Source organism: Lepus europaeus, chromosome 11 (assembly GCF_033115175.1).
Source record: "Lepus europaeus isolate LE1 chromosome 11, mLepTim1.pri, whole genome shotgun sequence".
Lineage (NCBI taxonomy): Eukaryota > Metazoa > Chordata > Mammalia > Lagomorpha > Leporidae > Lepus > Lepus europaeus.
In genome coordinates this window covers 59,553,585-59,841,942 of record NC_084837.1, presented here as the reverse complement: position 1 = coordinate 59,841,942, position 288,358 = coordinate 59,553,585, and the positions used below count along the sequence as shown (strand labels likewise).

The following is a 288,358-nucleotide window of genomic DNA, read 5'->3' as shown; positions in this document are numbered from 1 at the left end:
TTTGTTCTTCAGAGAGTATTATTATTTAGTTTGTATCATCTTTTCTTCTGTATTTATCACTATTAAATGCTTCTTAAAAATGTTTATTAATTTTCTTTTCTTTTCTTTTTTCTTTTGACAGGCAGAGTGGATAGTGAGAGAGAGAGAGACAGAGAGAAAGGTCTTCCTTTGCCGTTGGTTCTCTCTCCAATGGCCGCTGCGGCTGGCGCATCTCGCTGATCTGAAGCCAGGAGCCAGGTGCTTCTCCTGGTCTCCCACGTGGGTGCAGGGCCCAAGGACTTGCGCCATCCTCCACTGCCTTCCTAGGCCATAGCAGAGAGCTGGCCTGGAAGAGGGGCAACCAGGATAGAATCTGGCGCCCCAACCGGGACTAGAACCTGGTGTGCCGGCGCCGCAAGGCGGAGGATTAGCTTGTTAAGCCACGGCGCCGGCCTATTAATTTTATTTTCTATAAAACTTTCTCTTTTCCATGTTCTGTTTCTCTTAAAGTATATTCTGTTGTATTATTTGATTTGGCATTTCTCCTTAAGTTTGGAGATAGCTATTTTTTCATTTATTTTTAATTTTTTTTTCCTGAAATTTTTACCTGTCTTTTAAAGTCATTCTTTTCTTTAATCATCTCACTTCCAAGTCTTCAAGTTCTGATACTTGTTGTTATTTATAGAGTCTATAATTTTCTGAATTATTTTTAGCTCATTTTGGAACATTAGGTCCTTCATCTGCTTTGTGGGCATGTTTTCCTGGTCTATTTTCATTATCTAAATGACTTATTTCACTCTTTCATCTCTTTTCACTAATTTTATGTGGAATCCTTTTGTGATCCTTCGCTTCTGTTCATTGTTAAGTGAAATGACTTTTCTTACACTTTTAGCAGACAGAATTAGCCAGAATAGCTACCTCTTTTGTTGCTTCTGTAAAGGAAAAATGGCTTTAAACTTAGATTTTGCTCCCCTACTGCTTTTCTCACCTTTACCCTGACCTTGTCTTGTCTTTCTTCCTCTACTCCTTGCCCTGCTCTTTGTGATTTTATAGTTCCAGCAGTTTCTCCTCGGTACCAGACTTTTTTATGTGAAAGTTGTTTTATTTGTTAGTTTTCTTTTTTAAAAAAGGTTTATTTCTGTACCAGTACCATGCTGTTTTGATTACAACTGCCCTGTAGTATGTCCTGAAATCTGGTATTGTGATGCCTCCGATTTTGTTTTTGTTGTACAAGATTGCTTTAGCTATTCGAGGTCTCTTGTGTCTCCATATGAATTTCAGCATCATTTTTTTCCAGATCTGAGAAGAATGTCTTTGGTATTTTAATTGGCATGGCATTGAATCTATAAATTGCTTTTGGGAGAATGGACATTTTGATGATATTGATTCTTCCAATCCATGAGCATGGAAAATTTTTCCATTTTTTTGTACAGCCATAAAAAACAATGAAATCCGGTCATTTGCAACAAAATGGAGGAATCTGGAAAACATCATGCTGAGTGCAATAAGCCAGTTCCAGAGGGACAAATATCATATGTTCTCCCTGATCAGTGACAACTGACCAAGCACCAAAAAGAAAACATGTTGAAGTGAAATGGACGCTATGAGAAACAGTGACTTGATCAGCCCTTATCCTAAATGTGATGAACAACTTAATACTTTATCTCTTTTAGTATTTTTTTCTGTTTGTTCTACTTAATACTATTGGTTGAATTCTGTAATTAACACACAATTATTCTTAGGTGTTTAACTGAAAAGTGATCTCTGTTAAATAAAAGAGTGGGAATAAAAGAGGGAGGAGATGTACAATTTGGGACATGCTCAATTGGACTTGCCCCAAATGGTAGAGTTAGAAATGTGCTAGGGGATTCTAATTCAATCCCATCAAAGTGGCATGTACCAATGCCATCTCACTAGTCCAAGTGATCAGTTTCAGTTCACAATTGATCACACTGATAGGACTAAGAGTCAAAGAGATCACATAAACAAGACTAGTGTCTGCTAGTACTAACTGATAGAATGAAAAAGGGAGAGAATGATCCAACATGGAAAGTGGGATACACTTCAGACTCATAGAATGGCTGATGTCCTAAACAGCACTCTGGCCTTAGAATCAGCCCTTAAGGCATTCGGATCTGGCTGAAGAGCCCATGAGAGTATTTTAGGCATGGAAAGCCAAGACACTATGGAAAAAAAAAAAAAAAAATCTAAATGAAAGATCTCTGCGAGTGAGATCCCAGTGGAAAGAATGGGCCATCAAAGAAGGAGGTACCATTCTCTGAAGGGAGGAGAGAACTTCCACTTTGACTATGACCTTGTCTAAATAAGATCGGAGTCTGCAAACTCAAAAGGCTTCCATAGCCTTGGCAACTCATGACAAGAGCCTCGGGTGATTACTGACGCCATAAACAAGAGTGTCAATTTGTTAAGTCAACAACAGGAGTCACTATGTACTTACTCCTCATGTAGGATCTCTGTCCTTAACGTGTTGTCCAATGTGAATTAATGCTATAACTAGTACTCAAACAGTACTTTACACTTTGTGTTTTGGTGTGGGTGCAAACTGTTGAAATCTTTACTTAATATATACTAAATTGATCTTCTGTATATAAAGATAATTGAAAATGAATCTTGATGTGAATGAAATGGGAGAGGGAGAGGGAGGGGGAGGGTTGCAGGTAGGAGGGAAGTTATGGGTGGGGGGAAGCCACTGTAATCCATAAGCTGTAGTTTGGAAATTTATATTTGTTAAATAAAAGTTTAAAAAAATTATTTATTTAATTGAAAAGCAGAGTATACAGAGAGAGAGAATGGCTGCAGTGGCCAGGGCTGGGCCAGGCCACCAGGAGCCAGTGCTTCATCCAGGTCTTCCACTTGGATGGCAGGGGCCTAACTACCTGGGTCTTCTTCATTGCTTCCCAGGGTCCACCAGCAGGAAACTCAAAGTGGAGTCTCCAGGACTGGAACCAGTGGCCACAAGGGATGTTGGCATTGCAGGCAGTTACTTAACCAGCTAAGCCACAACACTGGCCCCCATTTGTCAGTTTTCAAAATGTCGATGCTCCCGACTCCAAAACTCTCTAGGCTTATTACACCTTACTGTGGACTATTTAACTTATGCTCAGCTTGGGACTTTGAAAATCCTTTGCTATTTTCACCTGCTGGTCTCAGAAAGGGCCCCTGTGCCTTCCAGTGAGGACCTGAGTGTGAACTGAGTGCTTCCAGCTCTCCGGTCTTTCACTGGTTCCTTTGCCTTTCATCTGATTTCCCCCACACAGTTTTGATACCAAATGTATCTTGTGGCTTTTGCTGATTTCGCCCCTACCAGTAATATTTTGGAGCTTTGTGAGTGTAGTTGTGATCTAGTGCTATTGTGATGTATTCAATAGGATCTTGGTTTTCCTACTGTAATTTCTCTATCTTAGTGGTAGGATTCAGAGAGCTGCCAGATCTGTCAGAATACTTCTTGAGCTGAGTATTGGCAAATTGATGGGGTCTATAGGAAGCGGGGCTGGGAAAGAGAGAGTAGAAGAGAAGGCTGGTGTCTTCTAGGTAAAAATAGCATGAGAAGGCATGAAGGAGTAAAGCACCCTGATTCTCGTTCTGTCTGTGTCCGGGAAGAAGGTGATGGGAGCTAACAGAAGGAATGAACTACCAAGACAGATGAGTTTGGTCACAATGAGCAGTGTGTGCTGGACCGGGAAATCTGAACTTTAATGGCACAGGGAGCTGTTAAAGGATGTAAAGCAAAGCAAGGACACTAAATGAATAATTTGAAAGTGTTGTCTGGTGGTAGTGTCAGGAATAGTGCTGAAGTAGTCCAGAGAGTGGACCGGAACCTTCCCTCACTCCATATCAGGCAATTATAGTAAAATAAGAAATGGCCAAGCGGTGGCAAATGGAACAGAGATCCTGTGTGTTATGTCAAGTTTAAGCGTGTGCTAAATGGTTTGCTATGAAGAGATGGGTTTGGATGAGAGAGGAAAACCTAAGACCTACACTGATCTTAGGTTTCTGGGCAATATCTTGATTCCTAAGCAAATAAACATTTTGCTTTTTGTGGCTCTTGTACTTGCTGGTTGCTCTGAGAATTCTCAAGATGGTGATTTTGGAAATGCCTGTTAGTCTGATTGTTTCCTGTGTACTTGATGATATATAGGCTTTGGCTATAAGATTTATTTTAAAACTTTTATAAAAACAGCCTATAATCTATAATATGATGCAAAGAAGGCACACAATTTTTTTTAACATGTCCCTGAATTGGTTATTTCCCACCCAGAATTTGACTTGAAGTTCCTATTTATGTTTGAATTTTGGCTTTCTTCTTTGAGTTGGGGAAGAGTAAGCTAGGAATGGCAAGTGGCAGGTGGTAGAGATGCATGTTGTGGACTTGATTTTGACTTCATAGAAAGAAGGTGTAGGAAAAAAGCGAAGAGAAACAACTGGAGCTTTATACCTCATCAAACTCCATCTCAAGCAGAGACCACACACCTGCTTCTTAGTGTGGTCTCTGGCAGTAGCACAGGCATCACCTGGGAACTTTGTGGAACAAAGAATCCCAGTTTACATCTTAGGGATTTTTAAAAAGATTCCAGGATAACTCATCTGAATGCTAAAATTTGAGAACCAGTGTCCTCGACCTCTAAGGAAGTAAACTTTTTATTATTCTATCTCCTCTGTTACAGTAGCAGGAATACCTGTGATAACAAAGCATTCATTTTGTGACTACTCTGTACAAACTTGAAGACTTCATGTGGGAGGAAGTATAACTTAGTAATTTAGAATTTGTGCTCCATCAGTTTACTTGGATTCAACATTTGGCTTCAGAACTATTTCAATGACTTTAGGAAAGATCTTTTGGTATCTGCATCTGTAAAAGTGTATTCAGATCATGTCAAGAGCCTCGGGTGGTCACTGACATCATGCATAAGAGTGCCAATTGTTAAGTTAACAACAGGAGTCGCTGTGCACTAACTTCCCTGGCAGGACCTCGGTCATCAAAGAGTTGTGTTATGTGAGTTAATAGTAAAATTGTTCTCAAAGATTGATTTCATTTTAGTATATTAAGTGGAGGATATTCTTATGTCCCATAAGTTTTAGTTATGTCTAAGTGTTCAACTCCATTGCTTGTATTCTTAGATGCTTCCTTAATTAATGATAAAACTTGTTCTCAAAGACTTATTTTCTTTTACTGTATTAAATGCAGGTATATGTCTCAAAAAAAAAGTGTACTCCAATTGTTTGGGGAATCAATGACATGATGCCTGTAATGTGATTAGCACAGTTCCCAGTACACAGGAAGGGCAGCATATTAACTGTATTTATTAAAGCTTAATAGCTTAACAATATCACATGCAATGTATTTCATACATTACTAGAAGTAACAATTCAGTAGGCAGGGTCCTTATTCTCTTCAGATGTACAACTTTTTATTGAATATGCTACTGTACAAGCATCTGAACATATTTCTCAGAGAAAGGTAAATCTTCATTGTGGTGTGTATGTTGTGTTTGTGTTAGATGATTTTCTGGCAAAGTGAAATTCCAACATTAGAGCCTAAAATATTTTATTCAAGTATTTATTTGTATATCCTGATACAGCCTGTCAAGGTGAACTAAACAGAAAGATCTCTTCTCTTTTAAACAGTCCTGATTTTCAGAAAGCTCAAGTCATTCTTCATATTTCTGTCCACTCTATTTTATGTTTATTGTTGCCTATGTCCTGATAAAATTCTGTTGGAGTTTTATGTCTGATGGTGAGTGACCCAGCCGCTGTCTGTATGTGTTGAGACATTCTGTGCCAGTCAATTCAGAAAATAACAACGACCCTACCAAAATGTTGTGTGTAACCATAAACAAACAAAATCAAAACACAAGATGCAAAGCCCTAGGTTTCATAAGCCTCAGGAATCTGATTTTTTTCCAATACCACCCACAAATTTTAAAAGCCATATTATTACTCCCTAGCAAGCGTTTTCAACTAGAGGTGCCCATACTACAGAGGGTAGAATGAGGTTGGAGACATAAACCCCAGATTGTATTTATTTCTTATTACAGAGCTCAGCATTTTTATGTTCCCTCATCAACAAAAAGACTCCCCCTACACACCCGTGGTGCTTTCTATTTATGTTCACCTGCTACTCAATTAACACCCCATCAAACCCTACACATGCAGGGGGTTTATTGTCGGACCACTGCCCTGCAGCCTTTAACCCTCTATCTCACCTACATTACACATGGAGTTTAGAACAGTCCCTTGACTGTGCTTACAACACACGTCTTGTCATTTGGTATTTGTGTAAGGTTTTCCTTGGGCATGTTACCCCGGGTGTTCATAAAGTCATAACTGTATCTACATCTGTCTGGCATTTATTACCTTCATAGGATTGTAAAACACACTTTTCTCTTTTAACTGCATCTGCTGACACATTGCATAAAATAAACTTTAAATATTACCTATAAATTAATTAGTATTTTCCTTCGATGAGGACAGGCAGATGAAAGGCTAACAGCACTGCTTTTGTATATTTAGAAGTTTTAGTTGGATTCTATGCAAAAGATAATAAAATTATTTTTAATCTGATTTTATTTTTATTTAGTTATGTTTATGTGTATGTATTAGCCAAGTAATAGACATCTGTCGAAAGATAAGGGAATGCAGTCAAGTTTTAGGAAAAAAGTTAACACCTCGTTCTTCAAAATTACTTCAGTGATTTCATAATTTCAATAGTTTTTCTAGATACATAAATAAATTTCATTTTGCTATCCATTTATAACTTATATTTTATAAAAATTATTGTATGTGTATAGTGCCATATGTAAATACATTTTTCATAGAAAATTTGGCATGGGGCTTAATTTTATATGCTATTATTTCTCCTTCCTTCATTACTTAATATTATATAAATATCATGTTATATGTGATTACATACTCTTCTTAATTTTGAATTCTAATGCTTTATAGTCATTCATCTTATGAAGGTACCCTAATTTTTGCACCATTTAGATGAACTCAACATTTTTCCTATAGGCAAACGACATTGAGGTAAACATCCTTGTATATAAAATTATATCTGCATTTCTCCTTATTTTGTCAAGAGAAATTCCTTTAAGCGTAAACACTATTTCAATGTCTGTTTAATCTCTGCCAGAATGCCCTCCCGAAAGACTTTGTATGTCCGCACAACTTGATGGTTGACCATTGCTGTTCCAGTACCTATTTACTTAGTTAGGTTGAAAATTAAATACACTGTGATAATGTGTTATGATTGTGATGATTATGGTCCTTATAGAACATATTGATAAAGCTCTTGAACTCTAAAAATAGATGAATTTTAGTTCAAATGCAGACTTCATTGCTGAGGGAAACTAAACTATAGTGCCAAGCTCCGCTTTCTCAAACACAAAGTATGATAATATGAGCAGATATTTTATAGAGTTAATGTGAAGATTTAAAAAAATCCTTAAGGTACATAGGTTGGTGCCTGTCATGGTAAGTGCTCAATACATGTTAAGTGTTGTATTCTTATGTGAATTGACTGCTCATTACTTGTCTTCATTTTGTTTTTTGAACTGATAGGTATTGTAAATAAACTCTGCAAAACAAATGAAAAAATATTAAATCTATTAGTCCTTTTCTATCATTTGACACTAAATTATTTTATTTACAGCTATTTATAGCACCCATAATAATAGACCTATATATAGAAAATGAAGGGAAAAATTGATAAATGGTGTGAATAGCTAAGGGAATACAATTAACATTCCTAGTTGGAAAATAGGGATCACTAGCCGGCGCCGTGGCTCAACCGGCTAATCCTCCGCCTTGTGACGCCGGCACACCGGGTTCTAGTCCTGGTTGGGGCGCCGGATTCTGTCCTGGTTGCCCCTCTTCCAGTCCAGCTCTCTGCTATGGCCCGGGAGTGCAGTAGAGGATGGCCCAAGTGCTTGGGCTCTGCACCCCATGGGAGACCAGTAGAAGCACCTGGCTCCTGCCTTCGGATCAGCGCGGTGCGCCGGCCGCAGCGCGCCAGCCGCGGTGGCCATTGGAAGGTGAACCAACGGCAAAGGAAGACCTTTCTCTCTGTCTCTCTCACTGTCCATGCTGCTTGTCAAAAAAAAAAAAAAAAAATAGGGATCACTTAATACATATTTTTGAAGGATGTACTGTTTTTTCAAAAATTTCTTAGCTTCTTTTCATTTTCTTCTATATAGACCTTAAAATCAGTTTAATCACCTAAAACATCCTATTAGGGTTTTAATTTTGGAAGCTTCTATATCATGATATAATTCATTTTATATAATGCTAGATTTGACTTACTGTTATACTGTTTAGAATTTTTATATTTTTGTAATGTGAATTTGGATGAAGTTGTCCTTTTCTTGTGATATCTTTTTCTGGTATCCTTGTTGTCCATATACACTGATTTTGTTGTTAAAGACCAATCTAGTGACTTATATAAACATTATTTTCTTTTACCTAAGTAGAATCTTCTGACATCGGTTCTGCTGTTTGATGGCATGTGTTATCTATGGAATACAGATGCTAGCTTAGCCTTGCCTACTATAAAAATGCTCAAAACATACAGTATGGCAAAATCATCTGGCATAAACCTTTTTTATTTGTTTATTTAAGATTTATTTTATTTGAAACACAGAGATACAGAGAGAGGGAGAGAGGGTGACAAAGGGAGAGAGAGAAAGAGAGAGAATGAGAGAGCACTCGTGAGAGATTGTCTATCTTCAGGTTAACTCCCCCAAAGGCTGCAATGGCTGGGGCTGGGGCCAAAGTCAGGAGCCTGGAACTCTATCAGGGTCACCTGTTTGAGTGCAGGGGCCCAGGGACTTGGACTGTCTTTTGCTGCTTTCCCAGGCACATTAGCAGGGGGCTGAATGAGAATGGCGCAGCCATGACTTGAACTAGCACCCACATGGGATGGCTGCGTTGCAAGTTGTGGCTTAATTCACTGCACCACAACATAGGCCCCAAAGCCCATTTTATGATAAAGTTTTGAACACATCATATTATTTGTTGAATACCTGTACCCCCCTTCCTTAGGGAGAAAGGAGCTGTGTTGCTGGCAACACTGTACACTGTAGAGCATCTGCTGTATCCTCTCATGCTCACTTGAGGACTGCTGCTTCCTGGAGTTGCCCAGCATCTCTAGGGAGTTCCAGGCTTGTATATTGCTAGCTTTGGAAAAGACCAATAGCCAAGATTCAAAATACGATTTTGCTAAATATATATTGCCCTTGTTCCATTTTAAACTCAAAAAATAAGCTGGGATCATCTGTTATTTTCACTTTCTCTTTTTATTAAATAATGACTTCAAGATACTGCATCTGCGGGTATATGGCAGTGTTAAAGTCTGATTCAAAGAGGGGATCTGGATATGAAAATTCTGTAAATTCTGTATTCACCCTTCCTGTCATTTAACTTTTGTTTATTTGTTTATATTTTCTATTAGTAGCTGTTATTGTTAATGATTTAAAGTATCACTTTGACTGCCCCCTCCCCCCCTCAACCTACTGCTACCTGAATTACTGTTGATGGTTTGCACCTGTAACTTTTCTTTGGCAAACTTTTCTTGAGGCTGCTTTGATCAGAGAATGACCAATAGTCAATGACTAATATATTTAGAGATTAAAAAGCCCAATGCTTTTGTCTCAAGGTGACACTAGCTGTCTATCATAATTTTGCAAGCTGTCTTTCATAGGGCTCTAGACATCCTGTGGATTTACATTCCTACTTGATCTTTTTGATTTCTTCCTCCCTTACAGGTTTTTGCTGAGATCACTTCCTTAGTACACTGCATTCATGTGAACCCTTTTATCAAGTTCTATTTCTGTAGAATATCAAGTATTTTTCTCACTTTGCTCTTCATTCCTGGAGTATTACTTCCATCTCTCAAGTCAATAGATTCTATCTTTGACTGTGTCTATTTGGAAATTTGGCATATCTGTGGATCTTTTTGTGCATCCCATTCTGTTTTCTTTTATCTCAGTTTCTTATTTCATCCTGGCTTTCTTTTCCATGTAATATACTATTTTTAAAAAGATTTATTTATGTATTTGAAAGTCAGAGTTACACAGATCGAAGAGAGGCAGAAAGAGAGAGAGAGAGAGAAAGGTCTTCCGTCCGCTGGTTCACTCCCCAATTGGCTGCAACGGCCGGAGGTGCATCAATCTGAAGCCAGGAGCTTCTTCCAGGTTTTCCTACGTGGGTGCAGGGGCCCAAGGACTTGGGCCATCTCTTGCTATCCCAGGCCATAGCAGAGAGCTGGATGGGAAGTGGAGCAGCCGGGTTTTGAACTGGCGCCCATATGAGATGCCAATGTTTCAGGCCAGGGCAGTTACCTGTTGCACCACAGCATTGGTCCCCATGTCATATACTTTTACATGCTATGGAAGATGCTGTGTGCCTTTCTCTCAGGTTTGTCTTGATGCCTATCCTAGATTATTTTCACAAGAGAGCTTAACTCTGAGTTAAGATGGTTCTTTTCAGAGCTGGGGTTGAAGAGCAGGTTGATTCTACAGCTCAGAGCACGATTCCCAGTATCCAGTGTTTCTGTGTTTTTTCTCTGGAGTGGTTTTGGGAACCAGTGCTGAAAAATACATGCTGGTGTCCATTTCTCTAAGACTCACTGTTCCATGGCCTCTCCTCTCCTGGCCTCTAGGGCTAACACTGTCTTGGTTGGGGATAAATCTCACAGAAACATTGTGCCAAGGCCAGTCTTCTATTGCTTCTGAGTTTCTATTTGTGAATTAACATAGAAAGCTTAATTCATTCAGTTAATCAACAATTATTAGCTCATTTCCCCATGCTTTCCTGGGGACTGGGTTGATGTTTACCATAAAAGCAACACAGATCCATCAAAGAAAGAAGTCCAGTGATTCTGGATGTCACAACGATCTGAGCCAGAAGGCAGTGGTGTGGCAAGTCTTCTTACACGTTCCTCCCCTGCCCCCCATTTTTTAGACTTTCCTTATTTTGTCTGTGGTATATTTGGGGTAAATTTCCTCCATATTCGAACAACAGTTTCACTGTTAGAGTCTGCTTTGCATCTTGGTAAGAGGGATTTGTTTTGGACATTGGTAGAAGGCATTTTGCTTTCACAGATGATCTGATGGGAAGGTGTTTGCCTGTCTGCCTCACGGACTACTAGCAGCTGAAGGAGTACAGTTTAATTTTGGGTTTCTGTTAAACATTGATTTTTCTTAATGACAAAGTCCATATCTTAAGTAGATTTTTGGCCATACCAGATTTTAAGCGCATTTGACTTACTAAGTTTATAGCTGACAGAAGAAAATCATTTCAAACATCTTCATTGCTAGACAAGCTTTGGATGAACACTGTAATTCAACACGTCATGTTGTCCAGTAGAATGTACCAGGAATTCCTCTCCCAGATTCCATCATTATCCTTGATTTTTCTTTGACAAAATTCACTTGACAAAGTAGACAATTGTGGTGACATCAATGAGGTGATGTTGCCTCTGGTTTTTACTAGACTGGTTTTTACAGAAATACCACTGTTCTTTTCATATTTATATCTTGCACCTACAGTGTTGTTCATACCCTAAGTTGTCTATAGGAGTCTCTTCATGAAATATGATCAATGCCCATAATTCTGAAATAAGTATATTAAAGAATGAAGAAACAAATAACAGCATTTAAATGATGGGGAGTCATCAACATGCTTTAAGTAGCATTTTGTGCTTTGAGTATGACTTGGTTTTCCTTTAACTACCAAATATTTGAGAAGCTGAATTTTATAAAGGGAATTTCTTGTTTTGCAGCATTTTAACTTTTCATGAGTGTTTTGAAATGTTCAAATGAGATTCTGTGTTATTATGTTAGATACAGCACGGACATAATTTTCTTTTTAGATTCATGCAGAGTTATTGTCACGATTTTTCAAATAACTCAGAAATGTGCTTTTTCAAAAGCATATCTAGCATATGTGTACACTGAAACTGTTGAAAGTTTACTTTAATTCTGATTGTCATCAGTTGGTTACTTTTTTGTCATACTAGTGGAAGTGTGATGATGGAGTCTCTGTTACGATATTCATTCCTGGCTACTATGTGTAGTGAGTATGTCTCAGGATGATCTTAATTTTACTATTAATTGCCAGGGTTGGTCTGGCTGCTTTGTTCCATGCTCAGCCTTATGCCCTGTGCAGAAGGGATGATAAATATTGTTTATTATTGTCCCTTGTGACCTGGGAGCATTGGCTAATTAAAACCTGAATTTCTATAAACACATGCTGACCTCTCTGAATTTCAGGCCTAGTGTGCTCTCAGGAATCTTTAGCCACAGTTCCTTATACTCATCGAATGCTCCTTGGCACAACTCATGGATCCAGAGCAGGAATATACACAAGGTCTCCATGAAAAGGTAATGCTCAGTGGAGCAGAGCTAGAGTATAGATCTTCAGGCCACTAAACTTTTCCTTCCTTCACCTTTGGAGGAACTGAATTTTTTGAGGAAATCCCATATTATATTGTATCTAAATTTTGGGGGGACTGAATCTAGATTATGTAACCGTGTAAGATTTTGACCCAGGAGTGTTTTGGCTTTTTCCTTTTGGTAATATAATATCTATTTAAAATAGTATCTATATTTTTCTGATTATTAACGTAATAAATGTGTATTATAAGAAAAAAGTATTAAAGCAAGACAGAAAAATAAACTTCTTATAGAAAATTAGTATTAGCTATGGATAAAATATCTTTCAAGTCTTTTTATGAATTAATTTTTGAATATTTATTTATTGCCTGAATATATTACTCTGCATGAAAGTAAATTACTAAAGGTAAGCTTAAAATCTATCATAGTTACCTTAAGTTCAGTCCCCACCAAATTATTAATTTTCTGTGTGTTTATTCAAACAGCTTTCTGTGTAACACACAGACACATACACAGGTGCAAGGGTGTGCATGCACACACACACGCGCACACACAAGAATAAATGCCCCATTACTCCTTGATATGTCAGCATGTACTTCAAGCATGGACACTATCCTATATAACATATTAGAGCCATGGATATCAGAAAACCAGTATGAATACAATGTAACCATTCAAATTTTATAGATTCTCCCAGCAATGCCCACCGTAGCTACTTTTCCCAGGCCAGAGTCCAATCACGTATCATGTAATATGTTTAGTCATCATTTCTCTATAGTCTCTCTCAATTGAAGCAGCTCCTTAATCTTGTCAATAATGACATTTGACTTGTTTCTTCATGGTTAGAGTTAGGCCATATTTTGCTTATAGTGATACTCTGGGCTTAGTACATCATGAAAGAGACCAATAATGATGATATATGTTATATGATCTTTATCAAGATGATATCTGCTAGGTTTCTCTACTAAAATTTTAAAAATATTTTGGTTAATTAGTAATCGGTAAATATTTTTCAGAGAGTTACTTTATGACTATCCTGTACTTCATCAAAGTCTCATCCATAATTTTAGCATCCACTGCAGATATTTGCTTGAAATAAAGTAGTATGTTTTCTCGAGGATATTTTTTGATTCCATCTTTCCTTCCAGATTTATTACTTGGCATTCTGTGATATGACAAAGCTTTCTAGTTTTCCCATTTATTTTTCATGTTTAAAATATTAGTGCAGAGTCACAGACTCCTATTTATTCAAGAGTTATGATTCATTATTATCATTATTTGTCTTGGTAGCTCTATTATCTAACATTTGGCCTTGCAAGATCATTTTTGCATTTTTTTTTCTAATAATATGCTCCCTTCATTCTTTGAACAGTTGCTTATTTTCTGTCACAGCCACTTCTCCAAGGCTACGTGACTCTTTACTAGAGGGGAAGGAGGGAGGATGTGCAAACCAAGGTTTCGGTACTCAGTGTGCTCATTATTACTGAGGTGTCACTGATTCCAGGACAGAGCTTAAAAATAAGCATGCCCATGTGTACTTCTATATTTATTATGTATTAAAAAACATGCATTTACACTAATACCCCAACCAATACCAACACAACACCACAAAGTCTGCTCTAGCATTTTCTCCATCCATACTTGTAACTTGTTTCTCTAACGAAGAGAAAGCTTGCTCCAACTAACTTCAGTACATTTATCCATTTGCTCAGTCTCTGTGTCAACCTCCCGAACTTGTAGGTTGCCTCTTTTGCCCCAGCCATACTGAATACACCAACACAGCTGGGAAAGAAAAGAAGAGGGTCTTTAAGATTGTTATGAAACATAATTGAGCCTATATTTTTCCATCATAATCTAGTCTTTATCGTCATTCCCCTTTTGCATAAGTCAGGGACTGTGACATACTTTTGCTTCTTTTTATCCCTCAAATCCCTACTTCCCATATAGATATCATCTAAAATCTTACTTGCTGATGAACATACTTTTAAAACTTAGTTATATTTATTACTGATTTTAAATAGGTTTTTATTATTTCTTATTGTTATTTCCTCCTGAATCCATTCTTCCTCTTGCTAAACTATATCCTTTAATAATACTTCAGGCCAACATAGAAAGGCAAATACTATATATTCTCATCCATATGTGGAGGGTGAAGAGAGTAGAATAGTGATGACTAGAGGCTGGGCATGGGAAAGGGGGTGGAAGGAGAAATAGAAAAAGCTCAGGCAACAGAAAACAAAACATGGTTAAGTAAGAACAAATAGTACCAGTGTTTTATAGTGTGATAGGGTGTCTAACGTTTATAATTTATTATACATATTGTAAATAACTAGAAGAGGAGTTCAAAGGTTTCTAACACAAAGAGATGACAAATGTTTAAGGAGATGAAAATGCTGTTTACCTTGATTTGAACATTATACACTGTATATATTACAATATTATCACATCATATGCCATAAATATGTATCATAAAAATTTTAAAACTATAAACATTTTACTAGCTATTGGAAGACTTTGTACGAGGGCAAGCCATAATACTTGATGACAATTAAACTACTAATACAGCAAAAAATACGTCAGCGTATTTGTCAGTCTGTAACTGGTAAATGTCTTTTTTTCATTCCCATATTCTAATATTATTTGTCTGGTTGTAGGTTCTGAATTATGCCTTTCTGAGTTCTTTAAAGTTTTTTCCCCATTGCTTTTTAATTTAGCTGATATTGCTGATGTAAGACTGGTCCCACGTATAAGATTTATATATAACAATCATTAATTAAAGTCAGTAGTAACAAGCAACCAGAAAATTTAGCAAAACATAATATTCCATTCAAGACAGCAACCAAAATTACAAAGGATTTTGTATTTAAACAAAGTAGTCTTAAGATGTCTGTGGAGAATAATAAAATATTCAGGGGTTTCATTTTTCTTAGCTTTTTGGTTCCTTGAAATATGGATCAAAGATATGTTATAGATATAGCAGTGTTATATATATAGTAGTATTTAAGATATTAAAAACATTTTCAAATTATTAAAGTAAAAGTGATGTAATTTTTAATGATTCCACAGAAATTTAATATAGCTGCATTTCTGTCAGTTGCTTCTCTCCCCCTTGTTAAAATTTCAGGTCCATCATAACACAATTCTGAATTTCAAAATCCAGGTTAGTATTCACTTTTGGAGTTTATATTTTCTCTTTTAGTATTTATTATGATGCACTAAATTTGATGGATGTATTTATAAGAATTATTGAAGCAAAAGTGTGCATGTAATTTTTTATGATTATTAATGTTTCTTTATAAGGGCTCACGTTTCTAAGTTTGTCAGATTCATGTCTCCATCAGCTGGAAAGTGACCTTGAATAATTTCTAAGGAATACAATACAGATGGTACGTTTTCTGAGCCCTGCATACTTGGCAATGTGTTCCTATCTTTCTTACAAAGTAGTAGCAATGCGTTTGCATTGCTCTTTAAATTAGCAACAAGCTTCCTGTTCAAACTGCAATAAATGTGGCTGCTTTTTGTCTTGGATGGTTAATGTTCAGAACAGAAAAAAGTCAAGGACAGCCTGATTTTTCTTTTGCTTTAGAGATAATATGTATCTAAAATTTGTTTCCCTACTGAGTATATGTATGCTTTCACCCATCATTAAAATTCCAAGAATGTATCAAAACATATGGATCATTTAAATATATTGTGGCCAATATGTTTATGGGTTGATGGAATAATTCCAACTCCTTTGCCTCTTGGTCCAGTCGACTCTGCCTCATTTCTCCTTTCCCTCCGCCTTGTTTCTCTTTTCTCTCTGCTTTGTGGTTCCTTCCCCTATATCTTGTGGTTCCTCTTGTTCTGCCTCATGGTTCCTTCCACTGGGTCTTGCGCTTTCATCCCCTTTGCCCTGAGTTTGCTTCCTCACTGCCTCTTGGTTCCAGCCCTTCTAACATGTGGTTCTCTCCCATTGCCTCAGGGCTCCTTCTTTAAGGGTTGTTTGGTGACACTCAGGGTCTCCTTGAAGGCTCATCTCCCCATTCTCCAGACAGGTCATTAGCTAACTCCATGAGTTAGGAGATTGTCCCTCTGAACTTTTCCTCTCTTGTTTTTCAGCACCAACTGCAGGCACAGAAGATGTGTCTCTATGGCCCCCTCAACCCTGGACTTAGCTGCCCAGGGCTGTGTGGGAGTCGTGCCTGAGTGGACATCACTTGTCTGATTCATTTTAAACTACCAGGGATAATCTTGTGGTCCACGGCTTAAGTCAGGTTTTTAAATCAATCTTTTAAGCACACTGATCGCTTTGTTTCTTATTACCAGATTATTCTTTGTGATTAGAAAATTAACAAGGAAAGAAGGAGAAAGGGTTCCTCACAAAACCCTGATATTTGGTCCATTCCTTCCTTCAGCTCAGAGCTTCATATCAACAATATTTTTTCTTTTTCCTCTTTGTCCTTCTTTTCCCTTTCCTCCTCCTCTTTTCTTCTTCCTTTCTTAGTTTTTTTCTGCTGAATTCCTCTTTAAATTTAGAAATTCCTATCATTCCTTTGGTTTCTCTGTGTGTTTTATTTTCTTGATCTGCCTTCACTTTGCCTTCCCCAGCAGAAAGTCATGAGAAAAGTAGCCAGCCAAAGAAAAATGGAGGGCAACGCTCCTGCAAATGCTGGGATGTTTTTAGTACAATAGTTTCCCTACTATGATCATCCTCAACCTGGATAACAGAATTTCTGAGATGATAAAGTAAAACCATCACCAACTATGAACTTCCTCCTCATTCTCTCAGCTGGACATAGGATGGAGTCAAATGTAGAATCACACTTTGTTATACCAAATCCATCCAGTATTCCAATACTAACAAACATATACCACTCCTCAGCAAGCACAAGACAGAAACCAAAAACACATAAAACACACACAATATATGGCACTCTGAAAAGTGGATCTGTGTGAGTGAATAGAATATGTGTATCCCAGCAGAGCAATTGCAAAACAATGGGAAGTGTCAGAGAATTTGCAGATTGGGTCTTACATTCACTATAGCTGTACTCAGTAGGAGGTAGACATGGAGGTATCCTCATTCTTGGTTGAGTGCAGTAGGAGAACAACTCTGTCGTGTGATCTCTGGTCATTCACAGTGATCTGGAGTCTACAAACAGAGGTAAGGGCAGTCCTCACCTAATCAAATTAGAAGATGTCAGGGATATCTGCTGGGATTCTGTCCGCTCACTTTGCTGGTTCCCTACAGTGGAAATGGACTGAGCTGGCCCTCCATCCTTTCTGTGTGATAGGCACATGGACAATGTCCAGGGGTGATGCACTTCTCTCTACTTCTATACATAGGCAGTCATTTCAGTGACCGCTTGGAGAGCAGATCAGAATTAACCATGTTCAAGTTGTTCGTTTTGCTTCATGTCTTTTTACTCTTAAGTAGTTTACGTGGGTCTCTTACTCTCTTTCCCTATTTTAAGGTGGAGGTAAACTTAATTACTTCCTAGAGGCATGAATATAAGTGTAGTTCATTAATATAGAAAAGATTTAGCAGTTGTATAAATTAGAAATTATGATTGGGCTTTTGAGTAGTCACAAATATTGCAGCAAAAACAGTTGTGAGTTAAGGACTGAAATTTTCAACATTCTCTGTGAATAAAGTACTTTTTGTGTATATTTAAAATAGCCACTGGATATCATAATTTTGTTTAGTGGTGTGCTGTGAGGTAACCAGAACAAGAAGTAGTGACATTCTCATAGGAGACCATGTGGGCAATCAGAATAGGAACAAATAAAGTGTGCAGTTTCTTTTTATTGTGCATCTGTTCTTTCATCTCTATTTTCTTTGAAAGAATTGTTCCTCCAATAAAACAACCTTATGATGAGTTTACTATGTTTCCATAATATTATGATGCAAATATTTCTTTACAGCCAGAGTTTGAGAAAGCAGAGGTAACAGGCAGTGTTTCGGTTACCATTTGGATTTCCTTTCTTGTTAAATACATGCAGAAGTTGCTCAGAATCTACAAGACTCAAGACTGTGTTTTGTGTCTTACATTTTATTGTTTTGCCACTCATTCTTAAAACTCAAATAATGTTTCACTTTAAAGAAATTCCTTTTCTCTTCCTTCTAATACCTGGCATATGGTAGTATGTAGGTCATTATTGCAGACTTTGGGCCATTTGTCTGAGTCTGAATTCTATACCATTGTTAATTAGCCATGTTAAGCCTCGATTTCCTAAGTAAGTTGAAGATCATATACCTTTACCAAGTTGATGATGGCATATATCCATGTGAAAATTAGTACTTTTCAATGAGTTTAGCAATCAAAGGTGATAAATAATAGCTTACTTTGTAGTCATTCCTTTGTTCTAGCATAATATGGAGATAGAATCTGTTTGAATTGCAGAGAAGTGAGTAGCTCCTCTTTTATGGCTAATGTTTTCTTTATTCTCTGTGGTATACCTCTTCATGTCAGAAAGTTATAAGCAGGGAGAACATCTATTGGACAAATTAAACAATAAGTGATACTCTTCCTCACCTGCTTTTTAAAAATTGCATTATATGAGGTGTGATGCAGTGGGGAAAAATGTCAACTTAGTGAGTGCACTAAGGAGTTAAAGCATTGCTGTTAAGGCCGGAGCTAACAATCTCATTATAAAGCATGTGATTAACACGGAATTCTCAATTAAATTGGAACTTGTAATTCTTAATAGATAATGGGGAATGAGATCCCCTAAATTTAATTTTAATATTGAACAAGCATTTGCTCCTACATCTGATGTTGATTGCTCTTAATACACAATTTAGTCCATGAAAATAGTGAACAACTTTGATAATAAGTGGTAATTCAACTGAAATCCACAAGACATTTTGATTATTCTTCCAGAGACAGGCCCTAGTGAGTGTTATCAAAGCCACTGTGGAACACCAGACCATGGTTTACTTTATTTTGTTGTTCTCTCTGGAGTCCACCTCTTCTCCATCAATTTCCCTCACCTATCTTGGCCTCAGTGTAATCATTTTTCAGCTTTTAGCTCCTGTATTTCTACCTCCAGAAAGCATCAGTGGCTCCTTCGATTAAGGTATGTCCTTCATTAAGTGCTTCCTTCCCAACCTGTATGAAGATACTCATTGCATCATGCTGATGTTACTTGGTTCTCTTCTCCTCCTGGCTCACTTCCAAAACCAGCTAGGAAAATAAAGGCAGAAACGATGGTTCCCTACATCCTAATTGTTCTCTTCCATATCTTTCACCACTAATGTAGGCTTGGCCCATTTTAGATCTTCAAATTCTCATTGAACAAATAAGTAAATGAGTGACTAAATGGTTAAGTAAGTTGCCAAGTATGACATTTTCTTCACTTAAATTTATAACTTAAAGCTGAAATTGGCAGTTCATCATAAAACCCACAGGTTTGGGTTAAGAGTCTATGAATTAGCAAATACAATTTAATAAGGCTGTCTAAGTGGCTTTGTTACAGTGAAAAATATATGTACAAGTATGTTTACGTTTTTAATTCTCAATTCAGTACTACTAAAGGTCATGAATAGAGTTAGTTTCTAAATGAAAATTTTGGTTTACTACGATAAAATCATTGATCCTAAGTTAGCAAAGTATGTCACACAAGTATATGATCAACCCCTTCCCTTTAGACAGGTTCATTATAAATTTGCAGGTTTTATTTTTGCTCTTGACGTTTGAAAAATGTTGTGGACTCTTATTTGATTACTCTAATGAGTTTCATGATACCATGTTTTGCAAGCATTATTAACAAAGTTGAGGACCACAATTTAACCCCAGATATGTAAAATTTCTTCTTAAAGTGGTTTTATTCCTTTTGGTCACTTATTTGTATTAAATCTCAAGACATACTGAGCTGAATTTTTAATCTCAGTTACAGTGAGGATGTCTTCTCTGCTACCTATGAGACAGTGTGATGAAGTAGGAAGAACCTGGATCTTGACTTAGATTAATTTCTGTTTAGATTCCACCCTACTTTGTATTGAAAACTTCATACATTTCTTATTTCCATGAGTCTCAGACTCCTTTTGTGTATAATCATCTAATGATACTGAAGCCATGAGAACATTGTTTGAACTTCTATTACACAAATGCACCTAGAGAACACAAATAGTATTTTCCTTTCTTGCTTTCTCTGCTTCTTTAATTAACCAGAAAGGATAGGGGAGGAATTCCCACTTTCTGGGTCACTAACATGAGCAAGTTTGTGGTATTCAGTTGTAGCAACTGAAAATGGATTAAGGCAGTCCTAATGTAGTATATGTTAATGTTTTAGGTTTATCTCCTAAACCAGATTAAGAATTTTGATTCCATCATGAATGAATTTTGTCACTCCTGATGGGGATAATTCAAAAAATGGCAGTACTTTGGGAAGAATTCAGAGATGAAGGTTGCAGAATGGTTGCTGTGGGGGCAAATTTGAGAAATACCCATTCATGAATATTGAATGGATTGCATAAAATTGCCCTCAGTACCACAGAATATTATGGCTTCATTTTTTTGTTTCGTTGTTTTTCTGAAACAGCTTTTTATTAACTAGAAAAGCAGAATTGCAACACAAAATTTAAATGTTTGTCAATTCAGGCACAAAAGAGATGCAAAAATGTTTGCCATGTGACTATTACATATTCATAGAGCTAATGTCATTCAGCAAATCTTACACTAATACTTAAGATTATTCCATGACTAAAGTACCCCAGATCTAACAATCATAAGCTGTGTTAGCTCATCTCTCTATAACATTTTAAAATTACTTCCAAAATTGATTATTTCCTCATCAAATAGAATCTGCAAACTAAATTAAAAAATATATTAAAAGATGATGAAAACACTGCAAACCAAGTAACTGAGTTTACAGAAAATTCTGGGAGTGCAAGTAAGATAAAATATTGAGCAAGATCATCAACTAGCACAGATGTAAAATTGTTCCAATTTATTCATGATTCTGATACTAATATACTCAAGGGATTTTTGTAGAAGTTGATCTGGGTACTATAAATAAACCTTGACACCATACTTCTTGTCTTCTCTCCCAGTGATGGTTGGTGTAAGGTGAAGCAATCCGCTTTCTCATATATTCCCCAAAATAACTATTCTGTACCAGAGAAAACACAATTGTGGAATGAAAACATTGGAATTTTTTAAAATTGTAGTTTACTAAGTACTTTTCCACCCTATCTTATTTTTCCCAAGATTTTCTATATTTAAACATATATTTCAAACTCCTGTCTTTACAGATACCAAGTGAATTATCGTATACAAAAGGAAGTTTTTAACAACAGTTCTGACAATTCACTTTTAAGGAAAAATCATTTTTTAGCCTCCATCTGTTTTCAATTGATTAAAGAGAAAACAGCAATCCTATGTTATTATTAAATATCACAAATGAAAAGTCCTAGCTTAGAAAGTATCTTATTTTGGTCACATTTCAACAATCAAGAGTTCAGGTTAATGGGAAGGAAGAGGCAAATGTAGAAGAGGCACAACATGTAGGCCAGGTATATAAAACCATGCATTCAGGACACAATTTTGGTCAATTGATTACAATATTTTTTCTTGTATATCTTACAAAGCCTATAATAAAAGTGCTGAGTCTATAAATCAAAGAAAATTCAATAGAGCATTCAGCTTCAAATGTCATAAATATATGAAATTCTAATTATGAAGTCTCTACAATATATTTGCATGTTTTCATATACCAATAAAATACACAAACTTGGAAATCTGGTTAAGCAGTTAATTTTCCCTGCATCTGACATTATCTTGATAAATAGTCAATAAAGCCACAAATAAAGGTATGGTAACTTTTGGAATCTATCAGAATTTTAAACCTAAAAAGGTCGGCAGCAATTCCATGAAATAGAGGGGTATTAATCCCCTATTTTGTTTTGCTTTTTGTGTCACTTGTTTGAAAAGCACTAGAATTGGCATTGGCACTATGGCACAGCAGGTTAAAGATATGGGCTGCAGCACTGGCATCCCATATGGACACTGGTTCCAATCTCAGCTGTTCCATTTTTTATCCCGCTCCCTGCAAATGCACCTGGGAAAGCAGCAGAAGATGGCCCAAGTGCCTAGGCACCTGTACCCACAAGGAGACCAGCTCTGACCATTGTGGTAATTTCAGGAGTCAACCAGTGGATAGAATACCTCTTTCTCTTTCTAACTTTGCCTTTCAAATAAATAAAATAATCTTTTATAAAAATGAAAAACCCTAGAAGCTGACATGAGGTTTTCTATACATAGTCCAATAACTTGGTTTTCTGATTTTAACTTCAGATTTTTGAACTGCATCTACTCTTGCAGAGAGATTTTTGAATGTGTGTTGGAGTCACAATACCTGATTAATAAGTTCTGTATTTTTCTCCACTTCCACCTGATTTTCAGCATCAACTGTATCTATGTCAGAATTCATTGTCTAGGGGAAGAAACTCTGGATGCAAAATCCTTGATGAATGTTCTTCCATTGGAGGCACTGGGAAGGGGAGGTAAAGGGAGAACACCTCAGGCCTGGAGACATGGACCAACTGACCAGGACCATGGTGTTAGATGCAGGAAATAGGACTCACATATGCCCCAGATATTAGAACCAGCAAAGTATGGAGCAACCGAACTATTAGGATGAATGCCAATGAAACAAGGGCCTAGCTTGAGATGGTGGCCATGGGAATAGAAAAGAGAAGCCATATTTAAGAAATGTTAGGATTTTCTAATTGAGGTAAGAGTTTGAATGAATCTGAGACAAATAAGCAAGAGTTGAGAATGACTCCCAGATGTTTCCCTTAGGAGGGGAGGAGGGTGCAAACTACCAAGATGAGAAACATGAGGAGGAAGAACTATTGAGGTGGAGACAGTGAGTTAATTTTGTACATGCTATATGTAAGATAATTACAGAACATTTATTTATTTAGAAATTGTAACCCATCAGGTGCTGGGTGAAGGTCTGAAAAAATTTTGGAGAGATACAAAATATTGATTACTGCATATTTTAAAGAAACGTATGTTCTATTAAGGAACAAAAGACATGACAGCAACTAACTGAATGTTTAGTAGACTACTCTAATAAAATGCAAGAGAGTGGCAATACCAAAGAAAATACCCTTTTTAATCTGAAAAATTATTAGGTCTCATTTGATATTTTGTATTAAGATAATTATCAATGAGAAAAATTTGATAAATCTGAGAGCCTTCATAAATGTTGACCACCTTAGCATATAGTAAACAAAGTTCAATTTCTAATTCATATTAGATAGCAGTGTATACTTTTGTGTGAATATAAGTAGAAAGAAATACTTTTCTTGGAAGAGAATCTCTGCTTTATGAACATAAACTTTCTCTTTGCATGTATTATTAATTGAATCTTACCCTATTTACTGAAGCCACAGTAGTAAAAAAGATATATTTTAGCAATTTAAAGTTGGATATTACCATATAAACTTACTAATAAAATTTTATCTTTTTTAGCCATTTAATATAATATTTTTATGAATTAAAAAATTTCCAAAATACTTCTGAAGAATGAAAATCATTTATACATAAAATCTTAAATCTTCTACCCTGATTTTTACTTTGACTAGCCCAATAATTTAAATTATTTCTATTAGTTCAAATACATTTAGCAGTATAGTAAATTGTATTTCTTGATTACTACATTAAAAAGAAAAATTCATATTTTATATCATTAATCCACTTTTATGGATATATAATTTCTATGGGCTTTATTAGTAAAATCAGACTTTCTCTATAACCCATTTAAAAATATTTGTATAGCTTAGGGTTGAAGGCTTCTTAAATTTATTTTTATATTTCAAGCTTTCTATATAAATGTATGTACTACTAATTTTGAAAGAAGAACAAAGCTCCTGTGAGTTATATTGTAGATGTTAATGACATTGTTAAATGATGACAGATTGCTTTAATGGCAGAGATGCACTTAATTGGAGGAAGTCTAACAAAATGCGCTATTTCATATTCCTTAAAAGAGTCAGTCAAGAGCCATCACCCACTTATAATTGTCTTAACCCAAATCATAAAACATGTGTACTATTAAAACTGATAGAAATTGCAAGAAGCATGTATTCATGCACTGTACATTCATCTAGACAACCCATTAAATAGTGTTTGTTAACCTTTAATTCAGATGTCTGCAATAAGATAATATAATGTAAAACACAAGTCAATAGAGGGTCGTAAAACTGTTTCTGTTACAGTTTTTATTAGCTTGCTATTTGATGGTGAATGCTGTTACACCCTGAAGCAAGTCTTGTATGCAAGTATGGTATCAATATATTTTGCTACAAATTGAACCTATTAAATACATGAAAAGTATTATGTTTATTTCTAGGATCTGTGAAAATGTAGACATAGTTGTTGATAAATGTCACCATATAGTGTTCAGTTTCATGGACTTGCCCTTGCAATTCAAAGTACCCATGGGGGCCCTTGGTTGCACCCTCCAACTTACACTGCCATAAAACCCAAAGTGGCTTAGCTACCCACAAGGTTTTTAGTTTAATTTTTATGTTATGTATTGGATTTTTAAATGGTAAATATATAAACATACATATATATTTTGCATAGATAAAAGGGAAGAATATTCTAGTAAAATGGGTGGAGGATTAATAATATTTTCATTGGGTCATTTTATTTCATTTTCTAGCTTTTCTATAATGAGTGTATGAAAAGTTTTAAATTAACTTTGTTACTGTTGAATAGAAAAAAATGATGATGCAGCCAGAGCTAATTTGCTAATGTTAACAAAACTATCTCCTTGCAACAGGAGAATTAGCCAGAGGAAGAACTTTAATTGAGGTTTCACATCCATTTGATTAGCCAGAGCGGGCTTGCCTATAATGTGCTCAGTGTCGATGCAATTTATTTGCTCAAGTTCAGTGATGACTGACTCATTTGTAGTAGCCATCAAGACAGTCATGTTGCCCCTCAACACCATGATGGATCACACCAGTGTTCAAACTCTGGTCAGGAAGTGGACTTTACCTGCTGTCTGTTAGGCTCTTCTCTTGCTAAGAGTTAATAAGCGATTGACCTTTGAAATTTGAACATTTTGGAAACAAGGTAGAAAGGAGACTTCACAAAATAACTTTCATATTAATTGACATGTTTAGAGAAAACTGCTAATCTACTTTTCTTTGTACTGGCAAGAATGTGGGTTAACCTAGATCCTAAACCCATTTAGGTAAGGGGGAAAATCTTGGTGCATTTCTTTGTAAGTCATTTCTTTCTTCCATGCATATGTGTACAGACATGCACTCAAAGAAACATAGGTGCACACACACACATATACAATAACATTCAGATTTAAATTTGCTGGTCATCAGGAACCAAATCTGTTTGTATGAGTCCTCTGAAGTCACTAATAGGTTCTTTTTTTAATAGAAAGCTTTATTTAATAAATATAAATTTCATAGGTATAACTTTTGGATTATAGTGGGTCTTCCACCCATATCCACCCTCCCACCCCCCAAACCATCCCGCCTCCTATTGCCAACTCCCATCCCATTCATCATTAATATTCATTTTTAATTATCTTTATATATAGAAGATCAACTCTATACTAAGTAAAGATTTCAACAGTTTGCTCCCATACAGACACACAAAGTATAAAGTACTGTTTGAAGACAAGTTTTACCATTAATTCCCATAGTACAGCACATTAAGGACAGAGGTCCTACATGGGGAGCAAGTGCACAGTGACTCCTGTTGTTAATTTAACAATTGATACTCTTATTTATGACATCAATGATCACCTGAGGTTCTTATCATGAGCTGCCAAGGCTGTGGAAGCCTTCTGAGTCCACAAACTGTCAGTATTTAGACAGGGCTATAAACAAAGTGAAAGTTTTCTCCTCCCTTCAGAGAAAAGTACATCCTTCTTTGATGGCTCCTTCTTTCCACGGGGTTCTCACTCAGAGATTCTTCATGTAGATCATTTTTGCCATAGTGTGTTGGCTTCCCATGCCTAAAATGCTCTCATGGGCATTTTAGCCAGATCCAAATGCCTTAATGGCTGATTCTGAGGTCAGAGTGCTATTTAGGGTATTTGTCATTCTATGAGCCTGCTGTGTGGCCTGCTTCCCATGTAGAATCATTCTCTCCTTTTTAATTCTATCCATTGTTATTACCAGACATTTATGTGATCCTTTCACACTTAATTCTATCTATATGATCTGTTACACATTTAATATGATCACTTTAACATGTTAAGATGGCCCTAGTACCTGCCAACCTAATGGAATTTGAAGTTCCATGGCAAATTTTTGGCTTTACCCTTAAGGGTAAGTCTGTGGGAACATGTGCCAAACTGTACATTGCCTCCATCTCTTATTTCCTCTCTTATTTTTTTTTTAACAGGGATCAATTTTCAATTGGATTTAAACACCTAAGAATAATTCTCTGTTAATTAAAGAGTTCAACCAATGGTATTAAATAGAAAAAGAAAATACTCAAAAGAGGCCAGTGCTGCAGCTCACTAGGCTAATCCTCTGCCTGTGGCGCTGGCACCCCGGTTCTAGTCCCAGTTGGGGCGCTGGATTCTGTCCCGGTTGCTCCTCTTCCAGTCCAGCTCTCTGTGGCCTGGGAGTGCAGTGGAGGATGGCCCAGGTCCTTGGACCGTGCACCCACATGGGAGACCAGGAGGAAGCACCTGGCTCCTGGCTTAGGATCAGTGCAGCACGCTGGCCACAATGCGCCAGCCGTAGCAGCCGCTTAGGGGGTGAACCAACGAAAAAAGGAAGACCTTTCTCTCTGTCTCTCTCTCTCTCACTGTCTAACTCTGCCTGTAAAAAAAAAAAAAAAAAAGAAAAAAAGAAAAAAGAAAAAAAAGAAAGTACTCAAAAGAATAAAATACTGGCCGGCGCCGCGGCTCACTAGGCTAATCCTCCGCCTTGAGGCGCCGGCACACCGGGTTCTAGTCCCGGTCGGGGCACCGATCCTGTCCCGGTTGCCCCTCTTCCAGGCCAGCTCTCTGCTGTGGCCAGGGAGTGCAGTGGAGGATGGCCCAAGTCCTTGGGTCCTGCACCCCATGGGAGACCAGGAGAAGCACCTGGCTCCTGCCATCGGATCAGCGCGGTGCACCGGCCGCAGCGCGCCAGCCACGGCGGCCATTGGAGGGTGAACCAACGGCAAAAGGAAGGCCTTTCTCTCTGTCTCTCTCTCACTGTCCACTCTGCCTGTCAAAAAAAAAAAAAAAAAAAGAAAGAAAAAAAAGAATAAAATAGTAAGCTATTCCTGATAGAATGGTGTCTCCCATTGAGACTGCTGAAAGTCCCAGCCATACCATGATTCCTCCCACACACCCTCAGTTTTAATCACAGTCCTGGTTCAGAAGCTTCATGCAGTCACATCCCCCTAGCCCCTTGTTAATTCTCCTTACCAGAGTTAGGAGTTTCCACTCAGCTGATTGCTGGGGGCAGATAACAGCTGGCACAGTTGTTACATACGTGCAAAATGGAGCCCATTCTATCAGTATCAGCTTGTCACAGTACACTTTTATAAAGTGATTGGAGAGAGAAAAATGTGTCCATCTGGTCCTTTTTTTTTCCCCCTCTAGTTGGCTGGTACACTTTCACCCAGGGGGCTTCAAGCCTCCTTGCCTCTAGGCTCTTTCTGCTGCTTTTTCACCAGTGGCTTGGGCTATTGCAGTCTGGTCTCACCTTGCTTTCCAGCACTGGTGTGTAGGCTCTAGGTTATTGGAGTCCTATGCCATGGGCACTCACACCCTACATGTAGGTCTACCATGTCTCTCTAATTTTGGTAGAATTTCCTCTTCTGTTTTTCTCCATAATTCTTCCCTAAGACTACACTATCTCCACTTTTTTAAACTAGCTTCTCCTGGGCTAGAGCAATTAGCTCCCTCCCTACTCCAGCATCTTGGGAACCTCCACTAACAGGTTCTTGATTCCAAAGTAGAAAAGTTTTGAGGTTCATTGGTATCATTGATCCTTTTCCAATTTTTTGACAATTTTCTAGCCACTTTTTTCCCTTCATTCATCATAGTTATGAGTCTGGTTTATTTATTCAAGGATGATGATAAATTTAAAATACTGCACCCTCCTTTGCTGTTTCATGATTGTAAGATATTAAACCATTAATTCTCTAATCTTTATCATGGACCTCCATCTAAAAATTTTGTGCCTGTGTGTATATTTCACTTAATTCATTTATATATTACAAGGATACAGGTTCCAAGTATGGTCATTATTGAAACTCTCAAGCTCACTTTTTTCTTTCCTGAAGCTCGCAACTTCTTAATACCCAAATATTAAGTGTTATGTCCTATTTGGAATGCAGAAATGTTTGGGACTACCTCTGGAATAAGTCATATGTTAAAATAGCTTCTTGCCGGCGCCGCGGCTCACTAGGCTAATCCTCTGCCTTGCGGCGCCGGCACACCGGGTTCTAGTCCCGGTCGGGGCACCGATCCTGTCCCGGTTGCCCCTCTTCCAGGCCAGCTCTCTACTGTGGCCAGGGAGTGCAGTGGAGGATGGCCCATGTTCTTGGGCCCTGCACACCATGGGAGACCAGGATAAGCACCTGACTTCTGCCATCGGAACAGCGCGGTGCGCCGGCCGCAGCGCGCCTACCGCGGCGGCCATTGGAGGGTGAACCAACGGCAAAAGGAAGACCTTTCTCTCTGTTTCTCTCTCTCACTATCCACTCTGCCTGTCAAAAAAAAAATAGCTTCTCAAGCACAATAATTTACATTTAAGACCATTATTAACCCTCCTAAGGATTTCTTACCACTTATAATTATTGTACAAGGTTATTTACATTAGGTGTGCTGGTAAACAGAGTCATTTCTTCCAGGAAAATTGAGTGTTTCACAATGCTTCAACTGCTTTACCAGGATAGTGGTCAGGTTGCTTTGTCATTAACAACCATTACAATTTGGGCTGGTTTAGTTACTGGCAAAGGTGAATAGTTTGCTAATGGAATTAGAAGTTTTCTCTTCATGTTGAAAATATTCTCTTGCCTCCAAACTGAATTCTGATAATGATACCTAATGTTTGAAACTTTTGAGCTGGTTGAATGACTTGCTTGCTCAAACTGTTTTATTCTGGCCACATTCTTCTCTGATTCTCAAACTATTGGGCAATGTCTCCTCCTGAGCCACCATGAAAACAGCCTGTTGGGAGACCAGACAAAGTTTGATTTTGCATTTATATTCTACTGTGGTATAATTACCACAGAGTTTGCAGCTTGAAAAAACCACACATTCTCTCACAGTTGCTGTGGGTCAGAAGCCTCACATGGCTGCAGGTAGAGGGGTCTTTGTTGCTGGACTTCTTTGTAGAGCTTTAGGCCTTGTGACTCTTGGCAGTGCTTTGCTCTTGGTGGTTGAGGTGCTAAGGTCCACTTTTTCTTGCTGGTTGCAGCCAAAGGCTATCTTCAGGTCTCAAAGCTCACCACACAACACCCCTCTGTTCCCTCCCATGTGACCCTCCCACACACCTCTTCCAACATGGAAGCTTCCTCTCCAATGCTAGCAAAAGAATCTCTGATCTCAGAAAAGGTAAAAAATATTTATCTCAAAAACTAAAGGAATACGAGAACAATAAAGGGAGAGAGGAAAGAAGGAATCGAGGAAGGAAGAAAAGGAGGGAGAGAGAGAAGAGTAGAGAAAAGGGTGGGTGGGAGAGAGGGAAGAGGGATATCATGTTTTTATAATTGTATATATAAATTATATTAAATATATTAAAAACTAAAAATATGAAAAGAAATATAATAAAACATTTTTAAAGTATGTAATTCCTGTGTTAAAGTGTTTCAAACAAATGAAAGGGGACCCTTCCAGGATTATCTCCATTTGATTAATTTAAGCCACCTGCTGCGGGCCTCTTGTTGTACCTTCAAGGGAAGTGAATCATGCGTGCAACACCAGGGAAGGTCACAGGGCCACTGTAAGATTCTGTTTTAGGACAATGAAGATTTAGAGATGCAGGTTAAACACATCAGAATTGCTGGGCATTTCTTGTTCTCATACCCAAATTATGTTCTGCTCAATCTACTTTGTTTTTTCATGACATACACAAAAGGACTGACTTTAGGGATTCTTTTTATTTTTTTTTTAATGTGAATTGCACTTGAAATGGTTCTGATGCTTACATTCATGGAATCTAAGGGTTTATCTTTGCAAGAAAGTCGTAATATTTATAATTAAATGTAATAGCTACAATATAGGGAACATTTACTATATTTTAGCCCCCAAACACTTCTTGATCCTAAAAGGACTCTACAAAAGTAGGTAGTTACTACCCTTTATGGATAAAGAAACCAAAGATCAAGAGGTTCACATTATTTTCTTATTGTCACAGCATTGCAGGGCTAGAGGACATATATGAATTAGGTCTTTCTAATTCTAAAGTCTGTGCTTTTTTTTCTCTTTAGTTCACTGTATTGGAAAATCACAGGGATTATATAAAGTTGATAAACCCTATCTGAAAAGTTCACAGAAACCCAAATGACTGATGTATAGTCAAATCTCACTTATAACAGTTTCCCCTAAAGCCTTGTTATTTGTTATTCAAAGGATTTAAATCTACACCCAGAAAGGAAGCTTGGACAGAGTAGATGTGTATATCTCATTGCACCGGTGACATCAAACATTGAAATGGTAATGGATTATACCACTTTCACAGATGTAATGGAAGACAGATGGGAAAAGGGTTAAAATACCTGTATACTTTATTGCAGTTTAATGTGATTTTTCTCCATTGCTCCATGTGAACAAAATAAGCTCTAAATCGTTCTAGAGTATTCCCTAGAGTCAGTTACTTTGCTAATGCACAGGAAAGTTGGAGGATGTATTCTTTCTAAAGAAAGCTAAGTTTACGGGGACCTGTGTTAGAGCACCACCCCCACCCTCTTTTCCTCTCTCTAATACTAATATTTTAAGAGCTATAGTTATGTTTCTTAGACATTGCTCACTTTACAGGAAAAAAAAATTTCCTAGTGAGAATCACTACATATAAAGATCAGCCCTCCCAGCCAATTTTAGCATCCTTTTTGTTAAGAGTTATTGAATAGCTCCCATGCAAGACTGCATGGAGGACTCATGGGCAGCACATCCATAGGTGCCTTTGTAGTTCTTTTGTGATAGTTCACTGATTCCAGAAAGTCAACAAGGACTTTGGACAATTGTCTCTAAGGTGTTGTGATGAATCCAATATTCAAAGTATCCTTAGATTTTCAACATATGAATTTAAAGGGCTAGGAATTTATAAACAACTGCTAAAAAATACTGATATGTAAAATTTTGTGAAGCACTGAACTTAGCTGTCAAATACTAGTTAAAATTGCAGCACTAATTGATTCCTTCATGAAGTATCTCTTTCCTAAGTTATCTACACCCTCTGGTAAAAACTATTACTTAAAGTGGTTGTGCAATAAAGCCTTTTGGGGCTGGTGCTGTGGCGCAGTGGGTTAACACCCTGGCCTGAATAACCGGCATCCCATATGGATGCCAGTTCGAGACCCAGCTGCTCCACTTCAGATCCAGCTCTTGCTGTGGCCTGGGAAAGCAGTAGAAGATGGCCAAAGTCCTTGGGCCCATGCACCCACGTGGGAGACCCGAAAGAAGCTCCAAGCTCTTGGCTTCAGATTGGTGCTGCTCTGGCCATTGGGGCCAACTGGGGAGTGAACCATCAGATGGAAGACCTCTCTCTCTCTCTGCCTCTCCTCTCTCTGTGTAACTCTGACTTTCAAATAAATAAATACATCTTTAAAAAAATAAAGCCTTTTAAAAAGGCACTGCATAAGCCATATATGCAATATTTGCTAAAAAGCTAATTTATCATGATTCGTTGTGGTATGATCCCATAGAAAATGTCATTCATTGTTTATACCAGATGGGTGTTTTGGCATTGCTATATTCTAGAAAGAAAATGTTGCCTCTGGCTTTTAGAATGAGTTCTTGAAAACTCAGCCACTGTTAATATTGCTAAATGACAAGGCAATAAATGTAGCACTTTATTGGGGCAGTTAGTAACAATCTCAAGTTAGAAGTCATAACTAATTTTTGGAATGATATACTTTTTTAAAAAAGATTTATTTATTTATTTAAAAGTCAGAGTTACACAGAGAGAGAAGTAGAGGCAGAGGGAGAGAGAGGTCTTTCATTCACTGGTTCACTCCCCAGTTGGCTGCAATGGCTGGCACTGTGCTTACCTGAAGCCAGGGACCAGGAGTTTCCTCTAAGTTTCCCACGTGGGTGCAGGGGCCCAAGGACTTGGGCCGTCTTCTACTGCTTTCCAAGGCCATAGGAGAGAGTTAGATTGGAAGCGGAGCAGCCAGGACTTGAACTGGCACCCATGTGGAATGCCGGCACTACAGGTGGCGGCTTTACCCTTTACACCACAGCACCACCTCCTCCCACCCCCAACAATGTACTTTTAATAACATTCTTACCTTTAAAGATGATGTCACTATTTAGCTAACTTTAGTGTGAGGTAGAGAACTGTGTGTCAGGTGCAAGGCCACACAGTCTACATACTTGCCTCACTTATTCCTCATAACCTCATGGGAAAAAATTATTTTCTTCATGCTGACAAATGTGAAAATGAAGCCTTTTCACAAATCTAGAGGCTTCTGTAGGACATGAGTAATGGATTGTTAATCATGTACTTTATTTTCTTAGGGAAGGGCTAGTGCATATAGATGTTCAATAAATATTATACAACATGTTGTATAATATGTATTTTCACACCTAGAGGGTCAGAGCTAGGATCCCAATCCAGCTCCATCTAATCCCAAATGATATATAAATCAATTAAGCCATATAGATAAGTATAAAGTTATAGAACTTTGAGCCGGTGCCGCGGCTCAATAGGCTAATCCTCCACCTTGTGGTGCCGGCACACCGGGTTCTAGTCCTGGTCAGGGCACTGGATTCTGTCCCGGTTGCCCCTCTTCCAGGCCAGCTTTCTGCTGTGGCCAGGGAGTGCAGTGGAGGATGGCCCAAGTGCTTGGGCCCTGCACCCGCATGGGAGACCAGGAGAAGCACCTGGCTCCTGCCATCGGATCAGCGCTGTGCGCCAGCCGTGGCAGCCATTGGAGGGTGAACCAACGGCAAAGGAAGACCTTTCTCTCTGTCTCTCTCTCACTGTCCACTCTGCCTGTCAAAAAAAGAAAAGTTATAGAACTTTGGTGAAATCCAGACTGATAGGTAATGTGATTATCCACTAAAATAACTGAATAACAGGACAAATTTAAGGATGTGTTCATTAATTATATACTCTGCTTGGCTTTGGTTGGTTGGAAGTGTGGGACACGTATTTTGTGGGTACTGTCATCATTGCTATCCCCTCCCCCACATGTGTGTGCATATTTTACATATGTATGTAATTTTTACCTCAGACATTTCTTCTAATCTTTCCAAACCCTGTGTTGGCTCATTTAATTGGTTTTTGAAAACTTTTATTAAATAAAAAAGATATCATGTATTTCATAGGTACAATTATAAGAAGATAACCACAGTTGTCTTCCTCCCCTTCTTCCTCCCTCAATTGCCCTCCTTGCTTCCTTTTTTTTTCTTTAGTTTTTGCCAGAGAATAATTTCAATCCATCCTATAATCATAGACTTAATGTACTACTAGCTATAATATTCAACAAGTAAAAAGTGGAAAGATCACAGTTCCTTATAGGCATAAACTAAACAAGGTCTAAAAATAATAATCAAATCACAAGATGTCTATTTCATACACTTTTTGTATTCTATATTAACTAACACATATTAGAGAAAATGCATATTTGTCTCTTAAAGATTGGCTTATTTCACTAATAACAATAATGGTTTCTAGTTCCATCCATTTTTTGCAAAAGACAAGATTTCAATCATTTTATGGCTGAGTAGTTTTCCATAGCATATATACACCATATTTTCTTTCTTTTTTTAAATTTTATTATTTTTTTAACTTTTATTTAATGAATATAAATTTCCAAAGTACAGCTTATGGATTACAATGGCTTCCCCCCCCCCAATAACTTCCCTCCCACCCGCAACCCTCCCCTTTCTCGCTCCCTCTACCCTTCCATTCACATTAAGATTCATTTTCAATTCTCTTTATATACAGAAGATCAGTTTAGTATATATTAAGTAAAGATTTCAACAGTTTGCCCCCACATAGCAACACAAAGTGAAAAAATGCTGTTGGAGTACTAGTTATAGCATTAAATAACAGTGTACAGCACATTAAAGACAGAGATCCTACATATTTTTTTAAAATTAATTAATTTTCTATGCAATTTCCAATTTAACACCAGGTTTTTTTTTTTTTTCATTTTCAATTATCTCTATATACAGAAGACTTATTCAGTATATACTAAGTAAAGATTTCATCAGTTTGCTCCCACACAGAAACACAAAGTGTAAAAATACTGTTTTAGTACTAGTTATAGCATCACTTCACATTAGACAACACATTAAGGACAGATCCCACATGAGATGTAAGTACACAGTGACTCCTGTTGCTGACTTAACAATTTTACACTCTTGTTTATGGTGTCAGTAATCTCCCTAGGCTCTAGTCACAAGTTGCCAAGGCTATGGAAGCCTTTAGAGTTCGCTGACTTTGATCTTATTCCGATAGGGTCATAGTCAAAGTGCAAGTTCTCTCCTCCCTTCAGAGAAAGGTACCTCCTTCATTGATGGCCCCATTCTTTCCACTGGGATCTCACTCTCAGAGATCTTTCATTTAGGTCTTCTTCTTTTTTTTTTTTTTTTTTCCCCAGGGTGTCTTGGCTTTCCATGCCTACAATACTCTCACAGGCTCTTCAGCCAGATCCGAATGCCTTAAGATTGCATTAGCTATTTAGGGTCTCTTGTGTTTCCATATGAATTTTAGCATTCTTTTTTCCTAGATCTGAGTATAATGTCCTTGGTATTTTGATTGGGATTGCATTGAATCTGTAAATTACTTTGGGTAGTATGGAGATTTTGATGATATTAATTCTTCAAATCTATGAATAAGGAAAATCCTTCCATTCTTTGTGTCTTCTATTTCTTTCTTTAATGTTGTAATTTTCATTGTTGAGACATTTCACCTCTTTAGTTAAATTTATTCCCAGGCATTTAAAAAATTTGTAGCTATTATGAGTGGAAATGATTATACAAGTTCTTTCTCAGCCATGGCATTATTTATGTATACAAAGGCTGTTAATTTTATTTATTGATTTTATATCTTGCAACTTCACCAAACTCTTATGAGTTCCAATAGTTTTTAGTGGAGTCTTTTGGTTCCCCTATTTATAGGATCATGTCTTCTGCACACAGGGACAATTCGACTTCTTCCTTTCCAATTTGTATCCTTTTAATTTCTTTTTCTTGCCTAGTACTATGGAAAAAACTTCCAGAACTATATTAAGTAGCAATGGTGAAAATAGGCATCCTTTTCTGGCTCAGGATTTTAGTGTAAATGCTTCCAACTTTTCCCCATTCTATATGATGCTGGATGTGGGTTTGTCATATATTGTCTTGATTGTGTAGAAGAATTCCTCTTCTATACCTAGTTTGCTTTATGTTTTTATCATGAAGGATGTTGTATTTTATCAAATGCTTTCTTTGCATCTATTGAGATAATCATACTGTTTTCATTCTTCAGTTTGTTACTGAGATGTGTCACACTTATTGATTTGCTTATGTTGTACCATCCATGCATACCAGGGATAAATCCTACTTGGTGCAGGTGAGTGATCTTTCTAATGTGTGGGCAGAGTGGACAGTGAGAGAGAGAGAGACAGAGAGAAAGGTCTTCCTTTTTGCCGTTTGTTCACCCTCTAATGGCCGCTGTGGCCGATGCGCTGTGGCCGGCGCATTGTGCTGATCCAAAGCTAGGAGCCAGGTACTTCTCCTGGTCTCCCATGCAGGTGCAGGGCCCAAGCACTTGGGTCATCCTCCACTGCACTCCTGGGCCATAGCAGAGAGTTGGCCTGGAAGAGGGGCAACCAGGACAGAATCTGGTGCCCCGAGCAGGACTAGAACCCGGGGTGCCAGCGCCACAGGCAGAGGATTGGCCTATTGAGCCATGGTGCTGGCTGGATTTTTTTGATCATATCTGTTTAGGAATCTTAAAAGTATTTCTAACTCACAAAGGAAATAAACAACAAAAGAGCAAGGAAACTGGGTCCCTTGCTCATGACTGTTTCCTTTGGGGCATATATAATATGACATACATGAAACAGGTTTGTAAGAAATTTCTTGAATGAATGAACCAACAGACTCAGAATCTTCCCCATTCATTGCTAGTACTGTTCAAATCTCCTTTTCCAGTTGTATTTCTTACAAAGTAAATGACACCATCTTCTTCCTGGTAACTCAAGTCTAAAATCTGGGAGTTATCTTCCATATTCTATTCCATTTAGCCTTTTGACACTCAAATGCAATTGATAATTACATAGTATCCCTTCCATGTGCTAAAATACTCTTACACTCTTCCCCTCTTCTGTTCCCAACTAATATTGCTGTAGTTCTAGTCAATATCTTCCTTTTCTGGGCAATTATACTACTTCCTAAATGGTGCCTATGTATCCAATTTTGAAACCCTCCAACTCATTTTCTATATTTTTCTGTTACCTTCTGAAATAAAATTCTATTTTAACTATGATTTTGGAATCATTCAGTAATAAAATTATGGCTAATACCTTGAATATGACAAGTAACATCAACAAAATGCCTCCAGTAGGTCCATGATTATTTATATTTATTTGGATTCTGTTTTAGTCAGAATGCTTTATTGCTTTTTTTCTTCTCTTTATTGTATATTTGACCTCTTCCACTTGACTGGAACCAGCTTATGTACATTTAGATATGTAAAAATAATTTACATAGGTAGACATTTGGCACAGAATGTAAGACTCAGTTTGGGGTGCCTACATTCCATATTGGATTGCTGAGTTCAGGTTCCAGGTCAGCCCTGTACACCACTTCCTCCAAATGATAGCTCAAGTAGTTGGATCCCTGCCAATCTCATAGGAGACCCACACTGAGTTCCTAGCACCTGACTTTGGCCTGGTCCTGCCTCGGCTGTTGCAGGCATTTAGGGGAGTAAATTTGCAGATGGGAGATTTCTATTTGTATCTGTCTCTCTATCACTCTGCTTTTCATATAGAATAAATAAAAGAAATAAAATCACATGTTAAAAATAATGTATATCTTCTTTATTTGCCTTGTTATAAGGAGTTGTCCACCTCCTGCTCATTTCTTATTATACACATCCCTGACTTTTGCTGCTACTACTCTACTGAAACTCTTCTCACCAAGGACATCACTGACCTCTCTATTACCAGTTCACAGGTTCAGAACTCATCATTTTTCACCTTGTAGCAATATCTGATAAATGTGCACATTTTTTCCTTTTTTTTTCTTTGAAAGATTCTCTTCTTTCATGGTGGTTTTCTTTCCCTTGCTCTGGTTGTTTTCTAGGTTCTGTTGTAGCCTCTTTTCCTTCTACCAGGCTAATAAATGGTAGTTTCTTAGATAGAGCACTGCCACAGATTATCTATTTACCTGGCAACTCCATTTGGTATATGAAATTGACTTCAAATATATATTTATTGAGTGCTTACCATGTATTATAGACAGTGCTCAGAAATATTAATAAAGCAGCCCCTAACATCTAGGAATAGATGTGACACTTAGCCCAAGGCCTTGTTATTTTCCTGTTGAAAAATAACATTGGGCAAACTCATGCTGGGACCACGATGTAAAACAAGAATACCTTGTAACTTTGATTAAGCACAAAATAGCATGTTTGCTAGGCAAAATACAAAATACTCCCCTCTCTTGGCTAATGTGAAAGGCTGCTCACTTTATAAGTTATAGCTTTAGTCTTGCAGTGATCTGCATTCACTAAGGGTAAGATTTACCAAGCTAATCACAAAATTTCCATCTTTTTCAAAACCACTCCTATCAAGTGAAACCTTACTTTCCTGGATTTTCCTCCAAAATCCCCAACCGCAGCCCAAATCCCATAATATATCCCATATAACCCTTACTGAGATGCCCACAGATCCCCATTTGTAAGTTCTATTTCACTATAATAAGTAATAGAGCCAACTTGTTCAACTACAAATGTTTCCCAGTGGTCCTTGGCTGCAGATCACTGACAATGTGAAGACTTTTCCATGGATTATTTTATTAAATCCTTGCAAAAACTCTGTAAATTGTGAATTATAATTGTCATTCTCTTTCCTGGTTACATGTAAGCAAAGTTTGTTAAAACGATGTTAAAATTTTTTATCTATATGGAAAAATGCTTTTCTGTTTACCTAACATGGAAAAACACTTCCCTGTTAGAATGCAAAGACCTATGTAAGCCATCTAATAAATTATGCCCCATCAAAAAAAATTTTTTTTTACTTAAGATCACATGGTAACTCAGTAGTAGAAGATTTGAGCCCAAGTTGTTTGAAATCTAAAACTAGAGCTCTTAATATGTACACTAAGCTTCTTCTGTAAATATTACTCCAATACATTCAATAAATGAATTACCACTTCTAAATCACCGTCCCCTGTGTTTCAATATATAGAATTACTTGTTCTTTTATGCCTATTTATGGTGTGCTTCACCCAGTATATCCAAAATATTATTTCAACATGTAATTGGTATCAAAGCTGTTAACGAGAGGTCTGTCATTCATAATTCAAACTAAATATTTAAGATCTGGTGTGTACTTTGCACTAGCAGCATCTCTCGATTTGGACTAGCCATGTTTCAGGGGCTTAAAAGATACATGTAGTTAGATAGCAGCTTTAGTATATTGAATTATTTCCAGCTTTGAGACATTTAGTCATGGCTTTTTAATTCTAGCAAAACTTGTTTCTCACCCAAACTATACTAAGTCAACAGTAACAATAAATCTTCTCTTATTTCACATTGTGCTAGGTAGTATGATTAAATTTCTTCTTTTTCATTTTTTATGACAAAAATATTTACCTTCTTGATAACAGATTAGCAATACTATGATAGATTCAGTTATCATAATTTAATCGGGGTATATCTGCAATGTATTGACTTGGCTTAAAGGACTATATCTTGCTGTCAAATTTCAATATCATAGTCTCATAGTAACTACAAATTTATCAAGAAAAGCTTTTGCTTATCAAAAGTTTCATATTTTTCAAGAATAGAATAATGTAATTCCAAAATACATTGACAGAGATTTGCAACTGAAAATATTGGAGACATTTCATTATTTTCTACTTCAGGGTGCACTAGCTCAGCATCATGTCATCTTAAAAAGAGTAATAGACAAATTGGATCCAGGGGATCCCAGATGAACTTTCTGATAACCAGAAAAATCTGTATGTTCAGCTCTCAAATATTTAAAAGACCACTGAGGTCTCTTGGAAACTGATGATACCCTGATTGCAATTAGGAAGACAATAGAAATAATAAAGTACTCTTTAAAGAAAACTCACCCCATAATGATAGAACTATAAAAAGAACATGTAAGCCTATTACATTCATGATTACACATTTATTAAAGACAAAATTCCAATTTATTGAAAGTGATGAGTATATCTCAGATGAATCTGAATTTTTAAAACTTTGATTAATAGCTAGAGATGACAAGTTCCTGGTAGACAGAAGAGAGAAGTTAAAACATTTCTGATAAAATTTGATTATTTCTCATAACTATCTTATGAAAAATACTCGTAGTCTCCACATCTAAGGTGTAAGAATAAGGACAGATATAGACAGGAGAGTCACAGGCCTTTGTTTGCTGCTATTGTCATATAAAATTCACATATGCTCCTAGAATATGTTTGTACAAGCAATGTTGATAGTTTATTCTTGTAAGATTTCATCTTTTGGTTTTTCCCTTTTTCTTACTATCATTCATTCTTTTTGATTAACTAAAGCTCTTCCAGAATACAATAGAGAAAAGACTATTCATGGAGACCCAGTGGGAGATAGTGACACTGCTGAAAGCCATAGGAAATGTGGATACGTTTCCAGTCACTCATGAATATAACATGCCCAACACCAGGTGTACCATATAAAATTCATCGACATAATGATGACTTTTGCTATGATCCTTTTATGGGGCTGACATTCTGCTATATGATCACGATTATTTTTTCTTGTGAGTCTCCCTGCATTTCCCCAAGACAGCTGCCTCCAAATACACAGTGGCACAGGCATTCAAGACCATGAGAGGAGACCTTACGTGGAGGACCTGGGAAAGGGATCCCCTGCCAAATACGATCATGAGGAGAGTCCCCAGTATTGCCTCCCTCTGGTTTTCACTTGGCATTTTACCTCAGTAACTTGGAACTGTATAAGAGGGCAAGAAGCTAAAACTTTAAAAGAATCCAATATTTCTCATCAGAGGAGCTGGGGAAAGGGACCTTGAGTAGTGGAGAACAGGGCAGGGAAATCTGGCAGAAGAGAGCTAGGGAAGCCATCCCTACTCTCCTGTTTCAGCTGACACAGATATTGAGGTCACTTTTAAACAGTACATGATTGGAACATAACCAAAGAAGCGAAGAAAGACTCAGAAAATTTAGACTGTTTTAATAATGACTATATATTTATAATTTTAAATTAAAAGTATAATGGAAAAGCAGGCTGATATAATTGTAATAAACTCAAGTAAGTAGATTTTAAGGAAAAAGATATTTTAAGATAAACCAAAGATATGAGTAATGTGCTATGATGAATGAAAGTTGCAAATTTATATGTACCTAATAAGATGATATAAAAATATATAAATAAAAAATTGGCATAATTTTAAGAAAAAATAAATCCACAAATATAGTAGATTTAAAAAACTTTTTTGTAATTGTTAGAACAATTACACATTTTTATACATTCTAGATGTGTCTCTTATTTTATATATATATTTTAAGTTTTTATTTATTTATCTGAGACGTAGACTTACAGACAGTGAGAGAGAGAGAGACAAAGAGAAAGGTCTTCCATCCACTGGTTTACTCCCCAAATGGCCGTAACTGTTGGAGCTGAGCTGATCCAAAGTCAAGAGCCAGGAGCTCCTGCGTGCACACAAGGGCCCAAGGACTTGGGCCATCTTCTACTGCTTTCCCAGGCCACAGCAGAGAGCTGGATCAGAAGAGGAGCAGCTGGGATTAGAATTGGTACCTGTATGGGATGCCAGTGCTGCAGGTAGGGGATTAACCTACTACACCACAGCAATGGCCCCTGGATTTTTATATTTAATTCAGCCTGGCAAACTGTGCCTCTACCCACCGTCTTTAGTATTTTTACATTTGACATACATATTGATATATTTATATTTATTATCTTATTTTTTTCTATTTGCTGGACCTTCACTTGAGTTCTTTTTGGTTTGGAGTTTTTAAAGAGCATATTACATTTCCCTTCTTATTAGCTTCAAATTTATACAAATTTAATATTTTATAAGGGTTGTTTAAGATATGACAGCAAGGATTATTTACTTATATAAATCTAATATTGACACTTTTATCTTCTTAAAATAAGGACGTTAGAATTTTGTGATATCTTAACTATATTTCTTCCTACTTACTTGTATGTCATTATTATCTTAAATATATATTATGTATTTATACAATTACAGATAAAATATGTACTTCATATATAATTACTATTGTTATGAAGTGCCAATATTAATTTATATTTACTCATACACTTAAGCTTTTACAGTTTTCCTTGTATTTCCCACCTCACATCTGGTATAATTATCTATGACCTGAAGAATATGGTATAATCTGCTTCATATGTATTATTTTCTGTATTTTCTATTTTATCTCTTATTTAACTTGTTTACTTTTTCTGAATTGTTCTCCAGTTGGCCAGCTATTTCTTCAGCTATATCTTATGTAATCTTAACCCATCTGTTGGATCCTTATTTTGGTTGTCATTTTTTATATTTTTTAGTTCTAGAAATTCTGTTTCATACATTGTATGTTTTGAGGTTGCTGATGGAATTCTCAATCTTTATAACATTAAACATAGTAAATATAGCTGTTATACATTTTACATAAGATAACTAGAATCGTGTATTTTATTTGGATAATTTTTGTTGTCTGCTTTTTTTCTGGATTTATTCATGTTTACTTATTTATTTGTATATCTGCTTGTTTAATGTGATGGAACTTATGTTTACAAAATTGTTTGTATGAATAATGTGGTACTTAGGATGATACCACTTTTTTATAAAGAGTTTTTTCTGCTTCTGTTGTGTGCCTGGTAGCCCCACCAATATGGAATCAGCACTGTTCAAGGTTAGCAATGAAGTTATTTCAAAGCTGAGCTGCAGTCCCAAGTCATCTTACAGCTTGCTGTCTTTGCTTCCAGGTCACAAGTACTTCCTACCTGGTGAGACCTGAACATCAATCTTTTTCTTACCAGTCTATCAAAAGAAGAATGTAGCCATTCTCTGGAGTCAGTAAAGATCCCCAGGATGATTCCAAACACTTCAAAATGTCCAGAGAATCCCACTTCTCTGAACTTTTGTTTCCTCCAGAGTCTAGCCTGGTAATTTCTCAGCATCTCTGACACTTTCAAGCAGATTCAGTTTTTTTTTTTTTTCATATTTTGTCATCTTTTAGAATTGTCATCATAGGAAAGGTTAGACTGATTACTTTGCCCTCCAAATCAATATGTTGATGATGAATTCTTTTCATTAAGCTGAGTGGTGAGTGATGGATGGATGTTGGGGAAACCATTTGGGCTGCTGCTTTCCAAGTTTTGCAATGATGGTCACACTTTACTTTATGATATGGAATATTAAATTGTGATTGTTCTGGCCTCTGGGACTCTCCTAAAACTGTAAGATAACAGGACTAGTCTCATTTTATATCCTTTGTTCCAAATGTCTCATAATTAAAATTACATGGTATTTTGTAAGGCTTCTTATTTCTGAGAAATTTAATTGAGTTTAGAGAATTTATCTTATTATGTATAATGTGTTAATAGTTTTATTTTATTTTTGAGATAACATGTTTTAAATTTACATTACAGTAAAAAGGCTTAATACTTCACCGAATAAGAACTTTAACAAGTAAAAAGCAAAAAACCCTAGTTTAATGGGAATATAGACAATAGCTGTAAATAAGAATTGAATAGAATGACCATTTCATGTATATAGAGTCAATTCTAAAGTAATCACAAATCATTAAAACTATAGTAGTAACATTCTTAACTAGAGAATATCATTATGTTCTTAGAATTATATCTACAGATCGTAAAATGCATCTGCTAAAAACTAAAATTTTAAGAAAAAAGTTTTATTTTATGTTTTATGTGTGTTTATTTCTTGAACTATTTTTCTGAAATATTTTGTTAAATTTTAACAACGTAGGAAGTAAAGGATAAAATAAAGATTATTTGACAAAAAGGAGATTATATATTTTATATCAAAATAGTTGTATATTCTCTTAAGCTGTTTATGCTGGTGGCAGTCTATTCAGAAACTACAATTTATATTTTTAAAATAATTAATTTTTCTTTAATATTAAAGTCATTTGGTTTTTTATTTCTGATTTCTTATCTGGGAATATTTAGTTTATTGAGTTCAGCATGTTGGGGCTCTATACTAATTAGGTTTTAGCTTTTTTTTTTTTTTACTAGTGTTTAATGTTGGTAATGTGACTTTGGAATACTCTTTTTAAGCAATTTACATTGCATCTTGAAGAAGTATGTGAAAGAGGTTAGTAGAGAACTCAAACTTATGAACCAGATTTAAGGATTGATTCCAGAAAATCTGGAGGTAGCAGCTAAATTAGTTTATTCAGCCATTTTTTGAGAACCTATTTTGTTCTGTAATCTGGTGATACACTGATGACACAGTTGATAATGTCTTCATAAAACTTAAGTTCTCCTTAGTATTACAAATAAAATAAACCAATAAATGAATATGAGAAAGAATGGCTTGTCAAAAATCCTATTTAGGGAAATAATGTACTGTGATATTACGAACTTAGTTGACCATTTTAGAAAGCTTAAACTACTCCATGACCAAATAAGTGGATCTAACAGAATTATAGAATGTTTTATCCAACAGCTGCAAATTACACATTTTTTCCCATTGTCACCTGGAACATTCTCTAGAATAGACTATATATTCAGCCATAGAACTAGAATGTCCACATGTTGAAGAAATCAACAACAAAAGAAACTTTAGAAAGTATAGAAATACACGAAGGTTGAATAAAACGCTCCTAAGTGCATAATGAGCTATTGAAACCAAAAGAAAAATTGAACTATTTCTTGAAGAAAAGGGAAACATACTATACCAGAACTTCTGTGATACAGAGAAATCCGTTCTAGAAGGAATGTTTGTAACAATAAATGCCCACATAAAAACAGAAATATTTTACATAAACAACAGTCCTTCAACACAAAGAGATAGAAAAGCAAGAACAAACCAAACCCATACTTAGTAGGAGGAAAATCAAAGCAGAGCAGAAGTAAATGGAATGGAAACTAAGAAGAAAAATACAAATGTCAAAAAAAAAAATGAAGTCTCTTTTAAAAGAAGATAAAATAGACAAACCATTAGCTAAGTTAACCAAGAAAAATAGAGGAGAAAGACCAAATCAAGGATTTTAAAGGAGACATCACTAGAAATACAAGGGAGCATTAGGGGCTAATACTAACTTTATGAGTAATTGGGGAACCTAGGAGAAATGAACAAATTTCTGGACATATATAACCTACCAAAATTGAATCATAAAGACAGAAAATGTGAACTCACCAATGATGATTAATGAAATTGAACCATAATCAAAAGTAAATAAAAGAAAGGATTGTGTCACTTCACTACTGAACTTCAGTAACCTTTTAAAGAACTAACAGCACTTCTTCTAAAACTGTTCCAAAAAATTAAAAGGGAAGTAACTCTCCCAAACTTGTTCAATGAGACCAGAATTACCTTCTAAATGAAACCAGACAAGGATGAAACAAAAGAAGAAAACTGTAGACAAATAGCCCAGATGAACGCAGATATAAAAATTCTTTTCCAATACTAGCAAATAGAGTTGAGTATCACATAAAAAATATCATTCACTGTAGTTAAGAAAGATTTATTTCAGGGATGCAAGGATAAGTAAAAGCTTGCAAATAAATAGATATAAAACATCATAGCAACAGAATGAAGAATAAAATCATATGGACATCATAAAATTTTTTAAAAATTGATGAAATTTAGCACAACTTCCTGATAAAAATCTTGAATAAACGAGGAAAGAAGCTATGCAATTCAAGAGAATAAAAGTTGTGTATTAGACATACTCACAGCCAACATCAAACTGGAAGAGGAAAAAGCTGATAGCATTTCCTCCTATGATCTGAAACAAGACAAAAGTGCCCATTCTCATTGCTATTATTTAATATTATTGGAAGTTTTATCCAGAGCAACTAGACAAAAGAAAGATATAAAAAACATACAAATAGGAAGGGAAGAAGCCGAATTACAACCATTTGCAGTTGATATGATTATGTTTTAGAGCTGATTTTTTTAATTCAGTAAATTTGAAGTACATAAAATCAGCATACAAAAATCAGTAACATATTTATATACTAATAACAAACTTGTTGAAATAAAACATGAAAACAATGCCTCTCATAATAGAACAAAAAGAAAAGAAATAAAATACTTATGAACAAATTTAACAAAGTAAAAGAATTCTGTAATGAAAATTGTGAAACACCTGTGAAATTGATGGGTTGAGATAATACTAATATCCATATTACACAGAACAGTCCACAGATTCACTGTAATCTCTGTCAAAGTTCCAATGATGTTCTTCACAGAACTAGAAAACATTATCCCAAAATTCATTTGGAAGCACAAAAGATTGCTCAAACAATCTTGAATAAAAAGAACATAACTGGAGTAATCAAAATGCTCGATTTCAGATCATACTACTGAGTTATGGTAACCAAAACAGGCTTGTACTGGCATAAAAGCATATACATATATCAATGATACCGAAAAAAGGTCTTGGAAATAAACCCAGGCATCCATAGCCAAATGACCCTCAGCAAAAACACCATAAACTTTCTTTGGAGAAGTGACAGTCTCCTCAATAAACAATGCTGGGAAAACTGGATACCCACATGCTGAAGACTGAAGCTTAATGTCTTTCCCCATATCAAACAAATCAATCCAAAATAGATTAAAGAAACTTTGAAATAGGGGAAACACTTCAGTATATCCATGTAAGTAGTGGTCTTCTGTGGCAATTCTGCTACTGGGTAAATATCCAAAGGAAATTAAATCAATCTTTTGAAAAGATATCGTTTCCTACACTTACTGCATCACTCTTCACAATAGCCAAGAGACAGAATCATCCTGAGTACCTGTGAGTGCACTAATGAGTAAAGGAAATGTGGTATATTCTCACAATGGAATACCTTCAGTCATAAAAATAAATGATATGCTAACACTTGCACCAAAATGAATGCAACTGAAAGACATATAATAGGAAAAATGACAGACACAAAAAGACATGTACCACAATTTCTCTCTCTTATGTAAAAACTTCTCACGTCATGTACAAAAATAAACTCAAAATGGAATGCAGACCTAAATATAAGACCTGAAACTTTGAAATGTCCACGAGAAAACTTAAGGGAAATGTTTCAAAACATTGGAATTGGCAGAGATTTTTTTTTATCATATCCCAAACGTTTAAGAAACAAAAGCAAAAGTAGACAAGTGGGATTTTTATCAAATTGAAGAGTTCTGAGTAGCTAATGAAACAACCAACAGAATGAAGAGACAGCCTAGATGATGGGAGAAAATATTTGTAAACTGTACATCTGACAAGGAATTAATATGCAGGGTATATAGGGAACTCAAACAGCTTAATAAAATAATAATAATAATCCAATTTAAAATGGACATTAGATCTACACGTATTTTTCAAAGGAAGACATAGAAATGGCCAACAAGCACAAAAAAAAAATTATCAACATCACTAATCACCTGGAAAATGCAAATCAACACTGTAATGAGATATCACCTCTTTCCAATTATATTGGCTATCATCAAAAAGATGAAAGATAGCAAACGTTGGTGATGATGTGGAGAAAAGGAAACCCTTGCACAATTGTAATAGGCATGTAAATTAGTACAGCCATTGTGCAAAACACTATGAAGATTGCTCAAAAAACTAAAAATAGAACCATCAAATGACCCAGCAACCACACTACCAAATCCATGAGAAATGAGACATCTAAACTCCTATGTTTATTGTACCACTGTTCACATTACCCAAGAAATGTAAACAGCTAAATGTTTACCCGCTGATGAAATGATAAAAGAAAATGAAATATGCCTACATAATTCAATACTATGTGGCCATAGAAATGAAATCTTGTCATTCACAAAAACATGGATAGAAATAGAGTTCATTATGTTAAGTGAAATAAGCCAGGTATAGAAAGACAAGTATCACAAAATCTCATTTATATTGGAGTCTATGGAAGAAAAAAAAAAAAAAGATGATCTCATAGACCTTGAAAGAATAATGGTGGCTATCAGAGCAGAAAGGGATATTGCAAGTAGGGGTAAAGGTTGATTAACAGGTTGTAACTAGCTAAAAGTAACAAGTTCTGTTCTGTTGCATAGTAGGGTGACAACTGATCGTGCTAATGCATTGAATATTTCCTTACTGAAGATAGGACTTTGAATGTTTTCACCATAAAGAAATGTTAAATGTTTGAAGAAAAAGATAGCTCTATCTTAAGTAGATGTTACACAATGTAAACACAAATCAAAACATATTATGTTAATATGGACAGTTTAAAAAATTTTTTTAAAGATTTTATTTATTTAGTTTGAAAGTCAGAGTTACACAGAGAGGAGAGGCAGAGAGAGAGGTCTTCCATCCGATGGTTCGCTTCCCAATTGGCCACAACAGCCAGAGCTGCGCTGATCTGAAGCCAGGAGCCTGGAGCTTCTTCCGGGTCTCCCACACGGATGCAGGGGCCCAAAGGCTTGGGTCATCTGCTACTGCTTTCTCAGTCTATAGCAGAGAGCTGGATCAAAGTGGAACAGCCAGGACTAGAACTAGTGCCCATATGGGATACTGGCACTTCAGGCCAGGGCGTTAACCTGCTGCACCACAGCGCTAGCCCAGTTTTTGTAATTTTTTAAAACAAAGTCTTGTTTTGCAATTTTGTTTATATGACCTCAAGTATGATGTGTTTTCTCTTGCTATTTAAAATCAGCATTGTTGGGTTGACGCTGTGGCGAAGTGGGTAAAGCTGCCGCCTCTAGTGCCAGCATCCTATATGGGCACCGGTTCGAGTCCCAGCTGCTACACTTGCAATCCAGTTCCCTTTTAATGCTCCTGGAAGAGTAGTGAAAGGTGGCCCAAGTCCTTGAGCCCCTGTACCCATGTGAGAGACCCAGAAGAATCTCCTGGCTCTTGGCTTCAGATCTGCCCAGCTCTGGACATTGCAGCCATTTAGGGAGTGAACTAGTGGATGGAAGATCTCTCTCGGTGTATCTGCCTCTCTCTCTCTGTAACTCTCTTTCAAATAAATAAATAAATCTTAAAAAAAATTAAAGTTAGCATTGTTAAAAGTATTTTTCATGTACTTACATAATCCTCATGGCAACCCTTTTAAACAGCTACATATTATTTCATAATAGTGTGATGCACCAGGTCAATCATGATTAAGTAGACAATTTGATTTATTTTTCTATGTTAAATATTGCTACAATGAAGTTTTCACTATTTGGAATTTTTTTTTTTTGACAGGTGGAGTTAGACAGTGAGAGAGAGAGAGACAGAGAGAAAGGTCTTCCTTCCATTGGTTCACCCCCAAAATGGCCGCTATGGCCGGTGCATCGCACCAATCCAAACCCAGGAGCCAGGTGCTTCCTCCTGGTCTCCCATGCAGGTGCAGGGCCCAAACACTTGGGCCATCCTCCCCTGCCTTCCCGGGCCACAGCAGAGAGTTGGACTGGAAGAGGAGCAACCGGGACAGAATCCGGCACCATAACCGGGACTAGAACCTGGGGTACCGGCGCCACAGGCAGAGGATTAGCCTACTGAGCTGTGGTGCCGACCACTATTTGGAAATTTTAATAACATTTCTAAAATTAGGATTATTTGAACAAAATATTAAAATACATAATAGAACATGATTCATTTTTGAGAATATTATGTCATTATTGTTTAAATTTGCATTTATGTCATTGCAAGTAAGTGTTAATATTTCTATCTTTTTTTGGTAATTGTAATTTTTTGGGGAGGGCAATTATCTGATCAAATTCTTTGTCCGTTAAATTATGGGCTCTTAATAATTGTCTTGTACATTTATTTGGATAGTTGATGTAGTAAATTCTTTTGTTATATTCTCTATACACATCTGCATTAACCTATATAATGCCTTTTACCCTTATTCCTTTTTGTACCAAAGGAAATATAAACATACATTCAGTAATATAAAATTTGTCGTTCTTTTATAATTTCTTCCATTATTTCTAAGCTTTAAAAGAAACGTTTATAGCACTTTTATAAACATTTTATTGTATTTTTATTTTCTTACAGTTTGATTATTGGTATGTTTAAGTCTATGTATGAGTGAATTTTATGGTATTTAAAGTAGGATACCTAAATTGATTCTTCCCTTGAAAATTCCTAGTCAGTTGTCCTAATGTTTATTTTAAACATTCCCTATACCACTGGTCTTTTTCCTCTTAATTATTTTTTGTTTTAGGGTTTAAATCTGGGTTATTTTTTGCATTAATATGCATATATATAGCTCATGGCATACTGTCTGTTACTGCTGTTTACTGTGAAGTGGTTTTTTTTTTTTTTCTTCTTTTTTTTTTTGACAGGCAGAGTGGACAGTGAGAGAGAGAGAGAGACAGAGAGAAAGGTCTTCCTTTGCTGTTGGTTCACCCTCCAATGGCCGCTGCGGCCGGCGCATGGCGCTGATCCAAAGGCAGAAGCCAGGTGCTTCTCCTGGTCTCCCATGGGGTGCAGGGCCCAAGCACTTGGGCCATCCTCCACTGCACTCCTGGGTCATAGCAGAGAGCTGGCCTGGAAGAGGGGCAACTGGGACAGAATCCGGTGCCCCAACCGGAACTAGAACCCGGTGTGCCGGCGCCGCAAGGCAGAGAATTAGCCTATTGAGCCACTGCGCCGGCCCTACTGTGAAGTATTTTAACATTTGGTAGGGCTATTAGCATCACATTGCCATTTGTCATAATTCTTTCATACTCATACCTCTTTGTTTTCTTGGATAACAATCAGATCAATTTTTTCTTTTCTTTTTTTAATGTTTAATCCTAGCAAAATCAGATCAATTTTTAAGTTTCAAAGCTTCATTACTTTTTTGCTGATAATATGGTAAACTTCTAAGTTAATATGGGAAGAATTTGATGTTTAGAATAACTTGGCATTTACCCTCCCCATTAGAGAGTCTGATGGTTCTTGTCAAGTTTTCCTATATTTTAAAAATATGAGGAATGTATAAAATTTTCTGTATATAAGTCTCATCCTAAATTATACTTGGCAGAGCAATGGCGTCAGAGAGACCTTGTTTAGAGTCTCTTCTGTGGCTTATTATATAATTACTTTTTCCACCACATGACCAGAGTAATGGATTCTTTTCTTCAGTTCATTCCTGTGGACTTTCTGATTATATAATAGAGTTATGCAAGTAGTTTTTCTCTTCACTGTCAAGATTTGTAATCTTCATGCCTACGAGCGGTGTCTAGTTTGGTTGGGATAACCCTACTTCAAGTGAGTGATTAGACATTCCCAGTTTGATTCCCAGTTTCATAAGAGTACCTCTAGTATTTTACCACGGATTAAAATATTTATTGGGCCGGCGCTGCGGCTCAATAGGCTAATCCTCTGCGTGTGGCACCAGCACACCGGGTTCTAGTCCCGGTCGGGGTGCCGGATTCTGTCCTGATTGTCCCTCTTCAAGGCCAGCTCTCTGCTATGACCCAGGAGTGCAGTGGAGGATGGCCCAAGTGCTTGGGCCCTGCACCCGCGTGGGAGACCAGGAGAAGCACCTGGCTTCTGCCTTCGGATCAGCGCGGTGTGTTGGCCGCAGCGGCCATTGGAAGGTGAACCAACGGCAAAGGAAGACCTTTCTCTCTGTCTCTCTCTCTCTCACTGTCCACTCTGCCTGTCAAAAAAAAAATATTTATCATTATTTTAGGTTGGGGCCTTCTATGCTTACTTGTATTTTGGGGGTAATACGCAATCCTAAAATCTGTTTTAATTTGTTTTTCTTTATCAGTGTGTATACATTCTATACTATGTAGCTTAATTGTGAGATCTGACATCAGAGAGTCTTGCTTTTCTCTTGGAAGTTCAGTTGCCAAATAAGTTAGGGTTGATCAAGAGAGCAGGGGCATATGGCATGAGAGATTTACCATAGGGTTAGACAACTGTGGGACACAGTCAAGAAGCCTCTGCATTGCAGAGAGGTCCTGCAGTTGTCATAGGTCAACAAAGCAGGTGGTTGAAAGGAAAGCTCAATGTGAAGAGAGGGAAAATCAGGAGAAACAGCACTGGCCCACACAAATGGGACCTAGGTCTCTTTCTCCTAGCTTCCAACTTTGATGACATGGGTGACCTGCAGAGGCATCAGTGCCCTTCTGCCTCAGGGTCACAGCAAGCAGTCAGGATTCTGAGAAGTCAGGGGAGATGGCAGTCAGCAGGATCAGCCACGCCCCAGGTGAGTGGCAGTGAGATCTGGTACTCTGTGCCAACTTCCTGAGCCACGTGGCTGCTGCTCCATTTTGGTCTTTCAAATATCACGTAAACTTGTTCTGTGGCCAGAACAAAACCAGGACCAGAAAGGGAAGAGTGTTCCGATAAATGTATTTCTAGCTTAACTAAGTTAGAATAGCACAAAATCACTGTAGCTATGGACATCGGGGATAATACTATGGTATCACGAATATTAGAGATAAATGTAATATATATACATGTGTATGTATTATGTATATATAATATGCACATGTAGTATGTATGTATGTGTGTGTATATATATATATATATATATATATATATGCTCAGTTCATGATGACCATCGCTATTATGGAGTATATCAATACCATCATATATATATATCTATACAATGCCAGCATACATATGCTGGTATTGAGTGTATGTACCTTGCTGCTGTATTTACTTTCTCTAGAGAATCATATTTATGTTGCCTTTGAAATTTGCTTTACTGAGTGTCAACACATACCAGCTGAATTTTTTTTCTGGTAACTTTTCCAGAATAACATATAATGTCTCCACAGTTTATTTCAATTTTGAATGTTGGCAATCTTTTAATGACAACAGAAGATATCCAAAGTTACCCTTGTGAAATTTGTCAGCAGTATTATTTCATGCCTACTGTGTGAGGAGCACTGAAATAATGATAGAGAACAACTATTCAGGTCTTTCTTTTCAAAATTTCATGCTAAGAGCAACATAACTCCTGACTCATAAGGGCACTTTGGAAAGGGTAAATGAAGTGGTAGCACAAGATTTACTTTAACAACTGAAAAAATGTGTCATATGTATTAATGTCAACAACTGGAATTTTACCTCATTAGGCAATTTCTGGATCTAAGACTCTGATTATTATTCTAAGCAGAAAAAATATGCTAATTATTCACTCTGAATGTAGAAGGAAAAAGGTGTAAAATCTTCCGTTAGCCGTGTGACCATGTACTAATTGCATGTCATGTGTCAAAATAATGCAGCTCACTGTGCCTAAAGCAATTAGACACACAGAACTCCATTAATGAAGCACTGTCACTAAAAGTGTTTTCTGTGCTATAGTTGAAGATTAAAATATTAACTTCTCAAATATTTATGATAGTTACTGACAGCATTTCAAAATGTTGCTTTTAACAAAGCTTTCTGTTAAGAATTAGTTTTTAATTTGGATTTTATATTCAAAGAACATATTACCATATGGAGTAAGGTGGCATTCCTTAGGTATCTGATGAGAGTTTATTATAAAAGGTGGATAACTCTTAGAAAACTTTACCATGTCTTTGCCTCTTATTTTTTTCCTCAAAAAGGGAGATTTCTAAGAGTATTACCAAAGCGTTTCTTTTTCCATCCTTAAATATATGTTTGACAATTATACATGTGTAGATTGACTTACATTATTTCTGTATTTTATTCAAATTAATCAGTTCTGAACTCATTAAACAAGTCAGATCCTACAAAAGAAATATACATTCCAGATATTATCTCTGATTTGAGAAGACATGCCCATATCCTTAAAGATCAATTCTATATCATTCATTAGCAATAACAATGTTACTTACATGCCTAATCCACTTACTGAGTGATTGCTATGTATCAGTTTCCATGTTTAGCATGCAGCATTTAATTTGATTCCATCCCATCTCCCATTCCCTCTCCCATTCCATTCACATCAAAATTCATTTTCAATTATCTTTATATACAGAAGATCATTTAGTATATACTAAGTAAAGATTTCAACAGTTTGCACCCACACAGAAACACAATACTGTTTGAGTACTCATTATACTGTTAATACACATAGTACAACACATTAAGGACAGAGATCCTACATGGGGAGTAAGTGCACAGTGATTCCTGTCGTTGATTTAACAATTGACACTCTTGTTTATGGCATCAGTAATCACCCGAGGCTCTTGTCATGAGTTGCCAAGGCTATGGAAATCTCTTGAGTTCCCCAACTCCGTTCTAAAGGAATTGATGAATGTTTTATATTCTTTCCCATCTCCTTGATTTTAGTTTTACTGATACATGTTTTGTACATACTAAAGGTTCATATTCTATGTAAATGTTATTAATAAAGCATAGCACAGCAGTAAGCAGCCACACATTCAATATTTAATCCAAGAGATAGGACATTAACTTTGTATCTATAACTTTGTATCTATCCATATGCTCCTTCTCTGTCTCCTCACTGTGACTCATTCCTCAGTAGCTTCTAAACTTTGTGTTTGTCATTTCATTGCTTTTTAAAAAAATATGTCTCTGTCATAAATACTTGAAGCTTCAGAATGTATTATTTAATTTTCCTGTTTGGGAATTTATGTAGAAATGGCATTATACCATATTTTACCATCTTGGACTTGCCTTTTTAACACAACGTATGCTTTCACGGTCGATCGCCATTGTGGGGTACAGCTGTTTCTTTCCTTTACTGCCATGTAACTGTCCGCTATGGAACTCTACTGTCTTGCCAGACATGTTTATTTTTCCAATTTTTTACTCTTGAATAATGCTGCTTTCATCACTTTTGGATCTCTCCTGTTGCGTAAGACCTTACCACAGGCATGTACCTAGAAATGAGATTCCTGCTTGTAGGGTATTTAAGAACTCACCTATGAGAGAAGACATGAAATTATTTTCCAAGACAGCATCTTCTCTTCCAGAGAGGAGTATATGAGAATTTCCACTATTCCACATCTTTTCCCAACAAAGCTATAAAATCATATCTCTTGGTTCTTGTCAATTATCTGTTTTTGTTATTTATTATTTCAAAATGGAGAGTCCCACAAACCTCCTTCACCCAGCCAGAGATTTTTCAAATAGTCTGGCTTTTCAGACTTCATTGAATCTGCCCTGAAAGGGTCTCCTGGTACTCTAATTCAGCCATTTTGCCAGAATCCGAATGTCTTTTTTTTCTTGTTATTATTAAAAAATTGCTAGATATAAGTTCCATAGAACTAGTGCCGCAGCTCACTAGGCTAATCCTCCGCCTGCAGTGCTGGCACCCTGGGTTCTAGTCCCGGTCAGGGCACTGGATTCTGTCCCAGTTGTTCCTCTTCCAGTCCAGCTCCCTGCTGTGGCCCGGGAAGGCAGGGGAGGATGGCCCAAGTGCTTGGGCCCTGCACCTGCAAGGGAGACCAGGAGAAGCACCTGGCTCTTGGCTTTGGAGCGGCGCAGTGCTCCAGTAGTAGCGGCCATTTGGGGAGTGAACCAATGGAAGGAAGACCTTTCTCTCTCTGTCTCTCTTTCTCTCACACTGTCTTACTCTGCCTGTAAAAAAAAAAAAAAAAAAGATGTAAGTTCCATATACAAAAGTCTTTTATAATTTTATATAAAAGCAGCAACAATTACAAAATTCATTTAAAAATGACGTTGATTTGTGGTAACTAATAGACTATTTAAAAGGTAATCTATAGAAATGAAATTGACACTTTGAGATGTGATGATCTTGAGCAGCCCTTGTTTTGACTGATGAGGAACAGTGGTTTTGTTTGTTTTTTCTTAATACTATTTGTTGAACTCTTTAATTAGTGTAGGGTTACTCTTGTGAATATAAAGTTAACTGAAAAGAGATCTTTGTAAACAATAAGAATGGGAATGAGAGAGGGAGGAGTAAAAAGGGTGGGAGTGCAGGTGGGTGGGAGTGAATTGGAAGGAATCAAAGTGTTCCTAAATTTGTGTATATGAAATGCATGAATTTTTTATAATTTAAATAAAAGGTTTCTAGGTAAAAAGAAAGAAATGACATTGATAGCAATACTGATACACACAGGCATTTCTTTTTCTTTTTTTTCATTTTTGTTTTTGTGTTTTTACCTTCTTCGTTTTAAATTTTAGAGAACATTGGTATTAGTCGTTTTGTGTCCAACTATTTTACTCAACATGATATCTGCCAGTTGCATCCATTTTAATGCAAATTGTAGAATTTCATTCTTTAATAACTGAATGATAGTCCATTGTATATGTGTATACCACATTTCCTTTATCTGTTCACCTAATAATGGACACCTTTTGACAAACTTTTTTATCTTTGTCAAACCAATGCTTAAGAGTGTTATACTACTATAGTTTTAATGATCTACAATTATTTAAAAATTTATGTATATGGGAGAAATAGTTGCCTTTTCATTTGATTATTGTTTATGGTTCTTATATTCCCATTGAACTAGGGTTTTTTATTTGTTGAACTCTTTAGTGGAGCATTAAACCCTCCACTGTAAGGTGGATTGACATTATGTTATTTCAAAAACTGAAAAAGTTTGGGGGGAGGAGGGAAGAATTGAATATCATTATATTCTTAGAATTGTATCTATAAACTACATTGAATCTGTTCTCTTTGTATTAATATCACATTAACATGAAAAAGTGAAGTATGATGAAAACAAAACTGACATTTAAATTCTAACTAACAATAGATATTATTTGTTATACATTTAAAAAAAGATGTGGTAAATCTGTTAGGGAACAAACTGAAACATTTAATTGATGAATGAATAAAAATTGAGATATACTATGTTCATTGATAGAAGACTCAATATTCACAGAAGTTGTAGTTCTTCCATCTATTCACAGCAATCTCATTTCAAAATAATAAAATTATTCACAGATCTACATAAATTAATTATAAAATTTATGTGATGAAATCAAAGGCTAAGAATTATCAAGACTTTTCTAAAGAAAACCATCAAGCAGGAAGACTGGTCCTCTTATATATCAAGACTTATAAAGACCAGCAAGCATTAGATACAGTGGTTAAGCTACCACCTGGGATGCCTATATCCCATATTGGAATGCCTAGATTTGAATTCAGACTCTACACCCAATCCCAGGTTCTTGCTAATGTACTACAGGAAGGCAGTAGGCTATAATTCAAGTAGTTGGGTCCCTGCCACACACCTGAGATGGAATGGAGTTCCTGGCTCTTGATTTTGGCCTGGCCTAGCCCCAGCTATCATGGGCATTTGGGAAATGAACAACCAGGTGGAAAATATTTCTGTCTCTCTTCCCTTCTCACTCCATCCCACTCCCAACTTCTCAAATAAATAAATAAATAATTTCATAGTAGTTCCTTGAGAAAAAAAGCTTATAAAGGATCAATAAAATAAATGAGAGAAGTAAGAACCCTAAAAATCAATTAAAACATACACATAGATGGATATAGTTTTAACTGAGATCAACAAAGACAGGAAAATCTACCTAGTAAATATATTTGGGATAAATGCTTTCTATAATGTTTTCTATATTAAACTTATTTCACACCATGCACAAAAATTAATCCCAGACAAATCTTAATGTTAAAGGAAATATTTTTAAATCTTAGAAGATAAGGAAACATATTTACTTCAGGGTACAATGATACATTATATAGGAGATAAAAGTAAAAACTATATTGGCAAAATTAATAAATTTAACAACATTACAGGTAAGGTCCTTAGATATATACTAGAGAAAAACTCACGTATATAAAGATAATTACATGAATGTTGAAAACCACACTGATTCTAATAAGAAAAAAATACAGCCAAATGCCTACCAAAAGTAGAATAGCATATCAAATGTGGAACACTGTATAACAGTTTCAGTGAATTAGCTAGAAGTGTATGTATCATCACCAGTAGCCACAAAAATACATTAGTAAGTAAAAACAAAGTAATAATAAGAAGGATGCTTTAATCTTCCTCTTTCATTAGAAAATGTGATTTAAAGATACAAACATGTAGTGAAAGTGTAAAGCTTACATGGTCATGTTAATCAAATTTAATGTACTAATTAAGAGGAAAAGGGAGAGAGAACAGGCTGCATGGGATCACACTTGGACATATAATCCTAAAAATAGTGTTTCATTTCTTAATCCTTGGTATATCAGTGTCCATTATCATTTACTATGCCTTTTGGATATCTGATACATTTAACAAAACTTACATTCAGTTCCTTTTTACTTTGAACTTTCTCACTGATTAGAATATGTACAGTTGGGCATCATTGTCTACAAGTTCTGGTTTATATTAGCCCACTTCATTTCTAAATCATTCCAAACAGCAAAATTGAAGGCAAGCATTTGACACAATTGTTAAGACTCTGCATTCCATGTAGTTGTGCCTGGGTTTGACGCCTGACTCCTCTCCCGGTTCCAGCTTCCTGTTAATGCACAGCCTGGTTGGCAGCAGGTGACGACTCAAGTAGCTGGGTCTCTGCCACCCGTTTGGGAGATCCAGATTGAGTTCTTGGCCATCAGCTCCCTCCAGGCCCAGACCCAGCCATTGCAGCCAATCGAGGAGTGAATCTGTTGTCTGTCCTTCTGCCTTTCGAATAAACTAAACTAAAATTGCAAAAAAAATTGGATAACAATTGTCTTGTTACCCTAAAGTCTTTAAAAATGTTTAGCTACCCAACAGCCACCACATATAGACTCTATGTGAGGTGCTGTGCCACCTATTGGAAAAGCAGAAAACAGAGAAAACATCTCTGCTCTTGAAACTCCTGTAGTTCAGTAAAGATTATCATGTAAGTACTTATAGTATAAAATACAAAGGGGACACATTAAAGGAACTAAAGAACAGGACAGTAAAGTATGAATAGCAGTGTCAGGTGTTCAAGATAAAGGAAACAAGAAATTTAAAGGTGAAATTATAGACTGTCGGACCCCCGCCAGCGAGGGTCCAACGCAGTCACGAAACGGTCACTGTTCATCGGTTCTCAAGGAACTTTCACCCTTTCTCGGTTCTCAAGGAACTTTTACTTGTGGGAGCAAAAGGAAAGTGGGAGAGGAGAAAAGAAGAGGAGGGCCCACGGCGGCGACCGCTGGCAGCAGCGGCCGTGCAGGCCCGCCCAGATCCCAATGTCCCTTTATGCTGATATCGTCCAATCAGATGAAAGGGCGCGTATAGCCTCAGGTCGAAAGTTCGTCTATTTCACCTGGTTCTTCCTAGTTGTTTATGCAGAGTCTGTTCTGTTTCATCTGTTTCACCTGGCTGTTTTCGTAGGACTTGTGGTCGACCGATTGCTGCAAACTATGTAGATGAGGAGGTTCTCACAGGTGGCCAGCCTGCGGTTCCCCACAATAGACAAAGCGTTAATTGTGAAATTTTGGATTTTCTCAAGATAATTCAGAAATTGACTCCATTTATCCTGAGAAAGTAGTGTTGTTTGTCTCAGTTCTAACTAGCTATTGTTATAATTTGGTCTATTATTTCAATATTGAATTTCCACAAGTTGTCCTTGGGACACTTTTGTCACCCGTTATTCCAATTACTTTAATTATGAAATTTAGGTTCATTCTTAATTTTCTGCAGAAACAGTAATTCACTACTCTAAGAATAAAAATTTTAACTGGTTTATAAATTAGCCTATTCTAAATAATACTTTTCTGTACATCTTATTCATCTAGTTTATAGTTCTGACTTTTGGGAAATAATAAAGCTATTATTTTCAAAGTAGAAAATGAAGTTGGTAATGAGGGAGGGAGGAAAAAACGGAGAGAGAGAGAGAGAGAGAGAGAATGAGGGAGGAATTTAATTGCTTTTAGTGTTGGATTGAACAGGACAACATGTGGCTAAGTGTGATTGATTCTCTAACAGAAACTCAGTTGGGTTGGAGGGTACAACCTGATACCATCAAAACACTAGAGGATAACATTGGAGAAACCCTGCAAGACATTGGCATAGAGAAAGACTTCTTGGAAAAGAAGCCAGAAGCACAGGCAATCAGAGCCAAAATTGACACATGGTTTTACATCCAACGGAGAAGCTTCTGCACTGCAGAACACTCACAGCAAGGTGAAGAGGCAGCTGACAGAGTGGGAGAAGATATTTGTAAACTGTGCAACTGGTAAAGGATTAATACCTAGGATCAACAAAGAACTCAAGAAACTCAACAACAACAAAACAATCCTGTTAAAAGAGGATTTGAACAGGCATTTTTTAAAAGAAGAAAATCAAATGGCCAACATTACATGAAAAAAATGCTCAGGATCACTACCCATCAGAAAATACAAATTAAAGCCACAATGTGGTTTCACCTCACCCCAGTTAGAATGGCTCTCATACAGAAATCAACAAACTAAAAATGCTGGTGAGGATATGGGAAAAGACACCCTTATCCACTATTGGTGGGAATGTAAACTGGTATAGCCATTATGAAACACAGTATGGAGATATCTCAGAAAGCTGAAACTTGGGTTTACCATATGACCCAGCAATCCTACTTCTGGGAATTTACCCATACAAAATGAAATCAGCATATGAAAGAGTTATCTGTACCCCCATTTTATTGCAGTTCAATTCATAATAACTAAGATATGGATTAAGCCCATATATCCATCAACTGATAACTGAATAGAGAAATTATAGTATATATACACTATGGAATACTACTCAGCTGTAAAAAAGATGAAATTGTCATTTGCAACAAAATGGATGTAACTGGAAACCATTATACTTAGTGAAATAAAGCAATCACAAAAAGACAAATACTATATGTTTTCCCTGATATGTGGTAACTAATAAAGTACCAAAAATGTAATGTATAGGAATGAAATTGACATTTTGAGATTCAATGATTGCCTACAGCCCTTGTCCCTACTGTTGAGGAATAGTTTATTTATTATTATTATTTATTAGTAGTAGTAGTAGTATTTGTTGAACTCTGTACTTAGTGTAGGGCTAATCTTATGAATATAAAGTAGACTGAAAGTACATCGTTATAAAAATTAAGAAAGGGAATAAGAGAGGAAGGAAGATGAAGGATGGGAGTGTGGCAGGAGGGAGGTTAGGGTGGAAAGTATCACTATGTTCCTAAATCTGTGTATATAAAATACATGAAATTTGTTTACCTTAATTTAAAAAAATTAAAAATTGGAAAAAAATGTATAAAGAAAATGTGGTATATATACAGTGATACATTATACATCCGTTAAAATGAACTTCTATCATTTTCATCAAAATAGATGCAACCATAGGACATCCTGTTGATGAAGTAAGCTGGACCTAGAAAGACAATATTGCATGTTCTCCCTTATATGTGGGAGCTAAAATAAAAAAAAAAAAACCAAAATTAAAAGCAAACAAAGAAAGGCCTGTGTATGTCAATATCACTGCAAATATAGTTTTGTGAAAGTTAATATTTAAGAAAAGAAGATATATTGATATTTAATCTGATATTAACACCTTCCTTTTTATTTCTGATACTTTATTTCATTCTCTATTAAGTTTAAAAAGTAATTTCTACTCTCTGGGCTTTGTATATGATCCCCTGAAATAGATTCTGTACTTTCTCTTCTCTCCTATTTCTTTTCTTCTAAATACACACACACACACACACACTTACACTAACACAAACATATCTGTCAGATTCCAAAACTATGTCCTTGAACTTCCTCTGGCCCAAATGTTTAACAAGTTTATTTAATTTGGGCTGACCGCATCATTTGCAGGGTCCAGAGAAGAATGAAAATGCAGAATTCCTTCTTTTAAAAGCAAGAAAAGGGGGGCAGGTATTATTGTACAGTGGGTCAAGTTACAGCTTGGGATAGCAGTTCCCATATCAAAATTCCTGAGATTGAGTGCCAGCTACTCCACTACTGTTCAGGCTTTCTGCTCATGTGCCTAGGAGGCAGCAGGTACTGGCCCAAGTGGGTTCCTGCTCCCACTTGGGAAGTCTATTTGGAAGAGCCAAATAGACTTCCTGGCTCTTGCCTTTGGCTGGCTCAGCCCTGAAATTCATGAGCATTTTGGGGAATGAATCAATCAATGGAAAACTTCTGTCTCTCCTGTCTCTCTGAAACTCTGCCTTTCAAATAAATGAATGAATGGATAAACAAATCTTTAAAGAAGGCAGGGAAAGACTTTTTTTCTTTCTTCTTTTTTAAAAATTTTTGTTTATTTATTTGAAAGACTAAGTTACAAAGAGAGGGGAAGAGACAGAGCTTTTGCTCTGGAAAAAGTAGATATTGTTTGTGAAATCAGTAACTCAAGAGCATAATAAAATAATAATATACATTTAAGCATTTTCATTATATTTTCAAATTTCCCTGGTTTATGTCCCAAATGGCTGCAACAGCCAGGGCTGGGCCAAGCTGAAACTAGCAGCCAGGAGCCTTGCCCAGATCTCCCACATGGTGCAGAGGCCCAAGCACTTGGGCTATCTTCCACTGCTTTCCCAAGAGCATTAGCAGGGAGCTGGACTGGAAGTAGACAGCCTGAACTTGAACCAGTGCCCATATGGGATGCCAGCACTGCAGGCAGTGGCTTAACCAACTATGCCACTGTGCTGACCCTTCCTTTTCTTCTATGGTCTCCTTAGAGTTATTTAAAATTGTGCTTCCTTAGCCACAATGCAGATTCTTGCAGGAGCCCAGGGCTGTGCCCCAGGGTGTAGGGTGAATGAGTAGGCATGTCCAACTCAGTTCTTCCTGCATGTGTGCCCAGACTTCTACCAAGAGTGATGGGGAGGCCAGCGCTGTGGCTCACTAGGCTAATCCTCCACCTGTGGCAGCACCCTGGGTTTTAGTCCTAGTTGGGGCACTGGATTCTGTCCCAGCTGCTCTTCTTCCAGTCCAGCTCTCTGCTGTGGCCCGGGAGTGCAGTGGAAGATAGTCCAGGTCCTTGGGCCCTGCGCCTGCATGGGAGACCAGGAGGAAATTCCTGGCTCCTGGCTTCAGATCGGTGCAGAGTGCTGGCCTCAGCGGCCACTTGGAGGGGGGGGGGGTGAACCAATGGAAAAAGGAAGACCTTTCTCTCTGTCCCTCTCTCTTACTGTCTAACCCTGCCTGTCCAAAAAAAAAAAAAAAAAAAAAGAGAGAGAGAGAGAGAAAGAGAGAGAGAGAGAAAAGAGTGATGGGGAAGTCGTCACTAGACTGGCACCAGTGAGCAGGCTAACAATTGGTGCCTAGGTGCCTAGATGTTCAGGAAGTGGTGTCCCGTGGAAGCTGAGTTCCAAACTCCGGTACAGCCTTTGTTATCCCATCAGACTCCCCTTACAAAACTCAAAAACCAAAGATCAAACTAGTAGTAAAGATTAATTTATTAGCAATTTGAAGATACTGACTGCAAAACCTTACACATGGGGTTCAGGGGCAGTTTTGAGCCTGAGGCTCTGTGCCTCTGTGCCTGTAATGGTTGCTGATCCAAGCAGTAAGAAGCCCCATTGTGGTTTAGTCTTACTATACTATTATTTTTTTAAGATTTCCTTCATGAAGTCAGTGGACCTGAAAACATAATATAAGAGGAAAAAACATTAAGGGAGGGAGAGAAAACATGGCATAAAAGATAGGGGTTCCTCCTGAGGAGTGACAGAAACCCAAGCGTACTCCCTGAAGTTTCTCTCTAACTCTTTGGTGTTGAATACTTTCAATGAAATTTTGTGTTGACTTTGGAAGTAATAACCACTCCTCACCTGGCACCAAGATGTCACTGAGCAGTTCTATGTACTTCTGTTCTTAAAATAAATTGAGGCTCAATATGGATGTTCCATCTATTTTGATCAAACCATCTGAAATTGCTGATATCCAACCATTTCTGACCTACAAAAGGAGCAGTTTCATGGTTCCACCTGACATTACCTGGCTGATCTTGAATAGCACACACAACTATTGTATCTCATTTCTCATTTTACTCAATCTAACTTGAGTTGCTTGAAAATAGTGTGAATTATATCAATTTTTAATAAGAGAAGTCCAGCATATATTCTAAATATGTCTAAATGATGTTTAAGGATATACTTATTATGAACTGGCCTTGTGGTGTGGCAGGTTAATGCACCTCACAAAGCAGCAGGGGATGCTGAAGTGCTTGGGCCTCTGCTACCCACAGAAGACCCCAATGAAGCCCCTGGCTGCTGACTTTGGCCTGGCCCAGTCCTGGCTGTTGTGGCTGTTTGTGGAGTGAACCAGCAGATGGAAGATCAAGATCCTCCTCTCTGTCTCTCTCTCTCTCTTTCTAGCTCTGCCTTTCAAATAATAAAAAAAAAAGAATACACTCAATAATAACCTTAGGAAATTGGTCCATACTGATTAAGCAGAAAGCACATCACAGTCAGAAGCAAACATTCTTGATGTGGTGGTAGGAAAATGGAAGAAGACATAGACGTGGTTCCTTGGAGATTTCTTTGACCACGGTCCCCATGAGCATCACTTTACCTGTTTGGCTTTTAGGAAGCAAGGCAGATCTTTCCTTTCAGCTCTCTCTTTTTTAAGGGGGGAGGGAGGCTAACATGTTCAATATTTGAAAGTAGATTGAAATCCATAATTTTTTAGTCAGCAGAATTTTTTCTTTAGCATGATAATATGCAGGAGGTAGAAAGAAGTTCAACATGTTAATTAATTCTTTCCATTAGAAAATATTTCCGTCAGCTTGGTGCTTAGGCTGAGATTTGAGACTGACAATTAGAAGGTAGAAAGTGCATCGGTAACGAGAGCAGCACTGGACGGTCAGATCTACACATCTCCAAATATTCTGTGTGCACAATGGCTTGCTTCCTTTGGTTTCAATTTCTGATGTACGTGGATTGCAAAAATTTCTTATCCTTCAGATATTTATGGGATAAATGATTGTTAGTTATAAAATGCGATCACTCTGGAAAAAGCAGATTTGTGAAATCAGTAACTCAAGAGCGTAATAAAAGTGTTCAAAGTACTTTGATGCAATATTTCCTACTGTCACAATCATGACAACTAGCAAAAATTCAGTTAGAAAATCTGCAACCCTAATATTGAAATGAAGCTTTAATGTAGTGCTTTCTCTCTGAAAGAAAATTGTGAGATCAAAGAAAATCAAGATATTTAAATTGTATTTTTTTGAAAGTGGCTTACCAAATTTTATATTCTAGAAAAACATTATTAAATTACATAAGCCTAAACAATTACTGTTCTATGACTTGCAAGCGCCATGGCCAACTTTTTCTCCAAAAATGAAGGAAATTTGACCTGGAGTGCCTCTGGCCTATGTTATGGCATCAATTGTCGAGCTTCCTTTTTTCTTGGTAACCACAGAATTGTTATTCCTGTATGTTGACTGCAGACTGTGCCTTAGTTTGGGAACTATTAACATCTATCAGGATCAATTGTACATACTTGAACTAAGAAAAATTTACTTGACAACTCTAATGGCTGTGAAAAAGCCATTACAGAGTCACAGAAAAAAAAGGGGAGGGGAAAAAAAGGCCAAGGCATGCCAAGGAACCAGAGGAGGAATTTTGCTGTTTTTCTCTTAGCGGCTCCATTCCTGCTCCAAATTTTTCAGCCCCAACTTTGCATTTCTTTCCTTGTCTATTTTTACAAAGTTAAATGTGTATTTCCCATGCCTCTTCCCTTTGTGTGTTGTGGAATCACGCATGTAGGATACAGGGCCATGGCCTAGGAGCAGCAGGCCTCTGGGAATACTTGGCAATACAGTCTGATACAACTTGTCTTGTGGCCAAGACTTGAGCTTTAAAAAGAGCTGCATAGAGCACAGAGGAGCTCGCCTAAGAGCTGGGATGGGCTAGGTCACCAAAGCAGCTCTGCTTGTGTTCATTTCTTCCTGGGAGCCTTACAAGCAGCAAACAATGGATTGGTGCCATAGGGGATGGAATCATTCTGAACACCTTTACTATTTTTATTAATTTTTTTGGAGAAGCTCCACCCAAGAGATGCCTTACAAATCCCTTGCCATATTTAAAGTCAATAGCACCTAGAAAATATAATCATAAAAGTTGAATAAGTTCAACCAAATTCCTTGCAGATGGCCACTGCTGAGGATGTGGGCAGACTTAATTAACATTCCTTTAAATAAAACTAACAAAAAAAGACATGTATAATTCTTACTGCCCTTTGATGACTTTTTATCAGTTTTCACCAAATGCAGTAAGAATTTCCTGGATACTTTTCCTTCTGACCCTGCCTCCTGTTGTATTCATATTTTATGAAGCCACACAGTGGGTGAAGTGTCCTTGTCCTGGGGATGGCTGCAGAGACATGGTAGAGAAACGGACCATCCAAGCACCGTGCAGTTGATTTCCAAGCCAAATGACTTGTTTATGAAAATAATTCTGTAACCTCGGCATCTACTTAGAATGCAGCAGAGATTGTTCCAGGGAGAAGAAATGTAGCAAAAAAGAAAAAAACAGAAAGAGAGAAAAGAAAGAAAGAAGAGAAACAGAGATTTTACTTTTAGCTCATCTTCGGATTTGCAAGGGACAATAAGCGAGATTCATTAGGCCATTTGTTTCTGTCATCTGCCATGATTCAAAATGAAATACTAAATGTTTCATGGACTCAGAAAAAGAGTAAAATTTGTCTTTGTGTTGGCTGTGCAAAGACAGTGTGGCTTGCAGCCCCCATACAAGAGGCCTGACGGATGAAAGGGGGAAGGGTGGTGCCGTCTGAATGATGATGGGCTAATATCATCACCCTCTTGTCAGCTGTAATAGGCTTTTCCTCACAGAAATAATTCATAAAACCGCTACATTATATTCTATCCCTGACAGGCCCTATCTATCCTCCAACCCAGCAGGCTCACAACTAATAAGAAAATATGTGGTTCAGGAACCCTGAAAAATTAAACAGGTAGTTTATGAACAATTTGTTTCATGGGGATGTTTATTATGTTTATTAAATATTGAGCCTTTAATGTTTTCCCAGTGCAGACGATATCATAAAAATGCTGACTTAAGCCTCGGATGTATTCTTAGAAAATGACATTTTACCGCACTGGTAGTACACAGTAAATAACTAAATTATAGCAGTTTCTGTGTGTGTGTAGAGACAGTATGTAGAAAATGCAATTTATAATGTATCTTTATGTACGTGTGTCTGTGGCATGCATCCCTGTGTGTCACATTCAAGCTTGGGTCTAAGAGTAAGTTGAGGAACACCGTTATTTTAGCACTTGTCTTGCGGAAGGTCAGCCTGTGATTTGTTTTATTGCTCGTAGTAAAGGAGAAACCTTGAGTTCAGTATTTCAGACATCAGGAGGACGCGTACTCTGGGCACTAATCATAAACTTAATCAGGAATGTTACTTTGCAAGTACAGTTTTTATATAAATCCTTTACCTAGGTTCCCTCTGGAGACCAATGTATGTGAGTACATGAGGGTAAAATGGCTCCTGGTAATGTGATATTCTTTATTTGAGAAGTATCAAATTAGATACAGAAAGAGCAGGCCGAGCAAGTGCATGAAGCGTGTTCTTCCTGTGCCCATACCTTGCACATTACTAGCTTTGCTGTCATAGTATATTTAATCAGTGTGACAGTAAATGATCTTCTGCTGTAGACAAGCAAGTGGAAGATTATCTGCATCTTACAGGGTTAATGGCCCTTCCATAATAAACAATACCCAGAGTATGAAAATAAGGCCATAATTCACGTACATATTTCAGAAAGCACATGCCCAAGGTGATTTACAAAGGAATTTGGATCAAACCTGTGGTTAAATGGTATAGCATTCCAGGGCACAGCTTTCCTGATCTCAGAAGGACATCTTAATTTACTATATTTACCCACAGAGAAAACGCACATGGGCAGTTTGTAATGAATGCACCCTCATAGGGTCTCACCAAGGGTAGAGACACACGCAATATGAAAATTCAGATGAAATAGAAAATATCAACATGAAGCAGTGAAATGCAGAGTCTGCTGGAAGAGTGGTTGTCAGTGAAGCAGCTTCAAACTAGGGGAGTTTTTTAGAGCTCACCCCGGACCTCTGTTGTTAAAATATCCAAAATTATAGGGTATAGACAAATGGACCTCAAGACTGAGGATGGCCCTGGAAGCTAACATCCAAAATACAGATGACTTTGTAAATTGTGAATCCTGATTAGAGAGCTACAGAAAGGAATTCACAAATAGGGGCACCCTTGGATAAAATAGCTAAGCTTGCAAGCACAAGATGGGGCAATGCTTGATTCTGCAGGTGCAAGAATCAACTTGCTGGCTAAGCCATTTGATAACAAAATAGAGTAACTAAAATGAAGAAAGATGCTGTAACTTTTTTTTTTGACAGAGCTAGACAGTAAGAGAGAGAGAGACAAAGAGAAAGGTCTTCCTTCCATTGGTTCACCCCCCAAATGGCCACTACAGCCGGCACTGCACTGATCCGAAGCCAGGAGCCAGGTGCTTTTTCCTGGACTCCCGTGTGGATGCAGGGGCTCAAACACTTGGGCCATCCTCCACTGCCTTCCCGGGACACAACAGAGAGCTGGCCTGGAAGAGGAGCAACTGGGACTAGAACCTGGCACCTATATAGGATGTCAGCGCTGCAGGCAGGGGATTAACCAAGTGAGCCACGGCGCTGGCTCCAGATACTGCAACTATTAAGATACTCCAGTTTAGGGAATGTAAAGTAATCTTGTGAGTAGCATTGCTAAGCTACTGAATAGTTTTCAGTCTTGCTGCTATCATTGAAGAGTAGCGTACAGGATTTGGACAGAAAAGGTTAAGGGATTGAGATGTGTAGTTTGCAGAGGAGAGCAAGAAGGCTGAATAACAATCCTTACCCCTAAAAAGGTTCTTATCTAGAGCCTGGGAACAAGCTCTTTTGCTTCTCCCCCAGAAACCTGGCTCAGTGGGACAGGTTGAGATTAAGTGCATGATTTTCTTAAATAATGGGATCATTAAATATCAGATTAGGTAGCAAGAGAGGTATATCTTGTTGCTGAGATTTCAAAAATAGATTTAATTTCCACTTGTTGAGAGTAATCTAGAAGCAGTATTTCCTTAAGAAAAAGGAGTAGGTTGTATCACCTCTTGTGATTCCTTCTAGTTTCAAGAATCTACCAATCCATGGCTGAGACTATCACTGCACAGTTTTTAACATTCCCTCTTCAACTATATTTTAACAGGAATTGGGCTGGTCTGAATGTCTTTTGAATGTTAGATAATAAAAATTCTAAGTCTCCTTCTCCAAGTGCAGGTTATTTTCTAATAAAGCTGAAAATTCTTCCCCCAAAATTCCACTCACCTAGAGTTTATGTCCTGCCACAGAGTTTCTGAGGTGAGGTTGCCACTCTTGGAGTTGATACCCACCCCCCTTTTTTTTTTGACAGGCAGAGTGGATAGTGAGAGAGAGAGAGAAAGGTCTTCCTTTTGCCGTTGGTTCACCCTCCAGTGGCCGCTGCGGCCGGCGCATCTCGCTGATCCAAAGCCAGGAGCCAGGTGCTTCTCCTGGTCTCCCACGCGGGTGCAGGGCCCAAGGACTTGGGCCATCCTCCACTGCCTTCCCAGGCCACAGCAGAGAGCTGGCCTGGAAGAGGGGCAACCGGGATAGAATCCGGCGCCCCAACCGGGACTAGAACCCGGTGTGCCGGTGCTGCATGGTGGAGGATTAGCCTGTTAAGCCATGGCACCGGCCCGGAGTTGATACCCTTGAAAGAGAGTGGCTAGTTCTTGTAGGGAGCGGAGGTGGGACTAACCATGTCTATCTTACATGTGGCTTTCTATGCAGCCTAAACTGGTTCATGAGACCAAGAAGCCTGCATAGTTCTTTATGCAAGAGACAGACAGTGTGGATGGCAGTTTGGGGAGAGAAAAAAAATTCACTCCGAATCATTAAAGACCCATGAACATCCTACGCAGCATTAGGCTATGTTTGGTCTCAGGGGCACATATCGTACTACCAGTTTCCGACATCCCGATCTTTGGAGGGAGGCGGTTGGTGGCAATTAATTACCCCTGAATAGCACATACAGCTGCAGCCTATGTATGGAAACAGAAGAGAAATTAGATTTAATTGGCCTTAGCACAATCAAGAATGTGGCATTTATTTAATTATGACTTGTTGGGAATGGAACCTTGATTAGTGTTTTATTGCATTTTTAATATTAATAATATAATTAATAACACATAAGCACATAAAAATGAAATAAGGGCCTTGATGTTACATGAGGTATTGCGTGTTATTTTTAGAAACCCATGAAGTGTGCTCTTTTGACAATCAAAGAATTCTCAACTATATAAAAAATGAAGGGTTTGTTACCCTTGAGTGTCAGTCATGTTGATTATTTCAAGTTTTCCTATATCAAGAAAGCCTGACGCATCTTCAGCAGAGCTTGTGCTAGTTTGGTGAATGATTCATTGAAACCCAATTTATTTTCTATTTTGGTCTACACTTTGGCTTTGAAGTGCACATGTTTGTCATTATGTACCCTTGTATCTTTTATTTGACACTGTTAGATTTTTTTTAAGGGAAAATAAAACTGGAGTTCATATATAAAGTAAAGAAAATAAATCATTCTAACTATATAAGACTTTTAAAATTGTCATAATTCTCAAATACTGCTTTAACTTTTATGAAAATGTTTGCTTAGGAAATATTCTACATCATATTAATGGAAAAATTGCACTTACACTCTGATTACTTACATAGTATCTGTCCTGGTGTATATCTTAAAGTAAATCCTTAAAAATGAGCCCCTGGAGTTTTTTTTAACTGTATGATTTTGTTGGATGAACATTTGCTCCCAATTTAAGGGAACATACTGTATTACAATCTGCATTTAAACAGTGTCTCCCGGATGGGAATGTGCCCCCAAAGGCCGCACAGACTAAACAAAATGAGTGCTTCTGACTGCCATGCTGTATTAAAAAAATCTGTCTTGTATTCTACACGTACCAGGCAGTCTTTCAGCTCAGATTCACACAAAAGCTGTGGGATTAGAAGTGCTTTGCTATTGCAACAAGCATTCGTAAATAGAGGAAAAGCAACACCCCAAGGTCCTACAGATGTTTGTAAGCTAAAGCGCTTGTGCATTCTAGAGAGCTGTAGTTCCAGTGCCTTGCTGTGCTGTCTGGGCAGCACTGTTTATTCTCAATTCCTTCACCTCTGCAAATGGATACGGAAATTTTACACCCCAGAGTTAAGTGGAGAGAAAGGATTTAACAGGGAGACCGAGTTCAGAGGGGAAGCCAGAAGCTAGGAAGGCCAGCCATGAACTCAGGAGGTCAAGGCTTGGAGAGAGGGTCATCTTACAGGGAGAGCTTTTCTACTTTCATTTCCTCGAATGCTTTGCATTCTGTTTTCTTCTTCTTCCCCTTCTTCTTAACAGTTTTTCTGAGGTCAATGGGTACTTCTGCATTTTATCAAAGATTTCTTAAATACCTGCTATATATATATGCATATATATATATATATCTCCCTGTAAAAATTAAAGATGGTTTTAAAACTCGTGAAACAACCAGAGCAAGCAATTACATAATTGTTTTCTGGAGTTAGGAGAGTGGGTTGTCATTCTTGTTATTTTGCCAGGAAATGACTATGAACTTGGGCTCATCATCTCTTCTCCTGAATTCAATTTCCTCATTATCTCAAAGACATTAAGCTCTTTAGATGATCTCTGAGGCCCCTTTGTAGCTAATATTCTATTATTCTTATCCAAGTATCAAGGGGAAGTGCTGCAGACTTAGCAAAGGGAAGAGAGAAGCTTAAAATTCAAAAACCTTTTCTGAAGACAGTGAAATGCCCATTCAGAAGGACAAGAGTCTCCTCACCACAAAAAGGAAGGAAGAAAGGATCCGTATGAAAAGCAGACTTGACAGAGGAGCAAGAAGGAGGAGGAAACAGTTGTTGCTTTTCCTTTTATTGGGAGCAGCGAGCTATTTTCAACGACGAGGAAAATCATCTAGATCTGGTTTTCCCTCTCTGTCCTCTGCAGAGCAAGCCCCACCTGACTGACGAGTTTTGAGCATCCTGCTCCCTCAGAAGTGGATTCGTGCTGGGGAAACACCTCGGCTGGCCCTTGAATTAGCCTCAGGAGTAAAGATGGGGATAAGAAAGTGCAGAGTGACTGAAACGATGCCTCAGGTTACAGCAGTGTGTGGCACTTGATGTCACACATCAGAAACAGCAGTTAAGCATTTACACGTATGTGCACATTCACGAGTGCCTAGGGACCTAACCTTGGCCTTCCTGCTGACGTCCCTGCTAAGCTGAGCTCACTGTTTGTGTTTGAGTAGTCTTGGTTCTGTTTTCAAGATTTGCCAGTTGGGAGTAGCTACATTTTATAAAGTTAAACCAACTTGGTCCAGGAAACAATTGATTATATGAAATATTTCTATAACTATTGTGGAACTGAATTACTTGTTACTTTAAGTCTATGACAAGCATGATTATCCAATGTGGTGTTGGTTTGGTGCAGGAGCCGTGTGTGGCGCTACTGTATTTCTTCACTATTCTGTAGGAAAAATCCTCAGATACAGTGTATAATAGCAGCATGTACCTGTCTGTCAACAAAGAAGTCCAGGATATGAAATCACCCCTGCAGCAGCTGGCACAGACAGGCAGCAAACAACCCGCACTTGACTGCGCCACTCAAGCCTTAGGTGGCTCTGACGGCCGTTGCAAAACAGCAACTAAGGCTAGGGCTTTTATTTCCTCTTCCTTCAAGCCCGTCTTCCCCAAACTCTTCTGTACACAATGTGTAACTACAGTGAAGATTTTAAAGCATCAGGTGTCAGGAATTCTTACAGGAATCATATTCAAAACAAAAATATTAAACACATACACACATTGAACGTGAGCATCTATCCACTGGGCACAATTACAGAGGTGGATGCATCCCAAATTCATTATCAATGTTTGATTTGATGTGTCCCTTGTAATGTAACTCATTGCATTTATAAGGAAGTCGTGCTCAGTATTGAGAATAGACTGGCTGGCTGGAGCGTGCATTTAATTCACAAGGAAGGAAGGGCATGCGTGTTCATTATGCATGTGACTAGTTAAATAAGACTTTCTATCTAAAAACGTCTTCTGTGCTGAAAAGATGTAAAGCTATATTTTTAAAATAAAAATCCTGTATGTCAGAGAGACTCTAAGTACCTTGATGAGGTGCTGACTGTTGTTGGAGTTTATTAAGGTATCTTGGAGATCAATCTAGTCTCCTTTTGACACCATGCTGGGCAAGCAGGGATGAAAAGGGTTAGGAGATTGAGAAAAGAAAAGGAATACTTTTTTTGGGTTCAGAAGACACTTGTATTCATTAAACGGTGGTTCCTAGGCGTGACTCCCGGGCCACAGCCGACTTTGTAAATTTGTATTCATGGGAAAATGGAAAGTAGAGATGCACTGGCCTGCAGTCTACACGTGACATATGTTCTGCTACTGCCAGTAGTCTCTCCCAAATAAATCGTGAGGTGCTGTGTCTTAAGACTGATTTCCAGGATCTGCCACACAGCTGAATTCAGAGCCGTTTCTTATTATATGTCTTTTTTGTTTATTGGTTAATAATCAAGATTTAAGTTTTGAAATCCAAAAGGGAAGCAGAGACGGGGAGGGTTGTGTGCTGCTGTGAGGGAGAAGTAGTTGCCGTGGATACAGTGGACTGCAGGGGATCAGATGACCTGTCCCCTCTGGCCCCAGATGTTTATCTTACAGAGAGGTGGTCCTCGCCTCAGAACCCACTCCTGTTGCCTTCTGGTTTCTGCCCTCTTTGGTGAGCTATTTTCGCTTCTCTCCAGCTGGCCGACAAAACTACATCACATCCCTGACACCAGAGGGGGAAATAAAACCAACTTTAAAGAAGATTATTTCCATGTCACTGTTTTGTAATTTTAAAAGGTTGCAGAAAAGTTGTCTGTGCATCCTACATTACAAATATGTGGTAAACAATGAGACACACAGACACTAAGGAAGAACAAAACAAATCAAACTTCTGCCTCAGGGAGGAATACGCAAGAAGGGATTTTATTATTTCCATGTGTTATTTTGAATATATTGTTCTGAATAGCACTTACCACCTTCATGGTGCTAAATTAATTTAAAATGATAATATTTCCCCTTCCTTTCTAAGCCATCTCTTCTGTGGGTATCATGGGCAGAAAACTTGGAGGTTTTGATCTTTCATGTGGAATATTTCAAGTTGTTCACTTTTTACATACCAAATTTGTTGCTTGGTAGCAATCCATGGAGGGAGAAGGTGATTGTATTTCCAGAATAGGTATTTTCATTGGTTTATAAAAATTATGTATCTATCAAGCAGGGCCAGCTTTTTTCAAAGCATCTCACCACTGTTATCTTACTTAACCCTCCGATTTCCCCGGCGCTAGTTCAATGAGATGATACCTTACATACTTGGCCAGGGAGAAGGGGTAAATGAATGACTCCAAATGGGAAGTGGTGCTGTCACCAGAAGCTGGATTCTGCCCCTTTGCCTCTCGGCAGAACCGAAGTGCACACACAGTTTTACTAGAAATAGAAAGCAGTGATGTCTCTTAAGTTTGTTTTTCTGTTAAGTTTTAGGAAAACAGGCCGCACGTGTTACATGGGCTAGGAAGGATTTTTGGGGAGGCATAAGAAAGGCAAGCAGCTCTTGTCATAACAGGCAGCCAACTTGCATCTGCCTTGGCGTTCTATTTGTGTTTGTTTTTCTTTTCCATTGCAGGAGCTTGGTCTCCTGAGAAGCAGAGCTGACTCAGGGACTAGAGGTGACTGAATGAAGCAGCATCCCAGGTCCCCCCTGCTTTGCACCCCGGGACCTTCGGAGCAGCTCCCTTTCCTTTTGTTGCCGAATGCAACGCATACTCCTCTTTCTCTCCATGAAACCTGACTCCCAGGAAATAAACTGGCACTTTTCTCCAGCATTGTGAGAATTCAGGTTAGATTTCACATACACATTCTCTCTCTCTCTCTCTCTCTCTCTCTGTGTGTCTCTCTGTTTTTTAAGTTGTAAATGTTTTATTTACTTATTAGACATCTAGTGTGGTATGATGGGGGAAAAAACTCCTTTCTGCTTATTCATTCCCAAAATACCCAGTATAGCCAGAGCTGAAATGGGTTGAAGCAGGAACCAGAATGCAAAACAGGTCTCCCATGTGGTGGCAGGAACTACACGACTTGAGCTATCATCCTGCCTCATAGAGTCTGCATTAACAGGAAGCTGGAGTCAGGAGCCAGAGGTGGGAATCCAGCCCAGGTACACCAAAGTGGGATGCAGGCACCTTAACCACTAGGCTGGGAGATATTTTTATTGTTTTTCTCATGATATCAGTTGGGAGAATAACATTTCATGTTTAATCACTGGCATGGACACAATTTGACAAGAAGACTTAAGTGATAAACAGGTATTTAAAATGGAAGAAGAATGGGATGTTTTGCATAGTTTTTTTTTTTTTTTTGATAGGCAGAGTTAGATAGTGAGAGAGAGAGAGACAGAGAGAAAGGTCTTCCTTTTTCCATTGGTTCACCCCCAAAATGGCCGCTATGGCGGTGCGCTACGGCGGAGCGCACCGTGCTAATCCAAAGCCAGGAGCCAGGTGCCTCCTCCTGGTCTCCCATGTGGGTGCAGGGCCCAAGCACTTGGGCCATCCTCCACTACACTCCCGGGCCACAGCAGAAAGCAGGACTGGAAGAGGAGCAACCAGGACAGAACCCGGCGCCCCAACCGGGACTAGAACCCGGGGTGCCGGCGCCACAGGCAGAGGATTAGCCAAGTGAGCTGCAGTGCTGGCCTGCATAGTGGTTAAGACACCTGCATCACACACTGGAGTGTCCGCATTCAACACCCAGCTTCCTGAGAAGTGTCTGATCCTCACCCAAGCTTCCTGAGAACGTGGACACTGAGGGGGTAGTGGTGATGGCTCAAGTATTTGGATTCCTGCCACCCACATGTGAGACCTGGACTGGGTTCCCAGCTCCTGGCTTCAACACTCAACGTACATGCTGCAGGCACTTGGGGAGTGAACCAGTGGATGGAAATTCTCCCTCTCTTTTTCTCTCTCTCCCTCCCTTGTGTGTATCTGACTATCAAGTAAGTAAATAAAAATTTTAAGAGTTAAATAATTTGAAACTATTCAGATTCTGAGCTCTGATTTCCTATATTAATTATTCAAATGGAAAATCTTTATTTAAAATATTTTCATTAACAATAAATGTACATGTTTATGGGCAACAGTGTGATATCTCAGTGCATACATACAATGTACTGATCTAAACAGGTTAGTTGACACTTCCTCTTAGACTTAGTTCATGACTGGAGGCTTAGAGCTTCTGTCCTCTTGTTTATTCAGAGAGTACATATCAGGCTACTGTGCACTCTAGTCTCCACATTATGCTGTATGACACCAGGAACTTTGCCTTTCAATCAACTCTGATTTGATTTGCTTCCTGTCATTCAAATTTCATTCAAATTCTATCTACGCGCACCCCACCACTCCCAGCTTCTAGTGATCTCTATTCCATGTGGAGATTGAGATTGAGTTTTGTTTAGTTCTTCCACATGAAGGAGAACAAGCAGTATTTTTCTCTCTTTCTTTTTTTTTTGAGATTTATTTTATTATTTATTTGAAAGTCAGAGTTACACAGAGAGAGAAGGAGAGGCAGAGACAGAGAGAGGCCTTCCATCTACTGGTTCACTCCCCAGTTGGCTGCAATGGCCAGAGCTGCACTGATCTGAAGCCAAGAGCTTCTTTTGGGTCTCTCACATGAGTGCAGGGGCCCAAGGACTTGGGCCATCTTCGACTGCTTTCCCAGGCCATAGCATAGAGCCAGATTAGAAGAGGAGTAGCCAGGGCTTGTACCAGTGCTCATATGGGATGCCTGCATTGCAGGTGGCAGCTTTATCCACTACACAGCACCAGCTCCAGTATTTGTCTTTCTGTGTCTGGTTTATTTCACTTAATATGATATCCTTCAGTTTCATCCATTTTGCTGAAAATAACAGGATTTTATTCTTTTTCATGACTGAATAGTATTCCATTGAGTGTGTGTGTGCGTGTGTGTGTGTGAGTGTATGTAAGTCTATGTAGCTAACATTTTCTTTATCCATTCAGCTGATGACCAGCGTCTTAGTTGATTTCGTATCTTGAGTATTGTGAACAGTGCTGCAATAAACATGGTGGTGCAGGTTTCTCTTCGATACACTATTTCATATCTTTTGGATATATACTCTGTAGTGGGATTGGTGGATCATTTGGCAGTTCTATTTTAGCTCTTAAAGAAATAACCATACTGTTTTCCATAGTGGCCACACTAGTGTACATTCCTACTAGTAGTGTGTAATAGGTCCCACTCTCCACATCCTAGCCATTATTTGTTACTTTCTGTCATTTTGATAATAACCTTTCTAACAGGATGAGGTCATATCTCATGATAGTTTTGATTTGCATTTTCCCGATGGCTAGTGAGATTGAGCATTTTGTCATATATTTTTATTTATTTGTATTCCTTCTTTTGAGAACTGTCTACTCAGGTCCTTTGCCTATTTCTCAAATGGTTGGGTAGTTTGTTGTTACTGAGATTTTGAGTTCCTTTTATATTCTTCATATCAATTCTTTGTCAGATAAATAGGTTGCAAATATTTTCTCCCTTTCTGCTGAATTTCTTCTCACTATACTGATTGTTTTCTTTGCTCTGCAGGAAGTTCTGAGCTTGATGTAATCCCTTTGTCTAGTTTTGCTTTGGTTGCCTGCGCTTTTGAGTCTTACCTAAAATATCGTTGTCTACACTAATATCTTAAAGTGTTTCCAAATGGGAAAACTTGATCAACAGCAGTTTGAAAATTTTACCAAGTTCTTTGATAATATCTTGTAATCAATCAAAGTTTCTCATGAAAAAGATAGAAATATTTGTACATGTAAAAATTGTGGTTCTCAAGGGTGGTCTGTGGCATAGAGCGTTAAGCTGCCATTCCATATGGGTGCTGGTTCAATTCCCAGGTGCTCCACTTCTGATCCAGCTCCCTGCTGATGTGCCTGGGAATGCAGCAGAAAATGACCCAAGTGCTTTACCCACCTGGGAGACCCAGAGGAAGCTCCTGGTTTCTGCCTCAAATCAGCCCGGAAATGTACAGCCATTTGGATCATGAACCAGTAGGTAGAAGATTTTCTCTCTCTCTCTCTCTCTCTCTCTCTCTCTCTCTCTCTAGCTCTTCCTTTCTTTCTGTAACTCTGGATAGGAACAAATAAAATAATATATCTTTTTTAAAAAGTATGGTTCTCAGGGCCAGCATTGTGGTACAATCTGTTAGACTACTATCTATCATGCTGGCATCCAGTATTGGAGCACTGGTTCGAGTCCCAGCTACTCTGCTTCCAATCCATCTTGCTCCTGTACCTGAGAAGGCAATGGAAGATGGCCCATGTATTGGGCCCCTGCTACCTACATGGAAGACCTGGATGGAGTTCCTGGCTCCTGGTTTCAGCTAGGCCCAGATCTGGCTGTTGTGGCCAATTGGGCAGTGAAGATCGATCGATTCTCTCTCTCTTTCTCTCTCTGCCTTTCAGATAAACAAGTAAATATTAGAAAAAGTCTCACTCTCTAGATTTGGTCACTTTTAAATGTGGGTAGCTGCTAATTAGTAAATTGTGAAATTGATTTAGCTAATAACTATTCTAGGTCTAAAAGTAGAATAAATACGAATATGTTAGATTGGCTTAGGATTGAAATATAAAACTGACTGCAGCACATGCAGGAATCCTAAATACTGATTCCTGAAGATTTTGTTTCAGTTTTTTGTGTGTGCATGTTTGTACACAGTATAAGTAAAAGCCTTTTCTTATTGCAGTTTATAATAAAAATGTTAGAAAAACACTGACCTTGGTGATATTGGACAAAAAGTCACCAAGATATGTATGTTTCTTATTCTTTGAGATGTTTTAATTGTGTCTCTATTCTTGTTGGGATGATAGTTTAAAATGTACCTATTTTATTTTTTAATCATATTTTCAGAGTAATGCTTTCATTGAAAGTTATTTGATTAATTATATTCATAGACACTTATTTCATCATCATAAGTCATATGGAATTGTAAATTAAAACGACAATGAAATACTGCATACCTATTACAATGGCCAAAATCCAAAACACTAACACTACCAAATGCCGGCTAGCATGTAGAGTAACAGGAACTCTTACTCATTCCTGATGGGAATGAAAAATAGTAGCCACTTTGAAAAACAGCTTGGAAGTTTTTCATAAAACTAAATGTACCCTAACCAAATGACCCAGCCATCATTCTCCTTTGTATTTACTCAAAGGAGCTGACAATTTATGTTCACACAAAAACCTGCCCAGGTTGTTTAATTCAGCTTTATTTATTTATTTAATTATTTTGGCAGGCAGAGTGGACAGTGAGAGAGAGACAGAGAGAAAGGTCTTCCTTTTGCCGTTGGTTCACCCTCCAATGGCCTCCACGGTAGGCGCGCTGCGGCCGGCGCACCACGCCAATCCAATGGCAGGAGCCAGGTGCTTCTCCTGGTCTCCCATGGGGTGCAGGGCCCAAGGACTTGGGCCATCCTCCACTGCACTCCCTGGCCACAGCAGAGAGCTGGCCTGGAAGAGGGGCAACCGGGACAGGATCGGTGCCCCGACCGGGACTAGAACCTGGTGTGCCGGCACCGCAAGGTGGAGGATTAGCCTAGTGAGCCGCGGCGCTGGCCTAATTCAGCTTTAATCATAATTTCCCAAACTTGGAAGAAACCAAGATGTTCTTCAATAGGTTGTGTGAATAAATAAACTATGGTGCACGCAACATTGGAGTATTATTCAACACTAAAAAGAAGTGAATCAAGCCATGGAAAAACATAGATGAACATGTAAAAAAATTGTTCACTTTATTTTTAATTTTTAAGGAATTTATTAGTATATTGTGTTCTCAAGGTCAAAGCAAATGCATGCTTGTTACTACAACACAATTCTCATCAATTTGTATGCTAATTTGATATTAATACAAGAGAGCAGATTCAGTATAGTTCATAGATAAAATTCTTTATTCTCCTTAAATATTTATTTATTTGAAAGGATTAGAGAGTGAGAGAGGGGGAGAGGGAGATTCCATCCACTGGTTCACACCCCCAGATGACTGCAATGCACTGAGCTGGCCAGGATGAAGCTAAGAAACAAGAACTTCATCCAGGTCTTTCATGTGGGTGCAGTGGTCCAAGCACTTGGGCAATCTGCTGCTGCTTTCTAAGGCACATTAGCAAAGAGTTGGATGAGAAGTTGAGCAGCTGGGACTTGAACCAGTCCCATATGGGATACCAGCACTGAGGACAATAACTTAATTCTCTGTGCTACAGCCCATGGCCCTAATAGATAAATTCTAAGAATGAAATACTATTTCCCTTCCTCTGCCCCTTCCTCCTATCCTCTCTCTCCCTCTCTTCCCCAACCCCTTTCTTTCTTTCTTAGTTTTTGAGATAACATTTTAAATTTATATGATAATCGAAGACTTAATTCTCCACTGCATAAAGAGTTCAATAGGCCGGCGCTGCAGCTCACTTGACTAATCTTCCGCCTACAGTGCTGGCACCCCGGGGGTTCTAGTCCCGGTTGGGGCGCTGGATTCTGTCCCAGTTGTTCCTCTTCCAGTCTAGCTCTCTGCTGTGGCCCGGGAATGCAGTGGAGGATGGCCCAAGTCCTTGGGCTCCTGTACCCGCATGGGAGACCAGGAAGAAGCACTTTCACATGGGATGTTAATACTAGGCAGGCTGTGTGTGCTTGGTGATGGAGTACATGAGACATCTCTACTTTCTGCTCAACTTCGCTATAAACATGAACCATTATAAAAATTGAATTTGATTTTTTAAGAAATTGGATCATGTGGGGCCCACACTGTGGCATAGGAGGTAAAGCAGCCGCCCGCAGTGTTGGCATCCCACATGGGCATCGGTTCTAGTCCCAGCTGCTTCACTTCCCATCCAGCTCTCTGCTATGGCCTGGGAAAGCTGTAGAAGATGGCTCAAGTCCTTGGGCTCCTGCACCCGCATGGGGATCTTTTAAAACATTACCTGAATGTTTTAAAAGGGTGCTTTGGGTAGCTAAGAAAGAATCTTAACACAAATTTGAAATAGAAGAAGCAATTAGCACTACGTAGTAACAACTTATAGTGATAACACCAGATTGATTGTCAATCAGACTTGACCTATTCCTTAGAAAACCAGAGACCACCCAAGGTCCACAGAACTTATCCAGCCCCCACAGACATGGATTAATTACAAAGCAACATAAACTTTGCTTCATAGACATATGCTTAAACTGAAGAATGCAGGATCTTTCTCTCTTGCTTCGTGTCCTCCATATGAGGTGAAATAGAATGGAACCAATGGGAGGAGGAGTAGAGAATGAAGTGGGCTTTAACTAAGTGGTCAGCCACTGGAGATGATGCAGAAGGAAGGTAAGCAGAGAAAATGGGAGTGGCTGAGTCCTGGAGGGGAGTTGGCATGGACAGCCAACTGAAGGAAAGCACTAGCCCAAATGCCCAGTGAGACTATGTGATCTATAGACTGGTCTCAGATAACTACAGCAAATTCAGTCAAATCTATTTGCCCCCTTTAACTGAGAGTGAGCAGCAGCATGGAACACTTGTCTTTGTTGTAACAAGGCACTGCTGCCTCCACCAAGCTCCCTGCCACCACTAACATGCTACCTTATGGTGGTCTGGTCCAGTCTGGTCCTAGGACACAGTACTGTCCCCCAATACACCCCCACTTGCAGTCCTGGCCTCACCCCCTCAACTTATCAGCCAAATCTTTGTTGGGAGCCAGGAAGAAGCCCAGGCATCTACTCTGTTCTTTGGATTTGCCAAAATCAGTCAGTAAGAAGGCAGAGATAGGAAAACCAATGCTTCATGAGTCTTATTAACATGTGCTATGTGGTCCAGTCTTTCCTGGGCGAATTAGGGTATTATGTTGTTCTTTATGAAAGCCATTTCCTATTTACATTGATCCAACATTTCTGGACTGTTGGGTGTAAGGTGGGAGATACTGCTTGGGTGGGTACAGACCCTTTTATGCATCTATGTTTATGAAGGATACAGGCTCGTTTGCCAGAGCTTTGAACTCTTTGTCAGAATTGGACATTCTAACAAAGCTCCCTCTCCCACAACTGTTTCAGTTGCATTGGAATAATTTTTCCTACCTGCAGAACAACTGTCATTGGTATTCAGCCTCTTAGGATGTTATTACCTCGTATACTTCTTAAATTAATAAACAATCCCAAAAGGAGGTAAACCCCAAGTTATGTTTTCATCATTATCCTTACAGTAATTTCAGAATGTGTCCCCACCCCCCCCCCTTTCCCACCACCTAGTTCCCGTTGCGGTAATCCCTCCATCATGCCATTTGCATGCCTTTATTATGTAGTCTACCTTCGTGAGGGCAATGTGTCAGGAAGCATCCTGTCTGTTAGTGACTAGAGTTAAAATCATCCTCAACAAATCGGCAATGCGATCAGCTCAGAGCCGTGCTAATAATGCCATCCTGTCAGCTTCCACGCTTTTGATAAACACTCCTTCCCAGCGAAGGATGTGGGGAAGTTATGTAATCATTTGGAAATATGTCAACATCGCCATGGGATTGGGGCAATTAAGCCTGCTCTTCCTTACATAAATGCAGAATGGGGTCAGAAAAGTGGGTACTTATACCCAATTTAGTGGCGGCGTCTGGAGCCAATTCATTTGTTTAATATCTCCTCGGTTGTGTACAGTTGGAATTTCTCCAGGGAGGGGTGCAGAAGGTGGGAAGGGGGAAAAGGGATGGTGGAGAATGGCTCAACAGGAACAACATTAAATAGGAGACAGAGGTCGTGTGAGTTTGTGTGTGTTGGTGACAAGGTTGATGCAACTTCCTTTTTGTTCTGCCTTCCAGCCTTTGCCACTCTCCTGAGCAGGCACCCTGCCAGGTTTCTCGGCCTCCCCCACAGGTAGTGGACACTCCTGCTGGAGAGGGTGCCATAACTGACATGTGCAGCAACCCACAGATGCGTCATTTGGTTGGAGTTCTGACATTTGTCCGTGGATGAACAGTGACAAGGTTTCCGTCTCTTTTAAGGCCGAGTCTCATATTGTGTGCAGGCTGAGACTCTCAATGTGCCTGCTCAGTTTAGTGCACGTTTTAGAATATCTCCTTGTTTCCTAATCTCATTGTCGTGATGCTATGTTTTTGGTTTAAAATTCTCAGTTATCACCTTATTTGAGCATTCTTCAGTCACATATCTGGGATACATCATTTCCTTGAAAGCAAGAGGGGTCAAGTTAACATTTCCATTTCTTATTAGGTCGGTGCCTCCAAGCCAGACAACCTTGGGTGAGTTGGTAGCTTATAGGAAATGACAGCACACTGGGCTGCTGGTTTACCTCACCAGTGAGCACAGAGCAGCGAACCCAACCCTATAGACCCACTGCTGAGACACTGTCCTGTGTGGCAAACACATCCTGATGTTTGTGCTATGAGAGGTCTCTTCTAGCTTCCTGTGGTGATTTCGTGGCTTCCTACATTAAGGTCCGTGTCCAGCTGGGATTATGCTTCCCCTGTTTCTCTATCCAGGGTGGCTGTTTCCTTGATAGTAATTGGAGGGGAGGTGGATATCCAGAAATGCATGTGATGGTTCGTACTGCATCCCAGTGGCTGTGGTCACTATTGTCTCTGATGCCAAGCATTAGCCTTTGAAGCCTAGAGAAGCCATGACTCCAAATCTCTTCTGGAAACTCTGTGCTTGGAGATGGAGAGTGGTAGGAAGTGGGAGGAGGTGAGATGAAAGCAGTTCTGGCCTAGACCAGACAGGGAATTCACTGAGGGAAAAGCGGGGGAGAGGGGAGGATGGAGAATTCTGGTGGGCGGATGTCTCTTTTCCTTCCTCCCCACTCTTCTTTTGTCCTCTCCACTCTCCTTTATTTTCTCCAAACTCTTGTTTCTAATCTCATCTGAAATCAGCCCTTGACCTGCCACTCTATTGTTAACAGTTGTGCTAATGTCTGCCAGGTGTTTCCCACTAAGACTGAACATAACAGAACCGGTAAGAGAGGAAACAGCGAGGGGTCAAATAACAGCAATCTTTAAGCAAAGAAAGAGAAAAATGGTGGGAGGTGTCTGCTTACCCTCATGCCTGCAGTGTGTCAGCACACTGTAGGAGCAGCCCTCCCTGAGCACCTGCGACCATGATGCACAAGCAGCCTGCTTTCCCTCCATAAACCTCAGCCCTGGTGTGAGAACCTGTGACTCAGAATGACATATGCTATCAAAAAACAGCCAGCCATGATTCTTTGAGTTCCATACAGGAATAAACTAAGAGCCATTCTTCCCAATCTCTATGAATGTGATTGTGGAGCTTAATTTGTAGGCAAGCAAGCCCTTTCTATATGGAAAACATTTGTCACCAGAGAATGACAAAGGAAAAAAGAAAGTATTTCAGTTGTGTGGAGTTTGGAAAAGGGGCATGATTATGTCATAAGTGAACACTTCTGACACAAAACAGCAGTGGAATAAATTTTTACATCTTTGATTTTTGATTAATGTAATTCTGGTACTTATTCCTGAAGTACAGTATAGTGTTTATTTTTTTAAAGATTTTTATTTATTTATTTGAGAGGTAGATTTATAAACAGTGAGAGGGAGAGACAGAGAGAAAGGTCTCCTGTCCGCTGATTCACTCCCCAAATGGCTGCAACGGCCGGAGCTGCTCCAATCCAAAGCCAGGAGCCAGGAGCCTCCTCTGGGTCTCCCATGTGGGTACAGGGGCCCAAGGACCTGGGCCATCCTCCACTGCCTTCCCAGTACACAGCAGAGAGCTCGATGGGAAAAGGAGCAGCTGGGACTAGAACTGGCTCCCACCTGGGATGCCGATGTCGCAGGCGGAGGATCAACCCACTGTGCCACAGCACCGGCCGAGTATAGTGTTTCAACACAGGTACACAGCATGTACTGATAAAATCAGTGTAAATTGCATTCTACTTCCTTATCATTTTTTAAATTTGGGGTCTTTAATGTCCTTTCTTCTAGAACGTCATAAAATGTAATATATTTATTGTGAATTACAAGTATACTCACCCCTCTGTGTGGTGGAACACCAGAACTTGCTTCTAACTATGTTTTGGTACTCATTATCCAAACCCTCTTCCTCCTCCTCTCTTCCCCAAATCTCCAGGCTTTAGTAACCACTAGTTAGTTCACATTCAAATCAATTACTTTTTACAGTATTGTTTGGCTATTCTATGTTGCTCTAGTTGCTTTAAGATTAAAGGGTGTGGTATTAGGTGTACTTTATATAAATGGCATAGAGTTCACAGCCATCTATGCTTGTATACACATTTGTATATCTTAAAGAAAAATAAAAATTAATGTAGACAACTTGTCCTACATTAATTTCTGAAGTAGCTATGAAAATATTCAAGATGCTACCATTTTGAAATTGAGTGATGATAATAATAATAAGAGGTAGACTCATGTCTTTAAAAAAATCCACTAATTTTTAAAAAGCAATCTGTACAAATTACTTAGGAAGCAGTTCACTTAAGGTATTGTTGAAGTTGCTAGAAACATCTGGTTGCCACACATCCACTCCTTGCAACTATTTCCTCTGTTAGAGAAAACATGGTATCCTCCCAACCCCCATCACCAACCTTTTGCCTTGGTATTTTTCTGGGAGGTTGCACTGCATGGATTTGAGATGACCGCATGACCAAAATCAAAGTGTGTTTCCCACTTACGAGATGTTCTCAGTGCTTTGTGATTGTATAGCTGGCACATTATCTTCTGCATCACTCTTATTTTGAGTTATGTGATCAGGTTATCCTGCTTAAAAGTGGTTCAGATTAACATTAATATTTAAAAAGACATTCCTATATTCTCCTTAAGTGAAAACAGTATTTTTTCATGAGTCCTTTAGTTTCTTATAAGGAGGAAGTCAGAAACGGAGTGAGTCCTTGAGTATTAATCTTCATCATTACAGTCTATCCACAATGAAGGGGGTAAGGAGAAAACTCAACAAAACTCCACCAGACTCTAAATTCTCTATTTGTTTCGTATTGTTCTATTTGTAAATAAGAATTAGAAAATACTAGACTTTTAAAAATAGGGATATCCAGGGTATATTCTGGAAGCAAAATCAATTGGGTTCAATTTCTTAATGGCTACCCTATCTAGAATTTTGCTTCAGTATGTTCAGAATTCATTGTATTGAGAATTAGTGTTTAGAACATTGACTTCAAAAAACTGCGATATTTTAAAATAAGTAAAAAAAAAAAACTTTTATGGAATGATATGTCTTAACTTAATTCCATATCACCACCTCTAGACTAATGGATTCTCTCTACATCCTTAGCGAAACTCTTTGGTATTATGTTCGTCTGAACGCTTGTGGCAAGTATATTGACACTCTTTCTCCCACAGGTTGAGTCGCATGTTTGCCAAGGACCCATTGTGTTTGCTCCCAAATCTGATTATGTCAGTTGTGCTTGTTCTTGTAATTACATAATTTAATTAAATATTATGTAAACTGATGAACTAAGGACAAAAGAGAGCTGTTGTTTCTAAGTTGAACATGTTGAAGACTCAACTAAAAGCAAGTTATTTAACAATTATCAAAATATGTGAGGATAAAACAATGATAAGTGATTGAGAGGAAAAATCATTTATCAATGTAATTTCATCCCTGAAATTAATACAAATTTGTCATTAGGTTCTGAATTCAGTGGAAAGTGACTGTCAAGGTGACTGCACTTTGATTGGTGAGACTCCAAGTTAAGCTGACATTTTTCTTCAACCACAGAATCACCAATTTCAGTTTTATAAGATATTAGGCATATAATATAAGTGGTTTTGCTGTTCTTACAGCAATAAAGAATATTTGTATATTGTTCATTTTATTCATTAATTTACTTACTCAACAATTATTGACCATGTGCTGTGTTATAGAATCCATTATAGATAGACAATTCAAGGTCACTTCCTTTAAGGGGCATCTGTGTTCAGCAAGGAGAGAAAAACATGTAAATTGACAATAGTAACATGAGTAAGAGTTGGCCAGGGGTAAGCATTTTGACCTAGCAGTTAAGATGCTGTTGTCTCATATCGAAGTACCTGGGGTTGATACTTGGCTCCAGCTCCTGATTCCAGTTTCCTACTAATGCAGCCCTGAAGGGCAGTTTTGATAGCTTAAGTAATTGATTTCCTATCACCATGTAGGGGACTTGAATTGAGTTCTTGGCTCCCAGCTAGGGGCCATTGCATGCATTTGAAGAGTGATCCAGCAATGGGAGCACTCTTTCTTCTTTCTCTCTCTGCCTATCCAAAAAAAAAAAAAAAAAAAAAAAGAGTTAGTTGATCAGATGAGTAAGGTAAAGGGAATACTTTGTGAAAACTGGAAATATGATACAGCCTGTTGTTTCAGAGAACTACTGGGGTAACAAAATGAAATGTTAACAAGATTAGCAGTGGCCATGTGTTGATGAATCTCTGATGTCTTCCCATCCACCATGCCCCTAGTTGAAATGCTCAGACAGCCAGGGTACAACCAGGCTGAAGTCAGGAGCCAGGAACACCATTCAGGTCTTCCCACATGGGTGGAAGGGACCCAAGTGCTTGAGCCAGCACTTGCTGTCTTTAATAGTGTCATTAGTAGGAAGCTGGAATCAGGAACAGAGACAGGGTTCACATTCAAGAACTCTGAAATGGGACACTGCTATTCCAATTAGTGTCTTAAACTGCTTTGCAAAATGGCTGGCCCCCAATTTTTGTGTAAATAACTATTATGGCATCAGTTACAGTTTAGTGGCCCTAAAGATTTAGTCCAAAAAGAGCAGCAAAGGGGCTGGTTTTGTGACATGACAGGTTAGGCTGATGCTTGCAATCCTGGCATCCCATATGGGCACCATTTCAGGTCCCGGCTACTCCACTTCCAATCCAGCTTCCTGCGAGTGCACCTGGTAAAACAGCAGACATGGGAGAAGAAGTTCCTAGCTCCTGACCTCAGTCTCCCCTACTCCCTCACCCTTGCCAGCCATTGTGGTCGTTTGGAGATTAAACCAGAGGATGGAAAATATCTCCCTCTATCCCCCCTGCCCAACTCTGCCTTTCAAAAGAAAAAAGGCCAGTGAGGAGGCTTTTGTCCAACCAAAAAAAGATGAGTATTTGAACATATAAACTATAGTACTCTTCACAGTGAGATTGTATGCAGAGAGAGACAGAGTAAGAGAGAGAAATATTATGATCCTTTCTGAAATTTCATCCACTGGGATTTGATTCAATCATTATAGTCCTACCAGCATGAATATCAAATAATATTCTTTTGTATTAAAATACTCAGTTGTACTCAATTGAGATATGGTTCTCAAGAACGTTAGAGTTTAGAATAGTGTAGTAAGGAAAAAGGAATAAATTATTCTAATAATATTTTTGAATCAATAAATTGCATTAATTTTAGGGGGTTTACAACAATAATGTTTCCAGTTGTGGAGAAAGGTTGACATCTGTTGGACCCACAATAGTGAGTGTAGCAGAGGTGCCTGTTCGAATGAAGAATTTCAAATTCCATTTTCCCAAGAGTATCCAGATGTGCCTTTTAGAAGTTGGCTTAATTGTGGGCTATGCCACTGTTTTCTGCATTATTCCAAACATGATATTGCTAACTTTAGAATTGATTCCTGTCAAGTGAAAACTCTGGAATTTCTTATAAGCATATCAAAAGCTGGGGTTGGAAAAGAATTATATGAAAGGCACTTTAGACCTAGTGCTATCATTCTTAGCCATAGATATATTTAAATAGGAAAAAACTGCATACTAAAACAAAGAAAATATCTTTCTACAAATTTGAAAGCATGATTCTCCAGTGAATATTTCCATGTACTCAATTAGTGAAACTGTTTAATATCCTCTTTTATGATAGGGAAAACCCTGTTAAGCTGAAAGCCTCATACTCAAATGTATTTTTTAAAATTAGATAACAGAACATATTGTTTCATGGTGAGGGGTTTCTGGGTCATTGTCTCAACAGGAATTTTCAAAGGAAAACATAAAGCCACATTTCTGCTTTAAAGGTTGCTACTCAGGGATGGGCATTTGGCACAGTGGTTAAGAAACCACTTGGGACATCGGCATCCCAAACCACAGTGCCTGGTTTCAAGTCTCAGCTCTGCTCCTGATTCCAGCTTCTTGCTAATGTGCACCCTGTGGGGGACAGTGGGGGGCAGCAGGTGATGGCTCAAATTTTGGGTCCCTGCCACTCACGTGGGACACCTAATTGAGATCCTGGCCCCTAGCTTTCACTGGCCCCCAGACCTGCTTGTTGTGGGCATTTAAGGAGTGAACCGCTGGATAGTATCTCTCTCTCTCTCTCTCTCTCTCTCTCTCTCTCATCTCCCTTTCCAATAAATAAGACTAATGAATTAGTAAACTTAATATTGAACTTAATTGGAAAATAATGTTATCAAGGAAGGAGCTAGGAAATTGCCTCCTCAGAGAGCAGATACCAAAACCCAACTCTTAATATGCAGTAAGTCTGAAACTAACAGGTTTACCCTTCTTCCCTTCTTATTTTGTGATACTAAATGCGTGTTGCATGGTTGAGAGCTTCCGCACATCAGCTAACAATGCCCTTTTTATTATTCAAAGCCTTTAAAAAAGATCTCCTTTATAATTTAGCAGTTCCAAAGATGAGGTTGTCACAAGTGTCCAGCTATATAAGATCAACATTAAATAATTTGTAAGCAAAGTAGCTTGGGAACTAGCGGAACACACTTCAGACTTCCTGCATTCTCTTTATGCACGCCACTGTGCTGCAGGTGATGTGGAGGTGGCAGCACTCCGATTCTCGCACAATTATGTCATGTTATTTTCCTATTGCCACAAAGCTGCCATGAAGCATGTTCCGTATATGCCTGAAGAGCTTACTTTGTATGAATATTTGCATTAAATAAATGAAAATTCACCTCTTTCCACAGATATCATGCAGAGACACAAAAGTGCTCCCTGCTATTAGAAATGGGCTTGTACAACTATAAACATTGTAAATGAATTTTTGGTTGATTTGTTCCATTTATACAAAATAGATTGAACATGCAGCTTTATGAAAATGTGTTTATTTAACCAGAAACCACAAATATTTTTAAGAATGTACTTTCCGATTTAACTTTTAATTTCAGAATTTCTTTTTTTTGAATGTGATTTTATTGAACTGTAAGCTAAAATAAATGCACCAGTGGGATTTTATAGTTTTTTTTTTCTCCCATAACAAAATGTTTGTTTTAGATAGAACATCGGTTCAGAGCTTTGATTGATAGATAGTTGAAATAAAATGTCTGCAAAAGCAGAGAGAGCAGACTTAGGGCGACTTCACTCTGAATATTTAACAGTCCAGGTCTATGTAAACACTAATGGTCGAGGGAAAGCTCTCATATATATATTTATTGTCATTAAAAATTCCTGCATGCACATCCCCTTCTTCATTTGCAGCCTCAGCAAGAGAAAGCTGAGTTTTTAATATAGTGATCTTATTACTATTATGAAATGCTAAAAAACCAAATCAAAATAGCAATTTCCATGGTGAACCTTGGTGTTTGTATTCTGTTCTCCACAAAAAGCGTATGAATACACATATATATGATATAATAATTCGTGTTTTGAAATAGAAATTAAATAACAACTGAAAGAAAAATTGCATCCAAAGAAATGAAGTCGGAATACAAATCTATTTTAGTTATCCTGTCGGTAATTCATGCTGGATAATCATGAGCCCAGCAGTTAATGGTCTCTACTCTGATACATTAAGTCCAACCCAAGATAATGGTGTCCTGGGTAAATTAACAAACCCAGTGGTAAACTTGCTTCCAGTTCAGCAGGAGACAGTGTGCAAATTAGCATTAGTTCTTAATAAGATCAGTGTCCTGCAATCCACAGTTCTTCAGTGTTCATAAGGCTGTCTCTTTCAGGTGAAAATTTTTTTCTGCTGGGAAGCCTTGTACAATACGTTCTCCTGACAGAGATGGTTTTCAGCCTGATCATCCCCACCTTAAAACTTTCTCCATTTTCCCCACTCTCATGCTGTGAAGGCTGCTGTGAGTTGTTGAGAATGATTATTCATTTTTAAGATACTTTAATAACATTTTCGTTAGATGTTGAGATTCCCAGCCGAGTCAACCAAGAATTTTATTTTATAATTATAACTATTCTGTAAAAGTTAGGGTCAGTATATGGGCAAACTTGGTAGAATTTACTAATCTCCACTTTACTTGTCTCTCACAAAGAGCATTTATATTTTTTAAATAACTGGAACACCTGTGTACACAAAAATATTGAGTTATTTTGTAGGACACCAGATCTCTTAGGTGGCTGTGTTGGTCCTAGTTTGCACTTGGAAAGCATTAAGACCCCCAAAGAGAGATGAGGGTTCTCTTGAAATCCATTTTAAAAGTATGATTTTCCATAGGATTTGAAAATTTATGTTTTAAAACAATTATTTGAAAAATACTTATGAGGTATGTTATTGGTATATACCTGTAATTTCATTTGAATTAAGTAGATTTGACTTTTATAGAGTACATGCTAAAATGATATATAGTGACAGTGTTTTAAAGAAATGACACTTCAATGTCTAAACAACGTGTGTATATGTTTGTGTATGTGTATATGTGTGTACATGCTTTTCTCTGTGTGTTTGTGTGTATACAACCACATATATAAGAGCTGAAGCACTGGATGAATGAATGTGTGTATATTTCTATGGGTTTAGGATGTTTGGGATACAAGTTCTCACACATTCCCTGTCAAAAGTTTTGTAAGTTGAAAAAAAAAAGTTAGACACATAGATTTTGTCTGGAGAATCCTCTCACTGTAAAATGTTTACCTTTTGTGACACATACTATTATTTCATGATTATGTTAAAATACCCTTAAAGAGTTTTACATGTTAACCAGCTACTAAGAATGCCTTAATAGAGTACTAATTTTTGTTAGAGGTGTCTCGACAATTTGAATTTTATATGCATGCATTATGTTTTCTTAAAATGGGAAAATTATGCATCTGAAGGAATCTGTCTAGAATAATGGGGTTCTATAGAGGTTACTTTAATCACGTTCTCCAGCAGTTATAGCTGTTTTACATCTTATTTGCAACAAAAGGGAACTCTAATTATCTTCAAAAAGAGCATAAAATGGTGTGTCTTGCTGCTGATGTAATGTTGATTCTTGAATGCCGCTGATAGGAACTGACAACTAAATGCATGTCACACTTTTCAAAAATCAGCCACAGTGACAGGATAACCACCTTTTGTGACCTAGGAGCCCGAAAAGGGAGTATATATTTGCCTGTTAAGTAGAAACAATTTGCAGTCTTTCTTTTTTAAAAATAAAAATACACTTGTCCCTAGGTTAGAAATAATTTATTTACTAATGTTCAAACTCACTTATGTGATTTAAATTTTAGAAGCCACTTTCTGTAAATTATCCTAGTGTATTCAGTTTCAGTTCAAATGATGGGAGAGGAGAGTATCCTGAACCTCTGACCCCTTATTTTCTTCTACTTTTTTTTTCTTTTAGGTTTGCAGACATAGGTGGGCATATATTTATGCCCAGTCCTGGAGTCCTGCATATATGATTATCATGTGCTTCAGTTTTATTTCCAACTCATGCAGATCTCATTTATAAATACAAATGAGATGCATATAGCCTATTACAAAATATTAAAATTAGAATTGAAAAGGAGATTGCATGTTTTAAGTCTGGCTGCAGTCGTCATGTTATACAGTGTTTGTAAGATTGAACTGGTTGACTCTGAGCCCCAGATATGAAATTAATCAATGCAGGTCTGTAATATACTGCAAATAACCAACCTGTACCACAAGATTTGATTTAAGGGTCACATTAAGCAATGGTGAGGTAGTCTAGAAAAGAAGTTGTACTCATCCATATGTGGCACGTTCAGATATATAGAACTAGACCTTAAAACTAAGGTTGAGCCTTTGTGGACAATAAAACTCATACTTTATCCTCAGGCAGACTTTTATGCACAACAGAGACATAACATCAGGTTCTATTGCTTCTGTCTGTCTTACTCTTCTCTTGACTAGAGTGGGAGACTTGAAGGGGGTTGGGGGAGGGCAGAAGCAAAGACCAGAAGAGACAGATAGTAAAGACTAGAAGATAATTACCCAAAATATGTCTTTGCTATGACTTCCTAGACAAGAGCAAATTTTCTGTGGGCTCTGATTTTTTAAATATAATATATGCTTATGGCTTAACTATTTGCACAGTAATCTACCTTTTGAATTAAATTGGCGTTCTCTTTTTTTTCTTTGCTGAGTTAGCTTTCAAGTTTGCAGTAAAACAACTGAACTATAAGGAGTAATAGGAAACAGAGAGATGGAAATAGAGCAGGAGAGGGAGAGGGAAGGGAGCAGAAAGAGGTGGGGGAGATCCATATCTGTGGTTAAGATTGATAATATAAATATGTTCATGTGGTGGGTATTTGGCACAGTGGTTAGGTTGCCTCATGGGATGCCTGATTGCTGCATTGTGGTGCTGATTCTTCTGCTCCTGTTCCATCTTCCTGCTGATGCACATCCCAGGAGGGAGCAGGAGAAGGGTCAAGTCCCTGTCATGCAATTGGCAGCCCTGGGTTGAGTTCCAGTCTCCTGGCTTTGGCCTAGCCTGGCGCTGGCTTTTGTGGATATTTGGGAATCACCAGGGGACAGGAGATTCTCTCTCTCTCCCTCTTCCTCTCTCTGTATCTCTGCCTTTCAAATAAAATAAATAAATATTCAAAAATATACAGGATATAATTAAAATCAAATTACAATATGGTAGTTTCAAGGGAGAATTACATGATATTTGAAAGTCAGGAGTGGCTCTGTGGCTCAATAGGTTAATCCTCTGCCTGCAGCGCCGGCACCCCGGGTTCTAGTCCTGGTCGTGGCGCTGGATTCTGTCCCGGTTGCTCCTCTTCCAGTCCAGCTCTCTGCTGTGGCCAGGGAGTACAGTGGAGGATGGCCCAAGTCCTTGGGCCCTGCACCTGCATGGGAGACCAGGAGAAGCACCTGGCTCCTGGATTCGGATCAGCGCGGTGCGCCGGCCAGAGCACGCCAGCCACAGCGGCCATTGAAGGTGAACCAACGGAAAAGGAAGACCTTTCTCTCTCTCTCTCTCTCTCACTATGCACTTTACCTATCAAAAAAAAAAAAAAAAGGAAAGGCAGGAAAGACATTCTTGAGGATATAACCCATAGGCTACAGAGAAAAATAACTTGAAGAACTGGGTAGGGGGCAAGAAGAGACTGGCAGCTGTTTATACTGGTGGCAGCTGTGGACAGAGTGGCAGATAAATGATGTCCAGGGAGTTAACTCGTTCTTAAAATTCCTTAGTTATGGTCAAAATCTTTACTTTTTTTGTTTGTTTTTGCTTCTGAGTTCAAGGAGAGGATGATGAGTGCTCTGTGATGATAGAAAACTATTTGCTCTTCTATTCAAATTAATTTCTTTCAGTTCTTAATGTAATTTAGTATAGACTTTGTGATTGGAAAAGACTAGCTCCAACAATTTCTCACTGTTCAAGTTGGGGAAATTCACTTGGAGAGTCTCAATTTTCTCATGTATAAAATGGAGCTAACACCCACATTACTGGATTATTGTTAAGACTAAACACACATACACACACACATCATTTTAATTACTACAGAGAAGGTTCCCTGAAAGACAAATAACTAATAAAATGTAATTAATGAAGATAGATTTTCTGGAAGACGCTTCAGAGATAAAGAAGAAGAAAGCAAAGACTTGAAGACATGATGTAGGAAGACAGTGATTCGTAGAATGTCTGCTACCTATAATTCCTTCATGCAAGAATCATTTATTTAGTGCTCACTTCTAAGGCTACACCCTTAAATAAGTCATCAGGTTACACCTCTCCATGCCAGATGCCTTCACGCTGCTTGTGTTTTTCCCAAATACTTACTCTGTAAGGATTATGTCAGGATCTCACAAAGATTGTTCTATGAGATATTCATACATGTGATATGTAAAAGAGAAAGCAAAAGTTTTCTTGGCCATATATATTTAGGAAAGTCTGCTAAATGAGGAAAAATGCTTGTCAGAACTTTTTATTAAGCTTATATGATTTGTTTACCTCTCACTACAGACTCATCCTCAACCCCAGTCCCAGAAGGGGATGTACATATGTGGTTTTCCATGTATCAGAGCATCTAGTGAAATTCTCTTCCATAAGGACAAAAGTCTCCTTGCTTCTCTTAAAGGCATTAATAAGGTCTCTCTCATTTTCTCCCTGTTTCTCACATATACTCACACATTTCTCCCTTGTGAAAAATGGTTATTAAAAGTTGAAAGGTTCTCAAGACAGTATAGTAGACATAAAATAGAAATAGAGATCAATGGAATACAATTAAGATTCCAAAAATAAATTTCCATGGAATTTTTGACAAGGGTGACCAGATATTTCAACAGAAGAAAGGATAGCAAGACAATGGAGGGTCCACATGGGCAAGAACATTGTTAGACCACTTCCTTACATCATACACAAAAATTAACTCAAAATAGGTCACAGACCTAAAAGTAATAGTTAAAACATCACAATCCTTAGAGGATAATGCACATTCAGTCTTTCTGATTTGTAGTTACTTAAGTACAACACCAAAAGCAGAACAAATAAAGAAGAAAGAAAAAATTGTTGGACCTTACCAAAATTAAAATTTCCTGTGCTGAAAATAATACCATGAAGAAAAGGAAAAAAATAGCCCACAAAATAAGAAATACTTGCATGTCGTATGTCTGATGAGAGTTTTATCTCTGACATACCAAGTAAGACTTACTATTAAATAATAAAAATGCGGCCGGCGCCGTAGCTCACTAGGCTAATCCTCCGCCTTGCGGCGCCAGCACACCAGGTTCTAGTCCCGGTCGGGGCACCGGATTCTGTCCGGGTGCCCCTCTTCCAGGCCAGCTCTCTTCTGTGGCCAGGGAGTGCAGTGGAGGATGGCCCAAGTGCTTGGGCCCTGCACCCCATGGGAGACCAGGAGAAGCACCTGGCTCCTGTCATCGGATCAGCGCAGTGTGCCGGTCGCAGTGCGCCAACCTTGGCGGCCATTGGAGGGTGAACCAATGGCAAAAAGGAAGAACTTTCTTTCTGTCTCTCTCTCTCACTGTCCACTCTGCCTATCAAAAAAATAAAAAAATAAATAAATAAATAAAAAATAATAAAAATACAAATAATCCAATTTTAAAGTGTCTCCAAGGAAGATACAAAAATAGATAATAATCACATGCAAAGATATTCAAAAACACTACTCATTTGGGAAATATAAAAGCCACAGCGAGAAACTACTGTATATCCACTAGGATGACTATATGCAAAAAGAATAAAATTATAGGTGAGGTGTGGATACATTGAGACTTTCATATACTGCAAGAAAGAAAGTGAAATGATGAAGTCATTTTTGGAAAACCTTTTAGCAGTTGCTTGGTAGCTAAACATAGACTTACCATATGATCTAGCAATTCCACTCCTTAGTTAAATGCTCAGGAGAAATGAAAACGTATGTAAATTCAAAGCTTTGTATATTAATACTCATAAACACATCATTCATAATAGCCAGAAAGGTGCAAATGGTCCAAATATCTATCAACTGATGAATGGATAAACCAAATATGGTGTGTATATACAAGTGACATTTTATGTATGTTAAAAGCCAGGAACAAATTGAATATTGAATATTGAATAATTTAATTGAATATTGAATAATTCCATTTTTGTGAAACGTCCTTATCTATAAGGATATAACATAGTGATTGCCTACACTATAGAAAAGTAAAGGGAGAATAGGAAATGATTGCTATTGGGTACAATTTTTTTGGGGAATGATGAAAATTTTATAAAATTGTAGTAATGATTGCATATTATATTAAGTAAATATAATATACTGAAAGACCTCACAATATGTAGTTTAAATGGGTGAGCTTTATGGTATATCAATTCTATCTCAAATTTTTTTAAAGAGTGGATGGAACAATGAAAAAGGTTGAAGGATTCTGCTAGTTTAGGATAAGACTCACCAGGAAAAAATTCAGTCTTTAATAATATTCTGAACTAACAGAAGTACTAGAGAAATAAAAATCCAAATGTGATCGATATTTTTAAAATTATTAATAAACCCAAGTTCATTTTCAGAAAAAAATGGAGTTGATAAATATAAAAAGCATTTACTGAAATGTAGATATGTGAATTAATAATATCTGAAATATCTCAACTTTCTACCACCTATCACCATTCTGACAGAAAGATTTACTTCTTACAGCTTTGATATTGTGTTTTATAGATTTTAATTCTTTAATATTAAAAGAATAATGAGTATTATATTACATATGTACTTACATACATGATAGAAAATGCCTCATTCTAATTTTTGGCTCTCCATGTAAAGAATTTTTGTGAAATACTCTCCTGGTAGTGATCTCATTTTGAAGGACATTTTTGATTCCATCACTTAACAGGTCTCTCTCTTTTTGCTGATTTTACATTACAAAATGAAATGAAACCTATGTAGAAAGTGTGTGAAACAGGGGAGGGCATAACAGTTAAGACTCATATCTCATTTTGCAGTGCTTGGGTTTGATTCTTATTTCTGTCTCATGTGTCCAGTTTTGCACCAATGCAGATCTTAGAAGCATTGATTACTTGAACAATGATGACTCAAGTAATTGGATTACTGCTATTTACATGGGAGATGTAGATTGTGTTCTCAGCTACTGGCTCTGACCATAGACAAGCCTGGCCACTGTGAGCATTTGGGGAGTGAATCAGTGGTTAGGAACACTCTGTCTTTCAATTTATAACTCTCTCTCTTCCTCAAATATAAATGAGTAAAAGTCTGAAAAACATATTCCTTTTGCCATGATTTTCAGATACATGCAAAGAAAAATAGTTTTTTAAGTGTTAAGGTATAATTTTAAAATGTTAGCATCCTTAGGGTATTGTTTAATCTAGAAAGGATTAAATATGCAGTAACCTGCAGAATTTTCTTTTTTGCATTTTATTTAGTATTTTAATTAATATATAGAGAACATATTTCATGAATGTCATAGATACAATTTTGAGAATACAACAATACTTTCTCTCTTCCCTTTTCCTTTCCTTCATTTTTTATTTCAATTTTTTGCAATTGTATACCTTAAATTTACTTTATAATTATAGGTTCAGTGTTCCTCTAAACAAAGAGCTCTACAAGTAAAAATTAGAAAGACCACTCTTCTGCAAGAATGTAGAAGACAACGTTTATAAACAATAATAAAATTGCAAGATGTCAATTTCACTCATATTCGTTACATTTTTTGTACTCTATATGTAAACTGCCACTAATCAGAGGAAATATGATGTATGTCTCTTTGGGTCCAGCTTATTTCATCAGTTGATGGACATCTGGGTTAATTCCATATCTTAGCTATTGTGTATTGAGCTATTAAAAATATGGGCCTACAGATAACATTTTTAAAAAGATTCATTTGTTTATTTGAAAGGCAGAATTACAGAGAGGCAGAAGCAGAGGCAGAAGCAGAGGCAGAGAGAGAGATCTTCCATCCTCTGGTTCACTCCTCAAATGGCTGCAATGACTACAACTGGGCCCATCTGAAGCCAGAAGCCAGGAGATTCTTCCAGATCTCCCATGTGGGTGCAGGGGACCAGGCACTTGGGCCATCTTCTGCGGCTTTCCCAGGCCATAACAGAGAGCTGGATCAAAAGTGGAGCAGCCAGGACTTGAACTGGCACCCATAAGGGATGCTGGCACTGAAGGGAGTGGCTTTACCCACTACACCACAGTGCAGGCCCCACACATAACACTTTAAGATGCTGATTTCATTTCCTTTGGGTATATTTCCAGGAGTGTGTTATATGGTAGTTCTATTTTCAGATTTCTGAGGAATCTCCATACTATCTTCCATAATGGTTATACTAGTTTGTATTCCTATCCACAGTGTATTAGGATACCTTTTCTCCACATCCTCATCAGCATTTGTTATTTTTGATTTTTAGACGATAGTCTTTATAACTTGGTGAGGTGAAACTTCATTGTGATTTTTATTTGCATTTCCCTGATGGCTAGTGATCCTGAACATTTTTTCATGTGTCTGTTGAGCATTTGTGTTTCATACTTCAAAAAATGCCTGTTCATATCCTTCATCCACTTCTTAACTGGATTGCTTATTTTATTGTTGAATTTCTTGACCTCCTTATACATTCTGGATATGATATCAATGCTTCATCAGATTCATAGTCAGAAAATATTTTCTCTGGTTCTCTCAGTTGCCACTTCACTTTGTTGAGTGTTTCTTTTGCCGTGCAGAAGCTTATTAGCTTGATGTAATTCCATTTGTCTATTTTTGCTTTTGTTACCTGTGCTTCTAGGGTCTTATCAAAGAAGTCTATGCCTACACAAATGTATTTCAATGTTTTCTATATTTTCCTTTAGCAATTTGATGATTTCTAATCTTAGGTTTAGATCCTTAATCCATTTTCAGTTAATTTTTGTATAGGTGCAAGGTAGGGGTCTTGTTTCATAGTTCTGCATGTGGAAATCTAGCTTTCCCAACATGACTAGTCAAAGAGACTGTTCTTTCTCCAGGAAGTGATGTTAGCCCATTTGTAAGATTAGTCGGTTGTAGATGTCAGAATTAACTTCTGGTTGTATATATGTGAATTAATGTCAGTTATGTTGGTCCAATGTCTATTTTTGTACCAGAACCAGGATGTTTTGATTATAACTGCACTAGAGTATGTCTTGAAATCTGATATTGTGATGACTCCAGCTTTGATTTCATTTTTTAAGATTGCTTTAACTATTCAGAATCTCTTCCCGTATGAAATTTTGATCGTTTTTTTCTTGACCTGAGAATTTTCAGATTTATTTTACTTTTATAGTTTTTAAGATTTATTTTTTTGCTTAACTGGCAGAGTTTAGAGAGAGGAAGAGACAGAGAGAGAGATCTTCTGTCTCCCCAAATTGCTACACTAGCTGGGGCTAGGCCAGGCTAAAGCTAGGAACCTGGAACTCCATCCATATCTCCCCATGGATGCAGGAGATCAAGTACCTGGATCATGTTCTGCTGCTTTCCCAGGTTCATTAAAAGGGAGCTGGATTGGAAATGGAGCACCAGGAACTTGAACCAGCACCCATATGGGATATCAATGCTGCAGACAGTGGTTTAAACCACTTTATCACAGTGGCAGCTCCATCAAAATTATTTTAGATATTATTTATGAAATGGTCAGAGTTCAGACAATTGGACACAGGAGAAATGCATATCCAAATGTAAAAAAAAAAAAACCTATGTGTGTATTTTCCCTAATGGAAAATGATGTGGGGCAACTTTTCATGTGCTTATTTACCACCTATGTATTCTTTATTGAAATGTATCTTGTCTTTTGCCTATGTCTAATTAAATTTTTTGTTCTTTTACTTAGAGTTTTGCACACTCTATTTATTCTAGATACTAATCTCTTGTATGATAAGTGATTTGCAAATATATATTCCTTTAGTTTGTGTTTTATCCTCTTCACAGGGTTTGCTTTATTTTCTGTGTAAAGCTTAAAAATTCTTTATCCAGTCCTAGACCCTTAAAATTGTTCTCAGGGCCAGCACTGTGGCACAGCAGGTTAAAGCCTTGGCCTGAAGTGCTGGCATCCTATATGGATGCCAGTTCTAGTACAGGCTGCTCCTCTTCTGATCCAGCTCTCTGCTATGGCCTGGAAAAGCAGTAGAAGATGGTCCAAGTGCTTGGGCCCCTGCACCCACGTGGGAGATCCTGAAGAAGCTCCTGGCTCCTGGCTCCTGGCTTCGGATCGGCTCAGCTCTGGCCATTGTGGCCATCTGGGGAGGGAAGCAGCTGATGGAAGACCTCTCTGTCTCTACTTCTCGCTGTAACTCTGTCTTTATTTATTTATTTAAACTTTGATTTAATGAATATAAATTTCCAAAGTACAGCTTATGGATTATGATGGCTTCCCCCCCCCATAACTTCATTCCCACCCACAACCCTCCCCTTTCCCTCTCCCTCTCCCCTTCCATTCACATCAAGATTCATTTTCAATTATCTTTATATACAGAAGATCAGTTTAGTATATATTAAGTAAAGATTTCAACAGTTTGCCCCCACATAGCAACACAAAGTGAAAAATACTGTTGCCAAGGCTATGGAAACCTTTAGGGTTCGCCAACTTCAATCTTATTCTGACAGGGTCATAGTCAAAGTAGTTCTCTCCTCCCTTCAGAGAAAGGTACCTCCTTCTTTGATGGTCCCGTTCTTTCCAGTGGGATCTCACTCGCAGAGATCTTTCATTTAGGTCTTCTTTTTTTTTTTCCAGAGTGTCTTGGCTTTCCATGCCTAAAATACTCTCATGGGCTCTTCAGCCAGATCCGAATGCCTCAAGGGCTGATTCTGAGGCCAGAGTGCTATTTAGGACATCTGCCATTCTATGAGTCTGCTGTGTATCCCACTTCCCATGTTGGATCATTCTCTCCCTGTTTGATTCTATCAGTATTAGCAGACATTAGTCTTGTTTGTGTGATCCCTTTGACTCTTACACCTATCATTATGATCAATTGTGAACAGAAATTGATCACTTGGACTAGTGAGATGGCATTAGTACATGCCACCTTGATGGGATTGTATTGGAATCCCCTATCACGTTTCTAATTCCACCGTTTGGGGCAAGTCCGATTGAGCATGTCACAAATTGAACTTCTCCTCCCTCTCTTTTTCCACTCTTATATTTAACAGGGATCATTTTTCAGTTAAAATTTCAACACCTAACAATAAATGTGTGTTAATTACAGAGTTCAAACAATAGTACTAGAACAAAAAAATACTATATTGGATAAAGTATTGCATTGTACATCAACAGGACAAGAGCTGATCAAGTCACTGTTTCTCATAGTGTCCAATTCACTTCAACAGTTTCCCCCTTTGGTGCTCAGCTAGTTGTCGACGATCAGGGAGAACATTTGATATTTGTCCCTTTGGGACTGGCTTAATTCACTCAGCATAATGTTTTCCAGATTCCTCCATCTTGTTGCAAATGACCGGGTTTCATTGTTTTTGACTGCTGTATAGTATTCTATAGAGTTCATGTCCCATAATTTCTTTATCCATCTACTGTTGATGGGCATTTGGGTTGGTTCCAGGACTTAGCTATTGTGAATTGAGCTGCAATAAACATTAATGTGCAGACAGCTTTTGTGTTTGCCAATTTAATTTCCTTTGGGTAAATTCCAAGAAGTGGGATGGCTGGGTTGTATGGTAGGGTTATATTCAGGTTTCTGAGGAATCTCCAGACTGACTTCCATAGTTTGCATTCCCACCAACAGTGGGTTAATGTCCCTTTTTCCCCACATCCTCTCCAGCATCTATTGTTGGTAGATTTCTGAATGTGAGCCATTCTCACCGGGGTGAGGTGAAACCTCATTGTGATTTTGATTTGCATTTCTCTGATTGCTAGTGATTTTTCATGTGTCTGTTGGCCCTTTGGATTTCCTCTTTTGAAAAATGTCTTTTGAGGTCCTTGGCCCATCTCTTAAGTGGGTTTTTTGTTTTGATGTTGTGGATTTTCTTGATTTCTTTGTAGATTCTGGTTATCAACCCTTTATCTGTAGTATAGTTTGCAAATATTTTTTCCCATTCTGTCGGTTGCCTCTTCACTTTCCTGACTGTATCTTTTGAAGTACAGAAACCTCTCAATTCGATGTAATCCTAAATGTTAATTTTGGCTTTGACTGCCTGTGATTCTGGGGTCTTTTCCAAGAAGTCTTTGCCCGTACCTATATCTTGCAGGGTTTCTCCAATGCTCTCTAATAATTTGATGGTGTTGGCTCGTAGATTTAAGTCTTTAATCCATGTTGAGTGAATTTTTGTGTAAGGTGAAAGGTAAGGGTCTTGCTTCATGATTCTGCATGTGGAAATCCAATTTTCCCAGCACCATTTAAATAAAATAAATTTTTTAAACAAAGATTTTTCCCTATTTTTTCTAAAGTTTAATAGTTATATATTTTGCATTTGTGTCTGTCACCCAATGAGTTAAGTTTTATATAATGTGTGAGACTGGATGTCCAAATGCCCTAGCACCATTTTCTTTTGAAAAGGCCATCTTTCCTATATTTGATGGCTTTACCCCATTGTTGAAAGTCCTTTCAGTACATTTCTGTCACTCTAGTTCTTACATTTATTATTTTCTTTCTTCTGCTTGCTTTGGGTTTAGTTATTCATTTTTCTAGCTCTTGAGTTAAGAGCTTAGGTGACTGAGACTTTCTGTGTTTTCTCATGTATACACTTATTACTATGGATTTTCCTCTCAGTGTTGCTTCATGTATTCCCCATAAATTTTGATATGTTTATTTTAATTTCATTCAATTTTGTGTTTTTATTTTCTTTAGATATCTCCTTTCTTTCATTTATTATTTGTCAACATGGTGTTTAATTTTCAAGTGTCCCAAGAGTTTCCTATTATCTTTCTGTTAATTTCTACTTAAGATTCTGTTATGGCCAGAGAATATACTGTCTATGATTTCTGTTCTTTAAATCGTATGGTTTATTTTTGGAATAAGATACAGTCTATCTTTCTATGCATTTTGTAGATGTTAAAAAGATTTGTAATATACTCTTTTGGGGTGAAATGTCTATTAGATTTTGTTGGCTAGTTATACTGAGTTTTATAGATTTCCTTTCTTGTAGTTTTATCAAATACTGAAACGGGGGTATAATTCAAAATTGTTTATTTATATTTTCAGTTCTGTTAGTTTTGTTTCACATATTTCCTGTTTACATTGTGATGATGGTTGCTCAACTTTGTAAATAAGCTGTAAAACATTTAGTTGTATACTTTAAATTAGTAAACATTAAAAGTGCTTTTAGGATTGCTTTGTTTTCTCTGTGGATTGGTCCTTTTATTTATATAATGTACCTTTCTCTTTTGGGCAATTTCCCTTGCTTTGATATCTACTTTATCTGCTATTCATGAAGCCATTCCTGTTTTATCTTGATTAATGTTTGCTTTTGCTAGTTTTTCTTTGTTTTACTTTCAAACTGTCTATATTCTTATACTTTGAGTTTCATGTAGATTACAGAGAGTCAGGTCATGCTTTTTTTTTTTCTTTCTTTTTTTTCAGTCAACTATGCTGATCTATGTAATTTAATTGTACTTGGACCATTTATATTAAAGATAATTACTGATATGTTAGGCTCTAAGTTACTTTTTTATTTTTTGTTGTATATTTTTTGTATAATTGCTCTATTTTAACAGCCTTCCTATTAATTACTTGAGCATATTTTATAACTACACTTGAGTTGTATAAGAATATATCATATATAGCGCTTTTTTGGTGGTTGTTTTAGGTATTTTATACATATAGCTTATGTATAACACTATATATATGTGTGTATATATGTATATATATGTGTATATATATATATATATATATATATGAGAATAGCTTACTGGTGGTGTCATTTTACTACTTTGAGTGAAGTATAGAAACCTTACCTCCCATTATATTCCATTATCCTCCCCTACTTACACTATCAGTCTTAAATATTTAATCTCCCTGCATTTACAACCATGTTAAACATTGTTATGACTTCTTCAACTGTCAAACATAACCTAGAAGAATTAGGAGCAGAAAAGTTTATTTTATTTATCTACATTTTTGCTTATTTATTCTTTATTCCTGGTACTCCAAGATTTATTTGTGTGTTGTTTGTTAGCCATTCTTTTAGATTTGGTCTGCTGACAAATTCTCTTAGTATTTATTTGTCTGGGAATGTCTTAGTTTCCCCCTTGTCCCTAAAGGATATTCCTGCTGAGTTGACAGTTCTTTTCTTTTAATTCAGAAACATGTTGTGCTATTTCTCTCTGGCCTTCATAATTTCTAAGAATCCAATCTAATACAAATTATCTTTCCCTTATAGGCATGATGTCCTTTCTCTCTAACTATTTCAAGATATTTTCTTTTTTATTTTCATTTTTACTAATTTCTTTTTTTTATTTGTTGATGTTAATTTCTTTGAGTATATTCTGTTTGGTCAACATCAAATTCCTTGACTATATAGATTATTTATTCATTTATTCATTTTCATTTATTTGAGAAGCAGAAGGATAGAGAGACAGAGAGCCCTTTTCCCTGGTTTACTCCCTAAATGCCTGCAAGGGCAAGGACTGAAGAAAGCCAAGGACAGGATCTGGGAACTCAAGCTCCCACATGAGTGGCAAGTACCCAGCCACCTGAGTTATCACCTGCTGCCCCCAGGATATGCATTAGCAGGAAGCTGGAACTGGTTTTATGTTTTGTCATAATTCAGAAGATTTTTGTCATTATTTCTTTGAGTATTTTTTCAGTCTTACATCTTTCCTCTGCTGAGGAAGCAACTGCATGAATGTAGGGTCTTTTGTTATAGTCCCATGAGGCCTGAGGATTTGTTCTTTTTTTTCTGGGAGATTTTGTCTCTGTTGTTCAGATTGAATAATCTGTGTCATTCTATATTCAAGTTCATCTTTTTCTCTGCTATTGAGTATAATGGTTAAATTTTTATTTCAGTTACTGTATTTTTCAGTTCTACAATTTCTGTATGGTTTGTTTTTACATTTTACATTTCTTTACTGAGATTATATTTTCATGTTCCAAGCAGGTTCATAAATGTTCATTGAAGCACCCTTTTTTTTTACAGGCAGAGCGGACAGTGAGAGAGAGAGAGAAAGAGAGAAAGGTCTTCCTTTTTCGATTGGTTCACCCCCCAATGGCCGCTGTGGCCGGCACGCTGTAGCCAGCGCACCGCGCTGATCCGAAGCCAGGAGCCAGGCGCTTCCTACTGGTCTCCCATGCGGGTGCAGGGCCCAAGCACTTGGGCCATCCTCCACTGCCTTCCCAGGCCACAGCAGAGAGTTGGACTGGATGAGGTGCAACCAGGACAGAATTCGGTGCCCCAACCCAGACTAGAACCCAGGGTGCCGGCACCGCAGGCAGAGGATTAGCCACGTGAGCTGCAGCGCCAGTCCCATTGAAGCACTTTTAATATTATTGCTTTAATTTTCAGATAATGTTAACATCTGTATTTTCATAATGTCATCATTTGTGTTTTTTTATTTTATATCCAGTTTGAAACCTTCCTAGATTTTGAATAATTTTCCATTGAAAACTCATCATTGTGTGTATTATGCTTTGAGACGCTGAATTTTATTGACATCTGTTTTAGGTAGTGGCTTCTTCTAATACTGCTTTGGCAGATGAAGGGGGGCGCACTGCATTGTTACTTCCAGGTGGGGGCCATGGTGTAGGTTTCCCACTTGACCACTAAGGTAGAGGCTCTTCATTACCGCTAGGTGAAGGTGGGAATTCTGGCTCTCCATAGTGCCTCTATTAGCTTCCCTGGCCGGGAGAAGTATTTCATAATTGCTTACCAAGTAGCTTTCCCTGACAGCGTGGGTTGAGATGGGTGGCCTCATTAATAATAGATGGTGGTGAAATTTCTGACATCATGCTAGAGAAGGGATGTTACTGTGGTACATGCAGTAATCCAGGAAGCCTCCTGTCTCTTCACCACTGACACTGGGCATGGGGAGCAAAGGAGAGGCAACCATTGCTAGACAGGATTGGAAGTCCTGAGGCTTTACTTGGACTTTTCTAACACTAGTCCAGTAGTGGGTTTGTGTATCTTAGTATAGGCTGGCGAGATTGAAGATCTAGGTAGCATTCCACTCAGCCTTTGTTAGCATGAGAGACAGTAGGGTTACATTTTTCTGTGGTCTTTGGATATGGCAGAGCAGTTACTTCCTAAGTTTTCACACTTGCAAGGATACTTTTTCCCTCACATTTTTTTGTGAGAGCGTCTTTGTTGGTTTATTTTCAGTCCATGTCCATTGATATTCTTTGTATTGCTTGCTTCTTTGGGAACAAGTTTGAAATCATGAGGCAAAGAGGAAAAAGGAACTCACTGGCATTTCATACTGTATGTGCTGATGTCTTTGACATGTCTGCCGTCTTCTTTTTACCTTTCAGAGACTTGGTATATGTTAGTTTTATATATCATGCCCAGTGGTTTTACTTGTACGTAGTGAGAGAAATAGGGAAAAGTATACCTATCCCATCTTCTGAGAAGCAAAAGTCTTCCTGTTTAGTCTTTCAGAAATTTTCAAATTCTTTTCCAGAGTGGCTAACTGTACCATATACAATAGGAATCTGAAAGAGGTTTAGTTTTTCTACAGTATTCCCAGTATCAGATGTTGTCACTACTGTTTACAATAAGTATTCTAAGATCTGTAGTGATAGCTCATCATGGTCTTTTTTTAAGATTTATTTATTTATTTGAAAGTCAGAGTTACACACAGAGAGAAGGAGAGGCAGAGAGAGAGAGAGAGAGAGAGAGAGAGAGAGAGAGATCTTCTATCTGATGGTTCACTCCCCAATTGGCCACAAGGGCCAGGAGCTGCACCAACCCGAAGTCAGGAACCAGGAGCTTTTTCCAGGTCTCCTGCATGGGTGCAAGGGCCTAAGGACTTGGGCCATCTTCTACTGCTTTCCCAGGCCATAGCAGAGAGCTGGATCGGAAGTGGAGCAATCAGCTCTTGAACCGACACCTATATGGAATGCCGGTACTTTAGGCGGCAGCTTAATCCGCTACCCGCAGTGCCAGCCCCTCATCATGGTCTTAATGTTTATTTCCTTGATGGTTATGGGTGTGCAAAATCCTTCAATGTGCTTATCTGCATCTGTGTGTTTTATGGAGAACTGTTTCTTCATGCCTTTCCATCCAATGTTTCTTCATATTCATTTTCCACTCAATTCCAATTTTACATCAGATTACTGGGACAGTGAGTTTTCATGCTTATTAGGCCAAGTTCTCCCAACAATAATGGGAAATGGATTTGAGACAACTTCAGTATATAATGGTATCATTTATTAGATATACCCACTTCTCAATTTTGACATAATTGATATTACTTTTTCAGTTAATCACTCCTTTTAAAAATTTAATTTTTTGGAAGGCAGAGAGACAGAGGTAGACATGTAGTGTATAGGTAGATATATAGGCAGACAGGGAGGGAGGCAGGGAAGGTGAGAGAGCTCCCATCTGCTGGTTCATCCCCAAATGCCTGCAACAGCTTATGTTGAGTCACATCAAAGCTATGAGCCAGAAACACAGTCCAGGTCTCCCATGTGGGTGGCAGGAACTCAAATATTTGAATCATTACTTCTGCCTCCAGAGTATACCTTAGCAGGCATCTGGGGTTAGGATCCAAGCTGGGTATCAGAACCAGGCACTCCAATATAGAATGTAGGTCATCTTAACCAGAATCTTAACTTAAACACTCCCTTGCCCAATATGTACTAAATTCAGGAGCTTTTAGGCTCAGAGGCTCAATTTAACTCTTCTACACAAAAATTAATTTTATTTTCAGTCTTAACTTTCTCCCTGTGGTGCGACTCCTCCTTCACTTCACCAGTTCCATGGCTGTACACCACCTGCTCTGAATCTTCTCCATGCTTTCCTTCATATTACTATTTCATAGACCATATGCAGCTCTGCATATAACTGTTATTGCTCTCATTTGCATGGGGTTCTTCTAATTAAAATGGCATTATCACAAAGTGTAAGCCCCTTTGGTAGAGTGGAATGGAAAAGATCAGTGAGCATTTTAGCCTCTACTTGTAAAGCTTCTGCCATGTTCTTGGCTCACTCCAGGTTTGTGTTAAAAATACCTAACATTCAGGGGCCAGCACCGTGGTGCAGTAGGTTAACCCTCTGCATATGGAGCCTCAGTTCTAGTCCCTGCTGCTCCTCTTCCAATCCAGCTCTCTGCTGTGGCCTGGGAAAGCAGTGGAGGATGGCCCAAGTCCTTGGACCCTTGCACCCACATGGGTGTCTGGGAGGAATCACCTGGCTCCTGGCTTCAGATTGGTGCAACTCCAGCTGTTGTGGCCATTTGGAGAGTGAACCAACGGAGGGAAGACCTTTCTTTCTGTCTCTCCCTCTCACTGTCTGTAACTCTACCTCTCAAATAAATAAATAAATGAAATCTTTTAAAAATATACCAAACATTTCATGAGCCTAGCATTTGGCACAGTGGTTAAGATACTGCTTGGGATATCCATATCCCACATTGGAGTGCTTGGGTTTGAGCCCTGGCTCTACTTCCAATTCCAGCTTCCTGCCAATGTACGCCCTACAAGGGAGCAGCTGGTGACTCAAGTACATGAGTTCCTGCCATCCACATGAGTGTATCTTAACTTATTTTATTCTCATTAATTATACTTGCTACCATTTGCTCTTCTTTTATACTAAATTCTACATCTGAATTCCCCTCTGGTAAATACTGCCAATCTATGATTATAATAAAAGACAGGATATAGCTAAATTATCTCTAAATAAGGGTATAGACATACCAATGGGATAACAATTTTTTTTCTTAAGTATAAAGTCAAAATGGAAAAGTGAGCTGTTTGTTTATGATAAATATAGTATAAATTGATACATAAGGGAAGCAGATGTCTAAGACAAAAACCTGGAATGTGCCTTTAGTCTAGAGGTTCCGACAGTCATGTCCCATATTGGAGTACCTGGATATTGATACCCTGCTCTGGCTCCTGACTCTAGCTTCCTGCTAATTCAGACCTTAGCCAGCAACAGTGATGGCTCAGGTAATTGGATTCCTGTCACCCACTGGAGAAATTGGATTATATTCTTGGTTCCCATCCTTAACCCCAGTCCAGCCATGGTCATTGCTGGCATTTGGAGAGTGAACCACAGATAGCAGCACTTCTTCTCTCTGTTTCTTTCTCTCTCTCGCTCTTGCTCTTACTGTGTGTGTGTATGTGTGTGTACCTATGAAATAAAAAATAATTTGTTTAGTACATAAAGAGATCTGGCCAGGGTCACCCTATCACATGCATGTAAACTGATAGGGATAACATAATGATCATGTGTGCCTTTGATATACTGAATTCCTTAATGTGAGCCTGGGCCACAAAGGAAAAAAAAATACTGCTAGAATTCATTTATTTGTATTATCTTAAATATTTAACAGAATCAAGAATGTTAATTCATAATAATGTCCTCAACTTTCTGATTTTCATTTCTAGAATTGTTCAATCAAAGCAGCTAAGAACTAAGCCATATGATCCTAAAGATAAACCTTCCTAAAGAGATTCCAGTGGGGTTATTCTAATATTTTTGGAGTAATAAAATTTCAGTTTTCAAAAGATGTGAACTTCTTGATTTCTGAACATACTCCTTTATTTCAATATTCAACTACAATATTTCCACAAACCAAGAAAATGTGAATGTGGTTGGTTTTACTTTTCAGTGAACTATGGAATTTGAAACATATTTTGCCTTCTATAACCTAACTGGTTGTTAGAGTGCAGCAATAATGTACAGATACGTTTTAGATGAACTTTTTAAAAGCTTGACTTGACTTTTTTGAAGATGGCTTATTTCACATTGGAACTGAGTGAAAGGTTAAGCAAAATCTTCCATATAAATTACTGCACATTGGTGAGTCACATGGGTGTTGGGAATGTGAGAAGTTGTGATGTTTGCTTCAACATGTAACACTAAAAACTATGACACCAAAAATACCAACTTACAAGTTGTATTTTTCTCAAAACATCTTACAACTTAAGAAATACCCTATTTTCAGCATGCTAACAACTGTTTAAAAAGAACTGTTTTTAATTAATACCAACTATTAAGTTTGAAGATTAACATATCTCTTGCTGTTATTCTCTTGCTATTATGATTGCTAACCTTTTGTCCATGATCTTGTTCATTAGAGCATCCAATTGGAACAGAATTGAAAGAATGGAAATTTAAACTAGTCTATTATATTATTTTCTAACTTTACTAGTCAATTTGGTAGATAACATAGTAGAGACTATGAACCAGATATTATATTGCATCTTAGGTGGCCACAGTCAACCAAAGTAAACTAACCCAATGTGCATGCAAATGCTTTTATACTAAAATCCCTTAATATACTTTTCAGCATCAGTAGAATGAGGGATTAAGAATAGCATTAAGCAAAACAAAGGTTTATTAGGTCCTGAAAAATAAGTTAAAAAGGTAAAACTTTTAGAAATATAAGGTTATACCCCATGCAATAGAGAGTTGATCTTCCACTGAAATCTTTGCATTATTAAGCAAATTAAAAAGTAGAAATATGTAAAAAAATTCACCTCATGAAGATTGAAATTGTTCCTGGTGTAAGTGATATGAACACACTGTGTTCAAGTCTTTGGGGTATTTACTGAGTAGTTGGATGGTTGGATCATATGGAAAGTCCATATGGCCCTACAAGTTAATATTTTCAACAGAAAAGTCAAGATATATATTGATATGTATTCATATCACTTACATCGGGTGAGTGATCATATCACATCAGATGCCTGTAGCTCTATTTTTTCTTGTTCAGGATCCCTTTAGCTTTTCAGAGTCTTCTGTGATTCCATATGAATTTTAGGATTATTTTCTCTAACTCTGTAAAGAATACCAGTGGTATTTTGATAGGAACTAGGTAGTATAGACATTTTGTTGATATTGATTCTTCTGATCCATGAACAAGGAGTATCTTTCCTTTTTTGGTGTCCTTGATGATTTCTTTCATCAATGTTTGATAATTTTCATTGTGGAGATCTTTCGCTTCTTTGGTTAAATTCATTCCTAAATATTTGATTTTTTGGTGGCTATTGTGAATGGGATTTTTTTCTTTATTCCTCTTTCTGTAGGTTCATCATTAGCTATTAAAAAAAAAAGCTTCTTTTTTATGTTTATTTTGTGACCTGCAACTTTACTGCATTGGTTTATCAATTCTAGCAGCTTTTTGGTGGAGTGTTTAGGTTTTTCCATGTACAACATCATGTCATTTGCAAACATGAATAATTTGACTTCCTCTTTTCTGGTTTTGATGCTCTTTATTTCTTTCTGCTCCCTAAATGCTCTTGCTAAAACTTCCAGTACTACATTGAATAGGAATAACAAAAGTGGACATCATTGTCTTGTTCCAGATCTGAGGGGAAATGCTTTCAATTTTTCCCCATTCAGTAGGATATTGGCTGGTGGTTATGATATATAACCTTTTTAATTTTGAGAAATGTTCCTTCTACACCTAATTTGTAAAAGGTTTTTTATCATAAAGGGGTGTTGAGTCTTACCAAATGCTTTCTCTGTGTCTATTGAGATGACCATATTGTTTTTGTTCTTCATTCTACTGATGTGATTTATGATGTGTATTCATTTGCAGATGTTGAATCACCCTTGCATTTCTGGGATAAATCCCACTTGATCATGATGTATGATCTTTTTGATGTGGTTTTGGATTCAATTTTCTAGTATTTTGTTGAGAATCTTTGCATCTATATTCATTAAGGATATAGGTCTGTAGTTTCTTTTTGTGTCATGTCTGTTTGATTTTGGTATCAAAGTAATGGTAGCCTCATAAAAAGAGTTTGGCACAGGGGCTGGTACTGTGGTATTGTTGGTAAACCAAGCACCGTGGCACTGGCATCCCATATGTGCCCTGGTTCGAATCCCAGTTGCTTCACCTCTGATCCAACTCTCTGCTAATGCACCTGGGAAAGCAGCAAAACATGGCCCAAGTACGTGGGTCCCTGCACTCACGTGGGAGATCCAAAAGAAGGTCCTGCCTCCTGACTCCTGGTTTCAAATCAGCCCAGCTCTGGCCACTGTGGCCATTTGGGGAATGAACCAGCAAATGGAAGATCTCCCTCTCTCTCTCTATCTCTGCCTCTCTCTGTCTGTAACACTGCCTTTCAAATAGATAATTAAATCTTTTTTTTTTTAAAGTCCTATTCAGTATTTTGGAATATTTTGAAGAGTATTGGAGTTACTTCCTCTTTGAATGTTTTATAGAATTCAGTAGTAAAGTAACCAGGTCCCAGCCTTTTCCTTGATAGAAAACTTTTGATTACTGCTGCAATCTCTTTCCTTTTCATGAGTGTGTTTAGGTTGTCTATATCTTATTGATTTAATCTTGGTAGGGTATTTGAATCCAGGAATTCATCCATTTCTTTGAGGTTTTCCAGCTTATTAGCATATAGTTCTTCATAGTAGTTTTTTATGATCCCTTGTATTTCAGTGGCATCAGTTGTAACATCTCTTTTTTCATTTCTAATTTTATTTATTTGAGTTCTTTCTCTTTTTTCTCTGTTAATCTGGCTAGAGGTTTATCTATTTTTGTATCTTCTAAAAAAGCTACTTTTTGTTGTTTTGTCGATTTTTATTTATTTATTTATTTTTTTAGTTTCAACTTCATTTACTTCTGTTGTGATCCTTATTATTTCTCACCACTTGCTGATTTGGGGTTTGGTTTGTTCTTGTTTTTCTAAGTATTCAAGATGCATCATTAGATCTTTAATTTGAGACATTTCTCTTTTTTAATGTAATCACTTAGTGCTATAAAGTTCTCTCATTACTGCTTTTGCTGTATCCTACAGGTTTTCATATGTTGTACTTTCATTTTCATTTGCTTTATGAAAGTTTTTAATTTTCTTTTTAATTTCTTCAGTAATTCATTGATCATTCAGTAACATTTAATTTTCAAGTATTTATGAGTGTTCTCTTGTTCTTATTGATTTCTACTTTTATTCCTTTATGGTCTGAGTTGATACATGGTATGATTTCAATCTTTTTAAAATATGCCGAGACTTGATTTGTGGCCTAATATGTGATCTATCCTAGAAAATGTTCCGTGTGCTGATGAGAAGAATGTGTATTCTGTAGCTGTTGGATGAAATGTCCTGTAAATGTCTGTTAGGTCCATTTGCTCAATAGTATGTTCCAACTCTGATGGATCTTTATTGACTTTTTGTCTGGATGATTTGTTCATTGATGAGGAGGGTGTTGAAATCACCCACTATTATTGTATTAGAGTCTATCTTTCCCTGTAGGCTTAGTAGGAATTGCTGTATATATCTGGGTCGTCTTATTTTGGGGGCATATATATTTATGAGTGTTATGTCTTCTTCCTGAGTGGAAACTTTTATCAAAATATAATGTTCTCTATCTATTTTTACGGTTTTTGATTTAAAGTCTGTTTATTTTTTACTTTTTTATTCATTTTAATTAATTAATTAAATTTAATAAATAAATAAATAAACAGACAGTGAGAGGGAGAGGAGACAGAAAGAGGGGTCTTCCTTCCACTGATTCACTCCCCACATGGCCCCAAACGGCCAGAGCTGCGCCGATCTGAAGCCAGGAACCAGGAGCTCTTTCCAGTTCTCCCTCACAGGTGCAGGGGCCCAAGGACTTGGGCCATCTTCTACTGCTTTCCTGGGCCATAGCAAGGAGCTGGGTTGGAAGAGGAGCAGCTGGGACCAGAACTGGCACGCATATGGGATGCTGGTTCCACAGGTAGCTCCAGCCCCTAAAATCTGTTTGATCTGATATCAGGATAGCTATGCCTGCCCCCTTTCAATTTCAATTTGTCTGTTATCTTTTTTCATAACTCTTCTCTTTCAGTCTGTTTGTATCATTGTGGAGTAAGTTTCTTGTAGGTAGCATACAGTTGGATCATGATTTTTTTAATCCATTCAGCCAACCTAAGTTTTTTCGTTGGTGAATTTAATCCCTTTACATTCAAGGTTAGTATTGAAAAATAAGAACTAAGACTTGTCCTTTTGTTGATTGTATAATGATTCTACCTGCTCTGTTACTGAGTTTGGTGGTGTCATGTGTTTTCATGATGTTTACTTCTAATACAGGATGCTTTTCAAAATTTCTTGTAAGGCTGGTCTGATAGTGGTGAATTCCCTCAATGTTTGCTTATCTGAACACAAATTTATTTCTCCTTCACTTTTTTTTTTTTTACAGGCAGAGTGGATAGTGAGAGAGAGAGAGAGACAGAGAGAAAGGTCCTCCTTTGCCGTTGGTTCACCCTCCAATGGCCGCTGCGGCCGGCGCATCATGCTGATCCGAAGCCAGGAGCCAGGTGCTTCTCCTGGTCTCCCATGTGGGTGCAGGGCCAAGCACTTGGGCCATCCTCCACTGCCTTCCTGGGCCATAGCAGAGAGCTGGCCTGGAAGAGGGGCAACAGGGATAGAATCTGGCGCCCCAACAGGGACTAGAACCCGGTGTGCTGGTGCCGCAAGGCGGAGGATTAGCCTGTTAAGCCACGGCGCTGGCCATCTCCTTCACTTTTAACAGATTTCTTTGATGGGTATAATATTCTTTTTTTTTTTCTTTTTTGGTAAGGCCTTGAATATATCAATATATCACCTAATGCTCTTCTGGCTTGTAGGGTTTCCACTGAGAAGTCTGATGTTAATCTAATTGGTTTTCCTTTGTATGTAACTGGATATTTTTCTCTTATTGTCTTTAGGATTCTTTCTTTGTCTTTAATATTTGACAATATGCCTTTGGAGAAGACCTTTTTTGGTTAAATTTGCTTAGGGTTCTTTGAGCATTTTGTATCTGGATATCCTTGTCTCTTTCAAGAACTGGGAAATTTTCAACTATTATTTCATTTAGTAGGTTTTCAATGCCTTTTTCCTTTTCTTTTCCTTTAGGAATGCCTATAATACAGATATTTGATTATGTAATTGTATACCATGTTTTGCATAGATTTTCTTCATTCTTTTTAATTCTTTTTATTTTTGTCTGACTGGGCTATTTAAAAATCCCTGTCCTCGAGGTGAGAAAGTCTTTCCTGTATTTGGTCTATTCTGCTGTTAAAACTCTCAATTGTATTTTTGATTTCACTTATTGAAGATTTCATCTCCAAAATTTTTATTTGGTTCTTCCAAATGAGTTCTCCTTCCTTAGTAATATTTTCATTCATGTCACTCTGTTTTCCTTATTTCCTTTATCTATAGTCTCCTGCATCTTACTGAGTTTCCTTACAATAATTATTTTGAACTTTATATCTATCATTTCATAGATTTCTTTCAGTTCAGGATCTAATTTTGAGGAGTATTGTGTTGTTTTGCAGGTGTCATGATACTTTGCTTCTTCATGTCTCCTGTGTCCCTATGTTGACATCTGTAAATTTGGTTTATTGTTCCCTTCTTCTTTATGGAGTAGGTTTTATTGTAAAAGAGTTTGTATTTTAGCTGGAATGTAGGGTATCACTTGGCTTGTTACTTTGGCTTTGGTTCTAGATGATCCCAGTAGTGTATAGTCTCTGAGTGAGTTCATTTGCTTTAATCAATGTTAGCTGCATCTATAAGTGACACAGTGGTCTAGTCTGTTGCTGTTCATAGGGATAGAAGTGTGGCTTTGAAAGGAATAAGGATTTCCTTGGGTGTGTATCTTTGGTCCACATAGAGTTCAATGTCAGTCTCCCTGTGTCTCCCAATGTCAGCCTTGTTCTTGGTGCTGAAGGAGACAAGGGTGGCTACCACCTTGTCCTCTGGCAAACCTAAGAGATACCTGGGCTTTTGGGTACCAATTGCTATGGCTCTAAGACTATGTGATACTGGTAGACCCTTCCTTGGGTCCTGCTAGGAGAGTCCAACTGGTACTGTGGCTTATAATACCAACAACCCTAGTCCTAGGACTAGAGTATGTGAGGTGAACCCTGTTCTAGTCCTACAGGATGCCTACAAGGTATACAAGAGATTTTACTCTGGAGGATATGAATCTAGAGAGGTAGAATGTAGGTAGGTTCTTCCCTAGGCCCACTGGGTAGATTCCAGTGAGACTGAGAAATTTAGAATAAATTTTTACAGTCCTGGTATTACAGGATACAGTGGGGTCCTTACCCAGATCTCATCATGGTGAGAGCATATTATTTTATGGGCTGCTTCTGGTGTTAGCCCCCAAAAGCCAAGGTAAATCTCCCTTGCTCTCATAGTGTGCATGAGTGTGGCTCTGGGGCTAATGCCCAAAAACTCTCATGGTTGTTTATGCAGGGGATCTGTCTTTTGTCCCTCATGTTGCCCTAACTCTGACTATGATGTGGCTATGGAATAGAAGTGCACTGCATAGCTTTCCACTGTCACTACATAGCTTTCCACTGTCAAGTGTGACACTCTGAGGGAGTAGGGGAGGGGAAGGAAACAAGGAGGCTTCCCTATTCCAAGCCTGGCAATTGCTCAGTCCCCAGTCAGCTCTCTAAGGTGAAGTAAAAGTCAGTGGGTGACTATGGAACTCCTGCTCAGCTAAAACTGCCAGCAGTGGGAATTTGGCGATTTCTTTCTGCCTTGGCACAGTAAGATGGCAGCAGTAGACTCTATTTTCTCTCCTCTTGTCCTGTAGAGCCTTCATTGTTTCTTTCTATTTTTTTTACTTCTTCATTGAAAATCTGTCAGTCAGACCCTGCAGAACCCTTTGCAGATTAGGATTGCAGCTAATTCATCACCATGTATCCAGCAGCTTCACACTGTCTGATACACAGCTGGTGCAGAATATATGAATACAGGACTTTGTTCATCTGGGCTTTTGGATCCCTCAAGCTTATACATTTTAAAGTGCTACCACAGGTCTGAATCAGGTTTTTGAAAGTGCATTGCGAGTTCTAGATCACAAGATCTCTTCAGGAACACAGAACTGACAGCATCCCCTGCAGCCAGGAGAATCAGTCTTTGGAGTAGCCGGCTTCAGATCTGGTTCCTCGGTGTTCAGTCCTAGTAACTGTACATAGTTGATTCTTTTAAATTTTCATTAAAGAAATTTTGTTTCTTTCACTAGGATTTTTATTTTCTCTTACATATCATCAATTATTTTATTTCCCTATATATCGGTCATAATTTCAGCACACTTACTTTTTGGTCTAAATAATATTATCTGAAGTCCTTGGGATACAAAGCCTTTAATTCATTGTAACTGATGTTCTATTTTGTGGTGGGTTATTTCCTCTTGTTTTGTTGTTTTAACACAAAACCTTCTGTTTAAAACTTTGCGCTTTTTTATTTCCATTTTACTTGAAATGTAGAGTGACAGAGAAAGAACAAGACAGAGAAACAGACAGAGAGAGATCTCTCATCCATTGATTCACTCTCCACTTCAGCCCACTCTAGCCAGAACTGGGATAGCCTGAAGCCAGGGCCCCAGAACTTCTTAAAAGAGGATAATTATTTCCTGGGAGAACAATTCTTGAATTTTTGGAAGTTGGTTAGAACTACTTTGCTCAGATGAATTTCAGGTTTCACTAGTTCAATACATGGTTTTATATTTTGCCCTTATAAAATAAATTTCAGATTTCCATATCATGTAGGTCTAGAGTTTAATGTCTGAGGCCGGCGCCATGGCTTAACAGGCTAATCCTCCGCCTTGCGGCACCAGCACACCGGGTTCTAGTCCCTGTTGGGGCGCCAGATTCTGTCCCGGTTGCCCCTCTTCCAGGCCAGCTCTCTGCTGTGGCCAGGGAGTGCAGTGGAGGATGGCCCAAGTGCTTGGGCCCTGCACCCACATGGGAGACCAGGAGAAGAACCTGGCTCCTGGCTTCGGATCAGCGAGATGCGCCGGCCGCAGCGGCCATTGAACCAACGGCAAAGGAAGACCTTTCTCTCTGTCTCTCTCTCTCTCACTATCCACTCTGCCTGTCAAAAAAAAAAAAAAAAATTAGAGTTTAATGTCTGAAAGACTGTCTTTTTAGCTTGCCTTTTCTTTCCTTGCCTTGTTTTGCCTTACAGTAGAGATGAGGCAAAGCCAAGTTTTGGTATTACTTTCCTGAACAGTGGAGGAGAGTATGCATAATCCTACTGTATGTGACATTTTGGCACATACAGGGTCTCAACTCCATGCAGAAATTTCTGTTCTGATTTGCAGCCTCACCTGGGCCTAAAATCATGTTCCTCAATCTTTGTGAAAATGAACAACTCAGAAGCATAGCCATCAAGGTTATTCTAGTGCAACCTCACCCTGGAGCTATGGAGTCACATATGGAGAGAGCAGTTTACCATTCTGGTTTCCACCTGTATTAATCAATTTTTTGTTACTACATCAAAATAACTGAAGGAATTAACTTTAAAAAGTTTAGTACATAGTTTGGAGGCCCCATGTCCAAATGGCATGATGCAGGCTTTGGTGAGGCCCTGGACTGGGTGGTGGAACACACACAGAGGTTTACATGGTGAGCTAGGAACAGAGACTGGGGTTAGGCCCACATTCCAGCTTTTGTAACAGCTCACTCAGAAGAACCCTTTCTTTAGACATGCTGTCAGTGACCTAAGGACCTTCCAATAGGCCCCACCTCCTAATGCTTCTACAACTCTAGGGACCAAGTCTCCAACACACTCAATATCCAAATTATAGCACCATCCTGATCATTTCCTTTTATTTCATGTTCAGCTATGTATTTTAAGCTTTTCCATTAGATTTTATTATTTTCTATTTTCTTTGAATTATTTCAATTACACATCTTTTATTCTCCTTTCAGTGAATACTTTAGGGGTTATAAAATTAATCTTTGACTTACTGAAATCTAATATAAATTACTACTTTTACAGTTTTCTTAATAATAAGAATCATAGAACATAGACTCTCCGTTTGTTATTCTCTTTTTGGATTGTAGTTGTTGCATGTTTGAGTTCTCCCTATACTTTAAAAGACATCCACATCATTACATTACATTAAATATATTTATACTTAGCCACATATTTACACTTTATAGTGGCTTTCATTTCCTCCTGTATGTTCATGTTTACATGTTTGGGATAATTTTCCTTTACCCTGAATAACTCCTTTTAGTGGGTGTTATTACAGAACTGTTGAAAACCTATTTTCTTAGTTTCACTTTGTCAGATAATATACTTATTTATATATACCTATTTCACTGTCACTGTTGAAAGACATCTTTGTTTGGCATAGAATTTTAGGATAATAGACATGTTATATTTCTTTCCATTGTCTCTGGCATATATTATTTGAAAAGTTAACTGTCAATTTAATTGCTATACCTCTTAAAGTACTGTCTTCTCCTTGAGCTGACTTTTAGTTATTAATTTGTATTAGGTATTTAGAAATTATATTATGATGTGTAAGATGCATGTGTATTTCCTGCTTTGTTGAAACTTACACCTCTGTGATTTCATGCCTTCTGTCAATTTGGAGAAATTCTTTTTCCTTATGTCTTTGTACATCATTGCATCTGTCCTGTCTTTCTGGAATTCCACTTTCAAATATATTAGAAATTTTGAGCATGTTCTGTATTTTCCTCTTGCTCTTGTCCTTTTCATCAGTCTCACCCTTACTTCTAAGTTTAATTTCATTATTTTCCATTGATGTATCTTCCACTTCATTAATTCTGTCATCACTTGTGTCTACTATTAAATCCTCAATTGTATTCTTAACTTAGACATTTTATTTTCAATTCTGCAACGCCCATTTGATTCTTTCATATAGATTTCAGTTTTTTGTTCATCATATTTTTATTTTTCCCATCCTTTTGTCTATTTTCATAAGCATATTAATGGTACTTTTAAGTATATTTCTCATACTTCAAAATGTGGATTATATGAATTATTTACAAGTTTGGTTCCATTTAATCACTTTTACTACATGCCACACACTGTATATTTAAAAGGCCACACATGCTCTAGTGATACTCTTTTCCACCAAAGTAAACTAAATATTACTTCTGTTTAGATCATAAGATGCAGTGTAGCAAAGGGTCAGCAGGTTAATCATCTCAATGCAATCAAGGATTAAGTTATTCTTAGAGTGAATTGCAATCTTGGTAAAATTCAATCTATGCCTGGGTCATTGTGATTTCCTCGGCCATGGCCACCAGGGACTTCAAGTAAAAACCTGATTATATTTTTTCACCTCAGCTCTGAAATTTTTCAGGAATTACATCTGCCTTTCAGAGGTTGTATAATTGGCTCTTTGGCCTCACAGTCCATGGACACCAACGTTTGGTGTTAAGGGGGAGACTTACTTTGTGTTTCACTACTCAGGACAATGCCAAAGTATGAGTTCTAGCCCCACGTGATGCCAAAGCATCCATTAGTTTCTTCATTTTGCAGCAGTATCCTTCTGTCAGATCCAGGCCTGCTTATCGGCCTCAGAGATCGGCCTCCAGCTGGACTCAACATCAGAAGTGTCCCTAAGAGAAAACTGGTGTAGATCCGTAGCTGTAGATTCACACTTCCTCCTCAGGATTTTGTCTTCTGTTTCCTTTTTTTATTACATTATATCTTCTCCTCCTAATGAGTCTTTGATTTCAGAGCCCTATAATTTATAAGATACTTTATTTTTTTCAGATTTCAGTTTAGCTCATTTGCCTTCCATGTGCCTTCAGAATTCAACAGATGTTTTGCATGGAGAGAAATGTCCCTTTCCTTATGGCCCCATAAGGCTTTTCAGTTTTGTCACTCTGGTCTCCGTGTTTTGCTGTAAGTGGTCATGCTACTCCATGCTTTTCAATCTCTATCCTGTACCTGGATCCTCCGGGGTTACAGGGAAAAATCAGCTGTAATCTTACCTCACTTCTAGACACTTCACTCCTCTCTAGAAATTTACTTCTACTTCTCATTGTTTTTACAGTTCTCAGGCATGTTTTAAATTATGATTTTTTCTGTAATGTTGAAGCAGTTCTAATTGTTATGAGGATGATTATTTAAATATTACATCTTACTGGAAATAGAAGTCAGATGTGTTTCAGTATGTCTCATCTATATTATTTGTCGTCATTTGTAGCAAGAAAATTCTGTCTAGCCATATCATTATAACCATTATTAGCATTATTATCACAACATATGGTTGTTGAAATTTTAACCAAGATGCTATAATAAATACATAATATCTACTTCATTTAATTTTTATAACAAATGCATGAGGGAAATACCACTATCAGAGTCACCTCATAGATATGGAAGTTTGAGTCCTATATGCTAATTCTCCTAAAGTCAAATAATTAATATTTGGTGAAATTGGAATTTTCGTTCAGACTGCTAAACCCTAATGCCTCCCATAACTTCTTTCCAGGGTATAGGGTTTATTATTGCTTTATGTCATTTCAAACTCTTTTATATGCCTTTGATTTTCCTTCCCAGCAAAGGATAAATTCCTAAGCAATAGAAAATAATTTTAATACTGAGCTAATAACAAACCCTTACATTACAGACTTGAAATTATATTGATGTGACATGTCAATAGCATGTATGAGTATAATCTACATGCATGTAAAGCGAAATTCCTAATAAAATGCAATGAGTATTTAGAAAATGGACCCAACATGTGGTATTGTCTAGTAAGTCTCTGCTCATGCTGATTTCTGATGGTTTTGTGGAATGTTGTGTTAGTTTTTAGGGCTAATGAGTTTGGCTTAATTTCTTTACCCCTCTCAGCCAAGTCTTTCCACAATGTGGTTTCTCCCATGGGGCCTTTGCTAATAAATATTTTAATTGAACTGCTTTATTAAAATGAGAGTCTATATGATCATCTAGACACCCCACAGATGTGAGGAGAGATTATGAGTTAAAATGAGATTGGGGAAGGCAGATCCAGGTTTGGTCATGATACTACATTATCACAAACCCTGATAATAAGGAAATCTAAGTTCACACAAGATTAGTAAACATAATGAAATGAAACTTGAAGTGCTAAGTTTGATTTCAGTAAATCATAGATATTTACTAAGCATGAAAGATTGACAAACATTGCTAGCATAGGAAACAGAATATTGTTAACTGTGTATTAATTTCAATTGTTATGTAACTTGATCACTCATTGATTTCATTTGGAGAAGTAGGGAATGTTTAGTTTATTTTCCCTATGAAAAATGTCTTCATCCATTTTATAAACAGAACAACACAGTAAAATTTCTGCTTCCATTTCTATATAGAATAGAATTTCCCATGCTTTTTTTGTTCTGAAGAAGTCTCAATTACTTATAATTATTGTTAATATGAATAATTTTTATCCACTTATAATTTATATTTTAATTCTTATATGATTTTTAATTATTTTAATAACTGTGCAAGCTGTAAAAAATGTATTACTACTTAACAAATCAAAATTTTAAAAAGAACAAGACCTCCTTAAAAAATTTCCAGGTATTTTTATGCTTCTAAAAGGTTTTTTTTACATATTCTCTAAATAACTGAAATAAAAATAGCATGTAAATGTTCTCATATTAAAATTCTGAACATAATTGAAATATTGCAATAGTAATGACTACAAAGATTTCATATTCCAAGACAAGGACAAAATTTTCATAGGGTAATGTTAATCTCTTCCTATTCTCATATGAAAGCAGGTGTAAATATTATTGCTTGAGGACAGGAAGTTGATAACACTTAATTGAAATGGCATCTGACTTGGAGAAGTATTCAAAGCTTGGAATTACAAAGAATGAGGAAAAGGAAGGAATGATGTGATTGATATGAAGTAAGTCAAGACAGCATTCTTGTTGGAGAGGTGAAAGGGAATCTAAAGGTGATTAGGTTTTTTTTTTTTTTTTTTGATTTTTCAAAATTTTCTTTATTTATTTGAGGAACAGAGAGAGAAAACTCCCATCCTCTGGTTCATTCCCAAATGTGCACAACACCCAGGGCTGGACCAGGCTGAAGCCAGGAGCCAGGAACTCAATCCAGGTCTCCAAGTATGTGGTAGGGACCCAAGTACTTGAGCCAATACCTGTTGTATTCCAGATCCTCCATTATCATGAGGCCAAAATCAAGAACAGAGCCGGGACTCCAACCAGGGCACTCTGACAAGATGTGTGGGCATGGGCAGTCCTAGGTAGTTTCCCCAAGCATTATGCCAAGCACCTGGACCAATGTTGTGATTTTTTTTTAAATACAAAACGAGATGATTAACTCAAACTCATTGACCTACCCCTCACCTCAACTATTTTTTTATGATAAAAACATTTGAGATTTGCATACTTTAACAATACTGATATGTGCAATACTCAATTACTAGCTATTTTTACCACACTGTGTGACAGATATTTTTCCTATTATTATTGTTTTAGTGATTTATTTATTTATTCTAAAGGTAGAGTAACAGAGAGAAGGAGAGAAAGAGGTCCTCCATCCACCATTTTACTCCCCAAGTGGCCAAAACAGCCATGGCTAGGTCAGGCCAAAGCCAAGAACCAAGAGCTTCCTTGGGGTCTCCCACACGGGTACAGGAGTCCAAGCATTTGTGCCATCCTCCATTGCCTTCCTGGAACAATAGCAGGGAGCTAGATAAGAAGTGGAGCTTGGGCTGGCTCTGTGGCATAATGGGTAAAGTCACCGCCTGCAGTGCCGGCATCCCATATGGGCGCTGGTTTGAATCCTGGCTGCTCCACTTCTGATCCAGCTCTCAAATATGGCCTGGGAAAGCAGTGGAAGATGGCCCAAGCCACAGGGAACCTGCACCCATGAGGGAGACCTAGAAGAAGCTCCTGGCTCCTGGCCCCCGGGATCAGCCCAGCCCTGGCTGCTGCCTCCATCCAGGGAGCGAACCCACAGAAGATTTCTCTCTCTCTGCCTCTGCCTCTCTGTAACTCTGCCATTCAAATTAACAAACAGATGATTTAGTTCTTATAGAAGAATATAAGAATGACACATTGATGAAGACTACTCTTTTTACGTGAGCATTTTTCCAATGTAAGCAAGAACCGAGGGCCGGCGCCATGGCTCAACAGGCTAATCCTCCGCCTAGTGGAACCGGCACACCGGGTTCTAGTCCCGATCGGGGCACTGGATTCTGTCCTGGTTGCTCCTCTTCCAGGCCAGCTCTCTGCTATGGTCCAGGAGTGCAGTGGAGAATGACCCCTGCACCCCATGGGAGACCAGGATAAGCACCTGGCTCCTGGCTTCGGATCAGCGCGATGCACCGGCCGCAGTGGCCATTGGAGGGTGAACCAACAGCAAAAGGAAGACCTTTCTCTCTGTCTCTCTCTCTCACTGTCCACTCTACCTGTCAAAAAAAAAAAAAAAAAAAAAAGAACTGAGAGTTGTTTGAAAATAAATCCTTAGTCACTAAGGCTTCGTGTTTTGACAGCTGATTAGTTTGAAAAGAAAAATGTCCACAAAATTTTTAGCAAAACTCAACAGTGCTGGATTTTACATATAATTTGATTTGACTCCATGAATCTGAGAGTAAAGGAAATTGGGTGTATATAGCATTTAATATTTGGACCTGTTTAATGGGCCCATTGAGTTAAAGAACATTATCTCAGATTTTATTTGAATCACAGTAAGAATCACTTTTTGCCCTTTGGGTTTCTGAATTGCCTTTAAACTGACTGTACTTCCTTTTATGCACATCTTATTCTAGCCACCTTTTAGTTTGCTAGGATAATAGTAACTTTAAAGATGAATCAAATACTTATAGGTACATTGTATATTGGTTCCCTAAGTTTCTTTCACTCCTCCATGTGTTTCTACCTCATTCCTAATTTGGGGGAAGAAAGAATCCCTAAATATTTCTATTTCTTTGGTCATTACTTTCTCTTGATTTATTTTATGATCTTCTCTGCTATTTGAAATAATTTGGGAAAATTCTGTCCATCCTACAACTTAATCCGAGAAACTAGACCAGATAAACTTCCCTCCCAGAATATTCCTTTGAAGATATGCCTATTCTTTCCATCGTAAGTAATAACCTTTATTTCTGGTGGCTTTGTCAAGTCACAAAAGATTCCTTACCCTTCCCCCCAAGGTACTAGTTATCTACCACTTTTTATTTACATGGCTACATAATTCTTCCTACAACTAAAAGAGATCTACACAATGGTGATTTTTTTTTCGCTTTAACAGAGATGTAGCTGGCCTCAGTTAAATGGTGGACTTCTTTCAGTGATAAATATATAATACATAAACACATATATACCACCTTTCTGCACATTCCTCCTGCCCCTACTTCATGCAAACCAATGAATATTAAAATCTCAGTTTGGAGATGGGCATTTAGCCTAGCAGTTCAGACACTTGCATCTGACACTGGAATACTGGGGTTCAATACCCATCTCCAGCTTCCTGCTAATGCAGACCCTAGAAGTTAGCAGTGATGGCCCAAGTGATTCTGGTTCCTGACACCACATAGGAGACCTAGAGTGGGTTTCCAGCACCCAACTTTAGCCCAGCCAAGTTCTGATCATTGTAGTCATTTGGAGAATAAACCAGAATATAGGGTCTCTCTCTCTCTTCTCTCTCCCCTCTCTCTCTTCCTCCCTCCTTATCTCCTCTTCCTCCCCCCTCTTTCCCTCCCTTGCTCCATCCCTTCCTCCCTCTGTCTCTCTGCCTGTTAAGTAAATAAATAATTAAGTAGGTAATTTTTAAAATTTTCAGTCTGTACTAGCTATTTTACCAGGCTCAAGGCATAGGGTTCAGTGAGGCATAAGGACTATGCTTAAGAATCTTACAGTATAGATGTTGTTAACAGGTTGCAGTATATTTCTATGAATGTTGGCTGCTGAGAAGGTAAATTCTAGCCTAGGTGTTACTTTAAAGATGTTGTGTATTTTCTGTATGCTTCCAAGCAGCATTAGGGGATTTTTTTTCCTATTGAACATTTTAATACCAAGGGATCATAGGTTTTTACCTTAATGGTATGTACACATATACAAACATTCTGCTCTTTCCTTCTCTGACCTGAATATATTCAGTGTCTCCAATTAATCAATTACTTGACCAAAAAAGAAATTTTGTTGGAAAGATATTTTCAGAAGAGGAAACATGAATCTGTTAAGTGGAAAGCCAGATAAAATGATAGGAAGTGCCCTAACTCCAAAATCAGTAGACCTGGCTATTAACTCCATTTTTCCACAAAATTAGATTGAGTCCATGGTTTGCTGGATCTGTCTGTTGACTATGATACAATGGGTACATATAAGCTTAGAAACTCTGATAAGAATACTCATTTCAAGCATCATTTACAATTGCAAAAAATGCTGTTAGCCTATAGGTTTATCCCATTTAGAAGTGGAAACTTTAGAGTTGTGTCCAGTTAAGAAACATAATCCTCATGGAACTGTTATTCAGAACCTCTAGCCACGGAGCTTGGGACTTAATCAACTCAGATGATGCCTTGCGGCTTCTGGGTCCAAGAGGGGTTTGTCAGGATTTTTGGAGATGAAGCTAGCACTTGCTTCATGTTTTCCAGCTTAGGTAGGAAGCACTAATGGAATATATTTGAATATAATGGGTCATATTTATCCTGTGGCGATTTTACTTGTATAATTCAGGAAAGGAATAGCTTAGAGAAATCCTTTGAAGACTTAACTTTTAATTTCAGTGTTGGCTAGTAGTCAGGAAAAATGTGTTTTTCAATTTTTTGTGAGTATATATTTCCTTTATAAGTGAAATGAGGACAAATACTTTTGCATTCTAACAGTTTTTTTTTTTTTAAATCCAAAAGAGTTGAAGCAATATAAGCAATATTGTTTACTAAAAGAGCAAGAGAGGCCGGCGCTGCAGCTCAATAGGCTAATCCTCTGCCTGCGGCGCCGGCACACCCAGTTCTAGTCCTGGTCAGGGCACCAGATTCTGTCCTGGTCGCTCCTTTTTCTGTCCAGCTCTCTGCTGTGGCCCAGGAGTGCAGTGGAGGATGGCCCAAGTCCTTGGGCCCTGCACCTGTATGGGAGACCAGGAGAAGCACCTGGCTCCTGGCTTCAGATCAGCACCGTTGGGGGGGGGGGGGGGGTGAACCAATGGAAAAGGAAGACCTTTCTCTCTGTCTCTCTCTCTCACTGTCCACTCTGCCTGTCAATAAATAAATAAATAAATAAAATTAAAGAACAAGAGAAACACAAGCTTAAGGAGTTAGGGTAAGTGGAAATCATTGTTTTCTTTCCTTCTACATTCTAAAATTATCTCATTTCAAGAGTACTAGAAATCCTTAGGCTTATACCAGTGACATTAGAAAATGTATAAGTTCACAAAGACTCTCACAACTATGTCTTCAGAGATTGACCATGAGTGCCAGCACAGAGAGCTTTAGTGTACTAAATATTTATATATTTTTATCTTTCATCAAATGCAACAAATATCATCAATTCCGCCACCTGCAATGTCTCAGGATCCTGAAACAGATTAAGGAGAGATTTAATTTTGCTTTATCTATGGAAAAATATTTTCTAGGCAAAGTCATCACTGAAAATATATTTCAATGCAGAGGCATTTATCCTATTTAGGAAATTTGAGCAAGTTATTTAAAAAACACTTCTTAGTTTATTTACAGGTAATCAATATGGAAATCGCAAGTAATGTTTTCATTTACTTACATAAAATGAAACTGAATTTTTAAAAACACTTTTATTCTAAGGACTAGTCACTGTTTACAAGAACTATTTTGTCTCCTCTGCCATTCTATTTGCTACACAATAAAATGAGTTTTTTTGTACACATGAAAATCATATAACTAGCCATTTAGTTATGGCATAGGAGATGTTCTATTTAGTGTTTGTCAATATTGCTCTGCTTTTGTCTCTCCTCATTCATTGCATGCAATGTATATATCACCTTTTTTCCAAAGAGCCCTAAGTGTTCCATTCACATTATCATATTTTCCCTTGGGAGTATACATTATCTCATCATTCAGGAAAAAAGACAGTGCAGTTGTGAGTTGGGCTTCGAATGGCAGTCATCTACCCCTGAATCTGACTATGGAATTCCATAAAACAATAATAAAGATTCATTGCTGCATACTATCTGCCTAGCATTGTTCCAGAAGCATCACATGTATAGTCTTATTTATGTTCCTTCAAGGCAGATAAAATTAATACTACCATTTTGAAAAGGAGAAAACCAGGGTGTGAAGGGGTAAACAACTTGCTCAAAGTCACCAGTGACTAAGATGTAGACCCAGACCCCGCCAAGCTCATCAACATCCAATGCCTTATTTTTAGCACAAAGCTTACTACAGCCCCTCTTTGAGTCATTGCTGCACTCTGATGCTTTCACTTCTTTATTTCCATTGTCCATGATGCATTAGGCTTCAGGGTCTTTGTGAGTGATGAGCATTGCTGGAAGTTGTAGGAGAGGAGAGAAAGGCCAATGTATATGAAGTCATTTGTGGTAATTGCCTAAAGATATCTCACAAGTAGGAGTCCCAAATAGCCAAGATTTTGGGAATTTATTGTGATTTATCATTCTATGTCAATATTCTCTTTGATATATAATTTTGTGTTTAGTCTGATATTCTTTCCTTAAAGAGGAAGTCCAAAATTGGGGAAAATTTGGTGTCATCAAATCTTGATCTGGATCCTTCACCTACTTGCCTTTTGGATTTTTTGCAAACAAGAAGTTACAGCGTCCATTTTTGTAGTTAGAAACATGCTGAATGCTCTACCAGTGGGAAGGGCTGGCCCTTTGACCATGATCAGACTTAGAAGACAACTGATGGCCAGCGCTGCAGCTCACTTGGCTAATCCTCCGCCTGTGGCGCTGGCACCCTGGGTTCTGGTCCTGGTTGGGGTGCCGGATTCTGTCCTGGTTGCTCCTCTTCCAGTCCAGCTCTCTGCTGTGGCCCGGGAAGTCAGTGGAGGATGGCCCAAGTGCTTGGGCCCTGCACCTACATGAGAGACCAGGAGGAAGCACCTGGATCCTGGCTTCGGATCTGCGCATTGTGCTGACCGTAGCAGCCATTTGGGGGTTGAACCAATGGAAAGGAAGACCTTTCTCTCTCTCTCTCTCTCTCCCTCTCTCTCTCTGTCTAAATCTGCCTGTCAAAAAAAAAAAAAAAAAGACAGCTGATAATTTCACAAATTCTTGTAAGAATATAGTTTTAAATCATAGGAGGTAATAGATAAATTGTTGATTCTGAATTATCTCTTAATAATCTGGCATGATAGAAATTTGCCTGGTCAGAAAGTACCACCTTAACACTAAACTTTAATCCAATAACCAAATAACTCACTTAGTGCCCTTCAACCATTTTTAGTGCCATTCATGCAGAATGATACATGTTAAGTGCTTGTCATGACCCATTAAGTGGATTTCACAACTTTCTAATGGGTGACAGAATTTAGTTTGAAAAACACAGCTGAGGAACATACAGACTCCCACAATGATTTTTTTTTTCCACATATGAGGACATAGAAGCTATGGGGGAAATAATTGTCCTTCCTTCTCCAAACACTTTTCACAACCAGACACAGAATTCTCTCTTCTAGGGGGAAACTAACTTCGGACGGTAAGGAGAAATTAGTCATCCAGTGTACTGAGGACATTGTCATTGGTTTGTTGGTTCATTTATTAATTGGGAGTGAGCCATTCTATAGTGTTTACTGCCATTTTACACAGGTGCCTCACACTGGTTCATCAACTACATTGTCTAATCATCCACAGGAGGCTAATTTAAATGGCTATGCAATTCGTGATTAAACCATCAGATGATGATGAAACCAGTGGTTGTTCGTTTAAATTCCCCTCCAAAAGATCTTTTCCCCAAAGTATTTAAATACAGAAACTAGCTTAAGATAGTGATTAAGAGCTTTGATACACTAAATAAAGAATGATATCTTCCACAGTATACAGTTAGTTACCAAGAGCATTCAGCATGTGTTAGCTATAACTGTTCATTTTGTGAAAAAAGAAAATTGCAAATTGAATAGATGTTCAAAGCCTTTGCTAGAAGTCACAGGCTTCTTTTAGTATCCTATGTCTTTGTAAAAATTAACTTCATCAATAATTTTAAAATGCAGTCTCAGATTGTGAATCAATGAATTTAAGCTACCTTTTCATTGAAAGTGAATTGGTTTCTGATCAAGAAAACTCAATGTAGGAATAAATTGGCAAAATAGAGTTGCTTATGTACTTTCAGTTTTGAATTTTATATGTTCATTTTGTCAATCTGTAATGGGACATATTTATCAAATATCAGTCAACAGTAAATTTGGGACTTTAAAGGACAATCCTGGAGAGTTTATTTGCAATCATTTTATTAATGTATTTGCAAAATGTCTAGTAACTATCATAAAAGCCAGTGGGGGCAAGCAACTGCTTATCAGTTATTCACATTTTGTGAGTGAGAAGATCAACCCTTTCAGTAGATGTCCTCAGAAAGAGAAAAGTTCTATTCATCACTCATTGCGTTATAGGAAATATCCCTGCTCACTAAACATGATGCTGGTCTTAATGAATGTATTCTTGAACATGCAGGGGAAAAAACGAAAATGGTCATAAACATATCTCTGTGTTATGTGAGCTGTTCCCAGTTTTCCTCCCATCACACAGATCTGCTAGCAACCATGCTGATGGAACTTAGCCTCTAATAATTGTTCTTCTGACTAACTGGGCAATCCGATGCCTGGTCACATGTTCACAGTGCCATATATTTTTGTCTTAAAGGTTTTATTTAGTTATTTGGAAGGTGGAGTTATGAAGAGGGAAGGAGAGACAAGAGATAATGAGAGAGACCTCTCCCCAAATCACCCAAATAACCGGGAATAGCTCATGCCAAGGTCAGGAGCCTAGAACTCCATCTGGTCCAACATGGGTGGCAGGGACCTAAGCACTTAGGTCATCTTCTGCTGCTTTCCCAGGTGCATTAACAGGGAACTGGTTTGGAAGTGAAGCAGCCACACCCATGTGGAATGCAAGCTTCACAGATGACAGTTCAATCCAATGCACCACAATGCTGGCCCTGGCTATGATTATTTAATACCCAATTATATTAAAGGTATCCCTTGATGGGATTGAATTGGAATCCCCTGGTATGTTTCTAACTCTACCATTTGGGGCAAGTCCGATTGAGCATGTCCCAAATTGTACCTCTCTTCCCTCTCTTATTCCCACTCATATTTAACAGGGATCACTTTTCAGTTAAGTTTCAACACTTAAGAATAATTGTGTATTAATTATAGAATTCAACCCATAGTATTAAGTAGAACAAACAGAAAAAAATACTAAAGGGGATAAAGTATTAAGTTGTTCAACAACAGTCAGGGCAAGGGCTGATCAAGTCACCGTTTCTCATAACGTCCATTTCACTTCAACAGGTTTTCTTTTTGGTACTCGGTTAGTTGTCACCAATCAGAGAGAACATATAATATTCGTCCCTTTGAGACTGGCTTATTTCACTCAGCATGATGTTTTAGATTCCTCCATTTTGTTGCAAAAGAACGGATTTCATTATTTTTTACTGCTGTATAGTATTCTATAGAGTACATATCCCATAATTTCTTTTTCTTTTTTTTTAAAGACAGAGTGTACAGTTAGAGAGAGAGACAGAGAGAAAGGTCTTCCTTTGCCGTTGGTTCACCCTCCAATGGCCACCACGGCTGGGGCACTGATCTGAAGGCAGGAGCCAGGTGTTTCTCCTGGTCTCCCTATGGGTGCAGGGCCCAAGGACTTGGGCCATCCTCCACTGTACTCCCGGGCCATAGCAGAGAGCTGGACTGGAAGAGGAGCAACTGGGACAGAATCCGGCACCCTGACCAGGACTAGAACCCAGTGTGCTGGCGCTGCAAGCGGAGGATTAGCCTATTGAGCCGTGGCGCCGGCCCCATAATTTCTTTATCCAGTCTACTGTTGATGGGCATTTAGGTTGATTCCAGGTCTTAGCTATTGTGAATTGAGCTGCAATAAACATTAATGTGCAGACAGCTTTTGTGTTTGCCAATTTAATTTCCTTTGGGTAAATTCCAAGAAGTGGGATGGCTGGGTTGCATGGTAGGGTTATATTCAGGTTTCTGAGGAATCTCCAGACTGACTTCCATAGTGGCTTAACCAGTTTGCATTCCCACCAACAGTGGGTTAGTCCCTTTTCCCCCACATCCTCTCCAGCATCTATTGTTGGTAGATTTCTGAATGTGAGCCATTCTAACCGGGGTGAGGTGAAACCTCATTGTGATTTTGATTTGCATTTCCCTGATTGCTAGTGATCTTGAATATTTTTTCATGTGTCTGTTGGCCATTTGGATTTCCTCTTTTGAAAAATGTCTTTTGAGGTCCTTGGCCCATCTCTCAAGTGGGTTGTTTGTTTTGTTGTTGTGGAGTTTCTTGATCTCATTGTAGATTCTGGTTATTAATCCTTTATCTGTAGCATATGCCATCTCACTAGTCCAAGTGATCAATTTCTGTTCACAATTGATCATAATGATAGGATTAAGAGTCAAAGGGATCACATAAACAAGACAAGTGTCTGCTAATACTAACTGATAGAATCAAAAAGGGAGAGAACAATCTAAGATGGGAAGTGGGATACACAGCAGACTCATAGAATGGCAGATGTCCTAAACAGCACTCTGGCCTCAGAATCAGCCCTTAAGGCATTCAGATCCAGCTGAAAAGCCCATGAGAGTATTTCAGGCATGGAAAGCCAAGACACTCTGGAAAAAAAAAATCTAAATGAAAGATCCCCGTGAGTGAGATCCCAGAGGAAAGAACAGGTCATCAAAGAAGGAGGTACCTTTCTCTGAAGGTAGGAGAGAACTTCCACTTTGACTATGACCTTGTCCAAATATGATCAGAGTTGGCAAACTCAAAAGGCTTCCATAACCTTGGCAACTCATGACTAGAGCCTCAGGTGATTACTGATGCCATAAACAAGAGTGTCAATTTGTTAAGTCAACAACAGGAGTCACTGTGCACTTACTCCTCATGTAGGATCTCTGTCCTTGATGTGCTGTACATTGTGATTTAATGCTATAACTAGTACTCAAACAGTATGTTTCACTTTGTGTTTCTGTGTGGGTGCAAACTGTTGAAATCTTTACTTAATATATACTAAACTGATCTTCTGTATATAAAGAGAATTGAAAATTAATCTTGATGTGAATGGAAGGAGAGAGAGAGTGGGGGGTGGGAGGGAAGTTATGGGGGGGAAGCCATTGTAATCCATAAGCTATACTTCGGAAATTATATTCATTAAATAAAAGTTTAAAAAAATATATCCCTCTACAAAAGATGCTGCCATTTAGTGCATTTAATGTTACTTGCACTTGCTCAATTCATGTCCCCTCTAAGCAAGACACAATAATATTTCTGCATGAATAGCTGAGGAAATAAAAAGATCGGGAGAAATAAAGTATGAACATTATTGAACATTTATTTAGATGAACATTTAGTGCCTTTGTCTTCAACATGCTAGGCTTTTGACTGATAGCATCTCAATTAAACTTTGATTTACCAAAGAATTTTCCTTGTCAATATCTTACAAATGAGAGCAGAGACTCAGAGAAGTAAATTAGTGCAGGTTCTCTCAGAGCCGATAAGAAGTAAAGTCGGAATCCAAGAGGAAGTGTATCTGAAGACAGGACTCATTACAATGTGTTCTCAGAGGTCCCAGTTTAATGTGGAGCTAGACTGACTAGAACCAAGCCTGTACTCTTTGATCTACCTTTCTTTAATATGCCTACCCCTGTGTACAACAAAGTTACAGCTTTATCAACTCAAAGCACAGTTGTCTTCTAAATATGGGCACTTTGCTAATGAATTAGCATAGGTAAAGATTCAGAGTTTTCCAGTGAGAGGCCAGTCATTCAATGAGTCATCTCACTACATCTTCCTGACACAGTAAACAGAAGTCTGAGTCAATCAAAATCAAATCTCTTTCACAACTGCTAACCAACTGTTATTTCCATGTGGGAAAAACTTGGCTCATCGATTAACAAGTAGCAGTGATGGTTGATTGATAACTGGGCAAAGCACTCTTGCTTACTCTATAGATGGAGCCTTTTCATTGTGGTTACACCCTACGTGTCTCCTGGGCTTAACTTCAAGCATTCCAAGCGAATCTTGCTCTGTCTTGATTCTCCAGCATAAGATCATTCTAAGCTGTGATCACTTAAAAAAAAAAATAGTTTTTATCTAGCTTTGCTTTCTATGAACAAGGCTATTGATCCTCTGCTGTATAGTAACCATTGCTCTCTAGAGCAAGGTAGATCCCAAAATAAATCCATAATACTCTCAATGCCCCTTCAATGCAATGACTAGCAACTATGTACCACATGCCAGGCATAGTCCAAGAACCAAAAGCAGTTACATGAGCCTGGAAAATTTTGTGAGGGAAGATTGATAAGCAATGCTAAGGAGTTATAACTTCATTTTGTAGGAAAACATTTATGGTTTTATAAGTAGGAAAAGGAAAATTATTTGGGATGTACAGCAATTTCATTAGTAAGTAAGCAATCACTTACTTTTATAACTAAGCAATTACTATGAATCAGCTAAAGGAATAATTCTACTGACCTCAGAACAACTCTTTAAAACACTTTAAATACATTTCACCAAAATCTACATGGCAGTGGGTCAGTTTCAACCTTGAATGTCAATCTCCTACTCACTATTTGAAATATATCCCAAACTAAGGCTTTTTTTTTTTGAAGTCTAATCCTTTGTTATGGAGCAAATGTGTTATTAGGTAGTTTTACCTGAATTACTTGCTATAATGGTAAAACATGAGCACAATTTTCTGTGCACTAAGGATGATCTCAGTCATGCTATCTTGAAATCTTGATCATTTGGCATGATTCTAAAGATTTCATTTAGGAAGTATAATTAAAAAAAAAACAGTATGTATCTAGGTGCAATGAAGAAACGCTCATGTCTTTCTGAGTTATCAGTGCTATTTAAAAGGAGAATACAGTACACCTACTTTATAAGCTCCAAGATTCTCAGAATTCTTAGATCTTTAGCAACAAGATCACAGAACATGAACTGCATAGAGAAAAATCAATCCGTGCTGTTGTTATTGTCTTTGAGAGGCAAACAAGTCAATAGTTTAGATTCCTTCATTCTCATATTAGAGGATCATTTTAATTACATCATATTTTCTAATGTGCTTGTTCTGTGAATGTACTGAATTTTCTGTATCTCTTTCCTCTATAAAATGTAAGTGTCTTTACCTTATCACAGAGCATGTTTCCAATCCTTATTGTTTTCATTTACTCATGGTGTAATTGATTTTAAGCCTTCACTGCTATTTTCAATGCCAAAGTAAAGCCAACCAGACTGATTTTCACCCTTTTATTAACAAATGGGAAACACATGTTACTCATAATCACCTGGTTGTTCTTAGCCCAGGGCAGCTTTAGAGCTTTTCCAAGACCTCTGCTCTACCCAGGCACTCACTGAGAGGGAACGCAAAAAGATTGTTTTTTTTTTTTTTTTTTTTACTTTAAGAATCAAGTCCAGATTTGATTTTCCATGTTTTCAATTTCCCATTTGTTGCCAGGAATACATCCTGAAATTTTATTTATCTGCTAGACATTTTAAGCTAAATGTTTAAATGAAAGTAACCAAACACTAATGAGTATTTCCAGTGGGACACAATGTGAGGTTGAGTCAAGAACTCAATTTCATGTTTGTTCTGATGGGAGATAAGTTGTACATTGATGGCCTCTATTTTAATTAATCTGAGTATTAAGCCTTCTTCTGATGTCCCCAAAGTTCTGAGGTTGTAGACTTCTATTTGAGTACATTGATTACAAACATGTCAATCTGGACACACTGCAGAATAGAACAAATTCTTTGGTTTGGTGAAAAGATAGCAGTAGTGGGCAGGAAAGAAGAGCTGAAATAAGTTCTTTCAAATAATATTCTCTTTGGGGGAATCATTGGTCCCAGAGACCCATGAGAAATTTGAGATTCCACATCAATACCTGAGAATGCATATATGGTTAATGTAGGTTTTCTTATTTATGAATAATTATACTAATGTAATAATAAGTGAAAGTAACTGGAACATTTTATTCATACATTGCTGTTAGTGATTGTGATGCTCTTCATACAGCCATCTTCTCCTGGTCATCATATTGTGACCTCATCAGGTGCCCTACACCACATAATCTGCTGCAGCCCCCTGCACATATTTCAGTATCATCCTTCTTCATCAAAGTGATGTCTATCAGGTGTTATTTTATATGTATATTTATGCATTACTTTACTCTGACTCTCCACTGTCAGCTTCATGAAAGCAGAAACATTTCTGGCTGCTCTGCCACTGAATTCCTAGTACTTAAATCTGTCTGCAGTGAGACAGGAGCTTAATTATCATTGAGATACATTTTGATGCATTTGACACATACTGCTGATAGAATTTAGAAAATGTTCATTTTCTTTAATGAAAGAATCTCTTTAAGAATGTGAACTTTTATTGTGGGAATGTAAATGAGTACAACCATTGTGGAAGGCAGTATGGAGATTCCTCAGAGATCTGAAAATAGATCTAGCGTATGACCCAGCCATCCCATTCCTAGGAATCTACCCAAACGAAATGAAATCAGCCTATGAAAGAGCTATTTGAACCTCCATATTCATTGCAGCTCAATTCACAATAGCTAAGATATGGAGTCAATCCATATTTCCATCAACTGATGACTAGATAAAGAAAATGTAGTATATATACATTATGGAATATTACTCAGCCATAAAAAAGAATGAAGTCCTGTCTTTTTCGAAAAACAATGAATATAACTGGAAACCATTATGCCTAGTGAAATAAGCCAGTCTCAAAAAGACAAATATATGTTTTCTCTGATATGTGGCAGTTAGTATAGAATACCAAAAAAAATGTGTAGGAATGAAATGGTCATTTTGGGATATGACTATCATTATTAGTCCTTGTTTATACTCCTATGGAACTGTGCCCTTCCTACTTTTTACTTGGTGAATACCGTGATTATGATGAATTAAGCCTATGAATATAGAGTAGATTAAAATTATGCTTTTGCAAAAATTGTTGAAGAGGGGTGGGAGAGAGGGATTGGAGGTGGATCAGAAGAGTGAGGGAAGTGTGGTTGTCTTCTTGGAACTCTACCTATGGAATGCATAAAATCTATTCTCTTTATATTAAAAATAATATGAACTTTTAAAATCACATGGAAGTAGACCCACCCATGTTAAAATATAAAGGGTAAGAAATTATTCCTGTTCCCTGTTCACATCTATATTGAGACCACATTACTATAGATTGTTTCTGGTGATAATACCTTTGCAAGGTAATTAAGGTTAATGAAGTCATAGGGACAAGGCCTTAATCAGATAAGAATAATATCCTTTGTCTTTATAAAAAAAAAAAAAAACACCTGAAAGCCCTCTACCATCAGCAGTAGCAGCTACTGCTGCTGGTAGCTACTGCTACCATATAAGTACACAACAAGAAGGTGATGTCTCAAACCAGGAAGCCGTCATCAGAAACTGAATTTGCCTACATATTGATCTTGGACTCCTCAATTTCTAAACTGTGAGAAACTAAATATCCACTGATTAAGCCAGTCTATTTTTTTTTTTGCTATAGTATAGCAGCCTGAGATGATCAATACATGCACTAATCAGTATGCAGTTACTTTCAATGTCTATATTAAGATATTTTCCATTTTTCATGCTCCATTATTTAGTTCTTGATTTGCTTATGCCATTGATAATATTATCTAAATGGCTGTACTGGTGGAGGTGAATAGAGAAGGTAGGAAACTGGCAAGATTAAAACAGAATTTTTCACTATACAATGCTTTTCCCTCTACAAAATAATCATTTATTATGTGCCATGTTCCAAAAATAGTTGGCATTGAATGAACAAGGACTAGCATGTTTGTTGTCATTATATTATTACTGATCCAATTTTAGATTGATCAATGGGCTAGTCTTCTTTAATTGACACAGTGTTCTGTGAGGTCAGAAAAATATTAGGTATTACAGTGCCCGAGCCCTCCTTGGACCTAAAATCAGAAGATCAAGAACAAAATCATGATCACAAAATAATTCCTATGTCTCTCTGTTAGTTTTTTTTTTTCAGCCTCATCTAATGCATGTAAACAACAAAACCAACTCCTGTGGTTTTGTTAGTAGTAGCTTAATAACACCTCCAAACATTTGGAGACAAGTTTTCTTGTGTTTTCAAGAAGCAAAGGCTACAGGTGTCTGTGATATGGGAAAAAGTCATTAGCAAAGGTTCATCCAAAAACTGATTGTTTTAAAAACTATATTGGTCATTTTAGCGTGACTTATACCTAATAATCTAAATCAATGGATTAAGCAGTTGCATACATTGTTTTAATTAGCAACAGCTTAGTTTTAGCAATATTATAGGTACTTATGATGGTATCATTTCTTAAGAATATGTTGTCAGTGCATTTTATAATGTACATTATAAACAATTACTAAAGGAAATGACTACGTCTTAGAATCATCTAATAAATATTATTAAAGCATTCATGATTGTGCTTTAATTTAAAATGTTATTATCTTTCAAGAAAATGTCAGGCATCATGTGCCAATGTGCCACCCCAATGACATCAATAGCACAGTAATGGTTAGCAGTTTCCCCCAAGTATGTTAGACATTCCCTTCCCTTTATTATTTTGAAAATATCCACCATTGAAATGTTAACTCCTGATTCTCCTTGTGTGACACTCAAATCTCAATAAGAACATAGAAAAAAAACTTAACTACCTAAATTTTACCCTGAGATTTAGACTATAGTTATTTGTAACTCATATATTATATAATGATAATGTTGCATTTTATATGGCATATGTAAATAAGATTTTCTTTGTTTCCTTTTAATTATGCTGCTTATATTACAAATATATTTATTGAAACAAAACACTTCTCTAAAGGCCTGTTGGAATTCCATAACACATTAATTACTTTGAAGCTTCATCATTTAGCTTGTAAATTTCTGTGACTGTAAATAACAGTGCTTGAATGAAATGATCAACACCAATCCCACTTATTTCAATTAATCATTAATTTTACCAAATATCAATGTGTAGAAGTAATGTGTTGTATTCTTCTCCAGATGAAATGTGCTGAAAATAGGATTTTTGAAATTAAAGACTCTCAGATGAATCTATGAAAAGTATTGGATATGTTCTTGTTATAAAGTAGAAGACTTGCAAAACTGTAGTTAAGATGGCTAGTGGGCTTTAAAAACAAAAAAAAATTATAGAATTAACATCGATCTTCATTTTGTTTGGAATATAGAAGAGTAAATAACTGGTATTAAGCTATGATTCTTTTATTTTTCTTAAATACAATTGTAGAATGTGATCCTTCCTTCTCCCCTACTCCAATCCCAGCAACCCCATTTGCAATGAAGTTGATATTCTTGATCCAAACAAGTAAGAACCCTTGAAACCTCCTCTCATTGTCAGGGGTTAATTCTGTTAGACTCTGTAGTTATTCTTGGTAAGGCTAGATTCATTATTTCTTGCTTAAATCCTTTAGCTTTAAACTAAGACTTAGATTTTTAATTCTTTTTGCTGAAGAATGCTTATAAACGTCCTTCTCCCAAACAAACCAATGGATAACCATGTTTCCTGCCTAGTAAAGGTGTTCTGAAAGTGTTCTCTTGCATAAGAGAACACTAAACCCTCAAAGAACCCAGATCTTTAGTCCTGTTTGGGTAGTTGTTTCTCAGACAACACTTTATGGTGAGCGATGTACCATGAATTGAGTTGATCTTCAGATATTTAAAGCAGAAAGAAAAGATAAAATGAATCTTCAAAGTTGGGTTAGTTAGGAAAAAAGGACAAATACTCAAAAATTTCATGGTATAAGAGTGACCATGATTTTATACATATATGCACATATGTTATACAATATTATATGGCTTCCACATGTCTTTTAGTTTTCTTATTTGAAAATATTTTTAAGATGAATATATGTAACTTTAGATTCATCCATATATGTTGGGTGCACTTGGGCTTGAGTGTGATGAGAATGTTATTCTGAATTAGTACTAGTAGTAGCAGTATTAAGAGTAATCTTTTGATGATGATAGTTATTTTTCTATATGGTTTTCTAAGTTACCTGGCCCAAGATATCCTCACTGCTTCCATTTTATAATAACCCTGGGATCAATTGAAATAATTTTATTATGATTAATTGAGAGTCGATATCTCCTTTACAACCTGTATTTTGTTATCTTCCTCTCTGTCGAGGTATAATTGACAAATAAAATTGTACATATTTATTATATACACATTTTCATTAGAGTAGATTATAAAGTGATTACCACCACAACCAAGATAATGAACATAGCCATCACCTCAGCTAGCTTTTGTGTGTGTTGAGAACATTAAAGATCTACTGTCTTAGCGAATTCCAAGTATGTGATATAGTATTGTCAACTACAGCCATTGTGCTGTATAGTAGATTTCCAGGACTTGGTCACACCACCTAACTGAAACTTTGTACTCTTTGACCAGTCTCTCACCCTGCCCCCATATAAAGCTCTATGTTTTACGTTAAAATCTTTGCCTCCTTCTTTATATGGAATGACAAAAGTGTTTCTTTTATTTCTTAGAAATGTCAAAGATCAAGTATAATACCTGATAAATAATTGTTATTGTACCTTTCCTCTCATATACACCCTCTGGTGTTTCTGATAGGTATCTGCACAGGGAAAACACCAGGTGTTTACTTGTTGAATTGAATTTTGTTTAGAAGTGTGTTGAAAAGTTATACAAATAATCAGTAATATCAGTCGATTATTTAACTCTGTGTCATTTCAAATCATTACCTACCAACAAGATATTATTGACCCAAGAAAACTCACTACAGAAAATACACATGAATTAAATTATATAACTGAAGCCTTCCATACTATAAAATTTGAGGGAAACTATGCATAAATGAGTTCTCTTTTAAAGATTGATTTTCCACTTAGCTTTAACCTGTGTGAATTATGATTGATTTTAGAAAATCTAAGTTTTTAGAAATGAGGGAATTTTATAACTCTGAATGATTTCCTTAAAATAATGATTCCTAAAATCATAGGTATTTTTTCATTTAAAAAGTTCTTACATATTTTTATGATCTATAATTTTTCCCAACCCTACTTGTTTTGCTTTCATTGGGTAGGAAATACCATAGCTTGTAAAGCTTGTAAACATCATATACTTTATATCATAGGAATTATTAACACTACTAGTAATCTTAACTAAACACTTGTTATACCAGATATTATTATTATTTCAAATATTTTTAACAATTTTTTATTTATATAGGGTGAACAAATTTTATGTCTTTCATATATAGATTTAGGAGCATAGTGATACTTCTCACCCTATCCTTCCTCTCACCCATGTTCCCACCATTCTTCCTCCTTCCTTTCTTTTCTTTCTTTGAATTTTTACAATGACATACTTTCAGCTTATTTTATAATCATCAGATTAACCCTCCACTAAGTAAAAATTTACACAAAAAATAAGAAAAATAATTATCCATAACAGTGGAGACAACGTCTAGAAAAAAATAATCATTATCAGGATGTCAATTTTGCTAATATACATTATGTTTTTGTATTCTATTAGTTACCACAGATCAGGGAAAACATATGATATTTGTCTTTGGGGGACTGGCTTATTTCACTAACCATGACGGTTTTCAGAGGCACCCAGGACTTCATTCATTTTTATGGCTGAGTAGTATTCCATAGTGTATATAAATCACATTTTCTTTGTCCAGCCATAAATTTATGGATGTCTTGGTTGATTCCATAAACTAGCTGTTGTTAATTGAGCTACAAAAAATGGGGGTACAGATGACTCTTTGATATGCTGATTTCATTTTGTTTGGGTAAATTCCTAGGTGGGGGATGGCTGGAGCAAATGGTAGATTCACTTTCAGATTTCTGAGGAATCTCCATGCTGTCTTCTACTATAGCTGTATTAGTTTGCATTCCCACCAACAGTGGATTAGGGTACCTTTCCCCACATCCTCACCAGCATTTATTATTTGTTGATTTCTGTATGAGAACTATTCTGACTGGGGTGAGGTGAAATCTCATTGCTGTTTTGGTTTGTATTACCCTGATGGCTAATGATCCTGAGCATTATTTCATGTGTCTGCTTGGATAGCTAATTCCCCAGAGGTGAGTGTTGGTAAGGACAAAGTTTATTTCAAGAAGCTGGCATCTTGGAGCAACAGATCTCTTGATCCAACATGTACTCTTTCCTACTTTATATATTTAAATAATCCTCCTAACAACTTGATAAGGTGGACATTAATGTGATCTCCATTTTACAGGTGGAGAAACTGAGACACTGACAAATTAACTCTAAGGACTCTAGTTAGAAGGTGGAGCAACTAGAATTTGAATCTGGAGTTGAGACAAAGCTAAAGCTCTGTAGAATGTGTAAATGTGCTCTGTATCCACAGAGCTGCACAAATGCAAGCCTGGCTCTTGTGGTTGATACTTAAGATAAATGGCCCAACATAGCAGATTGGTTTCAATTTAAATTTATTTTTTAAAGTCTCATATTGACTCTCCACATGCTCCAGGAATCCTCCCAATTCTTGGATGATAAGTTTCATTCCCTGTTTTTCTACACAATGAGCTTCTAATGTCTCCTCTCTTTATGTGTTCTAGATCACCTTTTTCCCCTCAATCAGATTTATTGCTTTAAAAAAATTGGAACAGCTAGGGTAGCCCTCTCTCATCCACTCAAAACCAAATCTGCAAACACTTTTCCCCCTTCCAATACAATTAACAAGGGCTTCTCTTCATTATGAAAAGAGTTCTGTGAGAGCATCAGGTTTTAGCCCCATCCACCATCTTAGCCTGGCCCTTTGGCTGAATTGGCAATATTTCCTTTTTTTTTTTTTTTTTTAAGATTTATTTATTTATTTGAAAGCCAGAGTTACACAGAGAGAAGAGAGTCAGAGAGAGAGAAAGAGAGCTCTTCCATCCACTGGTTTACTCCCCAATTGGCTGCAATGGCCGGAGCTGCGCCGATCCGAAGCCAGGAGCCAGGAGCTTCTTCCGGGTCTCCCATGTGGGTGCAGGGGCCCAAGGACTTGGGCCATCTTCTGCTGCTTTCCCAGGCCATAGCAGAGAGCTGGATTGGAAGTGGAGCAGCCGGGTTTTGAACTGGCGCCCATATGGGATGCCGGCACTTCAGGGCAGGGTGTTAACCCGCTGCGCCACAGCGCCGGCCCCTGAATTGGCAATATTTCCTTCTCTGATAGATCAACTCATCACTTTTACTGTGCTCTGGTATTTCTCATGCTAAAAAACATACAAACAAACCTACACATACCTGTCATCTAGTCCATCTATGATACTACTTCTCTACTCTCCTCCCAGCAAACTACTCCCCTTGACTTCTCAATTTCTTCATTTTTTTCCTATCATTCTATCAGTGTGGCTATGATCCCAGCACTCAACAGAAACAGCTTTTGAGCAAGATGCTAAATCCACTGGACACCTTTCAGTCCTTATTGTGTTTGAACAGTCGGCCATATTAAACATAGATATTTGCTCCTTTAAATATTTAGAGAAACATTCCATGATGCTACCCTGGTCTAATTTTCCTACTGCCTCTTTAAAATACCTTATTCATCCCCTTTACAGATTGTGTTGTTTCAACCCAACCTGTAAGCACTTGCATTTCCAAGGGTTTTGTTCTGAATCTTTTTCTCTATTCTTACTTTCTTCACCCTCCTGTTAAGTTCCACCTTATTTTAAACCTTCACTACATGTTTGTGGCAGTCAGAATAATGGTGTCTCCAAAAAATCCAGGTATCCTAAACCTCAAACTTGTGAAGGTTACCTTAAATAGAAAAAAAAAGGACATTGCTGACATAATTTAATTAATGAGCTTCAGATGTTGAGATTATCCAAGTGGACCCTACTTGCAATTAGATAGATCAATATAAAAGGAAAGCAGAGGATGATTTAAGACCTAGAGAAAGAGAAGTAGACGATGAGACTACAGAAGCAGAGACTGGAGCTGTGTAATCACAAGCTAAAGAATACTAGCAGGCACCTGGGGCTGGAAATGGCAATAAACAGAATCTTCAGTACAGTCTCTGGTGGGACCATGGCTCTGCTGCCACCTTGACTTTGGCCCAGTGAAACAGATTTATGCTTCTTGTCTCCAGACTGTGATATAATAATTTTTGTTGTTCTGAGCTACCAAGTGGGTTGTACTTTATTACACAGCCACAAGAAATTATCACAAAGCTAAAGACTCTCAATTTAAATATCCAATCTAGATTTTTCCTCTGAGCTTTAGAATCATGAACAATATCTTCTGGCTTTTATCATATGAGTAACTTGCAGGTATGTGGTCCTTAACGTGCCCACCACAGAACTCTGTTTTTGTACCTTTTCCCCATGCATGACCTCCCAGTCACCAATGTCAGTTAGTGGCATCATTGTCCACCCAACTGCTCAAGGTAGGAACAACATTCTTTACCTAGGATACCTTAGCACCTGAAGACACTTAGACCAATTAACAGCTGCGCTCAATCTCCCATGGCACAATGAAATCCAATTCTATAATTCCTCTGTCTCATCCATTATAACTTTATTCACTGTCTTGTTTCCCTCATTAATTATAATTACATTCGTGGGTCATTTCTGCCTCAAACAGGTTTTAATTGACATGCAGTTCTTTTTTTAAAAACTTTTATTTAGTAAATATAATTTTCCAAAGTACAGTTTATGGATTACAATGGCTTCCCCCCCCCCATAACTTCCCTCCCACCCACAGCCCTCCCATCTCCCACTCCTTCTCCTATCCCATTCACATCAAGATTCATTTTCAATTCTCTTTATATACAGAAGATCGATTTAGTATATATTAAGTAAAGATTTCATCAGTCTGCACCCACACAGAACATAAAGTGTAAAATACTGTTTCAGTACTAGTTATAGCATTACTTCACATTGGACAACACATTAAGGACAGAGATCCCACATAAGGAGTAAGTATACAATGACTCCTGTTGTTGACTTAACAAATTGACACTCTTGTTTATGGCGTCAGAAATCTCCCTAGGCTCTAGTCATGAGTTGCCAAGGCTATGGAAGCCTTTTGAGTTCGCTTTGATCTTATTTAGACAAGGTCATAGTCAAAGTGGAAGTTCTCTCCTACCTTCAGAGAAAGGTACCTCCTTCTTTGATGGCCCATTCTTTCTACTGGGATCTCACTCTCAGAGATCTTTCATTTAGGTCCTCTTTTTTTTTTTTTTCCAGAGTGTCTTGGCTTTCCATGCCTAAAATACTCTCATGGGCTCTTCAGCCAGATCCGAGTGCCTTAAGGGCTGACTCTGAGGCCAGAGTGCTATTTAGGACATCTGCCATTCTATGAGTCTGCTGTGTATCCCGCTTCCCATGTTGGATCGTTCTCTCCCTTTTTGATTCTATCAGTTAGTATTAGCAGACACTTGTCTTGTTTGTGTGATCCCTTTGACTCTTAGACCTTAAATTCACAATTGATCACACTGATAGGTCTAAGAGACATGCAGTTCTTGAAATATATGATCTATTGATTCTGTTCATCCTACCAATCAAAATCTGCTCTATGTTCTTACCAACTCTACACTCTGTCAAGCTGTGTCCAGTTATGGTCACTAGTTTGAATTTTTTTTTTTGCAATCCTTTTTTACATAAAAACATTCCAGCCTGGACACTTGTCTATCTATAGTATTCACTCAGTTGTCTATTGCTGGTTACCATTTTTTAATCCATTAACCTGTAAGCAGTGAAAATATTACTCATAACCTCTTTAGACTTGAAAGCATTTGGATCCAAACCATTCTTGGACTTTTCATAATATAGTCCCTGAAGTTTGGCAGAGTGATAAGAACATCCAGATGCTTGGCCCCATTCTCAATTATTTTTTCCTCTGGGACATGGGGTGATTTGAAGTTTCCACAAACTAAGTCTGTAGGATATGTTGCCTAGAAGATATGTTTGGCAGGACAGACCATCATTTTAGCTGATTCCTCAGAATATATAAGTAACAATTTTTTTATTGTATCTGTAACAACACATCATCTAACTTTACATCATCTTTCAAATTTACTAAAATGATTATTTGAACTTAGAAAACAAATGATAGGGATCAGCATTGAGGTATAGCAGGTAAAGTCATTGCCTATGATGTCAGTGTCCCAAATACATGCTGGATCATGTCCTAGCTGCTCCACTTCCGATCAAGTTCCCTGGGAATGCACCTGGCAAAGCAGTGGACGATGGTCCAAGTGTTTGCACCTCTGCTACCCACATAGGAGATCCAGGTGAAGCTCCTGGCTTTGTGACCCCCTGGAAAGTGAATCTACAGATGGAAAATCTCTCTCTCTCTCTCTCTCTCTCTCCTCTCTCTCTCACTCTTTCAAAATAAATCATACATCAAAATAAAATTTTAATTATCTATGTAATTTAAATATTAATTCACAACAGAACCTCAAATCTTACCAAAACATAAGAAATATCTAAAGCTTTCTTTTCCAAGGACTCTTTAAGAGACCTTTCTACAACTCTAATACTCAGGTGGGATGCTATGGATGGGCATCTGGAAGAAGCACCTATAACAACCCATAAGAATGATTAATCCTCAGGTCATGCATCCCCCCATCTTTGCTCATGGCCAGATTCCTCAAGGTAATTCCACTCATGCTCTGAGCCTGGAGCACCATGTTTATTTACAGAATACATTTGCACTCACTAGATGCCAAGTGTAGATTAATAATCTGATTGGAGATTAGTGATCATCTGTTTGGAAAAATTGTAATTCTTACTGTTTTGGGGTGCTTGAAATTACAAATCTAGCAACAAGTAACATATTGATCCCAACATATTTGTGCCATAGAAAGAAAATCATAAAAATACCAATATTTGAGTTTAAAATATGACAGTATTGTCCAACATTCTGCCTTTTGGCAGGCAATTCAGTGGATCTTTGATTGTATTTGTGTGAATAATTGCGCATGATCACATTAAATCTCCTAACTGCTTTTGCTGGCACTAGCCATACAATGCCATAGCTGGGTTTTTGGAACTGTCTTTGAAATTTCCTGAATGAAACACATACCCAGGGGCATAGAGTGGGTTCAAACTGGGTTGCAATTTTTTTTTCACTCTCTGTACTCTCTGTCGGTTCTTTTCATACCACTAACACTTCACTCCAAAGTACGCTTTTCCAAAATGTAGAGATACTTGCTTTAGGTTAAGTGTTATTTGAGTGCTGCTTCTATGATACCAAAGAGATCATCAGAAAATCCATTAGTTTCCTAACCTGAGAACCTCTAATAGTTTCAACACCACTCATCACTACTATTGCACAAGTTTGGGTCTCCTTAATGATTTTCACCTGTAAATGATATTTTGGCATGGGCTATGAGACCACAACAAAGTCACTGGAAGTCCCTGAGAAAGAAAACATTTTGGCATTAAGGGTTTATTAAAAATGACACTTTGTTGCAGTTTTTCCAAGCACATCATTGCTGCCTGTCATGCAGACAAGGGTTGCCATGGTAAGCGGTTCTGTGAATAGGTAAACCAAATAACAGTGAGACTGAGCATGTGTGAAGCTCATGGCAAAGGGAAGCTCAGGTTGCCTGAAGCAAGAATAACTTGTGTTTAAAATCACAAGAAAGTACAACACCTTTTCCCCAAATGTGGAGCAGGCAAATGTCTATTTTTCTCCCTCCCTGCAATTTCTTTCTAAAATTCTAGCATAGGAAACACCAAGAGTTATCAGAGGAAAAGACTGTCTCACAGTACTATTACTAGCAGGTTATGGTTAGTTGATTGATTCTAAGAAAAATGAATCTCTCTTCTCTTTAATGCATATCATTTTTATTGTGCCAGGTATTAAAAAAACGATTTCAGATAATCCTCAAACAGTAGTCAAAGGGCCAGCTAAAATCCCATGATTTAAATAGATAAAATTATTAAAATTATTTGGATGCTGACTTTTAAAAAAATATCTCTTTTAAGAGTTATTCTGTTTACATTACTATTTTATTTGATATAATTTAACAAAATGGAGACAGTCAATATATATCTCTATATACCACATTACAGAGCACTGCTTTGTAATTTTTTTTACTTTCACTTTTAATTTGAAAGGAAGCAGTAGAGTCACAGACTGAGAGATCTCCCATCCACTGGTTCACTCTCTGAAGGCCTGCAACTGCCAGGGGTGGGCCAGGCTGAAGCTAAGAGCCTAGAACTCACTCTGATCTGCCACAGGGGTAGCAGGAACTCAAACGCTTAAGCCGTCATCTACTGCCTTCTAAAAAGTGCACTGACAGGAACTTGGATCTTAAGTGGAGGAGCTGGGAGTTAAAACAGCACTCTGATATGGGGATTCAGGCACCCTAAGTGACATCATCACCTTTCCCTGTGGAAACCTTCTGTGCTTTCTATCTTTGCTCTAGCTATATTTCCTTCAGTGTTTCATCCAGCCACACAGCTTTCAAAAAGTTCTATATGCCACTGGCCCCTACATGTTAACATTAAAAACTCCAGCCCATAGCCACCTGTTCCTAAAGCCTGATTTGTACATAAGAGTGTACCTTGAAAGGTTTGTAGAAAAATGGAATTAAAAGGTAAGTTTATTTAGGTGCAATTTTTTTTTTGAAATCTATGGATAGTATTTCATAATACTCATTTTTCATAAACTTAATGAAGACTTTTGTATTCATGGATTTCAAAAAAATTGCATCAAAATAAACTTGCATTTTTAACTCTATTTTCCATGAACTTTTGAAAGTTACCTGGTACCTGTGCCTATAAATATCTCTACTGGCATGCCTGACAGATAGTCTCCTCTTCAAAAAGTGGGCTGAGCATGAGCTAAGTTTCCTTCTTAAAAATTTCTAGGGCTGTCACTGTGGCACAGTGGGTTAAAGCCCTGGCCTGCAGCACTGGCATCCCATATGTATGCCAGGTCGAGTACTGGCTACTCCACTTCTGATCCAGTTCCCTACTAATGTGCCTGGGAAAGCAGCAGAGGATGACCCAAGTGCTTGGGCCCCTGCGCCCACATGGGAGACTCAGAAGAAGCTCCTGGCTCCTTGCTTTGGATTGGCTCAGCTCTGACCATTTGGGAGTGAATCTGCAGATAGAAGACCTCTCTCTCTCTCTCTCTCTCTCTCTCTTTTTTTGAGAGAGAGAGAGACAGAAAGGTCTTCCTTTATCATTGGTTCACCTTCCAATGGCCGCTGCTGCTGGCGCACAGCACTGATCCGAAGGCAGGAGTCAGGTGTTTCTCCTGGTCTCCCATGCGGGTGCAGGGCCCAAGGACTTGGGCCATCCTCCTCTGCACTCCTGGGCCAGAGCAGAGAGCTGGACTGCAAGAGGGGCAACCAGGACAGAATCCGGCGCCCCGACCAGGACTAGAACCCGGTGTGCTGACGCCACAAGGCGGAGGATTAGCCAAGTGAGCTGCGGTGCTGGCTCTCTCTCTGTCTCAACTCGTCTCTGTAGCTCTGTCTTTCAAATAAATAAAATGAATCTTTTAAAAAATTTTCTAAAAATGACAAATATTGGCAAGTAAATCATGTACAGAAATTAAAAATTAGAAAAGGAAATACAGTAAGGGCAAAACTCAAGAATCCCAGAAAACAGGCAACAGATGGGATTGGAGTAGTTGAGTAATGGAAATAGGAGGAGCCCTGGGAGAAAAAATGAGGTGAAGGATTGGCTAACTCAGCAGGAACAGCTAAGTGAATCCCTACTTCACAACATGCACCAAGCTACCGTGCCAGGATTTCTGCCAACCTCCAGATGGCAGCAGGAGGCATGAGTATGGGACAGAGAGACATGGTCACATCCACATGACTTCCATGACTGGGAGAAGTGGATAGCATCCACATCCAAAAGACCAGCTAGCCAGGTAGGACACCAGGAAGCGTCTCCCACTCCTCCTCAAAGACTCACTGAAAAGTAACCAAAGTAGCTCAGCATCTCTCTGCTTACCTGGCTGGAGGTGCATAGAGACACTGTTTAACAGGAAGTCACAATTTCTTTTTTTTTTAAAGATTTATTTTATTTATTTGGAAGACAGAGTTACAGAGAGAGGTAGAGACAGAGAAAGAGGTCTTCCATCCTCTGGGTCACTCCCTAGATGGCCACAACAACTGGAGCTGCGCTGATCCGAAGCCAGGAGCTTTTTCCAGGTCTCCCATGTGGGTGCAGGGGCCCAAGGACTTGGGCCATCTTCTACTGCTTTCCCAGGCCATAGCAGAGAGCTGGATGGGAAGAGGAGCGGCCGGGACTAGAACCAGCATCCTCATGGGATACCAGCGCTTCAGGCCAGGGCTTTAACATGCTGTGCCAAAGCACCAGCCCCAGGAAGTCACAATTTCAAGTGTGATACAATCAGAAATCTCCAAGCACTGAGGAAAGCCAAGACTCTCAACACAAGATGATAGACTCAATAAATGAATTGCCACACAGGAGCTATCCATATAAACAAAGCAAAGAGGAAAGAGTATGAAAATAAGTGGAGTGGATCCACTTAGAAGGATAAAGGAAAATAACACACTCATGAGAAGGGCGCATACTTTTGTGCAGAAGAACAATTTGGGATCTCAAAATTTTTAAATAGAATTGATTAAAGAAAAGATAATAAATTCTACCAGAGAGGCCCCCAGAAATGCTGAGACACTAAGGATATATCCAAAGTTCTAGAGTCCAGCTTAGAGTAATTTCAGGCTGAGAGAAAAGGAATAATAGAAAAATATGTAAAGAATATTAGATCAGAAATTACCAGAAATATATCTTTGAAATGTAACACAAAGCCAAGCATGTTAGATTTTAAAAAAAGTTAACCTCTATTTCTATATAACATGTAAACAATTTCAGAAACTGAAGATAAAGAGAAAAATATTAAAGATTTTCAGAGGGATTACTAGAACAAGATTGAGGTTGACTTCAGGCTTCTCAAAAGCAATGCTGAAGGCACAGATGACAGAGCAACATCTTGGAGGAAGTGCTCAGGCAAAGTAACTCTATCCCTGGATTCTATAGCTGGGCAGGCATTCAATGTAAGGATGAAAGTAAGACATGTCTTAATAGAAGCTAAGTGAAGAAGGTGTGCCAGCACTCAAAACGTTTCCCAGCTATGGACTTCCCAAAGAGTAACAGAAACATGTAGTTGAGCAAGAGGTTCACCTACTGGCCTGTGTGGTTTAATTCATCCAAAAAAGAGCTCCTGCTTCCCGCCTCCCCAGTTCTTCCGCATCATTCCCCCACCCCAGCAATTCTGCATCTCAGCCAATGGCACAGTTATCAACCTCCGTGCTCGGGATTCATTTCTGTCCGTTTTCCGCCTTCCCCCACATTCATTATCAGATGTCCTAACAGTTCAGTCTCAAACTTGTCTTGATGCTATTTCTTTGCTCTTTCACCCAAGTTCAGATCACCATTACCTTTTCTCTACACTCCTGAAACAGCCTTCCAACTGGCCTTGACTCTTACTCACCTCCAATCTCTGCTCCCATAAAACTGGAAGCATAACCTAAAAACCTGTCACTTTCTACCTGAAATGTTTCAATGGCTTTATCTTGCTCTCTAAATAAGACACCACCTCTTCAAAACAGCTAGAACCGTGGGCCGTATCTGATGTTGGCCTTTTTCTTTTTTGATTTACTTTTATAAGATTTATTTTATTTGTTTGAAAGACACAGTTATAATGAGAGTGGGAGAGATCTTCCATCTGCTGGCTTACTCTCCAGGTGTCCACAATGGCCAGAGTGGGGCCATATGATAACCAAGAGCCAGCAGCTTCTTCAGATCTCCCACGTGGGTGCAGGGACCCAAATACTAGGTCTGTTCTATGCTGCTTTCCCAGGCACATTAGCCAGGAGCTGGAAGGGAAATGGAGCAGCCAGTACTTGAACCAGCATCAATATAGGATGTTGGCTTTACCTGCTATACCACAACACCAGCCACTGGTCTTTTTGTTGAAAGTCATATCATACCATTCTATTCCTTGCTAATTATGCTCCAGCAGGGCCTCCTGTTCCTCAGACTCATCCATTCCTTTTCCTCCTCAGTGCACATGCATTTACTGTATCTTCCATCCGGAATGTTCTTCCCTCATTCTTCATGCAGATTGTTCATTTCCATCTTCAGCATCTTAGATCAAATATGGCTTCCTCTGACTTTTGCTGACACTTGCTTTATAACACTCTGTTTATATTGTGCACGATACTTATCATAACCTGTAGTTTATCTTTTTTACTGTTTTATGTCTATCTTGTCCTCTGGGATGTAATCTCAAGATAATGATTCCACTTGTGTGGCTTATCAAATTTCCTTTACCTTTAAAGGAACTCATTTTGCTCTGGGCAAATAAAACTCTTACTGACACAGAATATTTGAAAAACAGCTCATTCCCTGTCTGAAAAAACTCTCAGGAGATACATGAGAGAAATCTTGAGCCATATTAGGAATTGAGGTTCATAGAATTCCTATGTAGACATTCATAAAAAGAACAATAGCCTAATAGACCAGAGACAACAAGGTACACAGATGATAATTCTAAACAGGTTCACAACTAGGGATGATGGATCCCCTAAAATAAACTTGATGTTGCTAAAGAGGAAATTTGAAAGGTTAACCACAATGAGACTGAGGATTGAGGCTGTGTTCATCTACCCTTCCTTCTTCTCAGCCCCAAGAAAATTTGCAGGAAGCCTACACCATTCTACTCTAGAGTACTCCTTGAAAAGGGCTGGGTTTAAGAGCTGGGAAGTTTTCCCTAACATCTGGAGAGAAAGTAGTGAGCAGCACAGCGTCTGGGAAGTTTCCCTGTCTGGATGAATGTGGTTGTCTGGAGCATGTGAGCGAGCTGAGAATGACAGCCTGAAGGCCACACAGTGACCGCCGGCATGGAGTTGGAGACTGTGGGGCTGTGGCTAGGGGATCAAAATTATATCTGAAGCAACTACCTCTTCCTCATACAGAAATAAAACCATATTGCCATCCTTAACAGGATCCCTATAGCGATGATCTTTTCTTAGGCGCCACAACTGAATGAGACAATCACTTCACACACTGGGATTCATGTTCTTCTCAGAGTGGTTTAGAGCGAACATTCTCAGTAAAAATCAAAATGCCATCCTAATCAAGGTGCCCAGAGTGAGATTCCAGGATACAAAGATATGAAGGCGTCGTTTCTCTGCTTATGGAGACCCAGTCTAATTACAGTAAAAATGATAGCAATGGCAAGACCTTATTGATTCTTCTTTGTCAGACCCTGGGCCAAACACTTTACACATTTTATACATTCAAGCCTTTCAACAATCATATGAGATAAGTACAATTATTATCAATTTTCAGATGAAGGAAATGGAGCTTGTAGTGATAATGTGATATATCTAAATTGATAAGGTTTGCTGTTAGTAGTTGAATCTACAATCCAGATTTCACCTGCTTAACCACTGTGCTCACCCACTTCCTAATAGTATTGTGAGGAAACAAGCCTGTTAAACATGTAGTCACAGTGCAGCTTATAAACATCCTCTAAGAACAATTAAAGCAAATCTGAAGTTGTTCCTCAAATTCTTGGGTCATGGCTACAACACCCAGGATATCAGGATAGTATCTCCACAGAGGGATAGTGGTTAGCTGGTGGCAACTTGGCCATGCTATGCTGAGAAGTAGGAGAGTAACCAACCTTCAGAGCAGGATTACAGCTGGAGAGGGGGTAGGAGATATGAATTTCAATGAAAACACCTATGTTTACCTGGGAGAGATGAGAGATGGGATTGAAATTACTTCCTTGAGAATTGACTTAAAATAGAAGACTGATCCCAGCAAAGAAATGGAGGTGAGCCTCCAGTGGGGTTCTCAGTTACAAAAAGGGAAGAATATAGGAAAGATAACTCGGCATTTATCATCGTCCAGTGATTTGCTTTCTGGTACTATTTTCTTTGATGTGTTTTTAAGTCACATGAAAAGGTTTCTGTTTCTTCAATCCCCAACACAATCATGCACACACACATACACACAAACACACATACCAACAAACACACCCTCCAGCTGGATGAATGAATATTTTTTTCTTTACTGTTTTAAGAAATGCATCATGGTTTATGTACGAATTAAGAGATGAATCTGTGTCTTTGTCCACAGGTTGAAAGCAGCTAGTCTGGACTCCTGTAGTTCACCTATAGCCGTACATTTCTGTCAGTGAATATCAGAAATACTTAGATGATAATTTTAGCATCAGTAAAATGGGGATAATAATCTTTACCTAAAAACAGAAGATTTCTCTTTTTTTCTTGGCATACTAATTTTAGGAATGCATACAAACATATTTTATCTTACAAATACATCTTAAAATTCATTTGCCTTTTTAATAAATGGGATTCTAACTCTTCTGTTTAAAGATCATGACCTTTAAAGCAAGCATAATCTGTTTTATTTATCATTGCATTTCAGGTAGCTAGTCTGGACTCAGAATGCTGTAGACAATCTATAACTGTCAATAGTCAGAAGACACAATTACCTCTCCCTTTTATTATTTTTGTTTAAGTTTAATCATATTTACCAAATTGGGAACATTCCCAAGAAAACTAACCTACTTAGGTGGTCAAGAATTGCTTTAAAAGTCTTTAAAAATGATTACATTTGTAAGCTATCAAATACATACAATCTATTTTTAAAGTCTACAAATATTTCAGAAGACACTTTTTCTCTTGGCACAACCAAAATCTATAGGGATAATAACAATATGTAAAATTAAGTGACTTATTGTCAAAGAAAATATAACCAACTACTAGATATTCATCTCCAAAACTCAATAGTTTTTCTTGTTACTGTTTTAAAATTTTTCTTTTGTCTGCATTTAACTCAGTAGTAAATTTTACAATTGATGGCATACTTGGTGCAAGAAGTTGCTAGACAGTCAAGGGATTCTTCTTGGGGAAGGTGTGTTTTGCTCAGAGCTGATCCTCAATAGCAAAACTGAGTAAACTTGTAAATACCTTTATGTCTAGTATACATATTGAGAGCTGGATTATCCGGCCCTAGGTCCTATATTCACCAGTTTCCTTCCAGATTTACATTCCTGAAAAGAACTCTGTCTCTTAGTCTCTACCTAGAAAAAAACGTAGGGACCTTTTCCTCATAGAACTGTGACTTGCTGACAACTTTACAGAGTTAACATTATAGAAATGCACTTAATTACAGACAGACAGAAATAAGAACAATTCCTCAGTGAGGTCTTTGGCTGTGTTTCATCTTTGTATTGACTGCTGAACTGTAAGCCATAATGGCAGAATCTGCCTTTCTTTATGTGTTAATGTGCCCAAGGCTAGTAAGCATTTAGTGTATTTAATATACATGATAAATGAAGGCATGAAGCTAGTAAATTTGTTTTTTGAAAAAAAAAAAAAAGGTTCATATTTCCAAAAAGGGGAACTTCTTGGAGTGGGTTAAGCTACCACTTGGCAATGCCCACATCCGCTATGGGCACTCCACTTCCAATCTTGCTCCCTGCTAATGCACCTGGGAAAGCAGTGGAGGATGGCCCAAGTGTTTGGACTGCTGCACCCACATAGGAGACCTAGAAGAAGTTCCTGGTCCCTGGCTCCTACTTTCAGCCTGGTCCAACCCCAGCCATTATAGCTATTTGGGGAGTGAACCAATGAATGAAATACCTCTCTCTCTCTCTCTCTCTCTCTCTCTCTCTCTCTGCCTTTCCCTTTGTAACCCTGACTTTCAAATAAATAAAGTAAATCTTTTTTAAAAAAATGGAAATTTCTCTGAAACACACTGTCAGTCCAAAGTGCTTTGAAGTAGGAATAGTTCTGATTCAGTAGAAAACAGACAACTTGTTTATTGGGCAGTTGTATTGGCACTCTCCCTCAATATACAGCAAATCTTCCAACTATAAATCATAAAGAAGTGGATAGGAAAGACATTGAGACATCCAGATGCCAAGGACAATGCAAAACCCCTGCAGCTATTAAACCTAAACTTCACATATTAAATGAAGCAAGTAAAGGTTGCATTGAACATTCTAAATTGTATGCCATGTAACTTGCCCATACTGAAATGAGTCCCATGTTCTCTTCCAATCTATTCTTTTTTTGTATTTTGGATACAACGTGGCCAGAAATTGACCTACAAATCCTCTGGTGTGTTGCTCAACAGTGGTTTTAAAAGATGCATTCTTTTACTCTGACCCAATCTCAAATCCCTGTATCTGTAGCTCTGTAAAAGAAAGAACATCTTTATCATCTAGCATGCCCAAGTATGTTTTATAAATTTTTAAATGTATTTTATAAATATTCTTTGGTGTATATTCAATATTTAATACAAATATTAAATATATATAAAATCAAGCCAGATGTACTGCTTAGCTTCTGAGTCATATTGTCATGTACTGATGAGTGGAAGGCCAGTATATTAGAACATTATATCTGACAACCTGACAAAAAGTCAGGTTAGCTAAACATAGGGCTGTGGGTATGAACCATTAGAAAGCCCAATGTTGTTCCTTTGGACTTCAAAGGGTTCATTTCCTCCCTTACATTGACAGAGAGATGAGATCTTTGATTGGCTTAGACTGAAGACTAAAAATGCTGCTAAAACCCAAATTAAGAGTTTAATCTTAGAAGTGACAACTCAGTGGGGTACCAAGGAAAACTCTCACACTTCGCCCGTTCTTGTTTGGCTCCCTGAGTGCTAGTAGCCTGTCATAGAGAAGACAGTGCAAATGTGAGTCCTACAAGCAAATCCAAGTACACTGGAGCACTAGTACACCTTCAGCCATTCAGTCCTTCTGTCAGCCATATATTCAGTAATTCAATAAGCTCTAGCTGAACATCCTCAGGGTGCAGAATCAATTAAAACTGGGATGACCAAAGACACACTTGTTTTGCTGAATTCAAACCCAGATATCCTAAAGCCAGCACATGTTTTGAGGTTGTGAACTATATATTTAAGAAGTAGTACTTGCTTTGATTTCTTAAACCTATATAGAGGTAGATTTACATATAGGAATTCATTACTGTTGGTAAGTTTGTATCCAATTTCCACTTTTATAAAACTCCCACTTATTGTGAAGACTTTTTCTTTCCTGTGTCTTCATAGACCTCAATATGTCTGAGATACCGAAATCTCTCTACAAGCACTGCAATTAATTTCTTGTTTTAGCTCTGAAAATTCCTTTTCACTCAGTTTTATTAAATTCTTCTAAGATTATGCTGTTTATGTATTTTGTGAGAAGATTTCTGATAAATCAGCAATTGAGAATGTGACCCCTTGGTGCTCTTGCTTCCATATTATGTGCTTTGTGCCAAAGATTGAGGTTGTCAAAACTGATATAAATTTTTTCATCACATGATAGTGAAGTATTACTTTGTCTCTTTGTATAGTGAGAAGTATACAGATGTTATGTAACAAAATGGAGGACTTAATTCAAAAATTAAGGTTCCATCATTTGAAATCACTAAGTTTCCCACAGACCAGAGCAGTCATTTTTTCCTGAGTATCATTCATCTTTTCCAGGCTTGTTTCAATGCCAGCCTTGAGCTTTGGGTTACCAACACAGCTTTGCTTCCAACCTGTCATGTAAATGGGCTGTAGTGTCAGAAAATCCAGCTGCAAGGGTCTAGGTAATTCATTTCACCTCTATAAGAAATTATTTCTTTTGCCTTTAAATCGAAGATGACAGTGCCATTATTATTTTTTAAAGATTAGGTATTTATAATAAATATAAAATTGTTCATAGCTATACAATGGGTATACAGATAAATTCATATGAGTCTGACAGCAACTGTACTTGAAGTGGAAATGCTCCTTCAAATTCTTTATAAGCTTCCAATGCATTACAAAAAAAAAAAAAAGCCTTTTTTCAGTTAAAAGGATAGGGGGATTGTGGAGGTGTTTTCTTCCCATATGTAGAACCCTGATCAAACTTGCAGATTTTTATTCTCACTTATAATCCCCATGTGTCTGATGACAAGAATCCACTGTCTGTCTTTTACAGAAGGATAATTATTTGTGTTAAGGTGTTAGAGTTCCTTAAACATTTTTGTGTGTACTTGAATTCTAACAATGAAAATAGAAAAATAGTAAAGATTTCAAGCTGGATTCTGAGAAATGATCAGACAAGCATGTTTTATGCCATTTCTATCATTGTAAAATTTAAATCACCTTTTAAAGGGCACTCACACATTCTTGCAAATTAGTCTGCTCTCCAATTAATGTGCCCAACATGACAATAAGGCTGGTTTCAGCTTGGCTAAGCAGGCCAGTCAACCAGGAGTGTGTGACTTGAAGACTTAGAAAGCTTGTACAAGTGTACATTTCCTCTCCCACCTCCTCTCCTTTGGGGTCCTTATAACAGTTTAGATCTAATTAAGCCAGTTAATCGACATAAAACCAGTGGATAGGAGAGTTTCTATGAAAACACTCCCACTACTTCTAACAATATAAAAATCGTCAATATTCCAAAATCAGATACATGGAACAATAAGTTTATTTTTAGATCTAGATCACTATTTTTCAGTAAAAAAATGATTCTAAGACTCATACGTAATTTCACATTCTCTGGTAGCCACATTAGGAAATAAAAATAAGGTAAAGTCTATTTTAATAGTATGTTTTATTTAACTCATGTCCAACATATTATCATATAATCAATATAAAACATTGGTAATGTGACATTTTTCTTACATGTTATAAAAATCCATTATCTGTATCTCAGTGCTTTGTAATTTGGACATTTCTAGTGCTCAGTAGCCACATGTAGTTAATGGCTACTATATTCAACAGACCGAGTCCAGATTATGAGCATTCTTTCCTGATAAACCCATATCTTGTCGTTTACTGACATACAGAAGGTTCCTTCTTTGTCTCTACTTTCCAAACCATGCACATTTTTGATGTGCAAAAGTACACTGCAAATGGTAGTGATGAGAAATGCCAGGTTTTATTACAAGAAAGTGTTCACAAGTAGAAATGATTTTGTGTTTCCAATCAAAAAGTAAATAATGCTCATATGGAAATATGGGCATCGAATTTTCTGAAGGAAAATGGAAAAGTAGGATATAAGAAACCAATTCTAAATGTAGATATGTGCTATTCCCAAGTTACTGTTAAGAAATTGTGACTTTGAACGAGAGGAAATGTTACATCTTAGCATAAAATGTGGTATTCTTATCTGGAAGACATCTATTAATGCTCGGCTTTGGGTGATTTGGACAGAACACCATTCTGATAAGTATTGGGCCTGGCATGTTGCAACCTTTAAATTCTAGTAGTATATAGGAATGCAAATAAACAAAGATTTATGGATTTTTTAAAATGTCTTCTTTTATCCTCAAAATGATCTTTTCCTCAGTTTTACATTGTTTGTGGGAGCTTTATGATTTCTCTGTTTGGCATTAATCTTGAGGAAACAAGAAAATGAAGGGGGAGGTTAGATTTTCAGAAAATCTTTGACTTCACTGCCAGGGAAAATGTATCCTCTGTATTTTCTAGGCCTTCCTTCTTCTAACATCTCCTGTCCCACAGTCTTACTGAGTATGGCACATGGGAACAAATACAGAGATATACAGAAAAGGCATCCTCAGCACTGCTGCTGTGTCTGAGGCCAGACTGAGTCTGTGGTCCAGGAGCTCCTTAGTGGTGTTCCCAGAACCACCAGAAACATCTTGTTCACTTACAACATGGTATCTTTTGAGGATGCATCTGCCCGTGGAAGAGATAAGCTGTGTTCCCTTATCACAAGGTCTCAGCACCTTAGAAAAATTAGGATTACAGCATCATTATCTGTTATAAACAACATATTTTATCCATAGATTTTTAGGAATCATCAAAATAAAAGTAAATATGTATCTACACAAAAGCCTATATAGATGTTTATAGCAGCTCTACTCATAACTGCCAAAACTTAGAAGTATTTAAGATGTCCTTTAGTAGGCAAATGGATGAACAAACTATACATTCAGACAAATAGATATCATTTATCACTAAAACGGAATAAGATATCAATCCATGAAAAGATATGGAGAAACTTAAATGTATATTACTAAGTGAAAGAAATCAATCTGAAAAGGCTACATAATATGATTCCAACTGTGTGGCATTCTGGAGAAAGCAAAATTGTAGAAATGGCAAGAATGAGTACAGATTGCCAATGGTAAGGAGGTAAGGAAGAATAAATAGACAAAGCATGGAAGATTTTTAGGGCAATGAAAATATTCTATAGGGTATTACAAGAATAGACACATCATTATATGTATTTCCAAACCTATTGAATGGACAACATGAAGAATGGACCCTGATAGGAATTATGGACTTTGGGTAATGGTGATGTTCAGTGCAGGTTCATCAGCTGAAACAAATGTGCCACTCTGTTGATAATGGGGAGACAATGTACATGTTGTACTATGAAATACACAGAAACTCTGTTCTTCCAATGTTGCTGTGAACCTAAAACTTCTCTGAAAAATTGGCAATAGGTAGACTCAGACCATTTATCCTCATTTGAAAATTGCAGTTTATTCATTCTTAAAAAGCCATTTCCTAATTTTGATACACTATTTTTGTTCAACCTAGTACATATGAATATTACCCAAGGTGCATGAGAAATGTTGGTGCCCAGTGCTTTACTCCCAGAGAGTCTGATTCACTAGGAGTGATGTGGGACCCAGGAGTCTGAAAACATTCAAATCTTCTCAGATGATTTTAAAGATCCCATTTAAGGAGATGTGGCTCCATCTTGAATTACATAAATCAGAATCATGTATACAGGTGTTGGAATTACTACCTCTACAGATGGATCAGTTACTACCCACAGTGCTGATAAGCTTAAGGTCAAATTAGCTAATAAGTATTAGTTCCTTGAGTGTACAGGTTTTGATTAAATGCTGCTTTTAACATTTTAAGATACTGTACTGCCTAACCCAGACATTCAACACCTTAAAAATCAATAAATCATTTGCATTTTAGAAAGAGCAATGAAAATGTTCAATATAAGAATGTCATTAAGAATACTTGGCTCTTTTTAAATGCTAAGTGTGAAAATGGAAATAAATATAGATACATTTTCTAAACATAAATTAATTCTCTCACTTGGAGCTTCTTTTGTATTTGCTAAGATATTCCTTAATTTACATTGTTAAGGAAACACATTTCTTGTTTGAAATGAAAAATTATGCTTCTTACTTATTAAAGATGGCAACATCTTTTTTTCTTCAGAAATATTATGCAGAAATATTGATGTGATAGATGTTATCAGTCCAGCTCTATTTGTCAACAGCTTTAAGTATTTTCTTCTAAGTCAAATTGGTAGCAGGCGCTAACTATTTGCTTTTATTCTAAGAAGCAGAAAAAATGGGTCAAAATCGGGAAACTACAGGGATGTTGCGGAACCTCATTGTCAAACCTGGTGTACCTCCAACTGTTTCAAGATTTAAGTTTCATTAGCCTTTTAGTCATTATACTTGATTAGAAATTATGTTTTGGCCAGCGCCGCAGCTCACTAGGCTAATCCTCTGCCTGTGGCGCCGGCACCCCAGGTTCTAGTCCCAGTTGGGGCACCGGATGCTGTCCCGGTTGCCCCTCTTCCAGGCCAGCTCTCTGCTGTGGGCCAGGAAGGCAGTGGAGGACGGCCCAAGTGCTTGGGCCCTGGACCTGCATGTAAGACCAGGAGGAAGCATCTGGCTTCTGGCTTTGGATTGGTGCGGTGTGCCAGCCGCAGCGCGCTGACCGTAGCAGCCATTTTGGGGATGAACCAACAGAAGGAAGACCTTTCTCTTTGTCTCTCTCTCTCCCTCACTGTCTAACTCTGCCTGTCAAAAAAAAAAAAAAAGAAATTATGTTTTGTTGTAGAGGCAAAATCACAATGATTGAATACTTGACACTAAAAAGAGTCTTCATTTCTCTACTTAAGAAAATTATAATTGTTATTTTCCTCATAAGAGACAATTAAAATATATTTATATTCAAAGTTATATAAATTATACAAAATAGTATATACAAAATTGTATATATGTTTAGCATGAGTAATTGTTTATTTTGTACTATTAATGGATGAACATAAGTAAACCTCTAATTTACTAGTCCAAGAAATCTAGAACAAAACATTCCCAGTTCTTGATATGTGAGTCTACTCCCAGGATTGAACCATAGCTATAACTGTATCCAGCCATAGAATTACTTCCAACTATATTAATAAGAATTAAACTTACTTAGTAAACTTTTTCTAAGTGAATTTACCAACTAAATTTACAAAGTAAACTTAGCTTTGTCCTTATGAGTACTATGGTAAAAAGAAAAGAGAAATTACAACAAGGCTTAAAGCTGATTTAAACTTTAGTATATGAGAAGACTAGACTGATGAGCCTACAACTTGGATTTCTAAATAAAAGATTGAATTTTTTTAAATAAACTATCACATGCTTATCAATTTTTTAAATATGGAAAACCAAGAAAAGAGGGGAAAAACACACAGGGCCCATATCTAAAATACACAAATAATAATTACTATTAATGCATTTCATTTCTGTGTGTATAAAAATATGAATAAACATTTTTACATAATTCAATTGTAAACTTTCACATGATGATTTAACAAATCTCAACTCTAAATTTTAAAGGTCATTTGTTGCAGTTCCTTTTTTAGTGTTATATAATATGCCAATGGATTGCAATTTATTTAGAGGCTTCTTGAATTTAGGCTTCTTTAATTTAACTTAGGACATTTAGGGTTCCAAGTTTTTGCTGTTACAAATTATTCTATGATAAATACATTTTATTTTAATAATTAGCCATATTTCCATAAGTCAAACCTTATAAATAACATGAAAACATAGACATGTTTATGCCATTTTATAAGTATTGCCATATATGTATTATAATACAGTTATACACATTGTCACCTAATATACAATAGCTATTGCATTCTACAAAAATTATGCCAATTTACACTTATACCCTGTGTTTTAAAGTTCTGGTCTCATCACACCTCAAGAGAGCAGCTGAATTTCAATGCATTTTTGCATGTGAGAGTACTATTCCAATGGTCTTTAAAAGCAGCAATTAAATGAGGTCAAAAGGAAGAGCCTGACTTAATCCGTGAAAAATATGACTTTTCTGTTAATTAACTGACCCCAAAGCTTAGTGATATTTTTCCTGATTAGCTCTTAGACCCTGAACTCTTCCTTGTGCTTATGCAAGTCAGGCTAATAGGGAACATGTAATGGCAATCATTAATTGCGCCAGAGATTTCAAATCAGAGGTATAGTCATTGCCCATTTTCCTTTTTATATTTTAAAACTTGCAGTTTTCTGAGGGATTGACTGTGCATGTGATTATCTCTTTGCCCTTGTCACATTTTATAAGAGACACATATAACACAGAGACATTTGCCAAAGATAAACTAGGTCAAGGGCATCTTTCTTGGATTGCCAAGATAGGTTATACAGTGTCCAGGGTCTAACAATTTGCTGGTCACATGGCTGTTGGTTTTTTTGTTGACAACTCTCTCATTTGCTGCCATTTTTCTTCCTGTGTGCAGTCTGATACAGATTCTGTACTGAAAAGATTTTCACTTGAATGTTGCCCTACCTTATGAATCTCAAATGTGGAGCTAAATGGCTATGACATTGAGTGTGGATAAATCAAACTATTACATATACCTGGTTGTCTTCCACTGTTAGCATCACTATGTTTGTGTTCTTGGTCTACAAACAAATTTGTTGATGCTAATTGTTTGCTTTAATAGCTGTATAGGAATTGTCTGGTATGTTGGTGAACTTACTTTAATAGGATTTAAGTCAAGCTGAATAAGTAACATTAATAGATTTATCATGGTTCTCAAAGCTCTTAATAAGTCGTATAAGGTACCAAACTCCAGGCTTGTACATCCAGGTGCCTGCTTAACATTTATGCTTGAATGTTTCATATCAACCAGCATGAACCCCTAAACCTATTTCACCTGCTACTTTCTTTGTCCTAGATATTGGCAACTATAGTCTCTCAAACTTAAGTTACTATCCCGATATTCATTGTTGATGCCTCTTTCTCTGACACCTGACACCTGAGTGAAAGAATCCTTTGCATACTGCTTTCAAACTGATTGTAGATTTCCATCACTTCTTATCCCTTCTACTCCTAACATGATTTATAGATCATGTTCACTCTCTTCTCAGAACCTTACAATTCTTTGTTTCTCCATTGCAGAGTAAAAACTAGTCCATAAGGTGGCATCTGCGAACCCTTTCACCTTTTCTCTTGTACTGATCTTAATCGCATAACCGTGGAGACATCGAGGCATCCCTGCTCTACCTCTGCCTCGGGGTCTTTGCACTAGTAGAATGCCTGTCTTCCAGATAACAACTAATTAAAGTCTCACTTTCTTCAATGTTTTGAACAAAAGTCATAATGACACTTATTTTGACTACCGTATTTAAATTGTAACCCTAGAACTTCAGGTCATTTTTACTCTGCTCTTCTTCAAATTTTTTCTAAAGCCTGATCACAATATACCCAAATATGTAACATGCTTATTGACTATTGCCATTGTTTAGTATTTGTGCCACTAGAAGATAAAGTACATGAAGATAAATTAATAAGAATTACAAGAGACTAGGGCAGTGTGTTGCACATGAAAAGAGCTGAATAAATATTTTTAAAATAAAGATTCCTGAAACTAACAAAATAAACTAAAAGTCTTGAGGCTAAGAATTCATTCAAAAATTCTTTATAGCTTTAATCATGATGTATGTGGATATAACTGCATAAAAATGTACCCAAGCCTTTCCCTCTTGTCCTACAGCACCTGCTTCCTGTGATAACTCCTCATTTCCTAGGTTTCTATCTCAATTTTCACCTCTGAGCCTACTCCATCAAGAACAACAGTAATTTCATCTTGGAACATTCTTCTCAACTTCTCAGGTACATTGAAAACAGTTATCCACTTCCCACTGTTGAAACTTTGTGAATTGATTCAATATCATGGGACTTGTGTTTCTTCCTATTTTGAGTCTCCTTGCTTGGTTCTTTCTCTTCTGTTCAGCCCATAAATATTAGAAAGTCACAGAACTGTTCAGGGCAATTATTTTTCCTTGTTTATTGATCTTCTCTACACTTGAAATTTTGCCTATGCAATGATTACTGCTGAATGTATATTTTCACCCTTGAGTGCCCCATTCACAAATGCAACTATGTACTTGTTATCAGCTTTTAAGTGTCTAATAGACAGCCTAAATAGAATGAAAACTAGACTCCTGGGGCAATACCTTTTCCCCTTTTAAGCCATCTTTCTATATAAATGAGCGTCACCAATCAAACCCAGTTGTTCAAGCAAAAAACCTAAATGTCATTTTGATTCTTCTCTTTCTTACCTCTCTTCAAATCTGAGCCATGATGAGACCTTTAATCTTTATCTCAAATGTATCCCAAATCCAAGCACTTGCTTATTAGTTTCACTTCTGTCATTTAGAAATTCAGGAACCTTCCACCTATACTATGTATTTCCATTTTGGGTCCCTATAATTCATTGTCTACACAGCAGGCACCAAATCAGATCATGTTTAATTCTCCCTAAGGGACTTTATTGTATTTAGAATATTCCTTAGGCTTTACTGTGTTCTCTAAGATGCACACCATGCATCCCTTTCTACCTCTAAACTTCATCTCCTGACACTCTACATCATTCACTACATTCAAATTATCTTGGCTTTCATTCGTTGGGTTTCTTTTTTAACAGAATAAGCCCTTTACCCATCTAATGCAATATGTATTTGATGCTCTCTGGATTGCTTTGTATAAGCCCAAACATTCCCCTCTCAGAGAGGACTTTGTGACCATTTTTATTCTGAAGAGCATAGATAGTCACTACATCACTACCCTTTCAAATTTTTGTGCTCTCAGGCACCAAGTATACTGTGGGCTACACCAGAGGCCAGACTTTATCTTTCTTGTTTAGTTCTATATCTACAATGGATTGTTCAATTTCTGACACTTCAGTGATTCCCAACAAATATTTTTAATCGATGTATGGGTAAATAAATAAAATAATGAGTAAATTAGCTAAGTTGAACATTTGACAGGTTGGGCATTTACTTGGTTTAAAATTCCAGAAACTAAGATAATTTCAGGTCGTTTTATGGTCCACATTTTATAGATATTTGAGAACTTCACCAAGTTATATATTTCAAAGGTAATTTGGATATTGGTGGGTTTATTTAATGTTTTTGCTTTTTAAAATGGATAAACTAATATACAGATCAACTGCTCCAACATTGCTAGTAATTTCTACTTAGGGCTATAAATTCCTTATTTATAATTGCTAATGACACCATTGAATCACCTCAAAACAGTAGGCCACACTTCCTGAATGTAATCAATTTTCTTATAAAAGAAGAAAACAGTGTGCATAGGATACCATTTATTTGACTGTTTGATTAAAATGTTTACTTGCATTTTGAGTCTTTGTATAAGAGAAATGTAGTGTTAGTACTGAGTCCTTTGGTAACTACAGGATAAACTTTTAGAATGAAAACCAAAAATCCAGTTATCATTTGGATAGAACTTCACTGTTTTGTCTTTGGATATAAATCTGGCCATATTTCTGCCTCTTACTATGGTTAAAATGCTTATTCTCTTTTTCTAGATAAGTAAACCCAAAAGTGTTACTTCAGTTTGAATAACACATTGTATTTAATGAGCAAGGAAACTTAAGAAGACTATTTCCCTATCAGTGATGATCACCTTCTTCATAGAGATAACCCAGTAAGAGATGTGACAATATCTTAGCTTCAACAATTCATTAGCTCCCTGTAAATGGGGAGAACAGTTAAAATAATCAAAGGCAACCTTGCCAAAATACTTGAAGGGGGATCAGAGAGCCTTTCATCAGGTGAAACAGTGTGCGTACTCACAAGTTACTGTTCCTGGAGACTGAGATGAAAAGAAGCATGGGAGAGACAAAAAAAAAAAAAAATTGCCACAGAAAATCTTGAATAAGAAACATGAAAGAAAATACACTCAGCATCCAAGTCTAGTGCTAATTGCAAAGAGGAATCATTCCATGAAATGCAATCAGACTTCTAGAAAGATCAAAGCATTCATCCAAAAGGGAAGTGTAAAGGCAAAAACATATTCACCTTACATTTAAGAAGCATTACCAAAATTTAGAGGAAAATCCAGAATATCTCCTATGATTAAAGTAAAATGAATGTATGGATAGGATATTTATTATGATGACACAAGCTTAAAGCATAAATAAATGCAATTAGCCCAAGATACTCTGCCTGGTAAAATAAATTACCCTGCACTGAAATTAAATGTCATCTAAAAGCATCTTTATAATAATAGTTACTCCATTTTATAATATCTTTTTAAAATTAAATTTATAATACTGAGTGGAAATGATTCCTAATTTTCCATTGTGGTAAAATATGGACACAGTGTTCATAGAAGGTTGTACAATTGTAATGCTGTTCTCTGTAATTGCTTGGTGCACTTGAAACACAATGAACTTCACAACTTCAAGCAAGGCAAAATGGACGAATCTGCTTTGTACATAGAATATATTCATGTCTTTAACAGTGAGATTTTTCTTTCCCCACACCCTGATTAATTTGGATATGACTTTTGTTTCTAATTTTTTGTAGTTGGAAAGAAGAAAGTAGATACCAGATGGAAATATGAGTTCTGTTGTTTTTACAGAAGCTTAGGAGAATGAACCAAAGATAGGAGATCTCACAGTCTAGTTGTGTTAGAAGAGAGATCAGATTCAGAGCAGGATCACGTGTGTCAGCAGGGCAGCTGTTAGTGCTTTTGCAAGAGGTATTCTGCTCAGGGTACTCAAGAGGTACTGGACTTCAGATGTACTAAGTTTAGATGGCGTGCAGCGGGTTGGAAATATCTATTCAACTGTATCTCACAGGTTAGAACAAGGCTTTCAAACAACTGTAGGACTGTTTGAGGGCTGGTAGGATCCTGAGGCAGCAGATTAAAATGTTATGCCATCAAATCAGAAAGTTACAGGAAACAATAAAGCACTTCTTGGCATATATTTTATTTTCAATAGAGAGATTGCAGGTATTTTGTCAATATCACAAAGAAGGAAGTTTTTGAAATATTTTTAGCAAACATAAGATTCTAAATGTAAGTAAACTATATAATTAACTATTAAGCTAAATATAGATTTATAAAGTCATTGGTGTTCACTTTATGCATTTTATGTTCATTTTGTAATGCAGATTTATCAACCTTCATTTTACATTTCAACCAAGAATTCTGTTGTCATAAAACTAGTGGGCAACAAAGCTTTCCTAATTAGGAAAACAGGCTTATGCTCTGATTTCCTAAGGGGGAAAAAAAAGGAATCAGAATTTCTGATTTGTAACTGTCACGCATATCTCACAAAACCAAGTGCTCCTTATACAAACTACATTTCTCTTGTGTTACAAAAATTCTCAACAAGCAAATGAAAACATTTCTACTCCAACAAAGTTGGTTTTACTTAAGAAAAAATATCAAATTTAGGTTTTTAATTTAAGATTTTAATGTTCAGTAGCAACAAAACATGAAGATTTAGCTTGGAATTCTCTTAAGCCTTTGCTGATTTTAACAACACTGATGATCTACATTGAGATTACATTTTTAAATTTGTTTATTTATATATGGTGAACAAATTTCATGTATATCATATATACAGATTTAGGAGTATTGTGATACTTCCCAGCCTACCCTCCCTACCCCCCACCATGTTCCCACCCTTCCTTTCTTAACATTTCTTTTAATTTTTTTAATGACATACTTCCACTTTATTTTATAATCATAAGCCTAACTCTCCACTAAGTAAAGAATTCAACAAATGGTAAAAAGAAAAAACACTGTTCCTTAACAGTACAGACCAGGGCTGCTAACAATATCAACTTTTAAAATGTCAATTTTGATCATACACATTACAATTTTTTTGTATACTATTAGTTACCATAGATCAGGGAAAACATATGATACTTATCTTTTTGGAACTAGCTTATTTCATTAAATATAATGGATTCCAGTTGCATCCATTTTGTTGCAAAAAACAGTACTTTTTTTAACCACTGAGTAGTATTCCATAGTATTTATATGCAACATTTTCTTTGCCCAGACATCGGTGGATAGACATCTGGGTTGATTCCATATCTTACTGTGAATTGAGCTGCAATAAACACAGTGGTACAGATAACTTTCATATGCTGATTTCATTTGGTTTAGGTAAATTCTCAGCGGTAAGATGGCTGGGTGATAAAGTATATCTATTTTCAGCTTTCTGAGGAATCTCCACACTGTCTTCCACAATGGCTGTACTAGTTTAAATTGCCAGTAATCATGGATTAGGGTACCTTTTTCCCTACATCCTTGCCAGCATTTATTGTTTTTTTTTTTTTAATTTCTCTATGATCGCCATTATAACTGGGTTGACATGAAACTTCATTGTGGTTTTCACTTGCATTTTCCTGATGACTGGTGATCTTGAGCATTTTTTATGTGTCTGCTGGCCATTTGAATTTCATCTTTTGAAAAATGTCAGAGGGGATTAAGATGGAAGTGTAGGGAGGGAGCTTGCTGCTCTAGTCTAGGAGAAGATAGTTTTTAAAAAGTGGAAAGAGTGCAGTCTCAGAGAAGATAACAGAGGAAACTATGCAAATTGGTGGGAAACAGTGAACAACGTGGAAGGCAAGGACATGCACAACTCAGTACCCCAGCAGCCAAAAACTGTTGCAACAGCATTGGAGAGTGAAGTGAGATCAGTCTGCTGCAGCCCAAGCCACTGGCAATAAAGCTGCAGGAAGAGCCTAGAGGGAATCCAGCTTGGTGTACCTGCCAAACTAGAGTAGAAATAAACAAAGATGGGGGGGGGGGGTTCACGTTTTCTATCTCCTCAATTACTGTGCAACTGTGTCCTGTAACAAGCTGATAGAGACAAGGCACCATTTTGGACATGGGTAACAACTGTGCCATCTCATGTCCATTCCCAGTTACCAGCCAAGTGGAGACTCCTGAGTCTGGTGGGGAGAACAGACAGGGGGCTGGGTGCTCATGACTGTGGGAAGCTTGTGTGCTGGGACTGTGAAGACACTGAGGCTGTCTGGGAGGACTCAGGGTGTGGCTGGGACTTTGAGCAGTCACTGTGGGAGGCTCCACATGATCAGGGCTCCCTGGTTACCAGGCGAGGGACATTGCCAGGGAATCTGAGCTTACATTGAGGACTGAACAGATTCTTTGTGTGGTCCTTGTGGCAGAGCAGATGAATAATATACCCACTGGAGCTAGCACCCAGGCACTGGTCTGCTTTGAGGAAAAGTGCTCAGCTGAGTCTACCCCAACAGACAAAAACAAACCTCCCCTCTGATTAAAAAAAAGGAGATTTACCATGCCAAACTTGGGTGTATCACCTCAGACACACTCTTCACCCTGGAGCACTGACCAGAGTTCCTTGGACACACCCACCACGTGCCTCTAGGTATTCCTGAAAGTGGAAACTCCATTAATCCTTACATTGTCCAAAGATAAAAGCCACCACAGGGAAAAAACAAAGAAGAAACCAATGAGTATCTCCACAAATGCCGAATAACAAATGCATCAATTCAAGAAACAAGAATAAGGAAGACAACATGACACCCCAAAAGAACACAACACTTCAATACTAGATTGTGAAGATGATGAGATTGAAGAAATGCCAGAAATGGAATTCAAAAAATTGATCATAGGATTCCTTAGAAGTAATCAGAAACAAATACACAAAAATAATGAAATCTATACATGACATGAAAGAAAACTTCTCCCAAGAAATTGGGATCTTAATGATAAATCAAAATGAAACTTAAAAGTGAAGAATTCAATAGGACAAATAAAAAATACAGTGGAAAGCCGTAACAACAGAATCACTGAAGCAGAAGAAAGACTATCCAACTTAGAAGACAAAGCACAGGAAATTATACAATCAGATCAAACACAAGAAGAAGAAATTACAAAACTGAAAAACACTGTTGGTAATCTACAGGATACTATCAAAAGACCCAACATACAGGTTGTAGGAGTTCCTGAAAGACGAGGAAAGAGAGAAAGGATTGGAAGGCTTTTTAGTGAAATAATAACAGAAAATTTCCCTAATTTGGAGAAAGAAATGGATATCTGAGTACAGGAAGCACATAGAACTCCTAATAGACATAACCACAAAAGAGCTTCATAATGATGCATTGTAATCAAACTCTCCACAGTAAAACATAAAAGATACTAAAATGTGCATAAGAAAAATGCAAAATGACTTTCAGAGGATCTCCAATTAGACTCACAGCGGACTCCTCATCAGAAACCCTACAAACTAGGAGAGAACAGCGAGATATATTCCAAGTCTTAAGAGAAAAGAACTGTCAACCCAGAATACTATACCCTGCAGAGCTCTCATTTATTAATGAAGGTGAAATAAAAACCTTCCAATAACAGAAATTGAAAGAATTTGTCACCACCCGTCCAACCCTTTAGAGGATACTTAAGATCTTCTGTGCTGTAGAGAAACACAGAAACATGGTCAACACTAAGAAAGAAGGTAACATCTCCCAGTAAATCAACACTAAGAAAGAAAGTAAATCTCCCAGTAAAAGTACAAAGGAAATCCAAAATAAAAAATAGGAATATTTATGGAAAAATGCCAGGGCAAAATTGTTATTTATCAAGTTACCTTGAATGAAAATGGCTTCACCTCTCCAGTAAAAAGAGACAGACTGGATTAAAAAAACAAACAAACAAACAAACAAACAATCTATTTGCTGCTTATAAGAAACACATATGACCACTAAAGATACATGCAGACTGAAAGTGAAAGGATAGACAGAAACCAAAAAAGAGCTGATGTAGCCATCCTAATATCAGACAAAATAGACTTTAAAACAAAAAAAAACCTGTTCAAAGAGACAAAAAAAAGAGCACTATGTCATGATTAAGGGATAGATTCAAAAGGAAGATGTAATTATTATAAATGTATATGCACCTAATTACAGGGCACCTGGCTATTTAAAAGAAATGTTAAGGGATCTAAAGGGAGATATAGATTAAAATACAGTAGTAATGAGATATTTCAATGCCTCAATTTCAGCAATGGACAGATCAACCAAACAGAAAACCAGCAAGGAAACAAGAGTTAATTGACGCTGCAGACCAAATAGACCTAGCAGTTACCTACAGAACTTTTCATTCTACAGTTGCAGAATAAACATTCTTCTCAGCCATGCATGGAACTTTCTCGAGGATTCACCACATGCTAGGCCATAAAGCAAGTCCAAGCAAATTAAAAAAAAAAAATCAAAAATCAGACCATACATCTTCTCGGACCACAAGGGAATGAAGCTGGAAATGAGCAACTCAGGAACCTTAGAACATATGCAAACACATGGAGACTGAAAAACATGCTCCTGAAAGAACAGTGAGTCATAGAAGAAATCAAAGAAAAATTTAAAAAAAATGGAAACAAATAAAGATGATGATACAACATGTCAAAGCTAATGGGCTACAGCAAAAGCAGTACTAAGAGGAAAGTTTAAGAGCTGATTTTTTGAAGAAGTAAACAAAACTGATACACCATTGGCCCAACTAATCATAAAAAGGAGAGAGAAGACCCAAATCAATAACATTAGAGATGAAAAAGGGAATGTAATAATAGACACCACACAAATAAAAAGAATCATCAGAAATTACTACAAAGACTGTATGCCAGTGTTGGGCCAAGATGGTGGTATAGCAGCAAGGTGCGCAGAGTCATGCAGAGAGAAACTGAAGAATAGAGGGGACAGTTAGGCGACAGAACCACAAAAGGTTGGCTAGAGTGACATGGGAGCACTCCAAAGTGTAGGGGTCCTCCCTGGGGCAGGTAAAGGGGCCCAGAACTGCAGAAAGAGAATGAAAAAAAAAAAAAAAAACCAGTGATGGAGCTGCCACTGCCGCCGCCCCCAACCCACCCTGGAACGGACAGGTGAGACACGCACGGTTGAGTGGGGAAGGAAATCAAAATCAAAATAAAGTGGATAGCGCCTGCGGAAAGAAGGCACGATCCAGGGGGACAAACTGAGAGATTGAACATGCCAGGAACCCTCGGTGTCTCTGCCCCCCCCAATCAGTGTTGCAATGGGTAGAGAGCAGCCATCTTGTTTGTTTACATTCAGGTGTAAAGAAGGGCAGGCTCTGCTTTCACCCTCTGAAAGAGAAAACTTCAGTGGTGGGGACCAAGGTAGTTTGGAGCTACTCCCCACTCCTCACTCAGGGGGAGCAGTGAGGGGGGGTGATCAACGAGGCCCAGGCACTTTAGGATGAAAAAAGGAAGAGAAAAACTGGCCTCAAGGGACAGAGCTTGGCACCTCAATGCCCTGACACCAGCCTACTTCAAGTTACCCCAAAAATAAATAAATAAATAAATAAATAAACAAACAAACTCTGGAAGGTAGAGCTCCTGCTTGCACTGACTATTGGTACAGACCTATAGCAGCCCATAGCAGAGGGAAATCAACCTGAAAATTAAGCCAAACAGAAATGCCAAAGAACAAAGGGAAAATCCAGAATAAGAATATAGAAGAACCTATGAACTAGCCAATAGAACAGGCTAAACCATCCATAATAGATGCTGAAGAAGAATAATTTGAAACCATGCCAGAAAAAGAATTCAGAAAATTAATAATCAGATTACATAGAAATAATAAGAAACAGATGCAAGATCTGAACGAAAAGCATACCCAAGGATTAGAGATGCTAAAGAGAAGCCAGAATGAAATACTGGAAATGAAAAACTCAATTGACCATGTAAAAAACACTGTGGAATCCCTCAGAAATCGAACAGATGAAATAGAAGAGCGAATATCAGAACTCAAAGAGAAACTTTCAAAAATAATACAGTCAGATCAAACACAGGAAGAAGAAATTAGAAAATTAAAAAATACAATTGGAGACCTACAAGATTCATTCAAGCATTGTAATGTTCAGATAATAGGAGTCCCTGAGGGTGTGGTAAGAGAGAATAGATTGGAAGGTGTTTTCAATGAAATAATATCAGAAAACTTCCAACAGAGGCAGATTGATAATAACAAACAAATTCAACATTTAGTCAGGAGCCCCAACAAGTTAGACCAGAAGAAAAATTCACCGTGATGCATTGTGGCAACACTCAGCTCAGTGAAACACAAAGAACAAATCCTAAAATGTGCCAGAGAGAAACGACAAATCACATTCAGGAGTAATTTAATCACACTCATCCCAGACTTCTCATCACAAACACTACAGACAAGGAGACAAAGGCATGATACATTCCAAGTTTTAAAAAACAAACAATGCCAACCTAGAATACTATACCCTGCAAAGCTATCATTTATGATTGAAGGGGGAATAAAGACCTTCCACGACAAACAGAAACTGAAAGAATTTGTATCCTTGCGTCCAACCCTACAATGGCTCAAAGACGTGCTGCACACAGAAATACAAAAACAAGAACTTCACTACAAAAAAAAAAAAAAAAGCGAATGTAGAAAATGACCCAACTAAGCTATAAACAAATCTCAAAATACATAAACAGCTCATTTTAGGAAACATGACTGGAAAAAGACAGTACTTAACAGTAGTCACACTGCATGTGAATGGCCTTAACTCTACTACCAAGAGACACAGACTAGCTGATTGGATCAAAAAAGAGAATCCATCTATATGCTGCCTTCAGGAAACACACCTTATCAGCAAAGATGCACACTAACTGAAAGTGAAAGGATGAAAAAAGATATTCCAAGCTAACAGAAATCAAAAAATCGCTGGTGTGGCCATCCTAATATCAGACAAAATAGACTTTAACTAAAAATTATTAAAAGAGACAAGAATGGCATTATATAATGATTAAAGGATCAATACAACATGAAGACATTACTATTATAAATGTATGTGCACCTAATTACAGGGCACCTGGCTACTTGAAAGAATTACTAAAGGACTTAAAGGGAGATATAGATTCAAATACAATAGTGACAGGGGACTTCAACACCCTATTCTCACCAATGGACAGATCAACCAGACAGAAAATCAAAAAGGAAACAACAGAGCTAATTGAAGCTATAGACCAAATAGACATAGTAGATATCTTCAGAGCCTTCCACCCCATAGCCACAGAGTTCATATATTCCTCCCCAGTACATGGAATTTACTCTAGGATTGACCATATGCTAAGCCATAAAGGGAGCCTCAACAAATTAAAAAAAAATTGAAACTGTACCATGCATCTTCTCAGACCATAGTATAGTGAAACTCGAAATCAACAACCCAAGAATCTCTACACCATATGCAAACACATGGAGAATGGACAACATGACTCTGAATGAACAGTGGATTATTGAAGAAATCAAAAGAGAAATCAAAAGATTTCTAGAAACAAATGAAAATGACAACACAACATATCAAAACCTGTGGGATACAGCAAAATCAGTGCTAAGAGGAAAGTTTATAGCAATTGGTGCCTATATCAAGAAACTGGAAAGGAACCAAACAAATGACCTCTCCATGCACCTCAAGAGTTTAGAAAAACAGCAGCAAATCGGGAGTGGCAAGATGGCGGAATAGGAAGGGAGCACACTGATAGTCCAGGAAAAGACAGTTTAATAAAAGTGGAGATACTGCAGGTTCAAGGAAGAGTAGGGGAAGAAACAGCAGAAAACTCTTCTGGAACTAGTGATTCACAGTGGACCTGCGTGGAGAGCATGGGAGCCCAAGTTTGGGACACCAGTGGCGGAATGAGGCTTGAAACCCCGAGGGGAAAAGTTCACCAGGCTAACTAGAGGAGAGAGAGAGAAAAAAAGTGACCAATATGGACAAAAGATTTTCTCTCTCCACTCACCTCTCAAAGGCGAGCAAGAAAAAGAGCAGGCACCATTTTGGACATACGTCATAAGCAGGGCGACCTCAGGTCTGCATCGGCCCTGAGCCTAGCAGAAAAACCTGACTCTGGGGGGGTGAAATAACAGGAGATTAGGATCTAACTTGGCAACCCAGTGGGAGACTGCAGGAGAATTGGAGCCCACACTGAGGGCAGCACAGATTCCCTGTGTGGTCCTTGGGAAAGAGCTTCCGATCTCTGGCTCCTGTGGGTATATCATTCGCCTGCTAACTACCTCCAATTCCATTCACCTGTGCAGAATTACTTCCCATTTGAAGAAAGAAAGAAAGAAAGAGAGAGAGATTTACCACACCTAACCTGGGAGTGTCACCTTTGGCACACCCTCAACCCTGAGGAACCAAACAGAGCTATCAGGCCACACCCATCTCAAGCCTCTAAGGCTCCATCAAAGTAGACAGTCCACTTAATTTAGAGTCATAGTATAACAAGAAAAAACACCACAGTGAAGAAACCAAATATCTCGAATATTCCAAACAACAAACACAAAAACCGAGGTAACAAGAACAAGGAAGACACTATGTTGCCCCCAAATGAAAAAGACACCCCAATTCAAGATTATGAAGATGATGAGATAGAAGAAATGAAAGAAGCGGATCTCAAAAAATTGATAAGAACATTAAGAAGTTCTCAAAAACAAATTCTTGAACTACAGAAATCCTTAATGGACAAGATAGAAAATCTCTCTCATGAAAATGAAATATTAAGGAGGAATCAAAATGAAATGAAACAACTAGTACAACAAGAAACTGTGATAGTGAAGAGAAATCATAATGAAATGAAGAATTCAATAGATCAAATGACAAACACATTAGAGAGCCTTAAAAACAGAATGGGTGAAGCAGAAGAGAGAGTATCAGACTTAGAAGACAGAGCACAGGAAAGTATAAAGTCAAACCAAAGAAAAGAAGAGGAAATTAGAAATCTAAAAAATATTGTCGGGAATCTACAGGATACTATTAAAAAACCTAACATCTGGGTTCTAGGAGTTCCTGAAGGCATGGAGAGGAAGAAAGGATTAGAAGGCCTTTTTAGTGAGATACTAGCAGAAAATTTCCCAGGTCTGGAGAAGGACAGAGACATCCTAGTACAGGAAACTCATAGAACCCCTAGTAAACATGACCAAAAGATATCCTCACCACAACATGTTGTAATCAAACTCACCACAGTGAAACAGAAAGAAAAGATTCTAAAAAAAGCCCAGGACCAGATGGCTTCCCCACCGAATTCTACCAGACATTTAAAGAACAACTAACTCCAGTTATTCTCAAATTATTCAAAACAATTGAAAGGGAGGGAATCCTCCCAAATTCTTTCTAGGATGCCAATATCACCTTAAATCCTAAGCCCGGAAAAGACACAACAGAGAAAGAAAAAAAGAAAACTACAGACCTATCTCCCTGATGAACATAGATGCAAAAATACTTAACAAAATTCTGGCAAACCGAATCCAACTACATATCAGAAAGATCATTCACCCGGACCAAGTGGGATTTATCCCAGGTATGCAGGGATGGTTCAATATTCGAAAATCAATCAATGTGATACATCACATTAACAAATTGAGAAACAAAAATCATGTGATTATCTCAATAGATGCAGAGAAAGCATTTGACAAAATACAACACCCTTTCATGATGAAAACTCTAAGCAAATTGGGGTTAGAAGGAACATTCCTCAACAAAATTAAGGCAATTTATTAGAAACCAATGGCCAGCATCATATTGAATGGGGAAAAGTTGGAAGCATTTCCATTGAAAACTGGCAACAGACAGGGATGCTCACTCACACCATTGCTATTCAATATAGTCCTAGAAGTTTTAACCAGAGCCATCAGGCAAGAAAAAGAAATTAAAGGGATACAAATAGCAAAGGAGGAAGTTAAACTATCCCTATTTGCAGATGACATGATCCTATATATAGGGGATACAATAAATTCCTATAAGAGACTATTGGAACTCATGGAAGAGTTTGGAAAAGCAGCAGGATACAAAGTCAATGCTCAGAAATCAACAGCCTTTGTATACACAGACAATGCCGTGGCTGAGGAAGAACTTCTAAGATCAATCCCATTCATAATAGCCACAAAACCAAACAAATACCTTGGAATAAATTTAACCAAGGATGTCAAAGACCTCTATGATGAAAATTACAAAACATTAAAGAAAGAAATAGAAGAATACACAAAAAAGTGGAAAAATCTGCCATGCTCATGGATTGGAAGAATCAATATCATCAAAATGTCCATTCTCTCAAAAGCAATTTACAAGTTCAATGCAATACCAATCAAAATACCGAAGTCATTCTCCACAGACCTAGAAAAAATGATGCTGAAATTCATATGGAGAAACAGGAGACCACAAATAGCTAAAGTAATCCTTTACAATAAAAATCAAAGCCAGAGGCATCACAATTCCAGACTTCAAGACATACTACAGGGCAGTTATAATCAAAACAGCCTGGTACTGGTACAAAAACAGATAGATAGACCAGTGGAACAAAATAGAAACACTGGAAATCAATCCAAACATCTATAACCAACTCATATTCGACAAAGGACCTAAAACCAAACCCTGGAACAAGGACAGCCTCTTCAACAAATGGTGCTGGGAAAACTGGATGTCCACATGTCGAAGTATGAAGCAAGACCCCTACCTTACACCATATACAAAAATCCACTCAACATGGATCAAAGAAATAGAGATACACTGCGGCACCATGAAATTAATTGAGAGCATAGGGGAAACCCTTCAAGACATTGAAACAGGCAAAGAATTCCTGGAGAAGACCCCAGAGGCACAGGTAAACAAAGATAAAATTAAAAAATGGGATTGCCTCAAATTGAAAAGTTTCTTTACAGAAAAAGAAACAGTCAGAAAAGTGAAGAGGCAACCAACAGAATGAGAGACATTATTCACAAACTGCACAACTGATAAAGGATTAACAAATAGAATCTATAAAATGATCAAGAAACTCCGCATCAACAAAACAAACAACCCACTTAAGAGATGGGCCAAGGACCTTAACAGACATTTTTCAAAAGAGGAAATCCAAATGGCTAACAGACACATGAAAAAATGCTCAGGATCTCTAGCCATCAGGGAAATGTAAATCAAAACCACAATGAGGTTTCACCTCACCCCGGTTAGAATGACTCACATACAGAAATCTACCAACAACAGATGCTGGCGAGAATGTAGGGAAGAAGGGACACTAACCCACTGTTGGTGGGAATGTAAACTTGTAAAGCCACTATGGAAGACATTTTGGAGAGTCCTCAGAAACCTGAATATAGCCCCTACCATTCAACCCAGCCATCTCACTCCTTGGAATTTACCCAAAGGAAATTAAATTGGCAAACAAAAAAGCTGTCTGCACATTAATGTTTATTGCAGCTCAATTCACAATAGCTAAGACCTGGAATCAACCTAAATGCCCATCAACAGTAGACTGGATAAAGAAATTATGGGACATGTACTCTATAGAATACTATGCAGCAGTAAAAAAAACAATGAAATTCGGTCATTTGCAATAAAATGGAGGGATCTGGAAAATATCATGCTGAGTGAAATAAGCCAGTCCGAAAGGGACAAATATCATATGTTCTCCCTGCTCGATGACAACTAATTGAGCACATGAAAGGAAACCCGTTGAAGTGGAATGGGCACTATGAGAAACAATGACTTGATCAGCCCTTGTCTTGACTGTTGAGGAACAACTTACTATTTTATTCCTTTTAGTTTTTTTTATTGTTGTTGTTTTGTTATACTTAATACCATTGGTTGAACTCTGTAATTAATACACAATTATTCTTAGGCATTTAAAATTAATAGAAAAGTGATATTTGTTAAATATAGGAGTGGGAATAAGAGAAGGAGGAGATATACAGGTTGGCACATGCTCACTCGGACTTACCTCCAATGGTAGAGCTAGAAATAGGGGATTCCAATTCAGTCTTATCAAGGAGACATATACCAATGCCATCTCACTTGTTAAACTGATAAGTTTAAGTACATAATTGATCAAAAAGATAGGTTAAGTGTCTAAGAGATTTCACAAATAAGACCAGTGTCTGCAAATAATGAAGGATAGAATTAAAAGGGAGAGAATGATCCTGCGGGGGAAGTAGGATACACAGCAGACTCATAGAATGGCAAATGCCCCAAACAGCACTCCGGCCTTAGAATCAACCCTTGGGGAATTCAGATCTAACTAAAAGGCCCATGAGAGTCTCACAGACATGGAAAGCCAAGACACTGTGGCAAAAACGACTTGAATGAAAGATTTCGGTGAACAAGATCCCAGCAGAAAGAACATGCCATCAAAGAAGGAGGCACCTTTCTCTGAAGGGAGGAAGGAACCTCCACTGTGATATGGCCTTGACTAAGTTCAGAGTTGGTGAACTCAAGAGGCTTCCATAGCCTTGACAGCTCATGGCAAGAGCCTCGGGTGATTACTAACGCCATAAGTAAAAGTGTCAATTGTTAAATCAACAATGGGAGTCACTGTTTACCTGCAACCCACATAGGATCTCTGTCCTTAATGTATTAATGCTGTATTAATGTATTAATGTATTAATGCTGTTAATGAGAATTAACAGCAAAACTACTAGTTGAACAGTACTCTATATCTTGTGTGTGTGTGTGGGTGCAGTCTGTTGAAATCTTTGCTTGGTATATACTAAGTTGATCTTCTATATATAAAGATAATTGAAAATGAATCTTGATGAAGAGTGGTATGGGAGAGGGAGTGGGAGGTGGGATGGCTGCGGATGGGAGGGAGGTGATGGGGGGAAAAGCCACAACAATGCAAAAGTTGCACTTTGTAAATTTACATTTATTAAATAAAAAAAGAAAGAAAAAGACTGTATACCAACAAATTGGGAAACCTAGAAGAAATGGATAGACTCCTGGACATATAAAACTAATTGAGCCATGAAGACATAGAAAAACTAAACAAACCCATTATGAGGACAGAAATTAAATCAGTAATAAAGACCCTACCCTCCAAACAAAGAAAAAAGCTGAGGACCAGGTGGCTTCACTACTGCATTCTACGAGACATTTAAAGAACTAACTCCAATTCTCAAGTTACTCACAACAAGTGAAAGGAAGGGAATCCTTACAAATTCTTTTTATGAAGCCAGCATCACCTTAATTCCTAAACTCAGAAAAGATGCAAAAGAGAAAGGGAATAACAGACCAGTTTCCATGATGAAACTAGATGCAAAAATCCTCAACAAAATTCTAGCCAATTAAATCCAACAACCCATCAGAAAGATCATTCACCCAGACCAACTAGGATTTATACCTGGCATGCAAGATGGTTCAACATTTGCAGATAAATCAATGTGATACATTGTATTATCAAACTAAAGAACAAAAACCATGTGATTATCTCAATAGATGCAGAGAAAGAATTTGATAAAATGCAATTCCCTTTCATGATGAAAACTCTAAGCAAATTGGGTATAGAAAGAACATTCCCCAACACAGTCAAGGCAGTTTATGACAAACCCATGGCCAGGATCTATTGAATGCGGAAAAGATGGAAGCATTCCCACTGAGATCCAGAAGCAGAGAAGGATGCCCACTCTCACCATTGCTATTCAATATAGTCCTGGAAGATTTCACCAGAGCCATTATGCAAGAAAAATAATTCAAATGGATAAAAATTGGGAAAGAGAAAGTCAAACTATCACTATTTACAGATGACATGATTCTATATATATATATATATAAGGGATCCAAAAGACTCTACTAAGGACTTATTAGAAATCATAGAAAAGTTTGGTAAAGTAGCAGGATATGAAATCAACACACAAAAAACAACAGTCTTTGTATACATGGACAATAAGATCAATCCCATTCAGAATAGCTAAAAAAATCAAATACCTTGGAATAAATTTAATCAAGGATATCAAAGATCTCTATGATGATAATTAGAAAACATTAAAGACAGAAGTCGAAGAAGATACAAAAAAAAGGAAAAATTTTCCATGTTCATGGATTGGAAGAATTAATAACATCCAAATGTCCATTCTTCCAAAAGTAATTTACAAATTCAATTCAATACCAAATCAAAATACCAAAGACATTCTTCTCAGATCTTGAAAAAAATGATGCTAAAATTCATATGGAAACACAGGAGACTTTGAATAGCTAAATCAATCTTATACAACAAAAACAAAGCCAGAGGCATCATAATACCAGATTTCAAGAAATACTACAAAAAAATATATTCAAAACAGCCTGGTACTGGTACAAAAACATATAGTTAGATCAATACAACAGAATAGAAACATAAGAAATCAATCCTAGCATTTTCAACCAACTTATATTTGACCAAGGACCTAAAACCAAGGGAGCAAGGACAGTCTCTTTAGTAAATGGTGCTGGGAAAACTGTATTTCCACATGAAGATGTATGAAACAGGACCCCTACCTTACACCTTACACAAATATGCATTCAAAATGGATTAAAGACCTAAATCTATGACCTGATACCATCAAATTATTAGAGAGCATTGAGGAATTCCTGCAAGACATTGGCACAGTCAGAGTTCCTGGAAAAGACCCCAGAGGCACAAGCAATAAAAGCCAAAATTAACAAATGGGATTACAACAAATTGAGAAACTTCTGTACTTCAAATGAAACACTCAGGAAATTGAAGAGGCAACTGACAGATTCAGAGAAATTATTTGTAAACTATGCAACTAATAAGGGATTAATAATCAAAATAAATAAGGAGAGCAAGAAACTCTACAAGAAAACACACAACCCAGTTAAGAGATGGGCAAAGGACTTAAACAGACATTTTTCTTTTTTTTTTAATTAAACTTTTATTTAATGAATATAAATTTCCAAAGTACAGCTTATGGGTTACAATGGCTTCCCCCTCCAAAAACTTCCCTCCCACCCGCAACCCTCCCCTTTCCCGTTCCCTCTCCCCTTCCAATCACATCATGATTCATTTTCAATTCTCTTTATATACAGAAGATCAGTTTAGTATATATTAGGTAACGATTTCAACAGTTTCCCACCATATAGCATCACATAGTGAGAAAAAAAAATACTGTTGGAGTACTAGTTATAGCATTAAATAAGAGTGTACAGCACATTAAAGACAGAGATCCTACATAATATTTTTTTTAAAAAAATTAATTAATTTTCTATGCCATTTCCAATTTAACACCAGGTTTTTTTTTTTTCATTTCCAATTATCTTTATATACAGAAGATCGATTCAGTATACAATTAGTAAAGATCACATCAGTTTGTACCCACACAGAAACACAAAGTGTAAAAATACTGTTTCAGTACTAGTTATAGCATCACTGCACATTAGATAACACATTAAGGACAGATCCCACATGGGATGTAAGTACACAGTGACTCCTGTTGCTGACTTAACAATTTGACACTCCTGTTCATGGCGTCAGTAATCTCCCTAGGCTCTAGTCATGAGTTGCCAGGGCTATGGAAACCTTTAGAGTTCGCTGACTTTGATCTTATTCTGATAGGGTCATAGTCAAAGTGGAAGTTCTCTCCTCCCTTCAGAGAAAGGTACTTCCTTCTTTGATGGCCCCTTTTCTTTCCACTGGGATCTCACTCACAGAGATCTTTCATTTAGGTCTTCTTTTTTTTTTTCCCATGGTGTCTTGGCTTTCCAGGCCTACAATACTCTCATGGGCTCTTCAGCCAGATCCGAATGCCTTAAGGGCTGATTCTGAGGCCAGAGTGTTGTTTAGGACATCTGCCATTCTATGAGTCTGCTGTGTATCCCATTTCCCATGTTGGATCTTTCTCTCCCTTTTTGATTCTATCAGTTAGTATTAGCAGACACTTGTCTTGTTTGTGTGATCCCTTTGATTCTTAGACCTATCAGAGCCATCGAATGTGAACTGAAATTAATCACTTGGACTAGTGAGATGGCATTGGTACATGCCACCTTGATGGGATTGTATTGGAATCCCCTGGTACATTTCTAACTCCATCATTTGCGGCAAGTCAGATTGTGCATGTCCCATATTGTACATCTCCTCCCTCTCTTTTTCCCACTCTTATATTTAACAGGGATCACTTTTCAGTTAAAATTTAAACACCTAAGAATAATTGTGTGTTAATTACAGAGTTCAACCACTAGTACTAGAACAACAACAACAACAATAACAACAAATACTAAAAAGGATAAAGTATTACATTGTACATCTAGAGCCAGGACAAGAGCTGATCAGGTCATAGTTTCTTATATTGTCCATTTCACTTCCACAGGTTTCCCCTTTGGTGCTCAGTTGTCGCCGATCAGGGAAAACAAATGAAATTTGTCTCTTTGGGACTGGCTTAATTCACTCAGCATGATGTTTTCCAGATTCCTCCATCTTGTTGCAAATGACTGGGTTTCATTGTTTCTTACTGCTGTATAGTATTCTATGGAGTACATGTCCCATAATTTCTTTATCCAGTCTACTGTTGATGGGCATTTGGGTTGGTTCCAGGTCTTAGCTATTGTGAATTGAGCTGCAATAAACATTAATGTGCAGATGGCTTTTTTATTAGCCAAATTAATTTCCTTTGGGTAAATTCCAAGGAGTGGGATGGCTGGGTTGTATGGTAGGGTTATGTTCAGGTTTCTGAGGACTCTGCAGACTGACTTCCATAGTGGCTTAACCAGTTTGCATTCCCACCAACAGTGGGTTAGTTTCCCTTTTCCCCTACATCCTCTCCAGCATCTGTTGTTGGTTGATTTCTGAATGTGAGCCATTCTCACCGGGGTGAGGTGAAACCTCATTGTGGTTTTGATTTGCATTTCTCTGATTGCTAGTGATCTTGAACATTTTTTCATGTGTCTGTTGGCCATTTGGATTTCCTCTTTTGAAAAATGTCTATTGAGGTCTTTGGCTCATCTCTTAAGTGGGTTGTTTGTTCTGTTGTTGTGGATTTTCTTGATTTCTTTGTAGATTCTGGTTATCAACCCTTTATCTGTAGTATAGTTTGCAAATATTTTTTCCCATTCTGTTGGTTGCGTCTTCACTTTCCTGACTGTTTCTTTTGAAGTACAGAAACTTCTCAATTTGATGCAATCCCAAATGTTAATTTTGGTTTTGACTGCCTGTGCTCCTGGGGTCTTTTCCAAGAAGTCTTTGCCTGTACCTATATCTTGCAGGGTTTCTCCAATGCTCTCTAATAATTTGATGGTTTCGGTTAGTAGATTTAAGTCTTTAATCCATGTTGAGCGAATTTTTGTGTAAGGTGAAAGGTAGGGGTCTTGCTTCAAGCTTCTGCACGTGGAAATCCAATTTTCCCAGCACCATTTATTGAATAGGCTGTCCTTATTCCAGGGATTAGTTTTGAATCTTTGGTCAAATATAAGTTGGCTGTAGATGTTTGGATTGATTTCTGGTGTTTCTATTCTGTTCCATTGGTCTATCCTTCTGTTTCTGTACCAGTACCATGCTGTTTTGATAACAACTGCCCTGTAGTATGTCCTGAAATCTGGTATTGTGATGCCTCCGGCTTTGTTTTTGTTGTACAAGATTGCTTTGGCTATTCGAGGTCTTCTGTGTCTCCATATGAATTTCAGCATCATTTTTTCCAGATCTGAGAAGAAGGTCTTTGGTATCTTGATTGGTATTGCATTGAATGTATAAATTGCTTTTGGGAGAATAGACATTTTGATGATATTGATTCTTCCAGTCCATGAGCATGGAAGATTTCTCCATTTTTTGGTATCCTCTTCTATTTCTTTCTGTAAGGTTTTGTAGTTTTCATCGTAGAGATCTTTAACGTCTTTGGTTAAGTTTATTCCAAGGTATTTGATTGTTTTTGTAGCTATTGTGAATGGGATTGATCTTAGAAGTTCTTCCTCAGCTGTGGCATTGCCTGTGTATACAAAGGCTGTTGATTTTTGTGGATTGATTTTATATCCTGCTACTTTGCCAAACTGTTAGATGAGTTCCAGTAGTCTCTTAGTAGAGTTCTTTGGGTCCCCTACATAAAGAATCATATCACCTGCAAAGAGGGATAGTTTGAGTTCTTCCTTCCCGATTTGTATCCCTTTAATTTCTTTTTCTTGCCTAGTAGCTCTGGCTAGAACTTCCAGAACTATATTGAAGAGCAGTGGTGAGAGTGGGCATCCCTGTCTGGTACCAGATCTCAGTGGAAATGCTTCCAACTTTTCCCCATTCAATAGGATGTTGGCCGTGGGTTTTTCATATATTGCTTTGATTGTATTGAGGAATGTTCCTTCCATACCCAGTTTGCTTAGAGTTTTCATCATGAAAGGGTGTTGTATTTTATCAAATGCTTTCTCTGCATCTATTGAGAGAATCATATGGTTTTTCTTCTGCAGTCTTAAACAGACATTTTTCAAAAGAGGAAATCCAAATGGTCAACCAACACATGAAAAAATGTTCGGGATCACTAGCCATCAGGGAAATGCAAATCAAAACTACAATGAGGTTTCACCTCACCCCAGTTAGAATGGTTTTCATACAGAAATCAACAAAGAACAAATCCTGAAGAGGATATGGGGAAAAGGTACCCTAGTCCACTGTTGGTGGGTATGTAAACTGGTAAAACCACTATGAAAATCAGTTTGAAGATACCTCAGAAATCTGAATATAGTCCTACCATAGGGCCCAGCCATCCCACTCCTGGGAATTTACCCAAGGGAAATGAAATCAGCAAATAAAAGAGTTATCTTCACCCCCATGTTCATTGTAGCTTAATTCACAATAGCTAAGACAGGGAATCAATCTGAATGCCTGGCAACTGTAGACTGGATAAATAAATTATGGGCTATGTACTCTTTCAAATACTACACAGTGGTTAAAAAAAAGAAAAGAAATCTGGTCATTTGCAACAAAATGTATAAATTTGGAAAACATCATACTTAGTGAAATAAGCCCGTCAAAAAGGGACAAATACCATATGTTCTCCCTGATCTGTGATAACTAACAGAGCACCTAAAAGGAAATCTGTAGTAATAAAATTGATACATTTAGAAACAATAACTTGAAAAGCCCTTGTCTTGACTGTCGAAGAACAGTTTTTTCTCTTCTTCATACTATTTGTTGAACTCTTTACTTAGCATAGAGTTAATAATGTATGTAAAGTCAATTGAAAATAGATCCCAGTAAAAAATAAGAGGAGGTCCCACCAGATTATTATCAAGCCCCTTCTATCAGGTTCTATTTGCCTCTCAATCAGAAAAATTATTTGTAGCTTAGACAGCACCTTTCTTAGCTCCTCTAATAATGACTCTGTCCTTTGTTCTAGACCCTGTCTAGTCCACTTGGGCCTCATTCCTTTGTAATCATAACCTCTACTCTACCACCAATGGCTCTACTCCCAACCTGTGTGTATTGATGGTCCTCTTCCCCACTTAATGCTGTATAATTGTTCAGACCTGGTTAAGGCCACTCTTAGGATCATTGGTTACTATCCTCAACCTGTCTTTTATGACCTTGTCTAAATATGATCAGAGTCGGGGAACTTGGAAGGCTTCCATAGCCTTGGCAACTCATGACGACAGCCTAGGGTGGTTACTGGCGCCATAAACTAGAGTGTCAATTTGTTGGGTCAACAACAGGAGCCACTGTGCGCTTGCCCCTGATGTGGGATCTCTGTCCTTAATGTACTGTACATTTTGATTTAATGCTATAACTAGTACTCAAACAGTATGTTTCACTTTGTGTTTCTATGTGGGTGCAAACTGTTGAAGTATTAATACTAAATTGATCTTCTGTATATAAATAGAATTGAAAATGAATCTTGATGTGAATGGAAAGGGAGAGGGAGCGGGAGAGGGGAGGGTTGCAGGTGGGAGGGAAATTATGGGAAGGGGAAGCCATTATAATCCATAAGCTGTATACTGGAAATTTATATTCATTAAATAAAAGTTAAAAAAAAATAAGAGGAGGAATAAGAGAGGGAGGAATAAGTTTGTAACCGTAAAGCTGTATAGCTCTGCCTACATTCCTATGGACTTACTTCTAAGGGTTTAGTTTAAAAACTTGCCATGAGATCCCATTAAGCTGAGTGGTAAAACTTGCCATGAGATCCCATTAAGCTGAGTGGTAAAAATGTCATCTTAAGAGTTAAAGTGATCATATTAAGTTTTAAATTAATCATATAGATAGGATTAACTTCTAAAGGAGTCATATAAATAAGATCAAGTCTCTGATAATGATAATAGGTAGAATTAAAAGGAGAGAATGTTCCAACATAGGAAGCAGTCCACACAGCCAACTTGTAGAATGGCAATTGCTCTAAATAGCACTCTGACCTCAGAATCAGCACTTAGGGTATTCTAGTTTGGCTGAAAATCCCATGAGAACATTTCAGGCGTGGAAAGCAAAGACAGTGTGGCCAAAAAAAAAGTCCTATTTGGCAGATCTCTGTGAGTGAGACCCTAGTGGAAAAAAGGGGCCATCAAAGAAGGATCCACTTTTCTCTGAAGGGAGGAGAGAACATCCACTTTGCTTATGGCCTTGTCTAAATACTGACGGAGATTGTGGACTCAAAAGACTGCCATAACTATGGCAGCTCATGTCAAGAGCCTTGGGTGATCACTGGTGTCATATATATGAGTGTTTTTTTGTTAAATTAACAACAGGAGTCAATGTGCACTAACTCTCCATGCAGGACTTCTGTCCTCAATGAGTTCTATTATGAGAATTAACTATAAAACTTGTTCTCAAACAGGTTTTTTTTTGTGCATGTGTGTGCAAATTGTTGAAATCTTTACTTAGTTTAGAGTTTGTCTTCTTTGCATAAAGCTAATTCAAAGGGAAAATTAATGGAGAATGGGTCTGAGAATTAGAGAGGGAGGAGGAGAGGAGCTGGGGAGAGAATGGGGTTGGGACAGCAGGTATGGTGGGAAGATTCACTATATTCCTAAGTTGTACTTACGAAATTTGTACTCATTAAATGAAAGGTTTCTTTGGAAAAAAATGCCTATTCAAGTCCTATGCCCATTTCTTAATTGGATTATTTGTTTTGTTGTTGTTGAGTTTTGAACTATTTATAGATTCTGGAAATTAGTCCTTTATCATTTTCATAGTTTGCAAATATTTTTCCCATTCTGTCAGTTGCCTCTTCACTTTGTTTAGTGTTTCCTTTGCAGTACAGAAATTTCTTAGCTTGATTTAATCCCATTTGTCTATTTTTTCTTTTATTGCCTGTGTTTCTTGAGTCTTTTCCAAGAACTCTTTGCCTATGGGAAACTCTCCAAGAGCCTAATTTTTTAAACATTTTTATATTTAAGCCATTTAGGAAGTATTTCACAAAATTAATTAAAAAGAATTATAACAAATTCTAGAAGTCACACAGTGATTACAAGTAAAGCAAATGGGGGCAGCATTTCATGGTGTTCACAGGGAGCCATGGCATTGCACAAAAGCAGTTTGTTTTTTTTTAAATTCACTTTCTAATCAGAAAGTGGCACTTGCAGCTCCAAGACATGTATTGTAACATGGAACAAGTCAGATATATCTCTCTTGCTGTGTGTGCTACTTTTTGTATTAAAAGGTAAGGATTACATATATATGTACATATATATGTATATATATATAGATAGATAGATAGATAGATAGATAGATAGATAGATGTTTGGAAGGAGACTGTGTAAGATGCTCAGGCAATTGTATCCCCAGAGACACCTCAGTTTGAACATTTAGCGATGGTCCAGGGCACCTTCACAAGAGCCAAGGAAGTCAGGTGAGGGACCACAGTGCCTAGTTTTAATATTGTGATAACAGACTATGCTTTGAAGAAGGTAGAGAGGGAAGAGGTGTGTGCCACCTCTCCCCCAGCCCAAAGGAGTGCACAACACAGAGAGATTTCTGCCTTGAGGAGAGAGGTGAGGGAATTACAATCCCTGCCCCAGACCTGAAACCCAGTACCAACCTCACTTCCCCTGCCTGCAGGCAAGTAACTGCTCATACAGCCATGGAACCTTCCTTAGTCATGTGGACAAGGGACTGCATCTACCAACCCCTCCAACCTCCAGCAGATATCAGAGCAAGACCCCTACCTCTGGGAGGAAAGTTGGGAAAGTAATATTAAGTCTCTGCCTTGAAGCTCAGTGCCAGCCCTACCATGAGACTTCAGAGCACATAAAGCCTGAAGGCCTGTGCTCCTGATCACAACTTCTGTCTCTGTTTCAGCACCTCATGGAGACATGAACCAAGGTGAGATGAACTTGTTCCAGCCCATGTCACTGCCAGCATTGCTCATGTCAGTTGCACATCCCGGGACTGTGCCAGGGCTGGTGACTATGGGATTCAGATTTGACCTATCTTAGTGTTCGCCTGGGCAGCTAAGAAATTGACCCCATCATGCCCTTCTCAACCTCAGGCAGACTGTGGAGAAAGACTTCAGATGGTGGGGAGTAGGGTAAAAAAATTGAACTTAAGATTTTGCCTGGAAGGTCAGACTGAGAACTTCCATATTGAGACCCACAGCTATATGAAGGCCAAGGCCTCTATCCCTCAGACCAGTTCTCACACAGTCTCTAGAGCCAACGCAGCAAAATGTAGAGACCTGCACCATGGTTTGATGGACAAGTATTTCAGCTTGTATCACACTTGGCCTCTCTCAGACTTGGTATGTACAGGCCCCTATAGTTGTGAAACTTTGATGCAATCCAGCTTAGTGTTAGGCTAGGCAACCAAGGGACTGCCTTTACCACCCTTATCTTACAGCTCCTTGCTGTTTGCCACTGGGTAGGTAGCATAGAACTGCAAGTAGGCTATCACTGGACAGATACTAATGATCCGTATCCCAGACCAGTGGATATGAAAGGATCCATTATACCTGTCCAGCCCAAGTAGAGAACTGTGGCCCAAGCAGTTGGACTAATATGCCAGCCAGTGTTACCTGTTGTTGGTTGCAGCGACCTTTTGCTGCAAGTCTACCTCAAAATCAGGTAGACAATAGAAAATGATCCAGTACCATATTCTACTGGTTTTGGCAGGCTATGAGCTCTGGATGTGAACCAGATTGTGGCATTAGTAGCCCTAGAAATGCTCTCTCTATTCTTCTCTTAACCCCAGGTAGCATAACACAGGGTAATTGTCTGCTTAGAGAAATAAAAGGTAGGTAAATTCTAAGACATTGCATAGAAACCAAGGACTGGCATGGTAGTGACTAATAAACCCCTGCTGGGTGTTCAGCAGATGCTACCATGCCAACATAGGTATTCAGGAAACACCTCCATGTGTCCAGGCTAGTGCCAGCACAGTAGACTTAGGGCTGGACACATCATGATCCCAGTCCCTGCTTCTGAGACCCATGTTACCCAACTGACACTGAGAAGAGTGACCCGTATCTCCCCCTGCCATTGCCATCAATTGTCATAGAAGAAATTATATTAAAAACTATAGAGGCCAGCGCCATGGTGCAGTAGGTTAATCCTCTGCCTGCGTTTCCGGCATCCCATATGGGCACTGTTTCTAGCCTCAGCTGCCCCTCTTCCAATTCGGCTCTTTGCTATTGCCTGGGATAGCAGTGAAAGATGACCCAAGTGCTTGGGCCCCTGCACCCGCATGGAAGGCCAGGAAAAAACACCTGGCTCCTGGCTTTAGATTGGCGAAGCCATCTGGGGAGTGAACCAACAGAAGGAAGACCTTTATGTCTCTCCCTCTCACTGTTTTTAACTCTATCTCTCAAATAAATAAATAAAATCTTTTTTAAAAAACTATAAAACCACACCCAACTGGGAAAAAAGCAAAAATAGCCTACTAACCAATACCTGAATATATATCTTCTGGAAAAAGCTTTTTGTTTTACCATTAGGAAATAGAACCAAGGAAAAAAAAACTCAGAAAATAGAAACAGATCCATAGCTGATTCTGACTTATGACACCTGTCAAACAATTATTTTAATTGTGTTAACTTGCTAAAAAAATAGTAAATTTAGAGGTATTTATCAGAGAACAAATACAAATTTCTATATGGATTTATGCTTTTTTTTTCTCTTGAGTAAGTGCCCTGGAATGCAATGGCTAGATTATTTGGTAGGTGAGGATAACTAACATTTTAACACTATTGAATCTTCCGATCCATATATTTACATTTAAAAGTTTCTCTGAGCCAGGTTTGGTAGGTTATGGTTTATAGAGCTTGCATATCTTTTGTCAGATTTATTCTTAAGCATTTCAGATTTTTGATGTTCTTGTTAATATTTTTGAATTTAAATCTCCAGTTACATTTTAGTAAATTGAAATACAATTAATTTTGTATGTTAATTTTGTATCTTTCACCTTGCTAAGCGTGTTTAATAGTTCTACTACCTTTTTGTAGATTCCATCAGATATTCTGTATAGATACAGTGTCATCATGAATAAAGACCATAATATGTCTTTCTTTTCATGTTGATATTGATTATTTCTTTTTCTTAGTGTATTACACTTACTAGAAATTCCAATATAATAACATATAGATGTAGTGGCCAGAGCTGTCATTGCCTGCTTTTAATAGCAATCAGCCTTTCACCATTAACTTTGCTGTTAGCAGTAGGTGTTTCATGGGTATTTTTTATCAAGTTAAATTCCACTTATTTTCTCATTTTCTGAGAGTCTTTTTTGGGCCTAGCTATTGGCTTTTGTAAGATAACTTTCTGAAGTTAAGATCATTATATCAGGCCAGTATTGTGGCCTAACGACTAAAACCTTTGTCTGTGACATCAGCCTCCCATACGGGTGCCAGTTTGAGTCCAGGTTGTTCCACTTCCAATCCAGGTCCTGCAAATGGCCTAAGAAAACAGTGGAGGATGGCCGAAGTGCTTGGGCCCCTACACCCACGTGGGAGACCCAGAAAAAGTTCCTGGCTACTGGTTTCTGTCAGGCCCAGACCTAGGCCATGGCGGATATTTGGCTAATGAACTAGTAGATGGAAGATGGGCCTCTCTCCCTCTCTCTCTCTCTCTCTCTCCTCATCCATGTCACTGTAACTCTTTCAAGTAAATGAATAAATCTTTTTTTAAACATTATCATATAATTTTTCCTTTTTAATTTGCTAATATAGTGAATTACATTGATTTTTCAAATGCTAAACCTTGCATCCCTTAAAACTAACCTCATGTGACCTTTATGTTGTATCTCTTTTATGTATTGTTGAATTAGATTTTGTTCCTTTTTTATTTTTAAACCTATGGTCATGAGAGGTACTATCTACACTCTTCATTTCTGGTAATACATTTTAAAATTATTTATTTGATTGAAAGACAGAGAGGAAGAGAGACATAGGAAGAGAGAGAGAGGTATCTTCTGCTGCTTCATTTCCCAAATGCCCACAATGGTTGAAGCTGCTTTAGACTGTGCCAAAGCCTGATGCTGGGAACTTCATCCTGATTTCCCATGATTTTGATCTCAGAGTATTTTGCAATATCTGTAGATATTTTCTGACTATCACAGCTGGGAAAAAGGGAATTCTATAGGCATTTGGTAAGTAGAGGCTAGAAATACTGCTAAAACTCTGTAGGAGAACCCCATAGTCAGAAATTATTAGGCTCAAAATATTGATAGTGCCAAGTTCTAGAAAACTTGATTTAATAGATGTAACACATTATTCACATTATGTATTGGTTCTCAAGTGATCATTAGTATTTTGTGTCTTTTGAAAAATTGGTCCATTTTATGAACATTGTCAGATTTATTGTAATAAAATTATTCATAATAGTCTGTATTTCCATGTGACACCTGTAGAATCCATGGTTATATCATCTATGTCTTTAACCACTTTTAAAATTATTGTATTTCTCCATTTTAATTCCTTTGACATTGGCATATGTCTTATAATCATTAAGCTATCATAGTTTAAGTGACAACAGTTTCTTTTTCTTTCAAAGTGGTACATAAAATAATGGTTTAATTTATAGTTGATTGAATTTTAAATTTAATAAAATAAAATAGGTGTTTGCTGTGTATAATGATGACCCATCTTTAGAGATATTAAATTAAACCTAAGCCATAAATTTCTGCATAATAAAATGAAAGTTGAAAAGTAGAAAAATCTTAAATGATTGATGATTCTCTCGTGCCAGGGAAAGATGTAACAGCACTGTGATGTCTAACTATGTCAGGGGACTCTAACATTCACTGCTACACTGTGACTGAAATAGAAAACTTCCAAAATCACAAAACTGTCATCCAAACAGGAACTGGAAAATAAAGCACCCAAACATGAATCAGAAAACAAAGTGACTATGACATTTTGGTGGATATGAAATAAATGAACAGGAATGCATAGATGGGGGTATCCCAATGAGATCTAGAACTCAGCAAGAACAAGGATATATGATCTGAAATCAGCATGACAACTTAGTTTCTTAATAATTTCTGCCATCTTGGAAAAAAACATTGGCTATACCTAGCCAATTTTATAAAATCTTCAAAGAGCAGAGAGACTTAAGCTGATGCATATTCAATATGTATATTTTTTGGTGCCTATTACAAGCAGGTTACTGTGCAGATTATTTTACATGGAGAAAAAAAAGCACATGACATCTCATCAGATCTCAGATAAATATATTTATAAACATGGTGTATCCACATACACATATAAAGGGTTCCATTAAAAGATTTACAAAGAATTATCACAAAAATGTCATAGAAAGCAATTGTAAAGATTAAATAAGATTAAACTTTGAATTCAAAATAAGCAAAGGTCATCATCATGAGAAGTCAAAAAGAAAATATATTAGTAGGTGTAGAATTATTCTATCAATCAAAGGCATGTACCTTAAAACAATATGATAGCATTTTGTTTATTTTAGCCAACTTAATAACTAAGTATAACAGAACTATGAAGAACCTGGCATTCTTATACACAGCTAGAAGCATTCTCATTGGTTTAACACTTTTGGAGACATAGTGATGATTGCATTTATTAAGATTTACTTTATATCAAGTTTTAACATATTATTAATTCTTTCAAAAATATTAACAAGTAAGCGGTATTATCTGATAACACAATCAGACACAGAGTCTACAAGAGATTAAATTGTATGGCTAAAACCACCTCAATAGGTGAGTTAAGTTTTGTATCTAGGTGTACAGCTCTAAAGCTTACATTCCTTCAATTATCTTATTAATGTTACCACTTTTCGAACCAATAAATTCCTTTTTGAGAATTTGCTAAAAATATGTAAATATTTTAAAGCTACAATCATAGAGATATTTAAAATAGCATAGAATATAATAATATTGTAAATAATTTATTGGCAATTCTATAATATATATAAATCTTGATATATGCAGTTAATGAGATGTTAGCCAGCTCCTTTTTTAAAAGATGTATTTATTTATCTGAAAGGCTGAGTTACAGAGAGGAGGGGAGAGACGGAGAGAGAGATCTTCCATCTGCTGGTTCATTCCTCAGGTGGCCAGGCTGAAGCCAGGAGCCACAAGCTTCTTTGGGGTCTCTCACGTGGATGCAGGGCTCAAGGAACTGGGCCATCTTCCTCTGTTTCCGCAGCAGGATTCACAGGGAGCTTAATGGGAAGTGCAGCAGCCGGGACTCGAACTGATACCCATGTGGGATGCTGACACTGCACACGCAGCAGCTTTACCTACTATGCCACAGCACTGGCTCCAGCCAGCAATCTCTGTAGACTGGTAAAATATGGAGAAGTTTTAAAACTTAATATTCAATGGGAGCTCAGTGTATAAAATTGTATGAACAGTATTTTAGGAAAATATACAACATCTGTTTATGAAAATTATGAGAAAAATATAAATAATTATAATAGTTATCACTTTAGGGAATGAGTTGTAAATGATGTTTTTGTCTATTGTCCCAACTCTTGAATATTATTTTATTACTTTTATAGTGATCTTTTTAAAAATAAGCATGGTAGAAAACAATTGACAAAAGTCTCAAAGAGAATCATAAATAAGGGTTGTAGGCTTTGATATAGGTCACCAATAATAACTGTGATCACAGTCACATGGAACAGATTCATGGAGGAGCCTTCAACCTTGAAAAACGGAAAGAATTTAGATAGATAGAAAGAGACTTTTGCCAAATCCAATCTATGAAATGATTGCAAACATCATGTCAATTAAAAAAATTTAAATAATTAAAAAAAACAAGGAGCAGGTGTTTAAGTATCAAATAATTCACCTGGGATCTTTGCCCCTCGGTCTGATGGAAATAGTGCTGGTCTGAGGGTTTTCGATGAGGCAGGAGAAGGAATGATGTCTCAATTCATTGTGTTGAAAGGTTTAAATTTTCTGGCCTGCGCCTTGGCTTAACAGGCTAATCCTCCGCCTTGCAGCGTCGGCACACTGGGTTCTAGTCCCGGTTGGGGCGCCGGATTCTATCCCGGTTGCCCCTCTTCCAGGCCAGCTTTCTGCTATGGCCTGGGAAGGCAGTGGAGGATGGCCCAAGTGCTTGGGCCCTGCACCCACAAGGGAGACCAGGAGAAGCACCTGGCTCCTGACTTCGGATCAATGAGATGCGCTGTCCGCAGCGGCCATTGGAGGGTGAACCAACGGCAAAAAGGAAGACCTTTCTCTCTGTCTCTCTCTCTCTCACTATCCACTCTGCCTGTTAAAAAAAAAAAAAAAAAAAAAAAGATTTAAATTTTCCCATCCATCTCTTCTGGCTCTCCCTCTAGCTTTTTCTTCCCTCATCTCCTGTAGGAGGTAAGGGCATGTGGTGTTAAGTGGTCCTAAGAAGGTACATGAAGGAAGGAAATGTTATTAGAAGAAGTCCAACTAAAAGCTATGCTTTAGTTCTATTAATCTTCAAAGTCTACTTAACATTGCTTAACCAAGCCTAAGTAGGCTAAATTTGTTGTAGTGCTACATCTACCAAACACGGTTCTGTAATCCAGCATAAATAACCTAGCCTCTTACAATTAGATCTTTTTTATTTTTGACAGGCAGAGTGGACAGTGAGAGAGAGAGACAGAGAGAAAGGTCTTCCTTTGCCGTTGGTTCACCCTCCAATGGCCGCCGCGGCTGGTGCGCTGCAGCCAGCGCACTGCGCTGATCCGAAGGCAGGAGCCAGGTGCTTCTCCTGGTCTCCCATGGGGTGCAGGGCCCAAGGACTTGGGCCATCCTCCACTGCATTCCCGGACCATAGCAGAGAGCTGGCCTGGAAGAGGGGCAACCGGGACAGAATCCAGCGCCCCAACCGGGACTAGAACCCAGTGTGCCGGCGCCGCTAGGCGGAGAATTAGCCTGTCGAGCCATGGCGCCAGCTAACTATTAGATCTTTAGATCAATGCCAAGGGTTAGATGACACAGTTTCACTGAAGTATTCTTTTTTAAATTTATGTTTTGATTTCACTAAAACAAATAATTCATTTCTTTTCAAATCTGCCAAGATATTAAAGCATTGGGCCTCTCAGTTTTGGGGTAGAACAAAAAGCAATTAACAGGCTAGGCTGGGGAAGGAATGAAATTTCCATGGGTTTTTCAATTCACATGTTTATAGCATGTGTAAATGCATTATAATTTTTCTCTCCAAACCAACATTTTCATTGAACAGTGTACAGCAATATAGCAAGTAAAACTATTGTTTTTAAAAGAATAGCCTGATATAACCTATGTTCATCACTAATATAAAAAGTTCAAAAGGCCAAGAGTCTCTTACACAGTCCGTCTTTAGCTTTACAACATTTCCAAATCACCCTCCACCCAACCTTCCCACCCACTGAATAAAATAGCCATCACAGAATGGCACTATTCTCTCACTTAACTTTGGTTTTAAAGTGAAGTGTTAACTTTCTGAATAATTATTTTCAGCTTGTAAATGGTGTCTCTCTCTAACCAACCAAGCATATAACAAGAAGATGAAGATGAGACTTATTTTCACTTCATTTCACTTCTTTGTAATTGACAAGCTCTCACTGGGTGTCAACTTTAAAAGATGACAAATCCTAAATCTTAGAGGACCCAATTCAATAGTTCAGCTTTCTAAATTGTTTGCAAATTAATCTACATTTTCAAATGAGTCAGGCATGAAATATAAGATGACATCTATATTACAAAAATATTAATTTCCTTGTCTTTCTCTTTTTCCCAGCCAAAGACAAAAGGTACAGTTTAAAATATTCATTTTATTAAGAGATTGTGAAAATGAACATCCACTGAGCATTTCAATGGCTTGACTTTTTCTATTTTTTACACTAATTCATTTCCATCTGTTTAAAAATGCAAGTCATTCAGTTTATAAGTGTTCTGTATGTTGATGAAGAAAAATTAAATTTGTGGTGTGTTTGTAATATATTACCAGTTTAATGAAATTCATTTAGGTTTTTCAAATGAAATAATAAGTTGAGCTCAGCTAGTTTAAAATCTGACTCCAGCTTCTCCTGAAGTAGCCTTTGCCTCAGTTTACCCAAGTGTAAGTAAACACTACTAGGTTGTTTCCATGCATGCTCATTTATAATTGTATGGTGCTCTGCAAATTTTTTTTTTTTTGACGGCAGAGTTAGACAGTGAGAGAGAGAGAGAGAGAGAGAAAGGTCTTCCTTTCCGTTGGTTCAACCCCCAAATGGCTGCCACGGTTGGCATGCTGCGGCCAGCGTGCTGTGCCAATCCGAAGCCAGGAGCCAGGTGCTTCCTCCTGGTCTTCCATGCGGGTGCAGGGCCCAAGCACTTGGGCCATCCTCCACTGCCTTCCGGGACAACCAGGACAGAATCTAGTGCCCCAACTGGGACTAGAACTCGGGGTGCCAGCGCTGCAGGCGGAGGATTAGCCAAGTGAGCTGCAGTGCTGGCCGGTGCTCTGCAAATTTTTTGTTCTGAGTAAACTTTCCAAGACATCGATGTTAGTGATTTACTGAGGGGTAATAAAATACAGGATAGAAATTATGAGGTCTTCCATTACTCTAAAAGGAAATTTCAGATAATTTTTAACCTCATAACCTCATTGATTAACCATATATTTTGTATCTACAGTTCATTTCACTATCATTATCAAAGGAGCAATCAAATCATTTTTTTCTTGAAGATAACACATTTCAGATAACATTATTTCCTTAATACTTTTACATACTCTATTAAGGAAGGCTAGGAAAATATCTTCATTTTAAGAGATGCCACTGGAAGAATTTTCCAGTTGTTTTAGATATTAGATAGTCCTTGACCAACTATCACAGTTCTCATCATAAATATCCTTGGACATGAAATTAATATAAATTAAATGAATTAATAAAGGCAAAGTATCCATTTATACATGTAGGGTCGCCTTTCATAAGACAGGAAACAGTGACTTTACCAGCAACCAATTAGGTCACAGTGAAACTCAACAGAGGTTTGTTTATAATGTGTATTTGTAAAAACAAAAAGAGGATCTTTACAACCCATCATCCAGCTTAATTATTTTACAGAAAAACTAAGTCCAGGATAATGAATATAAATATGAAATGGGTAACATTGTTATGAAAATATGTACTTTAAAACATTTTTATGCTTAATGTGTATTTATAGGTGGAGAATATAAAGGTATCTTTTACTTATTAATAGATTCGTATCTGAGTTCAAGGCTATAGCCTTAGCCATTGTGGCCCCATGGGGAAGTTTGATAGAAGGATGGCAGAAAAGTTTAGCTCCCTGAGTTGCCAGTTCAGCTGCTGCCATCAAGAAGGGAAAGAATTTTTATCTGATGTAAGTCAATGAAAGGAATATAATTTAATGCAATACTCTGGGGTTGAAGAACAGAAGAAGAAACCAGAGACTCTAATTTGGATTTCCAAAACAATTATGCATGAGTCCTTCTTTGATTTCGATGGTTCTAATATTACCGTCTCACTAATTAAAACTGAATCTCTTGACTGAGCATTCTTCATGAGCTATACTGAATGTATTGCTAAAATCCTGTGTCTCACACTGGCTACACTACACCAATAATTTCTGTATCCTGCCATTTGGACATGGTGTCTTGAATCCAGACAGTGTTAGTTACACATATGATGATTTGTTTCTTCTGCCTTCATGCTTGGTCCATTCATAAATTCCAGTGAGGTAGAGATGATTATATTATGAAGTAGTTATTTGTACAGAAGTTGGTCTTCTCCCTTAGATTGTATGAATTTCTTTTTCTCTCTGAATGCCAAGCAAGTGTTATGATCCAAGTAGATGTTAACTTTTAACTTTTATTTTTTTACCAAAAGAAAGAATGAAAGTGAATGTAATTTGGGAATTATCAATTGTTCTAATTGGCTATCTGTCTTCTTCTCAGATCTTCCTTAACATTAAGATCCTGTTATGAAGACATATAAATGTACTAAATTGTTAAGTCTCTTTTCTAACTCTTTTTAAAACTTTAAATATTGGGATATTGTTCCTGTATGAAATACAGGTTCAGCAGCCATTTTGCAAGGTTGATTCTTTCCTTTCCCTTATAGAATTTCCAACCTGATAACAAAGAAAAAAAGTCAAGTTATCCACAGCAGCAATGATCCTAATGTCAATTGATTAGGGTTTTTGATCACCCATGCTGCACTTTCCTCCATTGCTATGATAGATATTTGGTTGTGTACTCTATTATCACCACCAAAACACTTGCACTTGGAGGATCATTAAAGTACCTAATCATTAGGGTCACTTATAGACTATTCCCTAGAAAAATGTTTTACATTTATGAAAAAGTTAAAATATATTAAATATCTGAGAGAGATAAAAATGTGATTTTATTTGTTCTCCAGTTCTATATTCTCCTTATCACTCCGATCTATGAGACTGCCAAGTGACCGCTCAGTGAAAAATGTTCTAGAAAATCATGCATGCAATCCAACATGATTTTATGTGTTCATTTGATGTTCAGCGTTTTTTCATCATTTCTGAATTCTGCCCCAGTACTCTTCCTACTCAACTTCTTTCCATTTGAATAGGGGTTGGTAAACTTTCTGTAAGGTACAGATGGCAAATATTTTCAATTTTGCTGGCCATCTCCTCTGCTTCTGCAGCTCTCATTATGAAAGCAATCACAGATAATACCACAAAGAAATGGACATGGCTAAGTTCCAATGACATTTTATTTACAAAAACAGGTAGAAGGCTGAAATTTGGTTCTTAAGATTCCATTGCCTGGGACATCTTTTCCAATGTCACTTCCAACCACATTGTGCTAGTTTCAGATCTGGGATAAATACCCAACCATGATTCTAATTCCCAGCACTTAGTTTAACCTCCATTATAGACACATGAGTGCTCAGTGTTGGTTTTCCTATTTGTAGAGTAATCATAATATGTCCTTTCTACCTCTACTGTAAGAATGAAATTACTATGTACGAGAGGTTTTTTTTTTTTTTAGTCACACATGAAGTGCCATTAAAAAATAGTGTAGGATTGTTTTGGGAGTCTTTAAATCTATGAAATTATTCAGATCAAAAATTCTTATAAGTGAGAAATTTGAATTTAAAAATATAGGTTTCAGGGCCAGCACTGTGGCACAGTGAGTTAACGCCCTGGCCTGAAGTGCCTGCAACCCAAATGGGCACCAGTTCTAGTCCCAGCTGCTCCTCTTCTGATCCAGCGCTCTGCTATGGCCTGGGAAAACAGTAGAAGATGGCCCAAGTCCTTGGAACCTTGCACCCACGTGGGAGACCTGGAAGAAGATCCTGGCTCCTGGCTTCAGATTGGCACAGCTCAAGCCGTTGTGGCCATCTGGGGAGGGGACCATCAGATGGAAGACTTCTCTCTCTGCCTCTCCTCTCTCTGTGTAACTCTGACTTTCAAATAAATAAATAAATCTTTAAAAAATAAATAAAAATAAAAATATAGGTTTCAATGCAAGAAAAAATCATATTTATATTGAGATTTTTTTGAGACATGCCCACATTAAGGTGAACAAAATACTAGCTTAGTTTACATTCAATGAATGGCACCTTTGGCTTTTTGGTATGCTAGTGTTAAATCCATTTACCTTTAGTAACTCAATTATTCCTTTTAGTGAGTACAACTGAAAACAATGGACTCTCACCTCACACACTATTCCTAATTAAGAAATAAGTCTGTGATCAAAGATGTCAAGGAATTTTGTCCAATGGTTATATTAGCACACATAATTAATTATGTTTCTAACCATACCTTTCCAGTCTACTCTGATCCTTTCTAAGCACATATTACTAGTTTCCCAAAAATGTATCTTGAATGTAAAAAACTGTTCTAAAAAAAAAATCTAGCAGCAAAATCCAGGAAGAAAATGAACTGCACATTCACTGAGCTGTGAAATGTGACGATCTATTCAACTCCATTAACTACAAAATATACATCATCCACTAACATGCTGGACAATGGATGATCTATATGGAGCACTATATGTCCACATTACTGAAAGATGCACACCTGGGTCAAGCCTGGATGCTGCAGATATCAGCTGACAGATTTTAACAGAAAGGTAAACAGTGACGCTGACCTTGGAGGCCTTTTCAAAGCTTAATTCCCTCTAATTCTATGGACACTAAAGGAATTTCAGAAAACTTCTCCAGAGAATCACCCAGGATCTTTGTTTCCAGAGAATAGAAAGAGCAAGTTACTTGCGACACTGCATTTTAGAAAAGTTGTAAACCATATAGACTTTAGAACGAGTTTTATGTATTAAAGCCTCTGTTATATGCTGCTTCAGGAAATTTCATGCAAATAAAGAAACAGGAAGGTAAGTTGTCTTCTATATAGCAAAAGCTTAGTATGACATTTTGTCAACATAAATTTTAGTAATTTTAAGGGAAATCTTTAGAAAATATCACCCTAATTAATAATGATATATTGATATTTAGTAAGATTAAAAATAGCTCATTTAAAATTTTTTCTGTAGTTGATATTTACTTTTGTTTTGGAAGATGGATGTTTTATGAGCTTCCACCAGGCAAAAATATTAGATTTGTACATGTCACAAGAGTAAACAGCAAAATCTCATGTCACAGATGACAGTACAAAGATACGTCACAAAGTTTGGGGAAAGGCAGGCATTTGATGTAGTAGGTGAGATGCCACTTGGGATGCCCACATCCCATATTGGAGAGCTAGGTTTGAATCTCAGCTCCACTTCCAATTCTAGCTTCCTACTAACGCACACCAGTGAGGCAGTGGGTGATTGCTCAAGTACACAGAGCCCTGCCATCCACATCCTCACCAACATGTGTTATCTTTTGTGTTTTTGATAATTTCCAATTTTTCTGCAGTGAAGTGATATTTTGTTTTGATCTGCTTTTCTCTAATGATTGGTGATGTAGAACATTTTTTTCACATACTTTTTGGCCTTTATTTGCATTTGAGGAATGTATTTATATCTACTACCCATTTTTCTATTGGATATTTGGTTTTTTGTTTTTGTTTTTGTTTCTGTTTCATTTTGAGGGGGTCTGTTTAGTTGTTTGTGTTCCTTAGATAATTCTGGTTATTAACCGCTTATCAGATGTATAGCTTTCAAACATTTTCTTCAATTCCCTATCTTGCTTCGTAACTCTGTTGAATGTTTCCTCTGTTGTATTTTTAGTCTGATGAAATCTTGCTTGTCTAGTTTTACATTTATTTCCTGAGCTTTTGGGATCTAATCTAGAAAATCCTTAGCCATTCCAATATGCTAAAGTATTTCCCATATATGGTCTTCTAGTTTTTTCAAAGTTTCAGGATGTACATTTAATCTTTATTATATTTTAAGTTGATTTACACATGATTAGAGATTTGGGTCAAGTTTCATTCTTCTGGATGTGGATACCCAATTTTCTCAGCACCATTTATTTAAAAACTATGCTTCTTCCAATACATGTTCTTTGTCAAAGACCAATAGGCTCTAGATGCATAGATTGACTTCTGTGGCCTCTATTCTATTCCACTGTTCTGTTTTTATGCCAATATCATGCTACTTTAATTACTGCTTATTCAGTTTGTATTCCGTACAAACTTCACAGGTTTTATTTTCTATTTCTATGAACAATATCATTGTTATTTTGGTAGTAATTACATCGAATTTGTGAATAACTTTGGGTAATAAACACATTGTCATGATACAGATTTTTCCAATCCATGAATAAGGTATGTCTTCCATTTATCTGTGTTTTCTTCAATTTTTTGCATCAGTGATTTATAGTTTTCATTGTAGAGACATTTCATATCTCTGGTTTAATTTATTTCAGGACACTTTGGATAACTATCGAATGGTATTTCTTTCTTGATTTATTTGTCAGATGATTCACTATTGGTGTATAATAATGCTACTGGTTTTTCTACATTGACCTTGTATGCCACAACATTATTCAACTTATTTATTGACTCTAACAACTTTTTCATGGTGTATTTAGGATATATATATAAATATTTTATATATGTATGTTTGTATATATGTGCATATTATACATACATGCATATAATATAGACATATGTATATTATGTGTGTATTATACATACATAACATGCATTATATGTATATACATATATGTATCTGTAATATATACATAAACATACATAATATATGTATATATTATATACACGTCTATATGTATATACCTATATATGTATGTATAAGTGCATATATGATATATACATAAATGTATATATAATATGCATATTATATAATATGCACATATGTATATTATATAATGTGTACATATTATATGATATATACATATTATATATGATATACATATATGTATATTATATATGTATATATACATACATTTACTATATATATTATATATTTTATATATACACATATATAAAATATTTCATCTACAAACAGCGACAATTTGACTTCCTAATTTCTGATCTTGTTGCCCTTTATTTCCTCCTGCTTTCTTTTCTTTTTTGTTCTAAGATTTATTTTATTTATTGTACTTCTAGTACTTTGTTGAATACAAGTAATGTAAGTACACATCTTTTGTAGTTCTGGCTCTTAGAGAGAAATCTTTCAACTTTCCCCATTCTTTATCTGTTGGCTTGTTACATGTGTCTTTGATTATGTTCAGGTATTTTGCTACTATACCTTATTTATTCGTTTTTTATCATGAAGCGATGGTGATTTTTTTCTTTTTTTTTTAAGATTTATTTATTTATATATTTATTTGACAGGCAGAGTTAGACAGTGAGAGGGAGAGAGACAGAGAGAAAGGTCTTCCTTCTGTTGGTTCACCCCCCAAATGGCCGCTCTGGCTGGAGCTACACTGATCGGAAGCCAGGAGCCAGGTGCTTTCTCCTGGTCTCCCATGCAGGTGCAGGGCCCAAGCACTTGGGCCATCCTCCACTGCCTTCCCGGGCCACAGCAGAGAGCTGGACTGGAAGAAGGAGCAACCAGGACTAGAACCCTGAGCCCATATGGGATTCCGGCGCTGCAGGCAGAGGATTAACCAAGTGAGCCAGGGTGTCGGCCCGATGGTGATTTTTTTCAAATCATTTTTGTATCTATTGAGATGATAAGATTTTTTCTTTCACTTTTTTGACGTGGTGTATTACATTTATTGATTTTCATGTGTTGAACTGTCCTTTTATCCCTAGAATGGATTACAGTAGATTACAGTGAATGATCTTTTCTGTGTGCTGTTGGATTCAACTTGCTACTGTTTTGCTGAGGATGTTTGCATTTGTATTCATCAAGGATTTGGCCAACAGTTTTGTTGTTCCTATTGTTGTGTCCCTGTCTGGTTTGAGCCTCACAGAGTTAATTTGAAAGTTCTTCTCTTATGTTTTTTTGAAATAATTTAAGATGGATGGTGTTCATTGTTTTTCAAATGTTTGGTGGAATTCAGCAGTGAAGCCCACTGGTCCTGTGTTTTTCTTTCATTGGAAATTTTTCATTACTGATTCACTCTTGCTATGCATTATTAGTCTATTTAGGTACTCTATGTCCTCCTGATTCAATAAGGAATGTGAGTCCAAGAATTTGTCTATGTCTTCTAGGATACTGAATATTTTACCATATTATGGTTAATAGTAATCTGTAATAATTCTTGTATTTCTGTAGTATAAGTCAAAATGTCTCCATTTCCATTTCTGATTTATGTATTTGGATTTCTTTCTCTCTTTTTCTCTCTCTTTCTCTCGCTCTACTTCATATCTAGCCTAGGATTTATAAATTTTTTTTCAAAGAGCCAGCTCTTTCTTTCACTGAATTTTTTTCTATAGTGTTTTAAGTCCCTGTGAGTTTGTGCTTGGAGTTTTTTTCTTTCCTCTATCAATTTTAAATTGATTTGTACTTGCATTTTTAGTGTTTTGAGGTACAATTATAAGTTGTTTATTTTAGATCTTTATGGTTTTACATTATTTTGATTGCTATAAACTACTATATAGTATATAGTATATATATGCTATATATTGTACATTTATAGTATTTATACTATATAAACTGCAACATAAACTATTTATTGTATATACTATATATTATATTATATTACTATATAGTATATATTTATATACTATATATATAGTATATATAGGATATAAACTGCTATAAACTACTAAATAATATGGACTATATATAGTATATATGGTATGTATATAGTATATATATATAGTATATAAACTACTATATAGTATACTATATATTGCTGTAACTACTTTTCCTCTGAGAAGTTTCCATTTTCATTCTTTTCAAAAATTTTTTAACTTCCTGTTTGGTTTCTCTCATGATCCACTGCTTGTCCAGGAGAAAGTTGTTGAATTTCCATATATTTGTGTAGTTTGCCATGTTAATCTTATTGATTTTTTAGTTTTATTTCACTGTTGTCAGAAAAGACACTTAATATGACTTTTTTTCTTTTAAATTTGTAGACACTTGTTTTGTGGCTTACCATATGATCTATCCTGTAGAATGTTCCATGTGCTGTTGATAGGAATGTTTATTGCACAACTGTTAGATGGAAAGTTCTGTAGATGTCCGTTAGGTCCGACTGAATTAAGGTGAAATTTAACTCTGTGATTCTTTGTTGATTTTCTGTTTGGATGATTTAAAAGTCCCCTAGTATTATTGTATCAGAGTCTTTTTCGCCCTTTAGGTATATTAATATTTGCCTTATATATTTGGGTGTTTCAATATTGAGTGAATATATTTCTGTGAGTATTATTTCTTCTTGTTTGATTGAAACCTTTATCATTATATAATGACCTTGCTGGTCTCTTTTTACTTTTTTTATTTAAAAATATACTTTATCTGATAGAAGCATGGCTACTCCTGTTTTCTCTTGGGTTCCATTTGCTGGAATATTTTGTTCCATACCTTCATTTTCAGTCTATGTGTGACATTGTACGTAAAGTGAGTTTCTTGTAAGCAGAATGTTATGGGGTTTTGCTCCTTTATCCATTGTTCTGCATTGTGTCATAAATGGAGAACTTACTCCTTTGACATTTAGGAAAATTATTGACAGGTAAGTTCTTACTACTGCCGCTTAGAAACATTTTTGGTTTTTATTTTAGTTTCTTCTTTTTTTTTCTTTTTTTTTAACTTTTATTTAATGAATATAAATTTCCAGTGTACAGCTTATGGATTACAATGGCTTCCCCCTCCCACAACTTCCCTCCCACCTGCAATCCTCCCCTCTCCCGCTCCCTCTTCCCTTCCATTCACATCAAGATTTCATTTTCAATTCTCTTTCTATACAGAAGATCAATTTAGTATAAAGATTTTAATAGTTTGCACCTACATAGAAACACAAAGTGAAACATACTGTTTGAGTACTAGTTATAGCATTAAATCACAATGTACAGCACATTAAGGACAGAGATCCCACATGAGGAGCAAGTGCACAGTGGCTCCTGTTGTTGACCCAACAAATTGACATTCTAGTTTATGGTGCCAGTAACCACCCTAGGCTCTCGTCATGAGTTGCCAAGGCTATGGAAGCCTTCCAAGTTTGCCGAATCTGATCATATTTAGACAAGGTCATAAAAGACAGAGTGAGGATAGTAACCGATGATCCTAAGAGTGGCATTTACCAGGTTTGAACAATTATACAGCATTAAGTGGGGAAGAGGACCATCAGTACACACAGGTTGGGAGTAGAGCCATTGGTGGTAGAGTAGGGGTTATGATTACAAAGGAATGAGGCCCAAGTGCGCTAGACAGGGTCTAGAACAAAGGATAGAGTCATTATTAGAGGAGCTAAGAAAGGTGCTGTCTAAGCTACAATTAAGTTTTCTGATTGAGAGGCAAATAGAACCTCATAGAAGGAGCTTGATAATAATCTGTTGGGCTTTAGGCCTTGTAAGTTAAGAGGTCCAGACCTATCTATCTCTTCACATGGGGTACATCCTAAGGGAGGTGTGAACCTCCTAGGGGAAGGCACTCTGTTGACCTTCATTACTTGGCTGGCCTGGGAGGAGAGCTGGCCAGGTAAAGGCAGGTGGCATCTCTAACAAGAAATTTACAGTTCTGCCTGCAATGTTGCTGACCCTACTTGACCATCCCCTCAGCTGCAGTGGTCACTTTGGAAGTTGGGCTGAGTGAAGGGCTTTTCAGCTTAGAGCCAATAAGATCTGTGGCTCTGACCTGGGCATCCTTCGACTCCAGGGCAGGTCCATTTCCAGTGATCCAACTCTTGGCAGAGCTGCCAGGGCTCTTCACAAGCTGACTTCTGCTGAAGCCCAGGCTTACCACATTGAAAGCCACTGCAGTGGACTGGCCTGTTGGGTCTCCTTGAGGGCAGATCACTGTACAGATCAGCCATTTATAGGCCTGCCACCCATTGCTTCTGATGCCTAGCTTTCTTTTCCTCCTGGTTTTTGTTAAAGCAGACCAGAGGATGCAAGTCAAGGGAGTGCCCATGTCCCATCTCTAACCTTCGGTGGCCTGAACTACAAGTCTATAGTCACAGGCATGTTCTGTAGTAGTTTTTCTAAGGTAGACAATGCCCATGAGGAAAATTATATTCTCACTTAAAAACTTTCTTTCCCTTTGGTCTGAGAGGTTTTTTCTACTTACTGTATACTTTGCTGATGGCGAATTAAATCTAGCTATGAGATTATTATTTAAGTTCTTATTTTGGCTATGCTATTACAGAAAAATGTTAGCCATCTCTTTTATGAGGTCTAAAGATTAAATTGTGCGTCTTACAGATTCCTTCATAATAGAATTAGTTTCCTACCTTGAGGAGAATAGAGAAATGAAAGAACAAGTTGGGCTTAGAATAGAGAAATGAGGGAGCAAGTCCTAGATCACTTGCTGACCATAGCAATATCACATGAATACTTAGCAAACAGTTTCAACCATTAGATAACAACTGAAGAAAACGTTTACCAGAGGGTCCAATGCCTTCTATAAATTTTAATAATCATGTATTTGGAAACACCTCTTAAATATCTAACATGGTGTAGTTTGTTTAACCAGTAAACTTAAGCATAACCATATAAAATGTTTTTAGTTTCTTTCTACCAACAAGTTTAAAACATATGATACAGAGATTCAGGTCACACAAATTAAAATTTATCTTTGATTAAATTTAGCAGCTTAAATTTATGGACAATCTAATCATAAGCCAATTAAAATAAAACTCTTAATAAAATTTTCCCATGTGGACCTACAATACATACATACATATAACATAGCATAATAGTCCAATATAGCAATTTTAATAATAGCTTTTAAAATCTTTAACTCTTTTTGTAGATTGCCAATTGATTTGAATTGCTTTTTGTTTTTAGTAACCTCAGTTAACCATACTTTCTCTCAGTTGGTACTGTCAATACATTATTGGCTTCATCTGTTTACAGATCCATCCCAAAGTACTGAATACAATAGAAGTGGCTGGAAAAAGTCCATAGGAACCTATAGGAGGACAGCTAAATACAGAACCAACAACGCTTTAGTTTTATGCGCAGCAAATCATATCTAACTGTGGATGACAAAAGACTTTAAGTCGCCATGTTTAAAATTATAAACTCATCAGCCAACAAGAGGCACTTGCTCACTTCACAGTATTTTTCAAAGCACCTGTAGGATTTTACAAGTATTTAACCCTTTAGGCCTCTGAGGCTTTCTCATTAAGATAACTATCATGTCTAGTAACACAAGATCATTAGACTTTTTAATTCTCAAACATTTGTATTAATAGCATTTTCCATTATAGAAACTTATAATTTGGTACCATGTCACATCTTGACAGTACTTCTAATGTAATCCAAATAGCCTGATTAGTTGGTGTCTCTATAAGATGAGAGACATAGGTCCTTCGATTTTTTCAGTTGGGCCCAAACTGGAAAAACCAAAGTCCAAGATTTACTGGAAATTTTAGAGTCCAGATTGTTTGGAACTTTGATTTTTTGAATGCCTGTCAGGAATGCCAAGAAGGCTCAAAATCCAAAATATCTGGTTGAAATAAGATTCCTTAAAATCATGACATAACCTAGACCAAATTTGATCATTGTTACAAGGTGATTATTCAAATCTTTGAAAATAAGCACATATTTAAATAACCCATAGCTCTTAATAAAAATTCAGCTGTTTTTGAACAATTAGAATTTAACAGACATCAAGAGAACATAATAGATTACTTTAACACATTGGTTTAACAGAGCATCAGAGTTTAATTCTATGTCAAAGAGAAATTGAGCTTCCTGTGATCTTTTGCTGTGAGGTTTCCTTCCTTTATCTTCTTTCATATTGATGACCATGTTTCTGTGTTTCTGTGTGTAACACATCTTTAAGCATCTTTTGCAGGGCAGGACGAGTGGCAACAAATTCTTTCAGTTTCTGTTTGCTATGAAAAGTCTTAATTTCACCTTCATTCACAAATGAGAGCTTTGCCGGATATAATATTCTGGGCTGGCAGTTTTCCTCTCTTAGTACCTGGGCTATGTCTCGCCATTCCCTTCTAGCTTGTAGGGTTTCTGATGAGAAGTCTGCTGTGAGTCTAATTGGAGATCCTCTGAGAGTAATCTGACGTTTCTCTCTTGCACATCTTAGAATCTTTTCTTTATGTTTCACTGTGGTGAGTTTGATTACAACATGTCGTGGTGAGGATCTCTCTTGGTCATGTTTATTAGGGGTTCTATAAGCTTCCTGTACTAAGATGCCTCTTTCCTTCTCCAAACCTGGGAAATTTTCTGCTAGTATCTCACTGAAAATGCCTTCTAATCCTTTCTCCCTCTCCATGCCTTCAGGAACTCCTAGAACCCGGATGTTAGGTTTTTTAATAGTATCCTGTAGATTCCCAACAATATTTTTTAGATTTCTAATTTCCTCTTCTTTTCTTTGGTTTGCCTGTTTCCTTTCCTGTTCTCTGTCTTCTAAGTCTGATATTCTCTCTTCTGCTTCGCCCATTCTGTTTTTAAGGCTCTCTAATGTGTTTGTCATTTGATCTATTGAATTCTTCATTTCATTATGATTTCTCTTCACTATCACAGTTTCTTGTTGTACTAGTTGTTTCATTTCATTTTGATTCCTCCTTAATATTTCATTTTCACGAGAGAGATTTTCTATCTTGTCCATTAAGGATTTCTGTAGTTCAAGAATTTGTTTTTGAGAACTTCTTAATGTTCTTATCAATTTTTTGAGATCCACTTCTTGCATTTCTTCTATCTCATCATCTTCATAATCTTGAATTGGGGTGTCTTTTTCATTTGGGAGCGTCATAGTGTCTTCCTTGTTCTTGTTACCTCGGTTTTTGCGTTTGTTGTTTGGCATGTTGGAGATATTTGGTTTCTTCACTGTGGTGTTTTTTCTTGTTACACTATGGCTCTATATTAAGTGGACTGTCTGCTTTTGGTGGAGCCTTAGAGGCTTGAAATGAGTTTGGTCTGAGAGCTGTGTTTGGTTCCTCAGGGTTGAGGGTGTGTCAAAGAGGACACTCCCAGGTTAGGCGTGGTAAATTTCTCTTTCTTTCTCTTTTTTTTTTTTTTTTTTTGATTCAAAAGGGAAGTAATTCCGCACAGCTGAACGTAATTGGAGGTAGTTAGCAGGTGAATGCTATACCCACAGGAGCCAGAGATCAGAAGCTCTTTCCCAAGAACCACACAGGGAATCTGTGCTGCCCTCAGTGTGGGCTCCAATTCTCCTGCAGTCTCCCACTGGGTTGCCAAGTTAGATGCTAATCTCCTGTTATTTCACCCCTCCCCCCAGAGTCAGGTGTTTCTGCTAGGCTCAGGGCCAATGCAGACCTGAGGTCGCCCTGCTTATGACGTATGTCCAAAATGGCGACTGCTCTTTGTCTTGTTAGCCTTTGAGGGGTGAGCGGAGAGAGAGAAACTCATGTACGTATCGGTCACTTTTTTAATTTTTTTCCTCTCTCTCTTCTAGTTAGCCTGGTGAATTTTTCCCCACAGAGTTTCAAGCCTCGTTCCCTCTAGCCTCCTCTTTCTGCTTGCCCGCTGGTGTCTCGGGCTATTGAGGTTCGGCTCACCTCGCGTTCCAGCGCTGTTGCATTGATTCTGCCGCTGGTGTCCCGAACCTGGGCTCCCACGCTCTCCACGCAGGTCCACTGTGAATCACTAGTTCCGGAAGAGTTTCCTCTGCTGTTTCTTCCCCTACTCTTCCTTGACCCTGCAGTATCTCCACTGTTATTAACCTGTGTGTTTCCGAACTATCAATGTGCTCCCTTCCTATTCCGCCATCTTGCCGCTCTCCAGTTTCTTCTTTTTTTCTACCTCTTTTACCATCTTCATTTGTGGTTAGGTGCTTTTCTCCAGTGGTGCACTTTGACTTCATGCTTATTATTCTTGGTATGCCTATTATACGTTTTTGCTCTGTGGTTACCAAGAGGCTTACAAAAAGTCTTTTGGTTATAACAAGCTATCTTGAAATGGTAACTTAACATTGATTATAAAGATAGGGAAAGAGAAACAAAAAACAAAGAGATTAGAAATCTTAACAAAGAGCCGTATATCTTGTTCCTTTCCTCCCCACATTTTCAATTTTTGATGTTATATTTTATTTCTTTATATATTGCCTATATCCTAATATTTTAATGTAGTGATTAGAGATGCTTAATCTTCACATTGAAGATTTAAATGGTTTAACACCATGTTTATAATATTATAGCATTCTGAACCTGTTTGCATCAGTGAGTTTTCTACCTTCTGATATTTTCTTCTTATGCATGAACATCTTTCTTTCAGTTTGAAGAACTCCCTTTAGTGTTTCTTGTAACACAAGAATGGTGATGATAAATTTTCACAGCTTTTATTTGTGTTAGAATATCTTTATCTCTTCCTTATATCTGAAGCATAGGGGCCGGTGCTGTGGCATAGTGGGTAAAGCCACTGCTTGCAGTGCTGGCATCCATTATGGGCACTGGGTAGAGTCCTGGCTGTTCCACTATCAATCCAGCTCTCTGCTATGTCCTCGAAAAGCAGTGGAAGATGGCCCAAGTGCTTGGAACCCTGTACCCACATGAGAGACCCAGAATAATCTCCTGGCTTCTGGCTTCAGATTGGCATAGTTCCAGGCACTGCAGCCATCTGGGGAGTGAACCAGTGGATGGAAGACCTCTCTCTTTCTGCCTCTGCCTTTCAAATAAAAAATAAATCTTTAAGAAATATATATCTTAAGCATAGCTGGGAAAAGTATTCATGACTGAGATTTTTTTTTCCTCCTCTGTATTGCAAAAGTCTCATCTCACTCCCTTCTGGCCCCTAAGGTTTCTGCTGAGAAGTCTGCAATCAGGTGAATTAGAACCCCTTTGTATATTATTTGCTTCTTTTTTTCCTGCAGCCTTGAGAATCCTCACTTTTTTAAAAGATTGTATATATTTATTTGAGAGATAGTGTTATAGGCAGATAGAGGGAGAGATAGAGACAAAGGTCTTCCATCCACTTATTCACTCCCCAAATGACAACAATGGAGCCAGGAGCTTCTTCCAGGTCTCCCATGGGGGTGCAGGGACCCAAGCACTTGGGCCATCTTCCACTGTTTTCCCAGGCCATAGCAGAGAGCTGGATTGAAAGAGGAACAGCTAGGACAATAACCGGGGCCCATATGGGATGACGGCACAGCAGGTGCAGGCACAGGCTCAACCTATATGCCTCAGCACTGGCCCTGGGAATCCTGTCTATTTTTAATCTTGAAGAACTTGACAATAACATGTCTTAGGATAGGCTTCTTTGGATTTGAATCTGACCATGACCTTTGACATTTCTGTACCTGGATAGTTATATCTTCCTCTAGATTTGGGAAGTTTGCTGTTGTTAGCTCTGAATATTCTTTCTACCAGTTTCACATTCTCAAGTCTTTCTTGAATCCCAGTAACTTGGATATTTGCTCTTTTTCTTGCTGTCCGATAATTCCCTTGAACTTTCTTCATTCCTCTTTTACTTTTTTCTACTCCAACTATGTATTTTTAAATAGCCTGTCTTCTAGCTTACTGTTTCTTTCTTTTCTATGATCGATTCTGCTATTGATACCTTCTAATTCATATGTCTTAATTACTTCTGTCTTTCTATTAGATATCTCTGTTAGGTGAATGAATTACTTATCTGTGTTGTCTTGAATTTCCTTGAAATAGCTATTTTTAAAACTTCTTCTAAGCATTTGGAAATTTAAATTCCTGGATCATTGGTTTCTGGCACTTATTTTGCTCTTTAGTTGAGGTCATGCTTCATCTGGAAGTTCTTGGCTCTTGGTGTATGATGTTGTCTGTACCGTAAAGGATTATAGTAATCTGGCTTCCTTTATGACTGTCCTTCTAGAATTTCTAAGCAGTTTGTTTTTCTTCTGAGCCTATGGATATTTCTATTTCAGTGCTGTTTCACACCCTAAGTTTAGGTTGCCCAAGTTCCACTGTTGATGTGTTTTTACTGACTCTATCCTACAATTCTATCCAAACTCATACTTGTAGCAATTATGCAGTTGACGAGTTGTTCATTATGAACTGGCACAGCGCTGGCAAGCCTCCTCCTGGACCTCTGGTAGACTCAGACTGCTTTTCCTTTTACCACCAATGCCACAATGCTACATCACATCCAGAGCCAAGGCCCACAAAGGTCAGAGCAACTTGGGTGGAGAACAAAAGCTCATGCTGTTAAGGTCTTTCTACTACTGAGGTGGGCTCACTGCCCAACACCACTTCCACTAGCCACTGGTGATGCTGGCTGGAGTATAATGTTGCTCAACCATGACCAAAGAACTCTGCTTGGCACTGAAGCTGGTCCAGATGGTCTGTTTGCAGGAACTGGCCTGTGGACAGGGATCTTTTGATCTGCTCAATGCAAAGTTTTACTACCCTGATACTGAGTCCCAGCACAGTCCAGTGATTCTTTTTCTGCCCAAGAATCAAGTAAGAGTGGTGATAGAAGCAGCCCCTCAGCTACACCAACAAGCAGTGGGTAAATCATACACACACACACACAGAGTCACCATGCCCTGTGCAATATTGAGGTGCACAACAGACCTATAAAAGGCGGGTGGTGATATGTACCAAAACAAAACAAATATGTCTTACCAGGGTATAACAAATTTCTGGCTGATACTGGGTAAATCCAGAGATTATCTATAGGAACTAGACTAGGGATGGAACCCATTAGAATTTTCCAAGCACTGGGCTATATCAGCCCAGCACTCAGTCTCAAGACAGTCCTGTGGCCCCTTGCTGCCTGCCTAAAGTTGGAGGAGAATGGTAAAAGCAGCCCTCTGGTTGACTTGACTGGCCCCGGGCTTGTCATACTTGGGTTCCATAGTTACCAGTACCCATAAACTCCCAAGAGTACTGGCTAAGCCAACCCAATGCCAGCAGTGACACACATGCCAACAGGAGTCCAACCAACTACAACATAGATCTCTGCCCTGATGGCAGGAAAGTCTAGAGGCTCAGACTGTGAGCACTGGTATTAGGTTGGCGGTTGGGGTAGGGAGAATGGGTGGAGTGTGGGTTGTGGTGGCATAGGTAGATGCATTTGGACCTTATCAGGTTCTGGGTCTTGGCATAGTGGGCCTAGCCCTGAGCTCCAAGGTATAGTCATAAACTCCCTTTCCCCATCTCTCCACGGGAAGCAGTTTTGTTCTCTGCTGGCACCTGGGAGAGGGAGAGGGAAAGGTCCCCTGATTGAATAGGGTCCAAATACTCAGTCCACTGGTACTGGCCTGGGACAGGGGCCTAGGGGCTCAGTTTGATTGAATTTTTTTGCAGTGGGTCTAGCACTGTGATTCAGTTCTTTCTTCCTCTCTGCATGGGAGACATCTATCTTCAGGCTGCACTCCTTGGAGCTAGGAAGGGATGATAAGAGCAAATCTTTCATCTTTGCTTTCTTCAATGCAAATTTCCAACCAAACAAGGCACCGTGATCTCTCACTCGGCTTCTGAGACTCGTGAATGTGACCTGATGTGTGCATAGCTGTACAAATCCATGTCTCTGTGGGGGGTGGGCCCCAAATGTCTTACTTAGCTGCCATCTTGATGCCCAACCAAAATATTTTCATGCACTTCTCTGAACTTTCCTGAACTGTTTAGGATAGGAGGAGGTCCTATAATGCAATGTATGGCAATTTAGTCATTTGTGTTTACTTGTAAAGCTGTTACCATCTCTATATCAGGGGATAAATAAAAATGATCAGTCAAAAATAGCTGCTTGATGAGTACAACACTTGTTTATAATGAATTTCTAATTTATATAATTATAATCTAATTTATATATATACACTAGTAAGATAAAATTTTTTGATATAAGAATGGCCAATCCATTTAAAATATTTTAGACAAAGCCTTATAAAGATATTGTTCAGAAAGGAAAAATAATTTTACACAGTTATAAGAAATTAAAAAATGTAAATAACAGTTTACCATGGGTGGACATTTACCTTTTTTCCTAACTTTCCCTGTTTCCAAAATTTCCTACAATAATCTGAAAACAATTACACTCAAATTTGAATTTAAACATTTGGTACAATTGGCAGATCTCCCTGTCCAACCCATAAATAGACCATCATCTTAAAAATTTTTATATGTAAGTACCTCAAGTGGTAAAAATATTATATTTGTGATGTTACAAATTCAAAACTACTTACTGACTATAATTTTTTGAAGTGAATTTAGCTAAATGAACATGGAAAATATAAACTTAATCCATACTATTTTATTAACACTGCCCACAATGCAGTTCAACTTTGGACACAAGTTTATATGGGATCTTAGTATAACATTTGAGTAGAAAAATAATGCAGTCTGAATTTGATGACTTTCTTCTCACCAGTTCTTTGAATTATATATATTTCAATCAATCTTCTTAATGGTAGCAATCATTTTTGTGGGGTTAAAGTTTTGCCATAACATAGATTAGTATGGTGTAATAATTTCCTTTGTTAGGGGAACATAACTAATTAAGTACTTCCTTTTAAGGTCTGATTGAATTTGGTAAAACCATAGTTCATTTGAATGAAGGTATGTTGCTGACATTAGATGAGAGTGAGGGTTAAGGAAATCCTTTGATGGAGAGACTGAATTAGTTCTTTATATATAATATACATATGTAATATAAAAAAGACTAGTTTAGAATAATAAAAGTACATTTGCAAAAATGTTTATTACATTCTATAGTTGCTTGCTCTGATCCAAAAGTTGAAGAAATTTTTTTTTCTTTGCATAGATTTTACATATATATGATTTATATAGAATTTTGTGGATTGTTCTTTCAAAATGTTATTAAATCAGGGTGACGGCTTGTTATGCTGTCATTTATCATAGTGTCACTTTATTTCAGTGTTATTTGAATAATAAGAAATCAGGAGTGAAAATTTTTCAAAATTACAGTCCTCTATATGTTGCAATTAAATTAATTACAAATCCAGAATAAACAGTTCTTAATCACATAAAACATTTCTGCCACATTATATATACTTTTGTTATGATGTAAATTGAAAGGCAATGGAATATTTTTAAAATAAATAAAGCTGCATATTCAAAAAGCTCTTGCTTACTCCTCATTAATAGATGCACTGAAAAAGATGGCCCTAAACAGCTGCTTTTGCTCAAGCTTATTTGTCAATTTTAGTATTAATTGCTTGACGATCTGAATAATACTTAATTTTAATTTTTATATGAACAATCAACAGCCAAATACTTCTTAAATATTTTATTCATGGGCAAATCAGCTTTACAAAATGGGCCATTTTAAGTGGTTCTAGGAGATAATTGGAGTCAGGAAATGGTAGAGCTCAGGAAAGAGTAAAGGAGAATTGTGTCAAAGACACAAGTCCTACCACGCTGAAGTTAAAGCATACAACAGGATGAAGTGGATCCTAAGTCCTATGGCAAGTAGGGTGAGGTGGATAAAGACAGTGCAGTGAAGTCATTGGCTCTGTCAGCAGCTGTATCAGAGAGAAAGAGAGAGAGAGGGAGGGAAGGAGAGAGAGAGAGAGGGAGAGAGAGAGAGAGAGAGAGAGAGGGAGGGAGGGAGAGAGAAACTATAAATTGTGCCATTAGTATTAAGTTTAAAAAAAATGGAACTTTGAACATGCTCGTGTTCTAAGAAAAGCTAAGAAGCCAAATTTGTGTTGAGTTCTAGTTTTCTTAAGCCACAGCTTGTACTCATAGCCACCAACTTCAGGAAGGAGAATGTACCTCAACTTTTATTGCCCCCTACACACAGAAAATTTCTTCAAAACAAAGCTTACTTTGCAGTTAGTTTTAAATATTTAAGGCTACCTTTTGTACCTCAGTTGAGTGTTCGAATGCAAGTTAGCTTTCCGAGGGAATATACTGGATTGTTTCTGGGAATTTACAATCTTCTTGATTTTCTTTTGGGTTCCAAACTGAGAGCCAGAATTTTGTTGTTTTGTGTTTTCTGGGTCTGCTCTTGTGCTGGGTTGAGATTATTGTAGTATGTAAGAACTCAGACAAGAATCAGCTATGCATCTTGATAAAAGAGCATTCTGTATAAGGTGCTGCTCCTTCAGATTTGAATACTGGGAATACTGGAATCAGAGCCAGAGTCTTGTGGGCAGGTTATACTAAGTTTAGACACCTATCTATAAAAATACATAGAAATGATTCTAAACTTCAGATATTTGGGAAGACGACTAAAAGAGTAGTTGACAACAACAAAAACCATATCTTAGAGTGAGAAATCTATTCTGTATTATGTAAAATATTATCTTAAACAGTCATACATATTTCAAGCTATAAATAGTAATCAAACCCAGATATAATCTTTGAAGTTACCTGACTAATGAATGAACAAAATGATTGTCTCTGGATTTGTCTGGTGTGCATTCTTCCTCTCCTGTGACCTTATATACTCATCATTCATTTACTCATTAATTTAAACACATATATGTGGAACAAACACACAGATGCTGTCCTAGGTACTGGGACAGTAAAACACAGACTCTGCTAAGAATCTTGGTCTCTGTCTACATCCCTTTGTCTCTGTACTGCATTCAGCAAAGTACAGAGCTATCATGGGAATTCATATGAACTCAAGTTCACTCAAGCCATTCAGAGGCCTTGTGGAATCAGGAAAGACTTTCTAGAAGTCTACTGAAGCCAAGAATGAAAGAAGAGGAAAAGTTACCCAGGGAAAGCTATGAAATAGCATTGCTGGTAGAGGAAATAGTGCCTGCCAACTCCTTATTTCATGGCCTTAATAAGGAATCTGTCAAATATAAAATTTAAAAACTTTTAATAGATTACCTATTTATTTATTCAGAAGGCAGAGAGAGAGAGAGAGAGAGAGAGAGAGAGAGAGAGAGTTCTTCCATTCACTGGTTCACTCCTCAGATGACTACCACAGCAAGATCTAGGCCAAGTGGAAGCCAGGAACCAAGAACTGCCTCCTGATCACCCACATGGGTGGCAGAGACCCAAGCACTTGAGATATTATTTGCTCTCTTTCCTGATGCATTAACAGGAAGCTGGATCAGAAGCAGAGCAGCAGGGACTTGAACTGACACTCTGATATGGAATACCAGCATAGGAGGCAGTGGTTTAATTTTCTGTGCCACAACATAGAACCCTAGATTTTTATTCTAAGTAGTTTGTGTTGCTATGTACCAAGAAGGCTTTGTTTTACTCCATTAAGCTAAGCTGTAAAACTCTGCCCCTTTTTCTTTTTTCTTGAGAGTGGCAGATATTAAAAGTCCATCTCTTTTTTTCAGTCCTGGTTCTTATATACCCAGGAAATTGAGTCCTTAGTGTATTTTTCTGGGGTTCTTCCCTACCAGTGAATAAGGAACAAAAGAGTAGTGGCCCACTCTCTCTTAATATAGGCACTGCTGTAGATATTTTGATCAGAAATATTTTTATGTCTAGGTGTTAACAGAAATGAAAATACTTTAATGGACAAAACAATGAATTCAGGAGGGAAAAGAAGAAGTTGACATTAACATGCTGATAGATTTTGACTCAAGATATTTTTTCAAAAATTTAGTAAACTTCTATGAAGTATTTTTCTTCACTTAGAAGATGTAAGAATTTTGTTAAAAATTTTGTGATATTGCATGTGCCCTGTGACTAAAAGTGATGCACAGGCCTTGTTAAGAGCCTTTAGCTTAGGAAAAAATGGCTTACAGTTTAAAATATCAATTATATCATATATACCATGTTAAGATAGCATTTCTTTCTCAAAACCCACATTAAACTAAAAATAATTAGATTGATTATAATAATTATCTATTTATTATACTTATCTATGTCCTTTTTGGAGAATGGTTTGATGACATTTTTCCTAAGCATCAGTTTTGGAATGGTTGCTCTGTTTTGCTTTATGCAAAAGGTGCTATGTGTTTATTCTATGTTATTTATCAAAAATCTGTTATGTTAGTATGCTCTGCTAAGTACCAGAAATTTAAAATTCTACTAGCTGCAAATGCCAAGTAGACCATAAATATATCTTAAAATATTAAAAAATATACATACAAAAATATACTTGGGAAATATTATACCTGGGAACTGAAGTTAATAGGCAAAGTGGGGAATCTAGGAAAAAAGACCAATGAATTAATGTTTTGACGAACACAAAGGACTTAGAAGGAGAAGGATGTTCTATGCCAAGGGAATAGTATGAAGAGTGGCTCAGAGTAGTGAAAGAATCCAGGAGAGCATTGGAGGAGCTCAGAATAAATTTGATGTATCTATGATGAAGTGAGTGACTAGAATGGCACCGAACAATAGAGTCAGAGATATAGTTAGATCTATGTAGAGCAAATTTTAAACTGGGTAATGATATTAAAATATTTGTGTATTGGAGCCATGGCTTACCTATCAAGCAATACAAAGGCTCAGTGAGGGTGGTGGTAAGGCACAGTAAGAATACCTCCACGCAACATTATTTGTTTGCTGTCATGGATGCTTCAAATCTCAATTGTCATTGACATTTATTTTTTATTTCTTTATTCTTTTATCATCTGCCTTTTTTCATACATGGATTTGAATAAGGATTGATCTCAAATTACTTGGTACCTCATGGGGTGAGGGAAGCAGGACAGGTAACATCTGTATATGAGTACCCATAATTATGTGGAAATATATAATACATATAGGTGAATTATCTTTTCTCAGAGAGTATAGTCAGAATCCATTCCAACAGAAGTGATTGGGACTTAACAAGGGAACTAAGCCAAGGAAGAGCATTCTTCCCAAGAAGAGGAACTTTATAGCCTTAACTTTGAGGCCATGCAAACTCATTCTAAATTAAACTCATCTAGCACCTGGAAGAGAGGAATAATTCAAAATGGAATTATTAACAATCATGGAAAGCTAAAAATAGGTAGTAGTGCACTGATATCCCAACTTTAAATTCCAAGACATTTTGTATTATGCAGTAACATTCCTGATATTTGGCAGATATTTGGGATGATATTAATAAGAGAGAATGGCCGGCGCTGTGGCTCAACAGGCTAATCCTCCGCCTTGCGGCGCCAGCACACCGGGTTCTAGTCCCGGTTGGGGCGCCGGATTCTGTCCCTGTTGCCCCTCTTCCAGGCCAGCTCTCTGCTATGGCCCAGGAGTGCAGTGGAGGATGGCCCAAGTGCTTGGGCCCTGCACCCCATGGGAGACCAGGAGAAGCACCTGGCTCCTGCCTTCGGATCAGCGCGGTGCGCCGGCTGCGGCGGCCATTGGAGGGTGAACCAACGGCAAAAAGGAAGACCTTTCTCTCTGTCTCTCTCTCTCTTTCACTGTCCACTCTGCCTGTAAAAAAAAAAAAAAAGAAAGAAAGAAAGAGAGAATATGCTATGGAGGAGAATGATAACTCAAAGAGACTGAAAACCAAATATAAACAAACACTGGATCTCATCACCTCTTTTTTTCTACTGACTTTGCTTGTTGACTAGGTCTGATTTTTTTGTTTTTGTTTTTTAAAAGGTTCCTTTCTCTCTAACTCTGCCTGTCCAAAAAAAAAAAAAAAAAAAGGTTATAGCTGATTCCAAATTAAAGCTCACTTTGTAATCTTCTACCAGTCTTTAAACTTTGGCTAGATGTGGTTGCCAAAGAAAAGAGAAATCTTTGAATAAAAAATGCTCCTTTCTGAGACCACTAACTGAAGCAGTAAATACCACTATCTGATGCCTTTTGCCTAGAAACATCTGTACCGTGAGTGTGCTTCCATAGGCAGATTAACAAAAGAAAACGTAATCATATCTTTATTTCAGCTACAAACACTCCTTTGTTTTTCTCAAACCAGAAGTTTAAGTAAACTTCTTAAAATCAATATTTGTCTAATCCATGATCAGTAAAAAACAAACAAACAATTATCAGCTAAAACAATTCAAACTCTAAAGTGAGGGTAGGGAGGAGAAGCTGTCCAGACCAGAAACAAGTTCAAATAAAGATTTGGAAATGACTAGAGGAATATAAAGCAAAATGCTGTAGAAATGTGTTCTGTTTGACTTACAATAATGGGCAGAAACACATAAGAGTTCAAATATATCAAAAAACATAAAGAAAACAACATGCAAAATTCTCTTAACCCTTCCCATAAATTCCAAATCTAAAAGGCTTATGATCATTAACCAAATACTATTCTTTTTATTTTTTTATTTTATTTATTGTTTTTGACAGGAAGAGTGGATAGTGAGAGAGAGAGAGAAAGGTCTTCCTTTTTGCCATTGGTTCACCCTCCAATGGCCGCCGCGGCCAGCGCATCTCGCTGATCCGAAGCCAGGAGCCAGGTGCTTCTCCTGGTCTCCCATGTGGGTGCAGGGCCCAAGCACTTGGGCCATCCTCCACTGCACTCCTGGGGCACAGCAGAGAGCTGGCCTGGAAGAGGGGCAACAGGGACAGAATCCGGCACCCCAACCGGGACTAGAACCCAGGGTGCCAGTGCCGCAGGCAGATGATTAGCCTAGTGAGCTATGGCGGCATCAGCAACCAAATACTATTTAAACTAGCTGAACACAGGAGGATTTATTAGTTTTTTTGTAGCTGATTTCTCTCAATAAACAACTTTGGTATGAACATATGACAAAACTTATATAAATTTAACATTGTGAAGGAAATTATAAATTTGAATAATTTTAGTCATTTCTACTTTATAGTTCTGAAGCTTTTCATTTTTTTAAAGACTTATTTTACTTATTTGAAAGTCAGAGTAACACAGAGAGAAAAGGAGTGGCAGAGAGAGAGAGAGAGAGAATTCTTCCATCCACTGGTTCACTCCCAATTGGCTGCAACTGCCAGAGCTGCGCCAATCTGAAGCCAGGAGCCAGGTGCTTCCTCCAGGTCTCCCACATGGGTGCAGGGGCCCAAGGACTTCGACCACCTTCTACTGCTTTCCCAGGCCATAGCAGAGAGCTGGATCAGAAGTGGAGCAGCCGGGACTTGAACTGGTGCCCATAAGGGATGCTGGCACTGCAAGCGGCGGCTTTACCTGCTACGCCACAGCACTGGCCCAACTTGTCATTCTTAAGAAAGAATTGAAAACAGCCCCAGCCTGGCTGTTGCAGTAATTTGCAAAGTGAACGAATGTGGAAGATATCTTTCTTTCTCCCTTCTTCTCCTTCTCCTCTTTCTTCTCCTCTACTTCCTTTTCTTCCTCCTGGCCCCCTCATCTCTCCCTTTAAAAAAACGAAAATAACTAAAGTTTTTAAAACTCAAAATTTATGTTCTATTACACAACTATGTACTTTTTCCTAGGTAGTCTCGTGGGGAAATCAATTTAAAGCAAATTAATTGGTATGCCACTTATGATCACCTGATAAGGCTATATGAATTTTATTTTCTCTTTCATCATCCGAAGATAATCTGCACAAATACAAGGAGTTTATCTTATTCACAGTTTTATTACTAGTACCTAGAACTATGCTAGATGTAAAATATGTGTTCAATAAGATTTATTGAATAATTAATGGATATGCACCAGTCCTAATCTGTTAGAAACCAAAATTTTAAAATAATTAATGTTACAGGCCTGCGCTGCAGCTCACTTGGCTAATCCTCCACCTGCAGCACCACCCCGGGTTCTAGTCCTGGTTGGGGTACCGGATTCTGTCCTGGTTGTTCCTCTTCCAGTCCAGCTCTCTATTGTGGCCCGAGAGGGCAGTGGAGGATGGCCCAAGTCCTTTGGCCCTGCACCCACATGGGAGACCAGGAGGAAGCACTGGGCTCCTGGCTTCGGATCAGTGCAGCACGCCGGCCGTAGCAGCTATCTGGGGGGTGAACCAATGGAAAAGGAAGACCTTTATCCCTGTCTCTCTCTCTCTCTCTCTCACTGTCTAACTCTGCCTGTCAAAAAATAATAACAATTAATGTTATTTAAAACTGCACAAAATATGTAGGAATAAATTTATTTTATTTAAGCTATACAATTTTGTGTATTTCATATATACAGATTTAGGAACATAATGATACTTCTCTCCCTAACCACAATCCAACACTTCTTCCTCCTCCCTTTCGCATTCCCACTCTTGATTTTTACAAACATCTATTTTCAGTTTACTTAATGATTGTAAAGTTAACCCTACACTAAGTAAAAGAGTTTAACAAATAGCATGAAGGAAAAAAAAAAAAAAAAAAACCACTGTTCCTCAACAGAAGAGACAAGGGCTGTAAACAATCATTGAATCTCAAAATGTCCATTTCACTCCAATACATTACATTTTAGGTACTCTATTAGTTACCCTTGATCAGGGAAACAATTTGATATCTGTCTTTTGGGAACTGGCTTACCTCAATGGTTTCCAGTTTCGTCCATCTTGCTGCAAAAGACAGGATTTTGTTTTTTTCTTTTTTATAACAGAGTAGTACTCCATATGTATATATACCATAATTTATTCAGTCATCAGTTTAAGGATAACTGGGTTGATTACATATCTTAGCTTTTGTGAATTGAGCTGCAATGTACATGAGGGTACAGATACCTCTTTCATAATTGTGATTTTTCTTTTCGTGTGGATAAATTCTCAGGAATGGGATGACTACATCATATGGTAGGTCTTTATTCAGATTTCTTTTTTTTATTAAACTTTTATTTAATGAATATAAATTTCCAAAGTACAGCTTATGGGTTACTATATCTCCATTCTGTCTAACACAGTGGCTGAACCACTTTGCATCTCCACCAATAGTGGATTAGGGTACCTTTTCCTTACATCCTCACCAGCATTTATTCTTTGTTGATTTCTATATGAAAGCCCTTATAACTGGGGTGAGGTGAAACATCATTGTAGATTTTATTTACATTTCTTTAATGGCTAGGGATCCTGAGCATTTTTTATGCCTCTGATGGCTATCTGAATTTCTTTTGAAAAATGGCTGTTCAAATCCTATGCCCATTTCTTAACTGAATTGCTATTGTCTTGTTGTTGAGTTTCTTGAACTCTTTATATATTCTGGATATTCATCTTTATAAACTGCATAGTTTGCAAATTTTTTCTCCCATTTTGTTGGTTGCCTCTTCACTTTACTGAGTGTTTCTTTTTCAGTGTATTTTGTCTGTTACTAGGATGGCTACAACTGCCCTTTTTCGCTTTCCATTAGCATGGAATACCTTTTTCCATCCTGTCAATTTCAGTCTGCATGTATCTTTGTTGATGAGATGTGTTTCTTTTATTTTTTTAAGATTTTTTGAAAGGCAGAGTTACAGAGGGGCAGAGACAGAGAGAGAGGTTTTCCATCTGCTAGCTCACTCCCCAGATGGCCACAATGGCCAGAGCTGTGCCCATCTAAAGCCAGGAGCCAGGAACTCCCTCCGGTACTCCCACATGGGTGCAGGGGCCCAAAACTTGGGCCATCTTCCACTGCTTTCCCAGGCCATAACAGAGAGCTGGATCAGAAGAGGAACAGCAGGGACTAAAACCAGCACCCATATGGAATGCCGGCACTGCAGTCAGCGGCTTTACCCGCTATGCCACAGTGCCTGCTCCAAGAAGTATTTCTAGAAGGCAGCAAATAGATGGGTCTTGCTTTTAAATCCACTCAGTCAGTCTGTATCTCATAACTGGAGAGTTGAGGCTATTTACATTCAAGGTGACTATTGATAAGTAACAACTTAGCCCTGCCATTTTTCCATAAATATTCCTATTGTTTACTTTGGATTTGTTTTTTGCTTTTATTGGGAGATTTCTGCCTTCACTTCTTTCATAATGATGGCTATGTTTCTGGGTTTCAGTGTGTAGCACGTCCTTAAGAATTTTTTGTAAAGCTGGATAAGTGGTGACAAATTCTTTCAATTTCTGTTTGTTATGGAAGGTGTTCATTTCATCTTAATTAATATATGAGATTTTTGCAGTGTACAGTATTCTGGGTTGACAGTTTTTTTCTCTTAAGACTTGACTATATCGCTGCAGTCTCTCCTAGCCGGAAGAGTTTCTGATGAGAAAGCTGTGAGTCTAATTGAAGATTTTCTGAAAGTAAACTGGCATTTCTCTCATGCACATTTCAGAATCTTTATGATTTATTGTGAAAAGTTTCACTACAATGTGTCATGGTGAAGACATTTTCTAGTCATGTCTATTAGGAGTTCTATGTGCTTCCTGCACTTGGACATTCTTTTCATTCATCAAATTGAGGAGATTTTCTGTAATTATTTCACTAAATAGACCTTCTAGTCCATTCTCTGTTTCCATGCCTTCAGGATCTGCTAAGATCCATATGTTGGGTCATTTGATAGTATCCCATAAATCTCCAACATTATATTTAATTTTTCTAATTACTTTCTTTTTGGATAGAAAAGTTTATAAAAATTTGTCTTCTAGCTCAGATATCCTTTCTTCTGCCTTACCAACTTTGTTGTTAAGGCTTTCTACCTCATTTTTATTTGATCTATTGCATTCTTCATTTCTAATATTTCATTTTGATTTCTCTTTAAAATCTCAATTTCATGGGAAAAATTTTTCATTCATGTCATGTATGGATTTCTTTAGTTCATAGATTTCCTTCTGATTGCTCTTGAGCAATCCCATGATTAATTTTTAATTCCATGTCCAGCATTCATCAATCTCTTCATCTTCATATTCTAAAATTGAAATGTTGGGTTCCTTGCAGGCATGGGGGTGGGGAGTCATGATATCTTCCTTATTCTTGTTTCTTGAATCTCTGCATTAATTTATAGGCATTTGTGGTGATACCTATTGTTTTTATTACCTCTAATGGCTTTTGTCTTTGAACTACGCCTCTGTGGCTTAGTGGAATGTCTACACTTTCAGTGAATACCAAGAGGTATGTGCTGGGTGTGGCCCAGGAGCTTTGGTCAGTGCTCTAGGGTGGGGTGAGTATCCAGGGTAACACCCAAGTTCAGTGTGGTAGATTTCCTCTTGTTAACAGAAACAGGGAGTGGTCACCTCTGTTGGTATAATCACAGCCTCACCCCCTCTCCTCCAAAGTTATCAATGCCTGAGTTCTAGTTAGTCTTTATTGGGTGCAACACTCATCCACACTGCAGCATGAACTTTACAAATGATCTGTGCAGTCCTCATTCCAAGCACAAATCCTGATACAATGACCTGCCCCAGGCAACAAGAGAGCTCCAATCATATTGAGCTGCACACAGTGATTGCCCAGAGATCCAGCTATGCCCTATACCCTTGCATGCAACCACACGTTGCCACTTGCTTAGCACACAAGGCTTCCATAGTCGTTGGGTACAGAGATTCTGCTCTACTATGCCAACCTGTACAGTCCACAGAGAGGCAGATATTCCCCTAAGTGGCTTGAGCCTTGGAATCTGTGGTATTTTGGGAGGCTGGGGGGTGCCTCACAGCCCTACATGGGTGCTCAGTCCCCTGTCTATCCTCCCAGCTGGACTCAAAGTCAGTGGGGACTGTGGATTTTTCTCTCTGCTAGAATCTTTGTATAACATGCTTACACAAGAGCCACTGGCCAAATGTTGTCCTCTCTCTGCCAATGCCACCAGTACTGCCAAGAAAATGGCATCCTGTCTCAGCCAGTTGCTGTCAGTGCACACAAGGGCTTCCATAGCTGCCACCCAAGCCCATAATGGCACCTGCCCTCTCTAAGCTGGGTGTGGGGTGCTGTCTTGGGGTGGATGGAGTGAGAGAAACGTGCCCCTTTTACTTCTACTGTGTCTACAGGTACCTACTAGCCCCTAGGGCTCCAGGCCAGACTCATACTACACCCTTTCTACAACTATATCTCACCACAGGCTACTACAGTTGGTCTCACCTCTGTCTCCAAGCTGCCACCCACTCCAGCTCTCAGCTGCTTAGTGTGTTTTGTCTATGTTTCTGCTGTGCATCCACGGCATTCTTTCTATAGAATTTACACTGTGGTTTTCTAATTCTCCCCAGTTAGTGCACTTCTTACACATATTTTTCCCACTGTTTATCCCTAGCTTAGTGCGGTATGTCTTTCCCTATTCCACCATCTTGGAATCCCCTCTGTAGGAATAAGTTTAAGAACAATGATACAAAATTTCTAAGAATAAACTTATACATTTAAGAATCATAACAGGCCAACTCTCTGCTGTGGCCCGGGAGTGCAGTAGAGGATGGCTCAAGTTCTTGGGCCCTGCACCCGCATGGGAGACCAGGAGAAGCACCTGGCTCCTGGCTTCGGATCAGCGCGGTGCACCAGCTGCAGCACGCCAGTTGCAGCGGCCATTGGAGGGTGAACCAATGGCAAAGGAAGACCTTTCTCTCTGTCTCTCTCTCTCACTGTCCACTCTGCCTATCAAAAAAAAAATGATAAATGGAGAGACATGGATGGGAAGTCTTTTATGTCATAAAAAACATATTTCTCTTGAATTTAAATATATGTTTTATGAATCACTATCAGAATAACGAAAGGCCATGCTAGTTTTCTTTTCAAAACACAAGTAAATTGCACAAAATGGAAAAAAAACAACCTGTAAGATTTCCCAAGATAAACTTGTAAAAGAATAATAAGAGAATAATAAGAGATATTTGATTAAAACGCCATTTATTGTCTGGTAATGAAATATAATTAACACACATATTCACTTTAGAACACACAGAAAAGCTCACAAGATTTTTAAAATGTATAGAAGCCATATTTTTTGGTACATAGATATTTATATATGTTACCTTAACTGAATTATACCCCTTAAACCTTCTTTCCTAGGTTTATACCCTTCTTTCCTAGGTTTATGATATTTGTCATGAATCCCAGGTTATGTGATTTAATGTAATATATACGCTCTTGGTTTCAAATGAGATAATATGTATGCGCTATATCTATGTCTATATAATATATAATGTTTACATATGAAGTGAATATGACAAAATGCAAAAAATTACTAAATCTATTTTACATATTAAAGTTTTCTTTATATTTTTATGTATGCTTTGAAATATATTACAATAAAAATACATAAAATTATTAAGACAAATCATTGACAATCTTGCTATTGCTTTTTTCTCTGTCTTTAAAAGGATAAAGAATGAAAATCAACAGATTTTCTTAGCCAAGAGAGGAAAACTCGGAAGACATAAAAGGTAGGTCTTCTGTATTTAAAGCTACAAAAGCAAAATCATTTAGGAGGAAATGTTAAAACATAGGCTATATTAATATGAATTAGCTAAATAAGACCAACTACAAAAAGAAAATGAATAGGGAAATCAAAGAAGAGAAAAAGCCAACAGATGATAAGCACATAAAAATGTACAATCAGGCTAACGATCAGGAAGTACAAATTAAAATTATAATTAGGAAACATTTTCTAGTCACAGCTGATGAAAACTATTTACATTGCAAACAGCATTGAACAAATATTTCTATAAACATTGTGGTGGAACTTTTGAAATTTTTTTAACAGACTAATAACATTTTAAGTAAGGAATCAATTCAAACTTGTAAATTATTTCTTAAAATATTGTTAATTTAATACATTAACTTACTTATTTCTTCTCATGGTTGGCCAGTAATTGGGTGGCATGAGAATACAAAATCCTAGCACCCTTGCCTGAATTTGGGTTGATTACTCAAGGTTCCTTGGAGCTCTAGAATTTCTTCAGGTGTTGGGAAGTTCGACTGAGGCCTAGATTTAGAACTTCATGGAAGATCAGCATGCTCTGCCCAGTGTAACCTGCCTCATTTCCTTAGAAGTATATGTGTACCTTAGAGATCTGTGTCCCCAAAAGCCATGTTCATGAACCTTCTGCACATGACAGCCATTCTTGGAGTCTGTTTCCAGAGATCTCAATCTGAGACAGGCCACGTGTCTATGAACATTAATAAATGCAAAGGGAAAGGTGTCTCAAAAGAACACAGCAAACCAGAAATAATTTCTACTAGATAATCAGGGATAAGACTGGAGAAAGGAAAAGGGAGATCATTTCCCTTTGTTCAGGTATTTATTGTTACTGAGGAAACTTCCAGGTTGTTTCTTTTTTTATTTAAATCACTGAGAAACTACATCATAGACAGAGATTCTTTTTTGACTCAGAGTAAAGAAGTCCCAACCTTTTAATTCCTTTTACCTGCTTTAAAAAGTAAAACAAAACAAAACAAAAAAAAAACTTGTTCAAAGCTTTAAACCACTTAAATAAGTAAATAAGTCATCAGGCTTCCCAAATGGGCATATTTTGTACTTTAATTTTATGCTGGCAGAGAATGTGATCAATAAATTATTGCTGTTTGTGAAACATTTGCTTTCATAATTCTAACATATTTTAACTCCAAGGGTTACCAGAATTTTTTTCACATTATTTGACAGCTGAAATTAAACAAATCCTATTCAACCACAGAGTTAATAGAAGGTTTAGTACGTGTGTCATTAGCACCATCCATATAAGGTAACAGAAAATATGAGGTGTGGATTTTAAAAATATGATAAATTGAGAATACTGCTAGATGCACAGGAAGGTGTGACTTTAGGCCAGGCATATTCTTATTAGAATAAAAGTGCCTTTCTTTTATTTTGCTAAAATAGTCAGGATTATGTTTTGAGTTGACATCTTTCAAATTATTTTATCAAGCCAGAAATAAATACCTTAGTTGAAATACATTTTAACCATCATGTCGATTTAATGTAATATATGGCATTATAATATATTGCTTTGTAATAGGTTGCTAAACATTTTTATGTTCAAGAATATCATGGTTAGAATGAAGAAACATAATTTATTTGGTTATATATTTTAGCCCTTAATGCTTTTGCAACATGTTTTTGATGCTTAAGTAGAAGAATCTAAGGAAAATATAGAGGCATTTGAAAATTGCCCAAAATACTTAAAGTTTAACACATTAGAGTATTCATATATATATAATTTTTAATGAGCATATGTTATTCATAATCACACCACTTAGATTATGTATTATCACACTGGGGCAGCCTGTAATCTTGAAATTGCCTTTTTCCTACTTTGCATTTATACAACTTCTTTCAATCAGAGATATTCCCAGAATACTATACAAAGAACCAGGGGATTGTGCAGCCTTGCTTCAGCCAGGAAGAGACTGGCGCTTCTTCATTCCCTCTTTGAAACATGCAGACTAATGTCCTTCGCTTGTGTTTGTATTCAAATACCAGTTGAGTTTACACTTCCTACAGCACATTTTTTTTCACCTCTCATCCTGTTTGTGCCCATGGGAGTACATGCAATTCAGTATGTTAAATACAGTAAATATGTAAGTAGAAGTATGTAAGGAAATAGAATGGTTCATAGAAAACCAAACTGATGAATATGTAAAATTAGATAAAGACAAGTTGCTTTTTACAAAAAATAGTAGATATGCATTATGTGTGGATGAGACAACTATGTAACATAAGAACCACAATTAGTAAAAATCTAGAATAATAATTCTTACTTTCCTTTGCAAACGTTGTTGTACCGAATATACAAGAACTGAAGATTGTGAGGAATCTAGTATAGATATGGTTTATGGATGAGAATTCTATGGACTTCAGTCTGTAGACCATTCTCAGAGATAACTAACTTCAGTCAGTCAGTGAACCTATCCTTAAAGAAAATGCTTTCTTTCCCTACATCAACAAAATGCAATACCAACAACTCTATGTTTTAAATACTTTGAATAGTGAACTCTTGTGCATTTATGTTTGTAACATGTTTTATGGTTTTCTCCTTCACCATCTTAACTGAACACAGTTGGGTGTCAGAAGGCTTTCATGGCAATCAAATGCTTAGGCACTAGATTTAGATTGCCTGGGTCTGAATGAAGGCCCCAGCATTTAATACTCGGGGAACTTAAACAAGTTTTTGAACCTCTCTGAATGTTAGTGTCTTCATCTGTTAGAAAGGAATAAAAATTTCAATTTTTTTTTTTTTTGACAAGCAGAGTGGACAGTGAGAGAGAGAGAGAGACAGAGAGAAAGGTCTTCCTTTGCCGTTGGTTCACCCTCCAATGGCCGCTGCGGCCGGCGCACCACACTGATCCGAAGGCAGGAGCCAGGTGCTTCTCCTGGTCTCCCATGTGGATGCAGGGCCCAAGGACCTGGGCCATTCTCCACTGTACTCCTGGGCCACAGCAGAGAGCTGGACTGGAAGAGGAGCGACCGGGACAGAATCCGGTGCCCCGACCGGGACTAGAACCCGGTGTGCCGGCGCCACAAAGGATTAGCCTAGTGAGCTGCGGCGCCAGCCTCAATCATTTTCATAAAGCTGGATTAGAATCAACTGGACCCTCACTGCACACAGCACCCAGCAATTAATAAGTCTCAATGTGAGGGACATGAGAATGACTGAATCTGTATTCACTGTTGTCCATAATTTCCATGTTTTCTTTCACAACTCTCTGTTGTTTTTAAAAATAATTAGATGCTACTTATAGAAGCAATGAAATTTAATTATATTGTTATTATTACTAAGACTATGGGGTATTGAATCTTTAGAGAGAGACAGAGAAAGAGAGAGAGAAGTTGATTTTCCACCCACTGGTTCACTCCCAAATGCCTGCAAGGCTGGGGTAGGCCAGGCTGAAGGCAGGAGCCTGGCATGCCATTCAGATATCCCACATGGGTGGCAGTGGCCCCACTCTGGGGAGTGGACCAATGAATGGAAGATCTCTCTGGCTCTCTCTGTAACTCTACCTTTCAAATAAACAAATAAAGCTCTTTTTAAGAAACAAACAAACAAAAAAGCAAACTGTATAGGTTAATCTAAATAGCTATTCAACATGGCTTTAAAACATTAGAATATTTCAAATTTTAAGAATTTTAATTAAGAAATTCTTATTCAGAGATATTCATTACATGTGAACATCATACCCAGTTGTAAACTCTACTTGACAAGATTAAGTGAAGGCTGTTACATCAATCCATAGTGCGAAAAGGAGTTAGGCTGATTTACCTTTTTAAAGCATCTGTCCTTTGGGGCATTGTAAAGTTTTATGAGGAAGGTTCACTTTCTAATGTGAAAACATTTGACAGACAAAAGGATAGTTTCTGGAAGGGGGAGAGAGGTGCAGTTCAGAGAGGACTAACACAGATATGTCAATATGGTCATGGTTGGAACATGATTGATAGATTGATAGAACCAAGAATTTTTCATCCATAGTTTACTATAGGAAGAAGACAGGTAAAATCACTGTGTTTTCTTCCTTAGGAGATTGTAACCATCTAAGGTATTGACAACTTCACAGATTGTACTATCTGCATTTCTCCCCCTTGGTGCCACAGAAGTGTTCACCATATCTTGCCAGATTGAATTTGAAAGTTAGGCTTCAAATACCATCACAACTACCACTCACATCCCATAGTTCGACAGTGCCTTACTCTTTGCGAACATAATATCCCTGTTGGCCCAGGATGGTCTTGGTTGATGTACATTGCCTCAAGATAATTAACAATATCACCACCCTCTAGGCTCCTCTCCCATTTAGATGATGAAATCATAGTCAACTTAATTTTAACAAACACCAACTCATATCATTCATCTATGAACCCCAAGAGACTGACAGAAAAGTAAGAATGACTCACTGCCAAGAGAGTAACTGAGTATAAACTAGAGCTTGTGGCTCCTTTCTCTAGACTCCTTTCTCTACATGCTAAGCGCCCAGAGTCAGGTCTTCAGTGCTTCAGGTGCTACCACACATGCCCAGACGCCTCTAGTACATTAAATATACGTTTATCCTTCATGTAGTATGCATCAGGGATTGTCTCAGAATTCTTATTAGTTGACTGTATGGGTGTATGGTGCGTGTGTGATTCGTCACATTCTTAAGAACCAGAGAGCATCAGATTAACAGCTCTCACTGCCCAGCCTTCTTATAGGGACCACACCTGACACACAATGCTATACAACTGACTCATGAAATCTTAGATTTCCTGTCAGTTTTTCTGACAACTGTACTTCTAAGTGCCTGACTTCTGAATCTATCCAGTAGGAAAAATACTAAACCTGTACCCAGCCTGTTTTTTTTTTCTTTTTTTAAGATCTATGTATTTATTTGAAAGGCAGAGTTAGAGAGAGAGAAAGAGATCTTCCAACTGATGCTTCACTCCCCAGATAGCCACAATGGTCAGGACTGGGCCAAGCCAGAGCCAGGAACCTTACTCAAGTCCCCCACATAGGTGACTGAGGCTTAAATACTGGAGCCATCTTCCATTGCTTTCCTAGGCACACTAGCAGGGAGCTGGATTGGAAGTAGAGCAACTTGGACTTGAACCAGAGTTCATATGGGATGTCGGCATTGCAGGCGCAACTTAACCTGCCATGCCACATGCCACAATGCTGCAATCTCTTTCCCTGACCAGTTCCCGGGTTTGTAACAGTTAATGTCACACCAGAAAATTTCAACTACAAAATTAGGTCAAGGGGTAATTTCTCTATGTCTTCAACTGTATACAGTGAAAGCTTGGTAAGCACAGGCTCTTGTCCCTCCCCCAAGTTTTGCCTTTTTCCTTTCTGTTTTAGAAATCTAAGTGTTTACTATTATGGTTTAAATAATTGCAAGATAAAAGTGAATGTTAAATAATAATATAATTATTTTGAATTTGTCTAGGAGGATTTTTTAATTGGCAGATTTTTTTTAGTGTTGATGATGTTTCACAATTTAAAATAATTTCAAAAGTAACAGCAGAGCTGAAAAGAAGAAAGACTACAAAAATAATTTATTATGAAACAAGTAGATGCATTTGAAAAGAAAAAAGCATTTAATTACATCTTAGTATATTTGCAGTGATTCATGATGGCTATTTACATCAAATGATTTTTTAAATATTAAATATTAAATCCATTTAAATGCAATAAGTTGTACAGAGAATTTTCATCTTTATTTCAGAGTCATGCTACTTTAAAATTCGTCATTAGAGCTAATAAGAAATTATATTGGAACTACTCTGTACATTTAAATGAAGCATAAATCAATTATTGAAGCAAGGAATTTTTTCATCATTGTAATGATTATTGGAATAAATTTAGTTCTTCAATGCTGCCTAATGATATCTTCAATAACAAAAATTTGCATAGACTTAATTTTTACTAGGAACTCTTTAAATGTGCTTATAATGTCTTTTTTCAGAAAGAAATATTTTAAAGAATTCTCATGCTGTATTGGAATGTTCTAAATGCCAGATTCAGTTATCTTCAGTACCCTGGAAACCAAAATTAGGTTTAGAATCAATATACTGTACCATCCATTTAATGTTTAGTATACCAAACACTAACAACATTTTTGAAACAGTAACAGACTCAGAAAGGTTAAGCTGGTAAAACCAATCAATATACCAAAGCAATATTATAGAAAGTAGAATTTCACATGTTAGTGACTTCGTCAGGTGTGACCCACAGAAGCTAACTCAAATTTAGAAGAATATCATTTGAAATTTCCTTTGGAATTCACATGAAAATCCCTTTATTGGTGTGAAGCACAAGATCCTGCTGGCACAACCACGTACTTGATATTTCTCATCTTTTGCAGAACAAAACAGGGTAAATATAAAATCACTGTTTGCCTGCTTTGCTGATTACATCCTTGTGTAAATTGGTAAAATTATGAAATCATGGGGCAAGTATTTGACACAATGGTTAAAATAGTACTTAGGACACCCCCATTCCATATTGAAGTGTCTGGGTTTGAGTCTTGGCTCCACTTCTGATCAGTTCCTACTAATGCACACCCTGCAAGGCAGCAGGTTCTAGTATTTGGGTCCCTGCCAGCCAAGTGGGAGAGCTGGATGGAGTTCCAGGTTCCTGGTCTTGGTCTAACTCAGCCCAGTTTGTTGTGGGCAATGAGAGTGAACCAGTGAATGGAAGTTCCCTATCTGTCTCTCTTTTCTCTCCCTTCTCTTTTAAATGAGATGAAAAAAAATTACATAATTTAAAAATTATGTATCACAGTAGAGATATAAAAAAGAATTATGCAATCACCACTATTGTTGTTATTTAATGCATATTGTCTTTCAAGAATTTGAGAAGAACTTCATATGGAGTTTTCATTCAGTCCTTACAACAATCCTTGTTATTCTCCTACTAGCTCACACAGATGTGCCATAGCTTGATCTGCACATTCTTAGATGATCATACATATACCCTATTTAATCAATATATATGTGATCCTGACAAATACTGAATTGCACAAAAAATTTCTTAAATACTCATAAATCTTTTCTCATATTCTTTGACTTCCATCCCAAGCATTGTCAGATAATAAGATAATACATGTGTTCCTGGTAGAGCTGGCCGTCAAATGTAATCAGTTGCACCCATTCAGATCCATATTCCTTCTTGCTAATACTGTAGTGATCCCAGTGTCATCTCAATAGTTTGATATAGCTGGTCAGTTAGGAAATTAGTTACCAATAGTGGCTAATATGCTGATACTTGAAAATAGATAAACAGATAATAGATTGATATAGTTCAATGTTTCAATTTAAAATTATTAACTTCACACGGATAAAAGATAAAGAAGGGTGGCATTTCAGCTAAGTCTTGGAGAATTTGCTTATTGGGAGTACACCAATAATAATCATGTCATCTTTTTTTAAATCACTGATGAGCAAGGAAGATAGAACCACTGTAAGAATTGTTCCAAGTCATCCAGGTGTCATCAAAAACAAACCAATTAAATTAAAGGCTAAAGGTATGATATATTATATGTATATTTATTCATTATGTCCTATTATTTATAGATGTCATAATTTAGATTTCAGGTTATTGCTTTGTTGACTTCAATGTACAAAGACTAAGACTTTGGGTGGGGTATATATATAGAAAGTTATTCATCTAAGCTCACATGCTCCTAAGAAATCCAATTTAAGAATGCACAATAATCTATATGAATATATTTACATTGAAGGGGATAAATCTAGATAATATCCCTCCTTTGCTAATTACTAGGAGATATCTGACTAAACATTCACTAACAAAATAGTATAGAGATGTGCTTAAATACAGAAATACTTAATGGCTAGTGTTGATATGTTTCATGCTTCGCTCAGCTGTGAATATGTCATGTGAATAAAAATAAGTTTTAAAAAGAAGCTAAGAAGACACACAAAAAAAAACAAGATACACATATGCTTCCATATTCCTTTACTCTTAGGATCTGTCACAGTTTGGCCATACTCAACACCCAGAGACATGCAACTGACATGTGGGCAGCAGGGCAAGCACCCAAGCTCTGAATCCAAGCTCCGTACTACGTTTTTTAGCTGAGAATCCTTTACCAATTTTCTTGATTTTTCTTGTTCTTAATTTTATCATCTGTGCAAAAAGGGAGTCTAATATGTGTAGAGTGCTAAAATTATTAATAAAGACTTTGAATTTTAAATCAAAAAATGCAAAATTTTATTGAAATATTTCAGTGATTACCTTCAAAGCTGTTATTTGGTAAATTTCTTCCTCTCCCACTTTTATCCAATACCAAATTCCTTCCTGTTGACAAAGACAACAGTGAGTAGGTATTCTATTGAAATATTTGGGTGCCTTTATACAACACAGAAGTTCCACAAAAGGCCTCATCATCATATTCTTCTAGAAAGAAGAAAAAGGAAAAATAAAGAAATAAAGGCCTAGCACAACTGCTGATGGACAGTAGTTTTACAAAAGAGTATGAAAGTTAACGTTTTAGGCCGGTGCCGCGGCTTAACAGGCTAATCCTCCGCCTAGCGGCGCCAGCACACCAGGTTCTAGTCCCAGTCGGGGCGCCGGATTCTGTCCCGGTCGCTCCTCTTCCAGGCCAGCTCTCTGCTGTGGCCAGGGAAGGCAGTGGAGGATGGCCCAAGTACTTGGGCCCTGCACCCCATGGGAGACCAGGAGAAGCACCTGGCTCCTGGCTTCAGATCAGCGCGGTGCGCCGGCCACAGCGCGCCAGCCGCGGCGGCCATTGGAGTGTGAACCAACGGCAAAGGAGACCTTTCTGTTTCTCTCTCACACTGTCCACTCTGCCTGTCCAAAAAATAATAATAATAATAATAATAAAATAAAGAAAAAAAGAAAGAAAAGCAAAAAAAAAAAGAAAGTTAACGTTTTGGTGTAACTCAGCCATATGAAAGCATGTTGCTTTTCCACTGGTCATTCATGTGTCTCCTTCACAAGGTCATGAAACATCAGGAGAGTCATTTTTCACTTCAGTCAGCATTTATCTCAATGCCTGGGGCATCATAGTTAATGTGATTCAAGTTTGTTTAGCTGATTAGACATTGCAATATAAGCAGAAATCAACAGTAACCTGTGATCTTCAGAGTTCTCCTGTCCTAAGTGCAGTGCTGCTCAGCAGTTGCTTTAGACTTTGAGTTGGCAATGGCATGATTGATAGGGACAATGGTGGTACAGGAAGCTAAAACCTTTGAGTGTTGTGTTCTTACAATCTCTTATAGCTATCAATCTTTTTCATGAATTCATTGACTGGAATGTGTCTTAGATGCCATTAAACCCTAATACAGAAATCCCTTTTAGTTCTCCTGAGCGTGATCAGTCAGTTCATTTTTCTATGGGAAAAGCACATTGTCTCGAGGTACAGTACCTTGGTTCTTTTTAAAATTTCTTCCTTTGGTTGAGCTGACTCACTTCTTCTGCCGCCCACTCTATTTTGTTGACATACCATGTCACGCAAGAACAGGATTTTAGGAATTGATAAATTTAAATATTCCCCCACAATATAAATCAAACTGTAAAAATAAGTTTACCTAACCTAGTAGAATCACTATCAATACTAGGTTCACAGAGGCCATTGGGTGTTAATTCCATTCCCTTCTCACATGTAAGGACCATCAGCAGGGCTGAATTTCAGAATTATAATCGCATGACTTACTGACCAGGTAACATTTTAAAAATTTAAACTCTCAGGGCCAGCGCCGTGGCTCACTTGGTTAATCCTCCGCCTGCCGTGCTGGCATCCCATATGGGCGCTGGGTTCTAGTCCCGGCTGCTCCTCTTCCAGTCCAGCTCTCTGCTATGGCCCGGGAGGGCAATGGAGGATGGCCCAAGTGCTTGGGCCCCTGCACCCACATGGGAGACCAGGAAGAGGCTCCTGGCTCCTGGCTTCGGAACAGTGCAGCGCTGGCTGTGGTGGCCATTTGGGGAGTGAACCAACGGAAGGAAGACCTTTCTCTCCATCTCTCTCTCTCACTGTCTATAACTCTACCTGGCAAATAAAAAAAAAAAATTAAACTCTCAGAGCTTAATGAGCTAATGTGTGTGAAAACCTGTAGTGTAGTGTCAGACACATGATTGATTTCCTTCCTTCCCATCACAGGATTGTCACTTTTACTATCGTCCAAGAAATCTGCCCAAATTTATATTAGTAGTCTACCACTAAAAACCAAAACCATATAAAACAAACTGCCCAAACTTTCATACCAATTTTCTAAGCATCATTTATTCCAATAAGCACAGGTAGACAAGTTTATCTACTGTTGTTACACAAATATAAGTACAATATAAAAATTATGCTCTTAGCTCAGGCCTTGTATTAAAGTTATAACTGTTCAAACAAAAACTGGAGCAAGTATAATTTATCAAAGTCTACTTGTACCAAAAAAGTGTTCTAGAACCAGGCAGCATTTGAGATTAGAGGTGGTCCTGAATCTCCTACCCACCAAGTTCTATATCAATTGAACAGAATATGACTTAGAGTAGACTGGATAAAGAAATTATGGGACATGTACTCTATAGAATACTATGCAGCAGTAAAAAAACAATGAAATCCGGTCATTTACAACAAAATGGAGGAATATGGAAAACATCATGCTGAGTGAATTAAGCCAGTCCCAAAGGGACAAATATCACATGTTCTCCCTGATCGGTGACAACTGACCGAGCACCAAAAAGGAAACATGTTGAAGTGAAAGGGACACTATGAGAAACAATGACTTGATCAGCCCTTGTCCTGACTGTTGATGTACAATTTAATACTTTATTCCTTTTAGTATTTTTTTGTTCTAGTTAATACTATTGGTTGAACTCTGTAATTAACACACAATTATTCTTAGGTGTTTAAATTTAACTGAAAAGTGATCCCTGTTAAATATAAGAGTAGGAATAATAGAGGGAGGAGATGTACAATTCGGGACATGCTCAATTGGACTTGCCCCAAATGGTGGAGTTAGAAATGAAATGTGCCAGGGGATTCCAATACAATCCCATCAAGGTGGCATGTACCAATGCCATCTCACTAGTCATAGTGATCAATTTCGGTTCACAATTGATCACACTGATAGGTCTAAGAGTCAAAGGGATCACACAAACAAGACTAGTGTCTGCTAATACTAACTGATAGAATCAAAAAGGGAGAGAAAGATCCAACATGGGAAGCGGGATACGCAGCACACCCATAGAATAGCAGATGTCCTAAATAGCACTCTGGCCTCAAAATCAGTCCTTAAGGCATTCGGATCTGGCTGAAGAGCCCATGAGAGTATTTTAGGCATGGAAAGCCAAGACACTCTGGAAAAAAAAAAAAGAAGACCTAAATGAAAGGTCTCTGCAAGTGAGATCCCAGTGGAAAGAACAAGCCGTCAAAGAAGGAGGTATCTTTCTCTGAAGGGAGGAGAGAACTTCCACCTTGACTATGACCTTGTCCAAATATGATCAAAGTCAGCGAACCCTAAAGGCTTCCATAGCCCTGGCAACCCATGACAAGAGCCTAGGGAGATTTCTGACGCCATAAACAAGAGTGTCAATTTGTTAAGTCAACAACAGGAGTCACTGTCTACTTACTCCTCATGTAGGATTTCTGTCCTTAATGTGTTGTCCAATGTGAATTAATGCTATAACTAGTACTCAAACAGTATTTTACACTTTGTGTTTCAGTGTGGGTGCAAATTGATGAATCTTTACTTAATATATACTAAATTGATTTTCTGTATATAAAGATAATTAAAAATGAATCTTGATGTGAATGAAATGGGAGAGGGAGCGGGAGATGGGAGGGGTGCGTGTGGGAGGGAAGTTAATGGGGGGGAAGCCATTGTAATCCATAAACTCTACTTTGGAAATTTATATTTACTAAATAAAAGTTTAAAAAAAAAAGATTACCTGATTGGTGCAGTCTTGCATTTGTCTAATCTAAGCATAATTTGGCAGACTTCAGCCTGCACTTAGCTGTGTGGTAAGATACTGTGATTGGCTTAGCTATAAGAATATATTATTAGGTTATAAGCTACTTACACATAAAGCTAGGTTTCAATTCCTTATATGCCTGTTTGGATAAACTTGTCATACATTTATATAGAATGGCTTAGGCCAATTTATTCCAGTTCAACAACTTCCTCCTTTTGGTCATCCTGTCATATCTTAAGAGATTAACCCAAATCATGGGCTTCAGTAGTGACATCATCTTCATCACAATGAATCTGCTTGATCTCTGGACAGAATTTACAATTCCACATGTTAAATCACTTAGATGACTCTTACATTTTATGTTTAATATTCCAACCAAAATTAGCAGAATTGATATACAAAGGATGACTGTATACATGTATTTAAAATTTTTGACTGAGTACAACACAATGGCAAGAAACTGAAATACACATTTCAATGGGATCTTTATGAATCAATCAAATAAAAATCAAACCAGTGTTCAGGCATTAGGATTTGTTCAATATAATTTGAGTTCCATTGGTCATAGCTCTTGTTTGTTAATGGTGAAAGAAGATCATGTTATGCTGCAAAATGATCTGATCTTGAGAATAATTATTTGGAATTAGTCAGGTGACATAAATCATATGGAAGGAAGATCTACTAAAGAATGCATGAATTGGGAATTCATGGAAGAACTAGGCTTGACATCCATTCAGGAAACACTCAACTCCATTGTTAGCTGTTCCCTTGAGAAATTTCCTTAATATATTTGTTCTTCTGGGCTGGCACTGTGGCACAGTGGGTTAACGCCCTGGCCTGGGGCGCCAGCATCCCATGTGTGCACCAGTTCTGGTCCTAGCTGCTCCTCTTCCAGTCCAGCTCTCTGCTGTGGCCTGGGAAGGCAGTGGAAGATGGCCCAGGTTCTTGGGCCCCTGCACCTATGTGAGAGACCCAGAGGAAGCTCCTGGTTCCTGGCTTCAGATTGGCATGGCTTCAGCCATTGTGGACATCTGGGGACTGGACCATCAGATGGAAGACTTCTATCTCTCTGCCTCTCCTCTCTCTGTGTAACTCTGACTTTCAAACAAAATAAATAAATGTTTAAAAATATATTATGCATATCTACAGAAGCAAAAGTGTTAGCCACATTTTAATTAAACTCTACAGTATTAAAATGAAAGAAAAGATAGGTACAACATTCAGGTTTGTTCAGCGCTGTGCGCAAGCTTCCATCTGGGGCCAAATTACATCAAAAGCTGCATGCTCAATGAAGTGTTTATGTTGGATACAGATGTAGTAATCCATTTGTTGAAGTGAAGTCCTGACCCATGAATCCGGGAGAGGACTGATTAGCTACAAAATCCAAAATCTTTCTCAATTTACAAATTACTTTAGATGTACAACAATTACCTCACTACTGCCAAGGCTGAGTCACCACAAGCTCTACTGGAACTTTTTCTCAGTGAAAGCAATTCTTTCTCATCTCCTGTAACATAGGTACTAATTTCAGCAGCCTATAACTTTGACCTGATTAAGGGTAATATTCTGGAAATTTTGGGGGAAAAGTATTCAAAAGGCAAGAGTGAGCAAAGCCTGAACCAGTGAATATGTGAGACAGATTAGGTGAATGCTCCAGAGATTGACTATAATTCCTTAAGAGCAGGGAAAGAGAGCCACACTGTAGCATCTGAGCACAGGTCAGTTTTCTCTGCTTGTCTAAAACTTTGCATCACTCCATAGGCCCAAATGGAAATTTATTCTTAAGTAGACTCCCTATTGTGTGTTGTAAAAGTCCATAACCATATATTGGCAAGGGAACTCCCTGAATTTAATACTTTGAGAAGCAATTACTTGAACAGCCTTTGTCTTGATTGTTGAGGAATAGTTTTTATTCACATTATTTGTTGAATTCTTTACTTAACACAGAGTTAAACATGTGTATGAAGTCAATTGAAAATAGATCTCAGTAAAAAATGTGAATGGGAATAAGAGAGGGAGGAGGAAGAGTGGTTGAAGTATGGGTGGGAGGGCAGGCACAGTGGGAAGAATCACCATGTTCCTAAAGTTGTAATTATGAAGTGTATGAAGTTTATAACTGTGAAACTGTGTAGTTCTACATACACTCCTATGGAGTTACTTGTAAGGGTGCAGTATAAAAACTTGCCATGAGACCCCAAATCTCCTTAAGCTGGGTGGTAAAAATACCATCTTAAGTATTAAAGTGATCATAAAGATAGGATTAAGTGTCTGGTGATAGTAGTAGATAGAATGAAAAAGGAATGAATGCTCCAACATGGGAAGCAGTCCACACAGCAGACTTATAGAATGACAATTGCTTTAAGTAGCACTCTGACCTCAGAATCAGCCCTAAAGGCATCTGGTCTTGCTGAAATGCACATGAGAGCATTTCATGCATGGAAAGCCAAGACACTGAGGCAAAAAAAATTTTCTACATGAAGGGCCTCAGTGGGTGAGACCCCAGCAGAAAGAAGGGGTCATCAAAAAAGGAGATACTTTTCTCTGAAGGGAAGAGAGAACTTCCACTTGGCTTATGGCCTTGTCTAAATACTGATGGCATTTGAGGATTCAAAAGGCTTCCATAGCCTAGACAGCTCATGTCAATAGCCTTGGGTGATCACTGATGCCATACATAAGAGTGTTAATTGTTAAATTACCAACAGGAGTCACTATGCATTAACTCCTCATGCAGGACCTCTGCCTTCAAAGTGTTATAATATAATTATGTCTAAGTGATCACAAAAGATGTATCATTTTTGGGTGCCTCTTTAAAGTTAATTTTCTGAAAAAAGAAGTGAAATTAACTTCAAGATGGAATGACTTTGAACTGCCCTTGTCTCCACTGTTGAGGAGCAGTTTTTTATTTTTGTGTTTGTGTGTAAATTGTTGAACTCTTAATATAGAGTTCATCTTCTATGTATAAAGCTCATTGAAAATGGATCTTAGTGGAAGATGGGACTTGTAGAATGGGGATGGGAGAGGCAGGAGGAGGAGGGGTGGGAATATGGGTGAGAGGGCAGGTATGGTAGGAAGAATCACTATATTCCTTTTTTTTATTAACCTTTTATTTAATGAATATAAATTTCCAAAGTACAGCTCATGGGTTACAATGGCTTCCCCCTCCCAAAACTTCCCTCCCACCCACAACCCTCCCCTTTCCCGCTCCCTCTCCCCTTCCAATCACATCATGATTCATTTTCAATTCTCTTTATATAAAAAAGATCAGTTTAGTATAAATTAGGTAACGATTTCAACAGTTTGCCCCCATATAGCAACACAAAGTGAAAAAAAAAATACTGTTGGAGTACTAGTTATAGCATTAAATAAGAGTGTACAGCACATTAAAGGCAGAGATCCTACATAATATTTTTTTAAAAAATTGATTAAATTTCTATGCCATTTCTAATTTAACACCAGGTTTTTTTTTTTCATTTCCAATTACCTTTATATACAGAAGATCGATTCAGTATATAATTAGTAAAGATCTCATCAGTTTGTACCCACGCAGAAACACAAAGTGTAAAAATACTGTTTCAGTACTAGTTTTAGCATCACTGCACATTAGACAACACATTAAGGACAGATCCCACATGGGATGTAAGTACACAGTGACTCCTGTTGCTGACTTAACAATTTGACACTCCTGTTCATGGCGTCAGTAATCTCCCTAGGCTCTAGTCATGAGTTGCCAGGGCTATGGAAGCCTTTAGGGTTCGCTGACTTTGATCTTATTCCGATAGCGTCACAGTCAAAGTGGAAGTTCTCTCCTCCCTTCAGAGAAAGGTACCTCCTTCTTTGATGGTCCCGTTTTTCCACTGGGATCTCACTAACAGAGATCTTTCATTTAGGTCTTCTTCTTTTTTTCTTTTCCATGGTATCTTGGCTTTCCATGCCTACAATACTCTCATGGGCTCTTCAGCCAGATCCGAATGCCTTAAGGGCTGATTCTGAGGCCAGAGTGTTGTTTAGGACATCTGCCATTCTATGAGTCTGCTGTGTATCCCGCTTCCCATGTTGGATCTTTCTCTCCCTTTTTGATTCTATCAGTTAGTATTAGCAGACACTTGTCTTGTTTGTGTGATCCCTTTGTTTCTTAGACCTATCCAAGCCATCGAATGTGAATTGAAATTGATCACTTGGACTAGTGAGATGGCATTGGTACATGCCACCTTGATGGGATTGTATTGGAGTCCCCTGGCACATTTCTAACTCCATCATTTGGGGCAAGACTGATTGTGCATGTCCCAAACTGTGCATCTCCTCCCTCTCTTTTTCCACTCTGAAATTTAACAGGGATCACTTTTCAGTTAACATTTAAACACCTAAGAATAATTGTGTGTTAATTACAGAGTTCAACCACTAGTACTAGAACAACAACAACAAATACTAAAAAGGATAAAGTATTACACTGTACATCTAAAGTCAGGACAGGAGCTGATCAGGTCATTGTTTCTTATAGTGTCCATTTAACTTCGACAGGTTTCCCCTTTGGTGCTCAGTTGACGCCGATCAGGGAAAACAAATGATATTTGTCTCTTTGGGACTGGCTTAATTCACTCAGCATGATGCTTTCCAGATCCTTCCATCTTGTTGCAAATGACTGGGTTTCATTGTTCCTTACTGCTGTATAGTATTCTATGGAGTACATGTCCCATAATTTCCTTATCCAGTCTACTGTTGATGGGCATTTGGGTTGGTTCCAGGTCTTAGCTATTGTGAATTGAGCTGCAATAAACATTAATGTGCAGATGGCTTTTTTATTAGCCAAATTAAGTTCCTTTGGGTAAATTCCAAGGAGTGGGATGGCTGGGTTGTATGGTAGGGTTATGTTCAGGTTTTAAGGAATCTCCAGACTGACTTCCATAGTGGCTTAACCAGTTTGCATTCCCACCAACAGTGGGTTAGTGTCCCTTTTTCCCCACATCCTCTCCAGCATCTATTGTTGGTAGATTTCTGGATGTGAGCCATTCTCACCGGGGTGAGGTGAAACCTCATTGTGGTTTTGATTTGCATTTCTCTGATTGCTAGTGATCTTGAACATTTTTTCATGTGTCTGTTGGCCATTTGGATTTCCTCTTTGAAAAATGTCTATTGAGGTCCTTGGCCCATCTCTTCAGTGGGTTGTTTGTTCTGTTGTTGTGGATTTTCTTAATTTCTTTGTAGATTCTGGTTATCAACCCTTTATCTGTAGTATAGTTTGCAAATATTTTTTCCCATTCTGTCGGTTGTCTCTTCACTTTCCTGACTGTTTCTTTTGAAGTACAGAAACTTCTCAATTTGATGCAATCCCAAATGTTAATTTTGGTTTTGACTGCATGTGCTCCTGGGGTTTTTTCCAAGAAGTCTTTGCCTGTGCCTATATCTTGCAGGGTTTCTCCAATGCTCTCTAATAATTTGATGGTTTTGGGTTGTAGATTTAAGTCTTTAATCCAGGTTGAGTGAATTTTTGTGTAAGGTGAAAGGTATGGGTCTTGCTTCAAGCTTCTGCATATGGAAATCCAATTTTCCCAGCACCATTTATTGAATAGGCTGTCCTTATTCCAGGGATTAGGTTTGGATCTTTGATCAAATATAAGTTGGCTGTAGATGTCTGGATTGATTTCTGGTGTTTCTATTCTGTTCCATTGGTCTATCCATCTGTTTCTGTACCAGTACCATGCTGTTTTGATAACAACTGCCCTGTAGTATGCCCTGAAATCTGGGATTGTGATGCCTCCGGCTTTGTTTTTGTTGTACAAGATTGCTTTGGCTATTCGAGGTCTTCTGTGTCTCCATATGAATTTCAGCATTATTTTTTCCAGATCTGAGAAGAATGTCTTCGGTATCTTGATTGGTATTGCATTGAATGTATAAATTGCTTTTGGGAGAATAGACATTTCGATGATATTGATTCTTCCAATCCATGAGCATGGAAGATTTCTCCATTTTTTGGTATCCTCTTCTATTTCTTTCTTTAAGGTTTTGTAGTTTTCATCATAGAGATCTTTAACGTCCTTGGTTAAGTTTATTCCAAGGTATTTGATTGTTTTTGTAGCTATTGTGAATGGGATTGATCTTAGAAGTTCTTCCTCAGCCGTGGCATTGCCTGTGTATACAAAGGCTGTTGATTTTTGTGGATTGATTTTATATCCTGCTACTTTGCCAAGCTCTTCGATGAGTTCCAGTAGTCTCTTAGCAGAGTTCTTTGGGTCCCCTAAATAAAGAATCATATCATCTGCAAAGAGGGATAGTTTGAGTTCTTCCTTCCCAATTTGTATCCCTTTAATTTCTTTTTCTTGCCTAATAGCTCTGGCCAAAACTTCCAGAACTATATTGAATAGCAGTGGTGAGAGTGGGCATCCCTGTCTGGTACCAGATCTCAGTGGAAGTGCTTCCAACTTTTCCCCATTCAATAGGATGTTGGCCGTGGGTTTTTCATATATTGCTTTGATTGTATTGAAGAATGTTCCTTCCATACCCAGTTTGCTTAGAGTTTTCATCATGAAAGGGTGTTGTATTTTATCAAATGCTTTCTCTGCGTCTATTGAGAGAATCATATGGTTTTTCTTCTGCAGTCTGTTAATGTAGTGTATTACGTTGATTGTTTTGCAGACGTTGAACCATCCTTGCATACCAGGGATAAATCCCACTTGGTCTGGGTGGATGATCTTTCTGATGTGTTGTTGCATTCTATTGGCCAGAATTTTATTGAGGATTTTTGCGTCTATGTTCATCAGGGATATTGGTCTGTAATTCTCTTTCAATGCTGCATCTTTTTCTGGCTTAGGAATTAAGGTGATGCTGGCTTCATAGAAAGAATTTGGGAGGATTCCCTCTTTTTTGATTGTTCTGAATAGTTTGAGAAGAATTGGAGTTAGTTCTTCTCTAAATGTCTGGTAGAACTCAGCAGTGAATCCATCTGGTCCTGGGCTTTTCTTTGTTGGGAGGGCCTTTATTACTGTTTCAATTTCTGTGTCAGTTATGGGTCTGTTTAGGTTTCCTATGTCTTCCTGGCTCAATTTAGGTAGGTTGTATGTGTCCAAGAATCTGTCCATTTCTGATAGATTTTCCTGTTTGCTGGCATACAAGTCCTTGTAGTAATTTCTGATGATTCTTTTTATTTCTGTGGGGTCTGTTTTTATGTTTCCTTTTTCATCTCTGATCCTATTGATTTGGGTCTTTTCTCTTTTTTTTTTAGTTAGTTGGGCCAATGGGGTGTCAATTTTGTTTATTTTTTCAAAAAACCAGCTCCTCGTTTGGCTGATTTTTTGTAATGTTTTTTTGGATTCAATCCTGTTGATTTCTTCTTTGATTTTAATTATTTCCCTTCTTCTACTGGGTTTGGGTTTGGTTTGCTGCATATTTTCTAGATCCTTGAGATGACTTGAAAGCTCATCTATTTGGTGCCTCTCCAATTACTTGATGTAGGCACCTATTGATATAAATTTTCCTCTTAACACTGCTTTTGTTGTATCCCATAGGTTTTGGTATGTTGTGTTGTTATTCTCATTTACTTCCAGAAAATTTTTGATTTCTCTTTTAATTTCTTCTATGACCCATTGTTCATTCAGGAGCATGTTGTTCAATCTCCATGTGTTTGCACGTGCTCTGGGGATTCCCGAGTTGCTAATTTCCAATTTCATTCCTTTGTGGTCGGAAAAGCTGCATGGTATGATTCTAATTCTCGTGAATTTGCTGAGACTTGCTTTATGGCCTAATATGTGGTCAATCCTAGAGAAGGTTCCATATACTGCTGAGAAGAATGTAAAGTCCTTAGATGTAGGATGAAATGTTCTGTAGATATCTGTTAGATCCATCTGGGCTATAGTGTCATTTAAATCTGCTGTCTCCTTGTTGATCTTCTGTCCTGTTGATCTGTCTATCTCTGAGAGTGGAGTAATGAAGTCCCCAGTACTATTGTATTGGGGTCTAAGTCTCCCTTTAAGTTCCTTAACAAGTCTTTTAAATAAGCTGGTGCCCTGTGATTAGGTGCATATACATTGATAATCGTTATATCTTCCTGTTGAATGGATCCCTTAATCATTAAATAGTGCCCCTCTTTGTCTCTCCTGACAGTTTTTGTGGTAAAGTTTATGTTGTCCGATATTAAGATGGCTACGCCCACTCTTTTTTCATTTCTGTTGGCATGGTATATCTTTTTCCAGCCTTTCACTTTCAGTCTGTATGGATCATTGTTGGAAAGATGAGTTTCTTGTAAGCAGCAAAAAGATGGGTTTTGTTCCTTAACCCAATCAGCCAATCGGTGTCTTTTAACTGGACAGTTCAAGCCATTAACATTCAGTGTGACTATTGAGAAGGAGTAACTTTGCCCTGCCATTTGCCAAAGATATTTTCTAATATATGGTTTGAGATTCCTGTGATCTTTTGCTGTGAGGTTTCCTTCCTTTACTTTCTTTCATATTGGTGACCATGTTTCTGTGTTTCTGTATGTAAGACATCTTTAAGCATCTTTTGCAGGGCTGGACGAGTGGCAACAAATTCTTTCAATTTCTGTTTGCTGTGAAAGGTCTTTATTTTACCTTCATTCACAAATGAGAGCTTTGCAGGATATAATATTCTGGGCTGGCAGTTTTTCTCTCTTAGTACCTGGGCTATATCTCGCCATTCTCTCCTGGCTTGTAGGGTTTCTGATGAGAAGTCAGCTGTAAGTCTAATTGGAGATCCTCTGAGAGTAATCTGGCGTTTCTCTCTTGCACATTTTAGGATCTTTTCTTTGTGTTTCACTGTGGTGAGTTTGATTACAATGTGTCGTGGTGAGGATCTCTTTTGATCATGTTTATTAGGGGTTCTATGAGCTTTCTGTACTAGGATGTCTCTGTCCTTCTCCAAACCTGGGAAATTTTCTGCTAGTATCTCACTAAAAAGGCCTTCTAATCCTTTCTCCCTTTCCATGCCTTCAGGAACTCCTAGAACCCGAATGTTGGGTTTTTTAATAGTATCCTGTAGATTCCTGACAGTATTTTTTAGGTTTCTGATTTCTTCTTCTTTTCTTTGATTTGACTGTTTCCTTTCCTGTTCTCTGTCTTCTAATTCCGATATTCTCTCTTCTGCTTCTCCCATTCTGTTTTTAAGGCTCTCTAATGTGTTTGCCATTTGATCTATTGAGTTCTTCATTTCATTGTGGTTTTTTGTCACTATCTCAGTTTCCTGTTCTACTAGTTGTTTCATTTCATTTTGATTCCTCCTTAATATTTCATTTTCACGGGAGAGATTTTCTATCTTGTCCATTAAGGATTTCTGTAGTTCAAGAATTTGTTTTTGAGAACTTCTTAATGTTCTTATCAATTTTTTGAGATCTGCTTCTTGCATTTCCTCTATCTCTTCATCTTCATAATCTTGCATTGGCGTGTCTTGTTCACTTGGGGGCGTCATAGTGTCTTCCTTGCTCTTGTTACCTCGGCTTCTATGTTTGTTGTTTGGCATGTTGGAGATAATTTATGGTGGTTTTTTTTTTTTTTTTTTGCTGTGGTGTTTTTTTTCTCGTTATACTATGCCTCTAAGTGAGCTGTCTGCTTTGTTGGAGCCTTAGGGGCTGTGATGGGTGTGGCCAGAGAGCTATGCTTGATTCTTCAGGTTTAAGGCTGTGCAAAGAGCGACTCTCCCAGATTGCTCCCTCCCTTGCTCCTTGCTGGCTCGCTCTCTCTTTTTTTTTTTTTTTTTTGACTCAGTTGGGAGTGGAGTTGAGGGTAGTTGAAATCTGGCCTCTGTGAGTATTCGTTTGATCTACCCCTGGGACCACACAAAGAGTTTATGCAGCCCTCAATGTGTTCTCGAGTTTCGCTAAAGTTACTGAGTTTGGCTGCGCTTTACATATGTAAAATCGCGGTGCTCTTTGTTTTGCTTGGTGAGTGAAGGGAGAGGCCTCTGTTCCCCCCCCCCCAATGTCTCGGGTTTCTGAGGTCTTTGTCTTACCCTCCTCTGTTCCCGCGCTGGCGAGATTCTGTGGCTCTGGCTCGTCTCGGTTGGTTTTCCACGCGGTGGGCTCCCTGCAAGTCCTCTGTGTCACATCCACTAGATCCGGAAGCGTTTCCTCTGCAGTTTTTTTCTTGAGTCTTTTCCTGAGGCTACAGTAATTCCACTTTTATGAAACTTTATTTTCCCAAACTAAAGCGCACGTCCTCACTATCCACTATCTTGGCTCTGCCCCCACATTACAATCAATCACTATATTCCTAAAGTTATACGTATGAAATGCATGAAGTTTGTATTCCTTAAATAAAAGGTTTCTTTAGAAAACAAAAAAATTGAAGCTTCAAGAACTTCATGAGAACCAGACAGCTGTCAAGGTTCCCTGTGAGTCCATGTTTACATTAAATAACATTCGCTTTAATGCTAGTTTTGGTTTTCTGATTTAGGATCCTTGACCTGATTATTAGATCATTATAGAGAAGTGGACTGTCCCAATGTCATGAAGTTCATTCAGTTTGCATACTTTAACAATCGCAATACTGACTGATTTGGCAAACATTTTCTTGATATTCAGTTAATTTTTGTTTTGCATGATGTTGTATTAGCAGTTTTATGGAACCAATCTGCAATTTCACTAGAGTTTAGATAATTCTTACTTAGTCCACTGGCATGATCAGATTTCTAGGAACTTCATCAGCACCATTCTTTGATATTAAAGCTCAACCTCCTAGCAGAATTTATGAATAATTCCCCTTTACTCCAGCTTTATCACACTTAATGTTCCTTTCACAAAGCTTATATTCCACAAAACTACAACTTATTTATTCATTCAATCTTGTCAATACTTTTTCTCTTTCCATTCTTGAATAGTCCCGCAATTATACTTTAAAAGATTATCTCCTTTTTCCTTGAACCACATTGCAAAATTTTTGCACATTTAGCTTTATGCCCTTATTTATAACTATACTCTACCAAAAGTATATCTTACATTCCCTGAATACTTGCATATAATTTTCTCCTGTATTATCTCTATTGATTTTAATTACATATGTTAATTAAAATTTTTAACCCATGTGACCTTAATTTCCAGTGAAAACCAGAAACCAAATAATTGTGCCCTTTATATGACACTAGCAATCTACAGTGAGCAAATCTATGAATCATAGTTTCCTGAAGTAAGGTCTTTCTCATAACTTGTCAATTAGATCACGTTTACTAATGGTTACAAATATCTTTAGTCTCCCTATAATAAGAAACTATAGAGAAAGCAAAATTTTATTTCTCTCTAGGTTTTTACTAGGTCAGGGAATTAAACTGTTATTTGTACAGATTTCCCTCATCCTCAACTTTTTATTCTTACTGATCAGAGTATTAAAATCTTCTGACATAAGAGGGACATCTTTTGTATGATACCTGACTGCATGTACACCTACTTAACTCACCTGCTCTTCATAATTGTGCCTGGATTGCTTTAATAGTCATCATCTTAAGTCATTCTTCCCACTAAAAAAATTTGTGATATGAATATAATGCAAGCCTGTTTTATTAGTAAACCTATGTAAGAAAAATTGTACACCTAGGTAAATATTACATGTAATGCTAGAATCTGCAAAGTCATGCCTGTCTTAATAACACCAACAACATTCATACTTACTAAAGATTTCCCAAAGTCACGTGAACTTGAAAAGCATTGGGATCAATTCTTATTGTTCTGAAATATTGCGTCACGTGTTAAGTTCTTATTTATTCACTCTTGTGTTAGTCCTTGTTTATTTATTCTCTTTAGCAAACTATATAGACTATTTAATTTGGCAATATCATAGGGATACAGAAAAATTATTACACGTATATTTTTATGGCTATACCTAAGTGTATAGTCAGAATCAGATGTTATACAATCAGATTTGAGACTTCAGGCTTCAAAACTATCATTTGCCTAAACCAGGAAAGAGAAATGTAGAGTAAAGCCCAGATAAAACAGGATTGGCAGAAAAAAGACTTTAAACAAAGGCAAGTCTTGCTGTGCAGCTTGGGTTGTAATACCAAAACCTGCCTAATATTTTCCTTCTGTGCTTTTGGCATAAGATTCTTCAAATATAAAATATTAATTCATAATTGTCTGATGGAATGTCTTGCAAATTTATACAAAGGGTCACTCATCGGGCAGAGATAGTAGAGTAGGGTTAAGATACAGTGTATTAAATGGAGAATCAATGGAGACAAAAGAATTTCATGAGATGTTAGTCTACTCACTGAAAGATGAATTTGGCTAGAATTTTAACACTTTCCATGATATGTGCAATCTGCAAGAAAAGTTCATTCCTTAAAGTGAGCCCAGATGAAATCTATATCAATTTGGTTGCTGTTGCTACTATCTTTATTTTTGTTAGTTTTATCCATTTATTGAGAGACAGAGAGAGTCAGACAGAGTTCCCACTGCTGGTTCCTTCCCCAAATGTCTACAAATCCAAGCCAAAGCCAGGGGCTGGGAACACCATTCAGGTTTTCCATATGGGCACCAGGAACCCAATTACTTGGGTCATCACTGCTACCTGACAGGGGCTGCATTAGCAGGAAGCTGGAGTCAAGAACTGGAGCCAATAACTTTTTAAAATTTTTTTATTTAAGGTATACTAGTTTCATGTATTCCATATCTACAGATTTAGGAACATAGTGACACTTGCCCTACCCACCCCCATCCCCATGCTCCAACCCTTCCTCCTCTTCCTTCTCACATTCCCACTCTTAATTTTTACAAATATCCATTTTCAGTTTACATAGAGATTGCATGGTTAACCTGCACTAAGGAAACACTTTGAGCCAAGAATTTAACCCAAGTACTCCAATCTGGGATACAGGCATCTTAATTATTAACCTAAACACCATCATCTTATACTGCTATTTTTAAATAATTAAGCTGTACCTTTACTACTGGATTTATTTGGGAGCTATAAATTGATAGTTTTAATTCCTGCAGGAAATATACTTTGTTACACAATTTTGCTTAGAATGTTCCACAATTTTTCTGAGTAATCTAAATGGGTCTATCTTTTTTTTTTTTTTTTTTTTTTTTTTTTTTTTTTGGTAAAGATTGTCTAACAGATCAAATTTTTTAAGAATTATTCTAGGAATTAGGAATTCAATTTAGAAGATTTGTAGAATTGTTTTTCTTAAAAAAGATTTATTTGAGTAGCTGCAGAGTTAAGAGCCGGGCAGAGCCAGACTTGACGATGTCACCAGAGCCACAGGCCTCTCCCGACCATGCGGACTTCCTGATTCTGAGGCAAAGTTCAAGAGCTTGTCCTTCGCAGTTCTCCATAGTCTTCTACAAACACAAGCATTGGCTGTTGAACATGCAAGGGGCTGAAAATCTGGCATTATCAAGAAACCAGCAAAGGAACCGGCGTTATGGTTAAGCCACCTCTGGAAGAGCAGCAAGTGCTTGGGCCCCTGCCACCTACATTGAGACCCACACGGAGTTCCAGGCTCCTGGCCCAGCCCTGGCTGTTGCAGCTATTTGGAGAGTGAACCAGTGGATGGAAGATCTTTTCCTCTGTCACTCTGCCTTTGAAGCAAATAAAATAAATCTTTAATTTAAAAAAAAGATTTATTTGTTCATTTATTTATTTGAGAATAAGAGTCACAGACAGAAAAAGGGAGAGACAGAGAGAGAGGTCTTCCACCCAGTGATTCACTCTCCAAATGGCTGCAGTGGCTGGAGCTGGGCCGATGATAAACCAGGGGCCAGGAGTTTCTTCCAGGTCTCCCACGTGGGTGCAGGGGATCAAGGACTTGGGCCACCTTTTACTGTTCCCTAGGCCATAGCAGAGAGCTGGATTGGAAGTGGAGCACCCATATGGGATGCCAGCACTGCAAGCAGAGGCTTAGCCTACTACACCACAGCACCAGCCCCAGGATTTGCAGTAATTCTTACCAGAAAAAAAATTGGGAGCACAGCAAAGATCATGAATAGAAAAATTTATTTTAGTGGAGAATTCTGGAGAAATTCTTATAGGGACATGCAAGGAAAATAAGAAAAAAAAAGCGGCAAGAAAGGATTATTTAGATGAGTTGATTATCTCCCAGAAGTGATGCTTTTGTTAGTGAGGAAACAGCCTGATGGAGAAGTGAACAACTTCTTTTTCAGAAGCCTCGCTGTTTACAGTAAAGGCAGTTATCTGAAAGCACAAGGTTCTTGAGCTCAGAACTTTGGTTTTGGTTCAATAGTTACAGGAAGAGTTCCTCTTGGCTACTCTAGTTGCTGTAGCTGCAAATATGTGCCTACTTGCTTTGTGTCTTGAAGCAATTTTTGATTCATTTAATCTTGCAAATATTTCTGTGGATCAATTAAACATTGTTCTTATGAGATCCTTGATGCTTCCCTTTCTAATTTGCTCCACGAAGAAGCAAGTTTTTCAAATTAAGGCTTTCCTACTGAAGCCACTCTACTCTGAATTGTTTTTGATTAAGATTCACCAATTTCTCTAGGAAAGTATAGGTTTTAGGTTCATAGTTCTGAGGCATGAAACTGACTGGAGTTCCACATGGAAGAGTTCTAGACTCATGTTTCCCTGTCTGTCTTATCTCCCTATTTGTCCCATCAATTTTGTCTGAAAGACCCAGCCAGAGGCTTCCTTAACTGAATCCAATTCAGCTAATTGTTGGGTCCAAACCAACCCTGGGTCCAATGCAGTCCTGCGAGTGATACATTAGCCACCACAAAAGTCACATGCCATCTCCCAACACTGAATGAAAAGACGAAAGGGGATAGGAACGAGAAAATACCTACCCAAGACCCTTAACTGTGTCCAATCATGTCAGGTATGAAAATGAAAAAAAGGTAGGAAAGAAGGGAAGAAAAAAAGGGAAAGAGAGGGCTGAAAGTGATCACTCAAGTACTCTCAGATCACAAACCTTGTGGAGTTTGGGATCCAAGAGAGAATCTTACACCCTCCAGTTCTGTGAGCAATCACTGGGCTCAACAGAGTTGGGCAATGACCTTTCAAGGTCACTCACTGTTCCGGGAGTCACTCTACTTCAGATACCTTCTGCTATACCAAAATTGTTTTTAAAGGCTGGGACCAGTTCAATTTGATAAAGTTTACTTGAGGAACAGAAAGTCCTAGAAGCAGACAACATTCCAAACCAAAGATGGTTCAAACTCTCTCCGCCTGCCATGTGAGAGAGCTACTTTTGTAGTCTAAAAGAAGACAGGAGGTGGCAGAGTTTAGCTGATTAGTGCAGTCTGGTGTTTCCCATATCTGCGCGTGATTTGGCAGCTACAGCCCAGGACCCATTGAAGGGCCAATTGCGGTGATTCAGGCTCAGTAGCTTAGCCACATGAGTGTGGTCAGGCTGCAATCTACTTGCACATCAAGCTAGTGTGCATTTGACTGCATAAGGAGGACATTTGGGGAAAATGCATCCTTCAGGTAGGAAGAAGGCTGGTGTAGGCCAATTTATTGCAGTTCAACGTAACATTGGCACTAAATGTTGTACTGTGGAAAGCATGGTGATGACTCACCAGATGTTTCTCTCAACAAGACAGATTTTTGTTCTCTTCTGTGAATATTACCAAAGTAAAATACTTTCTAAAACACTTTTAAAGACTCATAATGTCTTCCAGACTTTTATAACTCTGGTGGGAACCACATTTATAAAGTTTTCCATCTTTCAATTTGTCACAGCTACATTTAGTTGATCTGAAATTTTCTTTCCCTCTCTCCCTCTGTCATGCTGCCTTTCAAATAAATCAATCTTCTGAAAAATAAAAATAAATTTAATATTTAATCTGTTTAATCATCACTTTCTTGACATTCTATTGCATTTGTCCATATTATTTAAGATAGTTATACTTAAGATATACTCTGCTACTAACAGTAACTAGAAGATTGTGATGTCTGATAAAAAAATGAGAAGTAAAGCATATAAATATGCTTTGACACTTTTTAGGTATGATAGACTATAGAGAATTCATTCTTGCTATTTAATTAACGGGCATGGTAGAAATAGAACATTGGGTGTGGTAAACTTCACGTTTCGATTATCTGAAGCTTAAAACATTCATGTGAATGTATCTCAAAAAAGGACATTATCAGTAAGAAGGGGATTTTTGTCTACCAAATAACTTCACTAAAAGTTATAGTGTGAAAATTTAGAAAATAGTACTTAGTAGGCTAAGCCTCCCCCTGAAGCACTGGCATCCCATTTGGGCATGAGTTCTAGTCCTGGCTGCTCCTCTTCCAATCCAGCTCCCTGCTGTGGCCTGGAAAAGCAGTAGAAGATGGCCAAAGTCCTTGGGTCCCTGCACCCACGTGGGAGACCTGGAAGAAGCTCCTAGCTCCTGGCTTCTGATAGGCCCAGCTCTGCCCATTGATGCCATTTAGGGGGTGAACCAGTGGATAGAAGACCTTTCTCTCTCTCTCTCTCCCTCTGTGTAACTCTACCTTTCAAATAAATAAATAAATCTTTAAAAAAAAAGAAAAGAAAATATTATGGAAGAGTTTTCATAATAACACAGTGAATGTATAGCTAGCTACATGGTCCACATAGGAAATATGCCACTTCTCTTTTCTACTCATCATCAAATTCATTGTAATTTTTAAAAATGTATCACTCAACCTCATCTAGACCTATGATCCCCATTCTCTGGTATAGAAACATTCTGTTTTATAAGTTTATCCACACCCAATAACAGATGTGCCCAGGTAACAACATTAGGTGTCGCTGGTTCTTGAGGATTATTATTTAGAAAGAGGCAATCTCCACAGGACTGAGCTGCCAAAAGACAATCACAGATGTGTAGTGAGAAAAGCAGGCAGGAGAGAATAGGAAAAACGCACATCAAAGAAATACACTATGCCTGGAAATGTGATTTTTACCAAGTCTTCCCTTCCTATTACCATTTCTATATTTTTAAATAGCTATGATTTTTAATAAAATCATTCTCAAAGACCTCGGTAGGAAGTATGTTTTGTTTTTTGTATCCAAGGGCAAATGATTTTTTTTCCCTCCACAGAACACAACCATTCTTTATTTTTGCAATAACCAGATATATAACAAATTTCTTTGAGCTCATTGCAGAGATGGAGGAAGGAAAATATTGAGTATAAGTAAGTCAGCCTCAACTATGCCAATAGTTTCTGGGACTTACTTTCATAATTCCCTAGTTTATGAAATAACTCTTTGGGACAAGACCAAGTATATCATATCACACTCTGCTGACAGGAAAGGAAACATATCTAAATTAAATCATGGCCACAGTCAAACCTGGTAGAAATGCTTTGTCAGCAATGACAAAGTTTTTGTATTTGATTTGTTAACAAAAATTACAGAATTTTGCATTGAAAGGGACCGTGGAGATAATGTAATCCATCTCCTCCTTTCCCAAATGAGGAAATAAATTCCCAAGGAAGAGATGCAAATGACTCAGGTGATACAGTTAATCCATGTCAGGGTTGAGACAACAGCCAAGTCTCCTTCTCCTCCCATGCTGTCCTTATTCCTAAGAAATACTTAGAATTAAAGATAAACTTAGATTCTGAAATATCCTCATATATCTTTTTATCTACTCACTGCTCTGCTTGTCGCTTCGTCAATTTAGCATTTCCTTTCACACTACTTGCATATATGTGCCTTGGCCTCAACCTGGAAATATCTGCTCTTCCTTTTCTATTCTCATAAGACCTCCATATGTGTTACTTTTGGAAGTAAGCCTTCTCACCTCCATCAGGCCATCACTTGTTCTCTTTCTGATCTCTTGTAACAGTTTTACAATGAGATAAATGTCTTATTTGGGTGCTTTTATCCTTAACAGACTATGAGAAAATACAAGGTCATGTCCATATTAGTTCAAATTTTCTAGATTTTTAAAGCAAGAAAACACATTTGAACTACCATCAGCAAAGAAGGTTCTGTTTTCTTTTAAGAATCTTGGGCAAACAGGGTGGCGCTGTGGCATAGCAGATAAAGCTGCCACCTGCAGTGCCAGCATCCCATATGGGCGCCAGTTCAAGTCCTGGCAGCTCCATTTCCCATCCAGCTCTCTGCTATGGCCTGGGAAAGCAGTAGAAGATGGCTCAAGTCCTTGGACCCCTGCACCTATGTGCGAGACCCAGAAGAAGCTCCTGGCTCCTGGCTTCAGATCAGCACAACTCTGGCCATTGTGGCCAACTGGGGCATGAACCAGTGGATGGAAGACCTCTCTCTCTGTCTCTCTCTCTCTCTCTCTCTCTCTCTGCCTCTCCTTCTCTCTGTGTGTAACTCTGACTTTCATGTAAATAAATAAATCTTAAAAAAAAAGAAGAAGAAGAATTAGAATGTCCCAATCTCAAAGACAATTCCCAGGGAAGCTTGGCCCAACCTAGGCAGATCTCAATTCTCTCTACCAAGCAACTGTGACTGGGGACAGACACAATCATATTAGTGTGGCTACTTGCACTCTAACTCTGGGAACAGCAGAGAAGAGTTTCCAGGTAGGGAAGCAGAGCGGAGACTGAGCAGACAAAACTTGCTTTCCACCATTGTCATAGACATCATCGTTTTCCTTCTCTCCTTGACTAACATACACATTACCAACACACTGATGAACTTGATACCTGGGACCAGGGATCAAATGTTTTTGAGTGAATTTATTTAAAATACTTGATATAAATTCATGATTTTATACAAAAATAAACTAAGAACCAGAGAGAATAGGTAATTCCTTCAATGCCATGTAAATTGTTAGTAATCAAAAAAATCCAGATTTTCAGAATATTAGTTTTAGCTTTTATTTAACATTAGTTATTCATTTTATACTATGTAATTGAAAAGTGTGTTATCAATTATTTAATCATCTCAGTTAATCCTCATAAAAACAGTGTGATGAGTACTATTATTATGCAAGAAGTAATCTGAGACTTACTGAAATTAAATGACTTTGGGGGATCAGAGTGAGGGCTCAGAATGGCTCATCTGCCTTCCTAGAAAGCTCTAAATCACCACTGTCCAATTAAATAAAATGTACCCTACATATGTGATTTTTATATTTTATTTTCACCATACTTTAAAAATGGAAAAAAAAAACAGGTAAAATTTTCATTTTAATGATACATTGTATTTAATCTAATATATCTAAAAGATTATTTCAATGAGATTTATGTTCAATTTAAAACACATTATAATACAATCTTTTCTAAACTCAGTCTTTGCTTACAGCACACCTCAGCTTAAACAAGCCATATTTCAATTACACAAGTGCCATAGCTGCTTTGCTAGTGATTACCATATTTGGCAGTATAGCTGTAAATGATTATATTCAACTGCCCATCAAATCTACTTTTTGCATGAATTTTGATGTGACAGGATGTATTATCAATCAGACTTCTATATACGTGTCCCTCCCCCTGAATATTATATTCCATACTCTACTACCTTTCCAAGTCATGTCACACTAACTTTTGCTCTCCGGACTTCACCTTCTGGGAACTCACATCATTACTACTCTAGATGCCCTGAAGGTCACCAGACAAAAGAGAAGCCCTTCCCCAGAAAAGCTGCCACCAAGTATAGGCTTCTCTTTGTGCCATATCAAAAGGAACCAGTTCAAGCTTGGTTACTCAAGAAATGCAAAAACATGAGTCGTTCAACATACCTTACTTCTGGGTCTGTTCTCGAAGTGCCCCTTTGACCAGATGACAGGCAGTAGACATGTTTTGACTCAGATGCTTTTTTAAGTTTCAATGTAGACCATTAGCAAGAATGCTGTAACCCATTTAGATGCAGGGGGAGGGGTCCAGAAAAAAGCATATGTTGAGCATCCATCTCTGCCTCATTTCCCAGACTATGGGCAGCAATTAACATTGGCAGCTGACAATGCTTGTCCTCTTTTCAACACTATTTTCAACACTGGGAAGCAAGTCTACATAATGACAAGAAACAGGAAGATTGTTGGGAAGCCTGCTAATCCGAGAGAATACCTAAGGTGAAAAGTGAGGTAGAATATTGTGTGAGCCACAGCTATAGGCAATGAAAAATAACTAGTTCATAAACTTCATGAGCTCGCAGTTTGCATTATTTAACTCCTGTTAATTTCTAAAACATAAAATATATTCATGTAAATCTCAGAGCTTTATTGATGAACAAATCTAAAGAGAGTATAAATTGTTCTAAAATTTAAGCATTAAAAAATAAGTGCTATATCTGCTATTGATCTACTTTTTTGAAATATTGTGTTTGTAATAAGCTCTCTTTTTCTACATATTTCTACATTGCTGCAGAGCTCAGAGCAAGCCACACTTAAATATGTTAATAAGAAGTAAGATGAATACATTTGCATCACACCCATTCTTAATATCCATAATCTATTTTTTCTATGTAGAGTAGACCTCATTTGCAAATTCAACATATTAATCATAAAGACGTTTGTTTTTCCATTTTGTTAAGTTTTTGTCACATGCTTTTGTCACTGACCACATTATAGAACAAATGAGAAGAATTTAAAACAATAGACACAGTGCCTGCCTTAAAGAAATATCTAGTATAAATTTTTTCTTGGGGAGATAAGACAAATAAGATAAATTACTGCATGACTCCAGTAATTGCCAAAGTAAGTAGAAGAGAAGCAAACAGAAGGAATTGCATTAATTGATTGAAGAAAGTGGCTAGTAAATCTGAAACAGCTTCTTAGGAGAGTTCTAAGTCTCAGGAAACTATAATTCAATAAAGAAAAGAATGTTTATTAAACTTGGAGGTGCGATTAAAAGGAAAACTATCGGGCAACAAGAAGAAAATATTGAATATGATTTAGGTAACAGGATAGGGAATTTAATATTAGGTAATTAAACCAAACAGAATCCAGAGAGAACAATGAAAACAACTTCAACATGCCTGAGACATAGGAAGGCTTCATTAAATATTTCCTATTGTTGGTATGGGCATTTGGTGCGGTGTTTACAATGTTGCTTGGTGTGCCCACATCCTGTGTTGGAGGGACTGGGTTTGAGTCCTAGCTCTGCTTCACATCTAGCTTTCTGCAATTGATGGCTCAGGTACCTGTTTGCCTATCACCCATGTGGGAGACCCAGATTGAGTTCTGGGCTCCTGGCTTCAACCTGGTCCAGCCCCTACTGTTGCAGCCATCAGGGGAGTAAAGCAGAAGATTAAAGAACTCTCTCTCCTTTCTTTCTCTGTCTCTCTGCTTCCTCATTTCCCTCTTTCTCTTTGCCTTTCAAATAAAAAGTGAAAATAAATTAAGAATTCTAAAAAAAAGTCTTCTTAATAAAATAAACTTTGGGAACTGGTGGGGATATTTCAAGGGAGGGCAATCAATGGAATCAACATGACGGTTGGAAGGTTTTGGAATTACTTCAGCTGTGAGATTTTACAGTGAAAAATCAACTAAAGTCTGGGAAAAAAAAAAAAACAGAAGAATTGAAAATAGAAATGTAAAGACCTGGTTGATGTAAGACAGAAAGAATGGGCAGAAATAGAACAGTGTTTTGGAGAAACACTTTTGTGATTATAAGAAATCACTACAGGGGACTGGTGATTAAGAATTCCTTGTGTTTTTAATTGTAGGGTTTATAATACACAAGTATACCTTTATCTTTCTAAACTATCTCTATATTTAAGCTACCTTTTAGTCATTTTTCCATTTTTATATATATACTTTACTTTCTGTTTAAATTTTAAGCCAAAAAATCTGGCAACTTCAAGTAAAAATAATTGTTTATTTAACACACAAATCTGCAATTTGAGCAAAATACTTTGTTCCACATGGAACATCGGAAGAGCCTTGGTGGTGTAGGATCTGAGTGGTCTAGGATCTGCTTCTAGGAGCGCTGCCTCACATTACTGGCAAATACTGTCTGTCTTTTGGGAGCTCAGTACCAGAGTGTTAGTTCTTATGTTCATGGATGTCTTTATGTGGGGCTCTCTGAGTTGTTTGGGCCCTCAGACAATATGGCGTCTGGTTTGCTGAAGAGACATTCCAAGAGAACAAAGCAAAAGCTGCAGCATCTTTTAGGACCTAAGCTTGAGAGCCTTCTTTCTGCCATAGTCACAAGTCAGCCCAGACAGAATTAGGGATGATAGACTTACTCCTCATTGGAAATGTCAAAGTAGCATGATAAAAAGATAGGGCTTGCGTCATGGCACAACAAGTTAAGCTGTGGCTTGGTATTAGTGTGCCAGTTCAAGTCCTGGCTGTTCTGCTTCTGATCCAGCTCCCTGCCAATGTGTCTGGGGAAGCAGCAGATAATGGCCAAGTTCTTGAGTCCCTGCTACTCACAGGAGATACTCAGATGGAGTTGCAGGCTCCTGATCTGGGCAGGGCCCAGCCCTGGTTGTTGCAGGCATTTGGGGAGTGAACTAGCAGATGGGAGATCTCTTTCTTACAGTTGATCTGACTCCCAAATAAATGAATAGTAAAAAACAAAACAAACAAAAAAAATCATTGATTTAGATTGGTTTCCTAGTCTAAGTGCACAGGAAAATGTAATAAAAAATAATAAAGAAAAGTTCTGGCCGGCACCACGGCTCACTAGGCTAATCCTCTGCCTGCGGCACCAGCACACCGGGTTCTAGTCCTGGTTGGGGCACTGGATTCTGTCCCAGTTGCTCCTCTTCCAGTGCAGCTCTCTGCTGTGGCCCAGGAGGGCAGTGGAGGATGGCCCAAGTCCTTGGGCCCTGAACCCGCATGGAGACCAGAAGGAAGCACCTGGCTCCTGGCTTCGGATCGGCGCAGCGTGCCGGCCGTAGTGGCCATTGTGGGGGGTGAACCAATGGAAAAAGGAAGACCTTTCTCTCTGTCTTTCTCTCACTGTCAAAAAAAGAAAAGAAAAGAAAAGTTCTGTAGGTTGGGGGATACAATTGTGGCCGTTTTGGGAAAACACAACTGTCACGAAACAAGCTTCTAGTTCAATTGCTTTGTCTTGTATCCCTACCCAGATTTCTTCACACAGGAACCCAAAATTCCTTTCTGAGGTTGCTGGCTCCATAGAGATAACAACAAGGAACTGGTTAGGAAACAAACTGGCTCCTAAACCTACCAGAGGCATCACAGTTAGTCCAATGGTATGCACTTCCAAGAGGTCACTCAGAACATCTGTTATAAATCAAAACGCTTCTCACCAATTTGATATTTATGACAGTAAATCACAGCTCCCCGAGCCTCCCTCCATACTGAAACTTCTGGAGCAAGTTTAGAGGAAAATAAGGAAGATGTAACTTGGAAAACCTGCTTAAAGTTAGACAACACACTACCAGGAACAGATAACAACATGTTTCATATTGAATATCATGGGTGAGAGTTAAGTTATGGATTGTGTATTCCAACAAATAGAGTGAAGAAACTACTTGAACTTGATAGAGTCCTGGTTCAGAACTAAGGGGTCACATAAATAGTGAGACAAATACGGGCTCCCGAACAGATATATCAAGATTCTAATTCAACCGTGCCACTGAACTGTGTGATCTAAGGTAAGTCCCTGAATCCCTCTGAGCTTCAGTTTGTTTGTCTGTTATGCATGGATAAAAACATCTGTAGCACAGGGCTGTGGCCAGGACCCAGTAAGATAATATATGGAACGCCTTGTATTTAGTGCACGGGAGGACCTCAAGAATTCTCTCCCTCTTTCCTCCTCTGCTGGCCTGCTATATAGAGCACGTGATTTTCTTTAGTCTTCATAGTCCATTCAGATGAATTTGAACTCAATATCTCAAAGGCAGCAGGTTGGCAATGCCAAAGATATTGTAAATACATTATAATGTGAGATAATATTAAATGTTCTTCAAATACAAAGAATGCATAAACAGAATGAAACCTCTTCACTATGTTTACTTAAAAAAAGGAGAAAAGGAAAAAAGTCTAAACCCTAAATCCTACTCAATTGCAGGCAAATATTAAAAGAAAGACTATGTATATGTATATCCTCATATAAAAGAGGCTCTCTAAGGAAAAAGAGTGCAGGAGACTTAACCAAAAACTTGTTTACATTAGGATTGTCACTATGTAAAACAATTATATACCATATGCCAAGAATGTAATTAGTTGAGGAAGAATGTTGGCAAATAAGACAACTGAAGTCAAGGGCATTTTTTGAAGTGCTCTGTTTGAATAAGTCTATGGAGAACTTAATGAGACTCAATGCTGAACTTACCAAAGAAATACCCACTAAGGCTTTCCCAGTGTATTGTTTTCACTCTGGGCTTATTTTACTTGTTATTTCTGTCATTACACCAATACTCTCTTAGAACGAAACCAGCAAATAGAGGAATGTTGGCAACTTTCACACAGGCTTCCTGCCCTGAGAGCAATGGGAGAAAAGTAGCAAGTTTGTAATAGCTTGAAGACACTTGTTGGGTTGAATCAAAACCCTGACAAACAACAGAAGTTAATTTCAACTTTACATGACAGTTCACTGAGTTCACACTCTTCTTTGACAAGAACCCCAATTCAAACCACACTTAGCTTTTTTTTTTCTTTTTCCTGTTTTTAATTTTATTTAAATTATACGTTTCATGTATTTCATATATACATATTAGGAACATAGTGGCACTTGCCTCCCTACTCTCCCTCTTGTCCATGCTCCAACCCTTCCTCTCCCTCCTTCTTGCATTCTTACTCTTAATTTTTATAAAGATCTATTTTCAGTATACTTAATGATCATATAGTTAACCCTACACTAAGTAAAAGAGTTCAACAAATAGTATGAAAGAAAAACACTGTTCCTCAATGGAAGAGACAAGGGCTGCAAACAATCATTGAATCTCAAAATGTCTATTTTATTCCAATAAATTACATTTCAGGTACCCTACTAGTTAGAGAAAACGTATGATATCTGTCTTTTGGGGACTGGCTTATTTCACTAAGTAGAATGGTTTCTAGTTGCATCCATCTTATTGCAAAAGATAGGATTTCATTTATTTTTACAGCTGAGTAGCAGTCCAAAGTGTATATATACTATAATTTTTTATCCAGTCAGCAGTTGATAGATATCTGTGTTGATTCCATTTCTTAGCTATTGCGAATTGAGCTGCAATAAACATAGGGTACAGATAACTCTTTTATATACTAATTTCTTTTGGTTTGGGTAAATTCCTAAGAGTGGAATGGCTAAATCATATGATAGGTCTATATTCAGATTTCTGAGGCATCTCCATACTGTCTTCCACAGTGGCTGCACCAGTTTACACTCCCACCAACAGTGGATCAGTGTACCATTTTCCCCACATCCTCACCAGCATTTTCATTTGTTCATTTCTGTATGAGAGCCATTCTAACTGGAGTGAGGTAAAACATCATTGTGGTTTTGATTTGCATTTCCCTAATGGCTAGTGATCCTGAGCATTTTCTCAAGTGTCTTTTAGCCATTCAAATTTCCTCTCTTGAAAAATGCCTGTTCAAGTTCTTTGCCCTTTTCTTATCTAGATTGTTTGTTTTGTTGCTGTTGAATTTCTTGAGCTCTTTATAGATTCTGGATGTTAACCCTTTATTAGTTGTGTAGTTTGCAAATATTTTCTCCCATTCTGTCAGTTGCCTCTTCACTTTGCTGACTTTTCTTTTGCAGTGCACTTAGTTTTTAGAGCCTGGCAATAGGCATTTGGCATAGCAGTTAAGAGTCTGTATCCTATATCAGACTTCCTGTATTAAATACCCACCTCTGGCTCCCGACTCTATGTTCTTGCTAATGCAGTCTCAAGGTGGAATTAATGATGGCCCGAGTAATTGGATTCCTGCCATCCATGTGGGAGACTTGTACTGAGCTTCCAGTTCCAGGCTTCAGCCTGATGCAGTCCCATTTGTGGGCATTTGGTGAGTGGACCAGTGGACAGGAGATATCTCTATCTCTCTCAGACTTGCTTTCACTCTCTTTTTCTGCTTCTCCCCCTTTCCATCACTCCCTCCATCTCTAATAAACACAGAATTGTTTAAAGCTGTAGAGAATAATCCCTAATTATCCCATTCTACTACCATCATTCCATGAAAACAATGCCTTCTTAATTCCATCTCAACATAGACCAACTCTGTGGCTTTGAAGATAACAGATTTTTGGTTCAGCGTTTTTTTTTTTTTTTTGAATAGTATGTTATTATTTTAGTTATTTTCAATCTGAGTCATTTTAAATTGGCAGAATCCATTACTTGTCTATCAAAATCAATTAATATCTATTGGCAAAATTAAATAGAAAGGAACAAGTCACCATAATCTGAAAAGAGACCCAGTTTCTTCATCTATGAAAGGTATTCTCATTTCATAAGACAGATACAATGATCAGATGGGAAACCTTTTGAAAGCACTTGACAAACTCTACAAAGGCAAGATGATAGAAAGTGGATAAATTTACTATACTTGGAATCTCTAGGAGGTCAACATAGAGCCCCAGGACAGGAAACCTCAAGGGAAATCCTTACAGTAAAGCCTTCAGTCAGGAGAAGTGGGTGTCAGGGAGGCAGATTGCATCAGACCCTGAGCCTCTGCCCAGGTCAGCTGATGTCATGTCCAGTAGGAAGCCCATAAGAAGAGGGCCTCCATGGAAACAACGGGGTCCAGCCACCAGGGTGGAAGCAGGAAAGTGTCCAAGACTCTGCTTAGTATGCTACACAGGCAGTCTGGGAACCTTAATTGCATATTTACTGCTTCTACATAGTTATGGTCCAGCCTCCCTATATTCCTCAAGTAAAAGAGAAAAGATGCTTAGCTTCAGTGTAAGAATGAAATTTGCCAGGCAAAGCTAGCCCTAAAGAGAATAGTATTATTTTTCAATATGTCTTCTAAATTCCAGCCCCATGGAAGTCCACTTCCACTGTTCTTAACATTCCCTGGATGTTCTAGCTTCCTGATGGAGGCTTAGCAACCCACCCCAAGGGTTCCCTGGGAAGCAGGTCTGCCCAGATTACTCAACACATCCACCTCAAGAGATTATCACAACGTCTCTTAACATTTTTAGTTCTTCAACTCAACCAACATGTTCCTGTGTTATGTCTCCTCTAGGACATGTGAGCTCTGACTAGCTGATCATTCTGTTTTGAATTATGTCAACAATGGCCAGTAATGTTCACATGGATTTTTTTTTAAAGATTTATTTATTTGAAAGGTAGAGTGACAGAGGAGAAAGAAATGGTGAAAGAGGGAGAGAGAGAGAAAAAGAGATAGAGAAATCTTTCAACCCTTGGATTACTCCCCAAATGGCCACAACCCAGATCTGGGTTAAGATGAAGCCAGTAACCAATAATTAAGTTTGGTCTCCCAGGTTAATGGCAGGAGTCCAAGTCCTTGAACCATCTTTTGCTTCTTTCTCAGGCATGTTAGCAGGAAATTAGATCAGAAGCAAAGTACCTAGATTTCTGATCAGCACTCCAATATGGGATGTTGGTAACACAAGCAGTTGCTTAACCCACTGCACCATGGCAGTTGCCTTATTGACATGTTATTTCTCCTAAATAACAATTTTTCTATAAAGCCTATGTAATGCTATCAGCCAAAAAAAAAAAAAAAAGTGAGTACCTCAGGCAACAGCAAAGGGAAGTAAAATTCTGTCCCTGTTTCCAGACCTGATTCAAATCATTCTACAAGTGTCAAACAGGAAATAGCTGGGTTAGTTGTTGTACTGGATAGAGTTTGATGGTGATAGTCATAGGGTGGGAATGGTAGTCATTCATTTGAAAAACAAGATGTATAAAAAACTTTCTGAGAGAAAAATGATAAATAATTCACTAGTTTTTATGATATTCCTAAACAAGTCAGTTAATGGCCTGAGATGGTGCATGTAATTACCATAATATTAATTTATTAAGCAAATATTTATTGAGCATTTACTGTATGGTGGGCACCATGCCAGGTTTGAAATATATAGTGAATAAGAAGATAAACATCTAAACTTCCAAATAAATAATTTGAAATTATAATAATTTTTCTGCAGCAAAATACAGTGTAGTAAAACAGATAATAACTGGGAGATGTAATTTAGACTGGAGTTAAAAAGGCACTCCGAAGTGATGTCCTGAAAAATAAATAGAAAATAGGTCAAAAGAAAGAGTCAAGTAGTTTCAGAGTGCTAAGATATAGAAAAACCTGGTTTTGTCTAGAAATTCACAAAAGGGTCAGTGTAGCCATAGCCCAGATAAGCAGGGGAATACGTAGAATGAGAAGATCTGGAAGAGTAAACAGTAGGCAAATCATGTGACTTCCAGAAGAAAGCCTTGGCAGTGGGGGATGAGCACGGCTATTTCATTAGGGGATGGCATTTAAGTTACAAAAATGTCATTCAGAGTCTCATGGACTTGGAATCATACAGGGCGGGGGAATTCTATAAATAGGGAAGAGAGGGAGCTTGGACCTGAAATTTAGAAAACAGTTAAGAGATTCAAGATATATTTTATAAGATGATACTGATGTTGGACCTCTCAGTTGCAGAGATGCCCACTTGCTCGGGGGGATGCCCAAAGATCCAGACTCCAGACGAGTTGATGCAAAAAGCACGAGGTTTTTATTGAACGTTTGCGCAAACGGGCCCCCACCTCAGGCGGTGAGGAACCCTGAGCAGCAGTTTCACATAGGTTATATAGGCAACGAATTAGCATATTCCTAATGCGCATGCGTAGGATTGGTCAGTTCAGAGGGACCATTAGCATATGGGAGAACACTGGCGAAGAATGCTGGTGGAGAGTGCTGGTGGAGAATGCAGAGGTGTTACGGGATTGATTGGTTCAGAGGGACAATTAGCATACCGGAGAATGCTGACAGAGTGCTGAGGGTGAGTGCTGAGGTGTTACAGGATTGGCCGGTCGCAGTGACATCATAAGTGCGCGCCTAGAGACTCTCTGAAGGGGAGAGGCAGCTCTGCTCTGGGCACGCCCAGAGGTTTCCCAGAGGGGAGGGGCAGTTCTGCTCTGGGCGTGCCTAGAGATTCTCTGAAGGGGATTGACTTTTCCTTCCCAGAGAATGTCCTGCCCGCTAGACTCTGGGGAACATCTAACCTCTTAAGAAGCCCCTGATATTTGCCCAGGCCTAGTTTCTTGTCCCTCCCCCCGTAAGGTTTCTTCACTGAGAAGGTTAATGATGAGTTGACTGGGGAGAAGTTTCTATGGAATAGAGGTGGTGGGGATCACGCTTCCATTTCTGACGTAAGTACTGAAGCAAATGGAGGTAGTGCTGTGGTTTTAAACACATCTCAAAGTTCTTGGGTTGGAAACTTCATTAACAGTGCTTAGCAACCCACTCCCCGGGTTCACTGGGAAGGAAGGTTGCCCAGATTACTCAATGCATCCACCTCACAATGTCTCTCAACAATGTCTCAATGCAACAGTGTTGGGAGGTGGAGCCTAATAAGAGGTCATTCGGCCATGGGGGTTGTGCCCTCATGGTTACCAGAGAAGACAGTTATCACAATAGTGGTTTGTTAGAAAAATCAGTCCATCTCCCTGTTGCCCTCTCATTTTCTTGCCTTCTATCTTCCACATTGGGGTGACACAGTGGGAGACCCTCACCAGATGTTAATGCCATGCTCTTGGGCTTCCTGGCCTCCAGAGCTATGATTCAGATACATTTCTCAGTGTTACAAATCACCCAATCTCAGACATTCTATTATAGTAGCAGAAAACCAACTGAAATAGATACCATTGATGGAGATGAGTACACTCTTAAAATTGAGGTTTCAGCAAGCATAAAATGCAGACAGTGTGGATATATGTTTTATCCTCTCATATTCAGTGAAAATTGCATTTCCAATGCCCATCATCAATTTTGTATGTTAGTGTGCCTGTGTGTGTGCCTGTGGCTGTGTGTGTGCTTTGTGGAGAGGAGGATGAAGGCTTAAAAAGAAAAATTGCAAAGAAGTATGTACCTAAGATAAAGCAACATGATCGCTGACTAGTATAGATGCTGCTGGGGAGTCTTTCTGATGCAAATACATACCTAAGTTAGTTCTGCTTTCACCTCAGGAACAAAAAAAAAAAAAGAAAAAAGGAAAGAAAAGCAAGGTTTAGAAAAGAAACACTGCCACCACAAGCTACAGATTCTATTGTTTCTAAAGAAAAATTCATTTACATCAAATACCTGAAGCTGTCAGTGCACACAAAGACTTTGAAAGCATTTGTTTGGAGCTAATACTGTACTTTCTATTTTTATTCTAATACCTCGTCCACCCCCTTATGATTCTTTGTGAACTTGCTCAAGTTTTGGCTCTACTATACTTTCATTTTTTTTCCTCTGAGACACACTTGTAATCTTTACAGCCTTGTTCCAAGAGCACAGGAATGGATCATTAAAGAAAGAATGAAATGGCATTTGATCATGTGCCTACTGTGTTCTTTACGGGGAGTCTTCCCACAGCCATGTGCAACTGGAAATGCTGAATGCCACAGAAGTCAGGCTCCCGATTAGACCTGGTGAGGGTCAGAAAACACATGTTTTGCTCAGCACCTTCTGAGTAGATGAATTCTGAAATTAGATGATGCCCAATATTTCTCACCTTTTTGTGATTTATCTCTGGAATGACAAATGATTTCTGAAAATAAAGTCTAATGCATATAGTAGACACCAAGCTCAGCTCTCATAAAATAAATAACTAAATAATAATGAAACATTAGTAAATATGGGACTAATAAAAATACAATCAAATAACAAGACAGATTATCTAACATTGATTGGCCACTTGATGTTCTAAGGATAATTATCCAGAAGAAAACATACAAAATCTTCAGGGAATTTTCATATCTTAGAAGAAAAGAATCTATATCAAAGATATAGATATGGACAGATCCAGCTTTGATGCTCAGTGGGTTGAACCATCAACCGTGACTCTGGCATCCCATGTGGGAGCACCAGTTCCACTCCTAGCTGCTCCACTTCTAGCTCCCTGGTACTGTTCCTGGGAGAATAGCAGAAGATGGCCCAAGTACTTGGCCCCTTGCCAAGCACATGGAGTTCCTGGCTCTTGGCTTCATTGTGGGCATCTCTCCCCACCCCCATCACTCTGCCATTCAAATAAATAAATGAATCTTTTTTAAAAAAAAAAAGAATATGACCACTGGTAAAATAGAAGGGGACATAAAATCCACACTAAATGTTCTTTTTTTTTTTTACAAAAGAACGTAAGAAGGATGGACCAGAACCAAAAGAGATTGGCTGTCTACATAGAATGGATGGGACAGTCGTAGAAAAATTAGGAATTAGAATGAGTGGGATGGTGAGGCAGCAATACCTCCTAGGTTTACCGTTTTGTGCAGTTCTGACTTTCAGAGACATAGTATTACTCTACATTCCCAAAAGATAAATTAATCAATAATCATTAGTATTAATTAATGATGTTAATTATTAATAATATTTAATAATTATATTATAATAATATTAATAAATAAGCATTAAAATTAATTAATCCTCAGCCAGAATGTGAGAGTAACTCAAAAATTTATTTAAAATGGATAATAATTGCATTGGAAGTGAAGAAAAGAACTAAAAAAAACAATTAAAGAAAACTCTGAGCACTCTAAAGCTAAAGATATAAAAGACTCTAAAACACTGCAGTTGAGTTAGTAAATGTGTTTCTTATACTGATAGGGGTTAACAATCCTAAAACTACCTTCTCAGTACACTAAGAATGAACAAATGAGTAAATGTTTTACACAAAGCTAAATTTCTCACAGGTAAAGAAGTTACAAATAAGGAAAAGAAAAAAAAAGAAAAATTTTATGAAATTAGATTTAAATCAGAGATATCAATATGAACTCATGGGTTTTATAGACACATACAAAAATAAGAGATGTGTGTGCATGCACAGATTGATATAAATACATGCACTTCCTAATTCCATCCCCTGAACAGGCCTAGGTACAATGACACCTCGTAGCAAATGGATACACCAAACACTGGTTTTCCATAAAGGGAACTTAGTCTGGTGGAGAAGTGGATGATTCCTGGACTGAACAGAGAAAGTTCAAGATTATCTTACAATAGATTTTGCTAATAGGAAATAAAGACATGTTCAAAAATAGATGGAGGCGGGCACTTGTCCTGGCAGCAAAGATGCCAATTATGGTGCCCATGTCCCATATCATACTGGGTGAGTTTGATTACAGGTTCTGGATCCTGATTCCAGTTTCTCGCTAATGCAGAACCTGGCAGGCATCAGTGATGGCTCAACAAGTCAAGTGAGGGACCTGGATTGAGTTTCCAGTTCCTGGTTTCAGACCACGGGCCTTTGTACACATTTGGGGAATGAATTAGTAGATGGTAGTGTCTCTCTCTCTCTCCCTCTCAAATAAATAAACACGTACATTTTTTTTTCCATGAGTGGAGGTATGTTGAAGGAACATGGTGGCCTATCTAAGGAGCTCTCAATGGCCAACCTAAAGCAATTTGAGCCAAAAAAGGACCATTTATCACTTGATAAGAACTGGGAAAACCTCATAAATATAAGTAGAATCTATACTTGGTGTTTCATGTATTCCCAAGGCATTGAAGAAAGATATACATATGCCAAGAAACAGGAGAGAGAAAATAACCACGTATATCTTTTTCTTAGATCTTTAATCATAACATAAGAAATACAATGTTTTAGGAAGTAGGCTACAATATAAAGTTCTTCCAGAAAATAAAGGTGACCAGAAAACAAGTTGGATTGTTTTAGCCACAATGAACTTGCAATATAACAGTGCTAGCATTTACTTGTTTTCTAAGAGGACTTCTCTACTTTACCAAATCTTCCTACTATGATTGCTGATGATTGAATGGCTTTACTAATGAATGAGAGTTTCATTTCAAAATCACATAAGCTCAGAAGGAGAAAAAACAGCATCTTTAAATTATACCAAAGAATAACAGCAAATGCTATTTCCCAAGGTGGCCATGACAAGAAAGACCAAAAAGAAATATATTATCTCTTATTTAAAATATTGATTATTTTTCATTCAACTTGTCTGACTAGGTGAGAAAAAAAAAAGATGGGATAAACAACTGTACTGAGTGCATATTTATTGAGTTACTACTCAATACCAACCATTGTTCTAAGCATTTGTAAGACATTAATTCACTGATTCACCAGATAACTCAAGAGATGGTATTTTATAATCCCCACTTTGCAGATGAGTAAATCACAGAAAGGGGAGAAAACAAAGCAGAAATACAAAATTGGGGTGTTTGTTGTCTTGAAGAAAATCAAAACAATGCCTTTATTCCTGAAAATAGGACTGTTATCAACAGCAAAATTACTGTAGTGTTTGTTATTTTGAAGTAGCATATTTCAAAATGTACATGCTTGTAGAAATATGTTAAATTCTCTAGGATGCTCTAGTAAATCAATGATTATCAAGGACCTCGTGTCACTGCTACTATAATCCCAATGTAATCCTTTCAATCATGGACCTTACCTCCAAAATAATATAACAACCAGATATAGAAGATATTATTGGAAAAAGGGACAAAAGTGCAAAGGAAACTCAGAGCTACTCATTATTGCAACACTAGAACTTTCTGTAGTCTATATTTCTATGTGCCATGAAGCCTAATTTCCCTTTTTGTTATTTTATATTAATATAGAGAGAATAGATATCATATAGTTCATGGGCACAGTTCCAATATGATAATCATATTTCCCTCCCTCCTTCAATCCCCTTGCTTCCTTTCTTTTATTTTTTTCTATAGCTTTTGCAAAGGCACAATTTCTCTCTTTTTCCCCAAAAAACCTTTTATCTAATAAGTGCAAATTTCATAAGTACAACTTCAGGAATATAGAGATTCTTGCAACATACTTGCCCTCCCATCACCACTCCCACCCCACCTTCTCCTCTCTCTCCCGTTCCCAGTCCGATTCTCCATTAATTTTTGCTTTCAATTAACTTTATACACAGAAGAAAAACTCTATACTAAGTAACGATTTCAACAATTCGAACACATACACAAAATATAAAAACTGTTTGAGAACAAGTTTTACAGTTAATTTTCATAGTTCAACTCATTGAGGACAGAGGTCCTGCTTGGGGAGTTAGTACACAGTGACTCCTATTGTTAATTTTAACAATTAAAACTCTTATGTATGACCTCAGTGATCACCCGAGCTCTTGACATGAGCTGCCAAAGCTATGGAAGCCTTTTGAGTCCACAATCAACAGCAGTATTTACACAAGGTCATAAGCAAAGTAGAAGTTCTCTCCTACCTTCAGAGGAAATTACATTTTTCTTTGATGGCCCCTTCTTTCCACTGGAGTGTCACTCACCAAGATCCCTGAGGTATGACATGTTTTTCGGCTTTCCATGCCTGAAATGCTCTTGTGGGCTATTCAGCCACACCAGAATACCTTAAGGGCTGAATCTGAGGTCACAGTGATATTTAGAGTGATTGTCATTCTGTGAATCTGCTGTGTGGGCTGCTTCCCATGTTGGGACATTCTCTCCTTTTTAGTTCTATGTATTGTTACCAGACACTTGGTGTTATTTATATGATCCCTTTAACACTTAATCCCATTTATATGATCAATTTAATACTTAATATTATCACTTTAACACTTAAGATGGCATTATTACCACCCAGCTTAATGGGCTTTAGAGTCCCATGGAACGTTTTTAGCTGTACCCTAAGAAGTAAGTCTGTAGGAATGTATGTAGAACTATACAGCTCCTCCCTCTCTTATTTTCACTCTTATTTTTACTGGGATCTATTTTCACTTGACTTTATACACATATGATTAATTCTATGTTAAATAAAGAGTTCAAACAATGGTATTAAGAAAGAAGACAAAAAAAAATTGTTCCTCTACAGTCAAGACAAGGGCTGTTCAAGTCATTGCTTCTAAAAGCATTGTGTCAATTTTACTTCTACAGGTTTCCTTTTAGGCGCTCTGTTAGTTATCACAGATCAGGGAGAACATATGGTATTTTGTCCCTTTGGGACTGGCTTATTTCACTAAGTATGATGTTTTCCAAATACATTCTTTTTTTTTTTTTTTTTTTTGCAAATGACCAGATTTTGTTTTTTAACTGCTGTGTAGTATGCCATGGAGTACATACTCCATAATTTCTTTTTTTTTTTTTTAACAGGCAGAGTGGATAGTGAGAGAGAGAGAGACAGAGAGAAAGGTCTTCCTTTTTGCCGTTGGGTCACCCTCCAGTGGCCGCTGTGGCCGGCGCATCTCGCTGATCCGAAGCCAGGAGCCAGGTGCTTCTCCTGGTCTCCCATGCAGGTGCAGGGCCCAAGGACTTGGGCCATTCTCCACTGCCTTCCCGGGCCACAGCAGAGAACTGGCCTGGAAGCGGGGCAACCGGGACAGAATCTGGCGCCCCAACCGGGACTAAAACCTGGTGTGCCAGCACCGCAAGGTGGAGGATTAGCCTGTTAAGCCACAGCGCCGGCCTAATTTCTTTATCCATTCTTCGGCTGACAGGTATTTAGATTGATCTCATGTCTTAGCTATTGTGAATTTAGCTCAATAAACACGGGGGTGCAGATAACTCTTTTATTTGCTGATTTCATTTCAACTTGGGTGAATTCCCAGGAGTGGGATGACTGGGTCATGTGGTAGGACTATATTCAGATTTCTGAGGTATCTCTAAACTGTGTTCCATAGTGGTTTTACCAGTTTATTCCCATCCACAGTGGATTAGGGTACCTTTTCCCCCACATCTTTGCCAGCATTTGTTGTTGATTTCTGTATGAAAGCCATTCTAACTGAGCTGAGGTGAAACCTCATTGTAGTTTTGATTTGCATTTCCCTGACGGCTAGTGATCCTGAACATTTTTTCATGCGCTGGTTGCCCATTTGGATTTCCTCTTTTGAAAAATGTCTGCTTAAGTCCTTTGCCCATTACTTAACTGGGTTGTTTGTTGTTGTGGAATTGCTTGTTCTCTTTATGTATTCTGAATATTAATCCTTTATCAGTTGCATAGTTTACGAATAATTTCCCCCAATATATCAATTGCCTCTTTAATTTCCTGAGTGTTTTATTTGAAGCACAGAAGCTTCTCAATTTGATGTAATCCCATTTGTTAATTTTGGCTTTTATTGCCTGTGTCTCTGGGGTATTTTCCAGGAACTCTTGGCCTGTTCAAATGTCTTGCATTCATTCCCCAATGTTCTCTAATAATTTGATGGTATCACTTCATAGATTTAGTTCTCTAGTTCATTTTAAATGGATTTTGAAAAAGATTTATTTATTTATTTATTTGAAAATCAGAGTTACAGAGAGGCAGAGGCATAGGCAGAGGGAGGCAGGGAGAGAGAGAGAGAGAGAGAGAGAGAGAGAGAGAGAGAGAGAGAGAGAAATGTCTTCCTTCCACTGGTTCACTCCCCAGATGGGCTCAACAGCCAGAGCTGGGCCAGTCTGAAGCCAGGAGCCAGGAGCTTCTTCTGGGTCTTCCACACAGATGAAAGGGCCCAAGGACCTTAGCCATCTTCTACTGATTTCCCAATTCAGCAGAGAGCTGGATCAGAAATGGAGAAGCCAGAACTCAAACTGGTACCCATATGAAATGCCGGCACTGCAGGCTACAGCTTTATCCACTAAACTATAGCACCAGCTCCTTGAATGAATTTTTGCTTAAGGGTAAGGTAGGGGTCCTGCTTTATACTTTTGCATGTAGTAATCCAATTTTCCCAGCACCATTTGTTGAAGAGATTAACCTTGCTCCAGGATTGGTATTAGCTTCCTGGTCAAATATAAGTTGGTTGTAGATGCTTTGATTGATTTCTGGTGTTTCTAGTCTGTTCCATTGGTCTATCCATCTGTTTTTGTACCACTACCAGGCTGTTTTGATTATAACTGTCTTGTAGTATGTCTTGAAATCTGGGGTTGTGCTGCCTCTGGCTTTGTTTTTGTTGTATAAGATTGCTTTAGCTATTTGAGTTCTCCTGTGTTTCCATATGAATTTCAGCATCATTTTTTCTAGGTCTGAGAAGAATGTCCTTGGTACTTTGATGAGTATTGCATTGAATCTGTAAATTTCTTTCACACTTTGGACGTTTTAATGATATTGATTCTTCCAATCCATGAACATGGAAGTTTTTTCCTTTTTGTGTGTCTTCTTCTATTTCTTTCTTCAATGTTTTGTAATTCTCATTGTAGAGATCTTTAACGTCCTTGGTTAAGTTTATTCCAAGGTATTTGATTGTTTTTGTAGCTATAGTGAATGGGATTGATCTTAGAAGTTCTTTCTCAGCCATGGCATTAGCTGTTTGATTTTGTGTGTTGATTTTATATCCTGCTAGTTTACCAAACTCTTCTATGAGTTCCAATGGTCTTTTGGTGGAGTCTTTTGAATCCCCTATATTTAGAATCATGTCATCTACAAATAGGGATAGGTTGACTTCCTCTTTCTCAATTTGAAGCTTTGATTTCTTTTTCTTGCCTAATGGCTCTGACTAAAACTACCAGGACTATACTAAATAGCAATGCTGAGAGTAGGCATCCTTGTCTGCTTCCAAATCTCAGTGGGAATGCTCCCAACTTCTGCCCATTCAGAAGGATACTGACTGTGGGTTTCTCATAAATTGCCTTGATTGTGTGAAGAATGTTCCTTCTATACTCAATTTGCTTAGAGTTTTCATCATGAAAGTTAGTTGTATTTTATCAAGTGCTTTCTCTGCATCTATTGAGATAATCATATGGATTTGTTTTTCAGTTTTTTAATGTGATATATCTCATTGATTGATTTGCAAATGTTGAACCAGCCCTGCATTCCAGGGATAAATCCCACTTGGTCCAGGTGAATGATATTTTTGATGTGTTGTTGGATTTAATTGGCCAGAATTGACTTGCATCCTCTGGTCTGCTTGAACACAAACCAGGAGGAAAAGAAAGCTAGGCATCAGAAGCAATGGGTGGCAGGCCTATTAATGGCTGCTCTGTACAGTGCTCTGCCCTCAAGGAGATCCAATAGGCCAGTCCACTGCAGTGGCTTTCAGTGTGGTAAGCCTGGGCTTCAGCAGAAGTCAGCTTATGAAGAGCCCTGGCAGCTCTGCCAAGAGTTGGATCACTGGAAATGGACCTGCCCTGGAGTCAAAGGATGCCCAGGTCAGAGCCACAGATCTTATTGGCTCTAAGCTGTTGAGGATTTTTTATCTAGGTTCATCAGGGAAATTGGTCTGTAATTCTCTTTCTTTGTTGGGTCTTTTCTGTGTTTAGGAATTAAGGTGATGCTGGCTTCATAGAAAGAATTTGGGAGGATTCCTCCCTTTCAATTGTTTGAATAACTTGAGAAGTATTGAAGTTAGTTCTTTAAATGTTTGGTAGAATTCAGTGGTGAAGCCATCTGGTCCTTGGCTTTTCTGTGTTGGGAGGGTCTTTATTATTGATTCAATTTTCGTCTTGGTAATGAGTCTATTTAGGTTTTCTATGTCTTCATGGATCAATTAGGTAGGTTGTTTGTGTCCAGGAATCTATCCCTTTCTTCTAGGTTTCCCAGGTTGTTTGCATACAACTCTTAGTAGTAGTTTCTGATGATTCTTTTTATTTTTGTGGTATCTATTGTTGCATTTCCTTTTTCAACTCTAATTTTATTGATTCGGGTCTTCTTTCTGCTTTTTTTGGTTAGTTGGCCCAATGGTATGCCAATTTTGTTTATTTTTTCAAAAACTAGCTCTTGGTTTTACTGATCTTTTGAATTGTTTTTTGGTCCATTCCGTTGATTTCTTCTCTAATTTTAATTGTTTCTTTTCTCCTACTAGTTTTGGATTTGGTTTAATGTTGTTTTTCTAGATCTTTGAGGTGCACTGATAGTTCATTCATTTAGTGCCTTTCTACTTTCTCAATGTAGGCATGAATTGCTATAAACTCTCCTCTTAACACTGCTTTTGCTGTATCCCATAAGTTTTCATCTATTGTATTATTGTCTTTATTTGTTTCCTGACATATTTTGATTATTCTTTTGATTTCTTCTATGACTCAATGTTCATTCAGGAGTGTGTTTTTCAGTCTCCATGTGTTTGCATATGTTCTGGAGATTCCTGAGTTGCTGATTTACAGCTTCATTCCATTGTGGTCCAAGAAGATGCATGGTATTATTTCAGTTTTTTTGAATTTGCTGAAACTTGCTTTATGGCCTAGCATGTGGTCAATCTTGGAGAAAGTTCCATGCACTGGTGAGAAAAATGTGTATTGGGCTGAGGGTGGAAGGCTCTGTAGTTATCTACTAGGTCCATTTAGTCTATTGTGTCAATTAACTCTGTTGTTTCCTTGTTGTTTTTGTGTCTGGTTGATCTGTCCATAGTTAACAGTGGGGTATTGAAGTCCCCCTTTACTATTGTATTTGAGTCTATATCTCCCTTTAAATCCTTTAACATTTATTTTAGATAGCCATGTGCCCTGTAATTAGGTGTATATACATTTAGAATAGTCACATCTTCCTGTTTAATTCATCCTTTAATCACTATATAGTGTCCTTCTTTGTCTCTTTTAATAGTTTTTGTGTTAAAGTCTAATTTGTCTGATATTAGGATGGCCACATCAGCTCTTTTTTAGTTTCTATTAGCATGGATTATCTTTTTCCATCCTTTCACTTTAAGTCTGTGTATCATTGTTAGTTAGATGTGTTTCTTGTAGGCAGCAAATAGATGGGTTTTGTTTTTAAACCATTCAGCTATTCTCTGTCTTTTAACTCGATCTCTCCATCTTCACCTTCTATTATAGAAGAGTTGTAGTGTTCCCTTAGGGGACTCAGTGTCTTCCTTATTCTTATTTAGGGTTTTTTCTTTGTTTTTCAGCATTCATGCATTTTTTTCTTTTTTTTTTTTTTCTTTTTTTTTTTTTTTGTCTGGTTGCTTTTCTCTTTTTTTAAATTTTTTTTCTATTTATTTATTTTGTTCTTGTGGTGAGGTTTCCCTAATATATGAGCTGCTATACGTCTTTGCATTGCAAGTGGAAGCACATGGCCCCACCTACTGGGGCCCAGCTCACTTCTCACTGGTGGATGGAACGAGCTCGAGTTTTTGGTATTTAGAACTCCTTCTTGTTGTACATCTTGCCTGGTGGGGAAGAAGTTACTCTAAAATGTTGTGGTCCTCATTCCTGGGTGGGGAGTGTAGTGAGGTGGCCCTCACAATTGATGGGTATGTGCACAAGAAGCAAGTGTTGTAGCTCCCTGCTTACATTTGAAAATGTAAATAAACAATATGGCTTTTCCCAGCCTGCTGGAGAACCAGTTGCAGGGGGACGCAGATAGGCGGGGTTGCCCAACTTCTCTGTTTTTTCCTCATGGAACTTCAAACAGTTCACCAGGCTCCGCCTCCCACTCCTATCTGCAGCTCCACGGACCTGTGATTTCCCATCTTATCTGGTCTGTTGGGGGCTAGCGCCAGCCTCCCCATTCTGCACCTCCACCACACCTCGCCACTTCCCTTTCTTATTTGCTCCTTCAGCGGAGACCTGCCCAGTCTCTTTTGGTCTCCTGATCTTCCTGTCATGAATTTCCCATGGCTCTATCTCTGGCATGTATCCTCTCTCTTTTTAACTATTTTGCCCCTCGTGACTCAGCTCATCCTATTGCTATAGCACCATCTTGGGACCAAAAAGACATAATTTATTTTTTTCTCTTTTTTAAGATTTTATTTATGTATTTGAGAGGTAGAGTTACAGAGAGAGAGAGGGAGAGTCAGAGAGAAAGGTCTTCCATCTTCTGGTTCACTCCCCTAATTGGCTAAATGTCTAGAGCTGGGCCAATATGACGCCAAGAACAAGGAGCTTCCTCCAGGTCTCCTATAAGGGTGCAAGGCCTCAAACACTTGGGCCATCTTCTGCTGCTTTCCCAGGACATAAGCAGAGAGCTGAATTGGAAATGGAGTAGCCAGGACACAAACCGCCCCCATTGTGGGATGCTGACGCTGCAGGCAGAGGCTTAGCCTATGTGCCAGAGGCAGAGGATTAGCACTGGCCCCAAGACATAATAATTTCAATCCCCTCTAAAGTCACAGGCTTAATTCACCACTAACCATAATATTCCACAAGTAAAAGTTAAGAAGACCGCAATTCCACATGAGTATAAGCAAAGGCCAAAAACAACAATTGTATCACAAGAAGTCTGTTTCATTACTATACACTTTTTTGTAGTCTATATTTTAATTGCCACATGTCAGAGAAAACATATGATATTTGTCTGTTTGGATTTGCTTATTTCACTAAGCATAATAGTTTCCCTTTGCATCCATCTTGTTGCAAAACACTCATGCACTAATTTACCATAGATATACTTTATTAATTTTTGAGTATATTACATCCTTTGTTATATGAAGGAGGAAATACCAGAAACAAAGTAAATGTAACAACTAGAAATTTCATAATACATCTTGTAATAACAGAGAGAAAAAAATATACCATACTAAATACTAGATAGAAGAAATAGTAGATATGGAAGTAAAGATGTTAAAAGAGCCAGACCATCAAGCACTTCAGAGTGGCCAGAAAACCACAGCTAGACAGCTAGAAAGAAATGATATAGATCTCCTCAGGAGAATGATCCAAGGGGCTATGTCCAAAAAAAATGGGCTAGTTTTGTATGTGTGTCTGCATATGTATTTGTGTGTGTGTGTGTGTGTGTGACAAACAAGGAAAATCCATCAAAGAACTGAAAAGTGGTGCTTCCATATTTTTAGTTCAGTAAAGTTGCAGCATTGGCATAAAGAGTAACTGAAAATGATTAAAGTATGGATTCAGGTGTTCAATCTAACATCAAATGGTGAGATATTTTTGAGGAATTGGGGCAAATATAGAATTATGTAATCTGATTAACATTACCCATCATAAGAATTGGGGGAAATCGATAACTATGGCACAGACTGAAGAAGAAGGAAACTTTGAAGGATTTTGCAGGGAGAAAAGATCAAATGACAGACGAGGAATCAAAAGAAATTAACTGTAGGCAAAATAAGTAAATGATTGAATGATAAAATTATTGTAGAAACTGTTGATGTGTCTTAGGCCCATATAATATATGTAAAGGAAACTGAAATCCTGTAAGATATGGGACTCTAATGGCCCATGTTTTGACATAGAGAATAAAGCCGATGCCTGCAATGCCAGCATCCCATGTGGGTGCTCATTTATGTCCCAGATGCTCCACTTCTGATCCAGCTCCTTGCTAATGACCTGGGAAAGCAGCATTCCCACTCTTGATTTTTATGAAGATCTATTTTCAGTATACTTAATGATCATATAGTTAACCCTACACTAAGTAAAAGAGTTCAACAAATAGTATGAATAAAAACAAACAAACAAGCAAAAAACACTGTTTCTCGATGGAAAAGACAAGGGCTGCAAACAATCACTGAATCTCAAAATATCCATTTCACTCCAATACATTACATTTTAGGTACTTTATAAGTTACCTTGGATCAGGGAAAGCTATCTGTCTTTTTAGGACTGGCTTATCTGTACCCCTATGTTCATTGCAGCACAATTTATAATAGCTAAGACATGGAATCAATCCATATATCTATCAACTGTTTACTGGATAAATAATTATGGTATATATACAGTATATGTGTTCTATGGACTACTACTCAGCTATAAAAATAAATGAAATCCTGTCTTTTGCAATAAGATGGATGCAACTTGAAATCATTCTACTTAGTGAAATAAGCCACTTCTATAAAGAGTGGCACCTAGTATTTTTTACTTGTTTTTTTTTAAAACTTTTATTTAATGAATATAAATTTCCAATGTACAGCTTATGGATTACAATGGCTTCCCCCCCTCATAACTTCCCTCCCACCCGCAACCCTCCCCTTTTCCGCTCCCTCTCCCCTTCCATTCACATCAAGATTAATTTTCAATTCTCTTTATATACAGATCAATTTAGTATATATTAAGTAAAGATTTCAACAGTTTGCACCCACACAGAAACACAAAGTGAAACATACTGTTTGAGTACTAGTTATAGCATTAAATCACAATGTATAGCACATTAAGGACAGAGATCCAACATGAGGAGCAAGTGCACAGTGACTCCTGTTGCTGACCCAACAAATTGACACTCTAGTTTATGGCACCAGTAACCACCCTAGGCTCCCGTCATGGGTTGCCAAGGCTATGGAAGCCTTCCGAGTTCGCCGACTCTGATCATATTTAGACAAGGTCATAGTCAAAGTGGAAGTTCTCTCCTCCCTTCTGAGAAAGGCACCTCCCTCTTTTTTTTTTTTTTTTTTTTTAAGGTTAAGGGTTTATTGGGGAACACCCAACAGACTGGAAAGCTGATTCCAGCCAAGACTGGGAGAAAAGTCACTTATCTTTTATAGGTAGAGGGGTTTGCTGTAGAGAAATTTTGAACAATTATACAGCATTAAGTGGGGAAGAGGACCATCAGTACACACAGGTTGGGAGTAGAGCCATTGGTGGTAGAGTAGAGGTTATGATTACGAAGGAGTGAGGCCCAAGTGCGCTAGACAGGGTCTAGAACAAAGGACAGAGTCATTATTGGAGGAGCTAAGAAAGGTGCTGTCTAAGCTACAATTAAGTTTTCTGATTGAGAGGCAAATAGAACCTCACAGAAGGGGCTTGATAATAATCTGTTGAGCTTTAGGCCTTGTAAGTTAAGAGGCCCAGACCTATCTATCTCTTCACATGGGATACATCCTAAGGGAGGTGTGAACCTCCTAGGGGAAGGCACTCTGTTGACTTTCATTACTTAGCTGGCCTGGGAGGAGAGCTGGCCAGGTAAAGGCAGGTGGCATCTCTAACAAGAAATTTACAGTTCTGCCTGCAATGTTGCTGACCCTACTTGGCCGTCCCCTCAGCTGTGGTGGTCACTTTGGAAATTGGGCTGAGTGAAGGGCTTTTCAGCTTAGAGCCAATAAGATCTGTGGCTCTGACCTGGGCATCCTTCGACTCCAGGGCAGGTCCATTTCCAGTGATCCAACTCTTGGCAGAGCTGCCAGGGCTCTTCACAAGCTGACTTCTGCTGAAGCCCAGGCTTACCACACTGAAAGCCACTGCAGTGGACTGGCCTGTTGGGTCTCCTTGAGGGCAGATCACTGTACAGAGCAGCCTTTAATAGGCCTGCCACCCATTGCTTCTGATGTCGAGCTTTCTTTTCCTCCTGGTTTGTGTTAAAGCAGACCAGAGGATGCAAGTCAAGGGAGTGCCCAAGTCCCATCTCTAATCTTCGGTGGCACCTAGTATTATCACAATAGTTTTGTCATGCATAACATAAACATTTTGGTTAATGATATAAATCAAATATAGAACTATATAATGCTTTGTGAGATCACAAAGATCAAAGCACATAGCCTCGGATTCTCAGCTCAGTTTTCTAGAATAAGTGGTAGTGATCCCATGTGTGTTCTCATTGTTTATACACAGAGAATCCTGAATGTAGCTCAATGAGGCGGTGTGCGCAGATTCACAATGCAAAGAGGCAGAAGGGCTCTGAATAGAAAGCCCCCTTTCCACACCGTGTTTGTCAACAGCATCTTTGTATTAATACCTTCCTTCTTGCCTCATCTTGGCAAGAAGGAGGAAAAGTCCATTTTAATCCTCTCCTTGGGAATATCAAGTGCCTAGCACAATGATTGACATTTAGTAATGACTGTGAGCTGAATCTAAGTCTAACCAGAAACTGAATGCACACTACATCACAAATGAAGGTCACAGACAAGCAAGATTCAGAAACCAAGAATTTATGACCTTTATGCCATGAAGACTGCTCACCTGAATCATTAAAATAACAGGCCAGCCATTTAGGCAAGAGTGGGATCCTCATTTTACAAATCAATTGGCCTGAGTACCTCAGTCTTTCATCCCTGGCTTTCTGTCAGCCTTTGCCTAAACTCACTTTCCAAATTTCCAATTTCTAAATTCTGCATTACTATTTGAAGCTTTTGTTCTCTTAAAGTAGGAGTTATGACAATTGCTAACTGGATATACTGCGCAGTCTTAAAGCTTGTCACCATTCAGTTTTCTTTAGCGACCTTTGACTTGCTTCACCATTTTTACCATCATCTCTTGATCATAACAGGGACTTAAATAAAATCCCTTTGTTCCATTGTTTGCTATTTCAAATTCCATTGTTTTGCTATTATCTTCAAAGAGATACATGATCTCTGAAGACTTGCAATGATAATGTTTTGACATTGTAATTTAACATGGCAATATGGTCTCAATAGTCTTCCAGCAACATTGTTTTACCATTGTCTTGACATTGTAAAATGGTCTCTCTAGACTTGCATTTTGCCATTGCCTTGACATTGTAATATAGTCTCTAAAGGTTTGTATTGAAATTTGTTTTGTCATTGTCTTGATATAATAATGTCCTCTCCATGGACTTCTCTTCACATCTATCATCCTCTCCAAAGACTTGCCTATCAGTCCCATTACAAGAGATTCAAGTCCCATTCACTTCCCATTCAGGTGAACTGGGAATGATCTTTCATGGTTTCTACTTAACAGTATGTATTACATCTCATCAATAACTATTTTCAAACTCTTTTATCTCAACTCCTCCCAAATCTCTTTCCTGATGCAGGGTTTTTACCAAGAACAAAGTGGACAATTTCCCATTAGGTAAAATCTGCCTGCACATTTTTCATTTTTAATATTAAACTCAGTCATTTTAAAAGCATTAAAGTGGAGCAGACCATAAGGGAGTTTGAATCTCTCTAACCCGTAATAGGAACCTATTTCACAGAGTTGTTCCAACTTAGTAGAATAGCAGGGTAGTTATACTGGAAAGAAAATCCTAATGCTTTCTCTACTCACAAAATATCTTTGTAAAGTCTGTTCTGCTTTTAGTTTCATCACCTCTAACCCTAAGGCTTCAGACAATGTTTCTTCTATCTCATACTCCATTCTCCCTAAAAGCACAAGGTGGGTTACTAATTCATATTTTTATACCCTCTTCTACATAAATGCTCAGCTGAATCATTTTTCATAATTGCAAAGTGCATGTATAAAGAATGGCAAGCCCATTTAGTTGGATCATGAGTTTCTTCCAGAAAGCAAAATCCTTTCATTTATACCATTTGGAGAAAAGTGAGAAATATTATGTAGGTTTTTGGGAATTGGATTGTGTTTGGAATGCAGCCTGTGCTGACTAAATGATCACCCATTCCCCATCACTGATTTCCAATGTTGTGCCAAATGCTGCACCAAACATTTCCTGTGCCTAATCTTTGCATTATACAACCACAAACTCCATAAATTCCCCTTATTACCGTTCTTCTTCAAGAGCTTAGAAAGGCTGAGTCACTTGCTCAGGTAACACAGCTTTGCATTCTGGCAGTGAGATTTAAACTTGGTTCATTTGGATCAGAGGTTCTTAATTCAAGGAGAATTTAAAAGGGAAATATCATATCTAATCGCACTAGTTTCTAATTGATATATATGATTTCTTTCAATCACAAGTGTAGGCAATAAACCATAGTGAGTTAGCAGGACCTAAGATTTTGGAACCAAGAGAAAGATATTTTCATATTATGTGACAGTTGCTGCAGATATATCTCAAAATAATATCTCTGCTTATTACTCTTCAA

At 37.8% G+C, this 288,358-nt stretch overlaps 1 pseudogene; it reads right to left on the bottom strand.

Moving 5' to 3' along the window:
* Positions 1-22,268: 22,268 nt before the first annotated feature.
* Positions 22,269-25,322, bottom strand: LOC133770549 (short coiled-coil protein B-like; annotated as a pseudogene).
* Positions 25,323-288,358: the final 263,036 nt, after the last annotated feature.